Consider the following 287,318-nt stretch of genomic DNA (forward strand, 5'->3'; position numbering starts at 1 on the left):
CAGCCTCACCCAGACACTGTATATTTATGATTCTGGCCTTCTGGCGGAGTTACGGGCTATCTTGGGCTGCCACCAGCTCAGGTTTTTGTGTTACCTAAGGCAACACTGATTTGTTGCTTTGAAATACAGCCGCAGCATCAGAATTGCCTTTGTGACTAATGACGGACTAGAAGAAAGAGCTTGCGAACGTGTTAACCAGCATTTCATGGCTCATTTTTTCATACCGTTTTTTTCCTGTATAAACCCTATAATGATTTCTTTCTGCTCTGTTAGAGACAACACAGAAACTTGGCTCTTTTTGATATTGTTGCGAGCTTTTCTCAGTGGAACCGCCTGGCATTTCGCTTCTGTTTTCTCATGTCGAATTTTCAATAAGCCAATCACTGCGTGAGGAACTCACAGATATCCAATCCTTTGTCTTCAACAGTCATTTTAATAGAATCTCTTCAGGGCCTTTTCCACATTAACAGGATTCAACAAATCTTGAGAGCGCTATGAAGAGAGTTCGACTCTCAAGGGATGCAGAGAAGCTGTGAATTTGGATGAGTTTCAATTGGAGCAGATGTGCAGGAACTAACATGAGTTATTGATGCTTGGATTTCCTTACATGTTCACGACGTCTCTCAACTGTTTTTGCTTTTTTTGGCTACTTGTTGTAACTCCTGTTTCCTGTCTTCAAACTTTTTGCAATTTTCTTTCATTTTCCACCCACACCCCCTCAATCTGTCACTTATTCCTCACACTTACCACGTTATCATCGACTGCGACACATCTATAAAATCTATACTTGTTCGCCCTGATACATTTTACATCCCCTGTGAGGAATTGAATTAAAATCACTTTAATGTAATCTTGTAGCTCTGGGCTCAAGGCTAAGCTGTTGCTTGCACACAGAAGGATGTCTCCTTCAAAACATAAACAAAAAATAAGTGTGGAATGGGCGCATAAGCCCTACGGAGACACGATAAATACCAAAGAAAAGCGTCTTTGTAATCCATGCCCCAAGTGTTGCTGTCTGGCATTGTCTGGTATCTTAGAAAGAGCCACAACTGCACTAAATGTGTGGGTCTTGTTTATGTAGCAAGTCTTTTGTTATATATTTCCAAGGAACAACATGCAGTGATCAATCACAGCAACATCAGGTGCTTCTAGAATGTTTATCATTACATTTACTGTAAAAATATAATACAAGATAAGAAACATTTCATATGAATCCTCAGTGGGCATGTTTTCGAAAGCTTGTTAAGTAGCCTACTTTTAACAACAGAATACACTGTATTGATAACTGTATTCTAGTGCAATGTACTCATACCTTTCCAAAAATACACTGTGAGTAATGTTCAATTAAATGTTCAATCCAAATGTATTCTGCAAGGCAGCTTTACAGAAAAATTCCAACAAGACCAATTGTGTGTGACCTGGTTTTTTAAATGCAACTTAATATCGTACGGTAAATACCGCGCACGAATTGCGCGCTGCATACATTTGTAAAATGATTTGATAAATCCAACGACACCAAACGCCCCACTCGACCAATGCGTCCAACAGATAGCATTCTCCTCCCCCGCGCAGGCACGATGGTTTGGTCCACACCGGTCTCTGCTTTTACTGAAGCCTCTGCTTCTCCAAGTCATTGCGCTTCTGACAGCACTCGCGTCTCCATCACCTTCTGCCGCTGTCTTGTTACTCTTTCAACCTTTTTGCTCTCTGACATTTTCAACGGTGAGTACTTGACTATCATGTTCTCTTTTCTTCATCTTTGTCTCTTTTCCACGCCCTATTTTTATTTGGGATGTGCTTGCGTTTTGATTTTCCTTTGAATTCAAGTGGCAGTCGTCTGAAGCCGGCTTTTACCGTTTCGGCTTCTTGGAGAGGTGGAGCGCGTAAGGTTTTGGATAACTTTGGTTAACATAAATCAACTCTTGTGTGTGCCCGTCACGTCAAGCGCTCTTCGGACAGTGGAGGCGTATTGCCTCGTACGGTTTGTCCTGTGTAGGAGCAGGTGATTTTGTTTTTATTCGGACTGTTTCGTCTTAATTCTTTTTTGATTATCTGGACGTTTACTGGTAACCACTGAGCGAATGCATCTTTTTATATTTTCTCCATTTTTGGCTTTTAAAGTTGATGAGCGTTTGCATTTTAATTGATCGAAATCATGCATTTTTTTGCGTGGGAACTGACGGTGCGTTTTAGCGCTTCTGAACGCATAGCGCAGTGCGCGTCTCCTGGCCACTCCACTGCAGACCTCTGCGAGCGTTTTAAGACGTCCGGACTGTTAAACAACACCATAGGTCTAGTGTTCCAACACACTTGATCGTTTTTACTGGTGGACAGCATATGTGGGACTTCTGTACAAATTATCTGGCTTAATTTAGTTCGGTTCAGCATGTTGTGAAATTGCTCCAGGGTTTTCTGGCTGTGCCTCAAAACTTCGCGAGCTGCCTGCATAGATAGCAGGGCACCATATGCCATCGTGTTGGGTCGTGCATATGATGCCCTACTATAGGCTGCCAGGTGGTGGTGGGTTTGGCGCACAAGTAGGCTACTTTTGAAAGTAAACCAAGTAAATGTAGCATCAAGGGTAACAGTTTGTATCCATAGTGGATCAAGTTAACTAATGGTTAATAGCTTACGTTTTATCCTTGTATTAGGGGAGACCAGGGCTTGTGAATCTGACTAGTTTATTTTTAAATTTGGTTTATTTTTTCAAGTCATCTTCTGCACAAACCTTAAAGGGTTGGATACCAAAATCAACATTTCCATTGATACTGCCCAGGAGAAAAGATAAAAAACAAGTGCTTTAAAAATGCTAATTTATAGGCTAATTTGTCTAATTGTAAGTAATTTTTGGCTTAAAACTGGATATGTGACAACTAGCCCCAGTCTCCCCATCTTCTCGCACCTGTTTATACCCTGCAACAACAGAATAGTTTGACATGCAATGGCACTGAAAAATAAAATATATGAAACTGTAATCAGAAGTTGTCTGATGTTATTTATTATTGATGGTTTATATTTGGTCTAAAAGAGCAATATTAAGGCCACAATAGCAGTCTTACACATGCATTCTGCAAATGACTGAGTAACTTATTGTTGACCACTTCTAAAAAAATTACTTTGTTGCCAATAGGACCTGATGAAGAACTTTTCCACCTTGACAATACAGTTCTACAAATAGGTCAAAGCCAAACACACAAACATCAAATGTTTCTCCTCCCTCGACCCATTTTTTTTAAATGTGACCCTCATGCTTTTATTTAGAAAGCGTCCCCGGCCTCCAACAGAGTGATGTTGATTGTGCAATGTACAGTGAATTATATCTAGTGTGTGTCAAGGTGTACTTCTGTCATTTAAGGATGATTACTTCTGAAAGCACACTTGGCCTTCCACACACATTAAACTAGACTCTCTTTTGTACAGTAATGTTTAGTATTGATATTAATGTGTTTGTTCCTTTTAAAATTTAGAGTTTGAAGGGCAATTTATTAAAATAATAACTGTTCCTATGACTGTTATGGCATCACAAGGCCAAAGATTTAATAGTCACATATAGGACCGAATGTTGTACTTTGTGGGCCTAGACTACACACTACACACTGTGTACTTGGCCATCTGGAGTTTTCATTTTAGAAGAGGAGTGTTGTCCAATCGCTAAATGTAACATTTTAACTACTCGCAAGCATTCTGTTTTCGTCGAAGGAAAGTTAAGCCACACCCCTTCGACTGCTTGGGAAACCAGTGACTTATTGAACCTATTTTTTTCCCATGTAAACTTACACTATTTATACTACAAAATGCTGTAAAATGCTGCAGGCATGTGTAACTTGGGTTGCACCTGATTCATGGTCATTAAATTCATTAAACATAGAAGGTGTCTTGTAAAGGAATAGGGCCTATATTTTATGCAAAAATGAAAATTCTGTCATTAGTTTTTCCCCTTATGTTGTAATTCAGACCTGTGATTTTCTTCTGTAGTACACACATTTCTATACAATGGAAGAATGATTAGTTAATAAAACGGTCAATCTCCGGTCAAGGGTCATAAGAGTAATCCACATGACACGTGTGTTATAACACCAACCGTGATTTGACACGCTAGGTCTGATATCAATGACACTCACCTCTTGAAGGTATCTGTTCTTTAGGGATCATCATCATATACTGGTGCTGGTCGTCATCTTTAGTCTTTCTTAGCTCCTGGGAACATTCTCTTCTATTGTATAGAAAACATCAACTTCAATTTTCTGTCCAGTGGTCTTTTGTGAAAGAAAGAAATTTACATGAGGGTGAGTAAATAGTGACAGAATTGAGATTTTTGTGTGAACTGTCCCTTCAGGGTAGTAAATGCTTCTGTGTGGGTTTTTGCTGCTTATGTTGATCAGTCCATTAAGGCTCGGCATGTACTGCTTTTCTATGATGTTAGTTGTCTACCTCAAGGACAGCCAATTCAGTTCCTTCTGCATTTAGATAACGGCAGTAATTCAAATGCTGAACGCCTCACGAGGCATCTATAAAATAAATGTGTCCACACATTACCATAACCTACACATTAAACAAAACTTTGAATGTCTGAGATGCATCTTTATGTATTGGGGGATATAAAATACTTTAATTGTATATAAGAAAAACCATTTGCATTCAAAAAATTTGTGCATGTATTATTCAGCTTTTATCCAAACGAGAATACTGGGAGTAATAAACAGTAATGAGCCATAAATTTGTGGGTTTAGTGCATCAGCACCACAGCATGTAACGTGTTACATTTTTGTCAAGAAGCTTCTCACTTGTATGCATTAACACGTTTGGAAGGATGATTGATATTAATTGCTTCTGAATAAGTAAAAACTTTATATTGTTAAGGTCACATGCAAAGTTGTTGTTAAGTGTGGAATGAAGTTCACTGAGTCCAAGACTGAAGACTAAGTATACCCAGATTTATTACCATTGACATGACATTGACATGGTAAATGGGTATCTGTAGAGTAGTGGGCAGCTTTGTCGTGAAGCGTTCAAATATTATTTGTCATTATAATTTTTCATTAAAAGCTTAGGGCAAAGCCTACTTTATCTCATGGGTTTTTCTGTTAAACTATTAACTATGACTGTTTTCTTCAAATAAAACACGTCATTCGTTTAATGCAAATAGAATCTCAATTTGCATCCCTTGATGTACATAATTTAGCAAAAGTTTTAAGAGTACATTGGTGTCTGCGCTATTAAAGGTACCATTACTACGCTGTAGGTCGCCTTGATGTCTGAAACAAAACATGACCCTGTTATTTCTAAAGCACGCCAAACACCGCTTTCTTAATCTGTCACACATTTTATTATCAGTTACTTTAATGAAAAGATTGAAGCATCTGATACCGTATTGCCGACAACAACGTGTAACATTTCAACCGAAGCGTTTGATGCCCCCAACATATCTTTGTTGTGCTGTGTCAGTAAATGTTTCCGAGCATTCGAGGCGTGACTTTCGCCACCGCCGCGTGTGCAAGATATCGAATGATCAGAATGCTCTTCAAATATCAACGACCGCTGTAACCCAAACAACCCGCATTAAAGCTCCTGAAACACATTCCGAATTAAACTCAAGCGCTAGTCTACTTTAGTCCACATTTGTTCAACCTTCATGCATAACGGGCTTATCTTGTCAACATCTTTATGATTGAAATAATGGGATATCTCAAGTTACTCAAGGGTTATGCCGGCCCTGAAAGTTTCCATCAGGCGGGAGCGGGGGGAGGCAGAACGCCGTAACCTCCAAGGTCAAATGAGCTTGGCGCTGGAATGAAAAATGTGTCACTTCTTTTTCAACAGTAAATTGAGCTTCCATATTAAAGGCAAAATTGCCTGTGGGCTAATTGTAAAACACATTTCCACGATTCCTGTTGCTCAGGAGGGTTAAAGATTTGAACAAACCCCTATGAATATATATTACACCTTAATTTATGTGGTTTGGTGAGGAGGAGTGTGCTGAGGATTTCTCCTATATACTTACATTGAAGGTAGTGCTCAAGACATACAGAGCAGCATTTCTTGGATTCTTAAGAGTGGATTCTTTTGACTTAAACAAGTACTAGCAAAGCCCCTAGCAACTGCCTGACAACACCTTAGCAACCACCCTACTATCGCTAGCATTGCGGTGGCAAATTTTGCTCAGGCAAGAACTCTTTTAATTCACATCAGAAAGTGTTAAAAATCTACTTTTGTGTCACTATTGTGTTAATATACTTTGTGCTGTTAAAATCATGTTGCTGTATGTATTTGTTTTGTTTTAAACTGCAGGATCCTGTACACACCCCAGGTTACAAGCGTTGGTCCCTTGCCTCCGCGTTCATCCCCTGGTCACACAAATATCTGAGGTACGTGAAACTTTGGTTGCTAACCAAAAGCGGGTTTCTACAAAGCTTGATCCTAAAGGAGGTGTAAACGTTGCGATTTCTTACTGAGAAATGTCAACAGGTTCTCTGGTTTTCGTCAGTTTTTTATTTGGATAGATTTTCACAGTAATCATAATCAGAAGTTATTTTATACATTATTAATGGTATATTAATACTGTTTAAAAACTGTGCAATGCATTCAACGTACAGACTTACTGCCTTATACCAAAATGGTTGTTTCACAAAATAAGTCTTCAAAGACCTTTTTGAGCAAAGTGGGTTTTTGCTCAGTTTTATGAAAGGACAGTGGGATTGTGGGATTGCGCTGCACTTGTGTCAGATAACGATAAGGGAATTTTTTATTTTTATTTTTTTGAGTTAAACAACTATAGACCAGTTATTATAGTTTTGTCTTCAGTTTTATTGTAGTTTTATCAATATTTTAAATTACCTTTTATTTTTATGTCTTTAGTTTTTGTAATACATTGTTTATTCAATTCATGTTTTATGTTTATGTTGCTAAATAAGTTTAATTAATTTTTATTTAAGTTTAGTTTTGCCTTTGTTTTAATTTGTTTTGTTGATCATTCTTTATCTGATATATTTCAAGTTATTGCTAAGGCATCATTTTTCATTTAGTTAGTTAAATTAGTTAATTTAGTTAAAAATACATACTATTTAGGCAGATTTTTTAATTAACAGAAATATTTTATTAGTTGCTTGGACTGTTTTATATTTTACACTGAAACTAGCATTGTGCTGTACACGTTATAATACAAATTTTTGGCCTGTCACAAAATCATCAACTTAGTTAAAACTAAAATAGCATTTAACCTTAAGAAAAAATACTCCCCCGTTGTCGTCTCGCTTGTCTCAGTTTACTTACCACTGTCCTAGACAGCAAACAGATAGCAAATTGAGAAGTCACCTGTTTCAGAGTGCGAACTGAGAACATTATTTTGGAAACTTCTGTTGAATGTGGGTGGACTGATTAATTTTTGATGTCTTAAGCTGAATGTGCTTGGCATATAAATCATGAATGAGTCGTAATTACAGGATGCATCACAACAAGGTCGACTCAGTTTGGCGCTTTAGACAGAAATGTGTGGAATGAGGGTCTTGATGACAATGTGTTGAGCGGCTGAATGTGCACGAAGACAGAGCAGAAACCAGCAGTGATTTGAGCATCGCTCTCTAATCAGTACCAGCAAAGATAGAGCATGTAAATTATAGATGCACGCCGGTAATAATTTCATGAAAATGTTATTCATGCATTCAAATATGTCAAACATCGTCTGCCACATTGGTTATTGAGTCGCGCTTGTTAAGAGAGTGAAAAGGCTAAAGGAAACACGCGTCACTTCACTTAAGTCAAATAACAGAGAGGAATTCAGTCATATCCACGGCACGGAGAATACAACAACTTCAAGCTTTTTACTGGATGTCACCTGCCTCTCTATGAGTACATTTATATCTGCGCTTCAGCAAAGAAAATGTATGTTTATCTTGTGCATTTTTTATTAAGAATTAGCTTGAAGTGAATATATCGGTATTTATTGGCCTTGGAAAGCTGCTTACATGGACAGAATGTGTATCCCCTAGTATTAGGCACAGCTTATGCACCGGTCAATATATATAGCTAGACTAATGAATAAGATCTGATGGATGAGAATCCGGTGAGCTTGCAGCCAAATCATCAGTATATTATATATTGATGTGTGTTTTTTTCTATCAATAATAAATGTTTTATTATTTTTTCTGCAGTATTTGCAGAAAGAAATCTTGTATGAAGCCGATGATGCTGGACCTCCACTGTGAGTTATGGGTTAATTTAGGCTTCCTGTTTCTCTCACTCACTCACTCTCTCTCTCTCTTTCCACCAGCTTAAAAAAATAGAAAACACAAGCATTTCTAATGAAATATTAAACATTTTGGCACCTAACGGGAATCCGCTGCAAGTGTTAGACTTGGTAATAAGGACATCATTTTCCCAAATATTTGCCCTATTCTGCCGTAATATTCACTATTTCAATTCAAAATCGCTTTTCCTTTTGCTTGCACCTGGTTTTTGTACAATACGAAAAATCACTGGATGACTAAAGTGTGTTCTCAAAACCCCAGAGATGTGTTTCACTTACTGTTAACCTTTAAAAATAACACCACTCAAAGCTAAATACGCTCTCCATGAACACGGCACTGCTTTTCTGCTTAAAATCTCATTCTGAGATGCTATTATGAGGCTTTTTTACAAATCAGTTTTGAGTTCATATTGAAATCTTGAATAATAAATGCTTTTCAATGCAGAATCTGAACTCGGTTTTTTTTAACCTCATTTTTGAGGTATCTCTATTCTGCATGTGAGCCTTTTTCTTGAATCTCGGTCGAAAATTTAAAGAGATCTTATACAGTATGGGATATTTTATAGCAGTGGCTTATATGCCATTAAACAAACACTAAACTGCTGTGACTACCTTCTAGGTGGAAAAATTCAGATGCTCTTTGTGTTTTCCTTGCTTAACATCGCTGGGTTAATGCATTTATGCCACGTTTGTGTCAGGTGCTATAGTTCATGAGTCAGTGCTTTTAGCCCCCAGGGTTGAGCTTTTGAATTAATGAAGAAACCCACTGCTGGAACAATGTGACGTATGATAAGACTTTTGCCACTACATGTCAAAGACCCTCAATCTATTTCTGCCTCTTACCGATACTAAGGCTCTTAAACCCAAGAGCTGGGCTGACTAATATTGATTTTTTTAATCCATTTCACTGTATGAAAGGTTTGAAATTGTACTTTTTACACTTTATATTATGACAATTGCTGCGTTGTGTGTGTTTGTTTTATAGGTTAAAAGGCCAGCGATGTAGGAAGGTCAAAAGATGCTTCAGTGCTGAGTCTTGATTTGTTTTCTTCTGTCTTTTTGCTGGCACAGCCCGAGTCATATCCCATCATGCCTTGCTTCTCTTCATTGTGTCAGCTTGTCTGAACCGATTTGGCCGAGAATCGAGCATTACAAGCTTTTATTGTACATCAAATAAAAGCTCGCTTCGCCGTCCTTGGTGACGAACGTGTCGGGAAGCCCGCCGTTGTCGGCCGGCTTCCGCGGGGCTCAGACGTAGACGATCCGTACACAAGTCCTCCATTTTCTCAAAAATCTGTGGCTCAGACCTAATCGGCCGTGACTGATCCCTGAATCATTTACAAGAGGAACGGTTCCGTTGCATGCGAGTCTGTTCTTTTCAACCGCTTGATTCTGCCAATAAAAAGCATTCGCTGATACAAACCAAACGCTTTGAGAAGCTCATCCAGAACCAGAGCGGTTTATTTGGTCTGGTGCGGGGAAAGAGGCTTGGGTCTTTAAAAGGATCCTAGTCTTTAGACACACAGATTAATTGTTGGCTGTTCATTGGATGAGACTAACTGCTTACCTTCTGGATGGTTGTTGATCAAGCCTGGGTCAGTCTGGTTACACGCCATGTTTTGTACTCTTTGCTTCATAGAAATGAATATGACTTTGGTGTAGTTTATAAAAGTTCATAGGGTATAGCAGACATATTTATGCTGTGATCCAACTCAAGAACAAATGTTGTCTCTCTATCGACATGTCTGTGTAAAACATAAATGTGAAGATGTATTATAATTAAAGATACACCGATATATCGGGCCAATAATCGGTATCGGTAGATAAAAGCAATTTTTAACTATCGGACGATAGTTTAAAAACAGACGATGATCAGGGCCGATCAAAGTCAATGAAAGGAGAACAGGAAAATGCAATGAATTTGTGCTTTGTATATAGAAAATGTTACGAAACATCACCAGTTCGATGCTCAATATTAATAGTTATTAATTGAATTAATAAAATTTAGAATTATTAATTTGATGATCCTGTTAGCACCATACATTACATCTTGCTTACATCACTGAAGCATTCAAATTTAATTGGCTCAACACATGTTAATTTCATTCAGCTGAAATAAAATAAGTTGATGAACTTAAACTGGGTGAACTGTGCAGAGTCTCAAATTCGAATAAATCAATTCAATTGTGTGGAATTGGGTGTCATAATAAAAATAAATGAATCCAACATCAAATTGTTTTGAGTGTAATCATAGACGTATTTTATTAATTAATATTGAATTATTCATGCAAATTTGAATAATAATGCAAATAAATATATAGATATTTCTGATAAATATCTTTATCGATATATATGATATGTTAGGTTGAATACAGGTTATGCCAAAATTCATACAATATTATCCATTTATTTCCATTTTATGGGCATAATGTGAGAGATTACGAGTGGATAGTTTGAAACGTATAATTGTCTGAAAATTGCAGTTTCATAAATCAGTTTTAAATTGAAAATAGCATGTTAAATCCGTGCATTGTAGCAACTACCTCTGTTCTCAGATGGAGTGTATATTTGTGTAGTTCGGTGTGTAATGTGCACCGTTATCACCACTCGATGATCGTAAAATTGCTTCTTAATGGGAAGATAATGTGTCAATTAATTCTCCCTTAATGGTGGTGGAGAAAGGTGAAAGGAAAAGAAGATAATTTTGTTACTTTGGACTCTGCTCTTTCATCTTTGTCGGTGCACGACATCAAAATCTTGTGTTTTTCGAATGCTGTTTTCCATACACGACTGCTGATTTACCTTCCGCTGGGTAGATTGTTTTTATGCAGCAAAACCAGGCTTTGTAATATCGTATAAATTAATTTGTTGGTCATGGTTACCTGATGGACATATAAGTGTAATTGATTCTCTTGAATGCGATTGGCTTTTTGACCCTTTCTTAGAAGTCTCCATGTAAGTGCTTCCCTGAATAGGGACCGACCGTGAGATTGTCGGCCACGTAGTACAATAGCCTTCATTCACAGGAAAATATTCACTCAATCACAGAAATGTAATGGAATTTATTTAATCTATATGTGTGATTCGTTTTTGTTTAAAAGGGGTTTTAAAATTCAATACCCACGTACATGGAGTTACTTAAGGTGGCGCTTCAGAATCAGTCAAAGGGAATCTCATTTTTGATCTTAATATGATTATTGAAGTTAAGGCTTTTGAGTCCTTCTGAGGTTTCGAGATGTAAAGATTCAACGTTAATCAAATCTTTCAACCCTCCACGCACGAGTTAATTACAGCCAGCAAAAGAAAAAGTCAAACCTCACCTAAAGAAATCCTTTCAGCGCCTCTCACAAAAATCTGATGTATTCCTTTGATATTCAGACATGTTATTTTAATACGGTTTTGAAAGGTTGTAAGACGGCTGCTTCTGCATAAAATCATGCCGTCTCAGCGGAAGACATCCACGCTTGTTTTTGAACGTGATAAATCGGAGGGTAATCCGGCTAGCACATCTTGTACCCTACAGCATTTACACTTAGTCTCTTTTAATGAGTATCCCTATGGCTTTTTTCTAATCCCAGTTAATCTCTTTTAATGGTGTGACGTATCCAATAACCAATTCAGTCTGCAGGACCGGCTCGCCGGAGGGACCGCGTGCTGGACTGCTGAACGTGAGAAATCTGGGCCACGTATAACAGATTCATAACTTATTTTTTGCATTAAGCATTCCTTCGCATCGAGAGTTCCTGCACGGAGGCAGGTGGTAGTCCTGATAAAAACGGATACCCCATTCATTGGAAGCATTAGATGTCTGCCTTAGATCTGCCTGAAAGCAGCTCAGGTTTCTCAATGTAAGTTTGCGCGTTCTTACGATGTTTAATTCTCATGCTTTTCCGATGAGTATTGGGGAACTTTCTAAAACTTACATTTCAAGATACCTTCTCACAGCAGTTGTCGGCGAGCTTTGAAAGCTCTGAAACGTCTGTGAATTACAGATGTTTTCGCTTTTGGCTCTGACAGGCCCGTTCAAGTGTCCCTGATGATATGTCATTGCACATTTCCCCTGTCAAGACTTTCTTCTGTTGCTCAATTAAGTCCTTAAGTCAGGATGTCAGATGTTCTGCTGTCAAACCTTTTAAGACGCTCGGAGATGACCTGTCACGTCTCCTGATGACATAATTGATAGGTGCTGATCGCGTGAAGACACTTTTGAGAAATAATGAGCAAAATTGCTCACGTCTTACTCTTTATTTAATCTTACTTTACACCCCATCGGTGGCTGTGATTGAGATATCGTCGTTCGAGGTCTGTACTGATTTGAGGTGACATCTCAGATGTTGCTAATATTGGCCAAATCTCGTCAAGGTTGCTTTTGCTTTGCTAATTAAGCGAGAAGCCTTGAAGGAGCCGCATATTCGTTTATGGTCTGCGACCTGTTGTTGAGCGTGAATGTGATTCAAATAAGACTTTATGCAAATCAGCTAAATGACAGAATCGGAACTGGATTGCCTCGATGCTTTCTCCTTTAAATCTCTTGCAGGATTCCAGAAATGGTTTTATAGATTGATGACTCAAGAGAAACTTCATTTCCCGTGATGCTTTGAAATGATGTCTATGAAGCTATGCAGTGCTGCTTTAAAGTTCCCCGGAGAGCTTTAGTTCTTCTTTAACAGATGGTACCTAAAAAAAGGAATGTGAGTTTTTTTTCATCAGGGAACCATATAACCATCTCAACAACCCTGGATGTATCTCGCGAGGCCTGTTTGAACCACATTTCCAAAAATCTAATAAAAGGAAATAAGAAAATGAACTTCTTGGGACTACTGGGATTTTTTAATGACAAGCCATTCGTAATATTTTCAGACAATATTCTTGTTGCTACAGTACACAAATGATGGGTTGTTTCATCCCGTTGTTGGATCAAATGTGTACAAAAAACATTTTCAAATTGAAGGGATTGTTTACCCCAAAATGTAAATTCCTTCATTATTTACCCACTTTCATTTCATTCCAAACCTTTATGACTTTCTTTCTTCTACAGAACCCAAAATAAGATATTTTGAAGAACATTGAACCCCATTGACTTCCAGTGTAGAGCATGAACACAAAACCACAGAGACATTTCACAAAACATCTCCTTTTGTCTACATTTGACTCAATCAAAGTGGGTTAAGAAACTGCATTTTTGTGTAAATGTTAAAAAAAAAAAAAAAACTTTTGGGACCAGTGTTAATAAGAGACCTCTTTGGCATTACTAAGGTTTTCAAGTCCACATGAGTTTCGAAATGTCACATGCTTTGGATATTTTTTGTCCAGTTGAGAGTTTGTGTGACCTTGCCAGCGAGACTGTATAAAAAACGATTGTCGGCTATTTGCCAGCGACCTTTCAGCAAATATTCCAGTTTTCAGATCAGCTAGAATATTCAACAACAGTTAGCATCAGATCACAGGGGCAGAATGATCCAGACGAGACCCGTGGCGAGTTTCGACACCGAAATGTCACAGGGCAAGGGGCTCGCAATTGTGAAGGCTGAGGCCTTCACGCAGACTGTGATGTATTTTTAGATCGGCGTGTCGGAAGTAGCGCATTACTTCATCAAAATGTGGAAGTGCACATTCTCCAGCTGACAGGAGACTGAACTTACTGAACTCGGATTTTATGTGTTTATGGCAAATTATGTTTGATGGAAAGGCAGGTATAGAGTCCCCTCGCCATATGGCTGTCAGAAATGGAATGGAAGAAAATTACGTGTGGATGTCACATTTATGGCTATAACTGGATTTGTTCAGCTTGCGCGACCCCTCCCTCCGTCTCTGTCGGGCTCCTACACATCTTAAGTAACCAGAATTTGTGAGACTGTTTTGTTGAATGGATTTCATAGTCCAGTGCCCATGTATATCAACAGTTCAGCTCTCTCTCTCCCTCTCTCTCTCTCTCTCTCTCTCTCTCACACCCAGCTAATGTCGCCATTGATTGCATGACATCATAAACTCTTCAAACTCATCATTTTCTTCATAAACGATGGATAGTGATGTCAGTATGACCATGTATGTGTATTTTCAGCAACATCTCCCTGTGAATAATTGCTTAATAATTTCTTGAAGCATATATGTCTAGTTTTAAGATGTATTTTTATGTTTGAATGACTGGATATTTATGCTAGCTTTAAGAGTTCTTTTCAGGACATTTTCGCTCATCACACAAGTTTTTTTTCCCATTTTAAGGGATTTTAATGGATCTTTGCTCTCTTGGGTAGAGTTTGTGGGTTCAATCCAGAAAACACACTTACTGTTAAATAAAGTTATTTTTCGATTGCACCATGAGCCAAGATCCTTACATGTACATAAGTGTGAAATAAAATTACATTTATTGATTTTTATTATAGGGGGGCACGGTGGCTTAGTGGTTAGCACGTTTGCCTCACACCTGCAGGGTTGGGGGTTCAATTCCCACTTCCGACTTGTGTGTGTGGAGTTTGCATGTTCTCCCCGTGCTTCGGGGGTTTCCTCTGGGTACTCCGGTTTCCTCCCCTGGTCCAAAGACATGCATGGTAGGTTGATTGGCATCTCTGGAAAAAATTGTCCGTAGGGTGTGAATGAGTGAGTGTGTGTGCCCTGCGATGGGTTGGCACTCCATCCAGGGTGTATCCTGCCTTATGCCCGATGACTCCTGAGATAGGCACAGGCTACCCGTGACCCGAGGTAGTTCGGATAAGCGGTAGAAAATGGAATGGATTTTTATTATTGTTTATAAAATAACGTAGAAGTTTCTTCTAGCCATCTAATTTTTTGAGAACGCATGTCCTAAAAACATTAATCCATTTATACATTACGTAATTGCTTCTCTCCTTCTCTGCAAAACTACAGAAATCCTAATTGAAGTTTCATCGTCATTTTTATCCATCCTATCAACTAATCTATGGTCCTTTTCTCTCTGTTGTGGGTGTCATTTCTCGCCAGCAGCGCATCTTAATGACAAAAAGATGACAGAAGTTTTACATGTTAATGAAGTGCAGCGTTTCTTCATGAAAAATTGAACTTCTAAGCAATCAGAAGGTTTTAGGCAAATCAATGGAAGCCTGACACTTTCTTTGCATTGAAGAATGTTGTGTGTTTCTTCATACAGACTCACTTCAAGGACATGCTGAGTGTTTTCTAGTGTTTCTTTTGACAGCACACAAAACTCAGCTTCTATTATAACGCTTTTATATTTTAGCTCATCCGTGTCTAGTGGTGAAGCTTCAAACATCACAATGAACTCTTTTGGCCCCATCATGCATCTCTGATTATTACTGTATATACATAAGCTCTATTTTGCGCATGTGCATTCAATATTTGCGTACCTAAGTGTTTCTCGTTGAAAATCAGACAGAATTTCTACAATAAATTGAAACTATAGATTTGATAATGTAAGTGTTTAATGCTCCTGCAAGTCGTATTGAGGTGCTATGGGCATTTTGTGTGTGGTTGTGCACTTTGTGGATAGAATGTTGCTTAAGGGTTTCTAGGGTGTTGGTAGGTGTACCCACAGGTCTCTATGATATCCTGTACCCTTCATCCCTTCTTTAGTTCAAGTTTATTGCTTTTTGGAGCTGCGCTTGGTTGTGTTTTCTACAATATTCCATTTTACATTCCATTATTGCGTTTCAAAGATTTCTCTGAGGTGTGATGTTCTCTCTGATAACACGATTACATCGGAACACATTGCTCATATTCGCCACGGTACTTTAATTGAACATCATTTTTTTATTTAAAGGAGACCTTGTTAGAACAATCCAAGTGTGCTTTTATCTGAAGGCCATTGGGTGAGTCTCTGGGTGAAAAAATGTGGCTGGGTCACATTTCACACCATAATCAAATCAAAATTCATGTAATTTTCTTACTTTATGACCTTTATTTGAGTTTTTATTAATATTAAAGTCAAAATCAAGTAATATTTATCTGTATGCACAAGAGCAATTCCACCTCAGCTTTTCTTCGGTATTATATCAGGAACCATGAACGTCTTTTCCATTTTAATTAACTTTTCTCCCATCACTGTTGGATTTTATTTTCAATATGATTATTCAATATTCTAACTTTAATTTTCGAAGTGTAATATTTTATGTTTCTAAGTATTATCGTATTTGCATAAATTAAAAGGCAGCAAAACAATTAGTCACATGTTAGATAAGTGCTTTACAACTTTTTGGAGAAATTTATTCCACATTACAGTAATGAGAACAAGATTGTTTCGCATTATGGTAATGATTATTAGCAGAATGCTTAATTGTCATCAAACATCTCTTCTAAAAGTAATTTCCAGAAAAACATTCTCCAGCGAAATTTGATTTCTTTCATTCTTTTGATTTGACGGTGAACTACATGATCCAGAGGTGTTCTTGACAGGTTTTCAGGATGCGCTCTAAGCCCGACCAGGAGTCGACATCAGCCGCGGACAGATTGACAGAGGGAGAGCATTAGTGTGCATGCGGGTAAAAGACAGAGCCCGATTGCGTCTGAGGAGCAGGTCAGGGTCTTGTAATCACGCCCCGTGTGTAATTGTGAGTTTTTGGTGAGTGTATGTGTGCAGAACACAGTTGAAGAGGGCTTAGCAGATTGCTTGCCCATTGAGTTCTGACCTTTACTGGCAGGAGAACAGTATAAAACCGAAGGCTGTAGCCCACGGTCAGGCAGAATGCTAACTAGGCCACATCCAGCTGTGCTCTCTGTGTCTCTTTGCCCGAGGTGGGGATGAGAAACTGAAGATTTCACAGCCGTGTCAATGTAATGTGGAGATTTCGAGGGACCTTTGAACCGGCCTGAAGGATAACCTCCTGGCACAATGAGATCAAGTTTTCATCACAGCTGTGCAGGAGGATCATGGTGCGGAGACGGCAAGCTAGAGCGTAACGGATAGCCAAAAAGCCAGAAACAAGGAAAAATAATTGACTGGTACAGAAAACACACAGTGTACTAGAGACTTTGAAGGCGAGAGAGATTGACTGGTCTGGGAGTGAGTTTATTCCGAGATGCAATTCGTAACTTTCTATTGGAAAAATAAGTAAGGTATAATCCTCGACTAGCCGTGCATTAAAGCATTTTGAAGGAGGCCTTCGCGTTAGTTTGCTTTAAAATCCTTTAACGGACAGCTAGGCGTGGATTATCCCGCTTATACCATGGTCATTTGCCAAGTTAAAGCTGTTTTTAATGTTTACAGTGCAATTTTTGATCAGACAGGCGAAAATCAAAGATTGATTAAACTGACAGTAACTACATGCACATTAAATGCTTTCAAAGCACACCTTCCAGCCAATAAGAATCGAGTATTCAAACAGACCAGTGTATAAATTCAGTTATAGAGCAGAAAAATCAGTATTTAACTTCGTAATTGTAAGCTTATAAAGTATAAATTTCCATTCTACCGAATTCGTACAAACTACTGGTCCACATTGAAAAAAACCTAATTTAAAAAGCATTCAAGCTTTCCAATCTAAATGGTTTACTTAGATCCTTCTTTTCTCTCTAGCAGTGGTTTTCAAATGGGGGTGCGCGTACCCCTAGGGGTACTTCAGGGGCTAATTGAGAGAAACTGACATTTAGGAATAAATAATGTAATCAATAAATTATGATAATAGTATTTTTATATGAAATTAGAACTACATAAAGATGCATAAAAAATAAATTCAGAAATAATAACGGTTTGACTCTCATTTCACTGTATTTTAAAGTAAAATGTTGTTGTCTGGTCAAGAGGTACTTGCTTGAAAAAATCTTAAGAAGGGTTGCTTAAGCCAAAAAAGTTTGAGAACCACTGCTCTATAGAAACCCAAAATAATAATTGTACATATCAGTAGTGTTAACATACATAAAATCATAATTTATTGGGTACTTTCAATTGAGAGAGGGCTGTCCCGAACCCAAACCCCTAAATTTCAAATTGTGTAAATTGTATTAAAATGATTTTTAATAAATGTGATTTTTCCCCAAAAAATATTTGAGATTTTATTATTAAATGATTCAACCGTCCCGCATTTTCATGTCACTACCGAAACAGTGTATGTTTTAGACCATTGGCTTAGACTGATTTTAGCCACACCCCTACATTTTTTTATCAAGAAGAATATCGGTGTCCCTCTCTCTAATGGCTACTGTACATGGTGAGTAGATCAGTCTTATTAATTTGAAATAAATGTGTTAAGAAGTCTACAGATCTCTGTGTTCCCTAAATTTTATGGAAAGTCAATACCGGAAATCTTTTTTCTGCAATTAACATTTAAACCTTCCTAATATATAAGACCGCATACACAAAACCAACAAACAACATTAGCTACTCGAAAAAATGCAGAGAGTGTAAAATAACATTGACAACAACTAAGGAGAATGTCTTTATAAAAGGACGTTGTATCATACTGAAGGATGTCGGGATGTTTTGTATGTTATTTTAACATCACATTATTTTTTCCCTACGGTTAAAACGAGTGGTGAGCAGCTGTCTCGTGTCAGTACTGAGAGGTTCAGATTGCGACTGTCACATTGCAGGCTGTTAAAAGGCTGAATCTCAGAGCGGTATGGTGTTAAAACCCTGTTTACAGCCCTGGCTCATCTTAACTTGCCCCCTATGAAGAAGCCGTGTCGATTCAGTTTAGTTAAAGTCTACCAGCTTGTTAAAATCTGCCAGGCCGCATGCCATTTGTTTTTGTGTCTTACTGCTTAAACCCACTTGTGCCAAGAAGGTATGTGTGCGTTTGTGCGTTTGTGTGTTGGGACGCATTCCATAACAATTCCTTAAATGAATTTGCTCAGCTGGTGGTCAGTGGCAGATTGGATCTGTGTGAGTCGATGAAATCTATTTAACTTTGAGCTTGGCTGTGTGCTTAGAGCTTTAGAAAAGCGTTTTCAAATAGGTTTGCTTTACGATTTTTTTCACACTGGACGTTACCTAGCATAGTGTCAAATATTTTTTAAGGCTTTATTGTTCATAACAAAAATGCATTTTTCAACCAAACATTGATTTTTATTAAATATGAATGAACAAAGCAGATAACAAGTTACGCTCTTTTGTAATCTAAAGTAGGTTGTGTATAGGTTGTATATATGTTGCATTTGCATTCTATTTTTGGCATTCCCCTAAACATTCCCCCCGGTGCCCTTGTCTCCATCAGAACAGACCTGCGAGCCATCAGTTAAATAAAGCAAAACTCCAAGGTCACCTCCACCTCGTTTATTTCATTTGGTTGCATCTGACTTTAGAACAGAGAGTTGAAAGGCGTGCCGTTTCCACCGGGCTCCTTCATCGATTCCCGCGTGCGGCTCGCTATCTCAGCAAATTCTCTCCGGTTTGCAATGCAAATGCTGAGACAACTGTGTGTACTTTATCTAAACCTCGCCAAAGGAACGCTAGCAAGAGCAAATAAGCGATCGTAGTGTGTACTTGCATGTATTACAAAGTGTGTTTGTATTGTGCGTGGTATCAATGCTCCGCTGGAGTCGTCGCGGGGCTTCAAAGACTTCGAAAATTAGAAATGTAAATGGCACAACACAAATGTGACGTGAAAATCACGCACGTTTACCCCCACCGCGAGACTCCCCGCGCAGGTCGCGCTTTGAAAAAATCTTGTTTTTTGAATACAAATTAGGTGTGGGAGAAGAACCAGTAGATAACTGTTATTTACACGCTGACATCACCTTGTTGTTTAGCACCAAACAAACAACAGGTTGGGACTCTTGAAATAGTTTCTGATTTGGTCTCTTATTTATGTCTTTAATTATCATCTCAGCTCAAATGACCAATGCCGGGGTCTACAACCTTCAGGTAACATACGTGCCATACGAGTTGAGAGCTTAAGTTTGATTAGCTGAAGTTTCAAGGTCTTGAGTGGGTGTGTGTGGGTCTGTGGAGAGAATCGTGAATGCTTGAACAACTTTCTTACATATACCGCAAGAGAATAGACATTTCGCTGTGGGACAATAAGAAGGCAAGGACACATATCCAAGCTCGATAAAGACATACAGCTTTTTTTAACTTCTGTATGTTTCAAGAGATGTATCCTTGAATGGACAACTTTTTTCTCTAGATGCTGATCATTTTGTCCAGTTGTAGGTAAGCGGGGTCCTGAAGACAAAATGTAATTTAAACTTTAAATACACTTAAAGTTTAAGAGAATACAGACAAACAAAAATCATCAAGTTCCACGAAGCTGTGAAGCGCCGTTGAAGTGCCGTTTTATTCATTAAAGGGGTACACTAGTTGTTATGAATTCATTAAATTTGATTTTTTTAAACAAAACTTAAGCATTTTTCAGTGGTGGTTTCAGAATTATGGTCAACAGTTTATAACACATAAAGTTGCATATACTTTACAAAGACAGGGTGTTCCAAACAGAAAAAAATTGTTATCCATAGTCCATATTGTTCAAAACCTGTATATGTGTTTGTTTTGTGCAGCACAAAAGAAGATATTTTGAGAAATGTCTTAGTGCTTTTGTGTCCATACAACGAAAGTCAATGATGTCCGATGTTGTTTGGTTACCAACCTTCTTCAAAATATCTTCTTTTGTGACATACGTTTGGAATGACATGACTGTGAGTAAATGATGAAAGAATATTTGTTTTTGGCCGCACTTTCCCTTTAATAAGGAACAGAGGTGGCATAAATATATTTATGTAGGATTCACAGTTACAAGGTGCTGTAGTTAATGTTTAATGTGAATACATATTTAATCTATCAAATGTTAATGTATCACCTTAATACTGTATATCACTTTTTCACATTGTGCTGTATCTCAAGAGGAATGAGATTTTCACTACATTAACATTTATGGGGAATTTTGCATAATTGAACAAAAAAAATGAATCGGGCATGTTTAAGACAGGTTCCGCTTCTGCTTCAGGTTGTTCCGCCTGTCCACAGTTTCGGTCGTAGAGGATGCTGAAGACAAACCGTGAGGCTGTTTTGCTGCCTGGTAATGTCAAGCGTCAGATAAACCTCTTTGGATGTCTGTCTCCTTTAACCTGCTGTTTCTTGTTTTTCTCGGTGGAGGTGTGCCGGAAAAGCATATGGTCAGCCGACACAGTCTCGTGGGTATTCGTGACATTGTCACAAACTGTAATCTATTCATTCATGTTAACCGACAAATTCGATTTTAGGATTTGGGGTGAAGTAAGGTGTTGGTGGCCACATCCTAAAATAATGTATGCACAACTTCTTTCGATATCTGGTTATAAACATATAAACGTAAATGCACATGCAGTCTGGGTTTTGAAAATGTGCTGAATGACATGATAATAAAGTCGTGCTGAGTGACATTAACAAAAGGTTGTGCTCACTGACACGAAAAAATGGGGACATTCTGTCTATGCCACAAACTGCCGAGAGACTGTGTGGGGTCAGCCGTGGCTCTAGCTTGACCCTTTGGTTAGGAGGGGTTTTATTGGTCAAGCGCTGAACTTCTCTATGACACTTGAGGTTATTGGGGTTAGGGTGAAAACCCTGGATGAGCGGCGTAAAAACAAGGTGAATCACAAAGGTTGAGTGTCGTGGTGGTCAGTATTCTCTTCTCACGATGACATTGAAAGACACATTTTTTTTAAGGAAACAGCGACAGTGTGGATACGCTCTTGATACACATGGCTGTACTTGCTAAGAACAACCGTGAGGATTTTGGTCTTGTGTATACATGCAGCTGTACAGAAATGATGTGAAGGTACAAGATACACTTTGCTTTTTTATTTCCTTTTTGAAAGTGATCAATTCAGGGTTGATTTTCCCTCTTTAATGATGTGATCTATTTATCAAGGCATGTTGTTCCAAAGAAAAAAATCTAAATATAAAACGTAATGTAAAACTGAATTTCTTTTTCATTATTTTCATGTAAATGTACCAGCTTGCGCTGACTTTGAAACAACTTTCCTTTTCCACTGATGTCATCAAACCCTTATTCTCAGCCGCTCCCCTACGATCACAAGTTAAACAAGTTAAACTCTTTGTAAGTCGCTTTGGATAAAAGCGTCTGCTAAATGTCTAAATGTAAATGTAAACAATTAATTAAACTAAAATCTCATTTGACTTTTTTTCTTGTTGAACATCCTGTCACCTTTAATATTGATCACAGTTTGGAGCGTAAACTAAACAGCAAATGTCCATTTTTCTTGTTGACTTTAATGCCCAAGTCGGCTCCCATATCCCTATAGTGTCTTACATTTGCAAATTTTGTCAAAACAATATTTTCCTCATGCACGCTTTGATGCCATTTTACACGTTTCTCTTTTCATAGATCAGTGATGCGTTCAGATTTGTCTTTTTCATCATTGAGGGATAGCCTCGAACATCACAGCATGTGTTTTATAGGGAATCTTCCCTCAGATTTTTTTATACGTATTAAAGTAAATGAGTCCACTCCGTATGTTTTCTTTTTATCTCGGGCACAATGCGCCGCAGTCATCCTGAGGAAAATAAATCTCCACTTGCATTAGAGCCGCCTCAGTTATGATGTTTGATTCAGATTCAAAAGAATCACAGGACTCAGATTGCGTGGATACAGTTTCACAGAGTTCGGTCTAACCGAGGCACACAGACTCTAATGTGAGGAGAAAACAAGCTCGAGGAATAAAGATTAATGGATATTTAGAAGCCATTCAGAATTGAAACTGCTGCATTGGAAAATGGTATCAGCGTACTATTGGATAATTGCAAAAAAATACTGTAGTAATCATAGGATGACCTTTTCGGCCGATGCACAAGCGTGTGAGGCTGAATAATGGTGTTGTGGGTGTGGCTTTAATCCAGCAATTCCTATCGGTCATTTATGAGGTATCCATCAGTGAAGCGTATATATGAGGGTGATAAATCTGGCACTGGAAGGACGTGTGTGTTCTCACCCTACGAGTGGTTTGTGTTCCCTGTCTGTCTGGTTGATGGATGGTCCTCCAGTCCTGGCGGGTTCTCCAGGTCTCACGGCAACAGCGATGTCAGCATGTAGCCGGCCAACAGCGGCACCATAAACAAATTTGATTGACAGCACAGACACGCCCCTTGTTTCGGGACCTGGACGGGGGAGGCATCTCAGGGACACAGACACTTGTTGATAAGTGCCAGTGCAGAAGGGGCCAACGTTAGTGTCACAAAACAACATGGGCGTATTTAATTCAGCCTTCAACTGACTATTATTTTGGGAAGATTCAGGCTGTTGATGCGATCCTGTTTCGGAGTTTGACAGAAAACAGCAGACCCTGTCACACCAACATACACCACAAAATCTTTGTGGATATCAATGCATATCAATAATGAACATTGTGTGATGGCTCTTCCAGATATCACAAATATGCAAATATTATAAAATAGCTTTTATTTTTGGTGGGGGTAATTTATGTATTTAGGCTGGTGAAATGAATGGAGAAGAATTGGTGGGTGTCTAAAACACCACGATCGACACGCTCGCTGTGTTATTAGTAGTACACATGAAACTGAGGAAGAGCAAAATAATGAACTGCAATTCAGAGAAGCATGCGTATTGAAATGTAAATGAAAGTCAGTAAGTGCTAGCTCGCCTCCATAAGTCATGGCAGGATTGGCACGGCCATGGATTGTTTTAGCTCAATATAGCAGATTTACAAGTGCAATAAGCTGAATGTTATTTCATGAAGCAAACCCGCTTTCTTACACCGCTGAAAAACAAATTCTGACTGTGCACAAAGTTTATCGCTTCCGGTTGTATGCAATATATCAATCTACACAGATTTCTTTTAAAATCACCGCCAGCTTACTATGGCAAACTAATCTTTAATGGTTTAATTCTTAATTGCAATCATATGTAATGATTAAGGCTGTCACAATATCAGATTTTCACTACACGTTTATGGTTGCGGAAGTCATTCTCGAAGACGGTACTATCGCAAAATTGAAATGTGTGTGTTTTTATAACCAAGTGATGCTTTGAAGGGACAGTAGAACCGAAAATTAAAATTCTGTCATCATTTACTCAACCCCAGATGGCTTCAAACCTGTATACATTTCTTTGTTCTGCTAAACACAAAGAAAGATATTTAGTAGAATGTTAGTAGCCAAACAGATCTCATATTCTTTTTCAGCCATTGTAGGGAATATAAATACTATGGGAGTCAATTTTGCAACCACAGTTGGCGGTGTTACTATTGTGTAAAATTGTCACAGTATTTTGCCGTCGCTGTTATGGCAGGATGTTGTGAAATACCTAGTACCGTAGGATGTATAGGACGAAAACTAGGTGGTTAAGTGGCCCAAATCAAACCACACCAAGTCTCACTGGTCCTTAGATATTCCCTTCTTCAATTTTCATTTTTTTTATTTTGTATGCAAAACAAGAAAGAAAGAAACTACAAAATCATATGTCTGCTTATTTATTAAAAAGATTCCCTCCCAATACCATTGCTAGTACAACTGACAACATCAGTGTTGTGTTTGCTCCTGTATCTTTCCGCCAGTTACAGCACGCTGTTGCCGTGTAATTGTTTTTGTGAACACATGGCTTTCTGACAGCATGTTTACCGTTTAATGTTGCCGAGAACTCGAACAGAGGAAACACGACTTTCTGCCCTGCTAAACATTGGTTGTGGATGTTTGAGTCTGGATGTTTGAGTCTTTATAAAGCGATGCATTGGTGTTACCCCTGAGAGAAGGGCAGGAAAAGAATAGCTGCTTTACAGATTGCTTTGAGGGTAGATCGCCGGTTTCAAACCTGCCTCTGACAAAATCTAACTCTCTTTACAACAGAGGCGATTTCCTGCATGCTCCTCTTTTCACATCAATCAAATTGCCAAATGATGCAACACATTAATCCCTAATGAAAGGCATCTGGGAACAAATGTCATATTCTTTGTATTGTAATACCAGTGACATCGTGTTCTTTTTTTTATTGACATACAGTAAGCAGCATAATAATAACTAGTTTCAAAGTTTGTTTTGTTATATTTTTCTTTATTCCGTAGACCAATATTATAATATCAAACCTGTTAAATTAATACCTGTTAAAATACATCTAACAGATTGGCTCTATATGCCTATCTATAACACTTTCCTATGCAGAAATCCTGAGCAAACATCCTGGCAACCACCTAGCAACCACTCAGTACCATAGCAACTGCCTAGCATACCTACATCCTAAGAATAAAATAATTAAAGATGCTAAAAGTCCAATTTGTAGTCACTCTTAAGGCACAAGTTTAGTCAGTTTATTACAATATCATAATATGTGTAGAATTTACACCGTACTGATGATCATGTTTTTCATATCACGGCATTGAAAATACCGGTATATTTAATGATTATGGTGGTTGCTAGGCTGTTATTGGATCCCTCCTTCAATGCGTGTTTCTACAATTTTTCCATTTTTTTTCATACCCAATACAAGAAAGAAAGAAATGTGAATGAACATAGAATTCATTTAAATATAATTAGCTGCTTATTTAATAATTTTTAGCAACCACACGTGAGCTACTGCCTCCAATCAGCTGTGTCTGTGTGTGTCATTAAGTGAAGTAAACATGAAACTAAATAAGTTTTAAAGTGAAGAACTGAGTGAAGAACTAAATTGTTCAGAAAAATGTTACAGGTTTAGTGTCTGTGTTGTCCTGTAGAGAAAATCTTTTATCTGATTGATACAGTCTCTTTTTCCTTCCACCACTGTTTTCTCGTTCTTCTTTGTCTTTCTCCATATATCAACCATCCACTCCTTCCTATTGTTATCTGTTACGTAAAATAATCTTTTGCTGTGCCAGATAGTTTTCAATGGTAAGACGCCTCCAGCTTCTTGTGTCCGAGCTCTCCGCAGGCCTAATTAACGTATGCCAAATACAGCCGGGAATAATTGATCATAAGGTGACACCATGTTCTCGGGTCAAGACGTGTGCCTGTTCTGTACCGCATTTGCATCTCGTGTCAAGGTCATTGACGTTTTGCCAGCCTCTGTTTCCTGAGATCTGAAAAGCCGGTTTGATCTCAGCTAACAAGTAGCTAGAGACCGAAGAACCATTGATTCCCGACATGATAAATTCAGGAGGCCGGTCTATCTTCTGACTGCTCTCTTGATTTCCCAGTTCCACTGAGGAAGCATTGACAGATGAAATCAGACTCTTCGCTTTACATTTTTACTGGATATGTCAACACTTTGATACTATTGTATTGCTAGAGTGGTGCAACTATCCGTAGATATACAGATAGGTATGGATAGACAGACAAACGGACGGACGGACAGACAGACAGCATTAGCATTGGCTTTCCCTGAGCGATGCTCTCCAGTATGGCATAATCAGCTATCGAGTAATGAACACCACAGGGTGTTTCTCACTGCTCAGCCCCACAGCCTCGTGCATCTGGTTGTTGTATGAATAGTAAGTTGTAGTCCAGCGCTCACATGACTGCCTTACTGCAGCGCCGAGGGATATTTTGACAAAAAGATACATGACAAAAGATAGATTTGAAAAGATGTTTAACATCCAGATCTTATCATCCATTGGGTCAAATCCAAGACCAGTGCAGTTATGACAGGAAACATTTGGTAACCCAACGAGAGTCCGAGCTTGTTTGTGAAGGGATGATCTGTCAGGTGTTACATTCTGACAACAACCTACATTTTTAAAAGCCCAAAAAATCAAAGTATGAAAAATATGCCTCCAACAATCCCAGATGGTGTTGTTTTGATTCTGGATTCTCTTTAGAAGTTTACTTCGGACCTGAGTGGATCACAGTTTTGTCAGGGTAAGAATTGACACCGACAGTTGTATCTGCATGTGGGGTCATAAAACGCAACATCCATCACGCTGTTTGCCTTGTCTAGTCAAGTGGACAACCTATTATTTTGTAAGACCAACTCTCTCTCTCTCTACAACTTCTCTATTCAGAATCATAGCCGATATCACAGCATCTCTCTGTATAAGATTTATCCGCGAATGTTCTGCAGGTTGGTTGGTGCTTTACTTGTAATCTGTAAAGCGTGAACCGCTTCCTATTGTTTCTCAACATCTCCTAACAGCAATCTGGGTCTTCGCAGAGATCCGCCTGTCAGCCTTTGATTTGGGAAAAACTGTAGAGACACTGCCCAGAATTCTTGGTGCATCTCAGTCGATGATTTATTCATGAATTGTTGTTTCCTTGTGCTGCTTTAAAAGAAAAAAATGCTGACTGTGTGGACGGTCAATATTTCTTTATTCTGCAGGGTTGCGTTTTACCAATTAGAAAAATGATTGGTTTGCTTTATATAATTAACTTGCGGTATTATACGAGCACGGTGGAAATTAGCGTTTGCACTATGTAGAACACTAAGGTGATGTTTCATTAAAATAATCCCCGTTTTAGCATCACACGTCTTTTATCGCCAACGCGGCCTATAGGTTGTTTGGTAACATAATACAAAGCAAGGTGCGCCTGCTTTTTATAATTAAAACATGAATTGAGTGTGGTGACAAACTGTTCTGTGTTAATTATTAAATGTGTTTTGATTCATTTACATACATTGAGACCAAGAAGGCACTAGGGAGGATTGTGGTACACATGAAATAGTTTAACACTTCAAACAGCTCATTAAGATTCTAGAACGAGTCACAAGCCTCCATAGATTCTGCAGGCTTGAATACGGGACGGGTGTCCCTCAAAGGACCAAACATGGTGTTGGTATTTAAACATTTGATTAAATATTAGAAACTGTTATCATTGTTAGAAGCTCGAAGTAGTGGGTGGTTTGACCAAAAGCTTGGTTTGAGTATGCTTATATTGATTTATACTGTAATGGTAAGATGCCTACAGTATATCATTATACATTTAAAGACAGAAAAAAATATTTTAAATCATAAAAAATTTGATTAAAAAAACGTTGTGTATATATGTGTGGTGGGGGTTACATACCGCTGCTGAAAACAGCAATAGGACCCTGACCGAAACACAATAGAAAATGCAATGGATTTAAAGGTTACAATGGGATTTGTATTGACTTTAATGAAAACTATAACGGTGTCTTTTGGTGAGATAGATTAATCCTATTCCAATAATGCCAAAAACACACTACAAAAAGAAATTTTGTAATGGTTTTAAAGAAAAATGCTAATGGTGCATAATGGTATTTTAATGGAACTATTGGAATTTCTGTAATGGTTTCTATAGTTTTTTTTAGCAGGGATGCGCACACATACAAATGCCTTACAGAATGTTGTTTGCAGTTTTTAATCCACAACAAATAATTACAACAACAACTCTATTTATGAAAATCAAGGTTAAAAGTTTACATATGTTTGGTTTGTAATACTGTGTGATGTTACTCAACAACTGTTTCTATATTTCCTGATCATTAACATGAGTCCAAGGTTTCTGTTCAGCAAACATTTGATTTGAAAGCCTCTTCCACCGTTTTCTCGTCGAACCCCCGCCATACATTTGCATAATCCAAACGCTGGTTCCACTTCACAAGATGAACCTAACTGATTTGTTTTGTCACCGTTGCCTGTCCGTGCATAATTATCCGAATGTCTCAGACGCTGTTGCCCTTTCAATGTCATCACACATCGATTCACATTCCAGGGCTGCGAGTTCATCCGAGTCTGATATGCTGTGATTAAGATAATTAATCTGAAATAAAGACCTTCATCTGGATTTGGCGAGAAGTAATTATAACAGTGATTCGCCAGCTATCTGAATGACCGTGGCGCTACGGTCGTATGGCACCGCGACCAAAGCAACGCAATGTTGCAATCAGACACGCTTCACTTCAACCATTTCTGTCTCTCTCCCTCTCCAAACAACTGTCGTAGCTCTTTCCTTGTGTATTACGAACACACTGTTATTTCATTTCGCGGGTGGATCAGAGTTTGATGGAGTTCAAACAGAGAAGGAGATAATTGAGTGGATAATCATTCACGTGGTTGGCACTGAAAATTTTGCCACGCACAAGGATTTCGATACCGCGAGGATGCCCGCCTTGACATTTGTTGTGGATGAGAATGAGAAGCTCGTTTCAAATCATGGCTAAATAATATAGATTTCCTTTAAAGATAAACCAAGGCCATCAAATTGACATAGAGGTCATTTTATAGTTCACTGAGCTCATGTTGACTATAATTTATTCCTGCTCATGGTATATCTATATGACCTCATATGTTGAGGTTTGGGGGTTGGTTTAATTATTTTCATGTCCTGTTTATTATACATCAGTGTCTGTATTTAACAACTAATATTCTTGTTTCCTCCATTCTGACGGTTCGTGAGGTAAAACAGGTTCTTTAAATTAGTGTTGAATTAATAGACTCTGTATCTGAAGTACCGCATTATTTACGGCCAAATAATGCACTGTGGGTATAAAACCATGCGCAAAAATTAAGGTTATTAGAAATCAACAATGCATGTCTTTAGATAGAGTGACTTCCAAATGAGAAAAACATGCAAATTAGCATACATATACAGCTAGATATTAGAATATACTATATTACAAATATAGTATATTGTAATATTTTACTTTAGATGTACTAAAATGCCAAATTTTGGAGAAATGCAGAGAATGACTAAACCAAGAATCAATAAAACCTGGAAAGTTTAAAAAATGATTTAAAAAAATATAAAACAAAGAAAGTTATGGGACAGATATTTGAGTTTCTTCACTTTTTCGTGTATGTTGAAAAAAAATGTGTGTCATTGGCTTTGTTGTTTGGAACATTCTGAGATCTTGCTGAGAAAACATCATCAGGAATCGATGCCTATTCCACCAAATCCTGTAGGAATCTAAAACTTTAAATTAAACTTTGTGCCCAGTTTTTAATTCTTATACTGTGGTTTATTTTGTGATTTAAAAAATATAAACATTAATTTATTTCATATTTAAAAAAAATTGCTAGTGGACCCAATGTATGAGGTGCTTAACGCAATATACACTATTTATGTACGGCTGTCTCCTACCACAAGCTATATTTGTTCAAACGCACAATAATGTCTTTGTCTAATGTTCTCACTTCTGCATTGACAAAACTAAATAAACTTACTCATAAAATTCAGCACTTATAAAAAATTCTCCTGTACCTCTAAATGCTATTTTTGGAAAAGCTTACATTATACTGCAATGAGGCATTCATATAACCCGTGAGGCATCACTGAAATCACAAGAACCAGACGCATCTCTCTACGTGCATTCTTCAGCTGCAAACAGGGCTGTATTTTGTGATTGATTATCGCGTCCCGCCCCTTTTCCATGTTCGGTATAGTCAAATTGCTTATAGCAGGAATCTCATAGCAAAGCGTTGTACACTGGTACAGATCCAGTGTATGAAATGTAGCAGCATCTAGTGGTGATGTTGCGCATTGCAACCAATGGTTCACTCCAGCCCTCACCCGTCCCTTTCAAAGCACTACGATGGCTGACACAGAACTAAGATATCGTTACGCTTTTGCTTCTTTGCAAAATTATTTACGAAATGCGCTCTATAGAGCAGTTTGTCCATTAAGGGCTACTGTAGAAACATGCAGAATTCCATGTCAGGAGACCCATGTATGTAGATAGAAGTAGCTCTTTCGAAGATAATAATACCATAACGCTTCATTATGAAAGGTCTTTATACACCTCTGGAGACATAATTATATATATATATATATATATACAGTAGACACTCACCTAAAGGATTATTAGGAACACCATACTAATACTCCTTCAGAACTGCCTTAATTCTACGTGGCATTGATTCAACAAGGTGCTGAAACATTCTTTAGAAATGTTGGCCCATATTAATAGGATAGCATCTTGCAGTTGATGGAGATTTGTGGGATGCACGAAGCTCCCGTTCCACCACATCCCAAAGATGCTCTATTGGGTTGAGATCTGGTGACTGTGGGGGCCATTTTAGTACTGTGAACTCATTGTCATGTTCAAGAAACCAATTTGAAATGATTTGAGCTTTGTGACACGGTGCATTATCCTGCTGGAAGTAGCCATCATAGGATGGGTACTGTAATGATAGTCATTACGGTAATCATTGCATGTTATGTACTGCCCGTTTAAGACGGGGACTACGGTAGTAGTACGGGGGTTCGCCTGTAATGCCATTGCATGAGGGATGCTAATAAAGACAACTACGAGTTAACACAGACGTGCGTGTGTATAGTCCTTATTCCTAAGAGTGCCATCCTAACATGACAGTTACATGGTGGTCATAAAGGGATGGACATGGTCAGAAACAATGCTCAGGTAGGCCGTGGCATTTAAACAATGCCCAATTGGCACTAAGGGGCCTAAAGTGTGCCAAGAAAATATCCCCCACACCATTACACCACCACCATAATTACCTTAATGAGAAATTGAACAGCTGTTCCTAATAATCCTTTAGGTGAGTGTATATATAGATATACATATTATTGCATTTATGTCAATAGATCCTCCAAAAAATGACACACTGGACCTATGAATCCAGCATATACTTTTGGAAGCACGGTTAATGCAGGTTAAGATTTTGTCTTTCAAAGGCTTCTATTCATCCCTCTAAAGCGTAGGAGCGTAGAGACGGAAGAAACATTTCTCTGTACCTTTTCATCTTTCCTCACACCTTCCGCATCTCGCTCCCTCTCTCTTTATTTCCCTGTCTTTCTCTCCTCTGTCTTCTCCATCTTTCTCCCACAGCAGTGACTTTTAAGTGTCTTGCCATCTTCTCTTCTCTCCTCTCTTCGGGTCACAGACATCAAAGGGAAGTGTGCAGAATGCCTCTTTATTCTGACAACAGCCTGAGAGAGAATCTGACTGCTGGAAACCGCAGCAGTGGCTCAGGAGAGGAGAGCCGGAGATGTTTATTGTGCGCAAAAAAACGCCATACAGTTTAATTTAACGGTCCATTACCAATCTATTAACTTAATAAATGTTTGTTAAAATAGCGTGTGATTAAGTGAAGAGGTCATTTTGGCATGTGAGATGGTGAAAGACTTTTCGAGCACATGTTTTCGTGCATGTTTCTTTATTATAAGGATTCGCTACGGCTGCATGTTTTCGGCAAGGTGATAGGTGTCAATCAAAATGACACTTGTTGTACAACTATTTTATTCCAAGAGCTTTAGAAATAATGAGGCCGTAATGCAACAGGTTAGAACATGAAACTAGGTTACAAATGGTTTGATTGTCTCTTTGCAAGCCTTACTAAGGAAAACCAAAAAGTTATATTTGCTCAAATGTTAACAAATATGCTGTCACTCACCTCCTACTGTAGTGTTGCTCTTCCAGTAACAATCTGACTTTGACAAATGAATACCAGTGTAGCATAACTAACACTACATTTCTATTTTTGTCACATTGTATTTGTTACAGCTGAGCGAACTAGGGTAATAATCAAACACACGCTCTCTCCCTATCTCTCTCTCTCTCTTATCATTCACTCAGCCTCATGTCATTCCAAACTGTATGGCTTTCTTTCTTCATCATAACTCAAAATAAGATGTTTTGAAGAATGTTGATAACCAAACCCTGTTGACTTCCATTGTAAAGGAAACAAAACCACAGAGACATTTCTCAAAATATCTTCCTTTGTGCCTCAGAAAAGAAAGAGTCAGTTATAGGTTTTGAACAACATTAGGGTGAATAAATGATGACAGAATTTTTTTTTTATGCATTTTGCAGACGCTTTTATCCAAAGCGACTTACATTGCATCATCCTATACATTTATATGCAAGGTATCGAACCCACAACCCTTTACCGCTGAGCTACAGGAAAGGTAGATTTGTGTAAACTATTCCTTTCAGTCAGTCAAACTGATCAACTAAAGTAAGTTGTGTTATGTAAGATGGGTAACCAGTTCAGCCAGAGTCATTCGGTGTGGGTCACAATTACTTGTAAGCGATTGGTATTTCCACTTTTCACTTAACTTGATTCCTGGGAATGGGTTTGTTGTTGTGGTTCAGAGCTTCTGGATCGTTCTACCATGACAGCGTGCAGTGCAGGAAGCGTTGCTCTGATGGATGATACAGTAACCCAAGCAGAAACCTTGAGCGTCAAGCCACTAACCTTGGGACAGGAAAACACATAATGAACGTCCACTTCAAGGAAGGAAGGAAGGAAGGAAGGAAAGAAGGAAAGAAAGAACGAGAGATTTAGAAAATCTAGTCTTTGCATTAGTGTGTTGACATGTATAAATTCATTATATTTTATCTTTTATCATTATTTCAATAAATAAGTCAATAAAAAATGCAAACACTGTCATCATTCAATCACCTTTTGTGTTGGTTCAAACCTCTGACTTTCTTTCATGTATTGATGAAAAAATTAAGTTAAGGAAAAACTTTCAGCGAATGAAAATCTTAGTCACCATTCACTTACATAGTAAAGAAAATAAAGAGCTTGGTTTGGAACAGCACAAGGTTGAGTAAACGTAAATCTCTTTTTTTTCTCTTTAAGGTTTGTGTTGTGCACAAGTTTGTAATTTTTCTAATGCTAGATGTATGTGGAAAATCGATCACTGCACACTAGCTTAAATTGTCACATGAATTCATCAAGTCCCATACAGTTATATCATTTTAGTCCAAGTTTAAAACATCTTAACTGGTCCTATTGAAAAATATAAAAATCGCAGTTTATGACTCTATAATCGTCATCGTAGTAGACAATGGACGACACAAAAAGTTGCATTATGTTATATAATAACCTGTGCATTCTTTTTTTTTATACTTTACACTTTGAAAAATAGATATTTTGGTAAGAGGTCTTTCCGGTTTTCAGTGCATATAGAAAATGTGCATATTATAGTTCTTTATATGGTGAAATTAGAATGCTGGATATCTATTCAAATCGTTGCTGCCAGGCTCTAATTCTAACCGCGCATACTATATAAGACAGCTGATATACAAATTGGGATGCAACGTACGTATATAATAGAGTGAGATATTGGGTGCTTACAAAGCATGTAGCGTTCACCAGTAGCTGCCAACTGAACGTAGCGCACTGCCTGCAAAAGCAAATTAGCCTCCGGGGAGTTCTTCACCTCAAATTGAAATTGACAGCAGGTGACACTCACAGACTCATTAAAACACCTCTGGCAGAGGCCGGCCTTCTGCTGGGCCAGCTCAGGCCATACAGTCTATCAACGGGGGGAGATGAATTAAATATTTTGTCCAGGCCAGGAACGTGGAGGCGGTTTGTTTCTGGCCTTTCAAAGGATTTACCTCGGGACCCTGTCCAAAGAATTTAAAGAATTCTGCCCGCAAAGTTCAAACGCTGTCCGTTATTTATTGGCAATAATGTTTTTACAGCTGCTTGGTCAGTCCGACTAGAGACAACGGTAGGTGCTATAAAAGATCTTATTTAGAGAATGCTAACCTGATACCCTTTGTAAATTTGGCCCAGTGTGTCCAGTCAAGCCGCTCTTTTTATAGTCATTTGGCTGATAGAGATCGCTGTGTGGTCATTTGAAAGCATTTGGTTCTCACCCATATGGCGAGTCCTGGTCATTAGCACCACATTTTTATTTCTCTGTCTAGCTCTGGCTCTGGCTCTCTCTCTCTCTTTCTCTCTCTGATGACTGCATCAAACAGCAGCAAACGCCAGGCATTTAACATTTGCAATATTGACTGTTGATCTTTTCTGATTTGGTTTCATCTTGCCATCTTACTGGAAATAATGAATATCTCTCTCTCTCTCTCTCTCTCTCTAGCTAAACCATTTGGTCTTTCAAGGACTTATGAGCTTGTTCAAAGCATAAATGTTTATGAAAAGATGTTACTTAGACCTATCAGACACATCAACGAATCTGCCATCTTGGAATGGTCAACACTAGTTAGTTAGTTTGGGTTTTTATTTGTGTACAGGTTTTTTAAATTTGTTTACCTTTTTTAATGTAACAGTAGCTAATACTTTCAGCTTGTTGTATTGTGTCATCTTAAATTACAATGTGTCAAACTAAAAAATGCTCGGTTATTTTCAACCCATGCTTTGGGTCAAAAGTGACAATATATATATTTGATGCAACAATTTGTAAAAAGAACCCAGCGTAGGTTAATGTACAATTCAAGGGTTGGCTTCGTCACATTGACCCAATGCTGGGTTGAAAATAATCCAGCATTTTAGAGTGCTGGGTCTTCAGCAAGTTACATTTAATGTTCGTGCATGCGTGTAACAATAGTTTTAGACGCATTGTCAACTTGCTCCCATGTGTTCACGGTTTAGCTTTGACTGTTCCAATATGGTGGACCACTTACCTGTAGACACCCATGGAAATAGACTCTAATGCAGCATATATGTATATATATATCTACACTCTAAAATTTTGGTTAAAAAATTTACAAACACAAACAACCTACAAATTAACCTATTCTGGGTTGTTTTAATCCAAATACTGGGTCAAATACACGTCTAGGTTAATTTAACTTAACTACTTGGTTTGCCCATTTCTTGACCCAACAATGGGTTGAAATAACCCAACATTTTTATAGTGTATGGTACTAAGAACATTTTACACCAATTGCAGTGCATTCTGGGATTGTGTGTAGGCTACTCAAATCTTGGCCAAAAGAAGGTATCGTATGCACTTATCAAAGCTTACAGTGCTCTCTCTCCTACATCATTAGTCCTTCCGTTCTGCATTGACCCCAATAACCCCACCCCCTCTTTTCTTATCACCGTCCTCTATTTTCCCTAAACACTTGGTCATACTCCTCTTTGCTTATCTCCTCCTGGTTTTTCTCCTTTTTTAGCCAACCATCATTCACCCCCCCCACAACACACGGTCTTAACTCTTGTAATCCCCCAAACCCCTCTTCCCTCTCTCTGTGTGTGGGTTAGATGTGTAAGAAGGAAAGGAGGTAGGCTTGTAGAAGGAGAGGTCTAATGAAGAATGTATCGATTTCCTATAAGAAGGATTTAATCAAAGTCCCGTGACACATCCACTGGGACAGGAGCTCCGCTACAGCACCAAATTACACTTCATACACCATCTATTTTTCAGCCGGGCCGATAAATGGAGGTGCCGAGCAGATAGATGAGACTCCCTCTAGCTCGTTTATCATACCCAAACTAGGGGCGGAAAGCAAAGTGATTGAGACGGGCAGCAACAACAGCCAATGATAAATGGCCAAGGAGGCGTTAATGGGCGGGACCAGCATTCACCAAAGGAGGAGGGAGCTTTAAAACAATTTTGGAAGGTTAAAGAATGAGTTATTCACTTTGACTGTTAATAATATATGAGCATTTGTCAGTGAGTGCAATATTTGTTGCGTGGAACAGTTTATTAAATAATAAAATGTAAGAAGAAGAATTCAATTTGCCAAATTGCTATTACGGCTCATTGTGCACTATGGTGGAGGAAAAGTTTATAAACATAACAAATGAAGTGGATTTACAGGCAATGCTGTTTGTAAGGATTAACAGTTGGATTTTGATGTGCAAATAAACACAGTGGAATGTTATATTTGCCCATTTAATACGTGGAAAATAAACATCCCCTAAACTCGGTTGTCCCTGAAAAGATGGAAATGAGGATAAACAAATACTGTTTAGCATACCTGAATTCTGTTTTTTTCTGACAGAGAAAAGCCCACGGGAAAACAAAAATCACCCATTTAATTTCTAAAACCTCACACAATTAAAGGAACAGATCACCCAAAAATTAAAATTCTGTCATCATTTACTCTTGACCTGTATGACTTTCTTTTGCAGAACACGAAAGATGTTTTGAAGAATGTTGGTAACCAGATAACAACGGTACCCATCCGCTTCTGGTGAACTGATACAAAACAAAAGCAAGTCAATGGGTACTGCTGTCCGTTACAAACATTCTTCAAAATATCTTCTTTCATGTTCTGCAAAAAATAAGTCAAACAGGTTTGAAATGACATCAGGGTGAGTAAATGATGACAGAACATTCATTTTTTGGTGAACTATCCCTTTAACTTAAGTATAATGAAATCAAAATTTTGCTTTTCATGTTGATTTGACGCCTCACACCTCCAGGGTTTGGGGTTCGATTCCCGCTTCCGACTTGTGTGTGTGGAGTTTGCATGTTCTCCCCGTGCCTCGGGGGTTTCCTCCGGGTACTCCGGTTTCCTCCCCTGGTCCAAAGACATGCATGGTAGGTTGATTGGTATCTCTGGAAAAATTGTCCGTAGGGTGTGAGTGCGTGAGTGAATGAGTGAGTGTGTGTGCCCTGCGATGGGTTGGCACTCCATCCAGGGTGTATCCTGCCTTGATGCCCGATGACTCCTGAGATAGGCGCAGGCTCCCGTGACCCGAGGTAGTTCGGATAAGCGGTAGAAAATGGATGGATGGATGTTGATTTGATCAGACATTGAAATATTTGTAAAATTGAGGAAAAGTGCTATTTCATGTCCTTTAAGGATAGATTTTTAGTATTCAAATGAATGACTCTTTAACTTTCTGGGTTACCATGGTGACCTCAATCATGCTCCGTATATGAAAGTCCCCCGCTGGCAGGTATTTTGTAAATAGCTATACAATAGCTCATCTGCATAGCCTCTTCCTGATTGAAGTGCTTGCGACGGCGAGAGAACATGATAGGAAGAAGTGAAACTAAATTGTTCTGCTTCAGAAACATCAAGGAAATCAAGCCGGTATTGTTGTCTGTAGACAGCAAATTCTCACAAACTCACTTGTCTACTAGTTTTATATTAGAATTGGGGAAAATAAAAAATTAAATGAATGGTCATCTATTGAGAACAAGCGATTTACATTCAGAGCTGATTGGAAGCTGAATGCAGATAAACTTCAAATCCCCCTGAAACATCTACAGTCACAACAAGGCGTTTGTACTCGTACCTTCAAAGTTTTGTTTGAAGTTTTGATTGCTTTTTAATATCATTCTCTGTTTTGTCAGAACAAATCTTTGTATTCGCCCTCTCACATCCAGCAATATAACGAAAACGCATTTCAATTCAGCAAAATTAACATCTACAAAATAGCTCTGGAAACAGATGGTTTCATATACAGCTCGTTCTGCATTATTGATGATATTCTAATCCAACAGAATAACCTGAAAAAAGCAACTTAAGGAGAAAAATGTGTAGACAATGTGAATCACAACATGTGATTTTGTTGTGGCTCATGTGCATCCCATTTACATATTCCCTCTGTTTCTTGCATGTCCGCTCAATGGTTAGTCACATCCTGATAAATGGGGTCCAGAAGCCAACGCGTGCTATTTATGGAAATCTGCTGGGTGGTCTTAAAAGTGCTACATATATTAGTCCTGCTGGCAGTGAAGAGAATCGCATGAGCTTTGGTGAATGTTGTTGTTGCTTGTCAGCTGGATTTGCTGTGCTGTACTCAGAGTTAATAAGTGATATCGCTCGTCTTGTTGTCGTGTTGTTGTGCATTCTGCTCCGGTCATTCTTTATTCAGCTACACATTATTTACTATAGTTTAAAAATACTTTAGTATAAAATGTCAATTTACATTATCCCCCAAAAATGTTTGTTCACTTAATAGTTGTACTGTTATGTTTGGACACCTTTTGGACGCGATGAGTTTGGCTTTAAAGGGAAAGTTCACCCACAAATGAAAATGAATTTATTCACTCTCGTGTTGAGTAATATCTGTTTATGACATTTTGAGTGGTTTTGTGTCCATAAAATGGAAATCAATGGGGGCCAATTTTGTTGGTTACCAACGTTCTTCAAAATATCTTCTTCTGTGTTTTGTAGATGTAATAAAGTCATACAGGTTTGAGAGTGAATACGTGATTCAATCATTCTTGATTTTGGGTTAACTATCTGGTCAATTGAATAAAAAATGAATATAAAACTACATTGAAATCTGTATGTTTGGAGGTGCTTTATTATTTAGTGGGTGGTTGCTAAGGTATTCCTCTGCGGTTGCTATGGTGTCTTGACTAATTTTCAGTGTCTTTCCATGTGATTACTAAGACATTGTGGGTGGCTGCTAGATTTTTGCTTATTAGCCCCCCCAAAAATATCTGGCTGTTCAGACATCTGACTTTGGTTCCTTCTTCAGTATATTTTCTATATTTCTATTTATATATATGTCCTTGAAAAGGAGGCTTAACCTCAGCTTGCTCCGGGGGAATGCCCCTGTAACTTAACATGCCAGCGTCCCATGAAAGTCACAGGAATGATGTCCACTGACACTGGTTGTGTGGAGATAAATAAAGATTGTGTTCTATTAGTGTCAGCCATCTATTAGTTTATTGACACTGTGTTTGCAGCTCTATTGATATTTGATGTAAAGTAGGTTTAAGATTTGACTTGCGTGCATGGTTTTCTGTTTAACGCTGCTGTAAGCGTTTTTTGGGTGAACTATCCCTTTGAGCAACCTTCAGTTACTGTTTTATTTATTGTAAGAAAAGTTATTCCATACAACTCCTTAACCAGCCACGTCATTCAAGGGATCATTCATGTCTCCGTAGCACAAATATAGAAAATATTTATATATTGTGTCACAAATATTCTCTTCGATTATTTTATTAAGCAAAAGACCAAACATGATTACTACCAAAAACATTTTCACAACCTTGCCGTGTTGTTTGAAAATAACAGGCGTTATGATGCAGGCAAACATAATTTTTTCACTTAGGGCCATTTTGCTGCAGGCTGATTCATTCTGAATGCAGAATTGGTTGTATTTGTCTTATTATGTACAGAAGTACATCTCTTGTTCTGTTCTTCATAAAGCACACATGCATACAGAATGAGAGAGGGAGAGAGAAAGAATGAAGGTCTCTCCAACATTAAATCTGTATTAACTCTGATAAACCCAAGACCACAGGGCAAGTTGAATAAAAAGTGCCAGAGGGTCCGCATCCACCCTAGTGTCTTAGTCATGGCGTGCCCTCTGGTCTAGCCGAGGTACAAAGGCCACAGAAGTGCTGCTGCTTTGTTGATTTAGAAGTGCTTCTATGTAGACGTGCAAAGTCAGACATCCCAGAGGAACAGCCCGTAGGGTCCTAAAGCCCAATCATTTTAAGATGTATCTAGTTAAAGGAACGACAGTAAGACTTTTATCAGCAATACCAGATGTAGCCCGGAGCCATTTAGAGCCATCTCAAGGAAAAGGTCTCTTCTCTCTCTGGGCATACTCAGATGAGTTTATGTAAAATAGGAGTCTTTTTATTAATATTTTTGTAAGTGCTTTGGTTTGATACCATGTATTTTCGCAGTTAACCGGTGGGGGGTGTTGCCTTGGGAAGACAGGCAGAATAAAAATAAGTCTTCACTTTTCACTTTATTTTAATTTTACTTTATTTGGGAGCTGTTATTTTTGATACTTCGTTTATAAAGTCGTATGACCAAAGTGAGTCTAAGCGAATCATGCAAAATCAAATGGACTTACAAAATGGGTTAAGCGGTTTCTCAATTTTTTATATTAAGGTCTCACCAAGTTCAAATAATGTTTGTTGAAAGTTAAATAAATTTGCCCTCGGTGAGTTTGGATCGTTGAATTCTCGAATCTTGAAAGAACTGGATGTTTTTTAAGGAAAGCACTAATGGTCAAAAGTTTAGGATCATTTGATAAAGATTCTTTAAAATATTTTACTGGAATCTGAGGATGTTTGAATTTACTTTTGTTGACAAAAATATTGTACCAACATTTTATTTCTTTCATTAGAAACTATTTTTATCATATCAAAATAATGAATATAAAGCAGCCGATGAGAGTCCAGCATAGTAGATAAAAAATTCCTTCAGTGCTGTTTAAAGCTTTTCATGTTGAATTTACTACATATGGGTATGTGTTTAGGCAAATTATCATTACTGTTTCATTCTGTGAACTACTAACAATATTTCTCCCAAATTTCAAATAAAAATATGGTTTATATTTGCATTTATTTTAAAACCGGTCAAAATGACAGAAAAGATGCTCTGTATTTTTTCAGACCTCAAATTCTGCGAAGAAAGTTCATATTCACTTTTATGCGATACAACAGTAATATTTGACATTTATATAAACCTTTTCATGTTTTTTTTCATGCAGTCTTTCACATTGCTGTTGGATGCCTTTGTCACTCCTGAGGTTTGATTTTGCTGAAATTCAACATACACTGGCCTGGAATGGCCACAACACATCTAGAATGCTTATTATGCTTATTAAAATAAAAAATGTCTTAATTTCTCCAATGTTGTCAACAATATTGTTTGTATTTTCTAAATATTTAAGGAATATTGAAAGGTGTTATTTTTGCTAACCTTCATATTTATGCCCTACGCCACATTTCATTGTTGTTATTGTTTAGACACATTTTTCCTTCATACCTTGCCAACACAAACAACTAAAAAACACATACACAGAGGATTTTTGTAGTTACTCTTTATCATATCTATCTTTGTTTTTGTGATTTGTATGCTGGCAGCTGACACGACCACAACCGATTGTCTGTACATTGAAAATGCTCTCTTGCAGAAATGAAAAAAGACAAGGCATTTGCCTCAAAGCCAAGAGTTTTAAAGACTAATCTCATTCAACTTGACTTATGGGCTTTCATAGCTCGGAGGACACATAAACATATACAACCGCATATACAAAGCAGCCAGTGCCGGCCATTAAAATTATATTTCCCCGCTCTGCCAAACCCTCTCTGGTAGCATCAGCACATGCAACTTCAGCACACATCCAATAACTCAAACGAGAAAGAAAAATAATCAATATTGTTATCCCCAACCCTTCAAATCCCTCACCATCCGGCCTACGGTGAAGTACGACACCCGGTGACCTTCATGCATCCGCGTGCAGCCCATGTTTATTCTGCTGGGCTAATTATCGCCCCGAATTCAGAGGCCGGTGGTAATAAGCAAGACATCAGAGGCTGACGGGAAATTAGAGAAGTGAGATAGAGAAAGTGAACAGGAGGGACCTCATCATTACAAGCACCCTCGTTTATTCCACGTCCCCTTTTATCTCCGGCAACACCTGCCCTCGGAGTCGCCAAGGCTTGCCGTTTCGAGATGAAGGAAAATAAGGGAATTTAGAGCAAGTGGGTGTCTTTTTTTGGAGAAGGGAGGGTGGAGATATAAATTTGAAACAACAGGAGGACCCGCCGAGCGTGCCGCGCCGTCTGACTTCACAGCCAAATGAAACGAAATCTCTTTAGATTCGTGCTCTCTGTCACAATTGTGCATGCTGCACCCAGTACAAAGGCGCTGTTTGGAGAGCTGATTGGTTGGTGAATTGAAGCCTTCCTCAATGTTCAGGCACTCATTTAGTTGCCCGAGGCAACAGTGGAGCAGACCTCATACCCAAGGTGCCGTTTCCAAACCGAATTTGTTGCCATTTGATCCCAACAGAGTTCTATATCAACGACTCGGAAGACGATACAAGTCTGGTTTTATGCTTGTTCTGGTAACGTCTGTGAGTGGGCCAGGTGGTCTTATTTCTAATGAGCTATTAAGTGACCTCAAAACGCATTTGCACGTCTAAAATACCATTACTGACACAGGGATGGTTTTGGCAGTAGTTCAAATAGAATATGAATTATTCCCAGCACCCACGTGCAGCACTCAAAAGCATGTGTGTAAGTGGAAGCGTGAGAGAGAGAGTTCAAGCACATGACTTTTTACAATCAAGCTGAAATCAGTTTGTAGTGCATTATAACTACGGTGTTGATCATGTGAAGAGTCTGTATAATTGCTTTGGTTTTGTACTTTCATAGTTTCTCTCATGGAGATGCAAAACCTGTTGATTGTTTACGTTGACAAATCAAACTGTTTAAAAGTGCTTTCTTACCTTGCTCTTATTTTTTTGATAATGTTTGAATAATAATTGTGTTGCTGTCCTTTCAAAACGTCGAAGTTACAAATTGACAAGAACTTTTTAATAGATATTTGTAAAAACCCAGTGACATAGTGATGTATAATAATGATTTATGGTAATTAATAAAAATCACGAAATGGAGTTACGAGGTTTCAGAAGGACACAAGCGATTTAGATGTTGAACTGGCGGGTACGATTTTTCTTGGTGACGTCAGGATAAATAGATGCTAAGCAGACTAACCGGAAACGAACAGATATTTAACGAATATATAGACAAAATAATTGCTATGTTTGTTTGTTTACTGCACAACTATGCCAAGCACTGACTACTACACAATGCCTTAATTAAAAAAATAGCATGCTCCAAAAAAACACTGTGCTTAAGGTTAATTCAACAACCCTGCAAAAATAAACCTGAGGATTCAGCAAAATAACAGTACATTTGAAATAACACAACAGTTTGGTCCACAGTTTAACATATGTGGCATCTAGTGGTGAGGTTGTGAATTGCAACCAACGGCAATCAAGTGACTCCACCTTGCCCTTTCGAAGCACTAGGGTAGTTGACACAGAACTCAGATGTCGTCACGTTTTTGCTTTTTTCCATTAGGAGATAATGTATTTATGATATGCGCTTCGTAGAGCGATTTGTCCATGTAGGGCTACTGTAGAAACAACATGGCCAATTCCATATAAGGGGACCCGCGGTGTATGTAGAAATAGCTCATTTCAAGGTTGTAAAAACATGACGCTGCATTACGTTTGGTCTTTATATACCTCTTAACACATAGTTATGTATATTATATTGCATTTATGTCAATAGATCCTCCAAAAAATGACACATTGGACCTCTAAATGCACCATTGCAACAAGTATTAAACTCACCAATTGTTGGATGAGTACATCATTCCCAATATACCATACTGTAGCTGCATTCTATCTTGTATGTTTTGTTTAAATGGTATATCCTGTGTAGAGTTTCGGTCCAAGAAATAATACTGACGAAACCGTGCCATTTTGTAAGTTGTGTTTTTTTAAGTGCATGTACAAGTATACAGTATTTATGATCTATAGACAGAATAATTTGTTTTTGATGAACCGAACTCCAGCCAACACAAACAGCTAAAAACATTTAAATGTTCTCAACTTCACCCTTGTTTCTTTAAGAAGTATTTAAGCATACAAATAAATGAGCAAGTTTGTGTGAAAATATTATTGGTACGCTTAAAGTGCTGAGATGTTCATTTAAATGCAGACCTCAAAAACATTTTAACTAGACTGCTACAACAACAAAATGCTAAACAGGTCTCAGGTCAGCAGAAAAGGCCAGTTTCAGTGAACTTACAGCCCCCCCGGACATTTTAATAACCAGGACTGTTTCTAGGAAATTTGTGCGTGGGTAATGCCAAACCTCTGGAGAGTCAAACATTTGTGTGCCAGTGACATGTTTGACCCAAGTTTGTGCATCTCTATTCCTGAAGGAGCCCTCAGCTGTTTATCCCCCATCCAATTCAATCTCTGCTCTGTTCATTTCATCAATTATGATGATGGAATTATCGCTGGGAATTAAAAAGCCAAGCTATGTTTTGTCTCATTTTGATTAAACTCGTGCAAGAAAAAGCACTTGAATTTGTTGATTGTGTCAATGGCATAATGAGGAATAATGGGAGCACTGGAAAATCACAGCTCATTAGGTTAGCCGGAGGTAGTTTCAGCCGCATGAGCACCTCCTGTCAGGACGCCGGCCAGGATCTCCATCTCTGATGTAGGAATTTGGTCCAATATTTTTCCCAGTCTAATCCATCATTTAATTTCGTTCCAAGATCCCTAAACCTTAAGACTATTAAATCCAACACTTCAGTCATCAACTCTTTAGAAAGACTGTTGTCACACTTAGTTCCACTGTTCGAGTTTTAACTGCAGTTCTCTGTCAACTCCACAGCTGAGTTTAGAAAATCACTTTCACACCAAATTTATATAGAATCGCACCAAAAACCTCTCTCTTCTGCAGAACACAAAAGAAGATATTTTGAAGAACGTTGACAACCAACATTGACTTCCATTTGGCTCCCATTGACTTCCATTATATATACTGTACGCAAAACCACTGAGATATTTCTCAAAATATCTTCTTTTGTGCTCCACAGAAGAAAGAGTCATATAAACAGGTTTCTCACAACATGAGGGAATAACAGAATTTATTTCTGGGGTGAGTTTACCCTTTAAGTCCTATATTTTCATCGTTTGTCATCATTTGTTTCTTTTAGCCTATAAAAGGTTTTTTGACGGTGAGATCGGTAAAATCTCCTGAGCCATAAAACCGCAATCTATGAGCATTAGTTTTCATATGGGAAAGCACCCTAAAGGTAAACGAATAGCAACGAATCAGATGATTATTTCAGAGAACTGGATGTTAGCGCAAAGTTAAAAAAACTGTTCAAAAACCTCTGGTGCCCAAGTCATTATAACAAGAAGAAAGACAGAGAGAACACGGATCAAAGAATCATACGATCCCAGCAATGCTGAGTTTTACGGAGGGTCTTGTTATTAGAGGAGAAACATCTCTATCACACTAACTGACCTTATGTTCATGTGCTGAGAAGAGGTTGTGTGTTAAGCCGACACTGTCGAGAACAGCCCTCACACTTAACTTTATTTCTGTCATACCCAGGATACAATCGATTGATCCTGACAATCTTGCTGCTGGTCTTTGCGTTCTCTTTATTTCAAATTGAGAGGAACTGGAACAGCACTAATAAGCACCAGCGGTGGCCAGTCACTGCAGCGGTGGAAAGCAACACGCTTTTTAACCTCAGACTCTTCACATGAGCTCCACATACTTTTATCTTTACTCCTTGGGTTACTTTCATGTCAAAGTTCAGTGTATCTGATAATTTGATAGGACTTTTGTAAGAAGACTTTGTAGAAGTCTTGTTTTTATTTATTTATCTGTTTTGTTTTAGGAGTTTCTCATCAAATTATAGCGTAATTTGGATGATGTAATCAATGCTGGTTTAACCCAGGTCTAGAAGAACGTCCTGTTTTTTTGACACAAATGTTTGAACACAATATGACCAACAGAATATTAACTATTTAAAAATGTTAAACAAATATCTTTCAGATTTATATATGTAAGAGTAACAGTGTTAACACCTTACGAATTGGTCTATAAAAATGTGTTTAAATTGAAATTTGAAGGAATAAAATTAAATAAAATATAAAGTTGGCAAAAAGTATAAGCGATATAAAACTTTATACTTAAAACTTAATAAATATATTTGCGCTACAAAAACTGCTAAACTAGTAGTTTTCTTACTGTATACAGTTTTCTTTAGTACACTAGAAAATGTGCAACAATTTATGAACAAGTAAACGATTAATATACGTATAAGTATATAGTTGCAGCAAGAATAAAAATTTGTGACTAGTTGTGTGCTTAAAGTTTACAACTGTTACACTTTAACTTTTACAGTATAAAAGTGGGCCAATTTAGTATTAAGCAAGTAGTATTGAAACAGTACACCTAGAAGTTTACTGCTTGTATACAACTAGTACATTACAATACCCAACATTTAAAGTAGTATATGCTTTTAAACATCCTTTAATTTCATCATGAAATTAACTTTAAGTATATAGTTCTTATTTTGTTGTCCCTGGTTAAACTCATCTGCCTATGATGTTTTGCTTCCTAAATGTGGCTGAAATCCCTCTTCTAAGAAGAATAGTGATGCTTGCGTATCAAATCGTACGGCTGTACAGCTTTTAGAAATCTATTCTTATTTTTCATCTCATTGCTATCTAAGACAAACAATTGATGTATTAAAGAGATCACGTTCGTGACTTCTCATTCCTGTGGGATCATTAACACTTTTATCAATTTGCTCATTACGGCCCTTTCTTATTTCACTGCATGGGGTTATTGTAGCCGGTCCTGCCCATGAGGATTGGACCATATCAGAAATGCTGTGCAGTTGTCATGAGAACTTTGATCACGTATTCATTAATTTTGAAATGTTACATAGGCTGATGTTTGCTCAAGGGCAGAATTCCTTTATAGGCTCCAGCTATAGATCTGCATGCCTTACATAACCTGTGATCACACTTTCCGAACTGTACAATTTTTCTTATACTTTGTGTAAAATAGGGAAGTTCAAACTTCCATGACCAGGGTTTGCCACCTTCTTTTGTGTCCAATGATGTAAAATCAGTGTAACTCACAGATTCCTGTAGTTTGTTACTGTGATATGTAAATTGTCCGCCATTAATCTATACATCTGAGCTTGTGAGTTGATCAGAAATACCTTCTATAGTTTGCTTATTTCATAGTGTCCAAAATGGATTACATTTTTGTGTACCCTCAAGGCACCTTATTCCAATAAAGAAAAGAGAAAAGAGATATCAACAAGATGACTTTTACCTTAACGGCTTTTGAACTTAAGCAAAACAATATTACCCTTATCAGTAAAACAGCGTTGTTGTAACTTTTAAACGGAAAACAATTGCAAAGTTTCCCCACTCTTTGTCTCTTAACTTACACTCTCCTCTCCGTTTCGTCCACAGATTGCTGTCCATATTTGATCCAACATGTCCCTGAAAGTTCAGACGAGCAACATCACCAACAAAAACGACCCCAAATCGATCAACTCGCGCGTGTTCATTGGAAACCTGAACACAGCCGTGGTGAAAAAGAGCGACGTCGAGACCATCTTCTCCAAATACGGCCGCGTGCTGGGCTGCTCGGTTCACAAGGGTTACGCCTTCATTCAGTACGCTAATGAGAGACACGCTCGCGGAGCTGTCATTGGAGAAAATGGACGCGTGCTTGCTGGACAGACCCTTGGTGAGTTGAACAATGAATGAAATGGTTTGTATATCTGAAAAAAACATGAGAAAGTGAAACACTGTCTGTAGTGTGTTGAACATTTTCCCAAAGTTTCTTTTGATAACAGAAACACAACAAGTTTGTCAAATTCATTGAGTTAACTAATATTTCTACGTTGAATTAACTCAAAATTTTAATGCAAACGTTTAACATTATTTTTAAAGTCAAACCAACAGAAAACGACAAATAATTTATCAAAGTGGAAATGTTGTTTGTGCAACTATAAGCCTGTCAAAGAACCTAGTACAGATTTAAAAATAAAGCGCTATAACGGTAACAATTTACATTAAGGTTCCCTTCATAAAGCATTTATAAATGTGTTCATTAATGATTCATAATTATTATAACTGCATAAATATAAAGGGGGATTCTAACGAAATACCTGCCAAATACTGAGCCATTTTTAACTTGCATGTTATAAATGCTTAATAAATTTATTTATTTATTGTTTATTTGACTCGAAATCAGATTCATTGTTAACTTGATGTTGTTTGCAAAATAGGCTGTCAGACGGGAGACTGTAGGGTGTAATTTTTTTTTTTCTCATTATTGTATATTTCATATCTTACGTCACTTTTCAAACCATGTTGCTTACCTGATCCGATTCCGAATGTCTTACAGTGCCCTCCAGAGTGCCTTCTGATCATGATGCTCATCCAAAGCAGATTTTTCTTGCTTACCAAGATAAATTCATCAAACTTTTGATCATTGTTTAACACTAAATGCACCAAGTTTGTTGTAAACTTGTTTGTTTACAATGTTTTATTAATGATACAATTACTTCCAACAGTTAATAAAAACCAGAAAATGTTTATTTATTATTTATTGTAGAAACCGTTTGCTTGCTCTTAAGGCTATATCTCTGATGTGAATCATACATTCAGATGTATTGACAGCCCATGAAAGTGCACTTTAAAGAAAACTTCAAAACACCAAACAAAAAAAAAGAGTTATAAATGTTAGCAAACCATGAAAGTGTGCCTTAATAGAGTGGATTCATGTGAACCATTTATGAAATATACAATACTAAGAAAAACCAACATAACACCCTGCAGTCTCTAGTCTGACAGCCTATTTTGCAAAATAAATAATAAATGAATACATTTATTAAGCATTTATACCAGGCGAGTTACAAATGGCTCACTATTTGGCAGGTATTTTGTTGCAATCCCTTTTTATTTAAGCAGTTATAACTGCTTCAAAATGCATTTGTGAATGACTTATTGATTTAATGAACACATTTACAAATGCTTTATAAAGGGAACCTTAATGTAAAGTGTTACCGATCAAACAATAAACACAGGAGAACAATGCCACAATGCCACAGGAGAACAATTAAGATCCATTAACATCTGCAGAACCTTACTGTTGCACAAAAGCTACTTTAAAGTGGAAAAAGGTTCTAAGGAGTTTAAAAAAGGAAGAAAGAAATGTTACTGTTTGTGCTGTAAGAAACCTCAGGCTTCACTGGAGATTCCAGGAAATTCAATGTATGTGTGCGTCTCTTAAACACTTCTGACCTCAAAAAGTATTGTCTCTTTAAAACAACATGGGGTCATATTATCTCCCAGCTAATTCAGTTGAGTGTGTTAGCGTCAAATATTTTTTAGCCTCATCATACCAGCCGGTTATGGTGTGGAATCTACAAGGTGACCTCTAGACACTGATTGGTTAGACAGTTGTGCCGGTATCTTGGCAACCGAGCACTTATGCTCCGCCCCCCTCAGATAACTGATGAAAAGGACAGGTGCGTCCGCCGCAGGTGTTCTTGTCTTGCTGAGGTGATCACACAGTTGTTTGTTTCCACTCTTCCACCTTTTATTTAGCTGCGTCCAAATCATGCAGATATGTTGGCCTTGTCCTTTGACCCTTCGTGATTGGACCGCAGAAGTTATTTATTGACGTGAACAAATATCCCATGAGAAACTTTCCTGGTGGCTTTAAGACAGCTGTCTCACAATTCTTGGCCATTTTTGTCAATTGAACCTTTTATTTGCTCATCTTCTTGTCAATCCAAACCTGCGTGACCTTCTCCCGCGGAACACACAAGAAGATATTTTGAAGAACGTTGATAACGGAACAACTTTGTCTCCATTTACTTCCATTGCATGAGACGTTTCTCAAAATATCTTCTTTTGTGTTTAGCAAAAAAAAATCATGACAGAATTTTTATGTTTGCTTTATTATATTACATTCGGTTATATATTTGGTTTAAAATGATTTACAGTGAATCAAAGTACACAAAGTGTCCCTACGCAATACTGCATCGCAAGCGTCTCTTTTTCGATCTTTGTTTTATGTCTTGTCTTCTCTCTTTTGCCCTCCAGCCTTCTCAGGTCGCTTGATGACATACTTTTATTTTCTCGGCGGTCAGATTAGCCGCTGTTTCGCGCTTCATTGAGCTTTCGGCAGCCCCAGAGACCTGTCAATCACGCAACACCATTCGTTCCCTACTGCCCAATCAGTGCTGTAACTCACGGAAATCATCGCAGCTGTGACAGATCTCCCTCAAACCCTGGCGCTGTCCACCCTCTCTCAAAGTTCACTCGTCACCTCACTTCGCTTGAGTGTACGAAATATGAGATTCGGTGACAGAGCCGTGTCTATCTTGGCTTCACAGCTATACGTTATTCTCTTTCTGCTTCTCCTCCTGTCATTGCTGTTATAACCTGGATGTGAGAGGAGCTCTGGAGGCTGATGTGTGTAGATTCGGGTTATTCCGGGCGAGGGTGTGTGGTTGAGTGGGGGTCGAGTGCCCTCTGGTGGCTGTACTGTGATAACTACATATACAGAACAGCCTTAAGTGCACCAATAGTTTATAATTATTGTATAGCATCAGATGTCAGGGTGAGAAGTCATGGCCATCTGTCATTATTTTATAGCGTGCTCATTTAATATTACTACTCTGCTCAATTACTCGATGCACTTTCGTAATCAAGGTTTCATAAAGACTGTAAGTAAGATGGAATGTGATGTAATGCATGTTTTTCAATTACATTCACAGATATTAACATGGCAGGGGAACCCAAACCCAACAGGCCGAAAGGACTGAAGAGAACCGCAGCAGCATTGTACAGGTTACTGCAGAAATATCTAGATTATCACAAACTCCATTATACTTGTATTCTGTGGAAGTCACTCACATATTTTTTTAGGTTGTACTTGCAACTTTTCACATTTTGTTTGTTGTTAACAAAATCGATGGAGGTCTTTCACCTGCAAAAACACACTGTACATGTACTTGTAGGTCAAACAATAAATAAATATAGAATCTGTATACGGTATATTGGAATATAGCTGTCAATTTGAATATGAAATCAGTGATAAATATCAAGGTTATCACATAACAAATTATTTTTGAACTTTTCCTAAATACATATACAAATATTACTGTTGCATTGCTTAAAAGTGAATATATAAATATGTTCTGCAAATAAATACAAATAGAAACAATATTTTTATTTGAAATTTGGGAGGAATATTGTAAGTACTTAGTGGTAAAAGTACATTCAGAAATGTTTTTGGTCCCTTAATTTTTCTGTGGATGCTTATAGAGAGATTGTTAGATAGAGAGTGTAGAGAGAACAAGGAGAGAACAAGGAGAGAACATAGAGAGAACATAGAGAGGGAGAGAGAGAGAGCATAGAGAGGGAGAGAGAGAGAGAGCATAGAGAGAGCATAGAGAGAGCATAGAGAGAGCATAGAGAGAGAGAGAGAGAGAGAGAGAGAGAACATAGAGAGAACATAGAGAGGGAGAGAGAGAGAGAGAGCATAGAGAGAGCATAGAGAGAGCATAGAGAGAGCATAGAGAGAGCATAGAGAGAGAGAGAGAGCGAGCATAGAGAGAGAGAGCATAGAGAGAGCATAGAGAGAGAGAGAGAGAGAGAGAGAGAGAGCATAGAGAGAGCATAGAGAGAGCATAGAGAGAGCATAGAGAGAGCATAGAGAGAGCATAGAGAGAGCATAGAGAGAGCATAGAGAGAGCATAGAGAGAGCATAGAGAGAGCAGAGAGAGAGAGAGAGAGCAGAGAGAGAGAGAGAGAGCATAGAGAGAGCATAGAGAGAGAGAGAATAATGATACAAAATGTATTAAAAAGACCACACAAACATTATTTGCCGTTTATCTGAATTTACTATTTATGGTACAGTATGTTTAAGTACAATTATCATTTTCAATACTGACAAATTTCAAATGAATGTAGTGTATTTTACTTGCGCTTATTTACAGAAAATTGAAACGGCACGAACTGGTCAAAATGTCAAATGATATATCTTATTTATATAATTTTTAATTCTATATCTAAATTACTATATCACGTTTTTAAACAACAAACTAATATATACATAATACTTTTACACACACACAATGTTTTTTATAATATGTATATGTATAATACAACATGACTAACTGAGTTAAGAATTTTTCTCTAAAAAAACTAATTAGGGTAGAAAAGTGTGACAACTAGCCCCCCCATGTCCTCTTCATGTAGAAAATGTAGTTTCTGTATCTTGTGAATCCTGTTTGAAATGATATTTTTTGTATCTGTCCCCCTCAGTGGTTTTGATTTCGACTACGATTACTACCGAGAAGAATTCTACGACAGGTGAGCGCCATCATCTTGCACAAATTCAAATACGCCCCCTTAAAATGTCACTCGTGAAATGTAGGCGACCTCCAGCGAACGCAACCAGACATACAAATATAAAAATCACAGCCGGAGCGCTGGAACCCACAGCTCGCAGAAATATATCCGCTGTACACTCACCTGAGCTCATAATTCAACAGTCAGCCTCTGTGGAACGCCGTTTTTAGTACGGTAACCCAGCGGTGTCTGATAATAAAGTCAGCCACAGTCTTATTTCTGCAGCGCAGCTTTCCCTGTCATAATACATTTTCTCACAACTTGGCAGATTTTAAGGAGTGCTCGTAAAAAACAAACGCATGCACATATCTGCGAGCCGCTGGAAGAAAGGCGAAAAATATATGCGTGTTTCACAAGAACTCCATCCACAACCTGTTAAGCTAACTTTGGCTGTGCGAACTCTAACTGTGGCTATGGAAACCCTGCTGCGAGACTCTGTTGGAAGCGCTTGTTCGCAGATGTAAAGCATATTTCGTCCATATGATGAGCTGACACGTTTATTGATACCTCTCTTGTGATCTTTCCTCCCTGACTTACGGCTGTCTCAGGGTGATGTTGACTCCGCTCGGCATTTTACAGCGAAGAGATCCAATAACTTCAGCAACACCTGATTCCAAGTGATCTTAAGGTTTGGGGATCAGTCAATAAAACCGCGTAGAGAGCCGCTTTGGGAGCCAGCTGGCTGTTTTAAGGTTCCTGTATGGGCAGCAGACGGCATATCTTTGAAGACAAAAGTGTCTTCTCTCAGTTTATTAAGGGCACACCGGCCTCTTCATCCCCTGCAGATGCTGGGAGAACAAACCATGAGGATTTACTCTGATCCCCCAAAAATCGGTTTTGGCCTCATTTTGGCAAACTTGGACACGATGCAAAGACAAGTCTTCTAATTAGTTTTCAGTTTCTTAAAAATATGAGTCAAACAAAATGACTACTTTGGTATGAATGCCATAAAAGCACAACCCTGTCCTGTTTGTAATGATCGTAAGCAAGCGTAAAAGCCCTAATAAAGGGACCGTTCACCCCCCCAAAAAATCTTAAAAAATTTACTCGCCCTCATGTCATTCCAAACTTGTATGAATTTATTTTGTTTCACTAGAAAACAAAACAAGATATTTCGAAGGACGCTAGTAACCACGGAACAGAAAAAATTGTCATATACAGGTTTTGAACGGCATGAGTGTGAATAAATTATGACAGAAATTTTGTTTTTGGGTGATGTGATATTTTATATGATGTTGGCATTGGCTCTGTAAAGATCCAGTGTATGAAATTTAACAGCATCTAGTGTTGAGGTTGCGAACTGCAACGAACGCCTCACCCCAGCCCTCCATTTGGAAGCACTACGGTGGCTGACAGAGGACTAAGATGTTATCACTTCTACTCTGCTCTGCCGAAGGATATAACGTATTTACAAAACACACTCTGTAGACCAGTTTGTCCATCTAGGGCTACTGTAGAAAAAACATGGCCAATTCCATGTTAAAGGACAAAAAGTGTATGTAGATAGAAATAACTCATTCTTCGGTTGTAAAAACTACGCTTTATTATGTAGAATATAGATCCTCCTATATATCACACATTGGACCTTTAAAGTGTAAAACCGCATTAGAGCGACCAAAAATCTGTTTCTGTCATGCATATTTTTCCCTGTTTGATTGCACATCTTTTAGACTAATTTTGTATATTAACTCATTGAATATTTCTTTATTGTTGACAAACAGACTGTTTGAGTACCGAGGAAGAGTATCACCAGTGCCCAGGGTTGTTCCAGTGAAGCGCCCTCGTGTGGCGGTGCCAGTTGTACGCAGAGTGAAATCGTTACCTGTCAAACTCCTGACCAGATCCGCCATCCTTCCCAACAGCTCTGTCAAAAACAAATGTAAGTCCATCTTTGGTTTTCTTGATGTGCATTTATGATGTCTGATTTTTAAGAAATGCTAAACATAAACCCTTTATTAGATTCAAATGGAACAATTATGTAAATCAAAGAAATTATAATGTGATATGAATGAGTGAAACAAGGTGTTTAATTTAAATGTACAATGATGTTTAGCTCATTCTCATTTTTTTATTTGTAAAATGATGACGTGGGTGGGATCTTTTGTTCAGAATTGCAAAAAATCATTATAATTCCTTAGCATGAAGATGTACTCCATCAGACTCAGTACGACTTATCGACTTGTTGAACTCTGGAACTGGCGTTTGGTCCATTTCAAAGATTAAAGTGCCATCTTTAGGATTTAGAACATTCTTGATCTAGCAGAAGTTGACCTTTTTGTTTTTGGCCAGCCTTCCCTCACGGCACCATTACCGAATACCACTGCATAACTTTCATTTGTGCTCTAAGTTTTATGACAACATAAAACTGTTGATTTATTGAACTAAAGCTTTGTGTTCTTCTGTTGACCTTGTGGAAGCAGTGAAGTCTACCGAGCTGCAAGCCATCAAATCAGAACTGACTCAGATCAAGTCCAACATTGATGCGCTGCTGGGGCGTCTCGACCAGATCACAGAGGACAAATATTGTGCCACAGGTGTGATGTCATGCAAAAACATACACATACTCAGGCTTCGAGAATAGATTTCAATATCGTTCTTTACCATAAACGTTGCCTCAAATCTTGTGTTTTGTTGTGGACCTTTTGTGGTACATATGGATTCCAAACAAGTTAATCAAACGTGGAGCACCAGCCTTTTCATGTACCGTATCCATAACCCTCCTCTGGAGAACTTTTATTTCCCTGCTTTGAGAAAAGCTTTTAAAGAGCTTCTTTAATGATATGGAAGCCCTGGCCGGCAGTTTGATCACAGCGGTGACCGGCAAGAAACCACTGACACAGCAGAACACAGCAGTTGTCGTCATTCAAACCATTCACGGCTCGGCACGTCCACGGCTCGGCGGCCTGTCCAGATTTTCCCTCTAATTCGCATCAGCAGTCAATTTGACAAGCATTACCGTGCCTCCTGTGTTTATTTGCACAGGGAAGAAACCTTATTTTCCTTCATCTTCTGTCTGTGAATTGTTATGATGTGGCTAATGGTTTGTGGCTAATCGATGATGGTGTTTCACTGTGCAGAGCGGAGCACGTTTTTTGTTTGTGGAGGTAGAAGTAGTCCACCGTTCCTCAACATGATTTGATGTATTATTCATGCCATCAAAAATAAACCAATCTCATGCTAAAGTATAATACTTCTAAAAATAATTATGCTTTAAAGTTCTTGCATTTAGTTTTAACTATGGTTTTAACTAACATTTGAAGTTTTAAATGCTAAAACAATTATGCATCCAATTTCTTTACTTCTAAATATGTGGAACTACATGTACATGTGAAAACATACAGTATACTTGAAAAAAACGAATGTGACACTTTTTATCCCTGAACTACTATAAATCTCAGTAAATAAATCATTCGGTTCAGAACATTCAGAACTCCTGTCGCATGCAATGCAGCTGCATTGTTCCTTTTGTTTCATGCCATTTTTTATTTTGCAAGACTGATCTGAACATTCTTTCGCTCGAATCCAATGATGTGGTTACATCAGCGAATGCTTTTCCAAACTAACTAAACGGAATGGTGTTTTCCATCTGTTGTGAATGAAGAAGCCAAGCCACCGATTCACAAAGTGCCAAAAAAACAAACAGGGTGTGAGATTTGAACTCTGTCAAAAAATAACATCAGTGAGCTTTAAAGCTCAAGTTATAGTCGTAGCTAAGCCGTAGCCTGTGCGTAACCAGGCATGCACCTTTCCAAAAATGTAACAATTCGTAAACTCAACGCTGACCCCTCCCTCACGTCAAAAAACACATTTCCGTACAAATTGTCTACGTAAATGATTTGTTCTTCTGTATTTAACACCTCAAGCTGCAACAAAAGTGACTGTTTACTTGCCGCTATGACTGCTAAGCCTCAGGTATACTTGACTTTCCGTTTCTCGCACAAACGCGTCAGCACAGCTTCCTGAGCGCACTCATCATGGATTTCGGATCACGTGTTTAAGAACTTAAATGTCCGAGTTCGACACATGTGTAGTGCAAATGCGTATGGAATCCGTCATGTTGCTTCTACAGTAGCCCTAAACGGGCAAACTGCTCTACAAAGTGTTTTTCGTAAATACGTTATCTCCTCCGGCAAAGAAGCAAAAACATGACGACACTTAAGTCCTCTGTCAGCCACCGTAATGCTTCCAAAGGGAGGGGCGAGCCGTGAACCGAGAGGGTGGAGTGTGACGGTGGTTGCAATTCACAACCTTGGTTAGATGCCATTCATAAGTTAAGATCTGTACATCAGATGTATTGAAAGTCGATTTAAATGTATGGATGTGTGTGTAGAGTTTCAGAAGGCAGATGAAATGAAGAGTGAAATGTCTCAGGATGAGTCGGGCTCAGAATCAGACGAGCTTCAACACAGTGATGGTGAAGAAGTCGAGGACCACATACTCGAGGACGACGATGACATGGTGAGAATTATGGAAAGATTTTAGAGAAAAGTATATTTTTGTTAATTAATACAAAGATCACACTTTTAAGAAACAAAAGACATTCTAGTATATGTCATTGACCTGGTTGGAAGTTAAAGTACTATTTGAATTAAAAGAAGCTAGAAACTAGAGGGAAGAATGTGGTCCTCCGAAAACAGCAGCTGGAAATTTGGAAACAAATCATTACCTGTCACACGTCTCACCGAACAATGGTTGTTAAAACTTACAAATGATCTCCTAAAATGTGCTCCTGAAACTGATTTCTCATCTCTTTTCTCTTAAGGAAAACAATCACATATCTGAAATGGACTCCATCCTTCAATAAAAGGCAAGAACTGAAAACTAGCACAATGGATGACAGTGATAATTCAAACCATGAGATGTTTACTTGTACGGCAGGATTTCATCCAAGATGAAAAAAGATGTTCTTCATGTAGAAGGCAGGTTGTAAAAATGAGGTTAGAGAGTTCGAACCACTAAATCTGGTGTCATTGCGTTCAATTTAGTGCATTTAAACAACTATTCAGGATGACAACTGTGGCGAGTATTAGCATTTTTATTGTTTTTTATTGTCAAAAAAAAAGTTTGGTCACCATTTACTTCATTTATTTGTTCCAAACCTGGATAAATTTCTTCGGTTGAGCACAAAGAAAGATATTGGGAAGAATGTTAGGAACTGACAATTCTGGGGCATCATTGACTAACATAGTATAAAAAAATAGTCGTCAAAGGTGCCCCAGAACAGTTTGCTTTCCAAAATGATGTCTCAAAATATGTTTTTCTGTATTCAATAGAACAAAAAAAACAGTTAACAGTTGCTAACATTCTTCCAAATATCTCTCTTTGTGTTCAACAGAACAAAGAAATTGATACAGGTTTGGAACAACTAGCGGGCGAGTAAATGATGACGAAATCGTTTTTGGTTGGAGTCCCTCTTTAATAAGCCATAGCAATTTTATATCTTTACAGTATTGCAGAAACAGTTTAAATGTGACCAATTATACTAAAGGAATATTTAAGATTTTACATAATCTCAAAATGTGCATTTTAAGCTCTTCTTGTATAACACAACCACCAGCAAATGATAAAAAATTATATCTTTAAAATCGCTGCCCACAAAACTTCAGACAGCTTAAGTGTTTTGTAAGTGTCATAACATTTTCATTCCGCTCATAGTACTTGTGTTACAATTACCCCTGTCTCTTCTCACCCCGCACTTCCATCAGATCCATCTTTGGTGGTCTGAAACAAGTTCCACATGCTCGCTTGAATATAGGATATCACCATCTGTGACCTATGAACATTAGGTTTATCAAAATGAAAGAAAATCACAGTGGTTTTTCTTACTCATCTGGGCTCAAGGCGCAACGACTCCCTATATTGCCGCTCCAACATAAACATTGCCATATGTTTAACTCCACAAACACACAGGACAATGGTGGATTCTACCTGATCCGTCTGTGTGATGTTTGTTGAGCACCTCTCTGTTTGTATAGCTAATCGGCAGAACGGCGCTCTTATTGCCACTGATAACATTGCTTCCGGCCTTTGCTTTTGGTAACACGTACAGGTCTAAAGGGCTAAAGCAAAATTAGGAATCACGCAGGGCACAAATTAGCGATTGGTCACGCTTCTCTCTTTCCTTAAGAATTCATTGAGACCGTTGACCTGAGTTTTGAACCCTCTTCATTTGAGGTTTGGCAACATTGCGTGCTGTTATTGTACCGACCGCCTCATGAATTTCATGAAATAAAAACACTTGGGTCATTTCACCCCAATATCAGAAGGTGAACGTATTAGAATTTGCATAAAAATACATTTTGATTGAAGGTACGAAAGTACAAATTTTTATACACTTAGCCACCTCGTGCCATTAGATTGTGTTGCATACCATAATTATGTCAAAAAGGAAAATCCTTGTGTGGACTTGACACGTGAAAATATTACCGATAAAAGATGCAAAAACAAAAGTATAAAAATCATGAATTCATTTTATCCCAGGAAAAAAAAGTACATTTAAAAATAATTATATACCAAGATCTTTTGAGGTTCTTGGCTTTTTCGTCATCGAGTTGCATTAGAAAATATTTTATCCCGGCTTATTAGCTGTAAAGGCAATTGAGAAAGACTTAAACCACATGTGAGTATTGAGAAAGATCCAGCAAGGTTCATTTCACCCCAGCAACTTCAGTCGTAGCTGTTTTCTGCACCGGCACATCTTAATGTATGGCTTCCCTTTCTTATATTTATTACAGCGGGGAGTTGGAAAACACTGTCAACTGGAAACTTTTTTAATACCACGGACTCAGCAGGAAGACACTGAAAACAACAGGCGCCGTCAAAACTCCAGCATCGACTGTCAGTGAGACCGACAGCTAAACTAGCTGTTCAGTGGTAGAGAGGTGGGGGGGCGACGTCCCCTAAACTAGGAATCCATTTCAAAAAGGCCACAGTTCCTTACCAGAACGCCACATCACACATCCAGTAAAAGGAGGATCAATTTCCCAGACATTCTGCATTTACTCTCCCAAAAAACATTTGTTTTTGCATTTTTGGCACCTCATATGTAAATACGGCTATCTTGCCCCCTCCTGTATGTTTGTGCTTTTCCTAAATGTTTTTCATTTTATTTATATGCCAATTGTAATCAGAACGGTTGGCTATTTTTAATTACGTGTGCATAATTCTTCTGCTTGCACTTTCGAGACTGCAAGAGATAGTAACAGATGTAAATAAACTGATGACTTGTGAAACACAGTGTTGCAGAGTGATCAGTGTTCAGCGCTGGATGTCGTTGACATGTCAATACATTGTCCCTAATTTCAACAAATAAAATACGTTATTGGGCATGTGCTGTAAAATAAGGTACTATTGTGAATTGTTGTAAGGAGACAGTTTTGAACACTGATTTATTGAAGTCTGTTTCCAATTTGTTGAAAATGCAAATTTGATATACTTTGACTTTGACCAAAAGTAAAGTAAAGTAACCTGAAATTTTAGGCGGTCTGTTCCGAAATTTGTGTGAAATGAAAGTTTGACATCCTATGATTTAAACCCACGAGAAAAAGTAAAGTAACCTGAATTATAGGTTTCAAACAGAGATGGCAATAGAGAGGCAAAGTTACATATTACAGCATTAAAGGGACAGTTCACCAAAAAATAAAAAATCTGTCATCGTGTACACACCCTCTTGTTCTATTTGTTTGAATTTTGTATTGACTTTGTTGTTCTGAGGAACACCATTTCACCAGTTCTTGGCCACCATTGACTTTCATCGTAGGAACATTTTGACTACCATCTAAATATTTCCTACTTTCTTCAAAATATCTTCTTTTATGTTCATCAGAACAAAGAAATTATAAAAAAAATCCTACTATGGTATGGTGGCCAATAAGTGTTTGTTTACAAGCATTCTTCCAAATATCTCTCTCCGTGTTCACCAGAACAAAGAAATGTATATACAGATTTGGAACAACTTGAGGGTGAGAAAAAAGCAGTTTTTAAGGGTGACCCGTGCCTTTAAATTGCCCGATTTTGAGGATTTCAAGTTACAGCATGAAACTCCCTCAAATTATATTGATTACATTTGGCATGTGACCTCAAATCTTCCTTGTGTTCCACAAGTATACTGCATTTTTCCTAAGCATTTAAGTTCACAATAAACCGTTGAATTTGACACAACTGGACACTGCTAAAAATGTTCTGAGTTATTCGACCAAACTGTAGACATGTCTATGTTTCAATAGATGATAGATTTGCCTATTTATTGTAAGAAGCAGGCAAAGCATATGAAAGCTTTAGATTCGTGTAAAACCATTTAAAAAAGCAAAGAGGTTTGGTTTCATTCTGGTTCTGCAGTTACTCGCGAAGACATATTTAGCACTATTTTGGGTCTATGCGATTTACAGTCACATAAAATAAACAAGGTGATGCCACAAAGGTGCTAAACTTGTCCCAATCTGTGTCACAAATTTTGTTACAGTCAAGTAAATACAAAGACATACATTTTGACATCAGCAAAAAGATTGCAGTGCATTGAATAACACTGTTTTTGATTAAACTCAAGTACATTTTCTCCCAAGGAGAATTACTGTGTAACACACTCTTTGGCCTCAGTCAGCGAAGAAAACATTCTCATTTTTCATCTCCATATGTCACCTTGCGAGTGTTTTAGGACGTTAACCAGAAGCTCATTGATATGTCCCGCCTTCTCGTGCAAGAGCCTGCTGCTTTTAACTACAGCCAAAGCACATCATAAATGCAGCAGAAAGAACTGTTTTTAACAAAAATGAAAATAACCAGGTACGCAGTAACACATGCCAGTTAATACACCAAAGGGCTGACGTGACTGTAATGGCTGCGTGTTTTGTGGAAACTTGCTGTTCTGTAAGCTTTAAACAGGACAAATGTAGTGTGCAATTTCTTGTTTATGAAACATAACCAGGAGATGGTAGACAAATGTACACTGCACATAAGGGTGCAACGCCTCCACACTACACATTGTGATGTAAATTGGAATCGTTTCACATCTTACACGATATCCATCACATTATTGTTTCTCCAGGACACTTTTTTTATTTTATAGATTGAATTTTCACATTACAAATAACGTTTTTCAAATCTACTTGATAGAGGCCAATAGTCTGTGGCAACTGATTGTAAGGGAGGTTTTGATAAAAAATACTCGTTTTCTAAAACGGCGAACAACGTTTTCAACGGACGCACACGCTTGTCCCGAAATTAATTTCCCGCCTGTGTTTGGTTACAGCAGTTTATTTTATATTAAATGTATTAATAATAGTTAATAAATAATATATAAATGCAAATTTTATATAGACCGTTTCATTAAAGCGCGCGCACCTGGCCCCCAGTTAACTTCCGGTTTGTGCTTGGCCAGTGTCTAATAAATAAAATTATTTATATTCAATTATTGTGAATAATATTTGTTGCATGTTCATTTTATTAAATAAACAATTTGTTGAATGGGTCCTGGAGTTTTGACGCATTTAAACAAAGCTTATGGTACACTGATATCTAGCGGTAGAGCTTGGTAACGCAGTCTAAAATCAAAATATTGGAGAAACGAGTTTAGCCAAGTAACGGTTCTTCTCGGTTTCTTTTGATCGCTATCAGAAACTACGGCCGCTCTGTTGTTTGTAAATATGTATCAGAAGTTAAGCTGGGGGTCACAAAAAAAGCGCATAAGCAGTAACGTTTAGATTTTTAAGATGAAATCGTGTAGATGTTGTGTTAAATAAAATTAAAACTAAATACTAAACATGCATTTCTGGACAGAAATTAAATTTGGGTTTGTTTGTTGCTGCTGCTGCTGACACTGTCTATACGTCACATCTCGATGAAACACTTTAGAAATAACGTTAGAGAGTGCAATTTCCTTATCGTAAAAGTAAATATGGCATATTTCTAAATAAATGTGTATATCAAGGTGGAAAAAACGTTGCATGTGACTTGAACTGAATTTAGTGACTAACATACGAGAAAGAAGTCAAAATTTTGGCCGCATTCTTTGGCCGAGGCCCGCTCAAGAAGCCATTTGACTGACAGGAAAACCAACCAATCAAGTTTCGTTTTGTGCCGCGTCATATTTAAAGGCGTGGAAATGTCCCCGCAGTAACAGACCGGTCTACATTCACGAACGTGTCAAAAGTGAACGGCAACAATATGATCATACGTTTATAGCGTGGACCTCGCATACTTCGCAGAATTATGGCGTGAATTCTTATGGCTACCGTTGTAAACAAGACAACTTGCTTACTTAGATCAAACGGCTTCGTGTTGTTTCCAGAAAGACTAGCTTTGAAGAGGCTTTTGACCAGGACATGATGGCTCAAATCATGTCGATCAGACACTTCATCAAATGAACTTCACATTAACCAAATTGCCCACGGGCCCATTTTGGATGCAGAACAATTTCTTACTTTTTTTTATTTTTGTATAAACAAATGTTTTTATCTTAAAAAAGTTGGATTTCTTATTTAAAAAAAATGTTTAAATAAATAATGACATTCCTGTTCAAATAATGTGTACTGAAGAACCATGCTCAAAAACATAAGTAACTTGTATGAAGAAATGTTCATTTCATGTATTTGTGTGGTTACGAGAGTTAAGATGATAAATTACCAGTAGTTCCCATAATCTTTCTGAAACATACATAAGATCATGTTTAAATTGATAAAATGCCTCTTCTCGCTCCAACCCAAACTGTCTAGAAACAATAAAGAGATACTTCATTCTAGAAACGTACACAGCACGTGTTTGCCCAGCTGGTAATCATTTTATTCGTTTGATTTTTCTGAAGACAATACAGCATTATTCCCCAACAGTTAATTCATGAAAGACTTCACAGCACTGCGGGTGCTCCATAAACAGACCAAATATTTTTTTAGTAAATCTGAATGGCAGAACTCTACTGTAGTCTAGAAAAAGTCAGACTCCCTGATAAGCAGACAGATCCCGGTGGAACCCGCGTGAATGTAGATTTGTGGAGTTTGACTGTGGAACGCAGGTGTTCAGATGGGCCGTGTAAGGTGGTTGAGGATGAAGAGGGAGGCCTTAGTTGGCTTTGGCACGCAGCTGCGCTCTCTTGCCCGTTACGGCCTGGAAACCAGTCTTGATGCTGGCGACCGAGCAGCGAGAATGACACGTCTCGCACTGCAGGAAGTACAGACGTGTGTCCTTCTGCAAGATTGTGTCGGGAGACCGACACGTGTGGCATGTCACATACTCCTCTGAAAAAAAAAAAACAGGTCTGTGAGTTAAATTTATTTTCTAAAAGAATATTATATTCAGTATTTAAAAATATTGAAAGTCAGAATGAAATGGCATCCGCTATAACGAAACAACTACAAATTAAAACGTTTTAAGATTCAGTGTGGAGCTCGTTTTTACACATGGGTATTGAATGGATAATGAAAAGTGGGTGGAGTCTGTATGACAGGTCGATTAATAAAGAACAAGGGCTTGATGATGTCAGCAAAGTCATTTCAGAGGCGGAGCCAGATTTTACATTTTGAAAAGTTGAGAAGACGTTTCTTCTGAGGACTTACACACATGTAAACTATATGTAAAATAAATGTAAACTTCATGTTTACTTTCAGATAAATCCTAAATTCACAAAATAAACACTCACTTATATATCTTCGTAAGACATTTTCTATCTGTTTCTGCTGGAATCTGCCTTTGATGACAAGCTGATTATTTCCATCTATGGAGCCACTGAAAATAAAAACAAGGGTTATTATTACAGATCGTTAAAAGTTTCTGTAATCATTCAAATCAGTTTTGGATGAAAAATGTTTTGAAGTACTTTTTCAATTAAGCAAACCACTGTTCTGCGAATGTATACAACTGAAATATTGAACTTTTCTGAACACGCGAGGCAAAATCTATATTCTCAATTTGTATTCTGTATAAAATAATTATTTTGGTACATAGCACAAAAGCTGTAAATAAGAAAGTTTAGAGTAAATGCGTGTCATGTTAAACGATTCATGTGAAAACCAAAAGAAACTGAGCATTCTGGTAACGCTTTCAGTCAGAGACTCTTGACAAATAAACCAGACACTAGGATAAAACAGTTTTTGTCGACGTTTACGATGATAATTTCATTAAGAAAATACTCCAGTTCACATATTTACAAGGATAAGAAAAATAATATAAACTCACCATGTACCTAACTCAGCCAGCAAAAAAGCCAAAAGATGTTTTGGCTGTCGATGCAACCTGAAGAAAAAAAATTGTTAAACGTAGTACAGAATTAGGTTTCCAAATTATTGACAGAGTTTTTTTTTGCCAACTTTTGAAATTCTTAACATTGACAAAAATGTAAAAGGAACCACTATCTTTCTTTTAGTGCATTTTAAAACGTAAAGTCTTTTCAGACGTTTAAAGCAAATCAACTAATGTTAACAGAAGAAAATGAAACACTAACATGTTTCTTTAGGCTTTTGATGTGCCATTACGACTATATGACATCTACAGTTTTTAACTTACAGTTTGCAGATGTCTGTGAAGTTGACAAAAGACGTCTTTTTTGTGCCGACTCTGACAACCTGAGGAGGCTTCATCACAAACTTCCTCTTTTCTCCAGCGACCATGTCTGGATTTTTCTCTCGCATGATGTTAAAGACTCTGTTTAGAAGCTAAGACAATAGACAAAAGGCTTTGCATTACACACACACATTGACATAAATCTACGGTTTGGACAAACTGTCCAAAGTACAGTCGTTCTCGTATTTACCTCATCATATGTGTAATCTCGTTCTGATCCAGCCCAGGCAGGGCCTGTCTGCGTGCTGAATGTGATGTCATCTGTATTTTTACTGTCATCGTCTTCGACACCTTTCATATAATAAGACATTTAATTTACTGACTGACGGATTGTGGAAAAGCACTGGAAGATCAAAAACCTACCATCTTCTTTGCCTAGAATGTCTATATCTTCCTGGAAATCTTTAACTTTTCTCGATTTTTTTTTCTTAGCTGGCAGCATGAAGTCATCTTCCTCAAATGTTTCTGACGGCTCCACTTCAATATTCAGCTCCTTTGGAAATGATTTAGTTTAGTACAATGCATAAGAATGATTGTTGGTGGGTGCGTGACTTTGTTGAACACAATAAACAAAGACCATTTCTAAAGAAAACCGATGCCACTGACAGATCACGTGTTTTCATGATCAAAACATATTTTAAAGAATTATGGCATTAAAAACAATAGACAACGCTGTTGCGGTACACATGCAAACAATCTACTGACCTTCATTCCTTCTTCGAGCTCAGCATCAAAGATCTTTTCTTTCTTTGACTTCTTTTTCTTTTTCTTCTGGTTAAGGAAGTTCAGGTCGTCCAGGTCGTCTGATGGTTCTGGACCACAAAGGTATAGGTCAAGCAAGTCAGTTTGATTAAATTATAATAAAATAATGTGAATCATGGGCCTCAGAGAATCTGTAAACATTCTGTGACTTGGCAGTATGTAAAATATTTACAACATATTTAACAATGAAAAACATAACCACGCTGATAATATGTCAATGCTTTTTATGCGCCCATTTAAGTTTCCTAAAGGTCACAGCAGTTAGGCACACAAGAATCGCTTGTGGAAACTTTTACAAGCTTTAACATTTCCTAGTTACTATTAGCGATGCAACATTACAGCTCACGTGTCTCCGTTTTTTTACCCACAATCTGCGATTGCTGTAATGGAGGTAAACAGACACAAGTGCGGTGCTCGTGTATCACTGCAATCACTAGCGCTCATTTGAAAAGGCCAAAGATAATATATAGACAAGGTAGGCAGCTGCCATCATAATAAACTGGAAGAAATGCAACGCTAAATAGTTGCCCGGATGCGCTCTTCCTATGATGTTAATAGCCAGACTGACCATTGAAGGGGAGGAGTTAACGGATGCTCCGCCCAAGCCATCTAACCTACATCATTTAAGATGGTTAGTCATAACCGGAAGTGCCTCTTTTAGATTCTAACTAAAGATTATAAGGGCACACAAATTATAAAAAGAGAACGACCCACATTGATAAACTATTTACAATAAATGAATTTCATGAAAAAAATGTCATTTTTTATTTTTATTGCTACTTTAAACAGACTTTGGCATGGTACTGTAGATGCTCTCTCTGCATTTGCTGGTTGAGAGCAACGCGAACGTGCTGCTTTCGTATTCAGTGTAAAACACATGAAATACATTATTGACGTGTCAATAATAAGTACATCCCTAGTAACTACACTAATATGTTGGTATTTGTCTTTTAGTATTGTGTATTGTTATTTTTATGCATATACATAAATTAAGTACACATTTTTGGTCTTCCCTGACTTACTGTGTAACGGTACAAATATGTTTCTTTTTCACTCCGTTCTCATTATATTTTCCGACATTTGGCAAGATACAGCTACGACAAGTTACAAAACTGTCAGAATGTCTTTGAAAAGTAGCCAAAACACCCGAGTTTGCAAGCTATTCAGCGGTAATGGTTATATAACACCATGATCATAGTGTATTAAGGCCATAATGAAGCTGTTTTGGATATTGTTCATGCCAGGTATCTGTCTACAAAGATCACGATTATCTAGACCAGTGGTTCTCAAACTTTTCAGACAAAGTACCACTTTTACAAGGTTGTACAGTGCCATACAGTGAAGGAAATAATTATGGACTAAAATGTATCCTGACACATATGCAAACCTGGTGACCAACTATCAGAAATGTCGTACCTCTATGCTTGCCAACAAGGGTTTCTCGACCAAGTACAAAGTTATGTTTTGCTCGGGATCAAATACGGAAATGCAAATCAATATCAAAAAAAAAAAAAAAATTCTATCAGTTAAAATAAACCTACCATAAAAATTAAATACCCTTAATTTCTTTGTAAGCCCGGCAAATTTACAAAATCAGCAGGGGATCAAATCTTTATTTCCCTCACTGCATATATCTCGAACGTGCTACAAAAAAAAATAATCCGAGTTACATGGACCAATGATATAAACTATAATTCAGAGAACTATATTAAAATCGTAACACAGTTCGTGAAACACTGATCTAGACAAAAGTGATCAAAAAGCAACACAGATGCAGAAATGAACAGAGTACTGTTTACCTTTTTTCCTCCCCTCATCCTCATCAATTTCAAACTCTTTTTCCTCTACTCCATCAGCCTCTGTCTCTTTTGTCTCTACTTGCAGTCCATCATCTGCCTCACCACCGTCTTCATCAACCATGAAAGGCTTCTTCTTTTTCTTCTTCTTCTTGGTCATAGTTGGGTCAAAAATCATCTGGAAGAACAAAAAAACCTGTCTGTCAATGGATATCAAAATATAAAATTCCAAACACTACTAGTTTGAAAATGTGCAACAGTGTGACTCAGGCTCAGAGATCATTAATATGATGTGGATGAATAAACAAACAATGCAGGTTAAATTTTATAATATAACACATAAATCTGGGATCAGATGGGGTGCCACTTGGATCAGTTTTAGGCCCCATCCTTTTCTCAATGTACATCGATCCTAAAAGATTTTCTAAGACAGTATAAAATTGTCCTTGGACAGATCATACAAAAATATACTGTAGTGGTGCCATGGTATAGTGATGGTACCAGATTGTATTTTGTACTATGGAACTCGATATAGCCTACACGGGAATTAAATGACTTTTTATTCATGAACCATGGTTTTTACACAAACCCTAAAGTAATGTAGAGAAGTTGCTCACTAATATAACAATAATATGGTACAATGCCCAAACAACTATGGCGGTACCATAACAACATACTAAAAAGAAATATAGTACTAGCTGACATAAAAACATGTAAGCATCATATAACTACTTTCCAACACCATGGTACCGCTTAAAAATCAACTATGGTCGCGTCTTGGTTTTACGTTCAAAAACCGTCGTGCGACTACCGTTATAGCAAAGCAGAAATATCATGCTAACACCATAGTTCATCTATTGTTAGTAAAATCACAAGACAGTAAGTGAAACACAACACGTTTACTGTTTAGTCAGCTGACAAAGAAAATAATAACGCAGAAACGACGAGAAAGTGCACATGTGTTTGCCCACAGCCTGTCCTAGTAGGCCCAACCGTCCTTCCCTTTTGACTGCCTAAATCAACTCACAATAAAATCAAATCTTGCAAAACAACGATTGCTCACTGACCTCGTCTTCCGACATGTTTTCGATCGGGTTTGAAAGCGCTAGGTGTAAAATTAAGCCCAACAATAGATAATTTTGTACGGTACACCTTTCCTCTATACTCGTTCCTCGCGACAGGCCGGGTACAGTTCCGCACGCATGCGCAATAGACCACGGAAACCGCAATGCATGATGGGAGTTGTAGTCTGTAGTCGGATTGCCGTATAGATATGACGGTTGTACGGATGACTGGAGCTCACGAGCTAAATTCCTTTGTGCTGACACAAGCGTGTGTGTGCATTTGTTTGTTGAGAGAAATATGTTTGTGTTTAAGAATTTTGATACTTTGATATCTAGATACAATATCAACAGCAACTCTTTCTGCAGAGATGAACCCACATGTGTCCTCTTCTGTACGTTCATTATGATTTTGCAAACGCTTTAATTCCTTTAATCTGTCTAAAATTGCAGTGGGATTTTGCAGATCACATTCTTTTCTGCTTTGCTGCAGTATCTGATCTCAGACAATGCGGAACATCTTGATGTTATTTACTAGAAGGGTCACTAATAAGATAATAATACAAAAAAAATGTTTTACCTAATATTTTAAATGTTTTATTACAAACCCTCATGGTTAATTTATATTGCCATTACATGTGTTGAATTCACAACTGCATGGTGTTAAAACAAAGAGTAGACATGGTCCTTTGTACTTCATTGTGTAAATTGATGTAATTTAAACAAACTACACTTCTTCATAGAACCACATAGCCCAGGCAAAGAATCTTTTTGGGAACCTTTATTTTTAAACGGGGTAGACTATCACATTTATAAAAAACAAAGACATAATTTTAGGATATGCATCAATTACTTGTTTAAAATAATAGAAAGTAAGATTATTTTAACACAAAAATTACAAAGAACTAAAGGAATAGATATTTGAGCGTTTAATTGAGAGTATGTATTAAATGTTTATTCAAATACTTATGTCTTTACATGACTACTAACACAGATTTTCAAATCTTCAATTTTTTTTTTAAATGAAATCATGATTTCTTTAATAAGAAGGAAAAGGCAAAAGTGTATCATGTATTTTAATTTAAGCATTATGTAGTAAAAAATGCAGTGGTCATGTTTGCCTTCTCCATACTGCATTTGTTCTAAGCATCTTCAAATTATTTTCAGTGAGTGATGTTGTGCGATATACGACAAGCCATAAAGTGAGCTTAAATTCAGAATTAACGTTACAACGTCCCCTAAAATTACAGTCACACAGAACATGACAATGAAATAAGATTTACTATCATCCCAAGTACATGTTGTATAAATTCGTCTTCATGGCACAGAATATATGTGAATACATCTGCAGTAAATCTGCTTAAAATAGTTTATGTTTTTTGGCAAAAATAAGAATGTACTGTAAGAAAATCCAATAGGCACTCTTTGTCTCTCTTATTACTTACTTTTCTAAATACTTAACTCGGGTTGCTTTAAAAAGTTCACACAATGACCTTTTCAAGACGTTTTATACAGTGAATGTTTTAAAAATGAGACCTTTCAAAATGACATAAAACATATATGTTCCCATTAATAATCAAATCAATGAAGCTGTGCCAAAACTTTGTATATTGATTAATGCTCTTTGCGTTTATTCATTTATCAACACTGGTCAACCTGAAAACGCTAAGGCAAATATACACTGTATCATTGTCTTCAGAGAACTTCAAGAAGTCTGCAGAAACTTAAATCAGATTGACAGATTGTAAGCAACTCTCCTCTTAAGAGTCCGTGGGCACTTACTGGTATGACTGACAGTTTTCCACTGATCTCAGATTTATAAATTGGTCTTTGATTTTTTTTAAACAGGGGTTATGGCTTTGAACCCAAATCTGAGATGTTAAAATCAAAGGTTTCTTTACTCAAACTACATAATAGCTTCAACTATCTGCTTAAAAATGGAAACACATGTATGCTGGTTTATTTTCTGCTCGCTTTCCTTATATAGATCTTTTTCTGTTTTGTGGAAAATATATTTTCTTACCACACATAAATTTTTTGGACGGGGAGAAAAACTAAAGGTGATTTATTAAAAAAATATTCATTGCAGACATTTTAGATTTCGAAGGTATGCGACATTGACAAATGAGGAAAAATGAAGACACAATGTTTTGTTTTTCTTTTAGACGTGTGCCATTGATACAGCAATATCTCATGAATTAAGATTTCAAAACTTGATGCTCTATGTGAAGCACTTTAGACTTAAACTAACATATACATATATATTATAAAATGGGATTTCACAATCATACATCTACATCAGTTTATTGCAAAAGCCAAGCCTAATGGTTTCAAAAGGGGTCACCAAAACTAACCTCCACTCCACTGGCAAATGATAAAGAATCTAAGGTATTGATTTGTTGTAAAATATTTAAAAGTGATATTTTCTAAAGATTTTTAACCCTTTAGCGTGAAATTTGTTGTACCGAAAAAGTTATATTACAAAAATATTACAAAAAGTTAGTCAAAAACAAATTTTGTGTTACATTTTCTAGGAAAGATATCTATATGAAGATTATTGTCGATAAAATATATGTTTCATCAGGATTGCAGTCAAAATTACCATTAACAATTGTGAAATAAATTCAAGAATTTGACGTTATAAATTAATCATAATTATAGAAAAATGTATTACATTTAAAATATGCAAACGATGTGACAGCTTATAAAAATATTGAAAATAATTTAATTGAAAGAACACTTACATTAACCAAATGTTGCCAAAATACTGTGTTTAAACAAAATGCTTGTAGAGGAACTCAATGCGCGATTTAACGTTCTTGGTGAAACAACATAATTTCTCTTTCCAGTATAGCAACTCCATCAAATAGAAGAGTCGGTTAATCACATCACCACCGAACATCTAAAACATGCCGTGAAGGTGCACAGAGAATCATTCATCTCAGAAACGTTTCCATGCCTTTTAGCAGCTCCAAAATGGTGCTGGTGTTAAGAACAGGAAAGCATCTGAGTAACACATGCTTCCTTAGCTTCTCCAGGCCCTGTCAAAGCCATAACAACTCATTTAGTCCACCTCTTCATCTTATTCTATTCAAAGGTTCCATGAGTCTCCCGAGAACAATGTTCACCACTCAACTGGTCCATTTTCTAATTTGCTGTTCCTTGGCTTTGATTTTACAACGCTTCTCGGCTCTGCCAGAGAGGAGCAAACAATGGACGTAATTACCTAATGTACTTGCATACTTGGGTTTTGGATTTCGGAACGCAACCTTATTACATTGTGCCTTTCAGCAACACACAATGACTTAATATACAAGACAGATGAAGTGTCCGATGGGGTGGATGTGATGTGCTTAACTGCCGGCTTAAAGAAAGAAAAACTACGGATAAGATCGCTTTAAGATCTCAGTCATCTTTCCTAGACATCGATGAGATGAAATGGAGAGCAAATGAAAACCTGCCTCTTGTGTCTCAGATATTTCTCCTGAGAAAGAGCCAGAAATCTCACACATTAGTGTTTCAGTAGAGATCTCAACAATTTCACAAACTGAGCTCAGATTTGAAGACTGCAATCATGTCAATTATTGAAGATCTCAACATGACCTCAAACATTAGGCTACTCATGAAAATAACCTCGACAATCTACATTAGTAGAATACTCTTCATGGATTGAATAATCTCAAATGAACATTTTACATTATAAATTAATACTTAAAAGAAACACAACTGAACTCCGGAACAATGCAAAAACAACCTTTAAGCAACACATTTTTGCGGGATACTTACATTTGTTTGACATCATCAAGTAAAACCAGTGAACTCTGTGACTTTTGCATGAAATGCAAAGATGTCAGACAAGGACTTTTAATATCAGGATAAATCAACCCGCAAGGATTACATCTGTTAAATCTTTTCATTCTCCTTGACTTTACAGCTCAAATAACACATTTTCCTCACAAAAGCATGATAACAAGAACAGAAGCTCCTCATTTCTGCGTTTATGGCCACCAGAACACTTTTCCCATAGATTTCCATTGTTATAACTGATGTGCTTTTGTTTAGTTAAACAAATGGAGGGACGTGTTACAATAATTGTCTTCGGTAATCGTCAACATATACATGAGAATTGTGCAAAGATTTTGTTAAAGATAACAAAGCAGACTAAACGACAGCACCCAAAGACAATCATGGTGCTATAAAAGTGAAATGGAAATGGAAGTTATCGAGAACGTTTATTTTGATTCAGTGTCTGTGTTAAGTTATCATGCGTCCCTCTAAAATTTTACATTAGGAAAAGCGGCACTGGATGTGTGGGTGGGCTTATCCACAGCCCGAGGCGAGATGAAATCAGCTAATTTCTCTGTTTATCGTACATCATCAGTTCACATTGAATCTATTTGTTACATCTGGGCCTTGTTTCCAAAAAGCATGTTATTTGTAGAATCTTCAAAAAAACACAACAATATGGGATTCGGTCATGAGCGTTTCTAAGATCTACAAAGTCAGACTAAAGTTAATTTGTATTTCAGTGTTAGCTGAACTTTAGAGTATACGTCTAACACAGGCTGACAAATCAACTTGTCTATTGTCCAATACTTGTAAAAGCAGTCTGATACCAAAGCTGGAAAAGTGATTTTAGCTACATCTGCTGGTAAAGATATCATGTCTGAAAATAGAGATTTCATTATATTTATAAAAATAATTATGTGAAATTTTTTATGAAGAGGCAACAAAACAGTTCTTTCCATTTTTTACCCAACCATAAACTGTAAAAGTTATTTTGCTGTAGCTGTGCAGCTGGTTGCTAGTAACTTACTGCAGATTTATATTTATCTTATTTATTGGCAACAGTTTGTTCAAAGATAAATGAACATTAATCATTAAAAAGTCTTTATCTTTGTTAGAAAAAAAAACGATAAAATGACTAATCATTCTGGGAACCAGCAATCCACATAAATCTTTTTTCTAATTTTGCTTCACAGAATGCTTTGCATGAGGGGGTTATTTTATAACAACAGTAAATAATGATCATTTATCTTTGACCAAACCGTTGCCAGTAAATTAAATGCATGTTAATCTACAGTAAGTTACTGGCAAACTGCTGTAATACTGTAATTTCATAACACATTTTATACATTAGGTTGAAAACTACCAATGATTTTTTTTTTTTTTGTGCAAATTGTTCAGAAGATCCAAAATAATTCATCTTTACGTTAGGAGGATAGAATAAAGTGATTGTTTTCTTAACTATCTTTAGGAAACTGCTTTTAAGTATATAAAACATTTCATTTTTTTATCTTGTATGTTTTTATTATGGATGTATAAAACCGATTTTAACCACATTAACCATGTGGTATGCGCTTCTAACCGAAAGTGCCTAACAGTATATTTAAGACTTATTCAAAACCAACAAATGTCTTGTTTTAAAATGCTTAGTTTGTGTTGGTTTGTACATACAAATCACATTGAATGATTTTGCTGTCATTGAAAGATTGATGTGGCTAAAGTTGCCATATATATTCATTGTATGTTGTCAAGATATTGTATTTATCCTGGTATGGCATGTCGTGGTTCTGGTATATGCGTTGAGCAAACATACATCTTACACACGACTTTCCTATATACTCACTGGCTCTTCTCCCTATGTAGGTCCGCCCCTACTTAATTTTAGAATTTGGCCCCTGTCTGAATTTCCTGACTACAAAAGTCTGTCTGACATTTGTGTCTCAGTCTCAGCAGGGGAGCGGGAAATATCTCAAGCCACCTATACACAAAGAGAAAGCAGGGGCCCGATCCTCAGCAGGACAGGTCAGTCTGTAAAACCCCAACACTGACTCCTGAAGATTACCATGGCTAGTTTCGCTTTTGAATGCACCATGACAAAGGATTTACAGAAAACACAAGATTGTCAGAAAAAAGAGGTTGAAAATGGTGAGAAATGGTTTAAGTTGTGATGCAATGGCACCAGAAGGATTTGGAACTTGCACCTGAAAGAATTGGGAAGAATTTGTGATGAAAATTTCAGATTTTGTTCATATACAGTATGTTTGGCTGGATTTGCTTTGGAAAGAATTTTTCATGGTTTGCTTGAATTCTCTTTTTATTTGGCTTGCTATACAATTGTATGTTGCTGTCCACCAGAGAAGTAGATTTGAGCTTATAAACTAGCATTAAACTAGTTAAAGTGCATTAAAGTGTAGGTGTTTTGATTCTTGACAAAAGTGAAACATTTTATATACATCCCACGTGTGTCTACGTATGACCATCGTCCGTTCAAACTCTTCATCTCTTACAATGGATTTTATCCTTTATATTTTTGTTTAATGCAGCAACTTTAGAAAGGCAAGTTTTGTTGTTGTTATTTCCTTTTTATATTGTTGTGGGTAAAGAATAAGTTTTTGTAACAGTTTTTTTCCCTAAAAGCCTGATTGTTTAGAGATCGAGCTCAGACAGTTGTGCACCTGGTTGTGGCAAAATCTGATACATGTGCGATAAACATATTTGTTTATGATGTTTCTGCTTTGTTTTGTGCAGGGTAAAATCATATTATGAATCCATCATTATTGCTGTGCTGTTTGGTGCTCTGCTTAGCCTGCTGTGTATCAGTACACACACACATGCTTATGGAGGACAAACAAAACTCCAATCAAACAACCATCAGGGAATATCTAAAAAACCAAACAGATACACCACCTGTGCTTATTGTGGGTAAGAGCTCTTTCTCTCTGAGTTTTAAAAGTACACAAAACTATTTCTAGATATTAATATTCGACAATCAAAACAGCTTGAGACAGCAAGAAAATCTTGCCAAGTAACATTGCGTGAGTGTAGAAATCATTTGCATGTGTGTAAATGTTTTATTTTCTACATCAAATTTAAATATTTTAAGAAAAATGATCTGTTTGCATTTTTTGTTCTTGTCTTTAAAAAAGGGCTGTCAAAAACACCCAAGAAGAATAAGAAATCAGAAAATAAAGCAAATAAGGTCAGTAAACGATTAAAAAATATATTCACATTCATTTATGAGAATAAACATGTCCCACACAAATTGCTTGTGAGATAAATAAACCCTCACATAATTTATTCCCTTTATGTCTATTGTAAATATATTAAACAAAATCTATTTTTAAATGAACCAACGTGATGTTAATAGAGTAAAATCCGTAACTCATTGTGCTTCCACTCTTTCAAGCTCTAGTATTTTTTATGTCTATCCAAAACAAACTTAATTGTTTTAGAAAAATAGTAAATTCGTAAGAGTGCATCTCACCGGTCTGTCGTAAGGGAAAACACAACACAATTTTGTGGATGAATTACTGTGTACCTGTTTCAAATATTTCCTATCAATAACTATATTTCAGAACAAATACATCAGCCACGTAAAGAAGCCTCCGCCCCCGCCGAACTGCGTCCCGCTGTGGGGAAGCTGCAGAGGTCCGAGCGCGGTGTGCTGCGAGCCGTGCGCCTTCTGCTACTGCCGCCTCTTCAAGACCGTCTGCTACTGCCGTATGGGATACCCCAAATGCTGAGAACTGCCCTCATGGGATAACATACGATTCCCTTCCATAGCAAATAGAAAAACTGTGGATTATGACAAAGGATTATCCGTGCACGATTTATTTATCCTCTCTGAGAATTTAATAGGTTTAAAACTGTCGGTGATGTGGACCTGTCGAATGGAAACCGGCAAAACACCATTAAATCCTGAAATAAGGCCACAAACACATGCGACATATAAAGGGTGCTGATGCTTCATAATGTTTTAAAAAATGTCTAGTTTTCTTCATCTTAAAATCTCGTCGCAGGATATTCTAAAGCGTTGAGAAATTGACTTATAAAAGTGCACAAAACCAGCTTTACGATATTTAAACGTCTTTAAAACATATCAATGACAGCTTTGTACATAATGGTAGCATTTAAGAGTGAATGTTAATGTTTGTATGAGCACTTTTTTGAGTTGAAAGCACTTTATAAAGTTATGTAAACGTGCCCGTTCGACCTTTGTATTTATGCTGCTATATGAGACAAGGGAACCATGGCAACCATAGTTTGACAGTCACAGAGATGTGGTTATGAAGAATTATTATTGCAACAAAACCACGAAATTTAATATGAAACATAAAAAATAACGTGTGAGATGCTAACTAATTTAAACAATATTACAATTCGGTTTAACTTTCAAGAATACGTCATTGCGGCATAAGGAGGCTGATAGCTAGTGTGAATTTAAATAAACATTATAAGTTTAACCTGATTTTTTGTGAATATTTCCAACTGTGCAGTTATTTGCCAAAGTCAATTTCTGCATACTGTTTGTATAAGCTACAAAACAAGCTATTGAAAACAATAAAAAGATGCACGTTATCCGTGGGGCATGTTGTCACATGGGGAGTCATTGAGAGCAGGCAGATTTAAATGGGAACAAACAACCATTGTTTGTGGTTAAAAAATAATAAAAAATAATGTAATATATTAATAAATAGCTTCATTTAAATATGGTTGCCATTTAAGTTGTATTTACTTGTTTACCCGTAGGCTACTACGAAATATATTTTTGTTATTGAATATATGAGTTTTCCAATTTTACTCTTAATTTTATCCTAGTTTTTTCAACCAAACAAGTATTTGTTTGATTGAAATTGAGTAAAACCTCTCCTAATAAAAATGTTCTCAATGCACATATATAGAATTTTGTATGTTAGATATTGGAATGGTGTTTTTACTTTAAATCTTTTATGGTGTATCAGACCAAAACAGAAATACTGAAAAATGCTGAAGCTGTGAAAACTTAAATAAACAATCCTGTCTATTGAAAGTTTTCTTTCACTCAATCTTTTTCACCAGCTAATAACAGATTCCCAGACCAAAAATAAGATTATTTAGTCAACCATGTCTTTAGATAATAAGAGTAAGACGAGCAAAAGGATGACTAGATGACTTACAAGAATATTTTAGATAGTAATTTTTCTGTTTTTGCACCCAAACAAATAAGTGTTGCCAATTAGGCAGAATCAGCCCAGATTCTTAACACATTTTGCATTAAAGGCCATTGATTATGCAAAGCAAGATCAAAGCTTAAGGACACCATTTCTGCACACCTCCAACAATTAAATGAAGTGGCATGTAAACATGGACCAGGTCGGTCCAGCACAGGTAATAAAACAGGCATTCAAAAGCACACGCACACAGACTTCACAAGCCGCAGCTGGTTCATATTGAAGAGAAAAGGGTAGAAGCAAAAGCAAAGAGAAAACTCCAAAAGATAGACCCTTGTTATGACTCTCAGGGGACACATCCAGCCATTTTAGAGGTAAAGAGCATCTAATGGTGTGCAGACTGATCCTTTCCTCCATGAGCACTAACTACACGATTTTACAGTTCCTAACTAAGGACCAAATAAGATTGGAGCCATGTGTGGGCACGGCAGCTTGAATTATTCAACAAAACATTATTGATCGACAAAATAAACCATTCAAAAAAACAGTTCTGCTTCATTAGTTACTCAATACAGTATCGGTTTCATATCAAACACGCTGACTTTACAGTTTGGGCCTGGCCGTGATGGAGCTTTTGCTATTTTTCATAGCTTCTCTAGAACACAATGTCTTAAGAACACGTGCCAAGTCATGATTTCTCTATTTACAGGATTCTGTCAGTGAATTGTTTTTATCAAGGAATCCTAGTGGAACACGAGCAGAATGGTTGTAATTATAGTTTCTTTGGCATGTGATACTATGACTATTCATGGGAAATGTCATAAAAAGGCAGGATTCTGGAGATCGTACCACACTGTGATTTAAGCTATGATGGAGATGATCTCAAACAGTAAATCAGTACTGGAACACGTTGTTAGGAACTGAACCCTTAAAAGTAAACACGTCTCTAAATTGACACTATCGGCATTTTCACGAAGTAAAAAACATATTTCAAGTCTTAAACCAAATTACTTCAAGTCAAATTTGAAGCATAAACTGATCAAATGATTTCCTATCAACCTCAATGAAATGCACATAAAAAAGGACCACTTAATAAAGAAGAAGCACATTTATTTCATCAGGTCTTACATGAGGAGATGTAACAAGAATAAAGACCCAGACCCGCTCATTCACACCGCTTGCTAATAGTGAAACAATTAAAATTTCAATCTTTTGGTGGGTTTACAAAAGTATGCATGACCAGAAGAGCGTCTCCGTTCGTGGAGCTACTGGAATCATTTTAGAAAAAAGGACCCAGCATGTGAATGTATTGTACAGGGTTACAAGATCTGCGTAAAAAGAGTGACACTTAATGACATGCCTAGCGGCAGGATTTAGCTTTTTTATTAACCGTTATGTAAAACAGGGAATGCAAACAACACAATATGTTCAGGGCTGCACTTTTGATATCGATGAGGGGAAAAAAAAAAAAACGACATTTGCAAACTCACAGAGGCTCACAGTTTGAGCGAGAGACACAATTAAAGCACTATTGTAGCCGCAATGGTAACTGGCACAATTTTCCTGATTTGGTACAAGAGCGATTGTGTTGTCTCTTCCAAACCCGCAGATAAAGCCGTGATTGGTCAATGCTACTCAGTAGCGATAGTGGTCAGGTTTGAAGGGACCCTCGCTGGGCAGACCTAGGTATTTGGCTTGCTTCACTGAGAGTTTTGTCAGCTTGACGCCGAGTTTGTCCAAGTGGGCCTCGGCGACCTCTTCGTCCAGCTGCATGTGAAAAGAGGGTATGATTTAGTGGTCTGATTTAGGACCATGCATTTATTTTGATACATGATGCTTCAACTTTACAATGTTTAACCCCACCACCCCAAAAATCTGAATTAAAAACCCCAAATACTGTCTAGGTTTGGTAATAAAACCTGGACAATGATAACAGATTGTGATTATACCCAGACTATGTTTGTTACTGTACCTTCTTAGGCAGGAAGTAGACACCCAGTGGGTATTTGCTGGTGTTGGTCCACAGCTCAATCTGGGCAAGGACCTGATTGGTGAACGAGTTGCTCATTACGAAGCTCGGATGGCCCATGGCACAGCCCAGGTTCACCAGACGTCCCTCAGCCAGAACAATAATGTGACGGCCATTTTTCATACGGTAGCGATCAACCTGTATGAAAGACGGCAGAAGGATATTTGACTGTGCTAATTCAAACCAATAAATAATATAATACTGTATCATATCCGTCCTTCCAAAACCGCGGATGCGCAAATTTCTGTTTTTTAGGAAATGGAAAAACCAAGTACTTTTAATATGACGTAATTATTTACAATTTTTGTTATTTTGTTATTATTGTATTGGTTGAATTAGATATCCGCAGAAGTGACAAACATAAAGGGTGACTAATATTAATTTATTTATGGCAGAAATTTAAAATCACGAATTATAAGATCTGAGCATTAAAGCATTACATCAAATATATCATTAAAGTGGTCATGAAAATTCTATCATCATTTACTCAACCTCTTGTCATTTCACATTTCATGTTCTGTATTACTCGGCATCATTCAATCTTAAATAAAAAACTTGTTTAAATAAATTATGTGAAAGATAATAATAATAATAACAACAAGTTATTAATTTGTAATAAAGCAAAACTTAAAAATATGTATTATTTAAACGTTTATAAAACACTTAGTCAACAATATAATATCTCTTAAAAGGCACTAAATATATATATATTTTATCAAGAAATCAACATCTGGTTTAGAAAAAAAATTATTTGAAAAATTTTCAAATAAATTTGGTTGAATCATTTATAATTTATGTTTAGTTGTAATTAATGTTATTTTTATGTAATTGTCTACTTATCAATTATTGTTGTTATTAGGGGTGGGCGATCTAGAAAAAAAATTCAAATCACGATTTTTTCCAGATAGATCACGATTCAATCGCGGTTCTTCTTCAAGTTGGTTTTAAGACTATTTTGCAAATTAAAGGGGCTTCAATACAGCCAAACTAAGTCCCCATATAAAAATATACTCTTTACAATTTATATTATGAAGAATATTTAATGCAAGTGCAAGACCATAAATCAGCTGTTAGCAAAAAACTTTACATTTTGAATTTTGTTTTTCATCTTGTTGCGGCACTCGGAGTAAAGCTGTGGAATGGACGTGGAGGATAAATATTTTTGGCTGGGTATTTCGTAACGTGGATCTACGACTTTGAGCAGTTTTTTAAAGCCCTCATTTTCCACAGTCTTTATGGGAATCATGTCTTTGGCCAGGTAAAATGCGACCACGTCAGTGACATCTTTCCAGCGCTTGCTCGTTCTGTCATACGGATACGTGTTTGTTTTCTCAAATGGTTCTTTCGGTAAAGTCGTTGTTTAGGCCTTTTAGTTTCTGTATGCTTGGTTGTAGCCTACCTGATTTACTCGCGTGGGATCCCTTTATAATTTGACTGTCGGCATACTCTTTCAGTCCCTTTTATTTTGAGGTGGTTAAAAAGGTTCGTTGTGTTGCCTTACGACGCTCGAATCTTATCATTGCCACATGTGCAAATAACTGTTGTTTGGGCCGTGTCAGTTGGGGAAAACCCAAACCATTTCATTATTACTGATGGAGAACTTTTTTTAGGGACCAAGTCCTCCGTTTTTCCCTCCATCTTCACTGACAGCGTCACTTAATCTTACTGAATTCACAAGCAACGTATACGAGCTTGTTAACATGGCGCAATCTATCGCAAGTATGTTGACGAATTCTATAGAACAGCACTATATAGGACGATTTAACGATTTTCCCGAAAAAGTGGATCGTGCAGTCATTTTAATCGTTCGCGATCTAATATCGTCATATCGCACACCCCTAGTTGTTATCAACCCTTATATATTTTTTCTCATTCATTATTATTTTATTCATATTTAAAAAAATTACACAAAATTGAAAAAGTCTAACAAATTATAACTGGGCATCACTTGCACACATCCTTAAATATTTGTTGTCGAGTAATTCTTACAGCGTTATGTACTGCTTAAACCAGGTAGAAAATATTATATTATGTCATACCTGAGCTTTAATGTTGACCTTCTCGGCTGCGTTGTCATTGAGCCACTTCACATCGATCTCGCAGTCGAAGTGTCCGATGTTGCAGACGATGGAGTCATCCTTCATTTGCTCAAAGTGTCTGTGAGGAAAAAACACCAATCAACACCTGATGCCGTCCATACAGTATTTACACCACCCAGATTTCATTCACTTCCATTTCCAGCTAAAGGAAAACAATTACCTCTTGGAACAAATGTAATTAGGCCAGTGCAAAAAGCGTACAGGATGAAACATTTAATAAATCATTCTGGGAAAAAATCTTTTTTGGATCGCATGTGTGCCAGAGTGACTTGCAGACTGCCTGCTTGAAACGCATCCCATCGACTCCGAAACCTTCCAGAGGAATCTAAGACATAGCTCCAACATCTGTAGATAATGCCAAACAGCAGTTTGTGCTCTACCAGCCCCTGTGTCATCATCCGTACCATTTATCATAGAGGCCCACACCCCCACACAACCCAGATCTGTTCTGATAACACGCTCACCTCAACATACAAAAGACACACAAGCACTCGGTCGCAGTATTGCACTCATATGTGGTAGAAAAGAGAACGTGATGTTGAGTATGTTTGATGTTCACAGGGGTTTTTCCACTTCACTCAAAGCCCCGAGCTCACCTTACCCTAAAGAAGCGATTCATGTGCACTTATGAACAGTTGGCTCACAGTGTGAGAATTCCTTTAATAGGGTTGTCAAGGTGTCTAGTAAATCAGACGTCTCCGGAAACTTCTTCAAAAGAAAAGTTTAAAAAAGATCTTGCGCAAAGCAGAGAAACAACCAACAAAAATAACTCGATACCTTCTGTTCTTAGATTTGACCTTTTCCATATGCTATAATATAAACTTGTCTTTTATTCTGTATACTTGAACAGAGTTATAACAGGTGAAAGTCAGCGTGATACAGATAGTGTTCTGTGTTAAGCCGTGGCGTCAGGCCTAACAGCGTCGCTGCTGTCTGTCAGAGGATGTGTAACGCTTGACTAATGTTTCGCAAACCTGCCAAGGAGAATGTCCTCACAGCCAGTGGTTGTCACAAAGATGTTGCCCTCCTTGCAGGCCTCATCCATGGTGGTCACCTCATAGCCTGAGAAATGACAGCATAAGCCAATAAATACATGAAATGGATCAACTGTTCCAAAATAAGCCTGGCACTCGCTTACAGCTGCTTTCAAGAAATGACATTTTGGAAAATACACAAAGTCACGACAAGAAATGGGACCAGCTCTTGATTCCCAATCCTGAACTTGAATTGGGTTTATATCATCAGATTAATCATTCTGTCGCCATCGGACACGACTCACATACAGACAATTGCCGCTGTCGACTACGATAAAAACTTCATGTCTCTGAAATCAGCTGTATTTGAAAGCACTTAAATAAAGAGGCAAAACAAAAGACAAAATCGTACCTTCCATAGCCGCCTGAAGAGCGTTGATTGGATCGATCTCAGTGACGATGACGCGAGCACCAAATCCCCGAAGAGCCTGAACGCACCCTTTTCCGACGTCGCCGTAGCCCGCGACCACCGCCACCTTCCCCGCAATCATCACATCCGTGGCTCTCTTGATGCCGTCAATCAAAGACTCGCGGCAGCCATACAAGTTGTCAAACTTACTCTAAAAACAAAGCATTTGCAGTCAAACAAACTTTTCACAAATACTGGTTTATTTATTGTTGCCATGTGATAGAACAACGCACAAAACGCTAACACATGTGTGCGAACAAAACATCACGTGATGGGAACACAGACAGCATGTTCTGTGCGGTTATGAAATATTAGGTTACCTTGGTAACGGAGTCGTTGACATTGATGGCTGGAACTTTAAGTTCTCCTTTCTTCAACATCTTGTAGAGGTTGTGAACTCCTGTCGTGGTCTCCTCAGAGATGCCCTTGATTCCTGAAGGGGCGACAGAAAGAGATGTGTTCATTATCTTCTGGAACGAGTTTGGTGGACGTTACAAAAAAAACGACGCACGGAAACGAGCTCCATGCATCTGTTTGAAAGGAATGCACAGTCTGAGATCTCTGAGGAATCGGCGCGGTCCAAAATTAACACATAAGGTTACCGCTCACGCTCAATGCTAAAACTATCGTTTGACCCCAAATTGATGTTCTTGACTTGAACGAATGAGACATTAAACTGTCGACTTGGGCAATTATCATTGCCCTTCACGCATTGTCTTCTGGATAAATCACAATTTTGTAAAGGATCCCACGAGCCAAAAGCATCACGGGGCAACACATTCCTGGATTTAAGCCACCAGAAAAAGAAAAAAAAATACTAAGATACACAATGAACTGTATTTGAAAACATACAAAAGAATAACATGTAATGCTTCCTATTATGAACGGATTTATTTCCTGAAAGCTGATTGGTCAGAAGCACAGAGGCCAAATATTGACCGTACTTCACACGTCAGGGGCTAAATCTTGAGGGATATGTTGACTTGCAACCTTGTACATAGTACAGCCAACTATTAAGATGTACAAATAACAGACAGAATATGTTTCAGTTTTATATATTTTTTCATACACCAAAACAAAGGTTAAGAAATTATTTTATCTTTTACTAACGCTCATGTCATTCCAAACCAGAATGACTTACTTTCTCTGCAGAACGCAAAAGAAGAAATTTTGAAGAATGTTGGTAACCAAATAACACACTCGCATTGACGTCTATTGTATTGAGACAAAACCACAGAGACTCAAAATATCTTCTTTTATGTTCCATAGAAAAAAAAGAAAAAAAAAGATTTTGAATAAATTATTTTATTTTGGGGTGAACTATCCCTTTAATGACATGACAATATTACAAAAATAATAATTGACGAAACCCCTTCTTAACAGGCTTGCTCAGTGTTAATCATCAGTCCCCAAATTATTTAAATCCAATCTTGTACTTTTGAGGAACAATATTTCATGGGTGACCTGGTTTAAATGTCTTGTTAAAAGTATCACGTTGACATGTTCATGAGCTGCTTCTTAGAATCAGAAGTCCATATGTTGAACCCCAACACAGGGCAGAGGTCAAAGTAGCCTTGTAAATCTGAAGGCCTTAAATTTTGAAAAAAATTTATAGGAACACTCGAGTCAGCCTGACCGCAAACCTCCAGAGTAAAGGTGAGGTCAAATGATGTTCATTCTCTGTCAATAAAACGGCATTTATTTTCATATCACAGAATCCATGGGAAAAGTATAATATATGCTTTTCAATTTTCCACATGGCATGAGCTCATAACAGACAGACGGCTCACGTCTAACAAAATAACGCTTGAGTGGCTTCTATTAGATTTGAAGAAAGAAATGGTGAAACTTTTGTTGACCATTAGAAATGCTGAAAAAGTGTTTATCTGAGATTGAACCGATTCAATAATGAATGTCTGTTTTTGTAGAGCCTAGATCAGGACAGCTTGGATAAGGGTGCCATCTAGAGGATGCTAAAGAACAGTCCAAGTATAGTTCAAATTGGTAAATCACCAGGCCAGTAAAATTATACTTAATTTTACAACCACTGTAAAACCATTAAAAAGAAATGCTTTCAAGAGCCCATTTGACTCGTAGGCTATATTCGAATACTAAAATTTGGTTTTAATATGAAGATCAGCAGACCAAAAAATAATAGTGAATGTCTGCTTTTAAAAGCAGACAACATCCTACCTGCAAGCAGTTTGGGATATTTCTGGTGCACCAGATTGGTCAGATCTCCACCATCATCGAGGATCATGTTAAGGGGCTGACCGTCTTTGAAGTAGATGGTCTGTTCAATACACCACACATATTCCTCATCAGTCTCTCCCTTCCAGGCATACACTGCAATCAAAAGAAACATAATAGACATTTATGACTTTATCTCCGTCAGCAAAGAAGCAAAAATCTGACGACATCTTAGTCCTATGTCAGCCTACGGTGCTGTTAAAATGCACATCAAGTAACATTTTATACTTTTACATCATTCATTATTATTAGTGCATGTTAACAAATATAAGTGCACGTTTACATTTACAAAATGGAACATTTTTGTAAAGCGTTACCCTAAAATACAAAATTACCAACAAGAAAAACAGATTGATAAACAATAGCCAATTCATTTACAAATATAACCTTATTGTAAAGTTTTCCCAAAACTACTAACTTCCACTTAAGCTAGTTGCAACAAAGGAACCATAGACTGTAAAATCCTATGGAACTTAAAATAATCTTCACATGTATATGCATTGGGCCTCATTCATGTAACATTCGTAAATAAATGAGTAAATTCAGAGTTATTAACGTGTAATACTGACCTTCCCGAAAACTCTTGTCCAGATTCACAAATACCTCGTAAACGTCGGATTTGATAGTAAAATGTATGTATTTTAATGAATTCCAATCATTCGTAAATATTGTGTTCATGCACACTCATTGAAAATTAGCATGATCCCCACCTATGAATAACAGCTTTGCAAATGACGTATCTGCTGTGGTTTGGCACGTTATATTGCGTAAAAGCATAAGAGACTAATAAGCTATATGCCAAACAATAAATTTATGAATTAACATTTGTCCACCAAAACATTTGTAGCAAAGTGCGATGTCTGGTGCTCTTCTGAAATCGTCCAGCCGGTGGCGCTTGAGCGCCTTGTAGGCACGCATTTTTTTCCAGAGACGTTTTGGAATGTGTCCAACAGTAACATGTTTCGTGTATCTTATTTTAAATGATATTCCTAAAATATAAAATACAGTAACCAGCAATATTATTTTCTCCATTGTTGTGTATAATGGTAGGACAATGTGATGTTTGTCCCGCCCCTCCTCCACTGTGATTGGAAGGCTGTGTAAAAATGGGACTATAGCTTGCTGTTTTACCCAAAATAAAAGACAAACAAACTAATGAAAGACAGGGCTGAAGAATGTGTAAAATATCATTAAGATACATAGTGCATCAAAAGACAGTGTCATCAGTATGTCAAAAAAGAATACATCGTTTTAATATTTTACACACCATTCGTTGCAAGGAGCTGGTGTAAATTTCTTTCGTACAGACTAAGATTTAAAACTACAAACATTTTCATGAATCCAAAAATTTACGTCAGAACGAATTTACACAAATTCTTTCTGCTCCTGCTCCATAAATGAGGCGCAAATGTGCTGTAAAAACAACATTTTAAATCCATATTATGCAATGTCAATAACAAACGTGTCAGTTTATCTTTTGCCTTCAGCTCTTAGTCCATCGAAAACGGCAGGTCAAATGTAAAGATTAAACCAGTCTCTGCTGATTCTATATTGCATTTAGCTTCGGACTACAGGGTGATTACACTAAACCTTGTTCTCTGGGTCTATCCTTATCTACAATTGATTACACTGCCTTAGAGCAAACAGCAGGTATTACACCAGACCTGTGGTTACGGAACAAATCGACTACCACACTAACACCTGTTACCAATAGCAGTCGCAGCTCACATTGCGCCCTAGGCAAGAAGATAACACGTGAGATGCTGCCCATGACCCCTTTAGGCAATGGTGTGTATGAAAGTAATAAGCAAAAAAACTGGCAATGGCTATGTAGTTACTTTCGGTTACCTGGAATGCCGGCTTTCGCAATGGCAGATGCTGCGTGATCCTGGGTGGAGAATATGTTACAGCTGGACCACTGGACCTGGAGCAAAAGTGGAGAGAAAGAAATTATAAAAGAGAGAATGGGAGGCGGTTAAAGAGAAATGAAGGATGATGCAACTAAAGGATCTAATCTTTATATCCATGACCATGATATACTCAGCTCATTATTTGATATGATACACAAAACTGGGGTCACAATATCGACTCTATTAAAATATTTTAAACTAAATAAATTCAATGAACAGAATTACTTCTGCAACACTAACAATTTTCGGCAACATTTGTTATTTTGTCTAAAAAAAAAACTGATGATATTCAAGGTTTAATTGAAGCTTTTGTATGTGAATGAATAAAAACCGAGCAGATCCGAAATTTAAAAATAACACAAAGTAACATCCAAATTAAAATTAAGAGAGGAGTTTAAAAAGTTGAACCCAACGAGAACTCCTTAAAAGCAGCAAAAGCACAAAATAAAACGTTTAATACGTTGACGCAGGTCCCATTTTGGCATCTCAACCAAAAACAATCATGATATGGAAAACGTTGATATACTGCTAGAACCTCTACTTGAATAATCTCACAAATAAGAGTAAAAAAACATTCTGCCCTAAATTTGTCAAAGCTGTACCTCCACATTGACACAAAATGTATCGATACCTCCACTTAATTTAACCCGCAACCAAGTGTCATGGCTGCTTGGATGAAGCAAAATGACAGAATGCTATCGAAATCTCATCTCCAAAGCGAAGGAAAAGGCACAAATAATGGCTAGACATTATATTATATTAGACAATAATGTCACCTTACAAAAACAGAACATAGACAGTACCGTCATTTAGTACACTATAAATTATTAACACATAGGTGCTTGATGTTTTCTACACTTATAAATGATTATCATAAACACAATGGTACTATCATAATAAATGGGAAAAAAAATGATGTTTATGGCCCTTTATTTGCTGCTTGATTTGTGTCCAGTAGGTGTGTCCTCACCTCAGCTCCCATGGCAATAAGGGTTTCAATGAGCACGGCGGTCTGAAGGGTCATGTGAAGGCAGCCCGCGATCCGTGCGCCTTTCAGGGGTTTGGACTTGCCGTAAAGCTCCCTCATTTTCATCAGACCGGGCATCTCATTCTCGGCTATTTCGATGGATTTGCGTCCCCAATCGGCCAAGCTGATATCAGCTGGAGAGAAAGAAAATGTCAACAAATTATAAACATGACAATTACTAAAAGAACTTCAGGATTGGACAAGAAGTTATGAATAGGGATGAGACTTATGTATAAAACATTCATGTTGGGCCATCCAGAAATGGAATTCCACAGATGACACCCAAAACCAAATACCTAACATGTCATGAAACCAGGCACCCACGTTCTCTTTTACAAATCATGTGCACACACAGCAAACAAGACCCCTGTACCAAGACTTTACTAGTGTGCACTGATTTAACATTACATTCTGTACTAGTACTCGCATGAACTTTAATAGTTACCAATGCTGGGTAAGTTACTTCAGTAATTAATTAATTAGTCATCAAATTTGTAATATTGCATATAAATGATTACGCAGTCTAAATGTATATTGACTACATAAAACATTATAAATAAATGTTTCTTTAAGTATTTGTATTTTTATATTTACTTTAAATGCATACATGGAATAGTTTAGCCAGCTATGCATAGCTTAGCTTTATAAAAACATTCATAACACAAAAAATATAAACAAATGACAAACTCCCTTCACAATAAAAAAAGCTATTAAAAAAGGCAACTCTTGACTCAATAAACAATAATAAAACTGTAGCTACAGTTTTTCAACAATTGCTTGAATTGATGTAATAATTCAACAACAGTATGCCTCTTTAGTGAAAGGGTTGGTACCCCAAAAAAAGAAAATTCTGTCATTTACTCACACTCTTGTCATTCCAAACATGTATGACTTGTTTTCTTCCTCAGAACACAAAAGAAGATATTATGAAAAAAGTCTGTAAATGAACATTCCCCGGCACACATTCACTTCTATTGTATTGAATGGGTGCCACTAAACAACATTCTTGTGTTTTCCGGAAGAAAGTCATACAGGTTTGAAATGACAAGAGTGAGTAAATGATGACAGCATTTTCATTTTTTGGGTGAACTATTACTTTAATAAAGAAGAAATATTGAACATAATATCTAAAATAAAAGATTCACTTAAACTAAACATTGCACTTTCAATGCATATATTTTCATAGCCCTTCCAACAAAGCAAATGCATTTCTAACTTTCTAGAACTTTTTCTTAATTTAGACTCAATTTGGCTGTTTTTTATCCGAAATATGGGCATAAACTTGGCTGATCTGAACCAAGAGTTGAGTCTTGTTCATATTTAAACCAGCACTTTTCAAGAGTATATTTCTACAGGAGAAATGTAGTTTAATTACAGTTACTTTGTATTGCAATACATTGGACCCCACACTGAATGAAGAACGTTTTTCATTGATATTTCTGCAGATCATTTTGACAGACTGAACTCTGCACTCAAGGCTTCGGATCAAAGTCCAGCTGGATTTACTATTGAACTACTATCGCCTTATCTGCGGTGAGACAATCAGAGATTTAGTGAACAACAAGAAACGTTTCAAATGACTGTGTGACAGCTGTCAAGTCCTGTAACTTCAATTATCCTGACGTGTGGCCAACAAGATAGTGACGATATAAACTCTGTATTTTACAGAATCTAGCGTAATAGTGATATTTTACTGCGAAACATTAATCCCTAGTTAACCACGTGCAGATTTACGTTGCACAACGTTGCAATATTCGCCGACGGCACTCAATGAAAGTGGCGGCGCTTGTGCGCGCAGGATTGTTGGTAGTGTAGTTCTGTCGCGTAGAAACGTTCATGCGTAAGAGCAGCTACAATGTACACAAAAACTACAACTTCCAAACTTTCCTTCTCGCGTCTTCAGAATGCAACCACGCTAGCTTGTTGGGCAGGTGTTACATATAAATGCATGCACAATATTACGGAAGTAAGCAATATGCTTAATACTGTTGTGAAAGAGATCGGTAAACAGTGCGAAGTGTTATTTTAAAGGTGCTGGTTTGCAAGTGAGCGTCTCGTGCAAGGCTGTGCTGACAATGACTGCCATGTGACAATTGTATGCACAAGCTCCTAAATTTTTCTGTAAGATTAATGCACAGTTAAACATAAACCAAGACCTTTAGTAAATAGCCAAACTATGTTAGCTAGAAGCAAACACGATTTACATATCAAGTGAAGCGAAAGTGGCTAACGTTAATTAGCATTGGCGGGTAAAGTATCATCGCATTTACACGTTGAACAGCATTGATTTAACGTTAAAGTAATGAATGAAATAGTTCATACTTACCAACTTTGAACGGAAGCTTCTCGGACATATTTGATGTGTTGTCGTTGAGTGGGACTGATACGGGTCTGTCAGGAGTCAGGCTGTGGACCGGGGTGCAGAAGGGAAATAACTGTAACGTGAACTTGAATATAAGTGTGTACCACCGGTGATTGTAATATTCATGAGGTCGTGCTGCCTTATCGTTTCCTATTGGCCGAAATATATCCCGCCTCGTTGCTCTAAATAAGCTGTCTTGGGCGTGTCCAGTCTACACTACAGAAACCAATGAGGATTCCCAGTAGTTCGATTTAGGGCGTCTTGTTAAAGTTTGAGAAATTTTGGATTTGTCACACAAGTACAAGTTCCAACTTGCTTTAGTTGAAGTGTTAGTGTTTTGCAAATATTTGCCTGCATGAAGCGGATCTGTGTATGGTGGTGTTATCTATAGAGGCTGCTTACTTTTTATAAATAAATGTTGCTATTCCAATATTTTATGTCAATATATCAGACTCTTACTATAGACACATATGTGACCTTGGACATAAAAAACAGTCTTATGGGTCAGTTTTGCGAAATTTAGATTTTTACATAATCGGAAAGCTGAATGAATACGATTTTTATCAATGTATGAGTTGATAGAGTAGGACAATATCTGGCTGAGATACAAACTTTTACAACTTTTTTTGAGAGTGCAAAAAAATGAAAATATTGAGAAAATGACCTTTGAAGTTGTTAATCAGAGGCGCTGTAGCAGACACCCGCTCACAAAAATAAAGTTTTCATATATTTAATATAGGAAAATTTATAAAAAATCTTCTTGGAACAAAATCTTTACTTAATATCCTAATGATTTTTGGCATAAAAGAAAAATCGATAATTTTGACCCTTACAATGTATTTTTGTCTTTTACTGCAAATGTCTCTGGCCTCCCTAGAAATGTCATCCTTACAAATCACTTTTCAAAAACCTTAAAAACAAACTAAGGTAGGTTGGTTCTTTAAATATTAAAAACGAATAAAAAATCTAAAACAGGGTTGATGGCAATTTTTTTATTGTAGGTAGGTTGAAGGAATACATTGAAAAGGGAGAGAAGAACATAGGTCAGTGCAAAAAGGTGACAGCCCTTTTTACAAACAAACAATAAACAATGTAAATGACATATTCTCATAAATAAAAAGTTAAATGTTAAGAAATGATTTCCCCTCTGATTATTCAATACAACACGCTTTGATAAACAGAAGTGAGGAAATGAATAAAAACGTAGTACCAGAACATTACAATAGTGCTCTCTGTAAAATAAAGCATGATGGGTAACACCTCACAATAAACATTAGTTACTGCAATAGCTAACAAGAACCAACAATGAACAATATTGTTTTTACAGCATTTGTTAATACAAATACAGTTGTTCATTGTTCGCTCATGTTAACTAGTTAACTAACGTTAACAAATGAATCGTTGTAAAGTGTTACCAAAGCATGCTATACATCTCTGTGCTGCCTATTCTTTTACAAATCTATCTGAATGCATTCACACTTCACCAGCACACAAAAAATTACACAAACATCTCAAATCTACAACCTTGTCAGTTTTTCCCTTATACAACACCCATTTCAAAAACCATTTTGGCAAGAAAACTTGGATATAAACACTTATTCCTTTAGTCACAAACCAGCATTTCTAAAATATCTCAAATACAGTACACAATTCTGGAGTGAAAGAGTGTAATGGGCATCCCATTGTTTCAGGATACTGTGTAAACCATCATGCCATTAAAGAGAGATTCTATGTACAGTAGAAGTTGTACAGTCTCACCACTCAAACTGACGTATGTTTAGGAGGTGGATTGTGATATCACAAAACATATCCTTAATGATCACAACACCTTCATGCCCACTTCAGGCCCAAAAGAGAGACCAAGACTTGTACTCATTTAGCTTAAGTGCTGATATAGGACATCCTTTCTGGACTAAGATTATTGTACATGGGAAGACCCTAAACTCCACCCACCAACAATATTCTGAAATGCTTGATATACACAGAATCAAACAGGAGTTACATGATCAACAGTGGAAAAAGTGAAATAAGTGCACACAAAACGCAGGTTCCACTCTAAAATAAACGAATAAAAGCGCATGTTCCAAAAACAACAGACTTGAAACAAATATTGTACATCCCTTGCGTGCAAAGGGTTTCCTTGGTTTTCTCGGAACAAGATGCAAGCTGAGGGCTCTGTGTGATGCAAATGTAAAAAAATATATAACAACTTTCACAGGTAATGGAGGGCCACACACAAAAACACATTACAACAAGCCGTCTTGTGGGAACAGTCCAGATGAGACCAAGAAAGAACGAGCAAAAGCTCGGAGGAGTGTGTTGACTTTAAGCCTGGCAGACATGTTTGGATTTGAAGCGGTAGCATTAGTGTTTTTTTTCCTCATGTGTGTTTATATATTAAGCTATTTTAGACATTAAAACGTCATACTTTAACATACTGTGGAGCCCTTCCAGGTCCTTTTGTAACAGGAATTTGAGTGTGTAGTGTGTATGGGTTTTACTAGAGCCGAACAGGCATTAATTTGCAGCCCATGCTTCCAGATCTTTCATGTCATCCTCATCCTCTTCTTCCTTCTTCTTTGCTAAAATCACAAATGCATAGGAAAATCATGTTAGTGATTATTGTGGTTTAAACCATGGTTTTGACACCACATATATAGAGAAGTTGTGTGTATGTGTTTCTTTACCGGGTCTGGATGGTAAGGATGTGGATGGCACATTGGGCAATGGTACATTCTCTGTGCCTCCGATCTCCAGAAGGTTCTTGTCCAGCTCTTCCTGCTCCAGCTCCTCCAGTTCAGCCAGCAGCTCATCCTAAAATAACAATCAATCATAACACAAATAAGCACACGCACACAAAACAAGATGCACACATCAATAGCCGTGCAATAAACGTTTCGTCGTACCTCATCGAATTCTTCCCCAAACTCGACTGGCTTTGAGATCGCGTCTGAAATTTCTTGGGCCAGCTCCTGCTGTTCTGTGATGTCCTGCATGAGTTCATCCACTTTGTCAATGTCCCTGAAGACACAGCAGAAAGACACATTATATTTTTTTCTCAAGCAATGACAAGCTGTGTTCTTGCAAGGCAACAACTGTAATTTTGTGCATGAATTTGTAATGTAGTTACTACTTCAAAAAACGTCATAAACTCCTTACATGTTATCATGAGCAGCCTTCATGGCCTTCGCAGCGAAGCCCATATTCTTGATGACCTCTGTATTAGTGTTAGCATTCTCTAGCGCCTCCCTCTGGAACTCAATGGTAGAAAGGGTGCCATCGATCTGAGCTAACTGCTTCTCATATCGTTTCTTACGCTTCAAGGCCTGTAATGCAGCTGTTTCAATAAGAAAGAAAAGATAACATGTATGATTAAAAAATAAGCAAAAGTGCAAACTAAACCCTCATGAATGATATTGCATCAAAATGTATGTGGTTTGTAGAATCAAATGTTGTTTTGTAAAATGTTCAAAGATTTAATATTTTGAATGTTGACAAAAGAAGTTCTCAACAAAGAAAGACGTTTCAACTCAATCGCAGGACACCAAAAAATAAAACTGCAGCTTTGTTTATGCAACAAATGGGAGCTGGTCTGAATAATACATTCACTTTACAATACAATAAAACCCTTACGTCTCTGACATCATGTTTTAAAGGGGCATTCCAAACACATCACCTGACTCAAAGCTATTTGCACAATGAGCAATCACATTAAACACTTTATTCCATGAAGTCAATGGAACTTTGAACTTTTACAAAACTTCAGTCCCACAATAGCAATCACATGATCTGCTTGCTCATACCTGGTGAGGTCTTTATGTGCCGTGTTTAAACCCGTCTCACAGGATAATCAAATCAATTATTGAACGCCTCTATTCTGGGGACTTTATATAGGGAATTGTGTTACAGGTTTCACAAACTCGTTGTCTTCGATGTGTCCTTTACCTTTACTATCAAACAAAATGTATGAAGCTATTTGTGGATTTGTACTACTCAGCAACAAAGTGCTTTGGAATGAAAATACAGACTTGTAATTTCAAGTTGTATGAACAAGTGTCATGGTTTGGGTATTAATGAAACCAAAAGTTTAGTAACTTTAATATACTTACAATTTTCATTTCTATTTATATAAACTTTTGGTATTTAATTATACATGAACACATGCTGGATTTCTATATCTGATAGAGTATAATCAAATTACAAAAGATGTTGAAACATACGTGTGCTCTTAAATTTTGCATATCATTTTTAAAATATTTGATCATTAAAATAAAAAAGTCATATAGATATAAATACATAAAAAAGGTATAAGATAAACAAACAGATACTAATACAACACAATCAAAGAATCAGAAGATATTTAACAAATATTTATACTACGATGTAAAATTGTAGCAAAATAATTGACCTTTGATACATAGCTTTTACCCATAAACAGTGACACATGTCCATCACGTTCTATTAAATAGTTTCTTGCCATGTTTTGCTACATGTTGTACAAAGAATAAGGGTTTCTGTGTCTGGGCAAGGCAGTGCACTGTAACTTTAGACAACATAATAACTGTATATTCTAGACATGGGTAGAAAGATAAGAAGTTATCTCTCTAAATAAATAAGCTTTTCATTCTCTACGTTCGAAAAACAGTTGTAAAACGTAATCAATTTTTATGTACATCACATCAGCTAGGCAGAAAATATCAAGTATTTTCGAATGCAGCGAGAGATCTAGAAACTAACTAAAGTTGATCAAAGATGTTCACATTTATTCTCTATGATGATAAGTTTATAATCACCATGGATACCAGTGTAGGTCAGAGGTGAACAGAAGGACCGCTCATACCCTTAACTCTAATTTACTCAAATGAAAAGCCAAACTACTGACCTACAATCTACATAGGGAATTCCCTACACTCCCTTTGAATGACAGCTCTCAAATGGCACTACACATATGCATTAATGACTGATAAAAAACTGCAAATATTCCTCAATAAGTTCCCATGATTAGTCTTTGGCAGTCTAAATTAATGCAAAGCAGTGGCAACCACAGTACAAACATAACCTGTTATGACCAGCTAACAAGCAAGCTAGTAACTTCCTTCTTCCTTTCAGATAGCGTTAAAAAGGACCCTACAGTCTCTCACCTCTTTTGTTCTTCGTCCCGTTTTTCTTTGCCGTCATGAGCTCTTGCTCGATCTTTTTCTCCAGAAATTCCTGTTTCTTCGTCAACATTTCCTCAGTCTCTCGTAGTCGCTGAATAGCATCTTGGGGACTCGCAGATTTCCCCCCTTTTCCACCGCTCCCAAACAATTTCGCAAACACAGACATCTTGCCCCCCGGACGACAGCAGGGATTGATGTGGCAGGATTTTGTCAACTAGTCCGTGCCGGTTTTAAAAAGAAATCCGCTTGAACCTAAGCGTGGTTTCTGACTGTCACTAACCCAGCAAGCTTGTTGATGTTTTCTCCGCTTCCTCTTTCTGGCCCAGGCCGCATGATGTCACCACGTCACAAGAACATGAGTCACGTCATGACGTATTGGACGTTCGGTTTCTATCCATAGACTGTATGAAAGGTTCTATCACATCGGTAACCTTAAAAAATAGATAGTTTATTTATTTGAAATTTATTTAATCAGTAGACGTTTAAATAATTAATATAATTAACTGGAATTTTGTTATTTTTTTGTACATTCTAATTTTTCCTTTTCGTCACAAGAACATGAGTCACGTCATGACGTATTGGACATTCGGTTTCTTTCCATAGACTGTATAAAAGGTTCTATGACATCGGTAATCTTAAAAAATAGATGGTTGATTTATTTGAAATGTATATTTTAATCAGTAGACGTTTAAATAATTAATATAATCAACTGGATTTTTGTTATTTTTTGTACATTCTAATTCTACCCTTTTATTGAAATACATTTACGTTATATTACGATACATCAAAATAAAACCATTTAATTAATTTCAGAAACATTAATTTAATTTAAACAAAAATGGGTTTGTGGATTTAGTACACATTAATTAATAAAATACACAAGTATTGATATCGCATACATAATAATACTTACTGCACGTAAATTCAGCATAACAGTACATATTATTTTGAGAAACTCATATTAAATAAACGTTTTAAATTAATGAATGAAATATTTTTAAATAAACTACGTAGCTTTTAATTTGTAGTTTAACGTTAATTATTGTGCAGGGATTGGTTGTATTGTTGTGATTGACGTGTGTGCCAGCCAATCACACCGCGGAATCTCGCTAAGACGCGATATCCGGTACCCACAGGCCTTGTCTTCGTCCTTGATCAACTCGCACTGTGGCAGTTTGTGAATCGACGACTCACATTTGTGTCAAAATGGTTGCGTACTGGAGACAAGCAGGGCTGAGGTATCTAAATAATCTTTAATGTTATATCTTACAAAATCGTCTGTTTAACTGGCGGCGCAGTCTATGTTATATATGACTTGGTTTGACCTGGATCTGCGCAGATATTCGCATGCGCGCTGTATAGTCACTCTTTACGTAATATTCTCATGTCTAAATGAACGCAGTTTAGAAAATAATGTCTGTCTTGTAATTGTAGTTACATCAGGTACTCGGCCATCTGCGCCAGGGTCGTTCGATCAGCTCTGAAGCCAAAGTTTAAGGAGGAAGCCATTAAAAACGCAGAATCCAACGTGAAGGTCACTAAACTGAAGATTGCGTGATGTAAGTATTCAATGCTTTTCTTTGCAATGTCTAATGTAGAGTAACTGCATTTTGTACTTGCTTATGTAATGGTGGGATGGACTAATTGTCTGTAATGCTTTTTTGCAGGAGATGATATTGAACCACATGACCCTCCATTCCCTAACCAACAGATTCTGTCAAATTCATCACTTGTGTCTGCAATATCTGCAATTCTGATGACCTGATTGGATTAAAATAGTTATGTTCTTTTGATAATAAATTATGAAGAGCTTCGAATTTACACAGCCTTTTTGTTGTTTACTTGGATTTGGTGGGTGCAATACACTTCAGTTTTATGCTATTAAGATTTAATTCGATCAAGACACTTATTGTTTTGTTTAATTGTAGTGTAGGTTTTGGTAAAATGCTAATATGTTTTTAGGAAAATGTGCCTGGCGGTCTTCATTTTGGCCAGGTCTTTGCTTATTAACACTTTCTAATAACTGTCAGTTATAAGCATTGATTTGATGATTTTTGCATTTGTTATCATCAAATGGACAACCGTGTAGTCATTCAATTTTATTGTCTTATATACAGTGTAAAACCAATATTGACATTTTAAACTGAAAATAAAAATTAAGCGCATGTATTTCATCTAGCTTGAACAATTTTAGAAAAGGCATAAACAATATTAGTATAACATAGAGTAGCCAACACAGTACTTTAACACTTCAATATTGCAAGACTGATATAATTTTTCAAATCACAGGATCCAGATTACGGTTTACTCTTCACAAATCTTGCAATTAATATTTAATTCAAACACGAAAGATTTTATCAACATAAGCACAGAGAACGGATTTAGAGGTAAAAATTACATTTTAAGAATCTAAGCATATTTTTTATGTTTTCTGCACTATATATACTGAAGATGACTGTAAATAGAAATAAGAAATATTAAGTCCTGGAATAGTATTTTCCTAGTCACTGATTTAAATAGTCAAATCTAAAAGTTTCATAATATTGGCATAATATCTTATAATGTAAGTTTATAAAAATGATCTGCAAAAAACGATGATTATACTGAACATTTTGACAATAAGTAATGGGAGATGTCTTTTTAAGCCAAGCACAAGGGAAATGTCCTCATCTAGTTTTGTATCATCGCAGAGCAATATAAAACAGTTATAAATGAAGTATAGAATATAAATCATAAATTGTGTTAACAATGTATATATTTTAAACTTTTACAATATAATATGTTCGAATATTAAATCTCTCACACATCATTTTTGTATATGTGTGTATAACATTTGTTCCCCTGGCAAATTTCAAATTTTGCCAGATGAAAAACGCCTGTGTCTCATTCCCCGACAGACGTTTCAGTAACCACATCAGTCTTTATCTCCACTCTGGTGCTCTGTACTGCTGACGACAGGCCTTCCTCTTCTGTAACTTCATCTTCTGCTTCCCACTCCAGATCAGCAGTTGCATCCTGGTATTGCTGGTACTCTGAAACCAGATCATTCATGTTGCTCTCAGCCTCTGTGAACTCCAGCTCATCCATGCCCTCTCCCGTGTACCAGTGCAAGAAGGCCTTACGTCTAAACATCAAAGAAAACTGCTCCCCTATGCGTTTAAAAATCTCCTGGATGGCGGTGTTGTTTCCTATAAAAGTAGACGCCATTTTGAGGCCACATGGCGGAATGTTGCAGACGGCCACTTTGACGTTGTGAGGGATCCAATCTACAAAGTAGTTGCTGTTCTTCTGCTGTATGGAAAGCATCTGCTCATCAACCTCTTTGGTGGACATGAGGCCGCGGAAAATGCCCGCCACGGTCAGATACCGTCCTCGACGTGGGTCGCATGCTGTCATCATGTTCCGGGTGTCGAACATCTGCTGGGTGAGCTCTGGCACCGTGAGGGCGCGGTACTGTTGATTTCCACGTGCCGTGAGTGGCGCAAACCCGGTCATGAAGAAATGGAGACGCGGGAAGGGCACCATGTTGACTGCCAGCTTCCGAAGGTCAGCGTTTAGTTGACCCGGAAAGCGGAGGGAGGTGGTGACCCCGCTCATTGTTAGGGATACAAGGTGGTTGAGATCTCCATAGGTCGGTGTGGTGAGTTTCAGAGTACGGAAGCAGATGTCGTAGAGCGCTTCATTATCAATGCAAAATGTCTCATCTGAATTCTCAATTAGTTGGTGAATAGACAGTGTTGCGTTGTAGGGTTCCACCACTGTATCAGACACTTTCGGTGAGGGCATAATGCTAAAACTATTCATGATGCGGTCGGGATATTCTTCTCGGATCTTATTGATGATGAGGGTACCCATTCCGGAACCGGTGCCACCGCCCAGGGAGTGCACAAACTGAAAACCCTGCATGCAGTCGCAGCTCTCGGCTTCATTGCGGACACGATCGATAACCTGCTCCACGAGTTCCGCACCCTCCGTATAGTGCCCTTTGGCCCAGTTATTGCCAGCTCCAGAATTCCCTTTAGATAAACAGAGGGGATGAGAGGATGAAAAAATGATCTTATGATCTGTAAACTTCAAGCAGAACATGTTCAATGAATATCAAAGATGTTGGTCCAGAACCCAGTCAATAGACTGCATGAATGGAAGTTTACAACCTCTGTCTTATTATGTTAATTAAAAACCTCATTTTTTGAGACTTCATTGGTGTAGATATATATCTTTATGGCATATTTTATGAGTTAAGCTTATAAAACCTTGAATGTTCAAATGCACTGTTTTTCAGGAAATGGAAAAACGATTTACTTCTTAAATGATTGCATCCAGTGTTGTCAAAGTTGACAAGCACTAATTAATATTTTTATTGGTCATATATTTGCAAAAATCACAGTGGCAAACATAAAGGTTGACTAAAAAAAACACTCCAAATCACCATGGAGAAAAAAGGTTTCAGAGGGACAATGGTGATATTGTCCTGTTTCTATCCAATTTGAGTGCTTCCTTTTGTCTCACCATGTATAAAATTGTCTGGTCTGAAGAGCTGTCCTATGTGACTGCCCCTCACACTGTCCATTGTGCCTGGCTCCAGGTCCACGAGCAAAGCCCTTGGAACATATTTCCCACCTGAGAAGCAAAGAAACATCTCTGACATTGAACTACAACATTTTCCCAAATATAAAATCCAAGAATAATCTGGACCAATTATTTAATTTCGCAATATAAAGCTTGGATGTAATGATGTCGTAAATCACATTTGCATACCATGTGCTTCATTGAAGTAAACATTGACCCTCTCCAGCTGAACGTCCGTGTCACCTTCATATGCTCCCACTCTGTTAATGCCATGTTCATCACTGATCACCTCCCAGAACTGCAAAGACACAGAAAAATTGAAACTTATTTTATCAAACATTAGATTTTAAAAATAGGAATGCAAACTCTATAAAAAATATAGTTATATTTCAATACACATATGGGAAACTCTACAGAGCTGATTTATCTGTTAAAGTCAGTTTAAGTGCTTATTCTTCGAGCACCATTTAATTTTTACCACAATTTTATTGTATCGACCACTCTGACATATACATACTGCTGAGCTCATTTCCATGATAAAAAAGGCACACCCTGCCACCCTCGTCTGTGCCTCTTATCTTTCGGTAGACCACAGTGGGGGGAACACCCCTATGGCCACACGTATTACAATCCAAACTTCTATTCATTTAAAATTTTGAATACTTTTAACATGTGCGAAATATGACCTTTCATGAAAATACAAAAATGTAAGGAGAATACACAAACAATTGAATTAATAATATATACTGTAGTTAAGTCATCTAGCTGAATGCTTCAAACCCAATAAACTGTATAAATAGTGAACTTAACATTACAGTAAAGAACAAAATATAACTTAAATAGAGAACTAAAACAAAATAAATCTACAATTTAAAATCACAAATACATATCAGACTCATTTGCCTGCCGAAGCTTGAGTTTAAGATGGTCATCCAGCGTTTAAATTGTTAAATCAATTAATATATCTTGTAAAAATAAATGAAGGATACTTATATCACACCTTTGAGCCGATCTGATTCCCACACTGTCCGATCTGCAGATGAACAATCTCACGCATGATCACAAAGTTCGGAGAAAGATGGAATAACTTTGACCGTTACTCAAAAGTGCCTGCTGTGGGTGTATGACCAGTGATGACATCATTAGGAGGGAGTTACCCTTCTGCCTCATAATGTACCGGTTAGTATAACATTGGATTACAGAGTTTGACATTTCAGTGTAGTGCAACTCTGTTTTGAAGTTTAGGAAAATTATCAGGTTTCATGTAAATTATCATCTAAATGGTAAATGTGGTATAGCTAATGTTTAATTCTTTCACTTTTGCATTGCAGGATCCAAACATCCTGGGCAACCATCATCAATGTCTCTCTGGTGGGTATGATAAGGCCCTAGTGGGCCGTATCTGTCAAATTGCAGTGACACGATCTGTCAGAAAGACAGACCACACATTCATTGTTTGTGTGTTTTCCCAGCATCATATAATTTAACAGAGTTAGTTTTTTTATGTTGAATTTGAAATATTTGGAATTTGGAGGACACATATGATAGATCGCAGGATCTGAATTTCTTAAAAGCAACTTGTTTTTTTGTGTGTTTATTTCCTAAAGATGATGCAATTCTGACTTGAGAGTACAGACATACTGTATATTTTGTGTTGTAAAGCTTGATTTATTATTGATTATTCTTTATTTGGCTATATATTTATTTTATTAGTTTAAAATATAAGTAGATTATATTCACTTCTTTATGATATTCTACATTCTGTTGGATGCTGCATTTGTATTGTCTTCACACGCAGATATGAGTTTGCAGTGGTCTTATTCTCAAGGTCCATAATAACGTCACAAGAGAATGTTGTGAAGCAGTTATTTTCCACGGTTTATGCTGGTATAATAACACCTGCTCTAGTGAGACGAAGTCGGACAAAGTTATAGAGTGAACTCTAGACAGACAGAGTTAGAATGGGCATCTGAACGCAATGTTTTCTCTCTACAATCATTTTTTTTTCATTTTATTATAACATCACTTTGTCTCCTGCCTGCATTTCTTCTTATCAGACATAAAAAGCTGCAGGATAGTTAGATCTGTCACTTTTGAGCGTGTGAACAAGATGGAGCAACTCTACGGTATCATTTTGGATCAATAACAAGATCTATCAGATCTATCACACAAGACTTCTCACAAGACTACAGTGCCACAATAGATGCCATGTTTGATTTTCACACATAAATAGGAGTGACATTAAAGAAAACGTTCAATTACCCATACACAATATTCCATATTAAAGTGATTGTTAACAGTAAACCACATTAGTTAAGATTAGTAAGTGTTAAATGACCCAATTTAGGGGACCATGTGCACGGGTGTCACAATCTTACATAACGTAAAGGCACGAGGTATGCTATCGAACAGATTGAGAACAGAAGGCAAGCTTTTGTGCAAGTTATTCAATGCTCCAGGAATCAGGGGGACGGTAATATATTTAGCAAAGTGCTGGGGTGTTTGAACGGTCTGTGTCAGATCTTGTAGTTACAATGAGCTCTTTGATAATTTCAGGTTATTTTTTTAAGAAGAATTAAAAGGCAGAAAATGACGCAAGTGAGAAAGCAATGATAAATAAGGGGAAGAGTGTGTTCCTTGTGTTTGAGCAACACGAAATTGTCATAATTTTTGTCAACTGAATCATGCTCATTCAACAATTTACAAAATCTGCAAATAAAGAGTTACTCTTTCAGTGATAGTTGGCCCAAATTTTTGTCATCTTGTCATTTCAAACCGCATGACTTTCTTTCTTCTGCAGAACACAAAAGACAATTTTAAGAAATTTTTAGTGAATGGGTGCCGGCTAACAACATTCTTCAAAATATCTTCTCTGTGTTCTGCGGAAGAAAGAAAGGCATTCAGGTTTGAAATGACAAGAGGGTGAGTAAATCATGCAGAATTTTCATTTTTGGTTGAAGCATAACTTTGTATTGGAATTGCATGTTGATATACAATTACGCCACCTACAGGATATTGTAATTCCAACCTTTATATTTCTATCATGTGTTTCGCTGCAAGTCATCCATGTGACTTAAATTTTTTAATTTGACCAATGCATAGCATGTCATTCATCATAATGCATTTATTTATTTGTTTTTCCTCACTGATTCTGCCACAATTTTTCATGGTACAGTAAAACAAATGAATCAAAATACTTTATTGGCATGTTTTGTGTGTTTAATGCACACAAAACAAATAATAATAATATAATGATCATATTAACAATGCAATTAAATAAAATAAAAAATAGTATATGGTAATATTAAATACAATAGAGCAAAATGAATCTAATTTAATCATAATTCAATTTAATTGAATAAAATATGGAATATAATATGGAAATTATGACAGTAAATAATATCAATAAAATATACAATAGCTTCATGCGCATAAGAATGGCGTTTAAACTGCATGAGCAGTTAACTCAGTTGACAAATCTGTAAATTGTGTTGGCAATTTTCCACGTGACGTCACTGGATGACCTCCCCCCGTGGCTTGTGAAAATTTAACGCGTTGTGTAAAAGTTAAGACAGCAAGCTGTTCTCAGATCAGCACCGAATAGCGCCCCGGCGGACAATGAGAGACTTTCGGTCGGTCCGCGCACATATGAGCAGAAACAACGGAGCAAGAATAACAAACATTGGATAAAGTGCGCCGTGTGTGACAGGTCAAAGATCACGCTCGTCCACGCGTGTCGTGCAGGGAAGATCAGAGCCGATGAGGCAAACTGACACCTCGGAAAGGCTGAGCGATAAGACGGTAAGAGATAGCGAGTCTTACTCCACCTGACCCGGATAGCTCATCGTTATGGAGTTGTTATCGTATCAGACTTTTCCATTCGGATGTTAAATTACTGAAGGTACTTATATCCCAACATCGGCCATGGGGATGTGTCACAGCTTTAGACTGAGGTTATCACAGTCTGTCATCACGTACACCGGAGGAAGGACCGGTGCGAATCCCGGGATCGATCCCGAGACCGGTCATTCGGATCGGCAGCGGCGGGAAGAGGAGAGTGCGCGGATCAAAGCGGAGAAAAAGCGAAGCCGCAACATTGACGACAGCCTGAAAGCGGAGAAGAGAGAATATAAACAAACGCACCGGCTTCTCTTGTTAGGTAAGTGTCTTATAACTGTACAGTAGTTTAGTAGAGGCAGATGCATCCCATTTAAAGTTTCTTCTGGCCAGTCCAATGCCAAGAAGTTACCATAGTAACCATAGCTTTCACCGCAGGCAAAACCACATTATATACATTGTTTTATATTCATCTATACGAAATCTCCTTTCCCACATGAAAAATGCCTGTAGTATACTTGTAGTATTGTAAGAATTAGTACACATTACTTGAATACTGTAGTATACTTTAGTATTTCCTAGCAAATTTAGCAACTAGTACACTTTGTTCATGTGCACTACAGTAGTGTGTTATATACTAAATTGATGAACTAGTAAATACTGTAGTATTTTAATATTTACTATGATTAGGTTCAAACTTAAAGGTTCACTGTGGACCTTTTTCACGATTTCTCGTGGGTGACTACCACAAATATATTTTCAGCATTCTCATTTGCTCAAATAGCAAAAGAAAAACTCAACAATAGTGCTTTCCCTACATTCAACTAAATAAAAAATAGAGAGAGTCTGATAATGGTAGTCAAAAGAGAGCATGATGTCAAATTTACAGCGACTTCCATAGACGCCGTATAAGAAACACCCTGAATTATATATATACACATTTAATACAAACTATAAGGTTATAAACTTACATACGTTTGAATAAAATGAAAATCTAAAGCACTTTGGAGGATTTAAGATGCTGTTGACCGTTGAACAAAAAGGTCCAGTGAATTTAACTGCAGTATAATAAATTCTAAAATATTCATTCTTCTTCAAGAAGGTTTTAAGACTTTTTTTCAAATAGTTTGTTTTCTTTTATTTTCTCCCTCTTATTATGATGAGGATTTTTGTTGTTTCATTGTTCTTTCATTGTGTAACAATCCTATTTTATGATCTGTCCCGAAGTTATACTTGGAATATTACACCAATCGTGTGTCATGAGTAAGAACGAAAGCATCTAGTCGTGATCTTATCTGTCTAGAAAACTGGCATTACTTGTTTTATGGAAAATGGAAGTGATAACATTTCCTTTTTCCTGGGTTCTGTTCAGTTCTTTACACATCACGTCATACTATTTACGTACATATTTATAATCTATAATGGCTGCCTTTATTTAGACTGAAATGTAAATTAAGCAACAGTACTGGTGCCGGTGTGCTAGAATATTCGGTGTTGCACAAAGGTATGTAACTTCGTTCCTGAAAAGCAAAGTCATGCACAGTTTATCTCCACCTCTAATGAACAAGCTACTAAAGATCTTCATTGGTACTTCAAAATGACAAGAAAGTGTGCAACTGCAGGGTTGGAACGTACAGGAATAGATCATCCTCATACCATCCCAGATGAACTGTATATGGCTTCCTTTTTTCCGCTTAACAGAAACAGATAGTTTAAAAAAGTCAGGCACATTTTATAACACACTTATGTCCATGTCTAGGTCCAAACTTTCTGAAGCCTCACAAAGAATCCATCATTAAAAGTTATAATAACAACTTAAAAGTTAATAAAAATCTCATGAAAACAATTAATATTTTGAGCTTATTTATCAGAACTGAAACAATAAACAAACCATAAGAGAACATGAAGTTTAATTAACATTAAAATATGTTAATAGCTAAATCACATTGGGAGGTGAAATGAACTATGAAAACTACTCCCGAGACATGCCATAAACAATGAAATTTAAACAAACCTTTTCTCGTAAACACTGTACGCTTCCCTTCAGAAGACGCAAGTGACATAAGTATATGGACATAAAGTGACACATATTATTATTAAAATGATGAGAGTTTTATTTCCATGATATTCCTTTAACTCTGCTGGACTGTAGCCCTTCAGGAATGCAAGCAAGTTGTAATTTGGTGCTAAGTGTTATGATCATTTCGAGATAGAATGTAATCGAGGCCTTTAGATCAGAATATACATATTCTCTTGTTAAAAGTGTTAAACATTTCAAACAATTATAATGTCGAGTCTGAACTTATCGAATTCTTGGACCGCCCCTTTGGCCTTTCTGACAGTTTTGAAAGTGGTTTTACATAAGGCCTCATATGCTTCTACCTTTTTAAGAACAGCTTCTTTTTTTTTATGAGGGCAGCCCTTCGAAACAATTGAAGAAACTGTTTAAGCTCTGTGACCAAAATACTTCAGTCATGTGGGTGCTTAGTTCAAAAACAGATGACACACACAAACACACAAACACATGCAAAGCTAGTTATTGCAACCTTTGTAGTTTAAGATACTTTCACCATCTCGGTAAAGTGTCTGTGTGTAGTACAGCGTGTGTTTGTTTGAGAAAGGAGTGTGTTATGAGTTTAGTTCATAGAATATAATTTTGCTTTTTGTGCCTGATTATCATTTGTCAATTTAATGCAGAATCCGCCACAATGAGAATATTTGTAGCTCGGTTTGGCTCACTGTGTCTTTTTGATGTGGCCGTTAGACTGTTTCTTTGTTCTTTAAGCTGGATCTCATTGCTCACAGCTGCAAGCCCACAAGCGTCCCATCTTACGGATTAGTTTAAGTAATTGCATGTTGTGATTGCTCACTTAAACGCAATCACTTCCTCTCATAAGAGATAAAATATTGCATGAAATCAGATGGAGTGAGACCATAAGGAGTCTACTGTTGATCGTGCAGCTTTTTGCCTCCGTCTAAATGCTCACCATGACAAGGAATTCAACACATACCACATCCAGTTTTTAATAGATTTGCCTGTCGGCCACACAAAACTTGATAAAAAGGTTTAATTTGCAAACTTCTCGATGTCACATTGACAGTCACAACTGACAACAGCCTATTTGTTGGGGTGTGGCTATCTAACCATATCAGTTCATTTAGATTGTATGACAATAGAGAACCCCTCTAATTTCTGGAATTCCCTTTTTCTGTCTTGTGTTATATGAGATTGTGCATTATAAAAAACATATACCTTATATAGGTTTGAAAACTGCGGTTTCCTTACATGTACACAGGAAACATAAATCAAAACTACATAATAATTTATAGGCAACAGATCTTGATGATGCAAATATGACGTGAACATAATTGCTCATGGAATAAGTACCCCAAACTACCACATACTACCATTACTAACTACCAATGTAGAAAGAACAGCCAACATGTACCAAGCCTATACACGAAATCCCATGAAAATAATTTCATTAACTTTTCAGTGGTAGAATATTTCCTCGCAAACTCTCCGGACATCACAGGGTGCAAAACTGTTTTACAGTGCATTCAAATGATCCTCATTTAAACTCGTTGGAATCCCCCTTTGTAAAGCCATTGATGGATTACAAAACCTTGCTAAATTGCCTTTACAAAGTTCTTGTTGCACATGGGCTAGTGTTAAAATCGTATCTAATATTGTAGAAGGCTGCCACCTTCTGGTAGTACATCATAGTACAGCAAACAAACCCCCAGGGCATCCCAACCTGTGATTTATGCACACCTTTCACACTTACAGGTGATTACTGGTCACGGAAAAGATGTTAATTTTTATTGCATACATTGTTTCAGTGTTAAACCAAATTATAAAGTATCGTGCTTGGGCTATCCGAGATCAGGAAGATGATTTGTGTAGTGAACTTTGCGGTCATTTACAGGTTTGAGCTTCTGCAATTCACTTTTAAAACAAACCGAATCGAGAACCAGACTTTCCAAATAGAACTGTTTAGTCTGTGTCCCGTAACATCAAACAAAGATTAAAGGATCATAAAATAGACCACAGCGAGTCAAAAAATAGCTCCACGCAACGTCATTTTCCATTTCGGTCACTGTCATTCACAAGTTTATCTTTTATTTGTTGACATCACAGTAACTCGGTCCAATTGCCATGATCTCTCATCCTACAAATTCTGTATTTAGATGATTTGGTTTACTCTCTGTATCATCATGTCACTATTTTAAACCTTTTGTTTAAAACCATAGAAATAAATATGAGTTATATTTACGATTAAAATGAACAAATCAAAGTTAACGTTACAACATTTGTCAATTTGTGTATGTTTGGTTGTAGGATGTAATTGTAACTAAACTAAATAATTATTATTTAAAAGCAAAATATCACCAATGTCAGAAATTCTTTAAAAAAAAGAAACATTTGCAGAATACCAAAAATTGCATCTTAAAAGCAAAGTGCCTTCGCATTTTCAGACATAACAATTAGATAATCACAAAATACTTTCAATAGGACCCACTGGTTCAAAACATAGAAATTCTAAATATTGATGGAGGTTGGAAAGCTAATGTTAGGCTGTAATTATTAACAGCACTTTAAGCATTCCGCTGAACATAAGTGTGGGACTGTTTTATACTTTTAGCTGGTGAATCATCTCGTGTTTGTTATGTTTTACCTGCAGTTGCCATAGCGGCACATATCAGTAAGGTGTCTCTCAATCGTGAATCAAATCTAAAGTGCTTGCACATGTAAAATATCAGGAAGAATTTTGATTTCACATTTCCACAGCAATTACAAATATAGAAATGTTCCCTTCTGCTAATGTGGTGGGTTATTTCCACAGTACTAGTGGTAGTTTTAAGCCCTGACATATCTTAGGTGGTCCCCTTAAATCTCAAAAGGTGACCTCGCCTTCATAATTGAAAAGAGTGCTGCTACAATGTTACATTTAAGAACGTTTAAACGATTCCCATGTTTCTAGCCTCTGAGATGAGGCTGATCGTCGTTGTTTAACACGTGAAACGGGTTACTTTATAACCCATGAAGAACTAACCAGGCAAGCTTTTTTAGTACACTAAACAAAGTCTAGGCTGCGTGTTGCCTACTGGTTAAACCCGGGTGTCCGACCGCGGATGCGTTTAACGCGAAGTGAACGGCACATCCTCCACGTAGCCGGCGATTGTGCCGATAACGTTAGTCACAGATTAATCGGGTCGAATCCCGAACTTTATCACGTATGAATCACGTCTTCAAAGAGGGCGCCTTTTCTCCGCAGAATCGCCGCTTGCTGACGTTTTCTGGCTGTCATGTGATTACTCAGGGTTCAATGAGAGCTGTTTGCCCCACCCATCTCTTCAACGCTATCTATCTCAATGTAGAATTCAGAGAGAAAAGGAAATAATCTCTCAAAATACTCCCTCGAAAGGGATTCATCCGCGACTGTCGGGGAGGCAACGCGTTCCGTCCGTTGGGAAATCGTTGTCATCGTGGTATCGGATTTATCTCGACTTATCCCAAATGCACATGTATAGCCGATCTACCACCCGAATTCAAGAAGGATACAAAGCGTAGCTTGACAGCGGACTCGGACTGCGATAGCCGGTAAAACATCGACGGATTTTCCCGAAACGGTCGCATTTGCATCTGCGGTCGAGCCGCGAGGATCTCAGCTCGCGACAACGCGAGGGCACGGATGTGAGAAGAAATTCAAATCGCGTTAACGGAGAAGACGGCTATGGGCCTCTTTTGATTTGGACGAGCCGAAAAAAAGCGACCATCAGTCACCGTAACCAGAACAGGAGGGAAAATAACGTCAATCTTCGGGGGATTTTTCTCTTTTTGAAGCATCGGCGCTGTATTTTTCTGAGGCGACGTCGTTTCATAACGGAGTTAAAAGGTTCACGTCGGCCACGGCGCAGGGCGGAATGATCCACATGCCGTCATTTTGGTGGAAATATTTATTTTTTTAATTTGCTGCCACCCTTTCTATCTCGCTCTGCCCGTCTCGAATTCGGCACCGACGAACCGAAATTAATCGCGTCTCGCGGAGCCGTTGATGGTTTTAAAAGGAGCGGCGGGCAGATTCGTTATTTCGGGAAAGCGACCATGGATTCGCGACGGGAAATTTGCTAAAGCGCGTTTGGATTCCTGCTCCTCGGAAAAGCCGTCGTGGGAAGCCCGCCGCGAAATCGTTCATGTAACGTCGAAAGCTTCGCTGGATGCACGTTCGCAAGCCGATAGCGTTTGGCGAAATCTCTTATTTTATAGCAGCAAACGCTCGACGGGACTCGGCCGTCTGTAGGCCGGCCTAGTGTTTTCACCACCACCTCAAGCCCTCCCGTTCTAATAGCTTTCACATTTCCCATCGCTCCCACTTGGAAGAACGACCCTAACCATCTCTTAATCCAGGAGAGTGATGTGTGTACGACTATAAATGTCCCGGTTTTCCATCAAAGTGTTTTGATCGGAGGCCAAATCGAGGAATTTGGACAATTTATCCGCACGGTAAACTCACCTCCCCCCCCGCCACCCCACCCCAAAACTTTTCTTGGGTTTTTGGGAAAATGGGTTGTTTGGGCAACAGTAAGACTGAGGACCAGAGAAACGAGGAGAAGGCCCAGAGGGAAGCAAACAAAAAGATAGAGAAACAGCTTCAGAAAGACAAACAGATCTACAGGGCGACCCATCGACTACTACTGTTAGGTAGGTTGGGCTGTAAACTGATGCAAATACTTCCCGGTGTTGTGATGGTGCATAAAGCACAACGCGTAGTCGATTTTGTTGTGCGATTTTACACACCCTTCATTGGGATTCATGCGCTGTGGGGTTTGACAGCAAGGGCTCATGTTATGCTAGTTTGCATAATACTCCGCTAAAATCTCACCGTTGGTTTATGATGCACAGGTTTGGCGTTATGGAAATATTCGGGTTTACCTGATTTCGTACGTCACGGCACAACAAGTGACCACGTCCATTCATTTGAATCACGCTATCTCCCAACACCCACAACCACAAACAGTACTACCAGACACGTTTCTTTACATAGCTTTGTGTTATTGGATTGGTCTTTGGTCTAGATTAACTTGTTAGTCATAGAAACAGTGTGCTCATCTTTATAGCTGCTGTTGTGAAATGTCATTCATAAGCATCTTTTAGGGCATTTTAGCACGTTTTTGATTGGATTTCAAGACGTTTGCTCATTATCAGTGTGCTGGATGTGTGTGCCCACCTTTATCCAATCTATCTCTTTAATACTTATTTATACATGTGGCCGTGACCTAACATGGACTCTTTATCATAACACTTTTATTGGTTTGGCATGTCCGGCATCCCAAAAAATGGAACATTTAGGTTCAATCCTCAGAATTTCCAGTCTTTATATTTGAAAGTTTTGTGAATATTTCTCTCATATATTTCTACTGCCCTGACCCTAAAAGAAGGCATTTCACAGCATGCCATGAATTTGTTTTAGCTCTAGTTTGATGTTATTTATTGTCTTAGAAACTGGTTTCACTTACTCGAATACAAACCAGTTCACTCTGACAGCCTTTTGTTTAGTGTAGTTAAAAATGCATTGCAAAATCAAGGTGTTGTTTTAAGCGTGGCGTAACATTTGAAATCATACTCTTTGGTATTAAAGGAAGCACATATCTAAATAGTTGATTTAGAATGTGTACAAGTATGATAATTTGAGCATAAAAGTGTAATTCCTGTATGCAAACCGGCTTATTTAACACAATTGAACGCTGGTGACAAAGTGTGTGTCGAGATAAAGAGGTTTTCCACATACATCTGGACTTGGGGTCTAAATAAGAGGATGTTTCTCAGCTTTTATGTTTCTGTAAATGGTACCTTACAGCCAGCGGGACTGAGATAACCCGTCAGATTTTTTAAACTAGGAAACTCTGATGACAACTGATCAAAAATTGAATCATTCAGTTTTGTGAATGTTTGAGGAATATGGCTCCGTGAGACTTCAGATGGTGTTGTGTATGTATACGGTGAACGAAATGATCTTGATGCTATTTTGCTTTAGTTTGCATTCTCTTTATGTGAAACAAGTTGGCGTTCACTTATAAGTGCATTAATGGTGACATTGGAGCGTGTCAGCATCGGGCACATATCAGAATGAGCATGCAAAGTCTCTTTGTGAAAAAGAAGTTGATATTAAATACGGAAGCAACAGTTGCATTTTTATTTTGATTGTAGAAATGATGGTGCTGAAAAATCTCAAATAGATAACAAGCTTTCCAGTTATGAGTTTTCAGAAAAATAATTGGAGGTTATAGATAAAAAAGTCATATACAACTTTTGTTTCGATGTCACAGAGCGGTCAGACCATTTTTCCTTTTATCGTGCACAGATTTTCTGCTGGGGCTGCATGTTCCGTTTGCCATTTAAAAGAAATGCTACTGTGAAATCTAATTAATTATTCCTGTTGAATCAGGTGATATCCGACCCCCCCCCCCCACATCCCTTGTGATTTATATCTTTCTTCTCGTCTCTCAGGGGCTGGAGAATCGGGGAAAAGCACCATCGTCAAACAGATGCGCATTTTACATGTCAATGGCTTCAATGCTGAGTAAGTATACGTTTCGCATCTATGTGTTTTGTTAATGTTGCCAAATGCGAACCGAACTACATTTTCTTTCTTAGACATTATCTGTTAGCAAAGCATACAGTAAAGTTTGATTTAGAGTAAAATGTAGTTTTTGCAATCATCACAACTTTTGGCGGGAACTCTTTTTAGCTGTAATGTATTTTAGCCTCAAATACTCTGTTTTCTGTCCTTTTTAGAAATATTACAAAATTATTGACTAGCTGGTTTACCTTTAGGTCACAAGCAATACAAAGCTAATAAGTTTATTTGTACGATTGTAAAACTGTTATTCATTCATGTGGACTTCTTTTCTAAAAATAATGTGATGAATGGGTTCATATTTCTTATGTTACAACTAAATAACTTGCCTCTTTATTAATAAAATGAAGTGAATGCTTAACTGAGAAAGCGCTTTTTTTACAGAGAGAAAAAACAGAAAATTCAGGACATCAAGAATAATATAAAAGAAGCTATAGAGGTTAGTTTTTGTAGCATTGTAAACATGCAATATGTATATTATGAATACTAAAATTGCGTCTGTCTTTGCCCCTCTTTAGACTATTGTGTCGGCAATGTCCGCGTTGGTACCTCCGGTTCAGTTAGCCTGTCAAGCAAATCGGTTTCGAATCGAATACATCCTCAATTTAGTCAATCAGAAGGACTTTGAGTTTACATCGGTGAGTAAAATGGTATTCACTCACTCTATCATCCCTTCCTTGTTTCCATCAGTGTTTCATCTACCATTTGAGTTGGACATGAATAATAAACTTACAAATAATGTTTGATTAGTGTACATGCACTTAAAAATAAATATTTAAGAGATCCCAGATGGTCATTTTCTTAACCCAGTTGCAATGAAAGGGAAGGGTGACTGTGGGTGCTTCCAGTCCCCTTCGCCTCTAACTATATTAAATAACATATTGGACATTTTGCTGGTTTTGTATTCAGCGAAGGATGAGAACTTATGTGTTTGGAAAGATACGAGAAATGATATCAGAAATGGCATAACATACATCATACACCTGATGTTTGATCTGAAGATGCTACAGGTGTTGTGGGATTCTGAATAAATGCAAAGAATGTTCACATGAGACTAAACCACAAGTTTTCCCATGTGTTTGCTTTTTCTCATGTGCATCGCGCAATTAAAATTAGCAGCTATTCCTTGCTTGGGGACAACACATAGGTGAATTGAAAGAGCGCCCCACCTGAGGGAGATGTGGGTGTGCGGTTGTGTGACACTATGGTATAATGGTGTGGCGTTCATTACCACTGATTACCTGTAATAACCTCTAAACTCTCCCTGAAGAGAGGCCTCACCTGAGCCACACACCTTGACACTCAGGACCTCCCTGCTCCCTCATCACCCAAACAGGTGCTCTGACCCACGCCAGTGGGCCGTGGCTAAGATTTAATTACAGGTGACTTGAATCTGGTGGCCCTGGGGGCTTAAAAACAGAGAAGTTGTAGTTTATTCACGCGGAGTACTCCGTAGTGGAATAACTTAAGTCGTATCGGTGGATAGACATTACTTAAAATGATTAAATCATGAATTCGGTGATTTGAAATAGTTTTGTGTTAACTACGAACCTGATGAACTTGGTAATTGTTAAGGAGGATTTTGAGATTTTATACGTTTTGGACGGGTCTCAAAAAGACTGGAAGTTGGAAGGATTGGATTTGTTGTCGCCATTACAGTGAAACTTCAGAATTGAGTGGATGAGGTTTACTACAAAGAAGAGACTGCCCAACCCTCTCTCGCTCCGTACGTCCCTCAGTGGCCCCAGGGGCCGATGGGAACCAGTCTAACTGGTTGATTGTGTGACTGAAAAGAGACAAGAATAAAAAAGGCAAAAGTAATTATTGACATTTATAACGTAGCCATGTCACTTAAGAATAAAAAGTAGCCTACTTTGTGAATGAGTCTCATGTTTTTACAGAGTATATTATTAAACCATGTTCTGCTTGTTAGCTGTGAAGCTTGGAGGAAACTGGTGAAAGGACAGATGTCAACGAGATATAAAAAAGTGCACACACGACAAGCCTGAGCGTTACCCTACACCTGAAACACCGCACACCAAATATTGGCAGGTTTAGTTGTTTTGAATAGCCGTCATGGTCAAGTTATTTACGAAACACTATTGTACTTATGGTGTTTACGTCACGGTGCCAAAATACTGCTGGCACATGTTCTGTAAAGTACAGTTTCAGTAGTAATGTAGTAGTTTGTATTATTTGATGTTAGTTGTGTTGTGTGTAATGAAGTGCATTAAAAGTTAAATTCCAATTCTACATAGACATGTTTTAATAAAGTGAGCGTAACAAAAAAGCTTCTGCACAAGCCACATTGTGTTTTTAACTTTCAACAACACAACACTTCCCATAACTCTGCGTGCACTTTTGAAATTCCTCTCAGAGCTGGTCGGTTTGGTTCTTTCATGAAGCATTTTGAAATCCCAATGAATGATAAAAGGTGTGCAGTCACTGTGTGTATATTCTATTTAGCAATAAACCAACCTTAATAATCACAAAATATTTATTATTTAATTAAAAACATTTTTTTTTATTGATTTCATCAAACTAAAGAAAGATTACAGCACTACACATCATCGTACTGGACATCACGGAAGTACGATTATTTTCGAAAGCAGTCGACCTCCTGAAATGGTGCAGTGCAATGGGCGGAACAAAAGCTTGAGCACACAATAAATAATCACATTATCCCCGCATAAATGTTGATTCAAAATAAGTTTGTGTTGTTTACATAATGCACGTACCTACTGATTGCCAACAATACCCAAACATATGACTCCGTTTCACTTACCCCGTGCGGATCATGTATGGCATCTTTTAGCACTGGGACGGCTCAATCTATCAGTTTTAAACGATCTGCAAATTCAGCGTTATATCCAGCGTTTATTTAACATTCATCACCGAAATGCTCTGAACAAATAAACTTGTTCTGAAAGATTCCTCAAGTTACTCGAATACTAAAAATTAATTGAGGACAATTTCCCCACGGACCGTTTTTACTAACTCGCAGCCCGGTAAACTCAAATTATGTTATAGGGCTCTCAAGTCTCACGTATTCAACCTGCCATAATAAAAGTCTGGTTAACTCTGTATTTTATGTGGACAAAAGTATTACTATTTAATGGTAAAAAAAAAACTAAGTTAGATAAACTAAATGAATCATGCATAATCTGAAGTTAGTTGTTTACCTTTGAAATAATTCTTTCTAGTTTTATCAATATTTTTTATTTATACATTTGTATTATATTGCATTTTGAATGTAATGTGGCAATGTAATGTATGCAATTTAAGCAATAAATACTACGTCATAGGTCCAACTCATTTTTGACAAGTTGACCATGTTAAGCATATGAAGCTAGCGCGTCTAACGGTGTAAAGATGTCAGAATGCATGAAATGTCTTGTAACCCCACCTTGTAAGATAAAGGTACTGGTTCGCCTTTTCGGTGAAAATCTTTATTCCAAATTTTTTGTCTTTGTAGACTTGGGATTCATTTACCTACTGGAGCTCTGGTGTATTGTTGAAACAATATTTTTCATCCATTTGAAAATATTCAATGTATTAATATAGGTGTTCTCTTAAATTACTTGTTTTCATCTCTATATTGAGATATACCATTTCAACCAAACAACCAGGGGCGTAGAAGCCACTTTTAGAAACGGGTGATTCTGTCCCCCGCACTATTTTTGACCCACTGCCTATATTTCAGCCTGTGTTCTCTGGTGTGTTACTTAGATTTGAGTTAAGTAACATTCAGCCAATCACAAGCCAAATCATGTCTGCCAATAGCTTCAAATCTACTGATGGGAGTTGCGCTAGTTATTTCTTTCATTCACTTCTTTGCTCTTTTGGCGGTTTCGGGGTAGGATTTGCGCCACAGAAAAAGCAGAGGACGATTACGTCCTTTTCTCAAACACACTGTAAGCTAGTTCGTGTTAATTCACGATAACACAAATCATCCGATCAAATTTACACGTTATGATTTTAAATGATGGGACGTGACAAGAATTAGGCATGTGACGCGTCACATAATGCCTAGTGTGTGTTATATTCTCTCCTACTTGTATTCGCTTACTCGCTTTGGATGATAGCATCTGCAAAATGAGTAATATGCATAATGATTATTGGGTTCTGTTGACTTTTGTCATGGCGCTCGCGTCCGGAATGGAATTATCCTTAATTCCCACCAAAGAAAATCTATTTTGCGCCGAGTACTCATCATTTATTATCATATTTAGTACTTTAATTCATTACGTTATGTACTTAACTTTAACCAATCTGTAGAAAAGGCAAGCTGTAATGTCAATAGTCAAATCTCACCTGTTTCTCACCTGGACTCACATTCTGGAGAGGTTGAGTTACTGTTCTCTCCTCTCTCTGTCAGTGACGAGGCAGTGCTTTCTTAATTGTGACTACTTGCCAATGTTTTAAGGAATTATTTCATTTTATGTTTGAATTGTTACATTGGTTATATTGTATTCAACTAGTGTTTACTGGACTATTTGCCATCATGCCATTTTCCCAAAATTGCTGCTGGGTGCTCTAAAATGCCAACTGGTTTTCTATATAGAATTTATTATATGAACATGTACATTATGTGCATAATAAGTTTGGCCTTTGAGGGTCACATCACCTGACAGCTGTCCCTCCCACTAAAAGGGCTGCTGCAAACACCACAAAGTTTGTGTTCATAATATATGTCTCTGTACTGTGCATATTCATTTAGTATTTATGAACACGTGCACATACATATTTAGGAAATATTTCTATATATTTCTATACATTTACCAATCATTTAAATCATATACAAATGTTTGTTCATTTTTATATTTGATATTTTTCTTAAATGTTTGCGTCTATGTTTGTTTTTATAAGTATAAAATTAATACGCACAGTACACAGACATATATAATGTAAACACAAACCTTTAATCTGGATGTGATTAATCGCGAAAAAATCCCACAAATATTCAGTGATTAATTGTTTGGATTGCAGTGATTAATGGTTCGCCGTCTTTTATACTTTCCAACAGGAGTTTTATGAACACACGAAGACCCTGTGGCAGGACGATGGAGTGAGAGCTTGCTTTGAAAGATCCAATGAGTACCAGCTAATTGACTGTGCACAGTAGTGAGTATTCTGTTAAACACATACATACTGTTAAATATCTCTTTCTAAGTCATTTGTGCATGTACATTATAGTACACAATTAAAACGCAACTGTTCCTTTTTAGTACGAAGTGGAAAGAATCAAATTCGTGAAATAAATGATTAGAAAAATAAAGCAAAATCAAACAACCTAGTGACCTTTACTGTAATAATTAAGATACACTGTTCTAAAAATATTTAATTTTAAAGCTGCAATCTTTACTTTTTGCCTCTAATGTATATCGCAATCTCTATTTGAGACATAAAATTTGCTTTGTGTATTTATCTTCATGTGGGTTTAGAAAAAACTTAAACAAATAGTATGAACCTATTAATATTTAATATAATTAAAGAAATAAATAATATTTAAGGACATGGTTTTAAACATGGACTGCTTAAAGATTTGTATAATAACTGATTTTTAGTGTTTACAGATAGTTTACAGATTAAGAAATTCAAACATATTTGTTTACTAAACAAAGTACTTAAAATCGAAAAAACCCCACAAATTTAGTTTGTATTTAAACATTTGTGTACATGCACAACATTGCTTCAAACATTGATTAAACTTTATAAAAATGCTGTGTCATGGTGCAATACTTGGTATTCGAAAGCGAGTCATTTTGTCCAGATTGATTCTGCGTGGCAGGAAAATCTTTGGTCAGATCGGTCGTGTGCATAAACCTGGACTAAAACTGTTTGTCTCACTTTATAGCATATATCTGTCTTGATTTATACATTTGCGAGATGACAGGAAACAATGCAGGAATGTGAAGGAGAGATTGGACAGATAGATGGTTGGAAACGACATGAAGATATCGTTTGAGGGTTAACTTTAAATTCAAAGAGCTCCTGCATTGCGGTGTGTGTGTTTGCATGTTCGTACGACTGTGTCCTGTCCTCTCTTACATCCACTGGTGGTTGTTGTGGATCAGACGCTGGGCTGAGCCATTTCGACCGGAAGTGGCCCGCTGCACGCTTATGTAAACGTAGAGCAGAGAGAGAGAGGGGGCTATTTTTAACTTGCGCGCACCAGAAGGAGACCGTTCGAGAGAGAGGGAATCCGCAAATAATGCATCTCTCCTCTGAATGGGAAAAATTTGCTTAAATTGATAAAGGGCGGCCACTCACAAGTGTTCAGAGACCACACCGAATGCAATGAGAGACAGAGAGGAGCGACAGCGAGGTTTTTAGCCTGCACACGCATGTTTAACTAGAGACGAGCGGCTGATGCTCGCTAGTACCGTTATGAGCTCATTATTCATCCTCAGTGTTTTCAAGGCTCTTCCTGTCACATGGCCAGGTGTCCATATTGAGAGTGTTTGTGTTTTCATTCATCTTTGTTTCTGAGCCGCAGCAGTTCTGTGGGCTCAATAATTTTATCATTGACGTCGAGGTGAACAAAAGCATCTACGCAAAGAAAGAAAAGAACGCCGTTTGTTTTTGTTCATCCCGTAACTTCTTTCAGATTCTTTCTTCTATCCTGTCCAGCTCTTCCTGTTTTTGCCCTTCGAGTAACTTCAGTGACAGATAATGGCTGAGATGGTCGTAATGTTAAGAATGATTACATGGTTTTTGTAAACTATAAAGCATTGCATTTTGTGCCGTTTGTTTCATAAATCTAGTGGATCAATAAATTGTAAAAAAAAATACAAATGCGTGACCTTTGTCATTGCTAAAATGGACAATATGTTCTGTGGGTTTTTAATATACAGCCACGGAAAAAAGAAAGGGAACATTTCAGAGGCAGTTTTTGTGATTTGACTATTTGTAGATACGTGTTTAGGTAAATTTAACAAATTTGTTTCATTCTGTGAACTACTAACAACATTACTCCCAAATTTCAAATAAAAAAATTGTATTTATTTGCATTAAACTTTAGAAACCGGTGAAAATAACAGTTAAGATGCTCGTTATTTTTTCAGACCTCAAATACTTCAACGAAAATGAATCATGTTCGCGTTTAAAGTCCCTGTGAACCAGAAGTTGCGATCGTCTTGTAGATACATGTTTAGGTTAAATTAATAATTTAGCTTCATTCTGTGAACTACTTATAATCTTCCTACCAAATTGCAAATAAAAATATTGTCTCTATTTGCATAAATAAAATCAGGAGAAACCGGTCAAAATAACAGAAAATATGCTTTTTATTTTTTCAGACCTCAAATACTGCAACGAAAAAAGTTCATATATTCATATAAGTCCCAGTGAACCAAAAGTGAACCAGAAGTTGGGATCGTCTTTACTTCCTTAGTCTCGATTCACATTTCACGTCTTTTCCGCGCAAAAATTTGTTGTTTTAAATGTAGACCAGTGTTGGGTAAAACTAAGTAATTAATTACTGCAATTTTAATAACTTTTCCCTTGATAACCTAAAGAAAGGGATTACTCTTTTTTTCTGTAATTTAATAAATTACTTTTGATGTAATTAAACTAAATAATTTGTGTAATATATGCATCTGCAATAGTGGGATTGACATTAAAATTTAAATCTGTAAACTGTATGTATAATTCTCACATTTGCAAATACTTTGGTCAGTAAATAAGAGTCCTTTATGTAGTTTAATATTATTTATTTGAATTAAATATTTCATGTCCATCCTTGAATCACTTAACTAATCAAGGTTGATATGGGACATAGAAAGCAATTAGTAATAATTAACTAAATAATTTTTAGAGAGAGTACTTTGTACAGTTATTTAATTACACTATTGAATATGTAATCAGTAACTCGTAATCAATTACTTTTTCAGAGTAACTTACCCAACACTGTTGTAGACTTGTGGCAGGCACACTTTTTGTGGCGTGTCGGCGTTGCATCAAATTGAAAAAATATCAATTTTTCAGAGCGCCGCAAGCCCACAACAGGTCATGTGACAAGAACCAACCAGCCAATATAGACAAGCTCAGTGACTATGGAGACACAGATGATCACAGCAAACTAATTCTAGTGGCAGAGTTATTGCAAGGTATTTTCAGTGCATATAATCCATATATCCTTTGTTTATACCTCCTCGTCTCAAAGGCTATCGTGGCCCATGGTTGCTTCGTGACGACAGATGCCAGGAGAGCGCAATGTGTAGGGCGCTTTGGGGAAAAAAAGGAGAAAGCGGTCTAGCTCGCGTTTTCCGCACGGATTTAGACGCGAAATGTGAATCAAGCCTTATTCTGATGCATTTCCGAGTGAAAATTTGTGGGCGTGGCATGCATTTTTCACTGAGTGTTGGATTTATATAAACAGCTGTTGCATTATGAAATAATACTGGCAAAAGACTGAAAGTTGAAAGGGAGGAGTTAACTTAAAAGGCATTTGGGGATTTTAACCGAAGATTATGAGTGTATATGAATTGGCTCACATTGATAAGCTAATAGCTATAAACTTAGCAATATTTCATGAAAAAATAGGAACTGTAATTTTTTATTTCACTGGGATTTACAAAAGTAGCATATTTAGGAAAAGTTCAACAATTTTTTTTACGTGATAACTTGTATTTTCATCAAGTGTCTTGTCATGCAGTCTTTTTGGCATTACAACAAAATCTACATGAGGACTTGTTGCACGATATTTTTAATATGACACTGTTCTGGGGAATAGGTCGGTAGCAACATTCTCTGTTTAAGGAAGAATCATTTACATTTATGCATTTATCAGATGTCTTTATCCAAGATTGTTTACCATTCTAATCAGTTGGATTCCTTTTTTTTTTAGTTTAATGAATTTTCGTTTTAAAACTGGACAATATTATCTATAAGGTTTTCACACTTATAGACAAATGTGTAGGTTATGTATAAAATGTGGTGATATTATATAAGACATTTCTGTATTTTGGTTGCGCAGAGAAATGCCTTTGTGCTTGTTCACGTTTCATACTGCGCGTGGAGAGAAGAAAATTCCTAAATCATCCGCCATGTTTCTTTCCCGAGCCTTTCTCTCCCTCTCTTTCTCCCCCTCCCTGTTTTGCGAAACCAGACCTGTTCTTTCTCTCAATCTTTTTTTCCCTCTCTTTTTGACTGGCCCTTCTTTACCTCTCTCTCGCTCGCGCACTCTTTTCTTTTTCTCTTTCTGTCTGTCTCTCCCTCTCTCTGGCCTCTCTCCAGTCACACAAGATTTGGAGCTGATAGTCTATTTATAGCGCCTGTGGTTCTGTCGCTATGACAACCGAGCTGGAGGCCAGGGCGCCAGGGAGCTATTTTTGGAGCGCCGCTGTAATGTCAGACACAGCCTTCTCTATTTTCTTTCTCTTCCACCGTTCCCTCTTTCCTTTTTTCTGCCGTTCCCTTACCGCCATTGCCAACTTACAGAACTGCGTGCATTCGCACGTAAGGAAGAGAACATACATCAGAGGCTATCGATATAATGAAGTAGCATATTTGCAGAGGTGAAAGAAGTGAGCTTTGTTTTTTACAACGCAGCAGTAAGAGAAACCTTGTTTACCAAGATTGTATGATGTTGGACGTATGTAATGCACCGCATTCTTTTCTTTGAGATGGGAACAATAAAACGGTTGCAATCGATGCAGCAATGTTTTTTCAACAATAAACTTTTGTTGTTGTACGCCACAGTGTTTCTGAAAAGACTTGCTGATAGATCCCTGAACCGTGCCACGCACACATGCTTTGAGACTAAACAGTGTTTGTCGTACTGTCCGTAGAATCTGCCTCATCCACACTCTTAATACTCGACGGTTAACTAGATGAGCCGTAACATTAACCAGATTAGTAAGCGATGAGGATATTATCAGCTTTACACTGCAAATACACCATCGGCAAACGGCGCATTCTGCTATTTGTTGGCAGAGCTTTATTTTGCATGATTGCATTGCTAAAATTATGATTTGTCAAAATCAATTATTGTTTTTAGAGGAAAAACAAGTCACTATATAGTATGTTTGGTTTAATGTCTATTTACTATTTTTATCAGATATTTTCAACAACATTTATTTTTCTGTAATAGACCACAGCAATAAATGTTTTTCAAGTTTTAACACTGAGTGTTTAGCTGCAGGGACATTCAAAATATTCAAGTTTTCACTTCGATGTTTCATATAAAAATCGATAATTCTTATTCTTATAAATTTAAACTCATGTCTATGTGAATTAAAAAGTGTTTTTTGTCCAAAGCGAAGACTTACTAAGCCGCTTACTAAATTATGGATTTACTGTACGCTTTCTCAGGTGGAGGAACATATTTGGTTTTTAAGAGGTCTGAATATTTCCGTGACCTTTAAAATAATCTAGCAATACATTAAATATTGTTAGTAATACAGTATGTTGGAGTGTTTGTTTGGAAACCATAGAACAGCTGTTTGGCTCAAAACACTGTCTGTGTGATAAATTCCACTCGTTTTGTTCGGCCCGAAACCCTTTTTGAAAGCGAGTAAGTTATTAAAATCAAGCAGATATGCCCAGATGGGTCAGATCACTGTCAGTTTGAAACTTTTGCAGTTAAGCATTGACAAAAATATAGCTCTAAATAAGGATTATTATTAATAATACCAAACCAAGATCTTAGACCTAAAAGTAGATTTTTCTAGATATTAATATGAATGTAATATTATTGTTTTGGATGATTCTTAAAAGACAGCCTTAAAATGTTATATGTAGGATTAAATTAGATGCTGTAACAACATTTCTTTTAGTTAGTGCTTTGTGTAGATTACTTTTTTTACATGTTAAAGGGAGTCTAACAGAAATGCAGTTCTGTCCAAGTCAAATGATTCATGTGATGGTTTGTGTGTGTGTCCAGACAGTCCATTTACCGCTCGTAGTGTTTACATTTTTTTTAGTTTATTGAAGTTGCTGTCTAATGACATTTAGCTGCATGCAAAGAACGGCTCAGATGTAGCATTGAATTTAAGTCACCGTGAATTTGAATGTCCTTCCTTTTTGTGCATTTGTAATCAAAACTACAATCCACGTTGCAGCGTTGGAAACGTTGCTACTGTTGACAGAGGTCGAGGCAACTAGAATTTCACGTTCTCGAACTTCCTGCCGTGTGGGTGTTTGAATTCTAGAATTCCACTCGAGTTGGCTTTGGATTTGCAACGCAGGCCTAAATATACCGCGTCGCAGCTATAGCTGTCTCTTCTGCTTGGCATTACGACAGCGGAGGCTATATGTGTTCTGTACCCAGAGGGGCATGAGTTGTATCATATCTGACCAGCGGACCGGGCTATTGTTGGAATCCTTCTATTATTAGAAAGAAAGGCAATAATTGAGATATGGTGTATGACAACGTCTGTGGTCACAACACAACTGCTGTTTGTCTGTCTATCTGTCCATCTGCATTGCTACTTTAGTTATTTTGTCTCCAGTCTGTCTAATCCATTGTTTGCCTGCTCTTTTATTTCTCGGTTTCTTCCGCCTCTTCCCATGTCATGCGCCGTAATTCAGCACTTTCATTTGTATGGCCTGGTGTATGTGTCGCATGCACATGTTCGTGTGTGCACTTACACCCACACTGGTGCAGTTTCAGGCTCATACGGCTGTGTGTGGGACCTACAGCCTTGCCGTCACATTTCAACCCTCCATGTCACATTCCTGTTTAACTTGGAAGGGGGTGCACGGGCGCGTCTGGCCTGCTGATTCCTCTCGCTTTCTCCGATTTCAGCGCAGAGAAAGAGACGGGATTCGTAGGGAATTTAACAACAATTGTTTTGAATCCGATTTCACCTAACAGTTCTGGATCTGTCATTTCCTTAAAGGTTTTTAAAGATGGTGACTTTTCATTGATTTATATTCAAATAGTGGTAGTATTTTCGAAATACTTCATAGTATTTCAATACAGTGTTCTTTTTTGCAGAACGCAGACGTTTGAGTACTACGAAGATTGTCATCAGCAGGAAGAGTCTGACTTTTCTGCTTTTTTTGTGTTGGTTGGAGATAAAAATAGTATTGCCATGTTGAACGGAGCACGAAATTCTGCAACCTTAAACGGGAATAATAATAAAGGAATAGTGATAACTCTTTAGGACTTTAAACAATTCTTAGTAAAAAAAAACATTTTTGGCAGTATGTTAATAAAAATAAAAAAATTGTAAAAACTTCTGAGACATAAACCAGTGTAATAATCACATGACAAAAGGACATTTTTAAATAGTTTTAAGTACACATAGATCGGTATCGTTAATTTTAAATTGTGACTCAATGATAAATAACTATGATTAAATTAGTCAGCATTCGAGTCATTAGACGGATTCAAGGTAATAATTTACTGTATTTTTGAACAATTCTTTATAAACATCTGGCTAATGATTCATTTGTTCGGCAGTCAAACAGTTACGCTTTCTCGTTGAGTGTAACACAACACATTTTGTCGCGATGCCATCTTGTCCTTTAATCATTTTCAATTTACATGGTAAACAAGAAGTTTAGTCAATGACCGTCTTCTGCTACCGAATCTAGAATGAAGAGTATTTTAGTACGATGTTCAGATTCATGGGCAGGAAAATGCAGAAGTACTGTTGATACGTTTTTTGGAGACGGTTTAGAATCGAATAAGGTTTATCTGTTCCCAACCCTACAAATGAACAGGCAGAGGTTGTGAATTAAAGAAAAAAAATGTAAACGACACGCGCTCAAATTCCGGCGAAATCTGCTGATCTTTCTGCTCAAGCGTGTGCAAATTAAATAAAGACATGCTTCTAAGATGAGATTTCGGCATGGGCTTTTTTCAATCGAGATGTCTGTATGGACGAGGATCTAGCAGCCGAGTTTCAGCCGTCCCACCATCTTGTGCCTCCTGTGCATTTGCGGCCGTTTCTCCGGATAGTAGCCTGACTAAGACAGCAATTCTTGATCGCCCTCCCTCCCTCTGTTTTGCCCTCTCTTTCCCTCTATGTTGCCTCTCACTAGAGCCGATCCATTGACTAGAGCAGCAGCGTCTGACTGAGCGCTCTGATCACTATGACTCAGAACCCTGCCTGCTTTGATCTCCAGCACAAACATGCGCCACCTGCTGGCTCGCTTTGCGGCTCCAGTGTCAGCTGTCTTTTTTTCTCCCATTGTAGGCTGTGCGGTGATTTAAAATGTATGTGGAAGTTATTTCAATAGGTGTGTGAATGAAGAACTACTGCATTGGAAATAAAACTGACACTTTTGTAATACTATTGTTTTATATATTACCATGAAATATAATGTGTTAACACAAGTTACGTGATTACTTCTGTTTACACAGGAATGTTATGATTTAGTGGTATAATTTGAGCTATCACTATTTCAAAACATACAGTGGTTATGTGTGCTGACAAATAAGAGAACGTTTTGTATGCTATATATTCGTAATAAAGCAGTTAGATCACTTAACGTAATTCACCTAGCATTGTACTGTGGCTAGAATGACCCAAATATTAGTCATTTTGTGCTGCAGTGTTTGTTTTGTTATTCGTTATTTGTATAAGAACATTCTATAACAAACTTATTATATTCACTATGTTACACTGGCTTTTTTAGCACATTCTTGTAATTTAAATATTTTACAAATGAAAAGTCCTTGTAATTTAATGTATTGGTAACTGGGTGGTAAAAGCCAAGATTATTTCTACCAATTTACATCTTAAAAAAAACATACGTAAGTAAAGTTAAAAACAACAGACATTTGTAAACAAATAGGTATGACTAATTTCTGCTTAGATGAGCCATATTTAGTCACCGTAATGCCATTTCAATATCTACCTGTGCACTCTGTATGCCACCCAAATTTATTGATTTAAAATAAATCCTTTAATTTTAAAGTTTTTTTTCTGTATTTCCTTGTAGTTTCCTGGACAGGATTGACACTGTAAAACAGAGCGACTACACTCCTACTGATCAGGTTTGTGGATTGTAAATATGCACACAGTGTGATCAAACACGCCAATCTTAACTCCGTTCTAGTCTTTTTGTATTTGTTTAACATTTTTTATTTTGCCGTCATCCCTTTCAGGACTTGCTCCGATGCAGAGTTTTGACTTCAGGAATCTTCGAGACAAGATTCCAAGTGGACAAAGTCAATTTTCAGTGAGTTGTCGGTCATCATATTTTCAAACAGCCTTTATGTTACTCTTTAGATTCTTTTACTAAAACAAACCATTATATACTAATATATTATGCTTAATTTGGATATATCATGTCTTTGGGCTTTTGAGTGATGGGTTTCGTTCTCTTGCAGTATGTTTGATGTTGGAGGACAGAGGGACGAACGCAGAAAATGGATCCAGTGTTTTAATGGTAATTGTCTTCATTAAAACGAATAAGTGGCTGATATGCATTTCTAAATGACTTATGCTATATCTAGAGCGTGGGGTGGATGATTACATCCTGATATATAATACTTGACACAATCTGAATTTAAAATATATAAGATGGCATGCAGGAAAAGTAATTGTTCACCAAAAGCATTTATCAATTTGTGAAAATATCAGTCCCCATAGGATTTTGCCATATTTTTATTTATGCAGCCAAAAATGCGTAATTTTGTTGCGGCTTGATTACAATTTTGCAATAAAAATTGCGGGATTTTTACCGAAAGTCAAAATAAACTACTTGAATTGAAATAGGGATCTTCTTTAAAACTACCACCTGTGAAAACATTATTTATACATTACTTATGATTAAAAGGCATGCAGTAGATTCATACTGAAGGTCTTGAAACCTAGGCCCCATTTAAGTTTAAGTCCCATCCAAAAGGCCATTTTAACTCACAGGTCAAGCAACCATTCACATATCGTTTCATGTTTACGGTTGTGGAAATGTCTATGCAAAGTATATGCCATAACCCTTGCATACTTTTAAGCAATCAGTGTTTAGATGATAGTATCTCCGGCTGACTTTTGGAGCAGGTTCTGAAAGAATGCCCGATGTGAGGAAGTCACATGGTGCGTCTTTTGCCAAATTATGCTGAGTTTTGAGGAGTTTGTTTGATCATGCGTTAAATTCTTTGATCGGAAAATCATGCAGGGAATGAAATATGGTCTATGATTTCATGCAGGCAAATTGCTGTTGTTAAAACTCTTTCTCTGTGGCTACAGATGTGACAGCCATCATTTTCGTGGTAGCCAGCAGCAGTTATAACATGGTGCTTAGAGAGGACAATCAGACCAACAGACTCCAGGAGGCACTAAACCTCTTTAAGAACATCTGGAATAATAGGTAACCTCATACACCCTCACACTATTTATTTACAGCTCTGTGGAGAAATGCGCATGCGCACAGGCATATCTTTACAAAAGTGACATCGCCAACTACTGGCCTGGCATGCTTAATGCAGCACTTTTAGCCATTTTCGTGGATCCAGGGATCGTTTTGACAACGTGTACATTAAGCTTTTAAAAAATGCAATGATATGTAAACATAGCCTTATACTCAACCACAACGTGAGAAAACGTTTTCTACACCCTTCCCTATACCCTCACATTTGGGTCTCAACATTTATGTGAGCAAGCATAATTGTTTATTCTGTTTTTGTCCTACCTTATTCTCCAGGTGGCTTCGAACCATATCTGTCATTCTGTTCCTAAACAAGCAAGACCTGCTGGCTGAGAAGGTTCTGGCGGGAAAATCAAAAATCGAGGATTACTTCCCAGAGTTCGCACGCTACACCACACCAGACGATGGTCAGTAAAAGTGATTACAGAATACAGATCCGAACTGACTACCTAATAAACTGTTGTTGTGTGCTAATCCAAATATACACCTGTATGTCTAACAGCAACCCCAGAGCCTGGAGAAGATCCGCGAGTTACGAGAGCAAAATATTTTATCCGAGACGAGTTCCTGGTGAGTCAGATCTTTCTGTGGTACCCGAAGCATTAAGAAAAAAACACATGACGCAAGGCCCAATAATAACTCCATTACCATATTTCCTATTGTGTATCGTTCATTATTACAAAATGCTTAGATTTAGTGTCGCTTGAGTTTATTTCAGTGGAAATCACGCCATTGAAGATTGATGTTTTCTTTGTTCTTGCAGAGGATCAGTACAGCGAGTGGAGACGGTCGGCACTACTGCTACCCTCACTTCACCTGCGCCGTGGATACCGAAAACATCCGCCGAGTGTTTAACGACTGCAGAGACATCATCCAGCGCATGCACCTACGGCAGTACGAACTCTTGTGATCGCAGCAGTGACAACGGGACGCAAACTCGCCACCTGAACTTTCTTTAGGCCCCCTGCCCTACATCATGCCCCAATATCAAACCACGAACCTTCAGACTGATGAGTCCCCACCTCTTACACCACATACACACACATGCACAGTATATATATAAGTATATGTATATATACATATATATTATATATATATATATATAAACACAAACACAAACACATGGCCTTTCTCCATCCTGAGTGACTGTGGGCGGGGCAAGGGCACGCACTGTGTTACTGATGAAAGCAAATGGCTGTGATATCTGGCAAAAAAAACTTGTGAACACAGCCAAGGACTACCGATGTTACGAATAACGAATAAAGAGTGAGTCGAAAATAAAACACGTGAGAGGGAGGGGAGGGAGGAAAGTATAAAAAACAAACTGTCCAGGACTGCTGGAACTCAACTCACACTTTAAAGGGTCTGCTCAGGACGAGTAAGCCATTTCGTACACATACAGACACATAATGCGTCCAGCTAAACTCCTGACCCGCAATCCTATGTATGTTACACGTCGAGCTGTCTTCTTTCTGATCATATGCCTAACACACATTACTTATATTGATGCGCACGCACAAAGCATACACTCACGCTGTTATCCTCCCATCGTTTTTGGTCCTGTTGAACGTTTAGTGCCTGTGTGAGACTGGCGTGTCCCCCCTCTCCTATTCCTAAACCCCCATCCCACCCCCATAGGTGGACAGACCCGCCCTTGGAGGAGAGCAGAAGAATTTCGATGGACTGATAAAAAAAGAATGTAGAGCAAATTTGTTTCTTTTTCCACCCAAAAAACAACGACATGAAATGGAGGGTTTGGATGGGTTACTGCCCCTGGGTTGCTTTGCGTGTGGAGCGGAGAATGACTTTGAACACAAGACCCATCACATGACTCGCTTCTCGAGATACATCGCAGGAGATGCGAGCGCATGCAATGCTAGATTCATGCAGAACAGTAAACTAAATGCAGTGCATAAAAATCCAAACTATATATATATATATATATATATATATTTATATATATATATATATATTTATATATATATATATATATATATGTGTGTATAAATATGTATATATATATATATATATAAATATATATATAAAAATTATATACCTGTAATAACACAAACTTTTTTGTTGGTTAGTTTCCCCAGTTGTGTATTGGTGTGCACAGTTTGCAAAATATGCACCGTTTTAAACCTCCTGTTTTCCAAGACACCGTTTCCCAGTTGCTCTCTGCTCCTGTTTTCCGTGTCTGATACTTCTGTTTCTCTCTCTTTCTCTCTCGTCTCCTCCCTGCTGCAAAAATCTCGTACACTGACACGTGGGGATTTCATTAGACTGAGGGCAAGACAGTTATGACGCGAGACACGTGTGGATGTCTAACGGATGGTCTAGACGCTCTCTTACCCCTCCCCAACCTCTCCTGCCCTTTTGCCTGGCTTTTGATTTTTCTGCTGGATCATTATTCTTGTACAGACTGTAAAATGTATTATTTTGTACAACTTTATTGAAGAAAAACGTAACTTGTAGAAGCTCCTTGTGCCTTGATCACGACTGTACGTGTAAAATGAGCTAAGATGTAAGTAAGATATGTTTCATTGCGCTGTTTGGCTCTGCCCTGCCTCCGTCAATTCCCTCGAACTCTGACCTCTCCCGATTGCCTGATTGCTCATCAGACTCTGGGTAGAAGTTGCCCATTTGTGCTGATCCAGATCCAACTTCAAGAGAAAAAACGTGACACTGATGTCGGATCAGCCACTAGGCGCAACCTTTACCGGCACTGCTCATCTGCAGAGTTAGGAGGGGGGCTGCTGTCTGTCACGTTTTTGTTTTGTCCCCTTCCATTTTTTATTTTCAGTCATTTAACCTGCCTCTGGTTTATGTTTTAGAATACAAGGCAAAATGTCTGATGCTGTGTAGTAAATGAGAAAGCAAGAAACATTATATACAGTATATATAAATATATATTTATATGTGTAAATATATTATTTATATATATTTGTTTGCTTTTACAGGTTTTCTTTGCCTTTTGGGTCAGGAACAATTAGTCAACATTTTTAGAGGCAGGGCCTGGGGCGTTTTTTTTTGTTATTTGTTTTAGCTTTAACTCTGTTGAAGGAGAAAATAATCCAAATGCAAAAACATTGCTTGTCTCTTCGTAAAAACCAAATTCCTTTGCTTAAAAGCGTGAAAAGGACGGGGAAATATGTCAATGTATTAAGTGTACAAATTGTTTTGATAGCTGCACAGTCAGATTTGGGTTAATATCCCCCCTCCCATGGTATTCATGTTTATTTTCTTTATTAAAAAAATGGAAGAAAAAACGAGACAAAAAAGCTGCTCTACAAACTGACATACTAACAAAAGAGGCCATCCATCACCGGACATTGACCAATTGTAACCCTTCTCTGTACCACGACTTCCTGTCCTGCTACCCAATCACATGAAAGCAGGGGCCAGCCTTTGGTGCTTCAATGGTCCACTTTGTTACACAAACAAAGTATTTATTTTCTTTTTATTTATTTGTCATTTTATACTTTGTTTCCAAAACGCCATAATTTGAATCAAAAACTCTAACGTTTGACCGGTTTTGAACCTGTTGTGTTTCGTGCAAAATGTGGTACAGGTATATATATAAATATATATAGAATTATAAATATATTATTTTTTTGGTTGGGGCCGTGGGATGGGGCGTGGGGGGGGAGATGTTCAGCTATGACATTTTAGTATGTTTACTTTTCCTCTTTTTGTTATTTTTTGTTTTTCTAGTTCAAGACTCGCTGCAGCAATAAGTGAGTGAGATTTGAGTACCAAACGCCCCTTTGCCTGATTCTGTCTCTATACGAAGTGTTTTCAGTGTATATGTTGCTTTTTTCCATGTCTCTCACACTTACTGTACATTTTGTACAAAGATTCAAATTACAGCAGTAAACGAAGAGTGTAACACTGTCTGACTGACACACATACATGCGCACACACTCTTTTCACAAGGCTAACTCTTGTGTTTGGCCCAAATCAAACTATAAAGGAAAATGTAGTTGCTCTTATGCTGATGGTGATTCTTAAGTCTCGTACGATTTACAACATGTTTCTAAAAACTGATTCACTTTTATCCTTTCCGTAGTTTTAACAGATTTGTACTATGACATCAGAAATTAATCATGATAACTGCTGACATAGATGTGGCTGATCATGACATAAAAACATGTTTGATGTTTGCTTACAACGTGGATGAACACACGTGAGCCTATTTAACAACACTCCATGCGTGATGCAAAAAGTTAGCTTATAGCATATTTTGCCATTTTAAGTTTTGAAGCAAAAAATATTTTAAGCTCCAGATGCCCCTAAATGGGTGCACTTTAAGGTTCATGGAGTGCTTAAGGACAATTTTATACAGAAAATATTTTTTAAACTGTTAGGTGGCGTTTGGTTGGCTATAGCCGTGTGATTCCAGCGGTCACTAATATTACTGGGGTAACTTGTGTAATTCACAATGCCCATTATAAGATGATGTTTGGAAAAGATTAGGATACATTTTTTCCTTAATACAACTTCTATAGTGTGAAAAGAGGGACTAATAAAAATATAATTGTATTCTTTTTAAAGTGTTTAAAGCAATTTGGTAATCATTAGGAAATAGTTGTGTGGTGGACAGCAATTATAATGAAACCAAGTAATATTTTTGATTCACACTCTGATAAAAAGTCTCAAACATGCAACCATGTAAACCACAAAATCAGGTTTACAAGTGACTAGTGGTCTGTGTTATGTTTTGATTATTTCATGTTAAGATGCAAAATTAGTTATCTGTTATTAATACGTTTACGTTAGTTCCAGTGCACTGGGCAATTAGTAATTTAGGTGTTTTGAAGAAATTAGTGGTCTCATTTGTGGATATGCGACACGTCACCATCACCCCAAGGATTATTCATTTTTTTAATAATTATACAAGTCTCAACATATCGGTTCATACCACCAGAGGCATCCTGTGTTTCATAATAACATAAAATGATACAGCATTTTTTTAATGTTCAAGGCAGATCTAAATTAAGAGACATGTTTTATGTCACGTTAATACTTTCGCAGAAGGGTTTGTTTAAAGGTGAATGAATTGTTTTCTGTGAGAAAGCTTTCGTCGGCTGTTTAACTCTCAGCCGCTTAAGAGCTACAGCGACACCTGCTGGACTGGATGTATTCATCAATGTACTCACGTGAAGCGCCATCTGCTGGACAAGTATACATATGCTACGAGAGTAAAAAGACCGGGGCAGACATACAGATGAAGAAACTGTTATCTGCAGTTAATAACAGTCCAAATAGTAAGTATCAACGGCCGTTGTTTTTATATAAATAAATGTCCCAGAGAAATAGACTTTCTAATATTCTATATTATTCTTAACATTCTTGTAAACAGGGTTTTTCAACAAAGACAGATTTTCTATGACACTTCAGTTTTCTTACTGTACTAATATGTATTTTAAATCAAACAATGTGTTAACATTAGTTCATGCACATCGAAATGAACAATTGCGTTTGGATTAGCTTCCATTAACAAAGACTAATATGTTACAAATGACATGAGGTATTTCCTAAAAGGATGTCACACAGTCAAAAGTCATTTTATGGGTATTTGGGTGCAATTTACCAATAATTGTTTTGCTGCTGTCCTTCTGAAACCTTATGTCTCCATATTTTGGGATTTTTATTTTATGGCATGAGATTTTATCAATTATTAGTGCCCCTTGATGGCTTTTTCAAATAACCAAGAAAAACAAAATATTAAAAAGCAATTTGACTACACGGTATTTAATCATTTAAAAAAATACAGTGTTTTTCCATTCCCTGATAAACAGTGAATTTGGACATCCGAGGTTGACAGTGAGGATATTAAGTGGGCTATTAATTAGTACAAAATTTATGGTAGGAGTTGTTGTTTTCTTGCCTACATATATTGGTTATTTTGAAATTCTAAATATATCACTCTAAATTATTTTAAAATATGCTTTCTACTCCAGGTTATTCACCATACCATTCAAAACAACAATATTCAAACCTGTGGAATGGTGCATTGTTTTAACAGCTAGTTAAGTTTATATGCACAATGTTTTTATGAAATAAATGGTACAGAGTGGCATTGTAAACTTAACACTGGTCAAAACGGCTCTTTGGAGAGTCTCTTCCACTGGGCACCAGTGCATCACTGCCTTCCTGTGACAAACAACTTGTTTTCCTCCAGGAGGAACAACAAAGCTGAACCTTTCTTTGCTTTTATTATGTTTGAAAAACCATATCCTACATCACTGACATTTATATTTCTACAAGGGAGATCTCTGTATTATTAAAATAATATCCTTTATCTACACGTTCCTTTTAAGATGTTTGGAGATGCTAGCCTTGACTTTTAAACCATGCCAGTACCATAAATAATCTGTGAAACTGATACACAAATCATGTTATATGTCCACACTACTGGGCTACCTGTAAAGCACCCTATCCTGGGCACAGTAGAACGTACCTGTGCCTCCTTTCCCATCTCCATCTCTTTCTTCTCTCTTTTATTCTCTCTCTTCTACTTTCTCTCAGTATCTTGTCCTGTAAGGTGAGCTTTAATGGATAAGGTCTTAATGAAGATATTTTCATCTATGAAGAAAGGAAACAAACGATCAGTTGATATTTACATACAAATGTTAGCATAACCTCAAAGAAATAAAGGGCTACATTTTAAATACCTTCGGAATAAAGTCTATTGTTTCTTTAATTGAATTGTCGTTGGTTCTAGATATTGTAAAATAAATAGTTTCTATGTACATTGATATCTCCTTCATATACAGCAAGGATATAGAACTTAGTTTGGGTATAAAATTAATTTCACAAAATGGCATTCGGGTTTTCATTTATTTGCGTATTACATAAAACAAGACTTTTTATAAGAGTTTTATAAATCATTTACTTTGCAAGTGAATTTAATTGTTTTCTCACCTAGCAGTCAAACAGTTTGACGCCTCGCGCGACTGAGAACAGTAAAGCCCGCCTTTTTCATTTGATTGGTCAGCTTGAACACTTTGACATTGACGAGTGGGCGTATGGCCACATAAAAACAGTCTGTCACTCAAACGGGCAACAATATAGCGACATTTATATGAAAACACATATGAAAAATGATATGTGCGACTGTGTTCCTAATCGCAACAGATCTGTTTAGTTCTGTTTAATTCCATAGCTGTGTCTATATAGTGTCTTCATCCCAGTGTGCCGTTGACGCCAGTCCAGCAGGTGGCGCATTATCACACGATCCAATGACGTCATACACATGCGACGCAACGTCAGTTTTTTCCCGTACGTATTTTGAAAAAAACTTGTTTGTAATTTCTTAATATTTTCCTGCATTTCTGGCAATGGACGAAGAATATTACAGCAATGCTGCCGAATGGGATGGACAAGATAGAAACATGGTAGCGTTAGTTTCTTTAAAACACATCACAGATAAAAATATGTTTTAAATGAGGCGTTGCATAGGCTGAACATACTAAATTATACGTACGTTATTAATTCAGCAATTGTCAGCTATACATAAAATATCGCATGACTATGGAATTACCTTTTCAAAACATGACTTATATTAGATGAATTGAATGTCCTCTTTTGTTGCAGGAGGATGGAGATGCTGAAGCTGATGAAAAAATGCAGGCGGAAAGTCTAAAGAAATTCTCAAGTAGAGACTATATCATGGAGCCCACCGTGTTTAACACATTGAAAACGTTAGTATGATGTCAATTCTGACAATGTGGGCGATTTAGTAAAATTAAGACGTAATATGGTTAAAATGGGTGTTAAACTGTAAAGCGTCTCATCAGTGATCCCCGGTGTATTGGTCTCTGTCTCGACAGATATTTCCAGGCTGGTGGTTCACCTGAGCATGTCATCCAACTTCTGTCGGAAAACTACTCCGCTGTCGCACAGACAGTGAATCTGCTTGCAGAATGGCTCATTCAGATGGGTAAGAGTGCTAATTGTGCATCGGTATGAAGAACAAGAAATGTTTATGATGCACTAAACTACATTTTGCACACTTCTTAGATCACTGAACATATTTGTTAACACATCAATTTGTGTCTGATGTAGGTGTGGAGCCCGCACAGGTACAGGAGCGTGTGGAGAACCATTTAAAGAGTCTGTTAATCAAACACTTTGACCCTCATAAAGCAGATTCAATCTTCACCGTTGAAGGAGAGGTACGTATCAGTATTTTGATCTTCTATCACTCTAACCGCAACTGAGATTACAAAATAATAGTAATACATTTTCTGAAGGCAATATAATAAACTGTGCTCAAATATGATGATCTGCTAGACACCAGCATGGCTGGAACAGATGATAGCGCACACAACATGGAGAGATCTTTTCTACAAACTGGCTGAAGCACATCCAGACTGCCTGATGCTTAACTTCACCGTCAAGGTAAAGAAGTGCACTAGTTGACTGAAACAGTTCACGAAACTGAAGTAACTGGCGTACATATGTTTGTTGTATGTAGTTGATTTCAGATGCAGGATATCAAGGGGAGATCACAAGCGTGTCCACGGCCTGTCAGCAGTTGGAGGTTTTCTCCAGAGTCCTCCGTACGTCTCTCGCCACGCTGCTGGATGGTGGAGAGCAGAACCTGGAGAAGAATCTGCCTGAATTTGCTGTAAGTGTTGCAAATCGTGATAGAATTCTGTTTTTCTTTCTTTGGTAGCAATTGCTGAAACATCTGTTTTTCACTTTTGTGAATGGCGAGATGAATTTATAATTTCAGTTATGCAGCACTAGTTGCAGGAAATAACGAAAGTCTAGATATTTCTTGATTCTGTTTGGATCCACTAAAGTTAACAAGAAATTGCACAATTCACCTTCGAGCATTATCGTGTTTTCGAGCAGAAGATGGTGTGTCATGGTGAGCACACGTACTTATTCGCCCAGTCCATGATGTCTATCCTCGCTCAGGAAGAGCATGGCGGCTCTGCCATGCGCCGCATCGGACAGGAAGTACAGAGATTCGCCCACGAGAGGTATTGTAACAGATACGGTTATTTTGTATTTGTGTAGATTGTTTGCTGTGTATAAAACAGTATATAACCATTATTTTCCATCCCTTTGTTTAGGGGACATGATGCTAGTCAGATCACATTAGCGCTGGGCACAGCCGCCGCTTACCCACGTGCGTGCCAGGCTCTTGGTGCCATGCTGTCTAAGGGGGCACTGAACCCAGCAGATATCACAGTTTTGTTTAAGATGTTCAGTAGCATGGATCCACCCCCTGTAGAGCTGGTCAGTGCTTCAGTTTAAACTTGTTTTAACACCTCTTACCCATTCAAAGAACTAGCTAAACCACCAGGCTATCAACTGCTTATCATTCAAAGTATACACACTATAAGGCTTGTTAAACTTGTCTCTTCTCTTTTTAGATCAGAGTGCCTGCCTTCTTGGATTTGTTTATGCTGTCACTATTTAAACCCGGTGCTAAAATCAATCAGGACCACAAACACAAATACATCCATATTTTAGCATATGCAGCTAGCGTTGTGGAAACATGGAAAAAGGTATGTATCAAGTTGTTTTAAGGATTATATTTTTTCTGAATATTCTGAAGAAGAAACCAGGTATTGTGTATTGTATCTCATTGTAAGTTGAGTGTATCTTTACATCCTTATTTAGACAGGAAGAATTACATTGCATCTCTTTTTTCTAGAATAAACGTGTTAATATAAATAAGGACGAGCTGAAGTCAACCTCCAAGGCCATAGAGACGGTTCATAATCTCTGCTGTAATGAAAACAAAGGAGCTACTGAGCTAGTAGCAGAACTCAGCACATTATACCAATGTATAAGGTATGCACAAGCAATAACTGTAAAGGAAATACATGTCATATATCACATGTCAACATATATCTTTTATGTGTAATACAAATTTTTTTTGACATTTTTTGGTGAATATGCCTTGTCTTTATTTGTCAGGTTTCCAGTTGTAGCAATGGGAGTGTTAAAGTGGGTTGACTGGACAGTGTCCGAGCCGCGGTACTTTCAGCTGCAAACGGATCACACTCCTGTACATTTAGCCCTGCTGGATGAGGTTATCATACTGTTATATTTGACTTCAAACACACAAAGACTGTCGTGAAGTTGGTTCATGGGCTCAGTATCCAAACTTCAGGAATAAACATGTCTGCTTTTATTTCTCAGATCAGCACGTGCCACCAGCTTCTTCATCCCCAGGTGTTACAGCTGCTGATTAAACTGTTTGAGACGGAACACTCGCAGCTAGATGTCATGGAACAGGTGTGTAACATCAACAATAGTCTGAAAAAATTATTAATATGATCATTCCTTCCTGTTTTATTTGGTTAGAAATAGATTTTTTTGAGAATGAAATCTCTTTACAATTCTTCGAATTAACCAAAGCTTACAATATGAAATCACCAAATGTTGGATTTTTTCCCCACCCCAGTGCTCAGACTCATGACTTGACTTCTATTTTTTGTGTTTTATTTAGCTGGAGCTGAAAAAGACTTTACTGGACCGCATGGTGCACCTGCTGAGTCGTGGTTATGTTCTTCCAGTGGTCAGCTACATCCGTAAATGTCTCGAGAAACTCAACACGGATATTTCACTCATCAGATACTTTGTTACGGAGGTGAGATCCACATCTTTGACGTGCTAGTCCGATTTCTTTTTATTTGACATACAACAAATTCCTTTATTGTCTGATGCTTATTTGTTCATCTACATTGTGAGGTGAGTCTCTAAAGAGTCCATTTTTTTTTTGGACAGGTTCTGGATGTAATAACACCTCCGTACACGTCTGACTTTGTCCAGCTGTTCTTGCCCATTCTAGAGAACGACAGCATAGCAGGAACAATCCGCACTGAGGGAGATCATGATCCTGTGGCTGAGTTTATTGGTAAGATGTCAGCATCATTTTAGGCCTCCAGTAAAAGAAAAAATGCATGATATTTTTAATCAATACATTATACATGGATTGTTTTTGCATTTTTTTCTTGCAGCTCACTGTAAGTCCAACTTCATCATGATGAACTGAGACTGTGATCATCTGCATTGGTGGTCATTTTGAAAAATGGCAGCCTTTCATGAGATGTGCAACCAAAATGTGATTGGCCAGCAATGAGTACTATACATTTCTGTACATAGTTTTTGTGCTTGTTTTCAATGTTTAGCTACATAAAAAAATCTTTTTTGTATATTGATTTCTTTTTATTAAACATGATCGAAATGAGCCTGTGGTGTTATCATTTTAGAACAACAGAAGGTTTTGATTTGCATTTGCTTCACATGGCAAGCTAGTTTGTATTATGAGGTTGTCTATCCTTTGTTTCTTGAAAGGCTATGGACTTATATGCAAATATATGCAATATTTCTTGAGGGTGTAAAAATGCACATTGCAACTGACCAAGTTACTGTTAGATAAGTGTGTAAGTGATAAACATAAACAATTAAAATGGTAATTAAATAAATGCAAAGAGTACACCATAAGGCTTTTATTATAAGTGTTTTAAAACTAAGGCAGACTGATCTGAATACATCTGAGCGTGGCATCAGATTGGCACACATTGTGTTCTGATACTTTAGCAAACCCCAAAATCTTTATGAATGCATCAATTCATTAAAACTTTGTTCTGTTGTATATAAAGGATGGTGGGTGCATTTCCCTTTTCATTCATTGAGCAGTGCTGACAATCATTTAAAAAAAACTGGCTCACAAAAGAAAAATTAAAAGTATAAACCTGTCCTGATAAAATATTCCTGAGATTTCCATTAAAACCTATTAATACCTAGTGCGGCAACAGATATTAGGCAGTCTCCAATCATTCTTGCCCTTCATATCATTTCTGAAATATGGCAAATGTAGGTTTTCATTCTAAATTTGTGTATGCTCCATTAAGAGCTTTTCCAAGTAACCTACAGGTAGTTCTTTGGTAAGGTAGGGTCTCCATACATGCAGTCCTCTTCGACGGCGAGGTTGTACTGGCTCCCACTGCCTCCCTTGTATGCGCTGGTGACGATTCTGAGCCATCCTTTCTCTCCCTGCGCACAAAAAAACAGAGGTTGTCTTCAACGTATCAATCTGGGGATGCAGGGCAACAGCACCACATGTTAGGTCTTGCTCACCCAGGGTTCTCCCCAAGAATTACGAACGACCCAGTACTCCACTCCATTCTCATCGACATCCCAACCTGCCACCGATATGATGTGGTTTATAAAAGGGTCTTGCATGTACTCTGAATATACACCACCAGTGTACGCATCCAGCTTGTCCGTTGCCATGATCCCACAACTGCAAAAATATAACAAAAAATCTAGATTTACACACAAATAAAATTCCATTGTGGTTGCGGTGGTAAGTGTGTTTACCTGATGGGTCCTCCAGAATAGATCTCAGCCTTCATCTTATCCCGCCCACTGACCTGGCCATAGTCTCCAACTTTCCAGAGAGTGAAATTTTTTACCATATGACACACGTCAAATGTTGTGCAGGTTCCACATTGATTGAAGGGGTCACATTCTAAAACAGAACCACAAAGAAATCTCACAAACCCTTTAGAAACAATGTATTTGCATTGCTTTTTAATTGTTTTCTTGGGTAAACATGCTTTGTGAAATTGCAGAGAGCTTTTCGTAAACGAATACAAGTTGCATTGCGTACTAGCCAAGCGTTCACGTTTGCTCACCCTGATCTTTGGCCTGATAGTTATTGCAGGTCTCATCCGGGACTCCTTTATTGTGAGCATATTCCCACACACCGGAATGATCTCCGCCATGGCAGGAACCCGCGTCCCCGCAGTCAATGACGTTCTGGACAGAGAGATAGGCTGAGGGCCACGCTGCCTTTCGCTTGATGTTAATACGGTCTACAATAAAGAAGAGAAAGAAAGAAATGGTTTACCAAAAAAGATGAACCTTTCGAAGAATCAAAAAGGAAAGAACTGCACGATGTCAATGTGTTTTTATTCGTGTAAAAACATAACCGTTTCAAAAAAGGTTGCAGATGTTGATATTTATGCAAATCATCATAGTACCAAAATCATTCTTAAGTCATATGTCTTTGGGGATTTCCATTTTTGGGCAAACATCTATCAGTTCAGCTGAAGTAAACACAAACTTCAAACACAAGACTTACAAATAAAACAGAATTTTTTACAATTTAATACCACACGAAAACAGGCTTCTTTAAGATATGTGCCTGACAATATTTAAAGTCGATTAGAAGGAAGTCTTAGGCAGAAATGATGACGGTCCTGCGAAAACTAGTAGATCAGGAAAATAGAGTCATACTGTTACATGTCGTGTGATTCAGAAAGTCAGATGACAGTCATGTGACAGACAACACAAAACCAATAAAGCAGAAAAAATACTGTGCTAGACAGAACTAGTACATTCCATTTTAATGATTAAACCATCTTATGATCTCCTGTCCTATCATCCCAGAAACTAACTCAAATGGGACTGAATTTATTACAATTAACGACTCAAATGGTATATTTTATACAGGCTCTTTTCTCACCTGCAAGGGCACTCGTGCTACCATGTGCCCAGCATGACCCGCAGTATTGGGGTATATGTTGGTTGCGTGTTGTGCTGACGTAGTTGACCCCTTTGATGTTCCTCCAGTCCCAAGATTTAGGAAGATCTTGCAAATTCATATTTTCATAAGGACGCGGGCCGGTTCTGAAGAACATGAAGCATGGAAATAGTTTGATTGTTCACAAAAAGGTTTCTTTGATCATGACAGTGGCTCTACATCCTCATGACCCCAAAACATTGAGAAGGCATTCACAGCAAGCATATAGGGGACCTTTACAAAAATCCATCAAAAACACATGCACAGGCCATCTGCTCATCAGTTAATAAAGAGGAACTGCATCTCGACAGCATGACATGTGCATTTTTACATAACCAGGTGTCAGTAAACTGTCTCATGATGTTGCGGCTACCTTTTCACCACTTTGGTGTATTTTTCTCTTAATAATTTCACGCGCCGAATTGCCATGACGTGAGACGCCTGCGGTACACTGGGCGACAATGGAGCCAAAACATTAAAACAAGTCTTTACAAATGAGTATTCACTTCAGTGACGTCATGAGGATACGGAAGAAGAACAGACTTGTGATAGATGACTGAAATAAACCCAATACTGACCAAACAAGAGCTCTGTCAAAACAGTGCGAACTGCACAGAAACGATACATACTGTATATAATACGAGCACATTGTGAAACTTGTTCTTTATTTATTCTATAGTCTTTCGTTTTTTTTAAGAAACGATAACAAAACCGCTGTCTAGCGCACTAGATATTGAGACACATCCCTAGTGTCGGATTACATGTGATACTCAAGTACTCTATATAAAGTAATAACGTTACATTAAGATAAAGTTTGACAGACATACTTGATTCCTTGCAGATTTCTCCTCGGCTGTTTTCTGTAGCAGGGCTCATTCTCGTTAAAATACCGCCCGGCGAAAACTCCCGTCAACGTAAACAGATATACGAGCAGCAGACGAGCCATGTTGAACATCAGTCGGTCATATGATCATAACAAGCGACTACACGGCGCTTTAATACGTGTGTTCGACGTCACACGGCGCTGCGCCGACCGATGGAGCTTTGACGTCAAAGTCGCGCGAGAGAGACTGGATAGCGGCGCTTTCCGAATATTCTCGCGATACTATAATGTCATACGTCGAGCGGTCTGCGCAGCGCCGTTGTGATGTCAAGGTGGATGCCTGGAGACAAAATCGAAACTAGCTCTCTCATTACATAAAAATGAGAAATTACAGTTCAGAAATTGTAAAGTATTTAATGGCTTTAAATTAATGTTTTTAATTCATTCCCACACGAAGAAAAAACACAGTAATTACTGAACTGTAGTATAATCCCTTTTGAATGATTTGGTGAAAGCATACTACAGTAGGCCTACATATTAAAGTGGTAAATACCGTTAAATCTGACTGGGAGGCTCAAAATAGACTTTTTTACCTGAGCAATGATGCCGAAATGTTCAATTTATTTTATCAATAGGACAGACTGGCAAAATGTAGCATGCAATTTAAATTGTATGGGTAAAAAAGCGTAAGATACTCCTCCTTCAAATAATATTTACAAATCATTGATACCGATATACGGGCAAAGTCCAGTCTTAACTTACATAAGGTAAAGGGAACTAATACTGTCCCTGTCAGTCTGGTCAGCTCATACTTTTGTTGCTTTGCGCAAATTAAAGTTTGTTTGTTAATACCGGTTATTTTTATTTTTGTAAACAAACATGGATCAAAGCCCAGTCAAAAAACTAAAGACGGCCCACGGCCATCTTTGTAATGTGAGCCCATTAAAAGACTCAAAGAAGCAGTATTTTGAAGCAAGCCTTCAACATGAAGGGGAATGTTCCGACGTAATGGTCTTTAGACCAGAGGAGCACATGCAGTTTAAGAATGCTGAGAAGATTCGGTAAGTCTACAAAGTTTCTACAAAGTCATCCTTTTTGATTCTTAAACTGTCAGAACATTCTTGAGGTGTTTTTTACACTAAACTAAATTGGTTAATTGTTTATAAAAATCTCACATATCTTATCTAGCCTACTTGTCTCTGTATATTCAGACGTGTTGAAAATGCGAATATTTTGTACAGGAGTCAAGTGACGCTACATAACGTGATATCACCTCTTAAGACCAATGGAACCTCAAAAGTGTATTACACACATAAATCCAGTATCTCCTGTGTTCGAGACCTAGGACATGCATTTAGAAACACCCTGCCAGCTGAAGCACAAGGCATACAATTATCTGAACTGCTAAAACTGGATCAAAAACCTAAGAGGGTAAGTACATGTGAATTATTACTAGTTTAAGAGTAAGTAACATTAGTTCATGAAAATTACATTTCATGCAGTCTGTTATGTTGCCGTGTTTGAAAGTAAGCAGTCTGCCTAGTTATAAGTCTGAAGGTAAATGAATAACAAAGTGATTGCCTCGTGAAAACGGGTGGCCATTAAAATATAAGAAAAGGAGTCTTTTGTGTCCGTCATTGTGTGTTTGTCTATATCGATGTGTGTAAGTACGTAAGCATATCTTCTGTGTTTTCTCCTTTTTTCTTGTTTTTACATCCTTTAGTTGTTTTGTTTATAGTCAATATGTCTCATGTACAGCTGCTTTGTAACAATGAAGTTGTAAAAAGCACTATAAATAAAGTTGAGTTGAGGAGTCGACTCTGAATCACGCAAACGAGTCGTGAACTAGTCGGAGTCTCTAACCGCCGCGTATCTACGTCACTAGAAATGGTCCCCGCCTACGTTTCTGCTACGTTCTCCTGCCCCAAACAACATTTAACCAAGTTTTTAATCAAATAAACCAACCACAAAACGAAAGTAAAATGCCGGCATCTTCCTCACGCTCGTCTGCCGGCCCCATAAACATAATAAACCATAACGTCAAGTCCTCTCTCGTCGTCGTTCGTCCTTTTATGCTTCCGATTTCCTCTGTGAGACATGCAAGACCGGTGCAACGCACAGCTGTCATTCCCTCACGGCTCTCGTCCCGCCTTGCTCGTTACAAAGGGTTCAATCTATTATTGTCTATCTATTATCTACTATCGTCTTCGGGTGTTTCTTCATCAGACTAGGGCTCAAACTGGTATGGTAAAATCCCCGCCATCTCTATCTATACACTGTATGTAATATCCAACTACCTATAAAACGTAATCCAGTAATGATGGTAGGTATTCCATTTGCGACACATGATGAACGCGTTTGACCAATCACAGCATACTCCCGTAATGATGATAGACGTTCTATTTGCGTCACATGCTTAACACGTTTGACCAATCACAACAGACTACACCATCTGACCAATCACATGACACTAGGTTTACGGAGGAGGGGATTAGATGGATAATAGTGTTTTTACACCTTGTATGTACATAAAACTTGTTGTTGGACAGTCCATAAACCAAAGTAGAACCTTAAAAATCATATGTTACTTACTCTTTAAAGGATTTTCTCCTATGTTTGAAGCTAAGATTTTAAATACACGATTACAGTGACCAAAGACACTGGTCGTAAATGATTTCGATATCTATATTCACATCTTTCATACGTGAAACATAAAAAAACTTTTCACAACACTTAATGATGTTAAACAAATACTCTTATCTATTTTTTTACTTAATATGGAATTCCAATCCTGCCAGAATTAAAAAATAAATAAATACAACAATACATCCATGAAGAAATGTAAAAAAGCGAAAAGAAATAAAAAAATACGTAAATTAATAGAAAAAGCATAGATGTTTAATCGTAATTTTTACGTAAATTAAACTACTACCACAGTGTAAATGTAGAAACCATGTTTATGGCCAGATTTGTTTGACTACAGTTCCGCTACAAATACCAACTCTGGTTACTGTGGCAACACCGTGGTGATATAAATGGCGTAGAGTGACCATTTTATTTGTTTTAATTGAAAGGAAAATCATGGTTTATTTTCCTAAGGGAACACTTTAGTATCGGGAATTTTACTACACTATACTATAGTAAATGGTATAAGCTACAGCAGGGTTAGTCAGCAACCTGTTCATCATTTTAAATAAATCCGTAATGATTAGCATTTATTCACATAAGTAAATAAATGTGAAAATACATATATATTAACATTGATGCATAAAATAAATACAAAAATGTACATATAAACAAATGTTTAAATAAATACATATAAAAATGAATGAATGAAAAATTAATTTCTGTATTTATTTTAGCTTTTTTTACATTTCTTCATGGATTCATTTTTGTATTAATTTATTTTTACTTTTGGAATGCCATGAATAAATACCGGTCTGTTGCTCTTTATTCTGGCATGACGTGATTGATTGGAAAGCATTGAGATCGGAGGTAGGAATTTCCAACTCCCGCATCCGATTGCGTCTCAAACTTGCCAGAAGTCCATTTACTGACTAAACTTTTGTTATCTCACTGTCACAAACAATACTAGTATGCAGTATATATTGTACATTTTATGTTTTCTGCATATTGCACAGGTCAACATTAATGTAAAAATCATCCTGGAGGAATCCAAGGGGAACAATGTTGTGAGGGATAGAAGACGCTACCTTCCAAACACGGTGTACACTGTAGCAGATTCTACAGGGTTCATCAGTCTAACCGTGTGGTGTCAAAAAGACATCAATGTTGGAAAATGGTACAACTTCACAAATCTCTCTACCGTGCAGTTCAAAGGCAAAACAACCTTATCAACCACCAAAGACACAAACATTCTCAACATACCGTCTCAAGGTACAGCGGTTGATGTTGATGTGCCTATAGAATCTATGAAGTGTGACATCATTGGGGTAAACCCCAAAAGGTTGTTTATTTGTCCTGGTAATCATGAACTTAAGGACTTAATATTGTCAAGCCCAAGTGTGTATTGTGTCTCATGTAAAACACATTACAAAACCACAGCCAGCATAATGAAGATCAGTGGCCGCTTGCATCTCAAACCAGAGGCGGGTGAAATTATAAGGGCGAGAGTTGAGGATGAGGTCATAAGATCTGTGATAGCTGTGAAGTCAGACGCATCTCAAAATGACATCCTTCAGGCTTTCATGGCCCTACCCACCATGCAAATTACCATTTGCAATAACGTCATCGTGAAGATGGAAAAGTCAACGCCTCAAAATACGCTGAGGACTGGAATGGAGTCTCAGACATCACTTGCTGTGATGGAACCAGTAGAAGATTTGAATGACTTCTCGCCCCCAGATCCTGGGATTTTCAGTTCTCAACCCCAAAAACGAAAATCTACCGATAGATTTTGATCACAGAATATTGCTGAAGACAATGAACACTTCATAAAACTAAAGAGAAGTTGTATTTAGAAAATAAAACATCAACAAACATTTTTAACAATTTATTTTGAAAAGATCAGATTTTATCATTCACATTAATTTTACCACACGTACAAAATTGGCATCAAAAGAAGGTTGTATCACGTGAACATTCTAAAGCATTCAGATCTTTTAGCATTTTTTTCCTTCATTTAAATTCTGAAGATTTTATGGGATCATTTATGTATGTTCTGTGCGTACAATAGATGCAATTTTGGTGGTGGGGACAGAACGTGCGTACATATGTAAAGTCATGACTGATATTAAACTATTTTCCCTCAAGTATCATTTTATTTAAGAACAGTGTGAATCTATTTTAGATGAGTCTCCTCCTCTTGCAGACTCTCTCCGGCTGCTCCTCTATGGCAGGTTTGGCCATAGCGACACCCAATGGGGACACAGAGTTAAGTAAGGCATCCTCAGACGCCTGGCCAAACAGAGCCATGAGAAGAGCCACACCGAACCCAGTGGCTCTCTCCCCCTTTAAGAAAAATCATATTTAGGATTATTAACATATCTTGGGAAATGTATATACTTACAATCATTGCTCGGTGCACTCACAGCATGGACAGGGGAAGCTATATCCACATGTACCCAAATGCCCGGCCAATCAAAACCGAGATGAGAGCCAATAAAAAGGCCAGCGCAGGAGCTCTGAGCATTTTCGCGGTCCTGTGGAAACAGAAAACATGCTTCTGGTATTCTGCCGTTTACTGTGTATTATCAAAAAATACCCACGCTACTGGGATTTTGTTCTCAATCTGACATCTTTAAAAAAGCATCTGCCAAGCCTCTTTAGTACTAGAAGTAAATATTTTCAAAACGATTTTCCAGTTCTTCCTTTTTTCAAATTATTATGGGCGTTGAATTTCCATTTAAAATATGTGAATGAGCAACTTTTGGAAAAAGCTTGGAAACTAAGTGTAGACGTTGCTTATGTCCGTTCACAAGGGGGATTTTGCTGTTTTAAAAATATTCCACCACAACTATCTCTATTGCTCCTTACCGCCACAGAGTTCTTCATGTCGGCCACAGCGGAGGTGAATTCACTGAAGTGAAGTTCAGGGCAGTAGACCAGAGGATGTGCCAGGTCTCCACTGCTGCGTCCAGCCCTGACACACGCTGCCTCCCACTGCTCATTGTTGGTCATCACGGCTGCGTGGTACTTCCCTGTGGAGATACCCTACAGGAGAGCAGCAGAAAAAAAACTCTCTTATTCTTTTTTTGCTTGAGTCTCAAGAGCACAAACCGCACTTGAAATGTTCAAAGATCATTTTTGGGTCAAGCTGGGTATGACAAAGACTCGTGTCACTGACTGGACACTTTTATAAACAGTGCACAGTCAATCACATGAAAGTGAACACCAAATGTAACTCGTTTCTGCCAAGATTTAAAGTGCAAAAGCTATAAAAAACATTAATTCGTCCAATCATTATGAGACTTTTGGTAAATCTGGCCAAGCAGTATATCAATAAAAAATCTGGCCTAGCATTTGATTTCAACATAAGAGTTCCCATTCTCTGGTAAAGGCCTACTCAGCTGTCTCCTAAGAGATGTAATGTAATATGGAGTTTATATATTTCTGGCTTCAAATACAAACAAGTGCATTCAAGCTTTGAACAGCACGTCTACATTTAACCAGCCCCACAGTATCTGCAATTTAAGACCTTTTATGACTTCTCAAATTTAAGACATTAATACATCTGGATTTTACAGAGACCCACAAACGTTTGCAAATACGCACCTGAGCTCCGGTCAGCGTGGCCATGTCCAGTATGATATCTGCAGAGAGATCTTTGCTTGCATACACAACACCATCAGACAGCACCAGCCTCCCTTCTGCATCTGTATTGTTTATCTCCACCGTCCTGGGAAGAAATGTCACTCTAGTAAACTGAAGGTTTTACCAAGTTTTTATTTTTTCTAGATGATATTAAATCAATTAAACTATCAAAATAAAAATCATTTTCTCACCCTGTTGTCATTTTAATGTCATGTGATTATTTTTCTTCTGCAAAACACAACAAACTATTTTGGAAAAATGTTGGTGACCAAAAACCATTTGTCCTCATTTACTTCTTGTATGCACACAAAACCAATGAAAGTTAATGTTTGTGTCCATACAATACGTAAATGGGGACTAATTGTTTTTGGTATCCAACATTTTTCAAAATATCTTCCTTTGTGTTCTGCAAAAGAAAGTCATACGAGTTGGAAATTACATACATATAAAATTAGGTACTAATGAAGTAAATAATGATAGAATTTTCATTTTGAAGATGAACTATTTCTTTAAGTGAAAGTCATTTCTCAGAACATCTATCCGCCAATTAGATTGCAGGATTATGTTAAATTAACAAACTATTGTCCCTATTATACCCTTCGATTTAGGGGTTAGAGTTCTGATCTGGGTTTTAGTAGGGTTTATGTTCGGACTGTATTGATGAAACATGAAACGAAAATCTCAGCAACCGTTTTTAAAACGCACTTTCCAGAGTACAGAGTGTGTATATCATCTGGCCGTGTGGCCAAGGGCCCCACTGAGTTCTCTGCCAGGCAGAAGACGGCATGAAGGTTGTCCTTAAAGCCCTGGGATACAAAAAAAATATCACACGCAATGAAAACCACGACAAGAATACAATCACAAATGAGAAAGTCATGTTAACGCCAGATGTACGCAGAAACCTGAGTTGTCTGTTCAGAGCTCTACTGTTACATCTATGGACATGCACATGTAAAACGATGATATATCTATCTATGGAACATAAAAATACTTTATATCTCTTTATAGTACCTGTTTAACAGTAGCTTTAAACCCTCCTAGAATAGCAGCAGCCCCTCCACAGTCTCTCTTCATTCCTGGCATAGTGGTCTGTAAGGAGACATTAAAAATGTTTGTTTCTAACCAAGAAGCATTCTTTCCATCTTTTTGTCCACTATAGTAACAGTGAGATACTCACTTTGCCCTTGATGCTGAGACCACCGGTGTCATAGACGATGCCCTTACCCACCCAGGCAATAGTTTGTGTGGCACCTGTAGGGGTGTGGCTAAGCACAGCCAAGGCAGGTGGGTGAATGGCGGCTTTCCCAACTCCATAGATACCTAAACATGAAGTGATTAACAAGAGGGTCTGTTCTAATATACGTGCCAGAAAATGTAATCTAGAAGAAGAAGACGAAGTCAGCTGTTCTATAAATAATATCTATTCACTCGTGATGAGAACACAAGCTCATCTCTTTTGGCATAGGTCAGAAAAACTGCAGAATCGGCAGAACAAACAAGATGTGACGAATTACCTCCAAACCCTTTTTGTTTCAGTTCCTCTCCTCGGATTATAGTAGGAGTGATGCCTAATTCATTCCCCACCATTTTGATTTCCTAAAAATGATCCGAGAACACGTGAGAAAAAAATGCAGAAATGGTTATTTTCAAGATAAATCATCAAGTGGGTGAATTTCATGAGTCGCATTTAGACCAAAATCAAAAGGATGCTTTTTCAAGCCTTTTTGAGAATCGTCCTGAGATCAAGAAGAGGAGAAACACTTGCCTCCAGGAAGTCATCAGTATTCATCTCGCTGCACGGTGCGTCCACAATTCGAGCGGCCAGACGAACCCCATCCGCTGCATTAGTTAGACACTGAAAACAGAACGCAAAACAGAGGATTAAGGCGTTAGTGAAAACAAAAGCCATTCTCTGATAAAGCAAACAGGGTGGGCAAACAGAACCACATTAAAGGAGTCACATTTATTTTTTTAATCATTTGCATAACAATTTAAGCCTAACCTTGAGCGTGGAGACCTCCAGAGGGCCATTGTCTTGCCCCACGGTGATAAACTCAATAGTGACGTGTTTTTTCTCCTTACGGCGAGATGAGGCCGAGCGACGGGTGAAGAGCGGAAAGGCTCGAGCGATGGCACACGCTGATGCAAACACATCGGACGGCTCGCATACCATCTGCACAAGAGGAGATACATTATTGCATTTGTAATGTCTATTGCTGATTTTTTAACAAACAATTCAGAATTTTCAGTGGAAGTGCATTTTGTAGCGAACCCAGAACATATAAGTTAAAGATCCAGTGTATGAATTTTAGCAGCATCTAGTGGTGAGGTTGCAACCAACAGCTCACTCCATTCCTATCCCTCCACCTACAGATCTGCAAATAAAATGATTGTCTATTCGCTTACATTACATAATGGATATTGTAAATCATTGACAAAATAAAAAGGCTGACCTGATGTTTGGATAGCTTTTATTTGTATATTTTAACTCTTTTTTTACAATGGTAATACAGGATTTCACAAGTCCTTTCCAACTATTCATAATAGAGGAGAAACGCAGATTGTACGTGTCACATAGAAATGAGACACAGAAGGAGATTAACCAAACAGTCCAATTACACTTACGGCAAAATGTGCTGCCGTCATCAAATACGGCACTGGAGGCAAGAGTATCACGTGTTGAAATAGATAAGAGGTGATTCAACCTTTGTCAAACTAATCATTTTTCTATGTTGGGACCTACCAATTAGATTTTATAACCTGCAAAAGCTACCTTCTCAAGATAATATCTGTAAATCATGTAATGACTTCAGAAACACATGCACACCAGGGAACACACACACATCTTGTTTTGGATAAAAGCATCTGTCAAATGCATAAATGTATTGTATTTTGTAAGACACTCTTACTTTATTAGAACATAACTATTATTTATGAACAAAAAATGACACCGATATGAAACGAGACTAACCACAATGCAACGGTTGTTTCCAGAGGGAAGGCATGTTCGGACAAGGCGGGTGAGGAAGTGGGCAGCCGCATGGCTGTTGTGACGGCTGACACGTGAAGGTAGAGCCGCAACAGCTGCGGAACTCAAATACAGCGGGCAGCTATCTGTAGGATTCGGGTTGAGAGAACCTAAGCCTGCTTGCCATGTCTGAAAACACAAAGAGTATGAATACAGCTGTTAACAATATAGTGTATACATATACACAAAATATGAAAAACACAAACAAAGACGGCATCAGACTGTGAAACAATGTTGCTGAAATTAACGTCCCCTATATAAAATACCACAATGGCACTTTTAGGTACTTGTGATAAGGGTAGTGGCATTACCTAAAATCCAAACAATCTGAAGAGGAAGAAATGTTTACAGTAGTTTACAGTCAATATAGGAAAAAATCCAGAGCATCATGTTCTACTTCCTCATATCACATACAAAGATACTTTTGAGATAAAAACGAATATACTCCATTACTGCGGGGTAATACATTTCTTGTTTGTACCACTACTTAAAATCAGTTAATAAATTACTTAAAAGTAGGCCCAAACTTTACTGTTATGGTTAAAGTAACGTTAACTGAATTACAACAATATGTATTACTTAGTAATCCAACACTCTATGACTCTCACTTCCACTAAAATAATTAAAATCAACTGTACAGTCATGGTATTCTAGACTCTGAAGTTACTTTACCTCAAAAAATACAAATGACAAACATGAAGATAACTTGACAAGTATGGTGCAAGAAATGCAAGGTGTATTTCTATGGTACTTTTTTTGTCTGCGAGGCGCTATAATAAAAATATTGAATTATTTCATTAAAACACACAAAACACTATTTCTAATTAACACTAACTTTCTCAAGTCATTCTGTAAATCGTGTATTTTATATTTATACGTACGAATTACCGGTAACGTTACGTTGCACAACACAAATCTGTGGTGAAACTTCGGTCCGCATTAGCCGGTAAGCTAACGTCAGTGTTTTCGCTCTCAGTGACTAAATTTACCTCTTTGCTGACCACCGGCTGCAGCTTTCCTTTCACTTGTGCCCAGTTGAGCTGTTGCAGGTTGCCGAGCTGCCCCACGATAAGAACCGGGCGATTCTGCGGCTCTGAGTCCCCGGCAGATGCCTTGTACTCGAGCTGCACGTTCGCCATCTTCCGCCCGAATGAAGCCGACGCTGCGCAGAGCGAACGGCGCGTGACATCAACGTGCCGCGAGAACGGCCTCGGCGTCTGCCAGCGTCCATTAAATGTTTAAAAATGATATTGTGGAGCTTCACTTTTTTTGTGTAGAATTTGGTAAAAATAAACAGTTTTGTGTTGTTAACGTTTTTAAAAGTGTTTTCAATATATTTGAGCATTTACTAGAATTGAAGTTTGTAATCAGTGTATCGGAAAGCTGTTGTAATGGTTGACAACAACAAAAAAGGTCAAACTCACTTTAATTTTAATTTCAGTATTTCTCACACGGATTACATTTTTAAGAACAAAACAGCTTTGAAAATGTTGTTTGAAAGTAATAATAAAAATATTTTAAAACAGTGTATTAAAAAACGAAATAGGTAAGTGCAATATGACCTCCAAGGTATAATGTAACATGAAGTCTTGAATTTCACTTTTGTTTCTATTAAGAAAATAACTATTAATAACATGAACTAAAGTAATCTATCTTTTTAAATTAAAGGGTTGCAAAGTCAATAATATGTGCTGTTGTGGTCAGTGTGGGGCAAGTTACTAACAAAAGTAATTAATTACTAGTTACTTATTGCATATTCAATAGTGTAATTAGATTACTGTACAAATTGCTATCTCCAAAAAGTATTTAATTACTTATTACTAATTACTTTCAATGTCCTACATCAACCTTGATTAGTTAAGTGATTCAAGCATAGATATGAAACGGCTCTAAATTTATGCAAATAAATAATATAAAACTACATCAAGTATTATTATTAACTGACCAAAGTATTACAGATGTGAGAATGATATATTAAATCACATATTTTAAAGTTAGACTTTGAATTTTGATGTCAATTAAACTATTGCACACACGTATATTACAGAAAGTATTTAGCTAAATTTCATCAGAAGTAACTGTAATTATAATAACTGTAACAGTAATCCCTTACTTTAAATGTTCAAGGGGAAAGTAATGTAATTACAGTAACTAATTACTTAGTAACTAGTTACACCCAACACTGGTTGTGGTACAGTATAAGGTAATATCATACATAATGTAAATAACATTATATTAGTGAAATACCCCATGATAAGTATCTACTTACTACGATGTTCAGAAAGTTATACTCTGGAAGTGAAGAAAGTTTATATTTATAAAAATATCTCACAAAACCTTTATATATGTTTTATTTCAATTAAAACCTGCTCGGCCTTTACAGAAGGTCAAGGTTCAGGTAGCATACAGTAGTACCATGGAGGCAGAAAATTATTTAATTTTCACACTGGGCATATTGCCAAGCCCGACAAGAAAAGAGGAAACCACATGGAATGGGTTCAAGCCTTAGATGTTGCAATTTTTCCATAAACAACTTTGAAATATGCCTCCCCCTCTAAAACACCATCTCTATAAATTGCCTCTGAATTCATAAAATAACACAGTAGTGTTATTAATACAGTAGTGTTGCAATTGCCCCTCACAAAAACACCAGAAAAGGATTTTGAAAAGGACGAAAAAAATCATCATTACAATGTACAAAAAGAAAAAAAATATTTCAACCAAAGTACAACCACATAACTCTGTACAGATATTTGCATCAAAAATAAATAATTTATCTGGTAAATGAGAAAGTTGTACTGTCAGGGACTATCTAAGCATGGATCAGAGAGTAAAGGTCAAAGTTCAGTATAAGATTAGAGGTGAAACTGAAAGATTTGCTACGGAGAACATCAGTCAACGAAACATAAGCACAAAAACACTAATTCTACACTTTAAGGTGAGGGACAGAGTGAAGCAAATCACTGATAATCACTCCTTTCAATGACTGAAAAGATACTGATATTATGACAACACTGTCCTTCACATGTTGACAAACACACAATAGTGCGGCCTTCGGCCTCTGCTGACGTCACCGAGGAGATAACGGTCAGTTATATTTCAGAAAAAAGGACAATGTCAAATTACATTCAATGTCTCTAATTAATCCAATGCTTACATTTCATCACATAAAAATACTATAATTTTCGAAACCATGATAACAATGAGTGGAAGTTTCTCCATAGTTGTTTGGAGTGTCGAGGCTCTCAAGGAACAAGAGAAGACAAACTCAAATACACAAAGTGGAAGGTCGATGTGTCTGTGACTTCATCCGACTTGCACCAAACACACATAAAATCAAACCTAACAACCAGTATGGTTCAAAGGCAACCTGCGACCTTATATCTGGGTCTCACTATAGTCGACTACAACTCTTATTGTAAATAATATTTGAAACGGCGATTCCTGTTACTGCTAATACAGGATAAAGTAAAAACTGCTAGCATTGTAAAAATACTCTGATACACTTGATTTTATTTAAATCAGCATAAATTAAAAGCAGTAAAACATAAACTACCTCATGGTAAAAATTGCATTACAGTAACGAGAATTAATTTTTGGAGGGGCATTACCGAATCACCAACTGGAATTATATATTTCAAATTTGGAGTGAAATGTGAGCTAAATTTGTACCTGACAAGCCTTGGGAGATTCAAGTTAATATGACTATCCCATTTGATTTAAAAACAAGATAACAAGGATGGCCATCTTGCATTCACACTCCTATTTAAGTGCTGTGCTTGTGTTGGGAAAAAATACCCTTTGAAGACAACTACGAGGAACCTGAGAATGGACAATTCCACTCTCTATCAGAAAACTTCCTGCACTAACCCTTCAGGAGACACACAACCTTATTTCAGGCAACCCACAGCTCATCCTCCAGAGGGCGCTACCTATCAAATTCATTACATTGTGTAGTATTAGATGATATAAGCAGCTCTGGTGGACAAATATTCCACTCTCAAACAATGGTCCAGTCAACATGCACACACACTCACACAGACACACATAGAAATACATCGGTTTACTTTCATAAATACAGGTAGATCCCTCCTAGAGGCCATGGAATGCTTCAACTAAACTTTGTCCCGAACAGAACAAGTATTAGAACTACAACTATGACGAAGAGAATTAAAATGACCAGCATCTTGCGGTTTTTCTTCTGGTACTGTTCAGCCTGACAAAAGAAAAAGAGAAGCTGAATGCATTTTCTATTTCAACTCCGCAGAACATTTATATTGGAAATGCATTTAAGTATCAGCGATTGAAATGACGGAGAGGGTCTCACCTTTTGTAACTGCTGAAGTCCCTCATCTGTTTTAACACAAGCCTGCTCCACATTAAAGTCAATTCTGTCAAGGACCGTGCCCTGAAACGACACAGACAAACATGACCAGGCATTTTGAAACATTTTAGATATTTATGAAATAAATTGTTTATCAATAATTCTGATTCATTTTTAAATCCATTCTCATTAAAATGTTTAGGTTGGCACCTGCCAATATCCTCTGACTACATGTGGTAGTGTTTTCCGCGATGGCCACTCACCTGTTCAACAACCATTCCAGCAAGATCTCTAAATATCTCATTAAGATCTGAGATGGACTGAACAATCTGTCGAATCTCTCTCTCTCGCTCTTCTACCATCACAGTGTTCTGCTGAGCCAGCACCAGCTGATCGTCTGTAAAACCCTGAGAGAGAAAACACATTCGTCAGATGTCAAGAATATCCTTTATATTGACACAAAATAAAACAAACTATATAAAAAACATTGTCAATAATACTATTTTAATATATAGTCCACTTTTATACATTTATTTAAAAAATAGTACAAATTTACTACAGACAGAGATGGCATTAAATAATAATATTTATTATTTTAAATATTCTCACTCTGTCATATAGTGCAATATCTTCATCTTCCTCCACAAGAGGACCAGAGTCAAAAAAGTGCTTGGATCTTTCCTCGCGGTTTTTCATACCTGTAACAACAAGGTATTTAGTAGGACGAATGTGGCTTTAGATTTTATGGATTTTAAGGGGATAAAACCTTAAAGAGTTCAGTCATCATATAATCACCTTCGAGTTGCTCCAAATCTGTATCAATTTCTTTGTTCTGATGAATAGAGAAATTTTTTTGGAAGAATGCTTATAACCAGACAGATTTTGACCCCCATTGACTACCATAGTAAGAAAAATACAATGGTAGTCAAAAGTGCCTCAGAACTGTTTGCTGGCCTACATTCTTCAAAATATCTTCTTTTGTGTTCAACAGATCAAAAAATATGATCCTTTTTCCTACCACGTGAGTCAATGGTGGGCAAGATCTGTTTGGTCATAAGAATTCTTCCAAATATCTTTCTCTGTGTTCATCAGAACAAAGAAATTTATACAAATTTGTAACAACTCGAAGGTGAGTAAATTACATTCTTGGGTGAAGAGTCCCTTTAAAAGTATATATTTTTTAACTAAATGTGCCTTTTAAAGGAACAGTGACCTTGAAATGTATCAGAAATGTACATATTTTCATATAGAATGTTAAAAAAGCTACATCCCGTACGTTTCAAATAGCTTGACTGTGTGTGTCTGAAGTTAGTTGAAAGATCTTGCAGGCTTTGAGCCAATGAGGAGACCACATTTGTCAACAATCTCCTTTCTTGCTCTGTACAGTGATGGCTCTGAGTCTGCAGTCCTGTTACAGCTCGCTGGCACCTGTGAAACATCTACACACACACACAAACATCTTTACAACACGCTCAGCAATTTATTGTCCAGGCACATAACCTGTTTAGTTAGAGCAGATGTTTTTGGGTATGTGTACCTGTGTAATTTCCTGTGTGGTGATCTCTATAGCATGTTCTTCCTCGCTGCTGTCGTCCAGCGTGGGGCGGTTCATGTGTTTGTCGTGCAGACTTGCAAGATCCTTCATCTTTTGACGGACACGTGTGATTTCATACTGAATCTGGAGGAACAAGAGATTCACTGTTTGCTCTGTTTCACAAGCAGATGGAAACGGTTTAGACTCAACAAAACACAAAGTACCAAACTATCTGCCATTGGAATGACTAGAACATGTGAATGAATGAACTTCGAATGTCGGTCCTCAGCTCACTGTGGAAAAGTCTGTAATTCTCAACCCTTCTATAAATGTCTTACCACATAGACTTTAAAGGAGCAGTTCACCTTCAAAATAAAAATTCTGTCAGCATTCACTATTACTCTTGTCATTTCAAACATGTATGACTTTCTTTCTTCTGAAGGACACAAAAGAAGATATTTAGAAAAATGTTGGTAACAGAACAGCACAGCAAGTGAATGGGGGCTGTTAACAACTTCTTCAAAATATCTTCTTTTGTGTTCTGCGGCAGAAAAAAAGCCATTGAGGTTAGAAATGATAAGAGGGTGAGTGTATGATGACAGAATTTTCATTTCGAAGGTGAACTACTCCTTTAAACTTGCATGTCCATTAACAAACACATTTTGAAGGACGATTTTACTCAAAATAAAATGGTTTGTTTAAAACAAGACATTTTACCTCATCCACTCCCTCTACCCATTTCGGAGAAAGTCTTTTTGTGACACCAATAGCAGCTTCTGGGTCCAAACTAATGCCAGACACCAGGGCCATACGGTCATCAGCCAGCTGTAAAAAATACAACAACATACATTTTATCCACTGGGTTTTATAACGTATACTTTTCGAATCTGGTCACAGTATAATACTTTGCCTTTAGCACATAAGCCAAACAAGCTCGATCACAAACCAACAACAGGCCCACACTGAATCTGCACACATTATTTACTTCTGTGTTAGTTGTGTGAAGAAACTACAAACATACATAGAGCACAATAAGGGATGATTTTACGACACTATTGCTGGTAGTTTACAACCCTAACAAGTTATATCTAAAATATTTAATAAGGAAACAAACAATGACGAGGCTTATGTGCAACTTTGTGATTGACAGGCATTCACAATCTTTCTGTGCAAGACATTTAAACAGTACCTCATCAAACTCCTAATGTGATTGGAAGAGCCCAGCGAAGTCCCGTCCCGTGAAGAGTGAGAGCAGATAAGCCCAAGACAAAAAGCAGTGATCAGCATCATAATGACAGACAGGGGGTTTTGGGCTGGACTGGACACCTCATATTCAGTGGCATAACATTCAATATATATTAGTGTTATGCCAATCCAAACTTTTTATTCGATCACATACTATTTTTATGTTGATGTGTAGCCAAATCATGCAACATAACTTTGTAATACATTGTATTAGGCCTGTTAAATGTGTCTATTCCAGCCCAAAAACAAATTCTCAATCCTACTTAATGATTGTGTTACTTGTTACATGAGTCTACCTATTCAAAAATTCACAAAGCAAGATATCAGTTTTGGAAAAATACAGCTCTTTCTGTTGTTTCTAAATCTATAGGTCTAATAAAAGATGAATCTGGAAGATAAATTCCTTTCTAAACCAAAATCAAAGACACCTGTAAGGAGCAGAGGAAATCTTTCATAGTTTTGCAAGGCAATGTTTATCCACAACCAAGAAGTTCAAGCAAACCAAAAAATCTACATGCAAAACAGTTATAAAGAAAGAAAGATTATAGCCACTTACAAACAAACAAGCATGCATGACATTATAGACATATGATTGAAATGACGTCTGTGGTGGTACCTTTATTACACAACATACATAGTTTACATTTCATTAAATATTGCATTGAAAAGCATAATCGAGGTAGAAAACCTGTGGTTTATGAAATGGACTATTCAAAGCCATGCTTGATGCCAGACCGCCCACCAACATCAAAGAGGCAGAAATATGTGAAGAATACATTATCTGTTTTGAACATCTCAAGCAGACTTCAAGAAGACATAACAGAATGCTTTCACCTGAGGATTTATTGTACAGTTAAACTTGTTGTATACGGCATCTAAACTTCACATTCCTTTAAAGAATACCATAGAGATGTAAAGTCTCAATACCAATAATAAATATGTGAATTTTCAATACAACCATGCCTGGTCACTCAACCCTTGACCCTCCTATCCCATCATCTCATCCTCATGGTAGACAGCGTCAGTAAATGATCTCCACAACCACCACAGGACATGTTTGCAATGAATATTGCGATGGGTTTGAGTAGTTTCATTCAACCATGTTGAAGTAAACCAAAACGCTGGAGAATGTAAACAAAGGTATGAACAGCTAGCCGGATCTCGTGCACTTGCTAGCTGTTCATTGAGCGAACAGAAAACAGGCTTGTTGATCTAACTGACAGCGCCAGTTTACACCAACAAACATCCCTAGCTATGGTGCACTAGCTAGCTAGCTGAAAACCACACACACGCGAAAACAATCAATTCAGACAATTAACGTTAGACTCACCGCAGCATTGCTACGTGTATTCAGAGCACGACGGGGGTCGTATGTACTCACTTGCTCAGCCAAAATCTGCCGGCTTTGGATCGCATTGTTCCGCAATAATAAGAAGGCATCGGTCAGTCGCCGAGTTGCCATGGCTACGCGGTACAAGAGGATAGTGAAATGAAATAACGACGAGCAGCTTTGATGGCTGTCTCGAGATAAGTTACTTCACGTTAGCTCGTCGCCTAGGCAGCTGGATATCTATGTGGCGGGCTAGCCTGCTAAACAGCAGGCGGGCTCGCCCACCAACGCTCGACACCAACAATTCCGAGCGTAAGGACTCTGTTTGTAGTGTCAGCGTTGGTATCCTGTATTATTTAGCAACGTTACAAGACCGATAACCCGAGATTTCCGCTCGATTCGGAGCGTAAACGGATCATGTCGGTTACTTCCGGGACGAGGGATACGTAGGGGTGACGTCACAGCAAACCTTCCGCTTGTGTGTTTTTGGAAAAGTAATTAAATATTAGTAAAAGTAATTTAACGTTGAATATTACAAATATAATTTTATATCTTCTGACATAATGTACAGTTTTATCAATTGCGTTACTTGTATTGTAAATTCTAAATAGGATTTTCATTAACAAATAAAGAGCGACTAAAATGACCTTTCAGGAAGAGTAATACCTTTTTATATATTATTGCTATTGATTGTACTCAGGATTTTTCTATTCCCTTCTTGTTTAATGTTCATGTTGTTTCCTGTGGTCTTCAATAAAAATAAATATGCAGAAAGTATGTAAGCTCCATGTTTATTTATTATTTATTTGTCAAATACTATAGCCAGAAATTTGAAATCGCAAAGTTACGCAAACTACGGGTCTTCACATATGAGCTGAATCTTTTTTTTAATTTACATTTTTTGTTTTACGTCATTTCCAGTTTTTACCACCTGAAGGCAGTGTTTCATACTGAAATAAAATGTTGATTTGTGGTTAAAAATCACATGGATGGTGAGGATACCAGGAAATGTGTCAGCAATAAGCATAGGTTTTGATACACTGTTGTACACTTTTGATATCTCTTGAATGTACAATTCAAAGAAGTACGAAGTAGTCATAAAAAAGTGTGAAAACTGTAACTTTTTAAGACATCAGATGCATACCTTTTTTATTGATGCACTTAACCTTGCATTAACAATCAAATGTTTGCATTATGCTGACATATATATATATATATATATATATATATATATATATATATATGTATATATATATACAGTATACTGCATATATATATATATATATATATATATATATTAATATGCATATATAATTTTTACATAACATGGCATAGGTATGAATCCCTTAAATACTGATCAAAACCAGCTTCCTGAGAATCTAAAATAAACCAGTTTTTGATTTATCACACATTTTAGGTCACTCCATAATTCCCATACTTCTGCTTGCGTTTGATGCCAGACTCTTACTTTAAAATAAGCTGCCCTGAGACCCTACCCCTGCTCAACTAGCCTCTGTAACTTAGATGTGTGCATGTTTGGGTCACCGTACAAAGATATTTATTACAACTGAAACTGAATTTATTGCAGAATATCGGCCATTTATAACACAACTTTTAAACTGCCTCCTGCCCACGCTACATAAAGAACCATGAATTACTGCCAAAGAACAACAGCCAACCCCACAGGAACAGCATTTGAAGCCTCGTGTGATGTGTAGGTGAACAGTTGGGAGTTCAACCATAGAATAATAGATCCAAGATAACAGATCATTTTGGAATAAAAAGCAGATCCTTAAATATAAAATAACATATAAAGTAATAAAACAGTCAGAATTGCAGAATGCAGAATGAGAAAAGACAGAAATAAATTGAGGGTTTACATAATAAATACATGAGCAGATAACTACAGAAAGTGTATATCGTATATAAAGGTTCGATAGAGGAAACTCAGCAGTAGGCAAGGTTGGAGCCATAAAGCAAAGAAAATTCGTCTTCTTGACCGCATCTGGACAGTAACAAAAAAGAGAGATTGTGACCAAGAGTAACTAGCAGGATTACACAAAAAGAGCAGCTGTGTAACCCAAATCCCCTTTTGTAAACTAAGACACTGTATTTCCTTAATCTGGAGAGTAAATCAGACATTCTGCATATATGATCGCTTCCAGTGGGTAGAGAGGACAAGCAGAGCTTTGCGAGAGTAAGTCACCTTGAAATGGACCTCTAAGATGAAAAGATGAACAAACATTTAGCTTTCAAGAATTCATGGAATCAAAAGAAAGTGACTTATAGTCCATGTCAGCCTTGAAGTTATTCAAATGCTGTTGTACTCCCTAAAATGAACATTTAGCATAAAACTAACCTTTTCCATTTCAACCGTACAGTCTCTATCCTGGAATTTTTTACTTTGCCAGCACACCTGTGTGAACTTGGAGGGAGTGACTTTATGTATCTACTTGAAATGACCGTGGGACCAGTAAGATAAAACGTATGTGCAGGGTTGCCAGATCCACAGACTCCCGGCAGAACTTGTAAAATAGGTATTTTCGGTTTATGACTGAGATTGTAATATTTTAAGTTTTACTATTTGGAAAGAGGTCAAATTTTTTACACAGATCTGGGAACATGTGTCCATTTAAAGTTATTCGTTTTGTATTTTTACAATTAAGGTTCTCGTCCAAATTCAATTGTTTGTTTAATTAAGCAAAACAAAACATTTTTACAATGCATTCTTCAGTTTCTCGCTCGTGTCTCTCTTCTCTTTTTCTCCTATTCCATCAGACAACTAAGTAAGCACACATATGCGGTGTGATATTCGCCACTCTGCTTTATCTTCACCTCCTCTTTTGAACCAATCACAGCGGCTGTCCTCTCTCTCCCTCTCACACACACACACACAGACCCCGGCAGCCACATTCATCATGTTGCTCTGGCCCATTTATCACGGCCCCCTGAGCCCCCACGGTTCTCCTAGACACAGGCATGGGGTTAGCAAACATCTCCTGGAATTTAGGGCTGTGGTTGGTTTTTTAATGTTTTACAGCGAGCCTCTCGGAGTTCACAATTCCCCACAGCGTGGAAGGAGAGGACGGATGTGTGCGTATCGAGAATGATGTGTGCTCAGGCTTCAAGTGCAGAAAGTCTAACAGACTGTTTACAGTTTCATACCACGTTTCACGGAGTGATGACATTTATTTACCCTTGAGTGAAGAGGAATCCCTTTGATTGGGGTTGACCTGAAGGCCCGAAAGAGTGGCAGGGCCTAGTGCGGCCCCATATGCACTCAGTTGACCTGTCGCTTAACATGTCACTAAAGGAGAGTTGAGCTATTAGCAAAAGCCGCAGACACAGAAAGAGATACGATCCATATGTGTGGCAATAAATAATGCAGGTTTGTCTTAAAAATATCCTCCCTTTAATGAATGTACTAGATTTACACAACCATTTCAGCAGAACAATATATAGGCTATTAGAAAATTATTGGGATACAATTTAGTAATCTTCATACAAAAATATTTAATCCTTGAGTCACAGATAACAAAGATATGTTTTAGAAACGTTTTCCATTAAGGATTTTTTTTCTAAATGTTTTCAAACATTCAGATACAAGTTTTTTATGCCAACATTTTTAAACCTTTTAAAAAAAACATTAATACTGACATACAACGTTGATACAATGCTCTTGCAACGTTACCGCAAGAACTCTGAGAAATCTTAAAGACAATGTTAGCCAAAGTTTTGGGCACATTCCTTTAAAATATGACCTATAACATGCTTTTTCTCTCAGAACATAAATAACCTTAACATTTGCTTCTGTTTATTGACACATCAGCGCATCTGAGATTTGTTTATGCGGCCAAAAAACAGTTCTAAGTCATTCTGCCGCTAACGTGAGGCTACGCTCAGCCACCCGCCGTGGCCACCTGTCATCCAGAGCCTGCGAGTGAAGCGCGGAGGACCATGGACATGTGTTCCTTAAACATTCCTTTCACATCGCTCATAAATCACCATTACCCCGCCACTCAGCTCCACCAGCTGGATCTCCCCGTCGGACGCGGGGGTTGGATGGGCTTCTACGCTTAGATTGCAAGCGAGAAACAGTCTATGGTGAAGTTATTTACAGTGGATTTCAATGGATCTTTGGTGCGCTTGGGTCTTTTTTTATAAAATTTGAGACATGTGTTTATGTCTCTGCAGATGTTTTGACCTTGCCTATTTAGACAGATTGACATGCAAAAGGTTAAAGGTGATTGATGACATGGGCTCGGAGATGAATCATGTTTCCTTAAGCAGCGAAACTCGACACACCTGCCACAATTCATGAATCATCTTTAAATGATCAGCGTGACAGAAAGGAAGATATTTTGAAGAATGTTGGTAACAGAAAAACCGGTGCCACACATTGGCTTGCATTGGTTTTGTGTCCGTACAATACAGACGAATGCGTACAGGCGTTGTTTGGTTACCAACATTCTTCAAAATATTTTATTTTGTTTTCTGCAGAAGAAAGAATCTCATACAGGTTTGAAATGACAAGAGGGCGTGTAAATTATGACAATAAATGTAGGTGAATCCCTTTTGAAGCAAAAGTTCATTCATGTATGAAAATTGTCTCATAATATATTCACCCTCATGCCATTACAGATACATTTTCATTCCTTTAGTTAAAATGCCGTCATGTTATTTTTCTTATATATATTATAATGTGTCATGTGACTAGCCAATGAGATTTGAACCTTATCGATGTGGCGACATAATTTAATTTACAGCGCTGATACTGTATATGTTAAGATTAAAACACAACCTATCAATCTCTAAATAAATCTCTAAAAAAATGTCTTTATTAACCCATTATTAACCCATTCAAGCTTTTTAATTACTTTAATGATGGATGTGCATTCTGCAGCTTCAACAATTTGGATCTCATATAAAAAAATGACAGTATTGTTGTATACAATTATTTGTCCGTGTTCAAGAAAAAATCTATCAATTTGTCTGCGTATTTGTATAAGTAGATACTGTAACTCTTGATAAATGTGTAACTTCTAAACATATGACAATCAGCTGTGTCTTCAGATAGAGTAAATCTTAAACAATCTCCACTTATTTTAAAATACACATGTGTGGATGTTTGTTAGACCCTGTTATTTTATTTGGTTTAGACCAATGGTCTTGAGCACTGGTTGGGCAACACTTTAGGGGACTTCTGCTCTTCCACCGGCACTCTCTCTATTCTTCAAAACCCCAGCAATAAAATCCTCAGAACCGTTGCTTTTCTTTGCCTGTCATAGGCGATTAGGTTTGATTAAACATCAATTACTCTTTAATGAGCTACCCTAGATATTTCAGTGGGAGCCTCTGTTTCTGACATGCGCTGCGTCCCATAGGCTCTCTACGAGGGTCAACGAGATCAAATATCAATGTGAAATTCCTCATCGCTGAGCTACCTGGTCTGTCTATTATTGGTTCACATGCCACAAAGAAAGGCAAGAGTGGCATGATTATCTAGGTGTTACAGACTTTATGGAATCTGAAGGCCATAGGTTCAGTGCACAAAGAATGTGAGGTTGTGCTTGTGAGAAACAACCATCACAGGTGAGATGTCAATAATATCTCAATTATTTCTCCTATAGATGTCAATGATAGCATGTTGATGGAAATTTACTTAAGTCGCCTGCAGATGTTTCTCCTGAGAAAAAGCAGAAATTTCACCTCAGAAGGTGTGCATTAGTGTTTCAGAAGATACCTCAACAGTGTCACAAACTGAGTATTAAATATTATTTTAATATCTCAGTAAACTCAAACATTTCTTACCCAAATCCAGATTATCTCCCAGAAATTATAGTTAAAACATAATTTTTACAAGTTGATACTTGATCTAAATTGATACTTAAATGAAACAATGAAACAACTGAGAACTCCACCAAATCTCTTGAGCTACGAAAGAGCAATAACATTTTATTCTAATAGTTCATAATGAACAGTATAATATGAAAGATATCAAAATTTTGTAGATTTTGCAGCAGATTGCCAGTAATTTACTGTAGATTTACATTTACTTAATTTACTGGCAATAGTTTGTTCAAAGATACATTAAAATTAAACAAGTCATTATCTTTACAGCGAAAGCATTCTGGGAACCAAAATTAGAAGAAAAAACTGAAAACGGTTGATGAGGATTTCTGGTTCCCAGAATGCTTTGCATGAGGCTGTTATTTTATAGTTTTTTCTGTCAAGATAAAGACTTGTTATTATTTAATATTCATTTATCTTTGAGCAAACTGTTGCCAATAAATTAGATAAATATAAATACAGTCAGTTACTGGCAACTAGCTGCATAACTACAGCAAAATGTTTTCTACAGTAATTGTATTATTTCAATAAATTGTATAGAATTTCAATAAATTGCTGTAAAATAACAATTAAAATTGATGAGCTGTATAGAAAAACCCAGCCAAAACATCGTACACTGTTGTCACCACAAATCCTATCACATGTGAATCTGTTGTCTGTTCACAATTTCTGCAGATAAGGGCATGCATGTTCAGCTAATCTCTCCACGTTGGTATCTTTGTAAGAAAGAGAGAGAGAGAGAGAGAGAGAGAGAAGTATATGATGAAAGATTGAACAGGTCATCAGGGTAAGATCCTTGATGTTGATGTGTTTCATAGAGAAATAAAATAAACTTTTATCATATCATCAATCAACACTGAAGATCAAAGAATCAAAACAACACACGGCCCATACTTCATTTAGCACACACATGGCGCTCTTTAGAAAGACAAGTCAAGCAGCAAGTGCAACTGAGTGATCATCTAACTGATAAACCTATATCTTCTCTTACCGCCATACATGAATGTTGCATTGAAGGGGTACATAATGTGCGCTCTTGTGCGCATGCATGCATGTCTGAATTCCTCTCTAACAAGAGGGGGCTCAGAATAAGACATTCAGGTTTCTTGCCAAACTCAACAGATGTTACACGAGGTGCAGCGGTATGTGTGAAACGTTTGGGATTATCACAATTTACAGTGCTGCTTGTTTTTATGATCCACCTGAAATTGTCTCATAGATTGATATAGTTATAAAACTTCACCAAAGCGATCCAAGCCACAGGAGTTTAGCAGACTTTGGTTACATCGGAAACCACTTTTGAAAACGGTATTCTAGTATTCTAGTTATCATAAAAGGTAATTCTATAATAGTGATAAAAATCTACTGTATATTATCCACCAATTATGCAGTAAAAACGTGGAAAGAAGTGAACTATTTTTACATTAGTATATTTTTCATCTGTACTGTCTGTAGCTTACTTTAGAGTGTTTTCTTCATTACATTATAAATCATGATACAAAACTTACTCCATTTTATAAATACATGTCAATTTTTCTACTTAAAAAACTCTAAGTTAACACTTTACATTAAGGTTCCCTTTATAAAGCATTTGTAAATGTGTTCATTAATGATTAATAAGTCATTCACAAATGCATTATGAAGCATTTATAACTGCGTAAATAAAAACCTGCCAAATAGTGAGCCATTTTTAACTCACATGTTATAAATGCTTAATAAATGTATTTATTAATTATTTATTTGCTAAATAAGCTGTCAGACTGGAGATTGTAGGGTCTTATTTTGATTTTTCTTATTATTGTATATTATATTTTTCTTATTATTGTACATAAATGGACATGAATCCTATTAAGGCACACTAAAATGTATGACTTAATTTTTTTTTTTGAAGTTTTCACTTTTCTTTAATGTGCACTGGGCAGTCAATACTTCTAAATCGCAGAGATGGTCACAAATACATCAAAATGTATTAAGTTACAAATTTCAAATACTTACTCAATACAAAATACTGCTGTGAAAAACATATTCAATTAAAATTCAAGTTACTTGCACCTTAAGACATTCATAATCAGATCAGGTACGTAACATGGTTTGAGAAGTGACATAAGATATGAAATATACAACAATAAGAAAAACATAACATAACATAACACTACAGTCTCATGTCTGACAGCCTATTTTGCAAACAACCCCAAGATAACAATGAATCTGCTTTCAAGTAAAAAATAATAATAAATACATTTATTAAGCATTTACATTTATTCATTGGGCAATTAGGAGAGCATATAAACATTGTGTCAACATGCTAAACAGGTGTACAAGGCCATGCAAATAGGAGGATTAAAGCAGGATTAAGCATAGAAGAGAATGAAGGATGTGTAGTTCGTTTGGAGGCTGGCAGTTCATTCCAACAAAGGGAAACATTCATAACAATAATAAGAAAAACCAATATAAGACCCTACAGTGTCCAGTCTAACTGCCTATTTAGCAAATGAATAATGAATAAATACATTTATTAAGCATTTATAACATGTGAGTTAAAATGGCTCACTATTTTTTAGGTATTTTGTTACAATCCCTCTTTTAAATTATGCAGTTATAACTGCTTTATAATGCATTTCTAAATCACTTATTTATCATTAATGACAGATTTATAAATGGTTTATGAATGGAACCTTAAGTGTTACCAACTCTTAAATTGTAATTAAAAAAAAATGATGTACCTGAAGGGATAGTTCACCAAAAGAAAAACAAGAAAAGTAATGTCGTTCAAAACATGTATGACTTTCTGCCTTCTGTGGAACACAGACAAAGATATTTAGAGAAAGGTCAGGTTTTGTGTCCATTCAACGGAAGTCAATGGGATCCGATGACGTTAGGTTATCGACATTCTTCAAAATATCTTCTTTTGTGTTCTGCAGAAGAAAGAAAGTCATATAGGCCTGAATGAAAAGAGGGTGAGCAAATAATGAAGGAATTTAGATTTTCTGTAAACTATCCCTTTAAGTTTTAATGTAAAACAGCAAAAAAATTGTTTATGAAATGTAGTGGAGCAAAAATTTGGATCCTTTAGAATAAACTGAAGCAAAATTTTCCTTAGTAAAAACAATATGATAAAGTACGGATAAATGTAGAGTATGTACTTGAGTAGAGTAAAAATACTTCACTACTCGCCACCTCGGCTGATAGCTGATTAAACGTGTGTGTAGAATGTGTGACGCTTGCATAAAGAGACTATAGAGCTGATGAATTAATGTCAAAATATGTATAATATGTATGTAAAAATAAATACTTGAATTAAAAGAGGAAAAAACACTCTTTAAAAACTCTTTTATTTTATTTTTCTATGACACTTTGATTGAGTTGTTTGATGTTTTTCATCAGCAGCACTTCTCTTTGATTAAGGTCTCTCTCAAGAGAAGCGTGCGTGTGTGCGTGCAAACATCTGCTGGTGAGATGGATTTCTGTGCTAGAGTAATTAAAACAGATTTCTGAGTGTTTCGGGAAGGGAAATATCAGGCACACGTTCTCTCACGCACATATTCAGATATAAATAAACTCCAGTAATTACATAAATATCGCTCTTCTTGCTGAACGTCTTGCACTTTGGCATTAGTAGTTTTAATTGATTTGTGTGCATAAAATATTCTTTTTATCATAATCGCTGATTTAACAACCAGTCTGCAGACTGTTGTGGTTCTACTCTATTTAACTCTAAGAGGAAGACACCATTAGCTGGGGACTCTCTCACCGCTCCACTGACCTCGGAAACTTCTGAATTTTATGGCTGATTTCAACAGTAGAATTCAGTGCTCTTGAACTGATCTTGGCTCTGGGGTCACGAGTTCTAGAGTTTGCTCTCTTCGAGTTACCCGCAGACTCAAGACCCCTTTCTAAACAATCAGGCATGTAGGCAAACCTTAGAGAATGCTGGGAAATGGAGAATAGAGGGTCATGAGCATGTGTGGATCAGTCACCTGTGGGTCGTCTCCAGAAGGCTCTTTATTCCAGGACCTTCTACAAGTCCTCCCTTCCCCCCAAATCTCATACTTCTCTTGACCTGCATAGAGCCTGTCTGATCCGTGTCCAGCTCCCTGAGTTATTAGAAGAGCTGTACCGCTCTTATGAGTATGAACGGAGACTGACAGCATGATTATTAACAAAATGTAAAAGTATGACCAGGGCCGTCGCAAAATTAAAAGGCTTGGATGGGACACTAGATAGTCAGATAGATAGGTAGACAGAGACAGACAAACAGATTCAGAGAGACAGACAGATAGGTAAAGACAGAGAGAGACAGAGAGAGAGACAGATAAGCAGACATACTGGTCCAGAGCGACAGACAGACAGATTCAGAGAGACAGACAGATATGTAAAGACAGAGAGACAGACAGGTAAAGACAGAGCGAGAGAGACAGACAGGTCCAGAGAGACACACAGATAGGTTAAGACAGAGAGAGACGGAGAGAGACAGACAGAAAGACAGGGAGAGACAGAGAGAGAGAGAGAGAGAGAGAGAGAGAGAGACAAACAGACAGACAGAGAGGGAATGACAGAGACAGAAAAAGAGAGAGAGACAGACAGAAAGACAGGGAGAGAGAGAGAGAGAGAGACGAACAGACAGGCAGAGAGGAAACGACGGAGAGAGACAGAGAGAGAGAAAAAGACAGACAGATGGATAAGTAAGGACAGAGAGATACGGAGACGGAGAGAGAGAGAGAGAGAGAGAGAGAAAGAAAGAAAGAAAAAGAGACAGACAGACAGACAGACAGGTCCAGAGAGACAGACCAAAAGGTCAAGACAGAGAGAGACAGAGAGAGAGAGACAGACAGACAGATAAGTGAGGACAGAGAGAGAGACAGACAGATCCACAGAGACAGACAGACGGATAAGAAAGGACAGAGAGAGAGATAGACAGATCCAGAGAGACAGACAGACAGATAAATAAGGACAGAGAGAGAGACAGACAGGTCCAGAGAGACAGACCGAAAGGTCAAGACAGAGAGAGACAGATAGAGAGAGACTGACAGACAAATAAGTAAGGACAGAGAGAGAGACAGACAGATCCAGAGAGACAGACAGATAGGTAAAGAGATCATCATCAAATCAATGTACATAAATAACACATTTGCAGTTAAAATCGGCAACAAACACACAGACTCCGCTAGAGTACACCACTCACATTTTTGTCAATATTTTATTTTATCTTTTCATGTGACAACACTGAAGAAATGACACTTTGTTACAGTATAAAGTAGTGAATGTACAGCTTGTATAACAGTGTAAATTTCATGTCCCCTCAAAATAACTCAACACACAGCCATTAATGACTAAACCGCTGGCAACAAAAGTGAGTACACCCCTAAGTGAAAATGTCCAAAGATCAAGAAAGATACACACAGATATAAAGAGAGAAAGAGAGAGATACACATAGGCAAACAGATGAGGTTCCTCCTGTCAAACACACAGTTCAGGTCCCACAATGACTATTGACTCTATCGCTCCTCTTTCCTCCATCTTAAAGTATTTCGTGGCTACATGCATGACCCAACATGAGCAACTCTCATTTCACTTCTTCATGCAATGCTGTTTTATGATTCTTCCTTCAACCATTTCCAAGAGGGGAAGTCCACACAGAAGAGGTAAACCAATCCAACAAGGGAAGCCTTTCTTTGAATGGATCCCTAAATCTTAAATGTAATTCAATTCCCACAAACTCTCCGTCCCGTGTCGTTGCAGAACATCCCCGTGGTAAATACACGATTGTAAATAAAAATGAGTCACATGCTACTACACCCAGTTGTTATTTCAATACAGCGCTGAGAATTGTGAACCGAATGTTGTCGTAAATTGACAGAGGAGCAAGATAAAAACGGTACAGATGGAAGTTTGTCACTTTTAAATAAATAAAAACAGAAAGAAATTATTTTTCTGAATGATTGACTGAATGAAAACTACTTTGTTTATAATATTATAATATTGTCTACAGTATTCAGTATTTTATATACATATTATAAAAATGTATTCTTAAGGTATTTGCACATACAGTCCGAATTTTCGTATGAGTTTTAAAACATTTTGGCGCTCGTTTGTATCTTTAAAAATCCTTCAAAAATTTTGGACGCATATTTCAGATTCTATGTGCAATGGGCTTTACTCTTGCTGCAAAACGTATAGAATTTTGGTTTTTAAATTAATAATAAAAATAGTGTCACAATGATAATGATGCAGATTAAAAATGAACAAAAAAGCCAGCTGATAAATAATTAGTACGATTCCTGAAGATGCATACCTAATAAAAATACAATAAATGTACAGGGTGTTGACATTTCTTTTATAAAAGCTTCATGCTTAATGGCACATAATAACATGCTTCTTTGAAAATAGGAGGGGTGTGACCAAAGTCACGACTTCATATTTTGCCAAGCACCTGTTGGCAGGTATGAGAGTGGCTTTATACCTGTTGCTGCAGGATTCCAAAACGTACCGTGACCACCCAACCTCTTCATCTACCTCCCATCTGCAGTCTTTTCAAACCGCGATTTTTATAGTTCTCAAATGATCCCTGGAAGTTTCCAAACAGCATGCGAGCTGGAGTTAGGTGTGGACTTTTAAAGGAACAGTTCAACCCGAAAGAAAATTCTGTCTTCATTTATTCACCCTCATGTTATTCAAAACATGTATCTGACTCTTTCTTCTGTGGAACACAAAATAAGATATTTTAAGAAATGGTTGAGTGTCCGTAGAGTCAATTGGGGTCCCAAGTTGTTTGGTCACCATTATAAAAATATCTTCTTTTGTGTTCTAAAGAAGAAAGAAAGTCATACAGGGTTGCAAAGAACCTTATAAAATCTGTATAACATGAATTATACTGTAGAACATACAGTGTTGGCCGCAGCTGTCAGTTTCAGAAATTGTGTGCATGCATGCAGTCTATTTACAGTTTGATTATCTTGTCACAGACCTCACAGTGGTGGAGTAAAACTGTTGTTGTACCCCCGCTGGGGTTACAAATGTAGAGTAATATCTTTGGCATCAGAATCTTCAGAGCTCATGTTACAGGTCATAAAGAACTGCTTCATTCTGTCTCTCTGAACAAGTGCTCGGAAGGGAATCCAACATGTCAACAACACATCTCCCTTAACCGACAGCACACTTCACAATCACACATCCTAGTTTGCTTCCTATTCTCTTCCCATTCTAAATCGTGTTTGAAAAGAATGAGTGTGGTTCAAATAGCACATAGCACATAGCATGCAGAGTGCACATAGCATGATACTAAACATTAAATTAAAGCGCTTTCTGCTTGAGCGTTAAATCAGTATGTTTTATAAAGTATGGGTGAAGTAAGCATACATCAAAACATACATTATCTGCCTATGTTTTCATGTGTCACGTACATTTGTTTAGCTATGAGCTACTAATAACAACCGTGAAATAATTTACTCTGGTGTTGTTTAAAAGTCCAGTGTGTAATTCTTTTGGTGGATCTATTGACAGAAATGCTAATTAAAATACATGAGTAAGTGTTCAGAGATGTGTAAAGACCTTACATAATGAAGCGTTATTTTTTTATTACCTTAGAATGAGCTATTTCTGACCCTAACGCTAAACTTATTTCACATTAACATAACATTATCTGCACTAGTTTTAATCTTTTAAAAATGACGATAGAGATCTAAGCCAACTCTCAAATGTTTGTCATGGAATGTTTTTTATAATGTAAATGTGAACATGACAAAACTAAACTTGCTCTGGACTAGTTTAGATAACGGTTGTCTGGGGAAAAGTTAATTGGTTAAACCTAGAATACAGTGTTAAATTGATGTCGTATGGAGATACGAAGTCTGTTTCGAGGTATTTATTAACACACTGAGCTGAGTTAAGGTTGGGTGAGTCGGTCACAGATCATTGCACGGTAAAGTGTTGAAAGTGAGATGCTTTGGATATCGAGCCACACTCATGTCCCGATCTGCTACCAGACGAGAGAAATGCAAACTTCAGAGGCGTCTAATCTTCTCAACCTCCCGGCAACAAGCCTTATCTCCAAAAGCGTCCAGCAAACGTTGAAGGACGAGAGAAAAAAGGCAAAGAAAGGAGGAGAGCGCTAGCAAACGTGCCAAAGGGGTTCTTTTCTAGGCGTTTGCTCACATATCTACAGAGATTAATGATAAAGCCAAGGATCTGGTCTTTGTGATCTCACTCGGGGAATGTCTGAGCCAAAGTGAAGTAACTCCAACTGAACAAAATTGTGTTGTGATGAGATCTTTCAAGAAGATTTTCATTGTCCAAACTGCTAAACCCACATTATTACTGAATCCCCTTGCCACCACATGTCCATCATTTCTAATTCCTTAAGATAATTGCGTTTGTGATCCAAGTAAGAATTTTGAAGTAATAAACTGTGGAAGTCACACCTGTATTGTTACTATTACAAGACACATTGTTGTCAAATCAATCATTATAACACAAAGCTCAGTGGTAAGAGCATTGCCTTAACAACGCAAGGTTCGATCCCAGGGAATTGCACATACCTATGTATAAATGTATAGGATAATGAAATGTAAGTCGCTTTGGATAAAAGCGTCTGCCAAGTGCATAAATGTAAACGAAAAGTTTTCATTCATTTGCAAAGCGGATTTTTTCACAAATGGGACTGTATTCGGGTGAAAATGTGTTATTTCGACTTTAGACCATCACAGAAACAAAGCAATGCTTTAGCAACATGTTTAAAACATGTGAAGCACAAATTAACCATGTCCTATGAACCATCCACACCACCCAAACAGCGACTTTTAACATTCAAGAGATGAATCGCAGTGTCCAAATTTGATGTCCATCTTTTTTTATTAAATAATCTTTTTTTCGAATAAAGAACTTTACCAAGTAAAGTCGAAAACAAAAACACCATATAGATATCATTTTTGGCCACTCCTGTGACTCACATCTGATTTAAAGCCAAAAGAGTTTGATAAACAGGACAGTGGGACATTTGTAAAACATCCCAACACCATCGTTTTTTTTATTTGTGTTGTTGGATATGCAGATGTTGTCAGTCGAACCTCCGGATCAACAAGCGGTAGTTCTGCTTTAATGACCCTGCAACTCTCCATGCTTGTGCATACAAATGTTTATTTTTGTGCCTCGCTCGAGCACACACACCTAGAAACCCACAGCGGGTTAGAGGTCAATTGGCTAATGTGTCTTCCATGTGGCATCGGAATGGGAATTGAAATATTCCAGGCTATGTCTATGTGAAATTCCGGATGAAAGAGGGGTAACCTCGACGCCTCCCAAGTTGTTCTGCTCTGACTTGTTTGGGCATCTGTTGCACTCTGATTATGCAAAAAAAGACACGCAGATAAACATCAGCACAGAAAGAGTATCAGAAGAGCAAAGGCGAAATCTCCTGCATCCAGGACCTCCACCGAAGGAATCCGTACAGGAGGTCTGCAGACAGGGGAACTTTTCTCTTCTAGAAATAGTTGCTATTAAACGTAAATAGACAGAGAAGCAAACTGTTGATGTGCGAGTTTGAGTTAACAACCAAAGAGCAAACATTCTGAAGTTAAACACAATGAGGGCAGTGTTGGGGAGTACCGAACTATTATTAAACTACACTTGTATGCCTTTTGGAACTTGAAAATACAGTTAATAACTTGAAAGCCCCCTTGTGTTATGCGCAAAATTAATTACATTTCGCTCTGAATAAAATAATAAATGTAACACAATTAAATACAAAAAACTAGAAGGTACTGGTATAACAGTAGATGTTTTAGTGTGTAACTACATTTTTAAAAGAATGACTTTCCTGTGGTTAAAGTTTATTTTTTTAATTCAGCAAGTACATACAAAATCTGTTTTTTAAAAACCATCTCCCTCTCTTCTTTACTTAAAGTGATGATTTAAGTATTGAGCTCAGGTAATATCTTGCCTTACGACAAAACAAAACCTGCAATTGTGTGTTTTAAACAGAGATGGCGAAAGAGCGTCAAAAGTAACAGTTTTCACTAAAACTTGCTGTTTTACCTAAAGTAATAGTTCAACCAAAAATGAACAAAGAATGTTGTCAATTGACTAATTTGAAATGATTTGAAATGACAAGAGGGTGAATGAATGATGACCGAATTTTCATTTTTTGGGTGACCTATCACTTTAACTGCAGTTTAGCTGTTAAAAAATCCTATGCAACACATGATATTTAACGCATCACATGTAGTCTAAATGTCTTGTATGTGTTTTAGCGCGAGTAGATGTGTGTTTATCTTTCAAGTGTTTGTGTATGTGTACGCATTTACGACAGCGCAGCTGCGAGATAGCACGCAAGGATGCGAATGTGTGATGATTAGAGAGTGGATCTTATCTTAGGCGCAGGGGCATGAGTGCTTTTGTTTTGTGCCAGACACCCTCCCGCCAGCCTGAGCTGGCCTGGCACCCGCTTGTGCTGGATCTGACCTCCTGGAGCTTGGGCGACTGCCACGTGTTAGTCTTCACTGGTTTGGAACCACTGGGGCAGCTCTGAGGAAGCGTGGGATGGAAAAAGACACTCTTTCATATCTCACAAAGTAACACAACTTACTTAATCCAAATCTCTACGATTACACAGATGACTGAGCAAACAGGCTAAAGAGAGAAAGAGAGAGAGAGAGAGAGAGAGAGAGAGAGAGAGAGAGAAGGACAAAGAAGTATTCTAAAGGGGCTTTGCACCTTGATGTCATCAAATCTGTGTGTGCGTGAGTGTTTGACAGAGAAGACAAGTGAGAGAGAAAGGTTTTGATTAGAGAGCTGTTTTTTTTTTGGTTTTGGGTGTGTGAGCGTGTTAGATCAGAAACTGCCGGCTTTATACAGATAGAAGACTTAAAACAACAAGAAAGAGGGAGAGAGATTAAAGGAGTAGTTCACCCAAAAGTGATTTATTCACCCTCATGAAAACCTAGATGTTCATGACTTTCTTTCTACAGCACCTACGCTTTTTCTATAAATATCAGTTGTTTTATTAACACATACAGGTTTCAACATGTTGAAGCTCTAAATAACGCTAAAATAATGCAAATAACTCCAGGGGGCTTAAAAATGGTTTCTGAAGTGAAACAAAATAATCAATTAATATTATTTATTTGCAGCCAACTTGAAGACTAAAACTGGTTAATTCAAATTTGGCATCATTAACTTCAAATCTTATTGGTTGTGGTGTCTTGTGACATATGATGTTTCTGATTGTTTTTTGGAATTTCAACATTTTTGGACCATTTGGGAAATAATAAGAGAATTTCAATGTGTAGGTGAACTTCCATTCGTAGAAAGAAGGAGAAAGTCCTTAAACGTGTGTAACTGAACAGACCCTTTGAGGGGCGCTGTAACCACATTTTGGGATTCAGATATACAGTCACTCTCTCTCGTTTATACAAACATGCATTTGAATTAATATTACAGTTTCTTCTGCCTAGATGTGATGAACAGTTTGAAGCATTTATAGTTAAAATGACATTCACAAACTATAATTTTAAACAGGATATTCAATCTGAACCAAATTTGTGCAGAAGGATTTGATTTACATATATAAAGAAACACAATCATTTTTCAGCAACCTCAAATCTCTTTCATGCCTGATGCATGAAAAATATGACAAACTTTTGATTTCCCGAATGAAAAATACGCAGCTGTGCCTCAGTCTACAGATGGTGCCCTGGCCCAAAACCCATTCCCTCCCTGTAAAACATGATCTGTGCTGACCGTTACCTTAAGCTGTGCGCTTCAGTGATGGTTTTGCTCTTAAAAGCTCAGGAAATGTGTGCGGCCGAGCCCATGCAGCTGCATCGGTTACAGGATACTGGATTTTCTCATCAGACTAAACCACAAGCGGTGAAACTCAGAACACGGTCTGGCACTCTTCAGGGTTACATCCGCCGTCCAATTCTGTTCTCACTCATCACGTCTGACTGCAACAAACACATTACTCAAATGGCCACAACGCCAACATCACTGAGTGACATGAGCATCCAGAAATCAGCTAGTGACCGTTGGCATTTGGTGAATCGAAGGTTTAATTGACCTCACCTGTCTCATAACACATCCCAGCTCCTGTCTTCGAAGATTTCTATAGAATTGAGTAAACAACGATTTTAATGAAAACACACAAACCCCACATCATAAATGAACACTGGCTGCAGCGTTAAAAAAAAACTTTTTAAGTTGCGTTAGAAAAACATTCATGTTTCTAAATAAACTTTATTTATCTCACATACCATTTGTAATACCACATCTACCAACCACCCAGACCACCATGTTCTTCCAAACCTGATTCATTGGAGCTGAAATTGAAAGAATTATTTGTAAAAAAAAAATCATACGGAGATATGGCTCTGTGAAGCATCGTTTTGAATATTATGCCACATAATCCCTAATTTATTTTTTTGGACTGCACACTCGTTCTGTTATCTATACCGTATTGTTTTTCCAAACCCACAGCGGTTGTGAGGCTCAAGTTGGGATTCCAACATGCTTACCTCAAATGGCAAATAAATAAATCTTTATACTCAAATGGCGCAATGCCACGGCTCTTTCAATGCCCTAAATATAGTGTGGGGTAGAGGAATAAAAAGTATATGCAGGAAACTTTCTGCTTGCTTTGCATCTGTAAAACAGTGTACGTGTATGTGTAAAATGAACACACTGAAGTTTAATTGAATATTGTGGTCAGGTTTTGGCTTTGATGATGCCATCCTGCACCTTGCTCTGAATGTTCCCCAGAGGGTTAATGTTGGGAGGTCACAAGTTCCCTCCTCCTCTCTCTCTCTCTCTCTGCTGTTTTACTCCTCCCTCGCTCCAACATACTCTCATTCCTCTTAGCTCAGTTTCCCATACAGACAGACTGCATACAAGTCCTGCACAGGTTTAACATTGCCAGAGACAGCACACAACCCACAAGTGACAGACGTTCAAGTCGCTTTTACAAACTGAAGTCACGGAGTCCTATCATGAATGGAAAACTTCACGCTAAAAGACCGCACTCGAGATGAAACTCTTTGAAAGTGGATTACGTTTTTCTGCATAACTGGTCATTTCAACGTGACCGGCCGGCACGGGACATTTTACTCTTTTAAATTCTGTATTTATATTTAAGTGTTTTGGAGAGTGTGAGTGTCTGATCATGGCTGGAGAGAGACTTATTCACCTGCTGAGGAGATTTTGGATGGTGTGTCTGGTGCAAGGTCAGTAAACACGTTCTCTTACCTCGTTTATTTGTGTCGGATGTTGATTTATTCTTTAGAGGTTTTACAAATTTATGTAAAACATGTCATTTTTTTAAAAGGAGTAAAATGATTACCTTTTTCAATTGAACTTCTCAATCGTTGTAGTCTTTTTGCGTTGCACTTTTAAGAAATGTTTTTACAGCTTGATGCCACAAAAACATCTTTATATTTTCTCTAAATTAACATGCACTGCTGCCTTGAAAAAATATGATGCTTATCGGAAGAACTTTTTGAATGTTTAGAGATCGTTCAAACAGGAGCAACACTTATTGTTGATTCGCCAAATGTTTTTATTTACAAATGTGCTTTGTGAGAATCTTTAAAACAGAAATGACTGTTACCATGTGAATGAAAGGCTGTGATTTTCAAAAGCAGCCAAGCTAAACACATTCATTACAGTGACCAACAAGTCTGAGCATTTTCTTGCTGCGTTTGATCAAGAGATGTTTTACTGCATCTTTATTCTTGGCACTGATGTACTTTAAATTATAAGGATGATTAACGGCTCCCAAAAAAATATGCTTTTTTTAAATAATTATAATAAACGATAATTTAACATTCACACCCTGAGACCATTTTAAAACACCCTTAAATTGCCAATAATTGAAAAAGCAAAAAAGTTCTGTTTTTCTGGAAAAGCAACACATTCAACAGCAATTTAATTGAACAGGAATTAAATAAATTAATATGCATTAAAGATCATTTCAAAACATTTAACTCAAGATCAGTTGTGTAGCTTCATGTGGGTAAACTTTCCTAGCCTTTTGAACATTTTATATGTCCCCTTCAGGTGGGTCTAAAGAGCTCCCTGGAGTTTTCAAGACGTCCTCATATAAATGCTTTACCATAGAGACAGACAGTTCGCCTTGACTCCGTGATTTTCTTCTCACCTTTCCCTGTGTACTAATCTTTTCACCTGTCAGTCTACTCCACGGGCCCCGGACTCCAGTTTTTGTTCCGGCCCCTTTTAAAGTAAGCAGGGGCGTAGAGACGCCCATTGTTTCCCCTGAAAGCAAATCGCAGCCCTGGAACTAATGCCACCATTAAAATAATGATCAGAGTAACAGCCCAATAGCATTAATGACCCCCTCTGTTCCTATGCCATTTACAGGCTGTTTTTCTTCTACCGCCCTGTTTCTTTATCCTACCTTTCAGTCAGGGATGGTTAGGCTGATGAAGAAAGCAATAGGCTTCTGTTCTCACTATCAGGCCGCCCACAGAGAACGGGAAAAAGTCTGGCGCAATTACCCGTGACCCCGTGGGTTAGTGTCTGCGCCTTAACGCAAATGTGCTTCTTTTTTCTTTCATTAAATGGCATTATATTACTTTTCTGCAAATGTGTAACATGTGTCCGCTTTTATAATCTGACCAAACAGATGCTAATGTGATGCTGTATTGTGGTTGGCTACAACATTGTCTATTTTGATTCAAAAGGGAAAATATTGGAAAATTGCTCATTTTACAAGAAATGATGCTTCCACACAGACTATTAGCATGAAGACATTCCAGTATTAACATGCAATCTCTACCATAACTTTTCCTCCGCTATTGTTGACAGCGCCAAGCAACCGCTCGACTACGTCTGGTCCTTTTCTTCTTTTCATCATTTTCTTTTTTTATGTGTGTGTGCTTTGAGATCTGTCCGGTGTTCAATAAAAACATGAATAATAAGCAGAAGAGATGAGACAATGACTGCCTGGCGTTCATGGATAATAGGCGTAAACTTAAAAAAGGATGCGCAGCCATCAATCAACTTTAGAAGTGAAAGATCAGACCGTCCACTAAACATCTAAGCAAGCAGAATTGCGTGTAAACTGGGCAGTAAAATCTTGAGCTTTGCTTTAAAAGTTATGGAGTGCAGTCTAATTGCAGGCTAGATTTAACCCATGGTTTGACAAGATATAGACAAACGCAATCGATGAATTAACCTCAAAAGGACTATATTTTACCCAACCATGGGTTAAAACAACAGACGTAATGTTAAAACTACTTTTATTTATTCTAAATTAAATATCAACTATAGAATTATTTGCTAAACCCAACTTGTATTTTACACCGACTATTTAATGCAGTTGTTAATGCTTCACTCAGCAAGATGTTGCAATCTACTATAATACAATTTTGAGTTCAGATTAAGTTAACTATACCTTAAATTGTGTTGTCATTATTTAGCCTTTATCGAAGAGGTGTTGAGTTAACCAAACCCGAAGACACCCTTGGGGGTACCTGATAGTTTGCTTTCTCCAAATCCGGCTTTATTTACTGTAAATAAACACCACTGCTGGATTAAGTTGATGTAACGTTCATGAAAAGACAAAAATCCTGCAAACCGATAAAGAAACAGACAACTTGGGGGCAGAAAAACCTTCCTTCACATGACCCCTGAACTCCTCAAAAAATGAAACGTATTATATTAGTCCATAATTACAAAACATAAATACACAATCACATATTATTCCAATTTTTAAATAAACGTATGCACAGAAACCAAAGGCTTGCACACACACGTGCACAGATTTTAGTGTCTGAAACGTATACCTTGACTGTACTTCATCAGACAAAGATAAAGTGACAGAGAGAGAGGAAGAGAGAGTGCACGAAATCTGAGCTCTCTGTGAAGTTAATGAGGTGTAAATGGTGGTGATTTTTTTCATCAGGGAACGCTATCAAATCTGAGGTGGGTGGGAGTGAGGAGAGGGCTGCACAAAAGCAGCTTCATACAGGAATCTGATGCGAGAAGCAGGCACAATACTTGGTACAATAATAATCTCTAGTGAAACGTTAAAGTGAAGAATGATCATGAATTTTAGAATGTGCTAGTGCTTGGTATGTTCCTTTTTATGCTTTCATGACAGCCGAGCTTTTGCGAAACCTGATGATCTATGTGATCACAGCATGATTTAAAGAATGTTCCAATGGGCTTCTTCTATTCTTCGGCGTAAAAGCCTTACATCTTTCTACTTCATTTTAAATCATGTAAAAAGATTTAAATGGTATAAAATACAAAAACTGTATTTTTAGGTTCAGGTGAGAAAAGGGTATTTGTTTGATTTCCATATAGCTATTTCAGTGCACCATCGTATTTACATGGAATTCCAATGTAAGGTTAAGAAAGAAATACGATTTTTACACTCAATTTTTGACATATTTCAATAACACACTACCAAATGTATTCATGCCCAAAATTGAGTGCCAGGAAAAAACATTTCAATAAAAAACATGCAGGTGTTCATGTGCTGGCTGCAAATAACTGCAGGAAAGGAGACTGAGAGAGAAAGAGGATTTTTTAATTTTGGTAACTCAGGACTGATGCATTAGTGGGGGGAGAGAGAGAGAAGCTGCTAAATGTGAAATGACAAATAAAAACAAACAAATTAACAGTGTCAGAGGCCCACTTCCCAGTCTGTCTTCTTCAATAAATCAATGTCTCTAGTGTGTGTTATATGCAGGGGATATTAAGACAGGTAGTTTACTTCGGCTCTCCTCTGGAGACCACACACACATTCGACCGCAGCCCCCTCTGGTGGTTAATATCATGTACAGCAAACTTACCTGGTACAGACACCGGAAATACACGAGAACGTCACTGCGTCTCTTGCTAAAGTAATGAATAAATATACTTTAAAAAATACGACCACCTTGCTTGAGTCCCTTGACCACTTTTTTTCAAATTAATAAGTAGAGAGAGGGCAAGAATTGTATCTGTGGATTGGATTTTAGGAAGCATTGCAGCTGGTGGGAGGGGCGATGATTTTGGTGACGTCAGCCACCAAATCAACGTTTTGATTGACTTAAAATTAACTCAGGCTATAGAGAGATGTATGGCTTAATACGTTGTAATAGCCTTACACAACATGCATTTGTCGTTAGAAACACGTCAAACATTTTAACTTCTTTAAAAGAAAAATCTAATTTCTCAATTTTAACCTTAAGGAGCCCGCCATGTTCTTCTTCGATGACGTAAAATGGTTGCACGCACGCGCGGTCAAACTGAACACCGACACACTATCAGTTCTTCTGTTAATATAAGGTGATTTATGATTAAAAAAAATATATAAAAACAATGCTAAAATAATTGATAAAGAAAATAAAGATGCTATTTGGTGTACATTTTAATATGGTTGTTCAGAAACAAAATCATTGCGAATTTCCTATAGATGATGTTTAAGCCATTGAAAATTAATTTTATCCAGATTTTGACTTTTTGATGTTGATTTATTACATCAGAAGCCTACCTTTGTCACGACGGGAGCAATAATATAGAATATTAATCAAATCGCAAGCATCTTAATATTGTGTTTATCTTGTCTCATTATTTGTACAGTATACGATAATGGTGGTTGATGATGTCTTAAATAGTCTTAAAGACGGTAGTTTAAAGCTCTGATCTAATGCATGTTTTTCTAAAACAGACCATTACTGAATGCAATCTTTTATATGGCAGTCATGCTGGCTTGTGTCCAGAGGACACACCACCACCTACTGTCCCTGTGTATTTATACGTATTTATATACGTTTTACGTCTCATATTTTACTGTTATATGTGAAAAACTTGAGTGCTTCGCTGTAGCGTTAAGAGAACAGGTTTAGGTTGAAACCATTTGACGTCACTGAGTTTGACAAAAAAAATGGCGTCCTCAGAGTACATTTGTTTTTCGAAGTTTATGAATCTCACATTCATAAAGTCAATGTCATTGTTAATTTATAAAGTCATAGGCTACATCTCTACATACCCAAGATTCCTTTTAACATGTACAATTTGCATTGTTGTAGATTTTTGCAAACTGTCCATAGGATGTATTACATTACGGCGCTACTAACTGTAAAAAGAATTGTCAGTTCGTTATAGGGAAATTGTATGCATATCATCTGTATGAATCATACACAAAATAAGGAGCATGTTATAAACCAGTAAATAGGGTCAATTGTGTAACTACTAGCAAAAAGTTATCCAAACGCATGTTATAACAAAGGCCTGCCTAAAGTTAAAAAGACATAAAAGAAAATCAGCTTGATTAAGGCCCTGTGTAACTATCAAAAGAGCACAATAATAAAACACACAAACTGCATTTAAAATTATCATGTTGTTATAAGTGCAGGCAATAGATCTGTTGTTTTTAAATCTTACCCCTAATATCGGAAAATATCCCTTAGTGCAGAAGAGGGTGGATTCTTTCCAAACAGCATGAGGAAATAATTCCCTCATTTAGACAGCAAACAACCTCTGACATGCTCAATAAATGCAATCAGATGGGTTTAGAGCTAACAAATGGAAATAAAATCCCTTTTCTTTCAACTGATTTAGACTAATAAAACTATTATCAATTGAGCTGTTCTACTGTTACAAGATGGTGAAATGACTCACTATATACAGTCCTTCTCTGTAAAGTGTCTTAGTTCAGCATCAAAGCATTGCCTTTAAAGGCAAAAAAATGTGCGAATCCTAAAATATGAACAGATGGTTTTATAAAACATGCAGTGAGCATTGAAAAACCTTTGATGTTGTGTACAAACTGCTTATTGATTATGACAACAAGTAGTATTTGATTAAATTATGTATACAAATTACACTATTATAGTAATGTCGGTTCATGAAACATGAATATTTTTATTTCTGACTTTTTTATTTGTATTTGGTGAAGTGTGATCTAGACATCTTTTTGTGTGGTTACCTCCCCTACATTGCAATCATTTCGAGTTTGACATCTTCCAGAAAAAAATAAGGTCCTAAATAATCCTCTTGGCCAGGTTTTCTCCATCCCACCCTCAATCTTTCAAGGCAATTTGATAGAAGAGCAAGCACATTTATTTGTATCATTGTGAAACACTCCTCTTCATGCATTCAACACATTTTCTCAACACAACCTCTTTCAAAATCCTCCGCTCTCTCTCTCTTTCTCTGCTTATTAGGTTCACTACGCCATAAAAGATCTTACTCAAGGACAGGTCTGTGGTCAGGTCTACGGGAAGGAGATTTAAAACTCAAACAAAGCTGCCCAGTACCGTGTTTGCTTACCTCACTCCTCACACGCTGGGAGTGTGTTTGCATTTCAAACCGTTTAAAAAAAGTGTCAAAAATTGTTGTTATCATTGGCCCCCTGCAAACATCCCTTCCCATCCCCTTGAAGACGTCGCTTGATTGAAGTGATGTGCCAAACCTGTAACCCCCTCACCCTTCTTACCACAAAACGTGGTCGGAGCAGGGTTAGGATCTATAGTCTATACGTGGCTCTAATCGTCCTCATCGCGTTTCATTACATGGAAAATTACAGAAAAAATGCAAAATCCGTCAACCACTTCCACTTCAACAGAATTCTGTGAAATGTTCTTCTTTTAGTTTTTTTTATTGCTGTTGCACGGAGCAACTGAAGCTTTTTGAAGTGTTTTCAAGCGGTTTTGATGATTTAATTTATATGGAAATGTGGCTGCAGAGTCATCAGAAGACATCAGGAGCAGTAATGCAAACTTGGACCTCGTGAAATGATTTCACACTGGCAAAAGCAACTAAAATCCACATAATTGCTTGATGAGGACTGGCTTAACATCTATACCCACAAAAGCCCTTAAAACAAGGGTTTTTAAAAACATTCAAACATTGAATTTTGCTAACTTTGTCAAATTTGATATATTCATTTAGCATGTTTTCATCTGAATTATTCATTCACCTTCATGTTATTCTAAACCTGTTTGGCTTTCTTTGTACTGCGGAACACAAAAGAATATATTTGGTTGGTAACCAAACAATTTGGGACCCCGTTGACTCATTATATCATCATAATACCACATTTCTCAAAATATCTTCGTTTGTGTTCCACAGAAGAAACAGTGAAACAGGTTTACAACCAGATGAGGGTGAATAAATAATGATATTTTTTTTTGTTTTAGCTGAACAATTCCTTTAATGCTATTGTTCTACATTAAACCTTCAACAACCACTGAACATTTCTATTCTTTGTAGTTAAAAAAGGTTCTACAAACTATACAAAGGGAAGAACTTCTTTGACCGAAAGGTTCTTTGGGGAACCAAAAAACCATTGCATTGCTTCAAAGATCTCTTGTTAGCACCTTTAGTTTTAAAAATATACACTATTTTTGCTGCCGACATGGAACTGCAAATCTTGAATCATTTGAACAATTTTCAAAGTGTTTAGACTTAAATAAATCAACCATTTCCACGTGATCGATAACTAAACAAATAAAAAATCCCTTTGACTCAAGCCACATCACATGCAAAAGTAACTACCATGTGGTTCACAACTGCAATCATGTCAAATAAAAACAAATAGTTAAGCCCCTAAAAAGATGGGTTCCCTGTCAAAGCCTAAACCACAGTTTGATATAAAATAGTTTCCATATGTTTCAGGACAACTTGATGAAATGCTATTAAAGCATAGAAGAGTAGATATAATTCAGACTTGAATTAAATCTCACACACTGTCTGGTTTACAGACATCTGATATTTTCCTTCTGTTTCTTTTCAGTTTTGTGTGTGAAGGGCAGCAAGCTGTGGGAGGTGCCCATCGCCCCCCTAACACACAACGGTAACCTTAGCACAAAGCTGTTTTGGGAACCCCAGTGCCAGGCTCATCTACGCCACCTGCAGAAGGAGGCAAGAATGACAGCCATCGTACCGCCAAAGCTGGACGGCCAATGGGTGTCAAGCAGGTAGAAGAACCAAAACACATTCTGTCAAATAGTACATGAAGAACAAATATCATTGCGTTTAAGCACATTCATTTTGATCATTCTTAATAATTGAGACAGTATATTAGTTTAATATCTAATATACTGTTAAAACTAAACTCTTAAAACTAAAGGTACGTAAAAGGTTTTTCAGAGCAACGCCATAGAACAACCGTTATTGGTTCCACAAAGAACCATTCTGTCAAAGGTTCTGTAAAGAACCATCTATTTCTTACTTTTTTATAACCTGAAGGCCTTTTTTCGCCACAAAGAAACTTTTGTGAAACAGAAATATTCTTCAGATATTAAATGTTATTTAAGGAACCAAAAGGTTCTTCTATAGCATCGAGGTACCTTTTGAAGCAGCTTTTTAAAAGTGAAAATAATTATATGTGTAAGAAATTTGATATATTATCACTATAACATTACAAAATTGTAAAATTACAATAAAAATTCCTATCTCTCAGGTGTGAGGTGCGACCCGGTCCAGAATTCCTCACTCGATCCTACACCTTCAACCAAAGCCCAATGCGTCTCTTCCGAGCTCTCCAACACTACTATTCTGATAGCAACTGCCACACACCTTCCTACTCCCTCGTGATCCGTGGAAAACTGAGACTCCGCCAGGCCTCCTGGATCACCCACGGTGCGACTGAGGCGGAGCATCAGCTCCATAAAGTAGGAATGGTGGTTCATAGCCAAAAGGCCATCCATCATCTCTCTACCCGTCTGCCGTCTTCATGTCTGGGTCTCAAAGCTGGTGAACACCTGGTGCGTCATCGTTTGTATGAACTCTTTAATGCAAAAGAAGAGAAGGACTGCTTGGGTGCCATTGGATTCTCCATGATGGAGTTGGAGTTGCTAAGGGTCGAGACCCATCATCCTTCTCACAGTAGGCCAGCGAAGGAGCTGTTCTTAGGGGACATACACACAGACTGGAATGAAAGGGTTCATCATAGACCGACTGGATATCAGGAGCCTCTACAGAACGCTATGGTGAGAGTTAGGACCAGCTTAACGTAAATCTTGCTTAAACTCTTGATTAAACTAATGGTTGGGTCAAAAAAGGGCGAACTCAACCGTTGGGTTTACATGAACCTATGTTGGGTTGTTTCAATTCATTGTTGGGTCAAATGTTGACATGTTCTCAACCAACGGCTGAGTTTATTCAGGTTGAAACAGCCCACCACTTCAAAGTGTACACAAACATATTATTATTAAATTTATAAAATGCTTTATTTTATTTTCAGCATCACATCCACCCATGTCCAGTGTGTGCACTTGTTTACCGAGGCTCTGAACAGCATCCGCCTGTTCTCTCTTCACCTACATCCATCCCTCTGGACCTAAACGGGCGCTGGGTGAGCCAACGCTGCGAGTCCCGTCCTTCCATCCTCTTTCTCACCCGTTTTTTTGCTTTCAATGAGGAGCAACGCACCTGGGAGGGCTCCTACCAACATTACTCCGACCCAATGTGCAGGCATCCTAGCTTTACACTGTCTGCATCAGGGCATTATGTCAAAACAGGGAACTCTGTGAAAGTACTTGGCGCCACCAAGCTTGTTTTCAAAGTGACACGGGCAAAATTGGTCGTGTTTGAGCGGGCGTTGTTGCGGGAATTAAATTCATCGCAAAATGGAAGTTGCGGGGAGGTGGGCGGGTGGGAAATAGGTGTTGAGCAAGACCTAACCTGGACGGATGGTTGTGAGGCGCTGGCGATTGGACTTCCTCACAAAGAGTACGAGTTATTTAAAATGGAGGTTGATCATAAGAGGCAGCCCTTGTTGTTTGTTGGGGAACGGCCTACCGATGGATCCAGCCCAGACCGACCTGCGAAAAGGCCAACGTCCTTTCAGACGCCAATGGTGTGGTGTAGTACAGTGACCGGGTTGGAGCTACGCTACAGTTCCCAAAGTGAACGTTCAACGGTACCAAAGACAAGTTCTGCAAAGGCACTGTATTCTTCAATGATTCTTCTGGTTGTTGTAAACATACTGAGCTTGGGAATCTTCATCTAACTGATCAATTGCCAAAACATGATGGATAAAGGTGCCACCAAACCCTGACACAATCCTGTCCATTGGAGAGGAAAATCGTTCGGTTCAGTGTTTGAGAGTGCCATGACAGTTTTATCCATAGAACGATTTTTATAAAACAAAACTGTACATAGGAACTTTTTTCTAATCACATAGTATATATACATTCAAATGTAATGTGTGCCGTTTGGAGTGTTGTTTAGTTTTGATAAGAATTACAGATCGTTACACTGATGTCTATCCAAAGCATGAACGTTTGGTCAAAAACATTTATCAACATTCCAACGTGAAACTACGAAAGACAAAAATTGGCTAATGGACATTTGGGTGACTGGAAACTACAGATGCTTACCAAGAACAGTCCAAGAAATGTGTTGGTGGTCGAAAGCCTCTCTTTTAGACCTTGTCCTGGTTGCGTAGAAGTGCTTATATGGACTACATTTGGCATGATGGTGACGCTCATAAATTACTCTGTATTATTTCAACATCGGACTGTTGTCTTTAAAGGAAGGCAATGTCGCCCATAATATTGTTATGTAGATGTAATCTTATAAAATGGTGAGGGTGCCTTGAACATATTTATTGCTACCATTAAAGTACTTTTGATAAGAAATTCCATAGACCAATTTTAATTGAATAGATATCAAGCTTAGCATCAAGAGACGAAAAAGGATTGTTCGGACAAGTATGTTTTTACATGCTATTATGTGTATTTACAGTATGGCGTATCCAAACATCACCTTCGGGTTCAATTTACATTCAATGTTGAATCCATACGCAAAGAACAAACCACATGGCCTCCATGTTAAACCGCATCTTTGCACCAATATCTGAAGCATAGTTTCTCAGAACTCTGCATGTTCTCTAGTCATGTTTATTTGGAAAAACAGGACGTTTTTAACATAGGCCTATTCAGTTTTAGCTCAGTAGAGCATGTGATTTTCGGTTTTCACAGACTGAAATAATTATTTGAGAAATTCTGGAGACGTATTTTGGAGGCAAAATACTTTTCCAGGATGACTTTTCTGTCAAACATAAAATAGCATGCATGATACTCATTGGTATAGTCCTGACACAACACCTACAAAAAAATTACCATTATAACCCCAGTATCTGCCAAAATGTCACAGTTACTGCTTCTGCATCATGACTGTGGTACCTTGGTATTAGCCAAAACGGTCATGAAACTATAAAACAGAAAAATCTGCAAGCATTACACACAACATGGAGACCAAAGTGAATCTATTAGGGTTTATAGTAGTGACTGTATCATTTTGGCAAAAACTATAATTACGGGGTTATCCACTGGTTTTGGTGCAATATATATCGAACAACAGCAAAGGACAATTCTTAAAAACGTCCAGAAATTGTTCATAGCATAGAACAGATAAATATACAGTTGAAATATGTATAAAACATATACAGTATAAAGTATTCAATATACATTATTAAATATACAGTGAAATATGTTACAACTCCAGTTGTCCTAAAAGCTTTCGGCAAATTTTTAATATCTGGGCATTTTTTTTAAACCAAATTTTACTGTTCCCCTGAGTTTTTCACATATTTTAAAACATATTATAAAACCTTCAATTCTTTCAACTTAGTCATGCAACTTTGTTTTTACAATAATCTCTGGGCTTAACTCCTGTTAAACAACTCCTTTGGACTATTAAAATGACGGAGTTTGTGGTGTGTCTGTTAAAAATGAAAAGATCGTTGGCTTCGGACAGCAAAAGAAAAGGGGGAAAAGTCAATGAGTTACATCCAAGAGGCAACACGCTGTTCATATTAAATGATGTCGGTGACGGTGGCTGCAAGTGCCATTACGTAATGTTTTCTGCCTTTAAGACTTCCAAAAGTTTGGAATTTGGAAATAATAAAGAAGGGGTGAACAAGTCACATTTTTTGTCAAACCAACACTAAATAGCAGTCACAATTTGAGACGAGGATCTACTTGAGTCTGTTACAAGCTCGCCAATAACAACAGATGAATCTAAGATAACTCTAGAAGCCTCAGCAAAGCGGATTAAAAATCAACATCAATTTTTTGGAAGTCTGTTTGTGGTTACAGTTAAACTAATCAAAGCCAACTGTCCGGAGATTAGACTGCAAATCCTTTGGAATCACACTTCATGCTTGTCAAAAGAAGCTATAAAAAGATTTAACACAAGGCCTGTTTTACACTGTTCAGTGAAAAGTGGTGAAGCATAGCCTGTCCTGGTTACGATGTCTTTAATGTACGCTCCACTGCTCCAGTTATTATTGGTAATGTCTGAGCCGGCTTTGATCGTTGGCTTGACACGGTGGTTCTCCGCTGGTGAGTTGCCCCCCAAAAATGGCTCCCCCAGGTTTGTGAACAGGAGAAATAATAGAATGCAACTGACCATATAATTTAGTTAGGAGGGCAAAGTAAAAAAATCCCTTTTAAATGTGTTGCTGACAGAAATATCGGTCTACATCCTTTGCAAACTGCAATTTTATATATCAAACAGAGACGGCGATAGAGATTCCAAATGTATTGACTGCAGCTTTATGTAATGAAAGACCCAGCCCCACCAAATATAAGGGAATAAATGTGACCACATATTGCATAATGTTTAGTCATAAGATTTGGTCTATTGGGAGCATTATATTTAGAGGAAAACTTGGCAAAAGTGCCCGTTTTCAGAACATGTTCATGGCTGGCATCAACAATAAAATGCTAAACAACACAATGCCAAAATAGAAAGTTTTCCTTTAGCAAATCGAAGCGTCCAAACCTCAGATTTCTTTGTGGGTTTGTCATAATAATACCCTATGAAGGAAACAATGTGAACCTTCTTTCTAAACAGGCTGATGAAATCCAGCCCTCCAATATAAAAATTATAAAAGAACAAAGATAACATTCCATACTCATAACGGCGAAAATCCCCCACAGTGGCCCAGACAACTGGCATTATCTCTGGAGACAATTTTATTACATCTCCTTTGAAAAGGTTTCATAACACATGGTAAGCATTTGTATAATAACCGTCATTTTTTGATGGCAAATTTCAAGTCTTCCAATTGATCATAAAAATCATGTTAAAAAACGACATTACATCTTGACACCAAGTCAGTACAAGTACAATACAAGGTGTCACTGCAAGTACAGTAACAGCTTCAATATGCAGAATTCTTCAATACTCTCTGTCATCTGGCAATGAATGTATCATTGTTAAAAGAATTACCTCATATTTGCTCTCTTACCCTGGACTTCTCTAGACCTCCACTGGAAACATCTTTTACAAAGCTGTGCGGTTTATAATATGGACTGCAGCTGTCTAATAAAACTCAACATCGGCTATCCACGAGAGATGCTGGCGCAACCACTGAAAAGAGGAAATATTACCAAACATTACATTTTACATCATGTCAATAGGTCGCAAAACGGATAAACAATGTGCCTTGTTTCCTGGAAAACTAGAGACAGAATATGTACGATTGCCTTTTTTTTCTGTCTGTAGTTTTTTGCATCACATTTTAATGCTTTCACAGATCATCAGTCATATCTTTGTTTTTGTGGGATTAACTGTATAAACACCAAACTTTCGCAGATACTGAGAGACATTTGGAATAAAAAGCTATTTTAGCTGCTAAAAGTAATCCAGTGGATTAGTAAAAATCACAATAATAAAAAATGAAAATCTTTTAAAATCATTTATATGATTTTTTGAGTGGGAATGGATGAAAAATCCAAGAGTTAATTTCTCCAAAATTGATATTTATTTAAGATTATTTAATAAAAGGAAAAAAGTATTAAACTAACAAACTATATTTTAATATACCCTCAATATTTTTGGTGAATTCTAATATAAATATTTAAGTTACTCCTATTTCCATATTTCTGTAACTTACATTTACTCCATGTCAACAGTATATTTAATTGATTTCACAGCTTTCATTTTGAAAATAAACTTTTTAGAATATTTTTTTCTTCAAATCTGATCACCTTTTACTTATGAATACTTGATCCTTCTAAACTTAAACAATTCCTCTTAAAACAACAGTATTTTTGTACAGCCTAATGTATATGTATATGTGTATATGTGTATAGCTACCATAAATATACTTAATTAATTGCTTTGAAAATAAAAATAAAAATAAATAGAAAAATAAATGCATTACTATTACTAATAATACCAAAAGCACAGCAAAATAGGAGACATGTTCCAGTACGATAAGAATTTCATTAGTTTAACCAAACTCTTTTTATGTTTAAGATAAACATGACCTCAATGTGCCGACAATAACATATATATATATATATATATATATATATATATATAAAGTCACATAAAAACTTTAATAAAACATAACGTCTGTGAAATAAATGCAATTAAATCAAGATGAGTTGTAAACCGTGCATTACCATATTCTTGTCACCATCTAAAACACACTGACATGAGAGAAGAACAGACATGACAAAACATTTGGTCTGGGGCTTTATTGATTTAATTTATTAAGATGCTACATAGTCCAACAAAGTTGGGGTTTCTTTATATACCATTATAGACTACTTGACTAGGAATATCAACCTTAACGTTTATCTTAGACTCATTCATTTATTTATTTATGTACATACAAAACTGTCACCTTCATGTTTACATCACATGTCAAGGTCTGGGGTGCTATAATAAGTATTTTTACGAGCCAGCTGATTGGCTGATAGGCCCCCAAAGCCCTCCCTCTCAAAAACAATCATATTCCTCTGTGAAATACACACGAACAGCAGTCCAAAACCCTGAACATCTCCAAAAGTTACTTACAAAGCAAAGTTTTTGTCAGCATCGTTAGCTCCACCCTTTCTTAAAAATCTGCAATAAGATGATAAACAGAAAAAAGCTTCTCAAGAAGGGGAAGAGAAACATGAACGAAAAAGACACGCCCCCACAACACCAAACTATGACACAAATACATATCAGGTCACAAAATGGCCCCTTGTAGGAAGAGTCTCTTTTCTGATCTCATCTCAGCTATTTCACGCACAAAAAAAGAAAAAGATCAGACCGTTGCGTGGGAAGATGACAATCTTTATAATGTAGTGCATTTTAAATATAAACAGTTTTGTGCAATAAAAGCTTTATTCATAACTTAAATCTAAACGGCGAAATAAAACATCCCAGAACACAGAGGGCCGAGGAAAACAGTGCAGAATATTCAAGGAGTGTTCTTAAAGCCGTATGCTGCGCAATAAACCAGTGTGTGCGTTTTAGACCACCGACAAGGCATATCGAAGCCATGCATTTTTCTGGAAATGAGTGTAGCACGGCATGGCTAGAATACAGGAGACACAATACTCAAACAAGACCTCAAGGCCGCCAACGTTTGGGTTCGCTAACTACACTCGCTTTTGTTCAAATTATGAAGGAAGGGTTGGTGTTTACGGGCAGGATGAAACTCAAATCTCTTCACAGGATCGTCAGATAGAAAGTTCACAGAGAGAGAGAGACCTTCAACCAGTTGGCATGTATAGATGACCATTAGCAGCTGCACGATTATAAAATGATTTCACAAGAAGTTCATTCGGTCAACAGGCGAGATGGTAACACAGGTGGACTTCAGAGGCCTTTGGAGGAACTTATTAAAATTTCACTTCGCTCTCGATAGAGCCATGCATTCAAGCAGATATCCCCCCACCGAAAAGAAAAAAGGTGAATAATAGATTTGATTCTGATCACGAGTCGTCAACATTGTGCAAAATCAACTTAAACAGCAGTTACTACAAAGTAATATTGGCTGAAATTGTTTTCACACGGATGAGGTAAACGTCAACCAAGCACTTCTCTAGTTAAGCGTTCTGAAATAAAGGTTTCTAACAGTCCATTTCCACAATGTCAGTAAAGAGGTCCAAAAAGCCACTTAAAAGCCTGTTTGTGGTCGAACACGGTGGTAGCTTCGACTAAAAAGCAGCACATTTAATTGTTTAAAAGGATTCGTGGCTCTGCAAATATTTTACATTGCCTGAAGAAACCGTGATGATCTTCCAAATAAAAACAATGCAATAAAGCACACCTGACTGGAAATATATGTTGGATCATAATACCCCTTGGTATTCAGACATATATGTTGGACTTCGTGAAACATCTATAAAACGCAAGCAATAGTGCGAAAGATACTAGAGGGCTGTTCCATCATTTAGTAGCTAAGATGGAGAAAAATCATCAAACATATAAGCTATATACTCGGTGAACTGCTGTTTTAATGCGGGATGTTTGGGGGATGCATAAATTAAACACACATGTGACACTTTTAAAGACTTAGCATTTGTATACAGGTTAAATTTGCAGTTTCTGACCTCCGTAGGAAAAGTGATAAAACAACATTCACTCAATCGCACATCTGGTGTTAGAAAACCCCATACGACACATTAAGTGGTTAAAATCGGTGACGTTTGTTATCCGTTTGAACTTGCATCAGAAATGGCTAAGGAAGAAGGGCAGAATGATTTCACAATTTCGAGCCAGGAGCTCATTTTAAACATTTTTTTTTCATTGCACATTACACGATGTAATTCCCCGATCGCTTTAATTTTACACACCTCACTAATCCAAAACTACCCAAATGATATGTCATTCGGATTAAACGAATTCTGCGATGGTGGCTTGTCTGTGTTGATTTTGTTTCGTCCACGGTGCATGCTTGTAGCGCTCGGCTCTCGGGTCTTACAAGGCCAACTTGCCTACGATGACGCCCACGACAAAAAACAGCACGATGAGAGCGATCATCCTGCTGCTCAGGCCCTCCTCTTTAACTCGCAGCGCCGGGGAGGAGTGCGGAGCGGACATTACCGTGCTCTTCCTCATCCGCAGGCCGTCGTCTTCCTGCTGAGGTTGGAAGGTGGCGAGAGGGAGAGAAGGATCGAGAGAAAGTGAGATCACAGATATGAACTGGAGACTTGCACTTTTGACCCTATGCCCTTTTTAATAAACGCACATCCATCTATGATAACAAACACAGTTTGATTTTCTACTGAAGCCGTAATGCGGCCCAGCTGTGGTCTCCCTATGGTTTGTGTCCTGCGGCCATTATTAATTAAAACAGGCTGCTGGTTTGTTTAATATAGTTAGGTGCACAAACGTAACATGTGGAGGTCGACCCACACGGGTTGACCACGTTTACGCAAATACTAAATAAAAACCTAGAGGTGACAAAACAGTGTGTGAAAATGCACATACCCACTAGTAAACATAAAACATAAACACCCTCACCCTGATCTGTTTGTTCTCCTCTCGTAGCCGCTGAACCTCCGTCTGCAGCCTTTTGCACTCCTCCATGATCTTTTTCACATCTCCGTCATCCAAACCAGCAGCCATGGACTTCATTGACAATGTGGATGATTCTGACTTTGAAAGACTGGAGATCTTATTGCTGTCCATGTCATGCTGCCGCCACAAACATATGTGAATTGGAATTAATGAAGAACAAGACAAAATATAAAAATAAGACCACTTGAATCAATAAAACCCTTGCAGAAAGACAAAAGATAAGACAATTTATAAGTCTTATAAGTCCCAATAAGTTTCTGTATGTTTATAAATAGTGGTACATCTGCCATTTTTAAAGAGCTTTTTAACGTCACATCATCTCGTACATTAAACGGATAATAGGTGGACTGACAGCTGCAAAGCTCGACGCGAAGAACAACAGAAAAAAATGCATCCACTCACCGTTTTTTCGTTTTCAGTGGGCATATCAAAGACACATCTCAGCTTGGAGTCCATCAGATCCTCAGGCTTGGCTTCCTTCCACTGCACGAGAACAACGCAAAAATGTTACCACTTACATGTTCACACAAAAGAGGATATAAGCCCAGTCCAAAAAATCCTGACAAAGCTTCAGAAAATATCACTGTGCAAGTGCTGAGACTGGATCCACAATGGATGCCGCTATTGACACAATTGGTGATCATTACATAAGCAAATGTAGTACAGAACTCAGTATAGGCCTACTGACAGAAAATAGCCCCATCCAAGATAAAATGAACTCCCAACATTGGGTGCCTTTTGATTATTTTATCGACAAACATGTCGATACAAACACGACACTAACCTTGTGAAAACATAAAACTGTGTATCATGTTAATCACTTACACCATACAGATAGGGAAAATGCAAGTGAAAATGGCTCGGATACTCAATGAGTGGCCAAATCTCTGCTCTGTATTTTCTTTCCACATCCTCACATTTTCATACCCTATTTATTGTTACATTTCAAACTCGCAGAGGAGATCTGTAGCACGGAGTCACGAGCCTGAGATTTGAATCTTGCTCTTGGCCCTGTCGAACGCCGTTGGGGTTATCTGACATTTGTTTATATGACTTCAAACCCACAACATTTGATTCAAACCCTCTTGCTCGATACTGGGGGTTGTCATAATATTATCACTTACTCCATCTCTCACAATGTTAAACAGCCGTTGCAACACTATCCAACATATAAAAGGTAAACGTTTCAGTTGGAATAGTTATCTCATTTTTCCATCCTAAGCTCTGTACAGACTACATAGAAAAACTACCTGCATATGAAATAAAAAAAATTCAGATCATCATAGGAAATTGTGGTGAGAGAGATCTTAACAGGAGTCGAGTCGCCTCCTGTATAATATTATATGTCAGCGTTTCCCATACAATGCATTTACTTGGGCGGTCCGCCCAGGTATAGTAATGGCCGCCCAAGTATATTTGGCATCACATTTTGTAATTTTTTATCCATTTGTGATAATGACTGTATCTGTGATCGATTAACTAGTGGATACGCAGCACTTCCGCAACTTGTTTGGTGTGAGTGGCGCATGGCTGCGTGCGCGTCCTCTTTCGATGAGCTCCATGTGTGTACGAGCCCTCGGCCTCTCCTCCGTGAAGTCTATTTAACTGTCACTTGCATTAAAAATCAAAGAAGCATTCATAATACAGCAACACATTGGCGAGAAAGGGCAAACAGCATATCGCCGCTCTATAATGTAGATGTATGTACTGTATTGTGATTTTGTTTGATGATGTTGCGTTAATAAATCAAGATTTTAGCATCAGTTAAAGTGACTTCTGGTGGCATTCAGTTGTAAAATACAGTATAATGTGACAGATCAGAGTGTAGAAGAAAAACAGAAATCAAGCGCTAACAGAAACACGACGTGAAGACGTCACAAATATGCTAATTAGTTTGAGTCTGTCAAAATCCTTTGGGCAACACTGTATGTGTAAACATCTGACAAGATGGTACGGTGCTAAATTATATTACTAAACAAAATTTATGGTACTCACCACTGCCTCAGTGTCGGTCATATCGGGCGGAGCCAGCACAGATTGTACCATGAACTTGTGTTTGCTTTTCTCATTCGGATCGTAATCGAATGGCTGCAACATCACTGTAAACGCACACAAAAGAACAATCAAGTTGACATTTCACAATATTGATATGTAGGATAATGATAACAGAACATGAATCGACTGGGAAAATTTTACATTTTCTATATTTAAACAAACGCACAAACCACAAGGATAGAGCTACAACATATGATATATTAATGAGGAATAAAAACTGAACAAATCACACACACTAGGAAGTATGTAAACTGCCACAATGTAGGTGCTCTCTAAAGTTCCAATGTGATGAAATACTTTCATCACAGACGACATTACACTACATTAAACAAAGAGATTTATCCATTTATTTCGTGTAATCCCACTACAAACGTTGTAGATGATAAAATGTCAACGACCCCAGAAGGGTAATTTCTCTCACAGTTTCCAAACAGCATTTTCACGATAACACCACATTCAGCCTTTAACTCAAACCAGGTGTCGGTTGTGTGCGGAAGTATGGGTCTACAACCCCATCATCTCTATCAAAGAAGGCTGTCTTATTTGATGTCATTCCAATGAGCAAAATCTAATTTAAAGCTGTTACCATGATTTACAATGATGACTTTCTTATGCCGGGCACACGAGAGGCGGCACGTTGAAAATCAGTACTGATGTGCAAATTCACCCCGCGCTACCCTTTTAAGATGCAAGATACTCAGATTCAATAGGCCTTTTTCACATCATGATAAATGTGCGCGTGATCCTGGAAAACTGCTGCTTAATTTCATAAAAAATAAATGATCTCTTAATTTCAAAGGCTGAGGAGGTTTTCTCAGATCTGGCCGCTAAAGCAGAGCTCAAAGAGGGTGAACAGTGATTCCCCAAAACTTTGCTCGGTTTGATCGCCATTATTTCAAACTAAAAACAGACAGTGGGAGAACACCGAGACGGAGAAGACTGTCCTGTTTTATCAGTCCTGATTTTTGGAAATACATTTCAGTTTGAAAGAAGGTATTTCACTATCAGCTATTCATTTGATCATGTAGGGTAATAAGACTTTATCTGCGAAGTTCCTATCAGCAATATTTCTAAGTAATGTGCAAATTCAACCTTGACCTGAGCTAACATGAGTGAAGGGAAAGTAAAAATATGCGTTAAGGGATTAATTTGCGGATACGATGTTAAATTAATTTAATAAGTCGCAAATGTAGATAATTCAAGACATCATATTATGTCAGTGATAGGCTTCACATCAGCATTACATTGGCCAAAGAGTAACTTCTATTGATCGCCCGCTAATGCATACTAAAGAAAAAACAGTAATCCAAATATACAGTACAAAAGTGATAAGGGTTAAAGGGATAGTTCACCCCAAAATTTGTTTTCTTTCATTAACTCAACCTTTCTTTGTTCTGCAGATATTTGGAAGAATGTCAGTAACCAAACAGATCTCATCCTCCATTTACTGCCATAGTAGGGAAAATAAACACTATGGGAGTCAATGGGGGAGGAGATCTGTTTGGTTACTGACATTCTTCCAAATATCTTCTTTTGTGTTTAGCAGAACAAAGACATCTTTACAGGTGAGAATACATTTTTTTTTGGTGAAGAATCTTTTAAACAATGTTAAGTTTCAAGTATTTGTAATGTAAAAAGCCAGAAGGTTCTCCATGTATTATGATTACTGTGGTCTTATTGGATTTCCACAAACCGAGACTGCAACCGTGTTTGGCACGACCGCTTTCTTTTACATAGATTGTACAAGCTGTTTGTACAGGCTGTTCTTGTTTTCTTTATACATTGTACACTTATTAAAACAGAACAGTTTTAATCACAACAAGCGTGTGTGGTCACGACAGCGGTCAAACCACAATGAAGCACCTGACTGCAGAAAAAAACAGAAATCATTCCTCTGCACAACTAACCGGATCTCTAGAGATAACTGCTAACAACTCCATTAATTATGAAATGTGACCTCAGAATTCCCTTGGCAAAAAACTACAAGCCTGAATAGAGAAAGAAAGATGTGAAGAAATCCAGACATCACTCTGGGTTTGGTTGACATGCTAAGTTCTAAAGCAAATGTTCTGTGTCCATAATAAACCATATTAAAGGAGTCATTTACTTCAACATTTGCCCACATTGACTTTCTATAGGAGGAAAAAATTACTTTGGAAAGTGAATGGGGCAAATTTAGAAGTTAACTATTCCTTTAATGTTGGAGTTGTATTGTGTCTCGCCCAACATCTGATGCCATTGGCAGTTAAGAAAATACTCTGGAATTCTGTTGATAACAGCAGACAATAATTTCGACTTAACACAATCATGTTTATAGTAAATCGATAACAATGGACGCAGTGCTGATACGACACAACTTTCCGTAAAGCACTGTTTACATGGAGCAAACTCAACACACCCACACAATGACTCTAAAGTTCATCCTTCAAGAAAAGTAGTCCCACCTCAAAAAAAAAAACTGAGTGTGTGCCAGATCATTCCTATATGTTTGCGGGGGTATTCGGTGTTGTAATAAGTGTATGGCTATGTAATTTCTCATACAATGGTAGTCAATGGAGGCCAAGAACTGCTTGGATCCAAGCACTCTTATAAATACCTTTCTCGGTGTTGTTTGTCATACTTATACAGACTACATAACTGCAGGGTGAGTAAAGGATGACAAAATAAAAAAAATTGGGTAAACAGTCCCTTTAAAGAGCTCACACCAAGTCTTAAAGGCTAAATGACACGGCTAAAATGATTACTACTGTTTGTCTAAGATGTAATGCAATGTGTCTACACGATTTAAGAAAAAAAACTGCTGTACTTTCCACATACCGTGAATGTTTGTATCTCCTCTTTGCCCCTTTGAACAAAGCTCATCGCTCTGAAAAGTGAGGTGTGCTATGATTGGCCAGTTAACAAGTGAGAAGTGATTGGTCGAATACTGCAAGCATGTGATTGAAATGTAATGCCTCTCACCATATTCGAAACACACTGTTCAAAAGCATTTTACTGACAGGTACGCCCACCTTACTTGCGTATACATTTGGGCAGTCTTAGTCAAATCATTCCACGAACTGAAGTAGATTTGTGGGGATGTGGTTACACAAGCCGTTTTCAGGCAGGTCTGGGTGAGCATTCCCTTTTAGATAGAATGCAACTTTTTTTTCCACACAAATTTTTGCAATTTTATGTGTTTAATACATGAATGGGAAACTTATAACAGACCAAAGGCACAGGGAAAACACATATTCAAGCTATATGACCCCTTTAAAAGAGATTCTGGAGGCTATATAATTAAGGTCCAGCTATCCTTAAATCGAAATGAGTTTTCTCAAATTTAGGTATGAACACAAGTATGATTAAACTGTACAATTTCAGGTATTCATTTTCATAGCACAAACACCGCGATGTGTTATGCATCAAATATGAATCTTCATGCTCAGCGACTTCACTTCTTAAACCAATGTATGAGCATTAGCAAGCGCTACTAATAATAAACATTTCCTACTGAATAATTCATGTTAGTGCTGTAGCACAGATACAAGCTTCACATTTCTGCTTTTATACTCTCTGGTAAAACTGTCCCATTGACTTCCATCACAAGTGCATTACCGAAATGACTGCTTTTGAGATGATGTCGACAGAGCTATCCAGCCTAGAAAAGAGTTGGCTGTGTTTGAAGTTGTTGCTTTTGACCGTTACGCAGCCAACTTCACAGCGCCTGACCTGCAGTGACGTGTGAGAATAAATAGAGACACGGGAATTGCCTCATAGGTCTGGAGGAATGTCAAAACCATGAACTAAAACCTGTATCCTGTATCCACAGAATTTAACTCGCTAGGGTTCAGTATTCTAAAAACCAGTCTGTCATTCATTTTAATTACTGATGGAGTATGTAACTGGAGTGAGTGAAATCCTGTTGTACATATTGACAAGCACCAGGCTTTTCACCATGGAAAAAATCCCAAAATACCGGAATAACCACTAAATAATGACTGCAATTTACAAACGTCAGTGGGATTCCAAGAAGTGTTGAGATTTTAAAACAGCAGAGTTATTAGGGAACCTCTCTGGGAGATGTCTGAGAGACCAACAACTGTTGTTACAAAAATATACTGAGGTTATGTCAAAGATTCCATCACACACAAAGAGCAGTTGGGTATTTAAAGGTGCCCTGCGTAAAAAAAAAAAAAAATTGAATTCCTTCTAGTTGTTGTTTCATGTGGAAAGACAAGTAGAATGCGACCCGTCACCAGTGCAGGCTGTGTGCGCGGGTCACTCACGAGACAATGATGTTTCCCGCGGACGAGCACCATCCAGTTCACCATTGACAAGTTTACACACACACAACGTGAGCGCATTACTGCGAGTTGCTGTTTGCTGTTACGGATTTCTTGAGCCTGAGGACGAACAATTTGATATACGAGACGTTTAAAACGAAACTAACGTGGATTACTCAAGACAGCGCTGGATCATTTGAAATCCGTTCACAGCAAGAACGAATGACAGGCGAATGCTCTTGTTAAGTTTTATTTGACGTTTTATTTACATGTGTTGAGAATTTGAGGAAAAGTGCCCTTAATATACATTAAAATCATAGTAAGAATATAACACAATGCCTTTCATTTTGATTTAATGTGTAACACTGTAAACAGTTAAATCTAGACTTTTTGACAAGCACAATTTCTGTTAGTTCATATGAATTCAGATTACAGTCTCTCTATTCAGCACCAATCAATAACAAAGCTTTGCTGTAGCCTTGGCCAAATCTGCTGTCATCAAGTTACTTATTTGTCAGTAAAACCGTTATATTGGGGTGAAATGTGAATAATTACATTGCAGTTTGATATAAGGTGAGCCCCTACATTTTTGTGGGGCTACAGTGCTCCTATAAAACAAAGTTGGTCTGGAGCTTAAACGTCTGTACAATGTCATAAGGGCCATTATAAAAGAATTGAAATATCTGTTGGTCAAACTGGCTTGGAATGACATGAGTGTAAATAAATGATAAAGACATTTTCATTTTTGGGTAAACATTCCCTTTAAGGTCCTCATCTGTACGTTTTGATCGTTCATTAGACATTAAAAGGTCATAAAATACATTAAGAGACTCACTCAAATGTTAAGAGTCTATATATGAACAATTGCAGTGAATACTTCCCTGCATTGAGGAATTCATATAATATCAGTACGTATATTTATAAATCTGCTCCAAAAGCTGAAAAGCGGTTAACTGTCCAAAACATCATCATAAGGCAAATAAGGTATGTTACCTGAGACATTGATGGAGGTTCCAGCATCAATCACACCGCTGTTTGGCCGCACGCAGTAACGGCGTGGTGCAGTCGTCTTTACTTTAAAACACACATTTCTTTCTGTGGGATTAGCAAGCTTGAGGGTGGAGGTCACCACATCTGTAAAAGGACCTATGAGAGACAGAAAGAGAGAGACATTGACTTTAGATTTAGGTCAACGAATATCACAGCTAAATTTATAATCAGATTTCAAGAACATAGGAATGAATTTACAACAACGTTTGCAATCTACATCAGCAAAAATTATCCTTACATGAAAAAACGTGCAACGCTGATCAAGAGCAATAACCAGTATACAATCTTAAACCAATTTCACACCACCTAGACTAAACGATTTAACACAAATCGAATCAACGACACATTAAAAAATGTGTGATACATCAAAGCTAAAACACACAGTGTTGTTCTCAAGCATGACATTCATTTAACGCCTCGGCATAAATGATAGCGGTATTCAGGAAGACAGAACAATCCCAGTTTGTTCTGCCAAAGGCCGATGCTAATCGGTTTTTGTCACAGAGTCAGACAATGTTTGTGGTGATGAACAGGATGTGGGTCTGAAAACAATACTGAGACATCAGGAACACTGAGCCAAACGATCCAGACAATATGGATGAAGATTGTTTTACTGGCATCATGAGACAACATAAAAGTTGTTTTGTTAATACATTAGGGCTGCAACAACGAATCGATTTAATCGATTAAAATCGATTACTAAAAGAGTTGGCAACGAATTTCATAATCGATTCGTTGTGTCGCACGACACTGAGACGTTTGATTATTAAAAAAAACTTTATTTGAGCGCGGAGCGGAGTGAACACACTCGGTCTCTCTCGCACACTGACGCTAGCAGAGTTCGGCGCCTCATATACAGGGCGGAGCAAAAATAATAAGAAACGAGGAAAGATACATGACGGAGTCAGAGAAATCCGCGCGACCCAAGTCATCCAAGTTGAGGGAGCATTTCAAACTAAATAAACAGAAAAAGTGTGTTAACTGCAAAATATGCAAAAGCGACATGGCACGGGAGCACCACGGCAATGATCCAGCACCTGAAACGCAAACATGTTGGACTCTTTGATGAGGATGAAGGGAGTTCAACAGCAGGTTAAGTCATTACGGAATCCTACTTTTGTTCCGTTTTGAAGTGAGGAACGTAATGTCCCTGGTGCTGGTGTTTACTTGTTATCCAGCTTGACAAGCATGACAAGTTAGCATTAGCTGGTTAATAACAGAAGTAAAGCAGGGCTGGTATAGTTACTTTGCACTGCAAGAATAAAGACACGTTTTTATTTACTAGCCTTTTTTGAACCATTCATTTATCAATCTGTTGTCATGTATAGCTACACTGCAAAAAAAACTTTACTTACTTAGTAATTTATTTCTCGTTTCCTGTCCAAGTATCTAAAAAAATCAAGATTACTAGACAAGAAAAATGGCATGAGAAAATTAATTGATGCTTAAAACTTCTCATAATCTCATTAAGATTAGCTTTCGTACCCCATTGGCAGATAATTTTGCTTGTTTTAAGCAAACAATCACTTCATTTTGAGGTGTTTTTTCAGAAAACAAGTAATCATTTCTCATGCTATTTCATGTTTTCTTGTAAATGTATCTTGATTTAAGATTTTTTTGATATTTGGACTGACAACAGGACAAAACTACTAAATTAGAAAAGCAATTTTTGCAGTGTATATTCTGTGCTTTGTCCAATATAGGTTATTATTGACAAATATATTTGTGTGTGTTGTACTTTTTAATTTAATTTTAAAGTTCTTTTATAGCACTCGGTCATCTTAAGCTTTGCTTAAATGTGGTATATAAATTAAGCTTGCACTTACTACAATGATGGTAATAATTTAATGAATAAGCTTCAAGTGAATTTGAGAGAGAGTGTGTGTGTGTGTGTGTCAGTGTGAGAGTTTGTGAGTGTGTGCATCTGCGAGTGTCTGTCTGCAGTGTAGTGTAGAGAACACGTTCTGACATTCAAAAAATCCGTTTTGTACATCCAATTTGTATTGTTCTTTATTTTTTATAAATACTTTATTGTTCTGGCAGCTCAGGTGGCACTTTATTTAAAAAAGTCTATATATTTGGCAGATGTAAAGCATACATGTGTATGTTTTTTGTGTTATTCCATTTTTATTTTATTATTATTATAACCGCTCAGGGATGTTCAAGGAGCAACATGTTTGTGCAGTTTCTAAAGATTTAAGTTCTGTTTTCGAATAATGGGTTGGAAATGAATGCTTTTCTTGGTTTATGTTTTTATCCGATTCATCGATTAATCTAAAAAATAATTTACAGATTAATCGATTATTAAAATAATCGTTAGTTGCAGCCCTATAATACATGGATATTAATGCTTTACCCTTGTTAAAATCAATCTGAATTTCAACATTCTTACGTTTCAAACATATCATCTGTAAGATTTTCTGCAAATGAAATCGAAACGTTAATGTTGTAACATTAAGAAAAATAATACACATATGTTCTAGCAACACCATAAATCCTGACGTCCAAGCATAACACTAGAGTAAGCTGTGGGTAAACTGACTGTATCAAAGAAAATGGCTAACATATGTTGTAAAACTTAGTTTTGAATAGCAAATTATTTGGATTTGTGGTCAAGCGCCGACAGAAAGAACGGATTCATCTCTGACGAACATCAGTAGTGCGTTCATTGTGCCTTTTTATGTGCTGTACCAACTACACAATAACACTTTCTTTAAATAAACATTAACCAACACAAAATTATTTCTGTACAAAGGTAAACTATTATGTCTATGAAATAATTTTCAATGATGAATCACGCACGAATATCCAAAGAAATGAAAGGGGCGATTTCTATTCCATGTTAATATGAAACATCAACCATACACATTTTTATTCTGTCCCAACATCTTTCACCCTTTGTAATAAGCAGCAACACACATCAAGTATGCAACACCTCATCAGGGTTAATTCTATTAAACTGGGTTAATTATTGAGAAGCTGTGACACATGAAACTCATTGTGAGCCTTATGTTGTTTCAGCTTTTATCATGTCGCAGAAGTAAAGACGCAGATGAAGTGAACGAAGCCCTTTAATACCCTTGACAGAGAGATAAAGAAGTCCAATAAATGACTATACCGGTTGTAAAGCTTCATTTCTATAAGAGTGTGTGTGGAGCAGCTGATCCAATTAGAGGAAAAATTTATTGCAAAGCACGTGTAATGCACAAAGACATCCTTCTTGTACCTGTATTACTCACGATTTATTAGGTAAACGAAAACATTGCCGATAAATACAAACTGCTTAACAGACCCAAGAGGGGTAAAAACATCCCCATTCGGTCATGCTTAATGAATATATATGATAAAGATCAAAAAATGTGATGCCTAGAGACAGAATGATGTTCAAGAAGTTTCTAGAATATTCTGCAGACGTAGACACGTGTTCCCTCGAGGACCTTTAAAAAATGACCGTACGTATTATTAAATAGATAGTTCTGTCAAATAAAGCCCTATGCTGGAAAAGTGCCGATGCGTGCCTTTCGTACAGTTCGGAAATACGCATCTGTCTGCAGAAATGTGGCGCTCATTTGTACGGAGAGATACTTGGCATCCCCGCCCATGCAGATGTGACTTCTCTTTCCAGCTCTGCATTTCTACATCTGTCTCTCATTTACACCCTGTTTTATAGCCTTAAAACATATTTATCACAGGACCGTTTCATGATCATTATTATAATTCAGCTGTCCAAGGTCTGAACGGATGTGCACTTATGTAATTTTGTCACGTAGATCAAGGTATTGGAACGGGCAGAAGAAAGTGCAACCGTGCTAAATCAATGAGACGTCGGTATATTTTAACAGCTTTACCTCATTACAAGTGTTCAGATCACCTCAGAATCACAGAAGGATCAAAATGCCTTTTATACTCCAAGATCACATATAATTGTTGAAAAATAGCCACCTATTATTGGCTAGCCTGACTTCCTGAACGTCAATGGACGAGTCTCAGCTTTAGAAGTTTTAAATGTGAAATGGCACACATTGGCAGATGGGTTAATGGTAACAGAAGTTAACGTAACTAAAACATTTGTGAGACGGGAAGGATGGCATGACTGGCAGATTCAGCAATACAGGGCAACTGATTTATGTTTACGTGCTTAAAGGAAATGATGTAACTTCGCTGAGCGCCAGAACATCTTGACATTTAATCTCTCTTTATGAACTGTAAGTCAAATTTTAAAATCCTAACCGTAGCCATGTCCATTGTTGAGAATGATTTCACGATACTTCATTCATAAAACGAAAGCTCACGCCAGGCTTTGGACAACATCCAACAATTATGCAGTGGACTCCAGATTTCTTTTTTTTTAATGCAAAGCAGGCTAAATATCCACCTGAATGTTGTCCTGTAATTCAACAACAGTTTTGGTTGGTCAAAACACACCGATGAGGCCTAAACCAATTCACAATTCAATCTAGCGTCTGAGCTGGTGAATTATGGCTAACTGAACTTTTCGTAGCAGAAAGTCGCTCCATGGGTATAGTGCAGCACTACCGAATGCTTCGATTCAAAATGACCAAATGAATGCCAAGCAACTATTTTCCTTTATATCTAAACCACCCTCTGAATTTAGCCAATTTTAGAGAAGTGTACAATACGGTATATGCACACGGGACGATGACCTACTTCCGCTAAAATCTCAGCCAGCTAGGTCACTTCCGCTCTCGTAGCATTTAGGGGATTTTCACAAAGTGAAAACGATGTGTTTAGTGAAAACGTTAAAATTTCGGCGAACCGACAGCACTACGGATGAGCATTTTGTAAAGTGCCTCTGTAATCATGCCTCAATTAAGTGCAAAAGTTCACTTTGCTTTTTTTCCCAATTTGTTGATGTACCTTGCAACGGATTCTGAAGTGCTTCTCCTTTTTAATTGTCGACGTATGGCGCAATGTTTGAATAATTAGACTCACATTGTTGATCGTAATCCTACGTGCATCCTGATGCGAAACACTATTGTTCCCTATGCCCCAGATGTAACAGAGCTGGCAGTGATTTTAGCTGAAGGACGTCATCACCACTCATACCCCATTACTGTCTTGTATTGAACTGTCCCTCTCCCGCACACATCAGTCAAAAGCAACTGAAAAGACGTCAAAAAGTCAAAAGACTGAATCCATGTTTCATGTGGAGTATCCGGTGAATATTTTACCTGAATTACCCCTTGATGAATTGTGCTTAAAAACAGGTTTCATTTTCTCTGACAAGGGTTACGCTCATACCCTTGTACAAACAAACAAAACAAATCCTGTCCTAAAAGCAATGATTTACACACAGTGCATCAGCTAATGACCGATTCCCATCCTAATGGGATTCATTTTAACTAACGGTTGAGGCTATGTCAAAAACATAACTCACGAGAGTTTGTCTGAATCCATCAAATTAGTCACTCAACACCTCAGAATGAAAGTGTGCATGCCATGTTAGGCGATAAGAGTGGTTAGTAAGATTTTGTCTAAATAATCCACAGTATTTACAGTTTAATATGTGGTAAATTACATATAAAATAATTTAGTTTAGACAGGAGAGAGGTGAAACCAGAACAAAACAAGTTGTTGTTATAAGGCTGTTAATTTAGTTGAATTGTATATGGTGAAAATAAGAACGGTTATTTAAAATATGGATGGATGGGTAATAATAGCTCATTTTTAATATCTCATGATACTGATGTAATTATATATCAATAGTTTGGCAAATAAGTGAGAGTGACAGGTAAAATGTTTCACTTTTTAAAAAATGTAAACCTAAATATAACAACTGGGGACACCATTGTGTGACGGCTCCACTGTCTTTAAAGTCCCAAAGAAATTAAAAACGACAATTCTTATGTTTTCATGAAATATTGCAGCGTTTATAGTAAATAGCTTATTAATGTGTGTCATCTTTTTAAAATTCATGTACCCTCATAATCTTCAGTTAAAATATGAAAATGCTTTTCCCTCCTGTAATGACTATCCTTCTGAAATGACGGAAATTCGACGGCTTGGCCGTAGCATCCGTTAACTGCTGCCAGTTTCATTTCAAATTAATGCAACAGCTTTTTATATATCCAATCAATTCGCAGTGAAAAATGCAAGCCACACCCACTTATTTTCTCCGTTGAAATTCCTTTTCACTCGAAATTGTGTCATAAAACGTAGGTAAAAACGATGGAAACTTCCGGTTCACGGATACTTTAAAAACTTCTGTTCTTAAGAATAAGCAACACAACATTTACAAGGCAACACTTGTGCAAAAATAACACACTTCCCTGACAACGATACACTTGTTATTACAGAACAACACATCATTGCTCAACAGGCAAGATCACCGACAATGAAAAATAAACATTAAAAAATTATATATTGCACAATTATTGGCTTGGGATATCAAATAATTAAAGGTTTCATTATTGATAAGTTGGTATCAGCAAGACAAGTAAAGTGAGGTGCCAGACAGCTTGTTTGACTTTGTTCCAAACAGATCATAGTACAAAGTTGAGAAAAGTAAAGACTGTTCATTGTAGTCCTGGAGAAAATAAAATCTACAAAACAGGTTAAGGTACATATCTCATGACAAGGATTTACACAAGAACCACTTATTTAGTTATAGTAAAGTATTTTGATTATAAAAAGCCTAAATACAGTAGGGATATCAAAAGACATCCAGTATTATTTGGCACGGAACATAACCTTTAGAGCCTTCAGTCTGAAGGTGTACACGAATAAGCACTGTGCAACAAAACTTTGTTTTAAAACACCTATGAGAAATAACGATAAACAATTACTAATAATGATAATACTAACATTAAAGAGGAAGTATATTACAACCTTTATTTAAGGGAAGCGTGTAGAAAAAAGGTTAAGATTAAGAACAATGTACGCTATATAATAAACAAAGTTTTGTGTAGTGTAGTCCTTTACATGTAAATAGCTATTAAGATTTCAAACTTGTTCTTTTAAAAGGTTTCAAATTATACTGATTTGTGTCTTCTACAGAAGCTTACAAAACATCAACACTTAAGAACCTCAGAGCTCATGTAACATTTTAAGCCTACATATTACTACCCAAAATCAATTAAGGGTAAATTAAAAGGTTTTTATATTCAAAATCTAGTTGCAGGGCTCTATAAAAAACGGTTGACCACAGAATGGTTCTAATGTATTCGGCACCAAAGCCTTCAGGCGTCAAGGACCATGGTAATGGAATACTATTACAAGTGCTAAATAAAACTCTCATTAGCATCCACAACTATGTAATACAGAGCACTTATACTGACATGGTTCATGCCGACTAGTCCAACAATAGGTATTTTGACAACAGTAGCAAAACCAAAAACTCCAACATTTAATAACTATTGCCATTGGCAAACAATTGTATTACTTTATCATATTTTTGGCATTTAATTGTCAATCCTGTTACCATGATTTGGTATAGTAAACAACTGATTGACAAGTGAATGTTTGTAGAAATGTCGGTTTTGAATTATTCAAGAAAGATGTTTCAAGACTGTGGGCAGAGGGCCAGTCGAGTCAAAATAAACGTCATCCACGTCAATATGATTTTTTAATAGTAAACAACTGATCAAGTGAGGTTTCATGACTGTGGGTATGGAGCTAGTCATTTCAAATAAAACTGTAAAAATGTCAACCATGTTACTGTTATGATTTTATGGTGACAACTGATAACTGTCAACCGGAAGTTTCTGGAAATATCAATATTGACTTCTCTTTCTAGAAACGGGAGGTTTCATGACCGTGGCCGCAGAGCTAGTCATGTCAAATTAAAAACTGCAAAGCTGTCAACCATGTTACTACCCAACCCTGACAGCCTCAGCACCCATTTACTTTCACTGTATAGAAACGGGTTTGACAGTGCCTGTACGATTTTTAAGCGTAAACTAACCCTTCAACTAACCCTGTCAGGGGCCACCGTACTGGAATAGTATTACAATCGTTAACGTTACATAAAGCTTCCTCAATAGTGTCCAGGACTTCTTGCCGGTGGAAATGTAACACACTAACCGAATTAACACAGCGAACGGTGACCACGTCGAGGCCTAAACTAGGCTAGCTCGAGCTAGTGATTTCTGGGCTAAACCTCGCGCAGGTCTCTATGGCGACCGGCTGATATATCTGCAACGTTATTCCGCGCGAAGGGCATTTGATGTCATTCAAACGAGATAGTTCGACAGTTATCGCGTCCCTTAGTTAGTTTTGTGAGGACCGAGGCCTCATCACAAACGACGTGTCACCGCTTCCCACACGGCGACAAAACCGGCTTTCTCCGTCTACTCGACGTTATAGATGCTAGTCTTGGGCCGCGTCAGACACTCACCTCGAAATCTCAGCTCGTGCTGTGGCTCTAAAAGCAGGACCTGCTCCGGCCTCGCCATTTCCCACCGCGCTTCACACGTTAAATGACGTCCGCTCGGGCTGACGGCGACGCGCTCGACGGCTGAAGCTGTCGCGGAGGAATTCTGTTACATTTATTGAAATAAAAACTCCGCGAGACGGTGGAAATAGCCGCGGCGTTACCCGATCCTCTAGCGACTGTTGTGATGCAGCAGGAAGAGACCGTGTCAGAGAAGGAGCGAGAGAGGTGTGTTTGACTTACTGCGGCGCTGCGCAAAACGTTCAGCCTGTGACATCAAAGTATCGCGAGAGTGATTCGAAAGGACACATTTGGAATCGCTCTCGCGCTACATTGATTTCATACAGCGATCTATCTGCGCATCGCCGCATGAAGTAGAACACACCTAGAAAGAGAGGGAGTGACGTCACTGTCCCTGCAGTAGGCACTTTGTAGTGTCAACTAAAACCAACATTTTGCTTACGAAATAGTTGCCAATTTAATTGTATTGTTTAATTTTTTTTTATTCATAAAAAAGTACAAATTCATCTTCAGTATTTATGTTGGCTTTACAATAATGATAAAAGTATATTTTATTTACAAAAGTGTATTTAAAGATGGGATTAAAAATCAATATTGTGCTTTTTGTTATAAATAAATCTGTTTACTTCAGTTTAATTATATCATTGTATAATATTTGAGATATTTGTACTTTGTACTCTATATTTAAATTGCATTTGGCAGACACTTTTTCGAAAGTGTATACATTGTTTTAATGAGCATGCGTGTTACCTGGGATTCAAACCCAAGGCCATAGCACTGCTAACCCAATTCTTTACTATTTCAGCTACAGGATATTTGATATATTTTGCAATTCTAAAAAAACTGTGGCGTGTTGTGAAAGGACAAGTCTACTTCTTGGTGATGGGTGCTGCAATGCCAGCTTTGCTAGGTTGCAGGTCATGTGTAAGTAACATTAGCATGAGACTTGACAGGTGCTGGTATTCTTCTGCTCCTTATATTTTATTAATTAGCAGCTAATGAAAGATAAAACAGCACCCCAGCCATTACTGCAAATTATGATTACGGTGAAATGCTCAGTGACGCTGATCCATTGTAAACAATCTTTATAAGCTCTGTCACAAAACATGCCCTAGTAATATAAATATCCCCAAAAAGGTAAATTATCTTTTGACTAAAGTAGCTTTTAAAGTAAAATAAAGAACATTTTTAAGACCATGCATGTACTGTACACTTTTTAAGTATTTTCATCATGTTAACGTGTTGTTCTGTTTTTTAATAAAAAAAAGCAATATTATAGAATATAATCAGAATATATTAAATGATAATATATTCGATTAAAATGAGTAAAAACACAATTCAACACAATGTGTCTGTAAAATGCTTGCTAAGAATATAAGGGGGAAATGTGCTTAATTTCCATGAAATATGTCTGTAAGTAAAACAATCTAAATGGTCCCATATAAATTTAAATTATGTTTTTCTTTTTGGGTGAACTGTTACTTGTCACAACAGATACTAAACAAAATAACTGAGCGCAGTGATACACAACAATGTATGCAATAGCACACTTCAGTTTACAAGAGGCAATTTACAGTCGGCATGGCAGTTGAACAAGCTCTTGGAAGACAGTTTTACTTTCCTCAGCACAGTTAAAAAAGCAACAAGGGGAACCTGCCAAAGATACTCACATACCACAAGTGTCATATTTATATATAGGCTATAGCCCAATGACCAGTACAGCAGAAACCATTACTGCTGCAAACAGATTCTCAGGACCTCTGAATTACACCCTTAATACATTTATAATTCTATAAAATTAAAACTAGATTAATCTTTCCTGTTTTATATCAGATAAGACATTAAAGATCGATCAACCCAAAACTTAATAATGACAAATGCATATGGATTTTGTATTATTTTAATATCAATAAAGAGCTCAACATTTCCCTTTTGCACATTCACAAATAAAATGTCATTTTTAAGCCTGAGAAAATAATGAAAGTGAAAGGCTAAATGGTATAGAAACTTTAGATGGGGTAAATTATACTTCTATTGAAATACAATAGTAAGTTATGCTTAAGTATAACAGAAAGACTAAATATTATTTACAAAATTAATCTAATTTGTGGTATCTACAAGTTAAACATTTCACAACTTTCTTAGGGCCAGCCCAAGACCGCTAGCATTGTACTTCGATCTAAAAACCACACAACCAGATGGCATGTTATTTTTGTCCTCCTTACGTGTAGTTGCATTCAAAGGCATTAGTACAAAGTTTGCTCTCCTTGCGAGAGGACAAAAAGGCGGTGATTCCTTTTCCAAGAATTCAAGACCTTAAGCCATTTAGTGGATCACAAACGTTGTATTCGACAACATCTTTGGCTAGTCTAATGCATTTCCACACATTGTAAAGGCCCCTCAAAATGTATAATAAAAACCTGGCATTAGTTGAGCCAAGTTTCCTACTCCAAAAAGTTTTACATGACAAAGAAAACAAAACGGTGAAGTTTAAGGGTAACAGAGCATTTACTTATAAAGTGGTACATTTCAGTCAGCGAACGATTCATTTTATATGGTAATTATGCTGTTTTCTGTGAAAACATCAATAGACTGCTTAGCAATATCGTTTTTCAAAACATTGCAAGTTATTTTGACAAGGGCAAAAGGACACAGATTGACAAGCGGCAATTTTGAAAAGTGCAAATTTTCCGTTGTACTGCCAGTTCCTCTCTTTCATTAAAAAAAAGTGAAGGAAAATATTGAAAAGATCAAATTCATGGATTATCTTAATGAATGTAAAAGCCTATAAATGTCTGTGGGGCTTAAATCTCAATTCATGCAACTGAATCGACAGCATAGTTTTAGTGGGAAAATAAGTATTATTATTGCACAACATCATGAACATTGGCAACACTGCATATATAGTGTCATAGAATACATGAAACTCAAGACAATGCCCATTATATCCATTCTGATACACCATCAACATTCTGTCACTGTCACATTTCATTTCTGTAAGTACCATTAGAAAACAAAACCGAAGCCTCATAACTTTAAAAAGAGGTGGTGTGATTTGTGCTTGTGTACATTTAAACACATATTAACTTAAGCACTGTGGGTCTGCACGTATGATAAAATGTAACAGATTGTAACAGCAAATTTTCACAAGACAATGTACGTCTAAGATTAAAACTATAAGGTGCTTGATGAATATGCAATTCTGATCCATTCGTCAAACAACTTTCCTCTCAAATTAAGACATTAAGGACATTTAGATTACTTAAGGAAAATTTTGGGTTGCATTAAAATCATAATATTTGGTATGGCATAACTATTCTGTTGTGGATTTTTATGGCATGATTTAGGGGTTCAAACAGTTGTGTTCTTTCTGAAACGTGTCTGGTTTCGAAAAACACATTTGCAATCTCTGTACAGACAGTAAAAGGATGTTGGAACTTGGATGTGAAGACCAAAACATATTTAGGAAAAAGTGAAGCATAGAAGAAAATGTTTATGAAACAATTAGGGCATTTGGCAAGACCTCAAAAAAAGCACTTGAACCAGTAAAAACGCAATAAAAAGGGATCTGAAGAGACTTGCTGCACAAATGGTTAAATAGCAATTTCAGAAAGATTATGACATAAAGCATGCATTAACAAAGTTCAGGATCAAAGCCCACAATGCAACGTTCTAGCAAAATTCATTTATAAAACACCAGTATTTGGCTCCTTCCCACTACTATTAAAATTCAGATATGGAAAACTTGTGAACAGTTGGAAATGTTATCAAATCTAACACTTCAAAACTGGGCAACTTTATCTCAAAGTGTGAGGCCTGTATTTCCTTAATGACATCAATATGCAATACAAGCAGTAACAACAGACAGACATTGTAAAACACGTAATTGTTCATTTAAACTTTTTTTTTACAACATAGACAAAGAATGTGTTATTGTTGTATCTTGACTTGCAAATTTATAAATATGCAAACTTGTTTTGGTGACCTCACGCTCCTGACATCAACATTACTGTCATGTCAATCGGTTACTATGTGACTGACATTAAATTGTCACATTTCAGTTACAAAAGTTCTTCAAGAACTACATTTCAAAAAGATTTGGCACACATTCTTACATTTAACTGACCTACTCATAAACTCATAAAAGAAGTGCTTATAATGTCTTAAAACCTTGCCGCTAATGCATATTTAGGTTTTGCCCCCCAAAAAATAGTGCTATTTTAGTGTATTTTAGTGCTAATCTTGGTTTATTCTTGATTTTTTCTCTTTTAAAGATGATACAAAATGCAATAAAATAAAGTTATATTGTAACTAAAGCTCACACTGTGTGTATTTCTACAGAACAGAAATACAGACATTTTGAGACTTGTGTGGTAGAAAACTTACGTTTGCATGTCTTGGTCACATTTTGCCCATTATTTTGCAAAATGTAAGCATTGCTTTATAATATAATTTTTGCAGTTTTGCAGGATAAGGTACTTTCTTTAGGCAAAACCTTTGTTTTCTTTCCTTTGTAAATATGACACAGGAAAGTTCTTGCCAGATTTGACAAGATCCATACATTTATACATGTATATATAAATGCAAAAATAAGGCGATGAGAAAACTTGCATTGAGACAGAAAAATAAAAATGTAAATATGCAGATACAGTGCAGAAGACACAGAGTTTAACAGAGCATTCGCAGGAGAACGAGAAAGAGAGAGAGAATGTGAGAGACCAAGACAGCACACTGATCTGTTCGGCAGGTGTTAAGTTGCCGTCTGATTCTGGGCAGTGATCTAGAATCGAATCTGATCCCTAAGGACCTCTGAACAGGGCAGAGGAATAAGATGAGGTTCAACTACTGCAGGAGGGCATTTTCTCTTCTCAACTGTAGAACTAAAGGTGGTGAACACTGTGTCGGGATCTGGAGTCTAAATCCATATCTGACTTCTTTTTGCAGCTTCACAGGGACGTTCCTCTGACATCACCTTCTTCATTTGCTATTCTTCGTGGATACTAATGGAAAGAAAGTGAGAGGTCGTGAAGGTTCCAGAGGGTTTGGCCGGATTGTTTACGACCACGTCAGCAGCAAGAACGCTCTCTGGTCGACTCCGCTGGTTGGCGACGTAGTTTGAAGCCCCTGACCGCAGAAGAACCTTCGGCATCTAAAACCGGGATCCTTTGACCTGGAAAGAAATCGAAATTGCACTAATTTATCCTAATTTATTGAAACACAAGTTTCCATTTAGTCTTCATCAAGGCACAGAGAAAATATTAATGTACGTGAGATTATTTGCAATTTATCAAAAACCTTCGTATCATTTTTTACAGCCACGAAAAAAACATATGGCGGCAATTAGAAACACGTCTGCAAAGAGTAAAATCTGATTGCTTGTACAAAAGTCACAAGTATGGTTTTGTGCACCCGCAGGAATGCCTATTTCTCGATGGGGTAACTGCCAAAACCCTTGGTAAAAGATCCACATCCTGTAACCCATCCATTGCCCTGGGTCCAAGAGATGAGAACAAGTATCCACCTACGCACTATTCTCACCACCATCAGAATCAATTATAGATCGTGCATTTCATTACAGCTTTAATAATAGATGGTATTGCAATAAACAACATTTATTACAACTGCAACTATGTGATTTGAAAGCTCAATCAAGTACAGACAAAACAAAATCAAGGACAAAATGCAATGCACACTAAGTGCTGATAACTAGTAAAGAAAAGACTCACTTATCTGAATAAAGACCTCATTGATGTTAATGGCATTTTTGGCACTGGTTTCAACAAATATGGCATGAATAGAGTCGGCGTAGTCCTTGGCGTCTTTCTCCAACACCTCTCTGGAGAAAATACATAGACAGGAATAAGGTGGGGAAATATAGACGTATATTACAATTGCTTACTAGCCTATACAACAAACAACATCTGTTTTGACAAGCTTTAAAATTCTTCACAAATAATTATGTCACGTTTGCGTTATTATAAATACGATGGGTATGTGGGATATAAAAAATTAAAAACGGTTGAACTTGCTTATCATTTATAATGGTGATGTATTACTAGCACACGGCAGCATGTTGGTGGTAAACTATTGTGTGCAAGCTGTTGCATCCGTCACCTGATCACAGGCGCTTATCCGATTGCACCTGAACTACACGTTACGGGTCTGTCACATAGACAACATATCAATTTTCTATTGAAACATGGCCCATGCGTTTGAAGACATTGTGAGTGTTATTTGCACAATGGTAATTGCCACAATGCAAGAGTGTTTGAGAGGTTATACGGGCATTGCAATACAGTTGCTAAGGTTGAGAGTACATTTTTCGTATGTCTTGAAAACTTTGAACACAGTGAAAGATATTTGGAAGAATGCTTGTAACCAAACAGTCCTGGGGCACCATTGACTACCACAGTAGAAAAACATGCCTTATACATTTCTTTGTTCAGTTGAACACAAAAGAAGATACTTTGAAGAATGTAGGAAAGCAAACAGTTCTGGGGCACTTTTGACTACCATTGTAATTTTTCCTACTATGGTAGTCAATGGGGTCCAAGAAGTTTTTGGTTAAAAGCATTTTTCCAAATCTCTTTCTCTGTGTTTATCCAAACTATGAAATGTGTATAGATCTGTAACAACTCAAGGGTGAGTAAATGATGACAGAATTTTCATTTTTTGGCGAACTGTCCATTTAATAAGGAGGGACAATTACGTCCAGCTCTGGCATAACATTTTTGCCTAGTAGGTGACAAACGGGACAAAAATTTCCCTAAAGACATTTTGATCAACTTAGACTTAAATCACATCTAGGAAACTATTGTTGTTGTTGACATAATCAACTTTTAAAATAAATGACAGCGATGGATCACCAATCGGCATCAGCTTTGCCAAAAAGGTGCCATTCTGTGCCAGACTGAACAATCGCACGAACTTTCCCTGATATTTATTGCCCGAATGCTTGTGGTGCGATCGCTATCCCTCAGATTCAACATCTCGGTCTTTATGGTTTCGAGATGTAAAATACAACCGCACTGACAGCTCATCAGCGCTGCCAAAGAAAGCAATGGTGAACCAAGACATATCATTGGGCCTGTGGGAAGAAAGAAGCAATTTAACTGGAAAGATAAATTGCAGACCGAGTGGATTTTTTTCATGAGTCGCGCGCACGATAACGCTGTGTACGCGGCTTGGTTTCAGGACATGCTGACAGCAAATATGCAAGTCTTTTCCTGACGTCGAATTGAGTTGACAATCCCGGCGGGTGCATCCCTTCAATCTGAACGGAGATGACGGGATGTGGAGTGTTTCGTGGCCATGACGGTGGAATTCACCTGGCATCGGAGAGATCGCATTTGTTGCCAGCAATAGCCACCACTATGTTGGGTGGTCCGTGCTGGCGAAGTTCTTTCACCCAGTTCTTTAGAGTCTGGAATGAATCCTGAGGAAAGAAGGAGTTTCTCAATTTTACTCAAAAAGGTTTTGATGTGACAAACACAGCCTTTATATAAAACTGTCAAATTGCTTTGTGTGGAAGACAAACATGTAAATCTTGTAAATCTCATTTATAGTTCCGTATACTTAAATTTGGCACGTCATCATTTCTTTCATAACCCTGTGCCGTTTTGTGTCCATGTATCTCACTCTGCGGTTTTAAACATGAACTTACATTTCAGTCCGCTCATTTTCTGTACTTTTTGATGTTCAGTAAATGGTGACCAGAACATAATATACTGTAAAAGCAGTCACCGTAAGCCTTTCCAAGCCATATAACAGCTTTGTATGAACCAAAATGTAAGTCATGACTCATTGCAAATCTTGCCTTCAGCCCATAATTCCTTTTGTGTTTCACACACGTAAAAAACATCAAATGTGTTTCTTGACATGAGAGCGAGTAGATGATGACAGAATTCATTTCGGGGTGAACTATCCCTTTAATAACTTGAACAGCAGAAAGATTTGTGTAGTAATAATGAAGAAGCATTTCAGTACCTCTTTAGTGATGTCATATACTATGATAGCCGCAGCAGAGCCTCTGTAGTACATGGGAGCCAGGGCCCGAAACTGAAAGCAGGAGAGAGAATGCATATGAAAGGAAAGAAAAACGACACCCCGTATTTTCAAAAAGAGCAAGACCCCATCATCACCGATAACATCCTGATCTCAACCTACATATGCTTATTATCACAACTTTGAAAGAATTTGTACGTTTTGGCAGAGGTCCCCTTTGAGTTTCACACCGAATTAAACGGACAACTCAAATACAAATAAACGGGTGTTATTCCAGCATGTTCCTTACAGATTTCAAACAGAACTGAAGAAAACCACACTGAACCCCCCCGGACGTGAGCCACCGTTAAAGCCTGAAGGAGAACTTGTGTTTCAGACGGTCGTGCCAAAGGGGCTTGAGTTAGGAGCTGCAGGAAAGGCACATCAACACATGTGGGAGCCATCAGGAGAAAGATGAGCATGATGTGTCAGACCAAGTTAGTGTTTTAATCATTATGGAATAGCATATTTGGGTTTTTCAACAGCCGGTCATCAAAAATAGAAAAAAATAGGACTCGATTAATAAAAACAAGCTGGATCGGGTATGCCATTCCACTGGGAAAAATGAGGGTAAAAGTGCATAAAGAGTGATTGAGAGAGAAAAAGAAAGAAGAAACCTTGGCATGTTTTTCAACATACTTTCTAAAAATGTAGGTTTTAAATACAATTGTGCAAATAGCCAACATGTGTCCATCTGACCCTTCAATTTCAATAGACGTTATTTTAAAATCAGATTTGCGTGAAACGGTTTTGGCAATTGGCTGGAATCTTACAGGTTCATTTCAATCTTAAAAAGGAATGGATACAGACTAGCAAGTTAACATTTAATGCTCATTTAGGTCTATTGATGAAGTGAGTAAAGTATTAACACTTAAGCACTACAGCCACTAATTTTTATAAATCACATTTTTAAACCATTCTACGCCCAAGTATGAAACTATGATCAATGCACCAGTAATACATGGGCTCAACTAAGATAACATCTGCGAATAACAATTCATCTCTACAAATAATTCAACGACCATGCAAAGCGTATCATTTTATTTAAAAAAATCTGAATTTGTATTGGATCAGATTTGGATGCAGACCAGAGCCAAAAAACAGAGCCAGAAAATCTCTCCATTTTGCCAATAAAATAAATAAATCACTTTGACGGACACTTTTTCTTACATTTATAGCTGTTTTTGGCCCTTCGGCTCAAACTACACTATTTGGAGGAAATGTTTTAGCTTGGTTATCTTTTGTCTAAAGGTGTGGGATGTCTGGCATTCCAAAATGTGATTTTATGAGTATGTCCAAGACAATACATTTCCAAAATTGACTATATATTATGTCTAAAAATGCTGAAATCCGCATTCCCAACAAAAAAATTAAGATCTTTTGATTATTAAAAATATCTGACAGAGGTTTTTGATAATAAAATGAATGCTAAAGAAAAAATCTAGATATACAGTTGATTTTTCTCCTATCCCTGGTTTTATAAACACACACACAAGTGCATGGAAAACAGACATTCACAATCTTTCCAGTGTTGTTCTAAAAGCAATGTACTGGATAATTATTCAATCAGGACCTGACAGCAACAGAAAAGCCAGCTTACATTTCCTGCCAGGGTACAAGAATCTGTGTACAAAACTGTCTTTCTTTACAATACAAGACAGAAAGCGAGTGAGCGAGAGAGAGATTCTGGCTTCAACTGCTCTTTTCCAACTTTTATCTCTGACAAGGCCTAACGTTTCATCCCATCAGCCTCTAGGGCAAAGAAGATGTGACCTCTTCTACCAATGCCATGATGATGAACTCGCACCCTCCTCCTCACCGCTGGGAAAACATCAAAGCACTAAACACTAACAGATGAGGAGAGTCAGGCCAGATAAGTCAGAGGCTGCAGTCCCTGTACGCTTAAATCAGGCTTTATATGGTTACAACTTTAGCCTTTCCTGAAAATGCTGCTGAAAATTTCATCATCTTTGAGTGACAAGTTAAATTTAAAAAGTGTTAAGAGTTTAATACGTGTAACACTATCCCGTTTCTTTATCTTAACACGTATTAAATGACTTTCAATGTGGCATCAGACTTTTGGATGATGATATAAATACAAAAAAGAAAAGAACTTCCTTGACACTTTGATTTTCCTAGCAGCTTGTGTGGGCTGCTTGGCATTCTACATTTAGCATCATATAACATCATAGACAAACATAAGAAGGGATCAAATTCCGAACGGCTCCAAGACCGCTGTCAAATTGTAAGAGGCGATAAACATCTCACGCTGACACACTCACATGCTAAGTGGTAAGAAGATTAAAGTATAACCACAATAATCATTCACTATACACACACATATTTTATATAATAAAAGTAAATAAATTATATTTCCTTTATTTCTGCCTTACACACACATGTAGGCAAGCAATACTGCCCCCTGTTGGCACATAAAAACATTACAAAAACAGAAAGTGAAATGAGCTTAAATATTTCCCCAAGTGTGTTTGTAATTTTTCCTGTGTTTACCCTTTCTTGTCCGGCTGTGTCCCAGATGAGGAATTTGTGAAGCTCATTTTGGTACTGCACAGTCTTGCTCATAAATGATGCTCTGAAAACAAGGCCACATGACTAGTTAATGTCATTTTAAGCACATGCAATGCTACAGCATCGTCGCAATAGTGGGTTAGTGTTGCCGAACCTAAAAAATTACACTTTAATAATGGAAAAACCTGCATTACAGAAAACACAACCTTACTGTAAGTGTGTGTTTTGCAATACGGTCTTACCCAATCGTGGGATTAATGTTGGGGTCGAAATTATCCTCCACAAACCTCCACACGATACTTGACTTTCCAACACCTGTATCCTACAACACAAGGACGAAGACGTGTAGACAAAACAAATGGCTCTTAAATCAATTCGTATTTACAAAAGGGAAAAACACATTTGTATGGTTAAATATTGGAAGTTTAAGTAAGAAAATGATTATTTTATATAAGGTGATCTCACAACTCAAATGTACCTATTCTGTAAATAAAACCCAATGAACTACATTAACAGGAAACATTGACAATTTTACTGTCATCTGTGTTGGGTATATTACTTCTAAATAAAAAAATGTAAATAAAATAATTACTAAATTTGTATCTCAATTACTCTATGAAATACACTATGTAAAAGTAATTGAATTATTCATTACTATTACTTTCCTAAATACTGTATCACCTTAAGCACATGGACAATAAATTAGATTTACATATTTAAATCCACCAAGATTAACTTCATAATTACACTTTTTAAAACATATTTAGTATGAGTACCAACAAAGTGACCTCAATACTGTATGTTATGCAAGTACATAATATGTATGCACTTGCATTACAGCATAATTCTTTACTGTAAAAAAAATTAAGTAAACAGTTACTCAGTAAGACTGTTTGTCATTCGAGTATAATTTGGTCAACTTTCTAGAAAATGTGGTTTAATAATGTGAACTGGTTTAAAATGAGTTTGACTTTTAAAACCTAAAGCAGGTAGTGAGAAATGCAAGCTTGTGTAATAGTGACACATCCTGAATAGATATAACATCCACTCTTGAATGGGTCAATGACGTCAACAGCTCTGCAAAAATCACTGCCATGCTTCAGAGATGAACAAAGCTTGCACAACAGGTAAAACCACCCACCCTCTCGCAAGTCATGACTTGCAAACACAAATCAACGATTAAGTATCAACTCAGCAATCAAAACAAGCACAAAATATGCACAAACACGCAATGCACCTTAGCAAACTCAAGTCTTAAAAAGTTAGCACTTATCTTACCCCAAGAAGGCATACTTTCAACTCTCTTAACGACATGTTGACCTCCAAACTAGTAGAAACTTCTCAAACATTCCAGGCAGTTTCAAAAACACGACACACAACTATTTCTATTTGACGTCAGCAAAAAACACAACAACAACACAAAAAGTCCACAAGGTAGTGTCTGAAATCCGCTGTTTATCGTTGTACGCGATTCAATACGCTAGTAATATATATTAATATTACCCAAGAGCTTTAAATGGTTATTTAAAGGGTTTAGATGTTAAATGGGTGATCGATTAGTTGCGACGCGAGCTGCTCGCCGGCCGCCATCTTGAACTCCGGCTGATGAGTCACGTGATCGACATTGTCTTATTTTCCAGTCGCCGACCGTTCGCTTTAGCGATTCGTTTTTTCGCGATAAATTTAGGCGGATACGCGCTTCTTTTAGTCGAGTTTATTCGCTTCGTTAATATTTAGTCTTCGTATGGATGACACCGGGATTTAAACGAGAGCAGGAAATCTTTTGAGGAAGTGGAGTGACAGCCTCGGTGTAAATCAAGATGGCAGGTAACGTGCTGATAATACTGTTATTTAAAGCTTTATGGGGCATTTTAAAGTCGTTCGGTCCTGTTATTGCACGGACATTAACGATTTGGGATGCTTTTTTAAACATGTAAGTGGTTTTGTTGAAGAAAGGTCGCAAGTGTGGTGAAATTTTAAGAAGATTAACACTAGTTTCGAGGTAGGGAAGCTAACAGAATAGGACACTGTGTGGTAAATGATAGAAAGTGCTTTTCTAAAGAGCTGTTTCCTGACTAAATGTGTCAGAATCCACACTCCGTAATATAATATAAAATTTGTATCTAGCCAGACTAGTAAAGATGGGATGGTTGAGTTGACAGGACGTTGACAGTCAGTTTGTTAGCCTGCCAGACTATAAGGGTCGATTCCGGATAACGACTTGGTTGGCCGGGCACCGTTTAAAATACATTACAATGTCAGTTAAAGCGTTTAACACAACAAGGTTTTAGTATTAAAATCAGCTTCCTAGTTATGTTTTGCGTTTTATTTGATGTTACGTTATTTTCCTTAGGTGACAACATGCTAGTGACATACAAAGCTTCAATACCTCTCACACTTGAAACGATGTGTCAAAAAGCAGTCACGTGCTTACCAAGAAGGAAGTCGAATATTAGTATATAGTTTTCATATCTTTTAGTGTTGTAGACTCGTTTCAGTTCAGAATGCTGTGTTGGCAGACAGTACATTTGGAGATTTTGTCCAACTTCATGACAGCAGCATTTGACACACAAATATCCTTGAAAACTACCCATGGTTTATTATAGGAACAAATATAGTAACCATGTTTTCTGGTGGTTTGATTACCTTTGAATTACCATAGATTTATCTACACATATCAAGTATTATTGTTGTAGTAAGACCATGGTACTTTTGCGTCTACTGTGATTTTATAACAAATACTACAGTTGAATCATATCGTACATAAGATGTACTAGGAACATTTTGCTGACATTAACCATTAGCTTATGAAAACATTGTTTTTAAAAGTTCCACTAACAATGTAAGATTAATGTTTTTAGGATGTATAGCAATGACCTAATGTTGATTTAGTTTAACTATCACCTTGTCTACAACGGATTTGATGCGACAAAAGAAATCAGAAACGCATTAGAATCCATTATAATTTTAAGTTTTGTCCACACCGGATGCGGCGCGGTGTAGACACGGTGTAATGTTTTGACAATGTTTGCTGCGACGACTAACTATGGTTACTGTAGTAAGTGAGACTTTGGTACTACTGTATGGTCCTATTCTTACTACAAACGCATTATGATTACTGTAGTAGAAACCACAGTAATTTTCTCATTTTCGGTTTGTTTCCCCAGGTCTGTCTTTATATTTCGAAGATGGCCATGATGATTTGGACGACTGTAAGTATCCAGAACAGATCACACAGTACTCATCTTATGTTTCAATAAGTTGGCTGTGCTAGGTGATATCCTATATTTGAAGTATAGACTTTGTTGACAGAACCAAACCACCCGTAATAAAATCCATGTTCTTTTTGTAACATAGATGTGGTGCAACAACATAACACCTGGATCTATATTCTGCTTTAAATGTGTTTGGATTGAAAAATGTTAAAGCCGAAATGCTTTCATTTAAACGGATTAGTCTGTAAACTGAAGATCAAATATCGTTACTCTATATCACTCTTCTAGAGGGATCCCTGGTTTGAATTCGAAAGGACTCTTTAATACCGGCACAGGGCCGTGCTATAAGCTGGACATTAAATTATACTTTCTCATTAAATGTCTGTTCATTTGTTTTGCAGTTGGATTCGATGACTACGGTTCAGAGTGCGATGGGATTCGGATAACAGCGTTTCTGGATGCAGGCCAGGATAACCTCACCCCTTTGGGTCGACTGGAAAAATATGCTTTTAGCGAAAACGTCTTCAATAGGTGAGATATGATGGTGATGAAATGTACACAAGTCAATAAACATGTACATCTTTTTCCCTCATGGTGCAGTTCTGAATGTTTTCTTTGGAGTACTGTAAGATTTTATACAGAAGTGAGACTTGATACAGACACTTTGTAAATAACGTTTTATGGCACGATGATGGAACATAATTTAAAAAATTTAAGGGCTTAATGCAAACCTGATATGACTTGGTTTCTCACTGCTGGACCAGAAAGACTTGAACGGAGCCAAACTTGTCATTGTAAAAGTACACTTGGTTGGTTTTTGGCTTCTGATTCAGGTTGTTTCTACAAACTTGTCATTTTAGAATTACACTTGGTTTTTGGACTCTGAAAGAGACCTGTCATTTTTTGCAAACAGTTTTGTGGTTATATTTTGAAGCAGCAAATGATCCGATCTAATACGTCTTGATTTTTTCCAGGCAAATTGTGGCACGGGGATTGCTAGATGTGCTCCGGGAGTTCAGTGAGAACGAAAATGACTTCATCAGCGTCATGGAAACGGTTGCCAGAATGTCTGAGGATGGAGGTGACTGAGACTTTTACCTGTGTTCACATGTGTTTGTATGGTAGTAATGTATGCATTTCAACGTATGTGTGGGTGTGGTGACGTTACAGAACCAACAGTGAGAGCTGAATTGATGGAACAGGTGCCAAACATTGCTATGTTCCTCCACGAAAACCGCCCCAATTTCCCAGAAGCCTTCTCGCGGTATCTAGTACCTATTGTGGTCCGCTATCTCACAGATCCTAATAACCAGGTAAGTGATACCTGTGAATTGCGGCTGTAGCTTAACCGGTGCATTTACTACAACACAGAGCTTTTTTGTTTTCATAAAGCATCAAAGTACAAGAAGAGGAAAAGGAAAGAAAAATTCCTTCGGTTCTTGTGTGTCTTTTGAATGTGTCAGTCTTGAAAATGCAGAAGCGTGAAGGAGATTTGAGAGTTACGCAGATCAGATGATAGAGAATTGCATTAGCTGTGCTAAGGTCATGAGTTATATTCCCAGAGAACACACATTCATTGAATTTTATACCTTGACTCTTGCTTTGGAAAAAAGTCTAATCCATAAATGTACACGTAACATATAGTATAGCTTAAAAAAACATGGGAATAGCGGAAAATAAGCAAGATTTTGAGTTATGTGAGTAAATAAATATATGATGTCATAACTTTGTATAACCATAGCAATATTAGACAAGCTTTTAGCGTAGCTAATCTGTTTTTCCATAAGGTGCGAAAGACGAGCCAGGCTGCCCTGCTGGTTCTTCTTGAACAGGGTCTGATGAGTAAGGCTGATATGGAGGGAAGGGTCTGCCCTGTGCTACTGGAGCTCACAGAACCCAGCAGCGATGACGACTATAAGATTGAGGCTGTAGCGGTGAGTGTTTTCGTGTAAAAGTGAAAACACTTCTAAAAGTAACCCTGCGCTTACAAAAAAAGGAAAGAAAGTGTGTTGTGTAATATAATAAAATGCTTATCTTCAAACCTCCTGCATTTGTTGTTATGCTGCAAATTGTTTTGCAGGTTTGAAAAAGCGAAATTTTGGTTTTGATCTCTGGGTTGATAACATTTTGTTGCAGATCATGTGTAAATTGGTGACTATGTTGACTAAAGACACAGTGGAACACCTTCTTTTGGTGCGATTCTGTGAGCTGTGCAGCGATGCAAGACTGTTTCAAGTCCGCAAGGTAACTTGTTTTCGTGTCGCTTGTCAGGATGTGCTATTTATAATGTACATATTATAAATATAACATGACGATCATGTTCTCTATAAATGCTTTACAAGAGAACTTTCATATATCCAAGAAGTTGATTTCATAGCCAGATAATATTAGGACTGTATCAACGATGTAATCCACAGTTGTCCCAAAGGGTATTTTGAGTTTTATGCTACACATTAAAATGTACATTTTGTGCATTACATACTTCTCAACCAAGTGGCTTGTAGAGACTGGTCTGTGTGTGTCAATAGATATAGATTACTGTATAGATATTATATAGATATAGATGTCAATTTATAACTGCAGTTTTAAAAAGCTTATAACTGCGTAGTTATTAGTAGACTGAATTAAACCTCATTGAAAATGTTTTTTCTTTTTTTGTGCACCAGGTCTGTGCAGCAAACTTTGGGGAGTTCTGTTCTATTGTTGGCCAGGAAGCCACAGAGAAACTATTGGTAAGAAATGCTGCCCTGCTTCTGGTTTTAAAAGAAGAGCTATTTATATTTGTTCATTCGATCACTGACAGATTAAGGGGCGGTTTCCCGGACAGGGATTATTTTAAACCAGGACTAGGCCAGGACAGGACTTCACCTACTGTTGCACTTGTGTATATGTTTGAGTGACAATAAAGGGATTTGGTTTGGCCTTGGTTACAATAAGGATATTTAAGTTGTTTCTAAAAGCATACTTTACAAAATCCATTACTGGTGGACATTATCTTGAGACTAAACGACCGCACTGATGTATTTTTTAGACATGATTTGTTTAACTGTGTTTTTTTTTTTCAATTCAGATGCCTAAATTTTTCGACTTGTGCTCGGATAGTCTGTGGGGTATTAGGAAAGCCTGTGCTGAGTGCTTCATGGTTGTTTCAAACTGCACTTCTTCAGAGGTGCGGCGTACTAAATTGTCCCCGTTGTTCATCAATCTCATCAGCGATCAGTCACGATGGGTAAGAGAGAAATCCACACACAAACACACACACACACAAAAGAACAGCAGACGCTCAAAGAGGTTATGCTGAAGCATTTTTAAGATTGTTGGTAACCGAACAACACGGGCACCATTGCATGGATATTAAATATCCATGCAATGGATTTTTTGGTCTCAAAATATGGCATATTTATATCTCAAAATATGTCCTTTTGTGTTTCAGAGAAGAAAGTCATATACAAGTTTTAAAGGTCGAGTGTGTATTTTTGGGATGATCTATAGATAGAAATGCAATATAATATACATAGCTATGCCTTCAGTGGTGTATAAACAGCTTACACAATGAAGCGTTATGTTTTTATAACCTTAGGCCACATTTACATTATGAAAAACTGAAAGGTTTTCCTTTGCGTTTTTAATTGGTTTCACGTACACATGACAGCGTTATCAAAAATGTCTGCATTTACACGGATACAAGAAAACGGATAAAACGCTGTAGTATGCACGCCAGGCTAGTGGATGGCGATGTTGTTGTGTAAAGAAACAGGATGTGCCTTGGCACATACGCAAGCACAGTAATAAGGGAAAAGGGCTTTTTAATACCGTTGTTTGACGTATATGTGTTTTTAAAGTCTTGCGAATGGAAAAAGTATGTGTCCACTAGTCTCATTAGTGCAGCAAATCCACATTTTGCTGGGGAAACGTTAACACATAGTCGAGCAGCGAGAGCGCACAGTACGGGAATCCGCCTTATTGTTTTGGCTATACTCGCTCGACCGAGTTTACATGGAAAAGAAAACTTTGAGACCCGTCTTCAAAGGTTTGCGTTTTCATGCTCCAAAAATGCTGTTTCTATCTAAATCAATTTTTTGCGTTTTCAGTTGAAAACAGTACAGTGTAAACGGCCCCTTAGAATGAGCTATTTCTATCTACATACACCGCGGGTCCACTTCCATTTAATTCCCCATGTTCTGTTAGCCGTCCTGGAGTTTTGAAAGGGAGGCGTGGAGTAGATTTCACTGACTAGATTCTTAAAGGAAATGATGGTTAATAAATGATGACAAACTTTAGATCTCTAAAAGCCAATAAGTATCATGATATTGTACAAAATAAACCCTCACAAGATGATCAGGATGTTCATCATTGTGTGACTGACTGTGTGTTACTTATAACGTGGTTACTTATCAAATAAAAAATGAAACATTGAATCTGGTTGTTTGATGTTATGAGAGAAGAGGTAGTTGTAAAAATGATATGCAACTAGCTATGTAGGTAAATGGTGGTAGAGGATGACAGATTGTTATACAGTTCAGTGGTTATCAACTGACCAATCAGAATGATTATACCTCCATTGTTTCTTTATCCCATCATAAAAAATAAAACAATTTTCAAGTGGCTCAACCTATTGATTTGCTACTACATATACTCTGTATATTTGCTTCTACTCCACAGGTGCGGCAGGCTGCATTCCAATCTCTAGGTCGTTTTATCTCCACGTTCGCCAATCCTTCAATCACAGGATTGCACTTCTGTGACGATGGAACCCTTCGTGAGATATTTAAGATCTCTGAGAGGTAAACAATTGTGTTTGCACAAAATTCGACTCACTTCTTCATATTGTAGACGTTTGTCAAGTCTCAATAAATTCTGATTGGTACATCTCTCACCATGTGACCCCCAGCAGCTCGAATAACTCCTGCAACGCCTCCAATTTAAGTTCCTCAGAACATCTCATTCAGCCCGATTCACACCAGCAGCACACCACCTCCGAAAAATCAGCTCCACCATCACAACCTCCACATGGCCACCAGAATCCAACGAGTTACTCATCCAAACCTCATGAAGACAGTTCTGTCCAGGGCCTGTTTAGACACACAAACCAGCAGATGGATGACTGTACGATGTACAGCTCCTTTAACTACTGGAGATCCCCGCTGCCCGACATCACCCAGGACCTCCAGCTACTACAGGAAGATGAGCGAGATGAGGAGGACGGAGACGTGTTGATGGAGGAAGTCGGAGACCAAGAAGAAGCACAAGGTGATGATATAGAAAAGCCTCCAAGTTTAGATGCTCAAGGCCCGGCCACCAGCTTGCAGATCCAGAAGGTTTTGGACTGCCTTCAACCTCACCTAGATAATCCTGATGTACAAGGTACCATTATTAACTGACCAACGTTAACTGTATATTGTGTGCTTCAGCCTTTAAATGTATTTAATGTTTATTTCTCTAACATAGCACAAGTACAGGTGTTATCCGCTGCGCTGAAAGCAGCTCAGCTAGACAGCCAGACAGAAGATGCGGAAGATTCCTTATCAGACAGTAACGGTTCTGTGGGTTCTCCAACGTCGGAGGAGCTCAGTGCCATGAGCGAGCTTTCATTAACAGATGCACAGATATCAGACTCGCCATCTACTTCACCTGTAGATGATTCTGAACCCAGCAGTGAGGTATGAGAATTTCTTTCTGAAAATATCACTTGTATGATTTCTTTACCTTGGTCACTGTGATTTCACGCAGCATTATTATAATATTAACACCGTATAGTACAGTACAGAGCTCATAGTACACGTGTGTTTGGACACAGGAGTCGGAACTGATAGAAAATGTAGAGGAAGCGAAAGACTCTGACATCAACAAATCTTCTGAAGAAGAGAAGTCTAAAGTTCAGGTAATGTAACAACTGATACAGTATACTGTAACTAGTTTAAGTTTGTATTAGTATATTGTTTAAACATTGTAGTTTTATCAATGGGTTTTATTTAAACAGCCAGATGATGTTACCATCTAACCTTCGTTCTTTCCGTCCTCCATCTCAGAATGTCATTCCACAGCAGTTGTTGGATCAGTACCTGTCCATGACAGACCCAGCTCGAGCTCAGACTGTGGACACCGAAATCGCCAAACACTGTGCTTTCAGTCTGCCAGGTGTCGCCCTGACACTGGGCAGACAGAACTGGCACTGCCTGAAAGACACATACGAGACCCTCGCAACAGACGTGCAGGTGAAGCTTCCTCTAGATGACCTTTATAAAGTTCTTTCAATTGTGACGTTAATCATACTACAATTACTTAACATTCATCATGATGCCTTCAGCATTTCTCAGAGCCGTTGCTACTCAAAATTATTGGTCTCATTCATTCGTATTTTGAGCTTGATTAGCAAAATTGAACCCAAATCAAGTGCTTAATTTGATAAGCCTGTAACTTCAAATCTCATTTGTTATGACTAGTTTTTCTAATGTATTGACCATTGAAATTTTAAATAATCGACTTGTTTGAATTTAGTATTGTTGTTTCACTAAATGTGTTCAAGATATTTGACATTTTCTCACACCACTTGTTTCAGACCTGACACAGATTATAAGAGAATATTCATTTGAACTATTACTTCAATAACAACATTGTTATCCTGTTAATTGGTCAAATTGAGTTAATTGCAAATATTACATTTAAGTGTTATGTATGTGTACTTTGTACCATATTATATTCTGTGTATGTGTAGTTTTGGTCATTCATTGTATGTGCCAGATGAGGTAAGATTGATTGTGTTGACAGTGGAAGGTGCGTCGGACGCTGGCGTTCTCCATCCACGAGTTGGCTGTGATTCTGGGAGATCAGCTAACCGCAGCTGACCTGGTGCCCATATTTAACGGCTTTCTTAAAGATCTGGATGAGGTGCGGATAGGAGTCCTCAAACACCTTTATGACTTCTTGAAGGTAAGAAAACCAAGGACATGTTGGTCTAAAACCGTGTCTAGACTGGACGGGACACAACAAAAGATATTAGAAACGCATTAGAACACATTATGAATGTACATTTTGTCCACACTGGATGCTGCGCAACACGACAAACCCATTAAGTACAAGCAGGTTGTCATGTCGCATCCGGTGTACACACGGTATTAGACCAATTTCCATGTTGTTTTTCAATGTTTGTAGTTTGCATCAAAAGAAGTTTCTTATACTTATACTTCAATTATTCTGTGTCTGTTCACAGCTGCTTCATTCAGAGAAGCGTCGAGAATATCTCTATCAGCTGCAGGAGTTCATGGTGACGGACAACAGCCGAAACTGGAGATTCCGCTATGAGCTAGCAGAGTATGTGCTAAACATTCAGCTACTTTGTTAAACCAATCTTCTGCTCTATTTGCAAACTCTCAAGTGTGATCTAACTTCTCTGGTATTCACATGTGTCTCTGTCTGTGCATCCAGACAGCTCATCCTGATCATCGAGTTGTACAGCCACAATGATGTCTATGACTACCTCAGGCAGATAGGGCTTAACCTCTGCTCTGACAAAGTATCTGAAGTGCGGTGGATCTCGTATAAGCTGGTGAGTAATTTCTCCTCGAGCGCACTCTGGCTGTATTGTTTTTAGCTCGTTTTCTTCCTCAGTTCTGCCTCGTCATCATCTATTTTCAGTCTTTCTGAAAACTATTTGTAAAATGAAGCAAACAAATGATGTCTTTCTGTTTTTGGACTAACAAGGAAGTTTTGAGTTTTTCAGTTCAATGACCTCTGGTATTTATGTATACATATATATGTGTTTGTGTAGGTGGTGGAGATCTTGCAGAAGCTTTATTCCTGTGGAGCTCATGACCTTGGTCATAATTTCATTAATGAGCTTGTTATGAGATTCTGTCACTGTCCCAAATGGGTTGGGCGGCAGGCGTTCGCGTTCATTTGTCAGGTAAAGTTTTAGGGACAAAACTTGCAATACACAGTTGTCAAAATGATTGATCTGCTTCCAACTTCCTCAAACAAAACTCGGAATTGATGTGTGATTGATTCTGTGCAGGCGGTAGTGGAGGAGGACTGTATGCCCATGGACCAGTTTGCGCAGCATCTTCTACCCAGTCTGCTCAGCCTCTCGTCAGATCCTGTGGCCAACGTACGCGTGCTGGTCGCCAAGGCTTTAAGACAAAGCGTGTTGGAAAAACGTAAGAGACAAATTACGGCAAACATAATTTGCACATGCATCTTAAAGAAGATTGTGACTTATTTTACAAATAGCTATTTATTTTAAAGCACATTATTATTAGAACACATTTTGCTTCAGCATTACTTCTAATCACTGTCTATTTGTCTACTCTGATCTCAGCGTACTTCAAGGACCCAGGCAGTGCATACTCTGATGAGCTCGAGGAGGCTCTGTCTGAACTGAGGATGGACAAGGACCGGGACGTGCGGTTCTTCGCCACACTGGATCCCAACAGGAACTTGCTGGACACGGCAGCGCTCATTTAGCATCTTTTGCTGTCTGCACACCAGAACAAGCACCAGCAAGAACAACACTAAATACAATTTAAATTGACAAGTGTTTGAAAATAGGAATTGTCCAGACACTCGCAGTCGTGTCCCAAACACACTTTCCATACAAGAGAACATGTGCACATTATGCATTCTTATACACAAAATGGGCCTCTTTTATGAAACAAAGTGGCTAAATTCACACAATGAACCCTTAAAACGCAAGTTAATATCCAAATACAAGATGTTTCCTAATCAATATGTTAATATGTAGAAGATCTTTATTATGAAATATTGTACAGCAAATACATTCTACGGAACAAAATTTGTCTAAAGGACAATTAAGGAATTTGTCATCATCGTCTGTGCCTCTGATTGTCAGATTGAAATATCAAAAACGCTGCTAATTGGATGTAAACAGTAATGCAACGACAAATGTTTTTATGCAGTTGTCACATGCATGCATTTGTGTTTTATAAACGAGGCCCATGCATCTCATATAGACGTCTAGCACCACCTTAACACACACACACATCTGCAAACACAATAACCTCACCTCTGGCTTCTCTCTGAACCATGCAAGATTTCAGTTTGCACCATCACGGCAGCAAAAAGTATTTGAAGAGACGAGACGAACTTCAGCATCCGTGGATCCTTTGTTTTCTATCAAACTGTTCAGATGCTAGCAGCTGCCCCTCCAAAGCTAGATGTACATTCATGAGACTTTTTTTGTGGATTCTTATAAAAAAGACTTAAAAACATGAGCAGACTTACACGATGAAGTGCTACTAACTCAGGGAGACCTGACAGATTTTTTTAAGCCGCAATGCCGGTATCGAGCTGAGCCCAAGTGATGCTGCAGGAACATTTGCTGCATTTACCAGCCTCCTGTTCACCTGACCCTCAGGATTCAGTCGAATTGTTGCGGGAATCGTCTTTTACGAAAAACAACAACAGCAAACAGACATGTCTTCTCGAATTTTTGCGGCTCAGAAAAGAAACCCCCCCTTCTTTTTTTTTTTGCAAAGACTTTGTAGCTTTCATGTCATCAGAGGAATTGAATATCCTTACATCTTAACCTACATGTTTTGTCTGCGTGTCTCGTGTGTGTGAACCAGTCGTACGTAACCACCTCGTCTTCCCTGATTGGTGGAGAGCCATTTTATACCTCGACATTGATATTTAAAAGAGGCCAGTATTTTAGAGGGGTATTGAGGACAAATGCTTTACTAGATAAAACTTAGATTCTGCACAACCAAAATTGTCAAACTTGTCTAGAATTGTGGTAAGGCATTAATGGCAGAATCCATTAAATGTTCAATTGGTTGTGAGGTAAGAGGGCCTGCAGACTGAAAAACACTGAAATAAGCACACTGTTTTGTCAGATTTGCACTAGTTCGTTAAAGCACACCATGAATCTACTCAATTCCTTTGGATTTTTGTTCCGTATTTGTTTTAAACCGAATAAGCTAGATGTGAAGTACGATGGACGGACCATTTTTATAAGCGTGGTTGTGCTGCTCTTGACATTGTTAAACTCGCCTCTAGCTGCTGGTTGGTAGACAGTATGCCCTTTTTTTGTGATTTAGATATGAATAGATGGCCACGTAACTGATCCCACATCAGCACACAATGGCAAACTTTGCAAAGCGCACTTTAATAAAAAGATGCAGCCGAGATCATTTTGCAAGTCTGTCAATTAACTATCTTGCCCAAACTCAAGCGGTGCTTTGATTTTGTGCATATGGATTGTTAAAAAACTTTTTAGTCTGGGATTTAAGCTTGTGATTGCTGGCACTAAATTGATAAGAGTCAAGGCCAGTCTTCATTCTGTCCTGTTGATATTTTGATTTCGAAGTTTTCTATTGTTTTCCTTGTGTTCTCATGCGTGTGTGTGCGTGTGTGTGTGTGCGCGCATGCGTGTGTGTGTTTCCTTTTATGGACCATGCTGGTAGATTATATTTTGTTTGTTTGATTTTATATGCAAGCCAATGGATTCCCCCCCAGATTTTCCATTTCTTATATGAGCCACTGACATTGCTGTTATGTCCACAAAACCACTTCATCTGTCTGCGTAATGCTGATCCACTAGTTTTCTTGTAATTTTACAAAATTAAGATGAGTTTGTATTTCCCCTTGACCTTTTCTCAGTGTATCATGCTCAAAGATTTTATATCCTAACCTTTCGGGTTACAAACTTTGTAATTTCTGTGTATCTCTTTTAAATACATTTTATGTATTTGTTATTTTTAGAATGTTAATTAAAATAATATAAATTGAAAATCTTATGTCAAATGTGATTTTATTCGGAAGACTTCAAGGTTTGGGCCTCATTAGAACCTTTTCTTGACCCTTGCTAACAAAAATGTAATATAAGCAAGAACATGTTGCTCATTCAAAGAGGGACCGATAGCATATTATATTTGGACCTAATGGATTTAACAACTTGTTTTGGTATGATGCAGGAAGATGCATGATATAAGCTCAAGATGTAAATTGTGTTATATTGTAGTATTCACATAATCAATATTTCAATTATGCTATTTTAGGTAGTTAAACAAACTTAAAAAGTAAAGTTTCCAGTGCCTTACTCATGGTTCTAGTAGTATTCGTGTGTTTTGTTTCACTGATATGTTATCGGGACATAATAATTAGCAATTATTTTTACATACTCGTTTTTTTATAGTATGACTAAACATTACATGACATTTAAACTGCATTTACGTGCCCTTCTGTAATAAACGATTAATTTTATTAGGGATACACGTGCCACTGTATGATATAGTAATGTATGTAACATAACACAAGAAAAAAACGTATTTAAACTAAACACAAACGGACAATTTAATTCCCTCCATCATTATTTAATGAACTTTTATTATGTATCTAGCCGTGGACGTTTTTTTGCTTCCGCTTCGCCTGTTCCGGTCCTCTTTCCTGCCTCTCGTTCAAGATGGTGAGTTTCGAGCTGTTTTGAACGATCGGGGAACGCGTTATATTTGTTGAAATTTGCTTTATGTAGACACATAAAACGCATGTCCACAATATATATTTAGTAAAGTGTCTGACTTTATCAGATATGACCTGTTATTTCGGAGTATTGCACATTTAAAGGACGAGGATTGTGTACAACCGAGCATGTGGCTGTTGCTGTAGCAGCACGCCGCATGGCCAGCCCCAACACATTTTTTATATGAAAAAAATGGACTTAAAAACGAATTTGTCAGTTCGACAAACTACTTTATGTCATAACATGTGTGATTATGTGCGTATATATATATCAAGACGTCTCTTGTTGTAGTCGTTCAGTATAAGCAGCCTGATGCTGTTGCGATGGGCACAATACTGCACTGTGAAATATATTACGTGTAGTATGAAGCCATGTTTTATACATATTTTAATTATAATGTGAGTTTCACATTAAAGAAATTAAATTGTCAAAACCAAAATTGTCTCACTTTAAAAATGTCACACTTCATTGTACTGTTCCACGATTCCAAAAGTAAAACTTTAATAAAGCTTATAACATGTATATTATTGTTTAGTGGTCTCCCACTCCTTCTTTTATAACATAGTTTTCTTGTTTTACTGTAAACAAATGTGTATTAACGTTTTTATGGCATTTATTAAACTGATATTTACATTGTCTATCTGATGTTTACAAATAAGATCTTGGTGTTATCCTAACACATTTATGTTTGGTTTCAATTTTTAAATGGCAGACTAAGAAGAGAAGGAACAACGGACGCGCAAAGAAGGGCCGTGGACATGTCCAGCCCATCCGCTGCACTAACTGTGCCCGCTGCGTTCCTAAGGACAAGGCCATCAAAAAGTTTGTCATCAGGAACATTGTGGAGGCCGCTGCTGTGAGAGACATCTCAGAGGCCAGCGTGTTTGACTGTGAGTTCATGTCATGATAATCAACACATTGTTTTTTAAATGCTCATCACTTTCAGTACCAGTGTGAAAAGAGGGTTATCTGCAATTCTCCAAAAATGGCAGTTTATTGAAATCTATACTTGACTTCTGTTGTTTCCCTGGCACTCATTGTTTTACTCTTTTGTGTAGCATATGTATTGCCCAAGCTCTACGTGAAGCTGCATTACTGTGTTAGCTGCGCCATCCACAGTAAAGTGGTGAGAAACAGATCCAGTGATGCTCGTAAGGACCGAACACCACCACCTCGCTTCAGGCCTAGTGTAAGTCTAATGACCACCTCTCATGTATACAGTTGTTTTAAAAAAAGTAATGCAAAAACAAATCTTGGCTTGTATAATATGGATAACTGTAACATTTATAAAAAAAATGTTATTTTAAACTGTTTAAACTTGTTGCTTTGAGTGTTTTTATATCTAAACCTTTCTTCTTTTTCTGTTTTTTTGCAGGGCCCTCCCCCAAGGGCACCTCCAAAACCCATGTGAGGATAATCGGCAATTACATCCTGTGCATTTTATGCACAAATAAAACAATGAAGATCACTGTGTTGTTTCTTTTTCCTTCTTGTTGCTTTGAAAACATCATTTAAGACTAACTTTTATTTATTATCTTTATAGGCTCATTGCATCTAACAATTCTAGTTGTGTGTTGAAGGAATTAAGATCAAAGTTAACGGTCCTCAAGATTTATTTAACATTACCTGATGGGAACAAAGTGACCTGTCTTCTGTGAAGCCTTATATGGTGTGGGACAGTAGTAGTTTTTATGCACAGTACAGTAGTTTTTATGGAGTAGCATCATGAGTATTACTCTTCATAAAAGTTAATCCATATAATTTTTTCTCAATGGGGAACAGGGATAAGGTGACCTAGTTAATTCCGACCAGATCAGTGAACCATTTTTCTGAAACAAAGTGAAGTACTCTACAGGGCAACAAGTGTCTCAAAAATCATTGCCTACTAAATACAGATTGGGAAATATTTCTAGTGTCATGAAATTAAACAGAAACGATCTGGTGAAAAGACTTAAGACATCTGTGGATAAATGAAGATGCATAAAATTTAAATCTTGTTTTACATGTCTTAAAAGCAATAACAACAAGGGAAACTAATCTTGACTGATTCTATAATTCACACATTACAGGGTTAAACAACTATATGGCAGTAGTTTTTTTTTTTTTTCTTTCTTCCTGTAACACTTTTCTGTCTACTTGCCATCTGTTAATTAAATACAGGATTTTGAAAACTGCTGAGTGTCACTAAGTCTCAGTGATCTACTTAGTGAGGTGTGAGTTCTAAATAAGCCTTGTATATTCTCAGACGCACTCCGGCAATGCCACATACTAAATAAATTCACTTTATCCAAATACGAATTCTTTGTGTGTTTTACACTTCAAATACCGAAGACACAAGATCTAGATTAAGAAGAGAGAAAAAAACTAAACTGTCATCAACTGAATTTCTTCAAGCGTTATTTCTGGGACAAATAACTGAAGAGAGTTTCGAGAAGAGGCCTGTTTCCACAAGTTTATATTTCCAGGAACAGCAGTTTTTAAGGACTCGACTTTTAGAGACCATCGACCACAATGGTAGAAGGTGACGGACCTCTGCAGGAGACTGAGTTGGAGACAGAGGAGATAAACAGCGACGAGGAAGCTCTCTACCATTTTAGTCGTTACTCTGAGGCTCGTGCTGCCCTGCCATGGGACCAACGCACATTAAAAGAGAAGGTGCTTCACCACATTGACCGAATCTTCATGTGTTTGCTTGCACTCTTCCTATTGATTCTATTCGGGGAATTCATCTATAAAATGTGGTATGTGACCAGCTGGAGGAAAATCTGGGATTTGATCCTGGAATTAGTTTCATACCTCTTTACACAAGAGAAGGATGAAAACTTAATAGAACTTTAGGAATGGTTATGAAATTGATAACCCACCCAAAAAAACACATGATTCCCTGTTCAGCATTCTACAGACTTTACTGACTCCGGATTTAGAGGAACATGCCATGACATGACACTGTCTTATCAATTCTAGTAAAATCTTGTTTTAGTTGTGTTTAGAGCTGTGAAATGTTTTATCTGAGTATGAGTCTGTGATTCACATTTATGACGTTGCGAGTTTTTATTTCTGTTAATAAAAACATTGTGTCATTTTATTGTATATTTGTCTCTGGGGCTGTTTCTGTTATTTTTCAAAAGAATGTTAATGTAAACACAAACACTTAAATTTAATGGAATTAATAGCAACTGTAACAAAAACAGGAATGTAAGAATTTTTTTAAATGGTCATGCTAATAGGAGCTAAAAATGTTTTACGTCACACGTAGATAAATGACGTTAAAGCATGCAAACAAAGCAAAGTTTTTGTCTGTAAAGATCATATTTACAAATTAAATATGACTTCGACACTATTGCTGCTCCCACCAAGTTCAAGCACATTGACAGACTGTACACACTTCATTGGATGCCCGGTCTCGGAAGTCGACACAGCATCCAATCAGCATCTGTCATTTTGACACGACGCTCGAGCAGCCAATCATATTGCTGCGTACTGTTACGCCCTTTAGTCCTTTCCCTCTGTGCGTTCTATTCGTTCTCTCGTTTCCGGATATTGCAGCGTGACCGACGTTTCGTGTCTTTCACAGACTTAAAGTACGTTTTCTTTAAAAATGTCCTTCCATAACCTTTATCGAGTCATTTTTATAAATGCTAATTATTGTTTCATATACTACAGTTTCTTAAATATAACAGATTTTTTCTGCTCAGTAACAACCAACAAGCTGACGCTAGTTAGCTAGTTAATGCTAAAGCTACACTCCATTTTGTCTTCTTGAAGTCCTTGTAATGTGGGAGACTTTGCACATTTTTCAATTGTGTAATGTGGGATCGAAAAATAGTTTTTGCTACATGACAGTGTTTCTGAAGACAACAATTCCACCCTAAGTTATATATACACGCAGAACACGTTTGGTTTAATGGGGGGCTTCTTAAGCTAATGTTTCTATGTTTCCTAACAAATTGATTCGCATATAAATGAGTTTTGACTGTGGGTTAATACATTTAGTATATTAACAAATTTAAACTGATCAATATGTTAAAATGCTGTCAGTGTGACCAAAAAATGTGAATTGTAACACCACGATCTAAAAATAAATAGGGGGTTTTAACACGAGGTGGAATGGCATCTCACGCACAGAACCCATTGGCACATCATGCCATTCAATTTAGTGTCACATCCGGTTTCTAGTGGCATATGCCTATTCACGGGCTCTGGCATGTTCCACTATTAAGTGACATGTCCGGTTTCTAGCGGTTGTTGTGGATTATGGATAATCGCAAATAGAATGCATGTTGTGGCACCTCAGGGAGTGACTGCAGCATAATTGTGAAATTAATCTAAAGAATATTTTGTTGTTGTTGGGATTGCTTGGTGTATTAAGTGATCAACTAGGTTATGTAAAGTGCAATAAAATGAATTATTGATGAATGGGATGGTTGCTTGGTATTTAACCGGGTGTGATTGTGTGTAATCTCTCCTGTAGAATGCGTTACGTGGCCGCTTACCTGTTGGCTGTGCTGGGTGGCAACAACAACCCATCCGCTAAAGACATCAAAAGCATCCTTGGGAGTGTTGGAATCGAGGCCGACGATGAGCGTCTTAACAAGGTTGGTTTAGTTTGTCTTGTAATCCTTATAAATCAACCCAGTAATAGATATTCATAATTTCATCAACCACGTCCAATTTTAGCTGAATTATTTGAATTAGTACCAATATTTTTTTTATGAATCCTCATTACTACATTACATTGGATGTATGTGACACTTTAAGAACCTTGAAGTCTAAAATATCTCTGGTATATTACTAAAGTGACTGCTTTAAGAGTTGCTCTCTTGTGCCCTTGTTTCTATGTTGTTTGTGGTAAGTAGGACAGATTCTTACCTGTAGCATTTAATTCTCAAATGAGTCAATATCTCTTATGCTTTTTGTTATTACTCACTCAATAGGTCATTAGTGAGCTTAATGGCAAGGACATCAATGAAGTCATGAATGCCGGTAAGATTGAACTTCTTTGTTAGTGTGGATTTTGTTGTACATAATGTCAAAAAGCTATAACTTCTTATCTCCTCCTGCAGGCCTATCTAAGTTAGCCTCCGTACCAGCAGGTGGTGCAGTGGCCGGTCTCTGCCGTAGCTGCTTCTGGCGGGGCCGCTCCTGCTGTCGAAGCACCTGCAGGTGGGTAGTTTGTTCATGCACAAAGTTTGAAAGAGGAGGTCTTCCAAAAATTCATCACTTACTGAACTACATGCTGTTACTTTCTTACATGGCACACAAAGTAGTCATAAAAGCACAATTACAGTATGATGTTGTTGATGATTCAAAATGCCTGTCTCAAGGAATTTGCTGCGAAAATGTGTTGTTGTCACATTTTTTCAATTTCATTTGTTTATAGTCTCTACATTACACTGCTTTTTTTCAAATCCCAATCATGGTAAACCCATCTCTGTGTCACATATTTAACAAGTAATTTAGTTTTATCGGATAGCCGCAGTCCTTTATCCTTCCATTTTATTGGATTGTAATTTGAACATAAAGTGTAGGGCTAAAAAACTTGTGATTGCATGTGTGAGTGCGTGTGTGATTTGACATTTGCATATGTGCTTTGCCTTTCAGCGGAAGAGAAAAAGGAAGAGAAGAAAGACGAATCCGAAGAGTCTGACGAAGACATGGGCTTTGGCCTCTTTGATTAATCTGTCTTTTTTATTTCTAAAAAACGCAATAAAAAAGGAAACATTTGAGTTAAATGTTTGTGCCTCCTTTTTGGTCTGTAAAACTTTAAAATTAACCTTGCTTAGGAAATTTGACAGGTTCAAAAACGTTTTACTCCCGCACAAAATTGAGAAAATTCGCTGTTTCAGCTCTTGTTGAATATTTGCCATCTCAGTGAAAAAAACCTGTTTGAGGAAAGCGACCTTTTCAAAATAAGACATATTGCTTAGAGGTTTGAAAATCACAACGTGTGCCTAGCCAACCTCCTGGAGCCTGCTCAGGTGAAAAGTCAATAGTGTTATTGCGGCCATCAATCAGAAGTCTGAAGTTGTGATGTGTAAAATTAGATCAGGTGACACAATAGCACACAGTGGCAGTGCCTTGTTATTCTGGCTGGAGACTCTCTATCTCTAAATAAACAGAGGCTTGACTGTTATTTTACTCGGTATCTTATGGCTCTCTTCGAGATATAAATGACGACATTTAAAATGATCTGTTATATAAGTATCGTAAAATTTAACGTTTGCCTGCTCCTTAGCTCACTAAAGCAAACTTAGCTGGCAGTTTATTTCCAAAACAAAATTCTAATTACCGAAGATTTGAAGAAGTTTTGATTTTGGTTCCATCAACATTGAACAGTGTTTATATTTGAGGTGTCGCAATGTGATGGTATTGATAGTAATTTTCATATTAATAATTAAATATCTTATATTGGGACATTCCAATGAAATACAACAGCTGTAATGACACCCTCGAGATAGGGAAGCACTGGACATCAGAGTTAGTTCCGAGTTTAAAATTCATTCAGAGCAGCCGGAAGAGTACTACCACAAGCTCAAGGACCATCTGTGGAATCTAAAGTCATTAGAGTCATTGTGTATCAGCTTACCAACATGGATACACTATAACATTTCATTTTCAAATTGAATTGGTGGTGTTAAGTCCCACAGAGCTGAATGAGGACCAGTGGGCAAGCTCCATTATTCTTACCTTTATTATCACCCCAAGTACATAGATGCTGTTCAAGATGATCACAACGAGCAAATGTTTCACTGGTAAAAGTTGTTCATCATTGGCAGCTGTCCATGGAAGCAGGTTTAAAGCAGCTGCCAAAAACGGGAAGTTAATTTTGAGAATAGGTCTAAAAGCATTTGGAGATGCCTCTTTTCACCTTTCTATACAATGTATAAATATTTTTATGTATGGCTTTAAGTGATATTTCACCCCCAATATAAAATCCTTTAATCATTTGCTCACCCTCATGTCATTCCAAACCTGTATGAGTTTCTTCTGCAGAGCAGAAAATAAGTTATTTTGAAAAATGGTGGTATCCATCTCTGTGTCACATATTTAACAAGTAATTTAGTTTTATCGGATAGCCGCAGTCCTTTATCCTTCCATTTTATTGGATTGTAATTTGAACATTGACTTTCATTGTATAAACACAAAACCACTGAAGCATTTCTCAAAATATCTTCTTATGTGGTCCACAAAGGAAGGGGTCATATGCACTTTTAAACGATAGGAGGGTGAATAAATGATGACAGTATTTTTGTTTGACAGTAAGTTTCATTATTCCATAATTTTATAAACAGTGCATGGTACAATGAGTCATTGCAGTAATGCGTTATGGATGCTTTCTTTTATGAATATACAAAAATGTTTTGCCATGTTGATCTTTGGGTTTGTGTACAGTATATACAGTTTCTAGGTAAGGTTCTTTATCTCAGAACCATTGTTATCATTGAACAAATGCTGTTGTTTATCAAACAGATTTTTGTGCTGGGTGAATCACACTTTCGCTCGTTCTCTGAGCTTTGGCAGAAATTTAAAACAGAACATGATTTTACAGCTGCAATTCTTCTTTACTTTGCATAAGACTTTTCCAAACAAATTAAACAAGTAAAGTTTTTCATGAAATCCAAATTGACCCAATTTAAGATCTTAAAGGGATAGTTCAATCAAAAATAAAAGTTCTGTCATCGTTTAGCCTCTTCATCCTGACGTCTTTCAAAGTCTGTGTATGACTCTTTCCTCTGTGGAACTCAAAAGAAGATATTTTGAGAAATGTCGCAGTAGTATTGTGTTCATACAGTGTAAGTCAAAATATCTTCTTTTATATTCTGCATAAGACAGAATGTCATACAGGTTTGGAGTGACATGAGGGTGAGTATATGATGAAAGAATTTTAATTTTGGGTAAACAACCCCTTTAAAACCATTTTAGCCATTTGATCTCATTCTTGGATTTTTCAGATTCGTTCTTCTACAATTTCCATCTTTGGTGCTCTATTTTCCACACCCCAGACCTGAAATGACCTGCCCGTGTTTCATTAAAATAATACAATATATATATATATACTGTATGTTTATAGTTTTCTCTTATTTTAGTTTTTCATGTTTTTGTTTTTTGTGCATTATTAGTAAACTTTTACAATGTATAATTTCAATTTAAAAAGCTTTAATGCAAAACAATGATCATGAAAGGCAATGACAGACCACAGTTTATAAAAAATATGTTTTTATTCAGAATGTCAGCATATTCTGTATACGCCCGCATACACAGTTACAACATATTTCTCAGTTCTATACACAACATTGGATTACATGCTAAGATTTCCTGTATTAAGATGCAAGTTTGCTAGTTGTCGCAAGTGGCTTCTTCATAGATATTTTGACAATTTTCACGATGAGGTACTGTTCATGTTATTCTCTATCTCTCTCTGAAAAAAAGCCATCAGACTTCACCATTAATATGTATTTTGCTGACGATTAAAGCATCTAAGGTACTTTCAAGGTACGTTCGATCTTTATTTGTTCCCTGAGAATTGCTGCTGACAAAATGCTCTATCAATTGAGCTACAGGAGTACTGATTTACATCAATTTGTTATAAAAAAAATGTTTAAATTAATATAATGTTAACACCTTTTCACAGTTTTCAATCAGTCTATAGTATATCCACCATCATGTCTCCAGTTTGGTGGTATAAGGTTTCAATGTTGTACCAAGAAGCAAGTCTTCGAAAGGAGTAGATCTTTTTTAGATGCTTGAGTAGTCTTGGTCAAAGTTCTCTGTTTTAGTGTCATTGAGATGTGGATGACTCTCACTCATGTGAGTAAAGCGATCTTGGAGATACTGGTTCCCGAAGCCCATGACTTGGCCTGTAGCTTGGCGATGGAGATTAGCCACCCTGGCTGTAAAATCCAGAGTAAAGGCGAACTTCACCAGTTCTGGCGCAGCCACGGGCCGCTGGGTTTTCTTATCAGGAACTTCAGACTGTACATACTGGTCGGCCATTTGCTGGAACGATCTATAGGAGATGCCCTCCAGAAATGAGTTCACGACCATGTTGTCTTTCAGCTGAAGAAAACAGGTTATGAGAGAACATTAGATGTTTATTCCTATGTGTAAAATGAACTTTTTAAAATGTAGATTCCTCTGTTTTAGATGCTGATTGGTCAATACGTGCCAGAAAAATAAAGTATAGTAACTATGCAACTATAGGAGCCATAACATGAAACATCCTGTCTAATATGTACAGTATATATCAATTAGGCCTAGTGTACCCACCCATACAGTTCTGTTATTGTATAATTAAGACGATCAGTACAATTAACAATTTGTTAAAAGAAAATGAACAATATAATGTTTATTGTAACTTTGCGTCTACTTAAGTAAAAGTACAGTTAAAACGAAAGGGGAGGAGTTCTCCACTTTCATCCTTTCGACTGACCCAGATGAAATTGCAAAACGAAAAATATTTCTTTGAGAGGTAATGAAATGAAAGTAACCCACCTTGTTGTCCATAGAGTCGCCTTCTTGTTTTATCAGTTCTGTGATCCTCTTTATAACATCTTCATAGTCTTCTGAAGCAAAAGTAAGCAGAAATAAAACAGAAGCATGAGGAAATATTCTGGCAAATACACTTTGTGCTCTTTGTTTTTCTACAAAATTGTAGATTACAAAATTCTTGTACAATTACTTTGTTTGTCTAGAGAAAACCTAATCTGAAAAACTCAACACCTAAGATTTTCAACATTTTTAAGGTTTGGATGATATAGAAATCGGCTCTTGTTAATGATTTTCTTGCATTTTCAAAGTGTAGTTTTAAAAAACACTCACTTTTTACACCGTTCTGGCCGGTTGGTTGCAAAGCAGCATTCCCATCGGCTGGACCGTCCTTCACTTCATGCACAATTTTCTCCAGCTCCTCCGACACTTTCTCATAATAACAGTCGGTTGCCTCCACCTCGATAGCTATGTAAGGGAAAAGTTCATTAGATCTTTTTCAGATATTGAAACCTTAAGTCAACACAACTGGGAAAAAAACAAAGTTGTGCACAGATGTAGAAAATATGAGCAAGATACGTACGCTTTCCTGTAGACATATCTCCACTTCTCCTCCATTTTGCTGATCTCCTGCTGGATTGTTTCTTTTTCATATTTTTGGAACGACGCAGGCCACTATCGCTCCTCGAAAGGGTCTCAGGTAAAGGCAAACAGGAGATCTGCGGTGTCAAGAGTTGTGAAACAGGACGTGATTCTTCGGCTGTCGGAGGATCTTGTTCTTTCTCCTGGTTTCCTTTGGAAAACCAGTTCAAGAAACTCTTCCATACTGTGGGCTTTTTCGACTTCTTGCCATCTTTGGTTTTCCTTTCCTCTAAAGAATGCTCTAATTCATCTGACCTCTTCGTTTGAGCATCTCCAGCAGTATTTGTCGAGAGAGTTAAAACATCATTTTCATCTTCCTTGACCTTATCTGACTGATACCATTTCTTCGGTTTGCTGTTAGACTTTTGTGACGCATTAGAGCCGTCGTTGCGACGGAGACTGCCTTTAATTTTCCACTTTTTGAATTTCTTCTCAGGCAACGTTTCAACCTTCTTGTCTGGTTCGGATGCAGCGAAGGCCTCTTGTACAACATCCTCATCTGCGACGAAGTTTTGCACACTCAAGTTAAGGGATGTGTCACTGGAATGTTTGCGATCTCTTTTCTTCCGCTCCGCTATGGTGACCCATTTATGTGACCTTTGCTCCTGTCTCCTGGGACACTGGGATCCATCGTTCAGGCTCAGACTTCGTGTGACGTACACTTCTAAAAGTCGTTTACGGTCCTTTTCTCCCACGGACAGCAGCTGGGGGCTGGGCTGTGTATTCTGTTCGCTTGAAAAGGACGCCATTCTGTCTTACTGTAAAAAACAACAAAAACTTATTTAGATCATTCATAGTTGACCCATAATCGTTTGTATTCATGACAACCTTAAAAAAAATGAACTATGGTTTAAGTAAAAGTGTAGTAACCATGTTTTTAGCAAACTGATTAACTGCATTATCAAAATTTTAATACAAATATCATGATTAAATTATGTAATACAAAAAACACAGTTTTACTTTGATTACTAGGCTACTAAATACTGGGTTAGTTTTTATAAGAGTAGCTCGCTACATAGGGGCCTAATAAACAATATAATAAAGCATATACCAAACTGATAATGTAAATTAAAATTGAAAACATTTCAACGCGTGAATTTTTCAAGCAGCCCAAACACAAACAAATTCCAACATACGATAACTTAAGTGAATAACAATGGATGTTGTCTTACAGTTTCTCGCGCCCTCGTCTCCGACGGTGAACGAATGCCAATGTTTGCGCGTTCAATGTCTCTTAGATATGAGCTTAATGTTAGTCACTCCTATATCAACGAAAGGTGTGACGTCATCCAGGTGAACTCGTGCTCGTGAGAGGCGTACTCAACTTCATGCGGTCCTGCGCAGATGCATTGGCTTCAACACCAGAGTATCGCGAGACCAATATAAAAGCTGCGTTTTTTAATCGCTCTCGCGGTACTTAACAATTGGTCTGCGCAGCTCCGAAAGCTCACCTTCAGGGAAACGCGTCAGGTGTTGTTTACAGTTTCGACCACTTTGGATTATGACACGAATAAGGAAATAAAAACGAAATAAAAAGGAACCTAACCTATATATATCCTTGCATGAACTGATATACACCTTTTTTTTGCAATATTAAATATTTTAAATATTTTCAGTTGATCCTTTCACTAAACTAAACATTTTGGTTTGAAGTCATGGGCCACTTTAGAATGAGACCGAGATTGCGTCATTCAGAGATCAGTAACACGGAGCCATTTACTGTAGATCTCATTTGATGACTAACAACCAAATAAAATAAATTGTTGAAGGTTAAAAAAGTCCTGGACTTCTGTAAACGTCTTACTATTGCCCAAGCTCATGATAACACATGGAAAATGTAGCACATATTGAAAATGAAACTATGAAACGGTTCAAGTAAAATTGCGGGATTAAATTGTTGTATTTAATTGTTTAAATGACATTTAAAGTTTTCCGTCAATAACAAAGTTTACCCTCCTCTCTTACCTATGACTTTATTTGGACATTCCTTTCGGGATTTGCTACAATGCACCATGTCTTGTCACTTTAAAGAGAGAGGGAATTTCCATTTATGGTCAAACAAGTTTGCTGGCATTGTCTTTTTCTTATTGACTGCACATTAAACATGAACCGTGTTCACCAAAAAAGGTCATAAGAGGATCTAATAAATTGATATTATAGAGAGAGTTAGGTCACTATGGTTTTGCATGTAGGCTTGCACATATTATTACAGGAGACCTTTTTTCTTACAATGTCCTTGTTCTCAACCTTATGAGAAAGTGCATTAACTAATGTTGTGTTTGTGACATTGAAAGTGAAGATCATCACTTTCATATGGAATGACTCAAGAATGAATAAATATTGACACGTTTTCCTTTTGGTGTCTATGCTAAGCAGTGCAATATTATGGCCACTAGAGGTCATCTAAGTATATAATGTTGGTGCACTGCATAGCATGCTTTACTGTATGTAGACACTTTCCTGTAAAGCAGGTGGTTTACTTGATGGTGATTTCACTGAACATGTCCTGCATTACGTCACTGTAAACAGGTCAGTTTTTGCAACATAGTATGGAAGGTGTGTGTCACTCATCAGGTGTGTCCAGAGGTAGTCCTACAAAATGTGGTTTATGGGAAATCTTGCACAACACAAACATGTGTATAGGGAAGTTTGCCTTTGTTTTAAGATTCGGAGAAACGTTTAACCTTTAAATATGACATCAGTATTGTCGAAATTATGAAATTAACTTTTTTACAGACAAAAACGTGCAGATGAACACATTTCAGATTTAAGCCGTGTAATAGCAAACCAGTTTTTTGGTCATCTAAAGAGTAGCCAGTGTTAGAGGTGACCCTAAATGCAAGTTTGATGTACATAAGCCACACATTTGTAAAAATAGATTTAAAAGATGGCTGTAAATGTAACAAATTTATGTAGATCTATGATTTGGCGGCACACGTGTCTGGACACTTGATGGCATAATAAATGAAGAGAAGATCTCCTTCAACGTTAACAATGCAAATCTGGCTATGTTTACAAACATACACATATGTTCTCAGCAGATGATTATTTTTTTCGCATATTGCATCTATAAGAATACAAATGCTTCCTAAAGATGTGTATTTCTCTCCAATACTGCTCTTGGTTTTTATGACCAAATGATCTGTGTTGTGTTGTTGATTAACTGCATCAGTGAAAGGCTGAGCACAAAGTACAAACTTGAAAGTTTGACAGATGTCATAAAACGAATTTATAGGTCTTTCAAAAATATGATATCACTTTAATACTATAAAATGATAAATATTAATGAAGAATGTTTAAGAAGAATTGTTTTGAGTGACAATGCTTGACATGTCATTTCAACAACCCAGGCACGGGTGACTTCGCCAAATTGCAGTTATTTCACTATGGACTGTACTCCAGTTATTAGACCAGTGACCATTTTAAATTATTGAGTGAGACCAAAACATCAGCTAAATAATTAATGAACAGGGCGTAGCAAAGCTGTGTAATGGAGAATCAGAGAGACAGGCCTGAAGCAACAGGGGAAATCCCTCATGGGATGAGGAAACGTTCATTAGCTATTTTAACACTTTAATTGTGATGAGGGTAAGGGACAAACAATGTGTGTTTCTCTTGTTTGTGTAACATAACTTTGATAGACAGCATTTATATGAAGAAGATTCAAACGTTTATGATGATGTGCTACTTGTGTCACTTTGAATTGGATTGCAACCAGGAAGAATATCCTTTCAAAATGTACTAATACAATAAGAATTATAAAAATAATACTAAATATTAATAAATGATATTAAATTGAATAATAATTCATAATTATTAATAAAAGCAGATTATTATAGCAATTTTAAATGCGGGAAACAAGCCAAGAATCTGACTATAGACAAACAATTACCACGTTGTTATTAATAAAACATTGAAAATTGGTACATATTGAAACACAGTAAACAAAATGAAAAATGTCACCTGACTTTTATGCGACTCTTCACAGATGACGTTTCACAATCGCCAATTGCCTTGCGCATGCGTACATCGCGGGGCTCGGATTTCGCTTCATTAGAGGTTTGTCAGACTTTTTAAAATGCGTTTTTTGTTAAAACGACTTTCGTTTTCTTACCCATCTTTTGCATTATAATGACGTTTTTATAAAGGCGTTATATTTTAAAATAATACATTTGTATCTCGAAGTTGTACTTTCGTTACTCTAACATTGAAAGGTGTTTAGACTTGAGACCATAGGAATTTGTTAAAGCGGTAAAACTGTAGTAACAATAGTGTTGTAATTTTATTCTTAGTAAAACTATACAACAACCCCAAATGTACTATATTTACAATACAATCCTTGAGGTACTGTACGGTATTTGTAGTAAAACTGAGGTAAATCAAATGACGCACTCATTTTCCAAAGGGATATACCATAGTCACTTCAGATTGAAATTTACGTCACACTTAGGTGACAGTTTTGGAATAAACATGAGTGAGCTAGACACCTAAGGTAACCCAAACATGCAGATGAATCACAGCTGACGTTCAAAATGATAAATGCAAAGTACGTCACCATCAACAAAGGTTTAGTGTGACTTTGACTGATTCAATAATATGATAAAACATTATGTTATATTTTCTATATTGACTACCCCAAAACAACACATATTTCAAATATGTCACTAAATACCACATGTGAACATGATTGACTGCATTTATAGTAAATTATTTGCGAAACGGGTGTATACCCTAGAGACTGAACACATAAAGTTGGTGTTGCCATTAGAGGATATTTGTCATCTGTTTACAGTATTTTGTAGGTAAGGGCACAGCATGAAACCCTAAGCCTAAAAAAGAATAAACAAGCATGTCATAAAAAAAAGGTGCCACTGAATGTGATGCTGTTTTGAGTTAGTTTCGAATTTGAAGACTCAGTCAAGCTCAATTGGCGGAGGATAGCATGACGGTTATTGGTTTGAATCCAAGAAACACACACACTGTTCAAAAATGTGTAAATCACTTTGGATAAAAGCGTCTGTCTGATGCATACTTAATGTCATGCGTAATTCACTTTTCCAAATTACCAAGCAAACCTTTCTTTGATAAGAAGTCCAATCACCTCGTCTGGTGCGCACACTAAAGTTACCTCGCTAATCAGGATTGCGTGAAAGTACAAAGCGAACTACGCTCGGGTTATAGGGGTCAGTTTCTTTCACTTTCTGCCCGTTGTAGATGTAATCAGTCTTAGCGAGCCTTAACTCGCTAGTAATGTTTTCCAGCCGCAGAGCCATAGAGATCCGCACAGTATAAACGGTGCAAGACTAGAACAAAATGGCTGGTCATTAATTGTTGATATCCACATCTCCCTCTATACCCTGTTTGACCTCAGCGTGCACCTGGTCAGTTAAGTATATATGAGAAAGAGGGTATCTCCGGGGTATTAAGGTGAGTGCCGGCTCTATTGGGGGATTTTTCTTTCCCCAATCTCCTAATTGGTCCTAACAAGGGTTATCAGCAAGGTGTCAGGTTTGAGAGATAAAAGCAGATTAAAATTAAAGACACCTCTCTCGCCACCTGGATGAGGCTGTGGAGTGACCGGTGTAACTGTGGAGCGGTGTCATTTTTTGTCAAAACAAACTTTATTTGTATAGTGTATTTGTATGCTTTTCATATGTTCCTGAACATCTCGAAAAGGAATTAAGACGAATTTGCATTCAACATTTAATTTTGTATAGTTTGAGCACTCCCACAAACTATTACACTCCGAGTCGATGTTAACAGCAGTTTAACGTTAACTTACAGTACATCGTCATCAGACATCGCTTGCCTTGTTAAATACATCTCTCAAAATATATGCATTTCCTGACAAACAAATATTGGGATATCATTCTTCAGAAATGACACCACTCAAATGACAGTCATACAATACCAAGCGTTCGCCTTGCATAACCGCAAAACTTAACAGCGTTCTCTTACATACTATATACATAGTTCAGTATTGGGTTACTTTGACGTCTCACTACTCAATATTTTATTGTCTCAGCTGGACTCTCACCTCTAGACAAGGTTGCTACTTATGACCGCCATTCAAATGACAAAAATCAGTCATCTCTTGATTTAAATAAATTAATGGGGCCTTGAAATAACTGTTAAAACGCAAATGTAATAGAACAGAAGAACAGCTTGTTGAATGAAATTAATTGGAAATAGTTTGTTTGGGTTTGGAGCAAATAGTAGGACAGTACGAAATGCACTGCTGAAGAATGGCTAAAGTATTTGGTGAACTCAAATGCTGAAAGTTTTTATGGGAAATTGTGGGACAATTTTATTGGGACAATTGTGGGCGTGGCTTGTTTTTTGCCTGCGATTTGATTGGATGTATAAAAACAGCCCTTGCGTTTTTAAAATGAAGCTTAGAGCAGACTGACAGTTGAAGGGGAGGAGTCAACAGATGCCCTGCCCAAGCCGTCTAACTTAATGTCATTGAAGATGGATAGTCACTACAGGACAGAAGTGTGTTATCAGATTTGAAATGAACATTATGAGGGCAATTTAATTTTAAAAAGAGAAAGACCCACATTGGTAAGCTATTTACAATAGAAACGGCAATATGTCAAGCAAGCAAGCGGTTTTTTTAGGCCATTGTTTTTCAAGCACTGTTACTTGAAAACTTTTTGCCTTACTCGGCCCACGAGTCTGCCTTAATCTGTCCCTCAGCAGGCATCTTCAGAAGAGCACATGGCATTTTAAGGTACCTAAAAACGCTCTTGTGTGCATGGTAGTCATATAGCCATATCAAGGTTTCAATTTATAGTCTATAAAATATTTAAAACACATTGCATTAATTATACAGAGATTTTCCTTAAGAGGAAAGAGGAAATTTGAGTGTGAATAATTATATTATGCAAAGAAATGATGAAATTACTGGAGATCTTCCTTGCACAGTAACAGAAAGCTTCATGTGATCTCCTTGTGGGATCTTACAATGCTTTGTCTCTATCTATGAACAACTCCAGAGGTTTTGCCAACTATTCATGGTTGCCCTGTCTCTCACCTGTGTGGTCAATTATTGACCTAATTCTTACGTATAGGACGTTTTTTTTTAGTTTTGTATGTTCTGGCACACAGTTACCTCATATGTTATCTGTGAGCCTTGTCAAAACACATTAATATGGAGGCATACAATGGTATATATATTTAATAAAAGGCACTCAGAATATCATGAATAAAATATAGTGCTTAAACAATCAAAATCCATCATACAGCCATAGCATACATTCATGAGATGCTAAATGCCATCATGACCTCATAACACTGGCATCGTCACCTTTGTCGGTGGGACAGTTGTATAAAATCAAAACAGAACTCGTAAGAATCTTTGCAAATGACATTCGCCTCTTTTTATCAATATTTCGCTATAATATGATATAAAATACACATGCATAAGGGAATATATGTAAGATTTTCCATTGACACAATGGAGGACAGCTTTAAATATTTCTACTTTCAAGTCAAAGCATTTTCATTTTGTCAAACTCATAAATATCAGTTTTCATGCATTTTTCATCTTTTAAAAGTTGTGTAGCATGATAAAAGCATTTCAAGATCTATTCTGCAATTATACCTAAGGTGTCCGAAAAATGCTGCTGGCATAATTGATTTTCAAGCCTAATGGAAAACGTATTCCAGTTTCCCTGAAAAGTGCTGTATTGCTTTGCTTTAGTGCGGAAACGCTATGATCCAAATTTGCTTTCGAAACAAATATTTGTTTGTTAAATTTTTTCAACTATGCTTTTAAATAAAAAGCAGCCGTGCAATATGTGTTTGCAAATAAAGAAGGAAGAATTTCTCTGAAACACAAATTCCTGCAATGGAATCATTAAGAAAATAAAAAAGTGTTAAACAGAGTTTACTCCTTCCATAGAGAAAAGGTGTTGTGAAAGCTATAGATCATGTCTCATATTAAAAAAATAAACATCTCGATCTTTGCATGCCTGCAAAAATAAAACCTTATCTGCAATTGCATATTTCAGATTTCAGATATGACTTTATTTTGCTTGATTTATCCTAGTCTAGGATTAAATTCATTATGTTGAAAATAATGTTTAGGCTGGATTTGATGAATCGCTGCATTTGTTCCAATGGCTGACTGTTAAATGGTTTCATTACATCATGCGCTGTGCAACCATGCTCTCCGATTGGCTTGTCAAGTCGGCTTGAAAGTGATTATATACGTGAAAAATTTCTTCTTAATAACACTTGTTGCCTCCACCAAAAGAAACAACAACAACCCCAAAGTTTTTTTGTGCTCAGTGGTCTTAACTCAAGGGAATTCATGCATAACTTCAAAACGTTTTGTGCGTTTTCCAGCCACGCCTATCCGAGTGCATAATGAAGAGGGCTGCATCTAGGCCAATAAAACCTTTTAGTTAATGACATAAGTGCTGTATTCTGCTGGTTGCGATCTATATCTTCAATCTCTCAAAATCTCCTTCGCCAGTGGGCGTTTGGGTCTGTACAATCGGTTCAACGAGAGACAATATACAACATTGCATGAGAAAACTGTGAAGTGGCAAAACCGGTTTGAAAATTATGACTCGGAAGACCTACAGTGCATACTTTCTTTTTCTATATGTTGTGTTGATAAGAACAGCAACAGCAGTGAAGAGATGTGGGACATCGAGCAGATGCTGCAAAGCACTGTGGGTCATCCAAATATAACTCATGCTTAAGATACTGTAGTTAAATTCCAAATAGGTCTGATAATGTGTGACAATGACCAGGGCTGTAAGACGCGTCACTCGGTGACATTAAAAGATGGATAACAGTTTGGCATAAGGTTTTCTCTCGCAAGCAGTAGAGACAAAAGGTGATGTGAGTGCAAAAACTTGACAGGAACGACAACGTCAGCAAAAGGTGGTGCCGGGCGGATGCTTGGAGTGCAGAATCATGATTCCTCGGCATTAGTGCGAGGGACTTGGCAACACAGGCACTTAATCGCAATTAATTAAATGCTTGTTTTGACCTTAATCAAACGCAGCCGTTTGCCTCACGAAAGATGACAATTTAGTTTTTTTAGTTCAGTACATTTCTGTTTGTATTACCGTTAAGCCTTAAAGGGATGCTTGCAAACAGTTTTTTGTTCCTTTTAGTCAATTTAAGAAGTGCTTTTGAGGTGTATAGTCAGATGTTTTTAGCAGCCTTTGGCTAAATATGTTTTCAATTTCAGGTTTTCCTGTGAAAAGCAATTTCTGCATAGATTGTTGGTATATACATAGCATTGGATGTATATTTAAAATTAAATTGTCACACTATTATTAAGGAAACAGAGTCTGTAAGTGCATCGTTGTACAGTCTTCTTATTGCTGGTCATGCTTAATATATCAATCCTTAAGAAATGCCATTTTTCCCTGTTTGCCAGTTCCCGTTGCTCTTGTCCAGTGAGTAACTGCTTTCTAATTTCTCCTCGGATCCGCTTTTCTGGTTTGCCGCGGCATCAGCGGCGGCGTCCATCACCAGTTTCTCTGCCTGTGCTGTCTCCCGATGGTAGAAGTAATTGAAGTTGGAGACGATGACGGGAACTGGAAGTGCGATGGTTAGCACGCCGGCGATGGCACAGAGGATCCCAACCATTTTCCCTCCCAACGTGATAGGGCACATGTCGCCATAGCCGACCGTCGTCATGGTAACCACAGCCCACCAGAATCCCTCCGGGATGCTCACGAACTGTGTGTCAGGTTCGTCAACCTCAGCAAAGTAAATGGCACTGGAGAAGAGGATGACGCCAATGAAGAGGAAAAAAATTAGCAAGCCCAGCTCCCTCATGCTGGCCTTCAGGGTTTGCCCGAGAATCTGGAGACCCTTGGAATGTCGGGACAGCTTAAAGATCCTGAAAACCCTCACTAATCGAATGACGCGCAGGGTGGCCAGAGACATGTTCTGGTTGGCGGTGGGATCTTCCTCATGGGTGGCCATCAGTTCCGTTATGACGGTAATGAAGTAGGGCATAATGGAAACAATGTCAATTACGTTCATGATGTTGCCGAAAAACTCACTCTTGCTTGGGCACACCACGAAACGCACTACGAGCTCAAAGCAGAACCAGATTATACAGATAGTCTCGATCACAAAGAAGGGGTCGGTAAAGACGGAGATGTGGGTATACGGAGCACCTGTAGGGGACAGGAGCGTACCGTTGGCGTCACGGGTTAGGTTGACGACCGTCGGCGTGTATTCCCGCTCTTCGCGGAACTCCGGGAGCGTCTCCAGGCAGAAGATGCAAATCGATATTGTGATGACAAAAACAGACACTAGGGCCACTGACCTGGCCGCACTGGAGCTCTCCGGGTACTCAAAGAGAAGCCAGAATTGACGGTGAAGCTCACTGGTCGGTAGTTGAGGTTCAGGGTCTTTGATGAAACCTTCATCCTCCCTGAACTGTTCCATGACATCATGCCCCAGTCGATAGAACACCATCTCATCTGCAAAAACATCCAATGGCACGTTCGCCGGCCTTCGGATCTTACCCCCGGACTGATAGAAATACAAGATTCCGTCAAAGCTGGGGCGGTTACGATCAAAAAAATATTCATTTCTCATGGGGTCAAAATGATTAATCCGCAACATTGGGTCTCCGAGCAGCGTGTCCGGAAACTGATTCAGAGTTTTGAGCGTGGTCTCGTACATCATCCCCGAGACATTGATGACCACTTTTTGCTCACCGTCCTCAAATTTCTCCCTTTCCCCGAAATAGTCGTCGCAAGAATCCTTGGCTACTTTTCCTAAGAGAGCCTCATTTCCCTCGCTGCTCATCAGGACCTTCCAGTTGGAAATCAGACTGTTGCAACTTGATGTTCCTTTCTTGCTGAGCGTTGTGGGAGACGTTGCCCTGCGCCTCTGACGTCGTCCTCTTTGTGGCGAGTGTGTTGGGGAATGTCCCCCCTGGTTGGGTTCTGGGGTATCTGAGGTGGGTGAGGTCGGATATCCGGAGTCGCTCGGGTCTCCCAAGTTGATTCCGATGTCATCCAAGTTCTCAAAGTTGACTAGTGGAACCTCCATGGCCTCCCTCCCCTCCCTGGGGACTCCCTCGGGCTCCTAACCCAGGATGATGATTGACGGGAAGCCAAGAGCACGAGCCAGCCAGCCAGCCCACCAAAGTGCGAAGAGTTGAGGGAAGTTGCTGGCTTACCCTGGCTTTTTCTGTAGCAGAGCCCCTGAATCCCAAGACTCTGTCACCTGATCTGCAGTTAAAGACAAAGAGAACAAAACAGTTGTGTTACTGCATGGAAGGTAAGGTTGCACCTTAGGGAGGCAGTGAATCAATAAAAGACATTTAAAGTAATACAAACTGAACCACGAAACGATAAGCAACAAATATAGAGATTTATTTTTAAAGGGATAGTTCTAACTAAAACTACAATGATTTCATCATTTACTCAGCCTGTTGTCATTTCAAACCTTCTGGACTTTCTTGTTTTCCGCAAATCACAAAATAAAATATTTTGAAGAAAGTTGGTACCCGAACAGCACTGGAACCCAATGGATACAAAACCAATACGCGAAAATCCAGTTAACAACATTCTTCAAAATATCTTCTTTTTGGTTCTGCTGAAGAAAGTCAAACTGATTTTTTTATTTTTGTGATCAGTACAATATGCCCAATATATGCAGTTTTTCATTTTTTTAAGCACGCAATGAAGTTATTATTATCATGTTGGCCATAACTGCAAGTGTCAATTACAGGATCCACTTACACCCTTAGTGTGTGTTTTAGAACAGATTGCCTTTTAGTTTCTCCTTGAAAACTTGAACGTGCCAAAACAAACATCAATAATGCATTCAAACTAAATATTCCTGTCCTTTGTGCTCCCTGCCAAGTGTGCTCGAGAGCTGTACTTTATCATCATCTCGCTTCTGTGACAACTCGCTTGCACGCTTTTTAATTCACGTCTTCTGTAGTGTAGAACAAGAGTTTTAAAAGGCAGTAGAGATGTTCTCGCGCTGCTGCGTAACATATGGAATTAATAGTGTCATTTCTCAACAAAGACAGCCGTTGACAGGAGAAAGTTGCAAGCACACACAAATCTGGCTACAGACACACACGGTGTATACAGCACAAGTAAGAAATTATTAAGAGAATAAACAAACACAGAATATGTCACAAGCTTTCAGTTATCACAGACAACTTCAGTTTTATCCTTCAGTTTGTGAAAACAAACAAAAATTGTGTACACGGTTACAATGCAAGTGAAGCATTCTTAGAATGATCTTATGGTTTCTAAGTCGAGTTTGCTCCATTCCAAAGTAACAGCACATGTATCATTTCTATAATATCTTCTAGACATCAAAGAGATTAAATGGAGAGCAAATGTTTGCTCAAGTCTCCTGCGTCTCAGATTTTTCTTCTGACAAAAAATCAGAACTCTCACAAGTGTCTCCATCAAAGTTTTAGAAGAGATCTCAACAATGTCACAAACTGAGCTCAGATTTGTCATGTATGCAATCAAAAGTCAATTTTATTGAACATCTCAATGTTGACTTTTCTCATCGAATGGACAACAAAAAAACATGATTTTTGAAAAAATGTAGTTATCTCCTTTTGGTACCGAAGTCTTCATATATATGCACATATTTTGTGATATTTGTTGTTCCAAGCTCACTGATCATGAATTGAAATATTGGAATATAACAGATTCCATAGAAAAGAAATCTGTAAGAAATATCATCTCCCTTGTCTAATCTTAATACTATTTAATGTTAAAGTCTTGAGGTGTGTTTGTAAAACATTGTGAATTTTAACATTTATTCAAGTGCAATGCCATGCCCAATTAACTTCTGTTTTGGAAGTGAATAACATATTTATTTATTTTTACAAGATAAGAGATAATTATTTTTGATTTTAGTTGAAATCACATCACAGATTAATCCCAGAACATCCTGTAATCCACATTTAACAGTTCAAAACTCGGAACGTGACTAAAGCAGACTCCGAATCTTCTGGTGTCTCTCTCAGGGTTCACCCCCAGCCAGAGAGAAAGGTGCAGGTCAAAGGTCGAGTTCAGACCTCTTATCTACAGCCTTCTATTTTCCAGAGAGTTTAATGGAGACAGGTAACCATAACCTGAACAGGGGATTTAAACAGCTGCCCCTGGTACCATTTGACACCACAGAACCTGCAGCCGCCAAAGAGAAAAGCCTTTGGCTCAATGACAACTTGTATGGCTACACTGGAAGGTAACGCACACCTCTCACCTTCGCACTGCGTTATATTCCATTGACCCTATTAATATACAGCAGGGCCTATCTTTTCCATTGTCAGATGGGTGGTTTACGTGAACGTTCCGTTTAATTCGGCAACATATTGCACAACAAACCATTTTTTTCACTGTTAGAAGGCAATGCCCTTGAGTCCTGATAGTCAGTTTCACGGCTTAATTGAAAAACAAAAGAGATTGAATAGTTTCAAAAATGCCCTAGTAATGGCTGACAAATGTGTAAATGACAAATAAATAGAAAACACAAAAGTGTGTTATGACTATAGGACCACACAGTTTAAAGTTATTGTTATTTACCTAAGATTAGTGTACATCTATGATACATTAAAGGGATAGTTTACCCCAAAACGAAAATTATTTGATCATTTATTCAATCTCGTGGCATTCCAAACCATTTTGATTTTATTTCTTAAGATTTTGAAGAATGTTGGTAACCAAAAAACATCCCCAATGACTTCCATTGTATAGACACAAAATCTCAGAGACATTTCTCAAACTATCTTCTTTTGTGTTCCACTGAACAAAAAGTCATATACAAGTTTGGAACGACATGAGGGTGAATAAAGATTAGAGAATTTGTATTTGATTATTTAACTATCCCATCTGACAATTGTACAGTATACAGTATTATAGCATTTGAACTAAATGCTTTTTGTTGATGTTATCAAATGCGTCACGTCTTGAAATTATTTATTTATTATACTTCATGTTTATTTATTTCCTACATTATTCACCTGAAATTGCAATAACCTCTAGGAGCACAGAAAGCTAATCTCCTAGCAAAAAAGAAATGAGAGCATATTATCTTATTTGATCTCTCTTTCATTATCTGGTATATTTGTAGATGACGGTGCAAATATATTATACTTTACGCATATTTATAAGACGCCTTCTTAGTTTGCAAAGCTCTAATAAAGTATTAAAAAAAAGAGATTCACATTTATTCGGTTGTGTAGCGAGGGCAGGTTGAACAAAGGTTACAAGTGACAGTAGCTTCTGTTCTTATCCTGCAGTGCTTAGTCTGGGAATTTTGCTGAAGAAGTGAAAATGCACCACGGACAGAGATGACATCTATATCCTTCAGCTGTGTGTGTGTGTGCGTATGCGTCCAGAAGATCGATCACCAGTGTGGGAAAGTTTCCCTGCATGCATCACGGTTAGAAACCCATTGTTTTATTTTAAAACCTCCAGGGCTGGTCACTGACCTTATTCGAACATGTGAAGGATGTTATATAAGATACTGTACATGCTGGATTGTACATTACAGCAATTGTGTGAAAAATGCGTTTCCACACATGGCTGAAATCTTTAAAATATTGACTCTCTTTCTATTCTATATTTTTCCTAATTTGTCATTTTTGTAAATCCTTAAAGACAGACCAGTATCAGCTAGTTTGTAACATCACAAAGATTTAATGAAAGCAAAGTGTTAAACAGGTATACAGCAGTTAAGCACATAAAGGATCATTTAAAGATTTTCAAACACGGACATTTCAATTTATGTAAACATTTCAGATTAAAAACTTAAGAACTACTTCAGCTTTTCGTTCCAAACCTCATCTTAACATCGTCTCACTCCAATCCAGCATCAACGTAACAAAATTAAACAAACCTTACAATTATTCTCTTTTCAAAACGCTTGACAAGGATAACGCATAAGCAACATCTTGCGTATCGTTCCAAATATCTGTAAGTGCTCTCTACACATCCAACCAATTCATGAAATCCAAATGAACTCAGAATTGTTTAAACGCAGACATCACACTCTTATCTGCAGTATCAGCACACCCAGACGAGAACAAACTCAAATACCCACCGTGGAGAAACTCCGGCACAGGATGATCTTTCTACGACCGTTCGCTTCCAGGTTGAGCTCCCCTATCTCATCTTTTTCTGTGTCGCTCTCTGACTTGTTCTCCCCTTCTCAGTCTGCGTTACAATCAGATTTCTGCACACCCTTGTGCTGTGTTAAAGCTCTCTCTCTTTCAGTAATCTTATGCCTCCGGAGAAACTTGAGACCCACGTCTGCCATCAGGGAGACGCACATGCACCGTCGCACACACACACCTTACCTTTTGCATCTGGCTCGGTTTTAAACTTTAGACCGGTTCTCATTTCTGCGAGTGGCTCTCTCACTTTCTGTCTACCTTTTCAGGGTTGGTTGGGGTTTCAGAGACAGACCCCTCAATAGAGCCGGCAAGAGCTCGAAGGCTCTGTGAGGCGAGTAAAGGACGCTGGGACCAGAGCTGGTGCAGAGTAAGCAAACATCTCCAGAGCACGAACACACACACACGCCAGCGCACACACATTTGCAGACACAAACACACGCACGGTACTTAGAGAGACAAACAGTTGCATACACTCCCTTTTTAGAATAGTATCCTATCATACTAATTATTTATAGTATGCATGTAGTGCACAGTAGGCATATTTTTTTAAATTCCTAGAAACCTGACTTGCTACATTTGCTAAGATCATCACTTTTTCGACTCATTTCGTTGGGCTGCTGAAATATGTGCCTGTTTTTTTTTGTGTTCATGGCGATTGATATCGCAGTCACCTGGGGACCGACATTTAGTGGCGTGTTTTCAGCACAATGCAAAAGTACAAATGTGCTATTTGTAGTCGGTCACGATTCATTTATTCCATTTGGGAAATGAGTCCAAAAGTGTGGCGGACACTGAGATAAAATGAGTGGGTTTTGGCTGCTCGTGTGATCTCAACGTGACGGCCTCCATGAGGCGACCTGCGTCTTGTAAAATAAGTTGCACTCATTGTACATAAATTTTGATGCGAAAAACGTTTTAAATAAAGAATTAAATTAACAATTAGTTAATATACAAGTGGATAACTGGAAACCGGTCATTGATTTAACACAGTGGTGTTCGGGTCTGTGAGACCCATTTTTAATGTTTACTAAAACAATTCACAATTACTTTAGACCTCAGACATTTATATTTATATTTATTGACCTCTTATCAAGATGTAAACACTGGTCCTGAAGCGTTTCCGGTTTTAATTTTTATAGGTCATAGAGACGGTTCCATATTAACATTATGGGTCCCAAACTTAGCTTCCGGTAGACCACCGCAAGGAATCAATAACTGTTCAGTAGTTCTAATCTAATTTAATACAGTTAATAAACAACAAATAATTAAGATTATAGTGTCCGTGTGTCTCATGAAATCGTCTATATAGTGATACAGTATATTGATTTCGGTTACATTTACATTTCGTCATTTAGCAGACGCTTTTATCCAATGCGACTTACAGATGAGGTAAACAATGGAACAAATTGGAACAACATAAGGACAACAAAAGAGTAGAAAAGAGATGGAAGTCAGAACTGATCGGTCACGTGTTGACAGAAGAGATCTGTTTTCAGACGATTCTAGAAAGATGGCTACAGAATCTGCTGATCTTGTAGCAGCGAGCAGATCATTCCACATAAGTGGAACCGATCCAGAGAAGGTTCTCGAGAGTGATTTTATTACCTTTTGGAATGGCACCTCAAGACGTCGTTCATTTACAAGAGCGTAGGGATCTGGCGAGTACATACGTCTGCATTCAGGTTACAAACGTTCTGTTGGTTGTATTCTGTTGAAAGCTAATTTGGGCTGAATAACAAAAACATGGACACCATACAAGAGTAAACATGCAAAAAGTGGTAGGTCAATGTAGTTTATTGCTGTTGTAAATGTTTATTGTGAACTGACACGGTTTAATTTACGTTTTGTATTTAAAAAAAATACTAAGCATGAAGCTTCACTAGATAGTATTCACTAAGTAGTAACTTAGTATTCCATCCCAAACAAAGCCACAACATCACACACATGCACAGGAAAATGTAATGTATAGGGAAAGATACATGAGGGCATTGATAAAATGCACATCCCGTATGTTTTAGCATTTTTCTTACACAATCCCATGTGATTTGAGTTGGCACACTACATTACTGTCAAAAAACAAATGCGCACAAATACACAATCCACATCACATTTCTCTGGCCCCTTCCCCTCCAACTGCTCGGGGACCTGACTCTGCACGCAATAAACACACACAACCACTTTCTCACACACACACACACACACACATCTGAGGCAGTGCTCAGCAGTGATTCAGCTACAGCTTTAAACTGCTTATACAGTAGATCCAATGCAATTCTGTTTGGGGTCCAGAGGCCGGCGGTGAAAGGGGCCATTCATCAACTCTTCTTTTAGCAGCCTGCTGAAGTCTGGCAACTGCGAGTGAGACATACAAAAGGTAAGAGATCTATATAGTGCTGGAGGACAATGATGCGATTGCAGATGATCTGCATGTCTCTATAAATGTGCAGCAGAGTCTGAGTCAGGATTTTGAATAGGTTGCAAAAGTGCTGAATGATCCACTCTGAAAAGCCAAGAAGTTCAATGTCGCCCAGATATTGATTAATGGGGGTCCGTCTGACATCGGTGGCCTGGGAGTTTGCTGTATCAGTTGAACGGATACGTTCTCTTTTAAACATTATACGTGTAAGCCTGTGAGCAAGGAGAAACATGAGTTCATGTCGTCCTTTAGTGTCAACATGAGTACATTCAAAGATCCACACTGACTGTCTGATATATATTGTGGACAAAAATGTCAGGAGCTGTAATCTGATTGGATGCTGAGGTGAAAATGACTCTAACCAGTTACTGCAAATACATTAAAATACATTGTCCTACCTTAACCCGTTTTGCAATGGTAACCTAATGATCTAGAAGATGAAAATATGTTAGTTTTACGTAATTCGAATTGAACTCGCGTAAAGGTATGTTGTAAAGAAACCTGCAATGTTAAGGCTTGTCCACTCCTTATACAACTTTGCGAAAATGTTAAATTACTAAAAAATACATTCTGTTTCGTAAATAATGCGCACACTTGACCAAGATCAGAGGGCTTAGGGCCTTTTTTACCACGTGCTTAAAAATGGATCCCTCTGTGTCCTAGTGTTGGGTATCAGTTACTCGAAAGTTGAGGTTTCTATTGCTTGTTGTTATTTTTTTTTGCAAATGTATCAACTGATTTTTGTTGTCTTCACAATGACCACGCTTGTTAAAAACACTCTTGGGTCAAATTTCCTCTATGTTGAACAGAGCTGACAGTTTTTCTGTCACTATAGCAAGAATTAATTTGAGCTTATTAAGGTGTATGATAATGGAAGGTGGAGGGCTGCTGGGACAATCAGTGCAGTGTCACATTCCATATAAGAACAAAACCCCACATTCTACACCCTTAGTTTCCTGAACGCCGGAAGGCTGGCTGTAATTCATTCTTGACATCCTTGCCATCTTAAGCAAAACTGGTGCCAGGAGGCGAGGATTCGTCAGATTAACAGAATGAGCGAGCAGTCATGAATTTGAGACAGGAGACTGAAGAAAAAAGAGACTGAGAATAGAAAGAATGTTACTGTACATCTAGACTATAATCTAAAAATTCCTCCGGTCACGGGTGACTATTTTGCTGGAAAGGTTCTTCATAACGGTAGGTTGGGCAAATATTTAAGAACCTTGATTCTGTATTTATGCTTCATTTGATGCATGATCACCCACTGTAAAACATTTAATGAATTGTCTCGACTGTAAAGGTCTGTTCACACTTAGAATGGTAACTGTAAGCGATAACCACATCATTCAAACCAGGTGACGATAACAAGTTCATTCAAGTTTGCACACAAGTTTCACATTTAAAATGCGTGTGCCCTCTAAATTTGAATGGTTTTTGATTATTGTTACAGCTGTTTTAAATTTAGACTCTTTTCCATTTATATAGTTATCCTTTTAGTTATCATTCTTGGTGTGAACGGGTTGTAGGGGAAGTTTTTAAGAACATTTTTTTATATAAATTAATTATTCATGATTTACCTTCCTTGAAACTCATGACACTATGAGTTCGCCATTTTAAGAACACCTAGGCAAAGTTATAAAAAACAGTGTATTCTTAGATACATGTCAATAAGAGTTGACATGTTTCAAGGTACTTTTGCGTGCAGCGATCTTCAAAAACAGTAACTTTATGAACGTTTCAAAATTTCCTCCCCAGTGAAAAATAGGATTTATTAAATGTGATACTGTAGTTGTGTTATGACGCTCTGATGAGCAGACACTATTTATTTTGTCTATTAATTGTTGACAGTAATGATCTGGATACAGATGCTTCGTTTGCTTTTTCTGGATGACTTCTTCTTTAGAGCATGACATTAAAGGATTAGGCTGCGGCTTCCCGAGGCGGGCCAAAACGATCCACTCGGTCGGAGGAGCCGTGCCTACAAAGGGACCTGGAAGCGGTCCAGCACATCACTCTGATGTCTTAAATTAGAAGAAGCCCTATATATAGAGACACAGGGTATATTTTTATATAGCCATTGTGGAATTGTTCTTGTAATTTATTGAAAGGCTGTTGAACATCTTATAAGGGGAGGACACTAAGATTGTCACTTATTTTGCAAGTGTTACCGACGCACCTGACAGTTTTAGAAACAACAAAAACAATTTCTGTGATGGCTCTCAAAGGTGCAGGCCGGCTCTCCAGATACATTTACGTTTATATCAGACACTCAGCGAGAGGACGGTTTATTGTACAACCAAGTTGTACAGCTCATGCGGTTTATTTTGGATAAACAGAATCGACTTGTCCTGCAAAAAAAGTCTTTGGAGTTACATTTCAAAACTAATGGGGCTTGAAAGTAGCCACATACTTTGTCTATTTTTAGCTTGAAAACGATTTGCTTATTTTTTTAGGGCCCTTTTCCCAGAACAGTTTCGCACCGACTTGCATGTCTTGCAGTGTTCTTTTTGACTTCTTTCACATCGAAATGTGTGAATTTAATGAACTGCTATAAGCAATATGGAAGTTTCAGTGGCATCTAGTGGTGAGGTTGTGAATTCCACACCTCCCTTCCGAAGGAGATAACGTATGTACTAAGGGCGCTCTGCATTTGTCCCTGTAGGGCTTCTGTAGAAACAACATGGCGAATTCCATGTAAGGGGACCCATGTAGATAGAAATAGCTCATTCTTAGGTAATAAAAACATAACACTTCATAATATAAGGTATATATAAATATCTGAAGACATGTATATCATATTGCATTTCTGTCAACAGAACCTCCTAAATAGTATACACTGCACCTCTAATGTGAGTTTAATTGTCAATACAATTGATCTTACTTTCGTTTTTTGCCGATGTTTGACGTCAGTAGTTTCCACAGGTGTAGTTCATCACAATAATTATGGACATGCTCCATGTGTTTGACAATCAAGTGTACAGACAATTTGTCTCTTCTTTAAAACCTTAAAATTGATCTATTATTTTTATTATGAAATGCTACGTCCTTCACACATTTCTACCAGTGCCTTTAATGTCAAGGGTTATCTGCCTCTCTGCCTGTGTAGTCTTACATGTGAAATGAGACTTGAGCTTTTGAGGTCTGAAGTCCATCTATAGTATTTCACCGACCTGCGCCTTTTAAGGCAGACTGTCTATCACCTTAGCAACACTCTCATGGACTTCAGGACTCTCCCTTTGACACAGACCAGACCACTGCTCTCTTCTGTAGATCAATAGACTGAGAGTAATGGAATAGATGCATTGATTTTATGCACTTCAATTCACTTACAGCGAAATGATGCGTTCTATAAACAAATGGGTTTTAACATTTACACCTCTTGGGTCTTTAGGTTTACTTGCATTGATTTGTTTAAATGGTAGTTTGTGTACATAATATTATGTAATGATTATGAAAATTGGTGACAGTAAAATAGACAATATTTTACTGTTGCTCCTTTGGGGAAATATATTACATCATTGTTCTTTATTTAGTAGAGATTAACAACAAATTTTACTTTGAAATTTGCTCAAATATTGGGTTGAGTCACACATAGAGTATAAAACAAAGGTTAAAATACTGTTTTGAGAGTTTTAAGGCATGCTTTATTAAATCAGTGAAATTTAAAACTATAGTATAGAATCACCCAACAATAAATTATCATCTTGTGCTGAAGATATTTTCAAATAATGTCCTTTTTTTAATCCTGAAGCGTTTCGCTCAAGGGACAGTCTTCAGAGGTCGCTCTTAAAGTGACTCTTTGGGGGTTTGTATCTACAGCCCTTGATCTGTATATCATAATTATACAAACTCAAGTTATTGTCCAGGTGATCACCAAGAGAAAACAGCCATCTACTCGTAAAGGAAATGTGATTAATCATCTAATGCTCAGGGACATGAATGTACAGAAATAGATGACCACTGTCTACTGTTATGAGCAAGTTACCATTTAACCAATTCTCTTATGCAAAGCAACAGACACAAATTGTAATTCATGGAACAGCCCTTGTTGAAACAGCCTTGGATTTTAGATTTTAAACAATATAGTATGTTCTGTCATAATCTACAATAGTTGACACAATTTTCACAAATGTTCTCCAATACAGTAACTACTGTATTCCCAGTAGTTTATAAAACATCATAATAAATTATAGTAGTAGCTTCCCCCCCCCAAAATGTTTAAGAGGGTATGCTGTTTAACATTTGTCAAAAATGTTAATTAGAAAAACAACATTGTTTTGTTGATATGGAAATAGATCATTCTCTAAAATGATCATAATTTAATAAAGCAAATTTTCAGCTCTCCACATGTCCTTCATAATATAGCATGAATTCAGGTATAGGACACTAATTTGGATTTTCAAAAAGTTTCCCAATTTACCTAATTTACCTACATAAAACAAAAAGTGAGAATATATATGAGTTTATTTGCAAATACCAATAAAAACTATTTTTTTAAATGTTCAAAACTCATGTTTTTTTATAATGTTATCATATGTTTTTTTTTGTATTAGCCAGCTGTATTTGTTTGAGTTATTATTACTTAATCAATACAGCGCAACTACAGTTTGATTGATATAATTTTTTTTTATGTTATCAGTTTTTGCAAATGAACTCTTCATATATATTTACATACATGTCAAGATATACATTTCACAAATATATTATATAATATTTAATAATATAGTATTTTTTGTATTAGAAGAATTATGTTTACAAATGAGGAAGAATATGTTTATTTTACTTTGTGGGTTGTTGTCCCTGACTTGTTTCTTCTCTTGTAGAAGCAGACATGCTGCATGAACAGGCAGTGTGATACTGAAACTTGATTCAATGAACCCTTGTGTTGTTTCATACTGCCTCTAGTGGAAAAAAGATGAAATGCAATGTTTAGAATGGGGATTTATGAGATGGATGAGAGCATGCGAGAAGTCAGAAACACAACAGAAAATAATTGCTGTTTATACACAGAGTCAGTTCATATGGCTATTTTATTACCAGAAGTCTTTTGCGGATAGCAATTCACCATCTGTCATGGCTGTTTGTGATAGTGAAAGAAAATGGAAAAAAGTAATTGCTTTCTAGCCATGATGAGGAGCTGTTGTGAAGGTTTTGGGGTGGATATTTTAACATAAAAATGTTGAATATTAAAATATACTCTTGCAGCCACATGTAGCAATTCCTGCCAGCTATTTGCCGGAATATTGTTTATTTACCATAGGTACAGTATATATTAACTAAATGAAGTGATTTTCTACACAATTCATGCCAGCATGAGAAAGATGCTGTGCTGGGCTCTGCAGGTAATATAATATTAACTTGTGAAAGTTAATTTAAGACTTCTCATTTCTGTGCTAGCTTATGAGAAAGGTGCCACACCCTCACTATCATTTATGGGAGAACGGGAGACACATTCATAACCTTCTTCTTATGATCATTGCTCAACATTTATGAACAAAAAGTAAAAGAGAAACTGATAGTTTAGGCCAGGACTATGCCTTGGTTAAATTAGGATATTTAAATCGTAAGACATTCTTTACATAAAATATGTTACTGGTGTGCATCTTGAGATAAACCAATCGCACTTAAATATGTAAAGATATGTCAGTGCAAGTTATTTTTAATCAGGACACCTCACTAACATTTAAGTTTATCTTATCTGCAAACGGCCCCTAGGAGTTTACAGGCATCTGAATTTTCCCATTCACAATAATCCAAAATTACTAAATTGATAAATTTATACATATATTACTGTGAATTTATATAAAGTAATGGTTTGATAACAAAGATTTATGACGGTAACTAAACTGTAATAGAATTTAACAACTGAAACTATGGTTGCTATGGCAAAGATATTTTGTTGCATAACATAAATAGTTGTATAGAGACTCCTGTTGCATTAAAAACTGACTCATTCTGTGCCTGGGAAACCTTTCCTGCTTATTGATTTCATAGCAGCTGTTGGGTTAATCTTTTTTTAATGCTTTTGTTAGTACAGCCATAAAACCCTGATAATTTAAAAAAAAACCACAGAGGAGAAGTTATATCCAAAATGTATCTTGTGGTAAACAAACACAGCAGGTGTCAGTTAGACAGTATGAGAGAGGTGTGCCCTGCCCTTGCCCTCCCTCTGGTCCCTGTTTACAAGTTTTCCTCTCTCTCAGGGGAGAGGGCGGTTCATGGGAGCCCATGTTCTTGGATCTGAGTCCATACCATATGGCAGCTGAACACTTGTGAGACGGAAGAAGATTTGAGGTTTTAATACAGTGCCAATGTAGTTGTTTCTATTTAGCGCAATATTGTAGCATACGTGTTATTTTAAAGGCTGTTAAACACACAGCGATAAGCTTAAAAAAAGGACAAGGACTTGTAAATTACGATGTATTCATCGTTTTTAAAAGCATGCAAAAAAATTAGACATTACTGTGTGCATCTTGAGACTGCATTAAGATATGTCAGTGCAAGTTGTTTTCGATCAAGACACCACTAACATTTGAATTAGTCTGGAAATGGGGGTTAAGCCCTGAATGGAAAACCACCCCATTTAGTGGATACTGGTGCGCTGTTATTTATTTTTGCTGCCTCAAATTTTGAAATGTTTTCTTTTTTTATTTATTTTTTATATACATTTCTTTATTATTATTTACGTGACAAAAAATTAAATACATAAGAAAATATAACGATAAAGTTAAGCAATTTCAACTTATTTTGATAAGTAACAGAATTTAAACAGTAAGTTGAAATTACTTTTAATTGTACTTTGAAATTTAAGAAAGTGAAATGTTCTAAAGTGATATGCTACTTTCAGGCTTCGGTGAACTGAAAAAATAGTTGGATTGACATCATTTTATTGTTTTAATTTACTTGTTTTTGCACAGTTCTTTTAAAGTGAATTTTACTTATTTTATAAAGTACTTTAAATAACTGTGTGCAAAAAATCCAGCTAATTTAAACAAAAAAATCTATTAAACTTGTTTTTGATTGTTTTTTCAGTGTATAATTTCAATTTAAACTTTTTTTGTTCAGAATCTGGCTTAAGTTTTAAATGAAAACAAATTGGCTATACTCATTTGAATTCAAATGATATTAAACTGACTTAAAAATCTAGTTGCATTTCACGTAATTTACATCTTTTTTAATTTAGCCATATGACTTAAGTCAGTTTTTTCAAATATAAAGTCTAGTGACACGTAAGGCCAATTTGCTTTAACTTAAAATTTGAAGGCAGTTTTGAAGTAAAGCTCTTAAGTAGAATATTACACAGCAGGGCATAAGGACAGACATAGAAATAGACATTGGGCCTCATTCATGAAACATTCGTTAAAATGCGTAAATACGCGTAAAACAGACCTTCCCGAAAACTTTCCTCCTGATTCACAAATACTTCGTAAACGTCAGATGTCATAATAAAATGTGTGTATGTTAATGAATTTCCATCAGTTGTGCACAAAAATGAGCAAAATCTCCGCCTATGATTGAAAAGCTACGCAAATTGCCTATCTAGGAGTGCTGGATTCCTCTGGACTTCATTCTGATTTTGCTACATTTTATTGCATGAATGCATAAGAGAATAATAGGCTATATGTTTACCAATAAATTAATCAATTCAATTTTGTCCACCAAAGTGTTTTATTATTCATAAGAATACCTGGTGCTCTTCTGAAAATGACCAGCTGGTGGCGCCTGAGAACGCTTTGGAGGCTCTGCGCGAGTCTGCGTGTTATCCTGCTGTGATTTAGAATATCCGCAACAGTAAGCCTACTTGTGATTAGTATGTTATTTTTAAAGAATATTACTGAATATGAAATGCTGTAATAATCTTCTCCACCTGGATGTCTGTGTAAAAAAGGACAGAGACGAGCTCTGCATTTAACCAAAGTTAAAAAGTTAAAAAAATCGTTCTGCTCGTGTTTCACGAATGACGCCCACTGTTATAAAAGCTTAAAAATGTATTTTGCTGTTAATTTTTGCTTAATTAATGTAAAAGTGCATTTGTAAACATACAGTACATGATATCTGTTTTTATATATTTTCAATACAGTAATAAGAATTAACCATGAAAGAGTTTTGCCATTATGAATTATATTTATAATATTTATTGATATTTATTCAACTTTGGTGTGAAATTTCTCTGTGATTCTTTAGCAACCCAAAAATAGACATCACCTTAACAATGTAAACATGTGCACTGTATTTCACGACACTACCTTTAGAGGGCACCTATACTCTCTTTTTCAATGAGACATTGCACTGAGGGATTTAGCTGAAAGATGGCTATAGATTGGAACTGTATTTTTATCCCCACTGTTGCAAAGATATTGACGTTTGAGTAAAACGAGCCAAAGTATCGTTCTTTTAATAGTCTATGCAAACAGAGTTTATATCTGACCCTCAATGCCGTTGACCAGATGCAAGGGATTAAATAATAAGAAAAGAATATCGGTTTAGGATGAAAAGCTCTTATGAGTCATTGATATGCGACCCAAAGATAATCAATATTCTATGAATAGCCAGGATTAGGATGGCGAACAAAATCCGTGCCTCGGTTAAATTCCCCTAACCGTAAGTATTTCACACAGGTGTTATATTGTGTTGCGCACCTCCTTCCTGTCATCTCTTCTATTCTTGTCACTTCTGAACATTCTGTTCCTCCCATTGTCTCTTACACAGACAAACTCTCTCAGTCTTGCTTCCACGCTGCTTACTCTCTAGAGATCATGCCAGTATATATTGACTGTCTTCAACTCTTGCCCTGTACATTAACCCGTCTATTTTTCTGCCAAAGAAATGGCTATTTTTAGAGCACCAGCTTCTTTCAGAAAAGTGCAGACTGGTGTGTAGTGCCAACAGCCATCATTTTGATTGATCTGAAGCTATTATTCTTTCCAGTGCATGAGCTAATAATATCAACATTAAAAAGCTCTTGGTAGGATAGAGAGTGCTTTATTTCTTAACTAAAGTTATCTGCCAAACATTAGCTTGGAGGATGTTCTAGGTCCAGGACATTTTCTGAAAGCAGGATGGAGTTGTACCACTGGGATTGCTTGCATGGACATCTAATATGAAAGGTTTCTAGAAGGTGCACAGAAGGTCTTTAAGGTGAATCAAGGTTCTATAGACTATTTAGAAGTAAGGAAGAAATGATTTCTTTTCGAAAACCTTTGACAGAATGATTATTCTATGGCATCGCAACAAAGACCCCTTTTTAGCACCTTTATTTTTAATAGTGTACCATAGCCTTAAAGGGACTTTTAACCCCCCAATGAAAATAATTTAATTAATTATTCACTCTCATATCATTGCAAACCTGTATGACTTTCTTCCTAAACAAAGAACCCCAAAAATATATTTTGTAACCAAACATGACTAAACATGACCCCATGACTTCAAACCAATGACACATTTCTCAAAATATCTTGACAATGTGACATGAGGTTAAATACATGATGTCTGAATTTTTATTTATGGATGAGCTTTGAATGACCCTCGGTTGACACTTTGAATGACGAACTAAACACACAATGAAGAAAGAAACAAGATTGACTGAAATGAACAAGCAGTACACACTTTCATTGATCTTTTTAGTTTTTGTAGTTGCTGTAAGACAGTATTGATCATTTGATATTGATATCGGTTATATGCATTTAGCAGTCCATAGATTTTGTCCATTGGAGGTGCTTGTAAAATCTGCATCTTTATGATCCAGTAACCCTGAAAACTTTGATCTTCTTTTTTCAACAAATGCTCTAAAAACAAGACCGCATTGTAGAGCGAATATTACAGACTAGATGTCACTATCATGAGTGTTATGGGCTTAAGGGGCTGATTCTGACATTGTCCTCTGCAACCATAATGGGTTAAAATTAACTCGATTTTACCAGATGAAGAATTTTATGAGACTTTATTCAGTCACGCTGTTGAATTTAAGATATACATAGGTTCAGAAAAGCTACACAGATATACACACATAGACACTATTGCATAACTGATCAATAGTAGAGATATATCTTATTTTTCTTTCGTTGCAGACTCGACCTCTGATGTACACACATACAACCTCAAGGCCATAGGTATACAAAACGATGGTACGACATTTCGTCCAACTTGAATGAAAACGCTGTATCTGAATGCTTAAATTTAACATGAATGCTTATATGATTAAGCAGTGATATTGCGTAAGCATTAGAGCTTGTTAAGCTCTTTTATCAAATAAGTATGTTTTATGAAACAAGCACCATTCTGGTGCGGATGTACCAATGTAACGATCCAATTAATTCCTTGGAAAAAATTGTGCCATTTTTATATCACCAAATTTTCAGTTTTATGGTTTCATTTCAATAAAATTATGCAACTGTTATACTGTTAAAAATTAAAATAGCCATTTCTGTCCAGAATTAAATCAAAGTGATTATGGTTACTTGCAAGTTTTACTTGTTGGTATATACATTAATATATTGAATCTAATGTTGTATATGAGAATGTGGCCTCATGGTTATATGTAATATGACATTTTTTATACATTTGTAAACACTATAACAAAACTTGCATATGTTAGCCATCTTTCTAGCAATACACTGGTTAAAAGACGCTTACAACTGAGCACTCTGACATTCAATGCTGTCATTAAGCTTTTCGAATTACATTTAGGAATCAAAACAAAACTCAACATGATACAGGTGTGATACAGGTGTGATGATTGTGATTTGCAGAAATGTCTGTGAACGCACAAGTTTATGCATTTGGCTTAAGATGATACATCTTTCTCACCAGCAGCATACAGCCCAGAATCATGCATAAAAAATAAATAAACCCAAACTGTTTGCCTGCATAAAGATACCAAGTTTAACTTTAGAACGTTTCATAGGCACTGGCTATGCATCGTGGGGCCAATAAAACAATTTAAACTTTGCACAATGCAGTAATGTCCGCTCCTTTCTGAATTGAAAGAAACACAGAATTAACAGCAGCTGTGAAAGCAGTTTCCGCTATCACATTAGCGGCATCAGCACATAAGGTTCACTAAAATAAACCATTAGAGGTCAGAAGATAAAGGCAAAGGCACCTGTGACCTAGGAGAGAAAGGGGAAAATGTATGTGTGAGAGATCTTCTAAAGGTACACAGATATCACCAACCCACCCTGATATTGTGAACCAGAAGCTTGTGAGAGGTGACATGATGTTGCCATGGTAACAGCAATATGATGAACTAGAGAGGAAACAATAGTTGTGATTGGATGCAACATTTGTAAGTCCAAAAATCTATTTATAAAACTTATTTTTAATAACTGAACTTGCTATTTTGGTATAATGAAAGGTCTATGGTGGGATTTTTAGTGGTCACTAGTGGTGAGTGCAACCAATCTCTCAGTCCTCCTCTCCCCCCTCCCTTTCGAAACACGACGGTGGCCGCCACAGTACAAAAAGATGTCGTCTGCTGAGACAGTGGTCTGCTCATGTAGATGGAGGGCAGAGAGCAAGCGGGCATTAGAAGGGAGCTTCGAAGGAGCGATGTCTTATTTATTACATAAAAATAAAGGGTCTGTGGATTTTAGGTATAAAAAGAAGAAATTGCATTGCAGCACGTTTGAGGGCAGAGCTAGCTAATGTAAAGCAGCGGTGTTAAAGCCAAAGCGTCAGATCTAACAGCGAGATAGGAGTTAAGAGTAAGTAATTAGACATTTTTCTGTCACTTTTTAAAGTCATGGACAACCGGACATTGTACCGCAAGGTAGAGAAAATGTGCTTTGTACTGTTTGTCCGTTTATGGTTACTGTACATAACAGGGCGGCGCAACATAGCGAATTTCATGTATATAGGCTCCCTCTGTATGTAGATTAAAAAAATTGCTTATACTAAGGCAGGGGTTTTCAAACTTGGGTCCGGGGGGGGGTTGCAAGGCGTCCCCCAAATAATTGATAAAAGTCCACAGTGTTTATCAGCCTTTTTTGCTATTGATGGTTTCTAGAAGTATTTATATTTGAATCTTTCTATATTTCTTTAGTTTTTCTCACTTTAGTTTCTTTTTTATTCCTTACGAAAATTTACCATGGATTTACAACAGTTAAAATTGAAAATCAATGGTTTCACTACAGTTAAAACCATAGTAAACGATGGTGACTGTAGTAAAACCACGGTCTTGCCCTAAGATATCAATACACCAAAAAACATGGTTAATACACTTGTACCATAAAAACATATGGGACTCCATTTAAAATTATTGCAGACTATTTAGGTTTAGAAACAACGTGTTGTCTTTATAATATCCTTTAATGGTTTCTTTACACAGAAGATTGATATATATTTTAGAAAAGGCGGTCCGTCTCAAAAGGTTAATCATATTTGGGGATCCTTGGCATCATGAAGTTTGAAAACCCCTGTTCTAAGGTAATACAAACATAACAATTCATTATGTTAGGTCTTAATACATTCACCTCTGAAGACATAGTTTTGTATATTAAATAGCATTTCTGTCAATAGCTCCTCCTAAAAATCCCACATTGCTCCTTTAAATGTGTTTTTGGACTTAGTATTTTTATTGGACAATCGTACATGACTTTTCTGAACACAAGTAATCTATAGCCATTTTCGGCCTTTCTATACTTCTCCCTGCTGTTCTCTCAGATCTGAAACCTAAAAGCAGCACCTTTGGATTACGATAAAATGATATTAAAAAAATATAGATATATACACAGATTAAGCTACGTATTAATGTGATATCTAGCTACTTAATTTCTGTATATCATTTGAGTTGAAAATTCATGCCATTGGAATTGGTTTTGAGGTCATGCAGCACCTTTAAATCGGTGCGTTTTCTAGATCCAAGGTCCTAAAAAATTGATATCATATCTAAAACAAGCTCCACCGAGGTTTTCCTTACATCTGAAAGAAATTTCAAGATGATAGACAAAGCCAAGAAGCAACGCCAGAAAATAATCTAAAATCGTTGCTACAACTATGAGCATGTGTTTTCCAACCATTTTCTAGGGTGAGAACTACAATATGGCCCTTTTAGTGACAATTTAATTTGAATATCAACTAAGTTTTGGACTATCTCTGCAGCTAGCAGAAGAAATAATAAAACGGCGAACAGTGTGCTCTTACGTGAAATACGTGAAGCATTTTTTTTTCTGTGGCACTTAGCTTGTTTTCATTTAACGTCTTTACAGTATGTTGTGTTTGTCAAAAGATGAAAGAGAGAAAATTAATGGATGCTACAGACTTGGCAGATGGTGTACACAGAAATGATTCAAACACCACAGACTGTAAATAAGGTAAAATATGACATTCAGCTTGTCTTCAGAAGCTTTGCAGCGTTATCCATAGGCCTAGTGATTTTGAATTATTAACACTTTTTATAAGCAGTTGATTTCGTTAACATTTGTTGATTTTTAGGACATCAACAGGTAGCAGCAGAATAGACTTGAATGATTTATCTAGGTTTGATATTCTTTGCATGAGCAGATGTTTTTGAAAGCAAATGAAGCACACAAATGGGTTTTCTTTGGCGAAGCTTGACTTTTTGAGTAAGATGTAGATATACAGATATACTACTGTAGATATACAGTAGATATACAGACGTAGATATTGTTGATTTATGTCATTCCGTATGAATACTTGGCTTTGGATAAGGTGACCATGCAGACATTGATGAATACCTGGATTGTGGACAGAAGTTAGATGAACGACGTCAATTACTGAGGTGTTTTGACCCATAATCCTCTCGCAACATGGCTTCATAAGTCCGATTTGACCGCCCGTCTTCAATACACTCAGCACTACCTACACATCAGTCAGCATTTTTTTGATATTAACATAATTTGTGTTGGCTAGAGTGCAGTTTGCTGTCTTGAGGCTCTCTTCTTGAAAGTCTTCATTGCTGTTGTTAATGCCTTCTTCTATCTCCACGTAGTCAGATTTGCTGATTGTGGATCCGCTTCGACTGCCCTTCAGCTCCTCTTGGGAGTCGGCTTTGGGGACGTTGACCTGGAGGTATTGCGCTTGCTCCTCGCCCTCTGTTTCTCTATGGTAGAAGTAGTTGAAGTTGGATACGATGACGGGCACAGGCAGGGCGATGGTCAACACGCCTGCTATGGCACAGAGGGATCCTACTATCTTCCCTCCGATGGTGGTGGGCACCATATCTCCATAACCAACGGTGGTCATTGTCACCACAGCCCACCAGAAAGCTTCCGGGATACTGTAGAACTGTGACTCGGGTTCGTCCGCCTCAGCGAAAAAGACAGCGCTAGAAAACAAAATGACTCCAATGAAAAGAAAGAAGATGAGCAAGCCTAACTCCCTCATACTGGCTTTAAGTGTCTGGCCGAGAATCTGAAGTCCTTTAGAGTGCCGGGAAAGTTTGAAGATTCTAAAGACACGTACGAGTCTGATGACCCTCAGAATGGCAAGGGACATGGCTTGTTGTCCTTGTTGATTGTCCTCTGCCGTCTCAGCCAGTTCTGTGCCCAAAGTGATGAAGTATGGGATGATGGCCACCACATCAATCATGTTCATCATGTGCGTAAAGAAGATGGCTTTACTCGGACAGGCGAAAAAGCGAACCAAGAATTCGAAGGAGAACCAGATGATGCATAGCGTCTCTAGAATGAAGAATGGATCTGTGAAGTAGGTGGACGTGTAAGTGGTTGTGGAGTTTGAGAAGGCAACAGGGACTTTGTGCACCTCTTCTTCATGGCTGTGGAAGATGGGTAGGGTTTCCAGGCAGAAACTGACGATGGAGATGAGGATCACCATTACGGATATAATAGCTATAATCCTGGCAGGTCCAGAACTTTCCGGATACTCAAACAGCAGCCAGACCTGCTTCTGAAACTCATTTTCAGGCAACGGCCTCTCCTCTTCTTTAACAAACCCCTCATCCTCCCTGAATATCTCAATGGCTTCGTCTCCCAGCTCGTAAAAGCGGATCTCCTCCGAGAAGACATCCAGAGTCACGTTGGCGGGGCGGCGCAATCTTCCACCGGATTGGTAGTAGTAGAGGATGGCGTCAAAGCTGGGCCGGTTTCTGTCGAAAAAATACTCGTTCCTCAGCGGGTCAAAGTATCTCATTCGCTTTTTGGGGTCGCCGAGTAACGTTTCGGGGAATTGCGAGAGGGTCTTGAGCTGCGTCTCAAAACGCAGACCTGAAATGTTGATGACCAATCTTTCACAGCACTCCTGTTCTGCCTCAGGGTCGTAGTCCTGAGGGAGGCCAGGGTGTGCAGATGCCTCATCTGAGGGGTCGGCCGTGGCCACAGTCATTGTGCTGGAAGATGAGGCCTGCACTTTTACCAGAACAGGACACCGCACGTTAGAAAGAAGGAGGAGGGTATCCACTCAGAAGACGGGAGAGGGCACAAAGAGCCACAGCGTGTTACCAGTGTGGTTGACTGTAAGAGAGTAAACAGAAAGATATTTTAGGACAGTATTAAAACATGATGTTTTTAGTGATCTTGCTATAATGTTTTAAATGTTTTAAAAAATCTAAAGGATTTGTAGTAAATGCAATATAAATATAGAGCACTTTTCCACCATCAAGCCGATCCGTTCTAAGCACGGTCTGAAACAGTTACAGTTATAATACCAGTTGAGGCTGGTTCGACACGAAATGAATACATACTGTTCTCGGCACGGAACTTCATGCTAATAGAATATGTGCAGAGAAGTTATAGCTCTCTCTCTTGTAGTCTCTTGTGTTGCCAGTGAAGGGCATGTCGCGTTTGTGGTTACATTTTAAAGATTTCCGTTATCATCCCTGCGGTGGAAAATGAATCCATTTACGATCGGCACGGAGTGGAACGATTAAGCAAGGAGAAAGATTCGATGCGATGGTGGAAAAGCGCTCATATTGTTTTTTTCATGATAAATAGATTATATTATGTTGCAATTATATTTAATATTTTTTCTTTCAATAATGTCAATATATATAATATAGTTAATAAGTATTGTATAAATGAATAATAAAGCAAAAAATATATATTCTTTAATATATATAATATGAATATTAACAATAATAGAGAAGTTTGAGTAAAAAGTAATATTTTTTAAAGAAAAACAACAACAGTAAAACAGCATACTTCAAGCTTGGTCATTTGTATCTGTTTTTATTGCAATAGACAGCATCTCTCAAAATGCATTTATCTGAAAGAGGCCTATTTATATGAGACCCATCTAAAACCATTCTGCATCCAAACAGTGCTGCAGGGGCGTGCATTACCTATGCATTTCTTCTCTTCTTCCTGAAGTACCCTAACATTCTAAACACTGCCTATGGCACACTTGCTACATGAGTTTTAATAAAATGTTGCTTGTCCCAAACACAACCAGCGTGCTTTAAAATATTCAGCAGAAGGAGCTTATGAAATATTAAACTGCAGGAAAATACATTTCAAGACCTGGTGGTCTCTCTTTTCTCTTATGATATCTATCCACGTGCATCATCATAACAAGCACATGCAGCATGACAGATAAATTCATAAAACAGACTATTCAATACATCATCTGATATGAAATTATATAATAAGAAGCAACATACCTGCTGGAGAAACTTAAATCGCCCGGATAGCAAGGCTTCCTCTAAAGGTGCAAGAAGTCACGACAACCTTCTCGAAGTCAGGATGGCATCGCAGTGTCCGTGTGGCCGTGGAGACAGCGACAAACACACATGTGATTCCTTAAATCCCGGCTGCCACCGTCTGCTGTAGCTCTCGGCGCACCGGCGCACCGGCGCATTGTGCGTAACGGGGCAGGCGGAGAGGAGGGGCGGAGAGGTACAGTATTCGGGTGTGTTCTCGTCTTCCCCGAAGGTTCTTCAACCCAGGTTGCGTGAGAAGGACACGGGATGAAAACACGTTTGTTGTTCTCTAACGCGAACGTGTAGAGGTGTGTATTCCCCGTTTAAGAGGCATTAGGAGGTTACAGCAAGCCGCACTCCGCGTCAGACAGGTTGCAACAAATGACGCTACAGATGCATTAGTTTGCATAAATCACATCTCTGAATAACACAGCCAACGTGTGACATTAAAACGCGAGTAGGTGATATTGCGCAACTTTAGAATATGTGGATTTGTTATCTGTATACGTTCTATCAAAAACTCCCTTAATAGAACAAGTGCGTAATGGGAAGTGACCGCCTACAAATCATAAACATGTTCTTGCCATGGAAACATACAGTGTGCAAAACGCAGCAGCGGCACCTTGGACAGCACCCATCTCGACTCCTACCTGTCTGTCTACTGTACCTCCCCTGCGATTTCTCTGTAGTTCTTGCATCACGTTAACACAGGTCAGCTAGTTAAAGCGTTTAATCTGCAGTCAATCATTGCTTTGCATACCAAAAGAGTCTTGGATGATAAAAGGCGCGTTCCGCGCGCGCCACCACTCCTCACTTTTTGCGCAGAGTGGGCAATTTAAAGGGGACGCGTAAGTGATGTTTCCACGACCTACTTTGAAAATGTGACCTTAAAGGATGCATGGACAGCTGAACAAAAGTTTCCGTTGTCCTGGATCATTTTGTTGTTGTTACAGTGATATTGGTGCACTGAAATAAAACACGATGTTCTTTAGCTTTGTCAGTCAGGCTACTTTATGTTCATAATGGAGTTCTATCCTGCTGTTTACTTACTTAAATGATATGTACAATGTTATATATAATAGCCTGGTTTATAATCCAGTTGTGTATGACAGTTTTAGCACTTTTGGAAACCGTATCATATAACAACTGAATAAATGTTTACAACTTTAAACAAAGGTTAAGCACAATTGCATTCTGCAGTATATTGGAACTGAAATATTGGAAATACATAATTTTTAGTGTATATATCAGGTTTTCGTATGATTTCTTTGCATTTGTCAGCTAATCGTATTTGTGTTTTTGAATACAAATTGGGGTTTATAACAAGCTGTTTGTTTTATAGCTGAAGCTTGCATGTCAATCCTTCCTCTGAAATCTCGCTGACAGCTTGGTCGTTTTTCAAAAGAGAAGCCAATAATGAGGAGTGTTCATGTACTTCACCTTGCATAAGCTCACACTCTTTAATTAAATCTGAAAGCTCAGTGTAATTCTATGGCTGCGTGTGATGAGTAAACAGCATCCATGAGCCAAGCCCTATTGATTATTCACACTCAAGGTCACAGGGGTACACAAGTTCAGTCATAGGGGACAATGTTATCAATATATAGGGTTTAAGTTTATTAAAGAGAAATGGTAAGGAAAACCTCTTAAGCTCATTAAAATAAGTGTCATGCACCTACAGTCCTTTCTGTAGTGGTGCATTGTGCTGGACCGGGACAGATTCATGTCTTCACTGGGCCATAAAATCTTGTGTGTTTGGTTTTATGCAGGCCTGGAAATTTCATAAACTAGTTCTCATATTGTAAGAACAAATAAGGTCCAGCCTTTTTTTTACATTTTTCATCACATGTATATCTAACATTATTAAATGTATCAAAACATATGACTTGTTTGGTTACGACTTGATCCACGTTTGTTCAGATCTGCTTGAGGTTAAGGTGGTGTCAGACGGTGGCGTTGAGCCAAGACCCGAAGCTTCCCAAGGTCACATACTGCAGCAGATCCATCCCAGACTGCAACAACACACACTCAGATGTGATATACACTACAAATAGTTTGTTCGCTGAAACTATATCATTCACAAACACATGCGAACAACGAAATATTCGCCCGACCCTATGTCTAAAATCAAAGTCATCTTACCATCATTACACAAATTGTAAATAAGTCTGCCGACACAGCCTCGACTGTTGCATTCATTCTGCGGTCATTGGATAGTTCTCCTCCTGTTACTATGGCGACAGGCACCTCGAGCCGCTCCACGGGGAGCGTGGAGAGGATGAGTACCGTGATGTCGTCACACAGTCTGAGGAATCACTGGCGATGGGCCACAGATGTGATGTCACGCCTGCAGGCTTTTCAATGTGATCCACATCTCAGATGGAAAGAAAGGCCATGACTCAGCATTGAACAGACATCCTTATAAAGGAAGATGATTGTATATAATTGTCAGAGAGGAGGGTGCTTGCTAGGCAGATATCACTATTACAAAGCACCAGTCTAACCCGAAGTATCAAACAGAAGAAATAAACACCAGTATTGTGTAACTCTTGTGCTACTTGTGCGGCAAACATGAATGGTGCCTCAAATTGTGAAGATTGTGTGACGTTCATTTTTTTCATCTTTGAAACGGACAGATTTTCCTTTTCTCTCTGTGGTATTACAAAGAACAAAACCTTTTTTTTCAACTTCTGGTGTCATGAATCACATGAATCCCGGCGCAGGTCTCCGTGGCATCAAGGACAGTCATGTAATGTGCTCCCAAAGTCTCCCTTTAATTTCACAACCCATTTCCTCTCGAGCCAACGACCGTAAATATAAACTGTTTGTGACACCATGGAAAATGATATTCTCTCATAACAAAAGAAACGGAAAGACTGAGATTAGCACAGCATGGATCGATATCATGACAGCTCTCGAGAACGTGAATGATTCATATTTTATTCTGAAATGAAAAAGAAACTGTAGTGAGAACAAAATTAAACCTTTTTTTTCGAAGCATAACGTTCTTTTCATTGGGAATTTTTTATTTTTCGTGACAAATTCTAACAAAAATAGTAAAGGTATGTTGTGATAATGAAATTGGCGTCTATTGTAGTATCTGTTACAAGAAAAAGGAAAAAAATACACTTAAATTTATATGACTTGAAAATGAACTGTATAATTTTCTGCCATCAAGAATAATAAAAACAACAAACAAAAATAAACAAATGTCAAATGTTCGGGCACAAATGATAAGAATCAAAATTGAAAATGTGCTTAAATCTCACGTTACAATCCAAAAATATACTCCATTTCAAAAGATTCGCTTAATAGCAGTCAAGAATATGAATAGTGGAAAGGAGGTCTGAGGTTCCACTGGTTCGTCGGGTAGGCATCCTCTGTGTTTTGGGGATAAATGATCATAGACGAACGTAGGATACTTACCTCTCCTTGCCATTATGAGAGAGACGTCTCATGGGTTGCGTGTCCCAATTTCATCACATTATCCTGACTGAAAGATGCCTTTTGTTGAGGTGCTGCTTATAATGCCCCTTGTATGGTTCCCATCAATGCGACACATTATCTCAAGACCCTCTCAGCTTAGGGAGGCCCAGCGCAGGTTGATCAGACCTGGGTGTGTGTCGCATTGTTACAAAGTCATCTGGCAGAAGCAGTGTGCAGCTATCACTGCAGCTTAAAGGCACAGTTGTTACCCACCGGCCCTGAGAATCGAACCAGCAACATTCTGGTCACGAGTCTGACTATTAACCCTTACGCCACGACTACCCAAACCGTTAATGTGTGCTCAGTGCCCCCGGTCCCGTGTGGCACACCATTACAACACGTTACCAAAATCAACACAACCATACATCCCAACCCATCGGCTAAGGCTATTGTAGCCCCACTAGCTCCGTAATGCAAGCTCAGGACCCCTGGTCACGTATGGCATAACAATACAACACCATTTTATTACGTGGTCACCTGGCAGCCCATATTGCCCATATCAAAATATAATGTTCCTTAGTTTTTGAGGTGAAATGGACTTGGGAGAGGATTTGCTTGCCATGAAACCAAAAGAGTGAGATTTAATTTAAGACTGTCAGATTTCAGGACAGACTTAGGAAAACCCCTCTTTTTTTATATGACCAGAGGGCGATTTAAAATCTCATTGCGTTTATACATCTGCGCTTAAAGTGGTTATCCGATAAACCAATCTGCAGAGGTTTAATAGCTTGTCAGGATAAATTACCGCTGTACTGGAATGACACTGTTCTGGGGGGTGCGTGGAAGACCCCTTGCTTTTATGAGCGAGCTTTAGTAGGACAAGCACGCTTGTGTGCGCTAACACACGTAACATGCCTAGACTTGCTCTCACGATGAGATGTGCAGGGGCTCAGCTGTTTTATTCAAACAGAGAGGAGTCCTTTATAATCACATACACACAAAAACACACAACTCTTGGGAATACACCTGCTGAAACCAGATTACATTCATCAAGATCCCCATGATGATGAAGCATATTTGTACATTGACAATGTGAACTGAAAATCTACAAAAAATATCTGCTGTCTTCAAACCTTTATTATCATTTGGTTCCCTAAATCAGGCGTAAAAGGTGTAATGATACACCAGATTTTACATTTGGTTATGGAAAATGTAAGTGGTGCTTTCTGGTCCGAGTCTAGTTCATCATCCTGTGGCGGTTTGAGTGGTTGCTAGGGTGTTGCTATGCAGTTGCAATGTATTTTTTGTGATGCATTTTTTGCATAAGAAATATTGCTAACACTTATGTGTTACAATAATGTTGCATTTGTAAACTTAAGTTAATGTATTAGCTAACATAAACTAACACTGAAGAATGTATATTTTCAGCATTTATTATTCTTGGTTAATGTTATATAATTGTTCATGTTAGTTCACTGTGCATTAATGTTAACAATTTTACTTTTTCATATATATATATTTATATATTTTCTAATTAATTAATTAAAGCTGAAATTAATATAAACTTATTAAAAAATGCCGTTGAAGTATTATAGAAGTAAAACATTAACTAAAGTTAACAAAACATCCTTATTGCAAAATGTTTTCCAAAAAATTAATTTCTGCTTAGTAACAGTAGAGAAGTAATTTTAATTTAAAATAAATTTTTAAGTATCGGTACTTTATCAGAGTTTGTACGTTAGAAATTTACTCCTCTTCATTTTTTTTTTTCATATTCATATAATTTGATATTGAAGTGAATTAAAATCTAGTATTTTCTTACTTTTACTTAAAATATTGATTCAAAAATAAAAAGTAGATTTTGATGCACGTATTAAGTATTAGAGATAGAAGATAAAATGTATTTATGAAATATAGTTAATGAATTACATGTTTTGTGCTTCAGTGTATGATAATATTATGCTTTAGATAGTAAATAGTCCACTCTGATAAGATACAGATACTGTAAATGCACTTGAGTAGAGAATGTACTTGAGGGGGGAGTAAAAATACTTCACTACTCTCCTCATCTGCTTAGAAAACCACACATTTTTCAATAGATTTGTCCAATTATGAAGTGATGTGAA

The 287,318-nt window shown here is 37.4% G+C and overlaps 21 protein-coding genes across 32 annotated transcripts; 9 read left to right on the top strand and 12 right to left on the bottom strand.

The window, feature by feature from the left end:
* Positions 1–1,592: 1,592 nt before the first annotated feature.
* raly (RALY heterogeneous nuclear ribonucleoprotein) lies at positions 1,593–60,548 on the top strand. 2 transcript variants are annotated; one of them, XM_056750575.1, is made up of 11 exons: positions 1,593–1,722; positions 6,289–6,365; positions 8,148–8,197; positions 47,471–47,750; positions 50,797–50,869; positions 52,349–52,396; positions 54,157–54,314; positions 54,856–54,969; positions 56,766–56,893; positions 57,198–57,242; positions 59,170–60,548. In XM_056750575.1, the coding sequence occupies exons 4-10, from the start codon at positions 47,495–47,497 to the stop codon at positions 57,237–57,239; spliced, it is 819 nt and encodes a 272-aa protein (XP_056606553.1). In that variant the 5' UTR covers positions 1,593–1,722; positions 6,289–6,365; positions 8,148–8,197; positions 47,471–47,494; the 3' UTR covers positions 57,240–57,242; positions 59,170–60,548. The 2 variants fall into 2 exon arrangements, with proteins under 2 accessions (XP_056606553.1, XP_056606552.1); XM_056750574.1 differs by lacking the exon at positions 8,148–8,197.
* A 2,639-nt stretch (positions 60,549–63,187) lies between these two features.
* eif2s2 (eukaryotic translation initiation factor 2, subunit 2 beta) lies at positions 63,188–68,760 on the bottom strand. Of its 2 annotated transcripts, XM_056750520.1 has the most exons (9): positions 68,610–68,760; positions 67,546–67,720; positions 65,690–65,796; positions 65,348–65,477; positions 65,175–65,275; positions 64,928–65,076; positions 64,601–64,657; positions 64,065–64,150; positions 63,188–63,663 (listed from the first exon to the last, which is right to left on the bottom strand). In XM_056750520.1, exons 1-9 carry the CDS (start codon positions 68,622–68,624, stop codon positions 63,488–63,490), a joined length of 996 nt encoding a protein of 331 aa, XP_056606498.1. In that variant the 5' UTR covers positions 68,625–68,760; the 3' UTR covers positions 63,188–63,487. The 2 variants fall into 2 exon arrangements, with proteins under 2 accessions (XP_056606498.1, XP_056606499.1); XM_056750521.1 differs by lacking the exon at positions 68,610–68,760 and having other exon boundaries at positions 65,690–65,798; positions 67,547–67,687.
* Positions 68,761–75,151: 6,391 nt separating this feature from the next.
* On the top strand, positions 75,152–76,870 carry asip1 (agouti signaling protein 1). The gene is made up of 3 exons (XM_056751154.1): positions 75,152–75,311; positions 75,536–75,588; positions 75,965–76,870. The coding sequence occupies exons 1-3, from the start codon at positions 75,152–75,154 to the stop codon at positions 76,130–76,132; spliced, it is 381 nt and encodes a 126-aa protein (XP_056607132.1). The 3' UTR covers positions 76,133–76,870.
* A 1,762-nt stretch (positions 76,871–78,632) lies between these two features.
* ahcy (adenosylhomocysteinase) lies at positions 78,633–90,779 on the bottom strand. The gene is made up of 10 exons (XM_056749994.1): positions 90,624–90,779; positions 88,241–88,431; positions 87,209–87,284; positions 85,304–85,456; positions 83,431–83,543; positions 83,054–83,261; positions 82,642–82,729; positions 81,608–81,725; positions 79,512–79,706; positions 78,633–79,306 (listed from the first exon to the last, which is right to left on the bottom strand). Exons 1-10 carry the CDS (start codon positions 90,649–90,651, stop codon positions 79,175–79,177), a joined length of 1,302 nt encoding a protein of 433 aa, XP_056605972.1. The 5' UTR covers positions 90,652–90,779; the 3' UTR covers positions 78,633–79,174.
* Positions 90,780–91,660: 881 nt separating this feature from the next.
* On the bottom strand, positions 91,661–96,143 carry chmp4ba (charged multivesicular body protein 4Ba). The gene is made up of 5 exons (XM_056749997.1): positions 95,801–96,143; positions 93,819–93,996; positions 93,566–93,680; positions 93,347–93,473; positions 91,661–93,241 (listed from the first exon to the last, which is right to left on the bottom strand). Exons 1-5 carry the CDS (start codon positions 95,982–95,984, stop codon positions 93,177–93,179), a joined length of 669 nt encoding a protein of 222 aa, XP_056605975.1. The 5' UTR covers positions 95,985–96,143; the 3' UTR covers positions 91,661–93,176.
* A 753-nt stretch (positions 96,144–96,896) lies between these two features.
* On the top strand, positions 96,897–97,639 carry atp5f1e (ATP synthase F1 subunit epsilon). Its single transcript, XM_056749998.1, has 3 exons — positions 96,897–97,056; positions 97,253–97,377; positions 97,486–97,639. The coding sequence occupies exons 1-2, from the start codon at positions 97,025–97,027 to the stop codon at positions 97,374–97,376; spliced, it is 156 nt and encodes a 51-aa protein (XP_056605976.1). The 5' UTR covers positions 96,897–97,024; the 3' UTR covers position 97,377; positions 97,486–97,639.
* Positions 97,640–97,902: 263 nt separating this feature from the next.
* tubb1 (tubulin, beta 1 class VI) lies at positions 97,903–135,353 on the bottom strand. Of its 3 annotated transcripts, XM_056749991.1 has the most exons (6): positions 135,121–135,353; positions 134,657–134,781; positions 128,458–128,533; positions 100,577–100,685; positions 100,328–100,438; positions 97,903–99,834 (listed from the first exon to the last, which is right to left on the bottom strand). In XM_056749991.1, the coding sequence occupies exons 2-6, from the start codon at positions 134,779–134,781 to the stop codon at positions 98,702–98,704; spliced, it is 1,554 nt and encodes a 517-aa protein (XP_056605969.1). In that variant the 5' UTR covers positions 135,121–135,353; the 3' UTR covers positions 97,903–98,701. The 3 variants fall into 3 exon arrangements, with proteins under 3 accessions (XP_056605969.1, XP_056605971.1, XP_056605970.1); XM_056749993.1 differs by lacking the exons at positions 128,458–128,533; positions 134,657–134,781; positions 135,121–135,353 and adding an exon at positions 114,148–114,275; XM_056749992.1 differs by lacking the exons at positions 128,458–128,533; positions 134,657–134,781; positions 135,121–135,353 and adding an exon at positions 101,388–101,512.
* Positions 135,354–135,452: 99 nt separating this feature from the next.
* nelfcd (negative elongation factor complex member C/D) lies at positions 135,453–139,411 on the top strand. The gene is made up of 15 exons (XM_056749990.1): positions 135,453–135,593; positions 135,793–135,899; positions 136,029–136,138; positions 136,264–136,373; positions 136,492–136,599; positions 136,676–136,828; positions 137,059–137,189; positions 137,283–137,448; positions 137,586–137,720; positions 137,870–138,009; positions 138,136–138,250; positions 138,361–138,456; positions 138,671–138,811; positions 138,949–139,078; positions 139,182–139,411. Exons 1-15 carry the CDS (start codon positions 135,537–135,539, stop codon positions 139,214–139,216), a joined length of 1,734 nt encoding a protein of 577 aa, XP_056605968.1. The 5' UTR covers positions 135,453–135,536; the 3' UTR covers positions 139,217–139,411.
* Positions 139,412–139,658: 247 nt separating this feature from the next.
* ctsz (cathepsin Z) lies at positions 139,659–142,735 on the bottom strand. Its single transcript, XM_056749996.1, has 6 exons — positions 142,582–142,735; positions 141,698–141,861; positions 140,865–141,044; positions 140,548–140,698; positions 140,305–140,470; positions 139,659–140,220 (listed from the first exon to the last, which is right to left on the bottom strand). The coding sequence occupies exons 1-6, from the start codon at positions 142,707–142,709 to the stop codon at positions 140,095–140,097; spliced, it is 915 nt and encodes a 304-aa protein (XP_056605974.1). The 5' UTR covers positions 142,710–142,735; the 3' UTR covers positions 139,659–140,094.
* A 600-nt stretch (positions 142,736–143,335) lies between these two features.
* On the top strand, positions 143,336–147,360 carry si:dkey-249d8.1 (uncharacterized). The gene is made up of 3 exons (XM_056751235.1): positions 143,336–143,638; positions 143,819–144,008; positions 146,219–147,360. The coding sequence occupies exons 1-3, from the start codon at positions 143,457–143,459 to the stop codon at positions 146,996–146,998; spliced, it is 1,152 nt and encodes a 383-aa protein (XP_056607213.1). The 5' UTR covers positions 143,336–143,456; the 3' UTR covers positions 146,999–147,360.
* Positions 147,078–153,044, bottom strand: npepl1 (aminopeptidase like 1). Its single transcript, XM_056751234.1, has 12 exons — positions 152,868–153,044; positions 151,822–152,007; positions 150,853–151,023; positions 150,616–150,705; positions 150,365–150,446; positions 150,028–150,170; positions 149,862–149,939; positions 149,556–149,656; positions 148,812–148,935; positions 148,074–148,250; positions 147,629–147,739; positions 147,078–147,548 (listed from the first exon to the last, which is right to left on the bottom strand). Exons 1-12 carry the CDS (start codon positions 153,015–153,017, stop codon positions 147,384–147,386), a joined length of 1,578 nt encoding a protein of 525 aa, XP_056607212.1. The 5' UTR covers positions 153,018–153,044; the 3' UTR covers positions 147,078–147,383.
* Positions 153,045–154,213: 1,169 nt separating this feature from the next.
* On the bottom strand, positions 154,214–160,767 carry stx16 (syntaxin 16). 2 transcript variants are annotated; one of them, XM_056751254.1, is made up of 8 exons: positions 160,363–160,767; positions 158,454–158,561; positions 157,740–157,880; positions 157,479–157,641; positions 156,812–156,900; positions 156,466–156,609; positions 156,206–156,286; positions 154,214–156,094 (listed from the first exon to the last, which is right to left on the bottom strand). In XM_056751254.1, the coding sequence occupies exons 1-8, from the start codon at positions 160,441–160,443 to the stop codon at positions 155,990–155,992; spliced, it is 912 nt and encodes a 303-aa protein (XP_056607232.1). In that variant the 5' UTR covers positions 160,444–160,767; the 3' UTR covers positions 154,214–155,989. The 2 variants fall into 2 exon arrangements, with proteins under 2 accessions (XP_056607232.1, XP_056607233.1); XM_056751255.1 differs by having other exon boundaries at positions 158,926–160,767.
* An 18,256-nt stretch (positions 160,768–179,023) lies between these two features.
* apcdd1l (adenomatosis polyposis coli down-regulated 1-like) lies at positions 179,024–189,749 on the top strand. Its single transcript, XM_056750659.1, has 4 exons — positions 179,024–179,372; positions 186,896–187,079; positions 187,565–188,093; positions 188,348–189,749. Exons 1-4 carry the CDS (start codon positions 179,312–179,314, stop codon positions 189,113–189,115), a joined length of 1,542 nt encoding a protein of 513 aa, XP_056606637.1. The 5' UTR covers positions 179,024–179,311; the 3' UTR covers positions 189,116–189,749.
* A 5,589-nt stretch (positions 189,750–195,338) lies between these two features.
* On the bottom strand, positions 195,339–212,416 carry vapb (VAMP (vesicle-associated membrane protein)-associated protein B and C). Of its 4 annotated transcripts, none has more exons than XM_056750894.1 (6): positions 212,149–212,416; positions 203,736–203,888; positions 198,418–198,521; positions 196,825–196,905; positions 196,366–196,539; positions 195,339–195,978 (listed from the first exon to the last, which is right to left on the bottom strand). In XM_056750894.1, exons 1-6 carry the CDS (start codon positions 212,204–212,206, stop codon positions 195,820–195,822), a joined length of 729 nt encoding a protein of 242 aa, XP_056606872.1. In that variant the 5' UTR covers positions 212,207–212,416; the 3' UTR covers positions 195,339–195,819. The 4 variants fall into 4 exon arrangements, with proteins under 4 accessions (XP_056606872.1, XP_056606870.1, XP_056606869.1 ...); XM_056750892.1 differs by having other exon boundaries at positions 196,360–196,539; XM_056750891.1 differs by having other exon boundaries at positions 195,339–195,981; positions 196,360–196,539.
* A 1,673-nt stretch (positions 212,417–214,089) lies between these two features.
* On the bottom strand, positions 214,090–224,193 carry rab22a (RAB22A, member RAS oncogene family). Its single transcript, XM_056749865.1, has 7 exons — positions 224,056–224,193; positions 223,020–223,099; positions 222,760–222,841; positions 220,192–220,263; positions 219,534–219,640; positions 217,932–218,041; positions 214,090–217,375 (listed from the first exon to the last, which is right to left on the bottom strand). The coding sequence occupies exons 1-7, from the start codon at positions 224,089–224,091 to the stop codon at positions 217,272–217,274; spliced, it is 591 nt and encodes a 196-aa protein (XP_056605843.1). The 5' UTR covers positions 224,092–224,193; the 3' UTR covers positions 214,090–217,271.
* A 278-nt stretch (positions 224,194–224,471) lies between these two features.
* ppp4r1l (protein phosphatase 4, regulatory subunit 1-like) lies at positions 224,472–236,738 on the top strand. 2 transcript variants are annotated; one of them, XM_056749863.1, is made up of 20 exons: positions 224,472–224,604; positions 225,945–225,989; positions 226,394–226,523; positions 226,967–227,073; positions 227,163–227,305; positions 227,780–227,926; positions 228,129–228,236; positions 228,659–228,724; positions 229,063–229,221; positions 230,655–230,776; positions 230,884–231,356; positions 231,441–231,652; positions 231,790–231,873; positions 232,022–232,207; positions 232,761–232,922; positions 233,203–233,303; positions 233,418–233,538; positions 233,761–233,895; positions 234,004–234,145; positions 234,307–236,738. In XM_056749863.1, exons 1-20 carry the CDS (start codon positions 224,598–224,600, stop codon positions 234,450–234,452), a joined length of 2,796 nt encoding a protein of 931 aa, XP_056605841.1. In that variant the 5' UTR covers positions 224,472–224,597; the 3' UTR covers positions 234,453–236,738. The 2 variants fall into 2 exon arrangements, with proteins under 2 accessions (XP_056605841.1, XP_056605842.1); XM_056749864.1 differs by having other exon boundaries at positions 230,887–231,356.
* Positions 236,739–237,359: 621 nt separating this feature from the next.
* rps26l (ribosomal protein S26, like) lies at positions 237,360–238,933 on the top strand. Its single transcript, XM_056750635.1, has 4 exons — positions 237,360–237,411; positions 238,178–238,355; positions 238,524–238,654; positions 238,841–238,933. Exons 1-4 carry the CDS (start codon positions 237,409–237,411, stop codon positions 238,874–238,876), a joined length of 348 nt encoding a protein of 115 aa, XP_056606613.1. The 5' UTR covers positions 237,360–237,408; the 3' UTR covers positions 238,877–238,933.
* A 1,998-nt stretch (positions 238,934–240,931) lies between these two features.
* rplp2 (ribosomal protein, large P2) lies at positions 240,932–243,191 on the top strand. Its single transcript, XM_056750636.1, is given in 6 exon segments — positions 240,932–241,046; positions 241,937–242,060; positions 242,400–242,448; positions 242,529–242,572; positions 242,574–242,628; positions 243,067–243,191. Coding segments are annotated over 5 exon segments (348 nt in total). The 5' UTR covers positions 240,932–241,046; position 241,937; the 3' UTR covers positions 243,144–243,191.
* Positions 243,192–245,665: 2,474 nt separating this feature from the next.
* Positions 245,666–248,877, bottom strand: LOC130424861 (uncharacterized). Of its 2 annotated transcripts, none has more exons than XM_056750825.1 (5): positions 248,766–248,877; positions 247,535–248,351; positions 247,285–247,419; positions 246,958–247,025; positions 245,666–246,522 (listed from the first exon to the last, which is right to left on the bottom strand). In XM_056750825.1, the coding sequence occupies exons 2-5, from the start codon at positions 248,340–248,342 to the stop codon at positions 246,202–246,204; spliced, it is 1,332 nt and encodes a 443-aa protein (XP_056606803.1). In that variant the 5' UTR covers positions 248,343–248,351; positions 248,766–248,877; the 3' UTR covers positions 245,666–246,201. The 2 variants fall into 2 exon arrangements, with proteins under 2 accessions (XP_056606803.1, XP_056606801.1); XM_056750823.1 differs by having other exon boundaries at positions 246,958–247,028.
* An 8,088-nt stretch (positions 248,878–256,965) lies between these two features.
* On the bottom strand, positions 256,966–262,829 carry LOC130425018 (potassium voltage-gated channel subfamily A member 10). Its single transcript, XM_056751048.1, has 2 exons — positions 262,666–262,829; positions 256,966–258,810 (listed from the first exon to the last, which is right to left on the bottom strand). Exon 2 carries the CDS (start codon positions 258,631–258,633, stop codon positions 256,966–256,968), a length of 1,668 nt encoding a protein of 555 aa, XP_056607026.1. The 5' UTR covers positions 258,634–258,810; positions 262,666–262,829.
* Positions 262,830–275,077: 12,248 nt separating this feature from the next.
* Positions 275,078–282,677, bottom strand: LOC130425182 (potassium voltage-gated channel subfamily A member 2). 2 transcript variants are annotated; one of them, XR_008907040.1, is made up of 3 exons: positions 281,728–282,677; positions 278,849–280,582; positions 275,078–276,262 (listed from the first exon to the last, which is right to left on the bottom strand). XR_008907040.1 is itself a non-coding variant. In XM_056751284.1 (2 exons), the coding sequence occupies exon 2, from the start codon at positions 280,452–280,454 to the stop codon at positions 278,973–278,975; it is 1,482 nt and encodes a 493-aa protein (XP_056607262.1). In that variant the 5' UTR covers positions 280,455–280,582; positions 281,728–282,677; the 3' UTR covers positions 275,078–278,972. The 2 variants fall into 2 exon arrangements, 1 of the variants encoding a protein (XP_056607262.1); XM_056751284.1 differs by having other exon boundaries at positions 275,078–280,582.
* Positions 282,678–287,318: the final 4,641 nt, after the last annotated feature.

The sequence above is a fragment of the Triplophysa dalaica genome, chromosome 6, assembly GCF_015846415.1.
Source record: "Triplophysa dalaica isolate WHDGS20190420 chromosome 6, ASM1584641v1, whole genome shotgun sequence".
NCBI lineage: Eukaryota > Metazoa > Chordata > Actinopteri > Cypriniformes > Nemacheilidae > Triplophysa > Triplophysa dalaica.

Bases quoted from the DNA above. Each gene is read 5' to 3' on its own strand.
- ppp4r1l (XM_056749863.1), top strand. The intron at 233,304-233,417 runs GTATGTGCTAAA...CTGTGCATCCAG, and splicing joins TTCCGCTATGAGCTAGCAGA to ACAGCTCATCCTGATCATCG. The intron at 233,539-233,760 runs GTGAGTAATTTC...GTGTTTGTGTAG, and splicing joins GGTGGATCTCGTATAAGCTG to GTGGTGGAGATCTTGCAGAA.
- LOC130424861 (XM_056750823.1), bottom strand. From the start codon at position 248,342: ATGGCGTCCTTTTCAAGCGAACAGAATACACAGCCCAGCCCCCAGCTG. The intron at 247,420-247,534 runs GTACGTATCTTG...TCCCTTACATAG, and splicing joins AGATATGTCTACAGGAAAGC to CTATCGAGGTGGAGGCAACC. The intron at 246,523-246,957 runs GTGGGTTACTTT...TGTTTTCTTCAG, and splicing joins GCGACTCTATGGACAACAAG to CTGAAAGACAACATGGTCGT.
- LOC130425182 (XM_056751284.1), bottom strand. From the start codon at position 280,454: ATGACTGTGGCCACGGCCGACCCCTCAGATGAGGCATCTGCACACCCT.
- asip1 (XM_056751154.1), top strand. From the start codon at position 75,152: ATGAATCCATCATTATTGCTGTGCTGTTTGGTGCTCTGCTTAGCCTGC. The intron at 75,312-75,535 runs GTAAGAGCTCTT...TCTTTAAAAAAG, and splicing joins ACCACCTGTGCTTATTGTGG to GGCTGTCAAAAACACCCAAG. The intron at 75,589-75,964 runs GTCAGTAAACGA...ACTATATTTCAG, and splicing joins CAGAAAATAAAGCAAATAAG to AACAAATACATCAGCCACGT.
- atp5f1e (XM_056749998.1), top strand. From the start codon at position 97,025: ATGGTTGCGTACTGGAGACAAGCAGGGCTGAG. The intron at 97,057-97,252 runs GTATCTAAATAA...TTGTAATTGTAG, and splicing joins TGGAGACAAGCAGGGCTGAG to TTACATCAGGTACTCGGCCA.
- vapb (XM_056750891.1), bottom strand. From the start codon at position 212,206: ATGGCGAGGCCGGAGCAGGTCCTGCTTTTAGAGCCACAGCACGAGCTG. The intron at 198,522-203,735 runs GTAACATACCTT...GTGCGTTTACAG, and splicing joins AACCTCCATCAATGTCTCAG to TGATGTTGCAGCCATTCGAT. The intron at 195,982-196,359 runs GTGTTTATGTTT...TTCCAACCTCAG, and splicing joins ACAAACAGATCAGGGTGAGG to CAGGAAGACGACGGCCTGCG.
- rps26l (XM_056750635.1), top strand. The intron at 238,356-238,523 runs GTGAGTTCATGT...TCTTTTGTGTAG, and splicing joins AGAGGCCAGCGTGTTTGACT to CATATGTATTGCCCAAGCTC. The intron at 238,655-238,840 runs GTAAGTCTAATG...GTTTTTTTGCAG, and splicing joins CACCTCGCTTCAGGCCTAGT to GGCCCTCCCCCAAGGGCACC.
- LOC130425018 (XM_056751048.1), bottom strand. From the start codon at position 258,633: ATGGAGGTTCCACTAGTCAACTTTGAGAACTTGGATGACATCGGAATC.
- raly (XM_056750575.1), top strand. From the start codon at position 47,495: ATGTCCCTGAAAGTTCAGACGAGCAACATCACCAACAAAAACGACCCC. The intron at 52,397-54,156 runs GTGAGCGCCATC...GTTGACAAACAG, and splicing joins CGAGAAGAATTCTACGACAG to ACTGTTTGAGTACCGAGGAA. The intron at 54,315-54,855 runs GTAAGTCCATCT...TTGTGGAAGCAG, and splicing joins CAGCTCTGTCAAAAACAAAT to TGAAGTCTACCGAGCTGCAA.
- ahcy (XM_056749994.1), bottom strand. From the start codon at position 90,651: ATGTCCGAGAAGCTTCCGTTCAAAGTTG. The intron at 83,262-83,430 runs GTAACCTAATAT...CTTTGTTTTTAG, and splicing joins TCAACGACTCCGTTACCAAG to AGTAAGTTTGACAACTTGTA. The intron at 79,707-81,607 runs GTATGACATAAT...TCTTTCATACAG, and splicing joins AGGTCAACATTAAAGCTCAG to GTTGATCGCTACCGTATGAA.
- chmp4ba (XM_056749997.1), bottom strand. From the start codon at position 95,984: ATGTCTGTGTTTGCGAAATTGTTTGGGAGCGGTGGAAAAGGGGGGAAA. The intron at 93,997-95,800 runs GTGAGAGACTGT...TTATTGAAACAG, and splicing joins CGGGACGAAGAACAAAAGAG to CTGCATTACAGGCCTTGAAG. The intron at 93,681-93,818 runs GTAAGGAGTTTA...CTGTGTCTTCAG, and splicing joins AAGGCTGCTCATGATAACAT to GGACATTGACAAAGTGGATG.
- npepl1 (XM_056751234.1), bottom strand. From the start codon at position 153,017: ATGGCGAACGTGCAGCTCGAGTACAAGGCATCTGCCGGGGACTCAGAG. The intron at 150,447-150,615 runs GCAAGTGTTTCT...GATCATTTTTAG, and splicing joins ATACTGATGACTTCCTGGAG to GAAATCAAAATGGTGGGGAA. The intron at 148,251-148,811 runs GTGCGTATTTGC...GCTCTCCTGTAG, and splicing joins CCACGCTGACCGGAGCTCAG to GGTATCTCCACAGGGAAGTA.
- si:dkey-249d8.1 (XM_056751235.1), top strand. From the start codon at position 143,457: ATGGATCAAAGCCCAGTCAAAAAACTAAAGACGGCCCACGGCCATCTT. The intron at 143,639-143,818 runs GTAAGTCTACAA...TATTTTGTACAG, and splicing joins AAGAATGCTGAGAAGATTCG to GAGTCAAGTGACGCTACATA. The intron at 144,009-146,218 runs GTAAGTACATGT...CATATTGCACAG, and splicing joins TGGATCAAAAACCTAAGAGG to GTCAACATTAATGTAAAAAT.
- rab22a (XM_056749865.1), bottom strand. From the start codon at position 224,091: ATGTCGTTAAGAGAGTTGAAAGTATGCCTTCTTGGG. The intron at 223,100-224,055 runs GTAAGATAAGTG...CTTGTGTTGTAG, and splicing joins TGAAAGTATGCCTTCTTGGG to GATACAGGTGTTGGAAAGTC. The intron at 220,264-222,759 runs GTAAACACAGGA...TCCTGCTTTCAG, and splicing joins ACACAGCCGGACAAGAAAGG to TTTCGGGCCCTGGCTCCCAT.
- eif2s2 (XM_056750520.1), bottom strand. The intron at 65,478-65,689 runs GTCAGTAGATTG...TCATTTCCAAAG, and splicing joins AGCTCGAAGAAGGAATGAAG to GAGCTGAATATTGAAGTGGA. The intron at 64,151-64,600 runs GTGAGTTTATAT...TTTTATTTTCAG, and splicing joins CTGGCTGAGTTAGGTACATG to TGGCTCCATAGATGGAAATA.
- nelfcd (XM_056749990.1), top strand. From the start codon at position 135,537: ATGGACGAAGAATATTACAGCAATGCTGCCGAATGGGATGGACAAGAT. The intron at 135,900-136,028 runs GTTAGTATGATG...CTGTCTCGACAG, and splicing joins GTGTTTAACACATTGAAAAC to ATATTTCCAGGCTGGTGGTT. The intron at 136,829-137,058 runs GTAAGTGTTGCA...GTTTTCGAGCAG, and splicing joins AGAATCTGCCTGAATTTGCT to AAGATGGTGTGTCATGGTGA.
- apcdd1l (XM_056750659.1), top strand. From the start codon at position 179,312: ATGGCTGGAGAGAGACTTATTCACCTGCTGAGGAGATTTTGGATGGTG. The intron at 179,373-186,895 runs GTCAGTAAACAC...GTTTCTTTTCAG, and splicing joins GATGGTGTGTCTGGTGCAAG to TTTTGTGTGTGAAGGGCAGC. The intron at 188,094-188,347 runs GTGAGAGTTAGG...TTTTATTTTCAG, and splicing joins AGCCTCTACAGAACGCTATG to CATCACATCCACCCATGTCC.
- tubb1 (XM_056749991.1), bottom strand. From the start codon at position 134,781: ATGAAAATATCTTCATTAAGACCTTATCCATTAAAGCTCACCTTACAG. The intron at 100,686-128,457 runs GTAGGACAAAAA...GTGTCTTTGCAG, and splicing joins GAAGCCACCTGGAGAATAAG to TTCTGGGAGGTGATCAGTGA. The intron at 100,439-100,576 runs GTATGCAAATGT...TTTGCTTCTCAG, and splicing joins TTACTTCAATGAAGCACATG to GTGGGAAATATGTTCCAAGG.
- ctsz (XM_056749996.1), bottom strand. From the start codon at position 142,709: ATGTTCAACATGGCTCGTCTGCTGCTCGTATATCTGTTTACGTTGACG. The intron at 141,045-141,697 runs GTGAGAAAAGAG...TCTTTATTGTAG, and splicing joins TAGCACGAGTGCCCTTGCAG to ACCGTATTAACATCAAGCGA. The intron at 140,699-140,864 runs GTGAGCAAACGT...GTTCTGTTTTAG, and splicing joins CTATCAGGCCAAAGATCAGG to AATGTGACCCCTTCAATCAA.
- stx16 (XM_056751254.1), bottom strand. From the start codon at position 160,443: ATGGCAACTCGGCGACTGACCGATGCCTTCTTATTATTGCGGAACAAT. The intron at 158,562-160,362 runs GTGAGTACATAC...TATTTTTTACAG, and splicing joins GGCAGATTTTGGCTGAGCAA to CTGGCTGATGACCGTATGGC. The intron at 156,901-157,478 runs GTACGGGATGTA...TTGTTGTTACAG, and splicing joins ACAGTCAAGCTATTTGAAAC to GTATGAAAAACCGCGAGGAA.